The 236,427-nt window shown below is 41.6% G+C and overlaps 4 protein-coding genes across 8 annotated transcripts; 2 read left to right on the plus strand and 2 right to left on the minus strand.

Annotated features, from left to right (window-relative positions):
* The first annotated feature begins 33,625 nt into the window (after window positions 1-33,625).
* On the plus strand, window positions 33,626-65,028 carry CSRNP1 (cysteine and serine rich nuclear protein 1). 2 transcript variants are annotated; one of them, XM_070726370.1, is made up of 6 exons: window positions 33,626-33,769; window positions 36,875-36,922; window positions 54,214-54,416; window positions 57,859-58,118; window positions 59,875-60,168; window positions 63,363-65,028. In XM_070726370.1, the coding sequence occupies exons 3-6, from the start codon at window positions 54,239-54,241 to the stop codon at window positions 64,365-64,367; spliced, it is 1,737 nt and encodes a 578-aa protein (XP_070582471.1). In that variant the 5' UTR covers window positions 33,626-33,769; window positions 36,875-36,922; window positions 54,214-54,238; the 3' UTR covers window positions 64,368-65,028. The 2 variants fall into 2 exon arrangements, with proteins under 2 accessions (XP_070582471.1, XP_070582472.1); XM_070726371.1 differs by lacking the exons at window positions 33,626-33,769; window positions 36,875-36,922 and adding an exon at window positions 40,531-40,688 and having other exon boundaries at window positions 63,363-64,837.
* A 12,441-nt stretch (window positions 65,029-77,469) lies between these two features.
* On the minus strand, window positions 77,470-139,341 carry TTC21A (tetratricopeptide repeat domain 21A). Of its 3 annotated transcripts, XM_070726456.1 has the most exons (29): window positions 139,090-139,341; window positions 136,602-136,731; window positions 136,314-136,427; window positions 132,901-133,067; window positions 128,747-128,869; window positions 126,401-126,558; window positions 121,657-121,741; window positions 120,691-120,789; window positions 120,236-120,431; window positions 118,636-118,733; window positions 114,775-114,975; window positions 112,725-112,854; window positions 110,618-110,775; window positions 108,092-108,304; window positions 106,759-106,997; window positions 104,471-104,543; window positions 102,768-102,878; window positions 101,409-101,547; window positions 100,110-100,216; window positions 96,743-96,931; window positions 94,676-94,786; window positions 91,715-91,796; window positions 90,682-90,832; window positions 88,751-88,915; window positions 87,520-87,715; window positions 82,838-83,062; window positions 80,427-80,547; window positions 79,897-79,964; window positions 77,470-77,621 (listed from the first exon to the last, which is right to left on the minus strand). In XM_070726456.1, exons 1-29 carry the CDS (start codon window positions 139,114-139,116, stop codon window positions 77,544-77,546), a joined length of 3,954 nt encoding a protein of 1,317 aa, XP_070582557.1. In that variant the 5' UTR covers window positions 139,117-139,341; the 3' UTR covers window positions 77,470-77,543. The 3 variants fall into 3 exon arrangements, with proteins under 3 accessions (XP_070582557.1, XP_070582559.1, XP_070582558.1); XM_070726458.1 differs by lacking the exon at window positions 114,775-114,975; XM_070726457.1 differs by lacking the exon at window positions 120,691-120,789 and having other exon boundaries at window positions 139,090-139,204.
* A 162-nt stretch (window positions 139,342-139,503) lies between these two features.
* On the plus strand, window positions 139,504-172,073 carry GORASP1 (golgi reassembly stacking protein 1). Its single transcript, XM_070729930.1, has 10 exons — window positions 139,504-139,672; window positions 147,390-147,470; window positions 149,817-150,020; window positions 155,067-155,153; window positions 156,256-156,386; window positions 159,569-159,707; window positions 162,422-162,572; window positions 164,214-164,363; window positions 168,387-171,801; window positions 171,841-172,073. The coding sequence occupies exons 1-9, from the start codon at window positions 139,610-139,612 to the stop codon at window positions 168,650-168,652; spliced, it is 1,272 nt and encodes a 423-aa protein (XP_070586031.1). The 5' UTR covers window positions 139,504-139,609; the 3' UTR covers window positions 168,653-171,801; window positions 171,841-172,073.
* Window positions 172,074-184,723: 12,650 nt separating this feature from the next.
* WDR48 (WD repeat domain 48) lies at window positions 184,724-224,210 on the minus strand. Of its 2 annotated transcripts, none has more exons than XM_070728942.1 (19): window positions 224,112-224,210; window positions 213,250-213,390; window positions 212,570-212,648; window positions 210,248-210,330; window positions 210,023-210,152; window positions 208,806-208,894; window positions 206,257-206,358; window positions 205,507-205,731; window positions 203,854-203,928; window positions 200,347-200,449; window positions 199,010-199,107; window positions 198,054-198,161; window positions 197,235-197,331; window positions 195,397-195,492; window positions 192,597-192,702; window positions 191,839-191,926; window positions 188,791-188,867; window positions 188,509-188,701; window positions 184,724-186,770 (listed from the first exon to the last, which is right to left on the minus strand). In XM_070728942.1, exons 1-19 carry the CDS (start codon window positions 224,157-224,159, stop codon window positions 186,675-186,677), a joined length of 2,034 nt encoding a protein of 677 aa, XP_070585043.1. In that variant the 5' UTR covers window positions 224,160-224,210; the 3' UTR covers window positions 184,724-186,674. The 2 variants fall into 2 exon arrangements, with proteins under 2 accessions (XP_070585043.1, XP_070585041.1); XM_070728940.1 differs by having other exon boundaries at window positions 198,986-199,107.
* Window positions 224,211-236,427: the final 12,217 nt, after the last annotated feature.

Here is a 236,427-nt window from a genome sequence, read left to right on the forward strand (position 1 = left end):
GATTGTGTCCCCTTGTTCTTGTGTTCACTTTCCTATTAAAAACACTTCCCTCCTGAACCCTATTTAACCCTTTGACATATTTAAATGTTTCGATCATGTCCCCCCTTTCCCTTCTGTCCTCCAGACTATACAGATTGAGTTCATGAAGTCTTTCCTGATACGTTTTATGCTTAAGACCTTCCACCATTCTTGTAGCCCGTCTTTGGACCCGTTCAATTTCATCAATATCTTTTTGTAGGTGAGGTCTCCAGAACTGAAGACAGTATTCCAAATGGGGTCTCACCAATGCTCTATATAGCGGGATCACAATCTCCCTCTTCCTGCACACGCATGTATTGTGGATCTGACGTAGGGCAATGCTGCGCATGTCCTCAGATATGGCTCATATGCCACATAGGTTCGCCATCACTGCCCTAATTTATACCCTCTGTTTATACTCCTGCCCTGGGGTCTCCCGCACCTGTGCACAAAATGCACTTTGATTGGCTATCGGCCTCCCATGGGGCAATGTTCTGAGTTCCAGGCTAGATTGAATGCTGGCTGATACTACCTTCCCAGGTGTCATCTGGTGAGTCTAATCCTATCTTTGTTATGAAGTATAGACTGGCTCAGGCTATTAACAAAGTTGGCGACGAAGGAGTGAGGCTTTGATAGTCCATTGACATAGTAGGGGCTATTAAGAGTGATTCTTTTTTCTACCTAAAACAGTACAGTGGTGCCTCTACTTAAGAACTCCTCTACTTAAGAACTTTTCTAGATACGAATGGGGTGTTTGAGATTTTTTTTGGTCTCTTCTTAAGAACTATTTTCTACTTAAGAACCCGAGCCTGGAAAAATTTCCCAGGAAATTTGAGAGCGGCACAAAAGCCCAGCCAGTTTCCTGCCATTCTCCCTTTAATCCCGGCCATCTCAGGCTTTTCTGGGCTGCCAGAAGAGCCTTTTGGTGGTGCTTAAGGAGGCTTTGGCAATCCAGAGCAAACAAAGCATTTTCCTTTCTCTGGGCGATTGGAGAGGGAATAAACCTCTGTCAGCGCCCAGAGAAAAGAAACGCTCCCTGCACTCTGGGCAGCCAAGGAGTCACCAGAGCAAAGGAAAGGTGCCGGCTACAAAGCAATCAAGAGGGGAGGGGAGCCCTTCAGCATGGGAAGGAAGAGGCAGCAGGTAGCAGTGTATGGGAGGTAGCCTCGCGACGGGTGTATTGGAGGCACATGCTCCTCTCGCTGTCTCAGGGTCCCTCTTTTTTTTTTTTTTAAGCCTTAAAGTTTTTTGACTCCCCTCACCTCACCTTCTTCCTTCGGCAGCGACTGTCCTCCGCCTCTTCCTTCTCCTCCTCCTCCCACCCAAATTCCAAGCTTTTATTTCCTTCCTAATGGGTTTGCACGCATTATTTGCTTTTACATTGATTCCTATGGGAAAAATTGCTTCTTCTTAAGAACATTTCTACTTAAGAACCTGGTCACGGAACGGATTAAGTTCTTAAGTAGAGGTACCACTGTACTTCTTAAATAGTGGGGGGCATCCCCCTTGGGAGGCACAGAGCGAAACAGACCTCACCTACAAAAAGATATTGACAAAATTGAACGGGTCCAAAGACGGGCTACAAGAATGGTGGAAGGTCTTAAGCATAAAACGTATCAGGAAAGACTTAATGAACTCCATCTGTATAGTCTGGAGGACAGAAGGAAAAGGGGGGACATGATCGAAACATTTAAATATATTAAAGGGTTAAATAAGGTTCAGGAGGGAAGTGTTTTTAATAGGAAAGTGAACACAAGAACAAGGGGACACAATCTGAAGTTAGTTGGGGGAAAGATCAAAAGCAACATGAGAAAATATTATTTTACTGAAAGAGTAGTAGATCCTTGGAACAAACTTCCAGCAGACGTGGTAGATAAATCCACAGTAACTGAATTTAAACATGCCTGGGATAAACATATATCCATCCTAAGATAAAATACAGAAAATAGTATAAGGGCAGACTAGATGGACCATGAGGTCTTTTTCTGCCGTCAGACTTCTATGTTTCTATGTTTGGGGTTTTTTGCCACAGGGAGTAGGACACATACCCTACCTGACACTTGTACCAGTACCTTCCAGTATTTGGTTCCTGCCTGGACAGGGTGGAATGGGCGTTCGGGTAGGGGAAATGGCGATGCACATGCAGCTCTGGGTGACTGGTGGGCGGGCGCATGCATCAGAGCGCAGGAAGCAAAATCCTGTGAGACGACATGTGGCCGCGCAACATTTCAGTGATTTTCTGTGATTTTTTCTTGCCTCCGGGCATGTGCCGAAATCTCATGAGTGCATGTGTCCCCTCGTGAGATTTTGTTCCCCGTGCATGTGCAAAGCAAAATCTCGCTCAGGTTAGAGACACAGAGTGGCGCCCAGAGTGCACCGTTAGCGGCAAGAGCAGGCAACCCTTCATTGGTATCTCCGTCACTTACTTACTTACTTACTTACTTACTTACTTACTTACTTACTTACTTACTTACTTACTTACTTACTTACTTATTGGATTTGTATGCCGCCCCTCTCCAGAGACTCGGGGCGGCTAACAGCGACAATAAAACAGTGTACAATAGTAATTTGGTATTGATGATTAAAAATCAATTAATATAAAAACCAAACATACATACATACATACCATGCATAGAATTGTAAAGGCCTAGGGGGAAAGAGTATCTCAATTCCCCCATGCCTGGCAGCAGAGGTGGTTTTTAAGTTGTTTACGAAAGGCAAGGAGGGTGGGGGCAGTTCTAATCTCTGGGGGGAGTTGGTTCCAGAGGGCCAGGGCCGCCACAGAGAAGGCTCTTCCCCTGGGTCCCGCCAGGCGACATTGACATTCCTCGACATTGTGTCCGAGGCAGCCTGTTCTAAAAGAAAACGTCTCATTAATTCAATCAAACTTCTCGAACTCACGAGATATTTTCTTTTACAACGGGCTGCCCTGGACACAACGCCAAGGAACGCGATGGAAGTACCGGTACAAGTTTCAGGTACGGCACATATTTTGCAAATATGGGGCGCAAATTGGGGACTATTTCCAGTCACGGCGGAAAGTTGGGAGGGCACAAAATGTTTACTTCTTCCTGGCGGGGGTGGGCATAACAGAAAATAATTAAGAAAGCATTGGCCCAAAAGCATGTTTCTCCATTTCTCAGCCAAGAATATTCTATATAATATTCTGCTTTTTTAATATTTTAATATTTGATAATATCCCATTTCTCAGCCAGGGATATTCTATATAATATTCTGCCTTTTTAATATTTTAAAATTTGATAATATCCCATTTCTCAGCCAGGGATATTCTATATAATATTCTGCCTTTTTAATATTCCCTAAAATATTTTATTCCTCTAGGAGAGGTGGGCTCGGTGCTAAATTCCTACAGAAAGGAAAGGTTTTAAAAGGAAAAAGAGAGAGAAAGAAATATAAAACATTTCAGCTAAGACACCGATGTCCCTGTTGGGACCTGGAAGGATGGTATCAGATTTCTCCAAAAAAGAGGAGGGGTGTTGGATAGCCCAGCTCTGGTTACTCCCTTTTAAGACTCCCAGAATCCTTTGCCTGCACATCTGTGGCTGGAAACCTAAACTCTCTGAAGAGAAGCAGGTTGAAGGCACAGCTGTTATAATCTGACACTTTCCAGAGTTTCAAACCTTTCCCCCTTCGAGATGACCTTGATAGCCTATGAATTAGCTGCCAATTCTGGAGGCTAAGCTATTATGCCAGAGGTCAGTAGCATCTTCCCATCCTCCACTCCGGCTCAGTTCTAAAGGAATGAATAACCGGATTGTGTAATCCTGACCCGTTGGCCTGGCTAATATTTTTTTAAAGGCCCCCCCCCTTTTTTTTTTAAGGCCCAGCCTCTGCACTCTACTACCCCAGGCGTCAACAGAGGAGTTGCATTCCTCCATTCTGAAAAAGAAAAAGAAAAAAGCAAAATCTTTTCCCTTGTCATCTGGACTGATCCTGTTCTGCAGAATTGGAGTGAGTTTGCAAGAAGAAGTGGGCTATGGAGCTTTTGCAGAAAGCCGGAACAGCATATCAGTGTTGGTTATGACCTTTAAAGCCCTTCATGGCACTGGACCAGAATATCTCCGAGACCGCCTGCTGCCGCACGAATCCCAGCGACCGATTAGGTCCCACAGAGTGGGCCTTCTCCGGGTCCCGTCAACTAAACAATGTCGGTTTGCGGGCCCCAGGGAAAGAGCCTTCTCTGTGGCGGCCCCGGCCCTCTGGAACCAACTCCCCCCGGAGATTAGAACTGCCCCTACCCTCCTTGCCTTTCGTAAGCTCCTTAAGACCCACCTTTGTCGTCAGGCATGGGGGAACTGAGACATCTCCCCCGGGCATATACAATTTATGAATGGTATGTTTGTATGCATGTGTGTTTAGAAAATGGGGTCTTTTAAATATTTTTAAACAGTAATTTAGATTTGTTGTAAATTGTTTTCACTTTGTTGTGAGCCGCCCCGAGTCTGCGGAGAGGGGCGGCATAGAAATCTAAATAATAAATAAATAAATAAATAAATAAATATAAGTCAAATAAATTGAATCGAATTAAAACTATATTTTAAAACCATTTAAGGCTATGGTCCTTTAAATCAGGAGTCTCCAACCTTGGCAACTCGTGGACTCTAACTCCCAGAATTCCTCAGCCAAAGGTTGAAGTTCACCAGTCTTAAAGGTGCCAAGGTTGGAGACTCCTGATTTAAAGGACCACAGTAAACTTTTATGGCTGCACTTGCAGGAAAAACCTTTCTGCTCAAACATCTGTGTTGCACAACCACTTCGTGTGGGTCTGATTCCCATAATAAGTTGTGGTGAAGTGTACAAGTCAGGGCACCCTTTTCTTATTGGACTACATGACGGAGGAAAGCTATGTTTCTCTGTTTTCTCTGTCAATCTAGCCTGGGACTGAAAATTTTTGAGGAGAAAAAAAATAGAGAAGTGCTTTTTGGTTCGTCCACTGCATTTGCAACACGGAGACCAAACCAACTCAGCTGGTCAACTTTCCTGGTCTGATCTCCTGCTCTACACCAGCCACTATGGGACTACAGTTCCCATCCTGTTGAATGGGGCAAGAGTCAGCCCTATCCAACAGACTCAAAGCTCCCCTTTTTGGCTAAGTTTCTGCATTGTGCAAGAAGAGATGTTACACACTCATCTGTTTGCATGGATATTTTCAAAGTGTTGGTTATGAGCTACAAAGCCCTTCATGGCATCGGACCAGAATATCTCCGGGACCGCCTTCTGCCGCACGAATCCCAGCGACCGGTTAGGTTCCACAGAGTTGGCCTTCTTCAGGTCCCATCGACTAAACAATGTCGTCTGGCGGGTCCCAGGGGAAGAGCCTTCTCTGTGGAGGCCCCGACCCTCTGGAACCAGCTCCCCCTGGAGGTTAGAACTGCTCCCACCCTCCTTGCCTCCCATAAACTCCTTAAAACTCACCTCTGCCGTCAGGCATTGGGGAATTGAGGCATTCCCCCCTCCCCTGGGCCTGTACAATTTATGTATGGTATGTCTGTGTGTATGTCTGGTTTAATAATGGGTTTTTTAAAAAAAAATTAATTTATTAGATTTGTTGTGAATTGTTTTATTGTATGTTGTGAGCTGCCCCGAGTCTACGGAGAGGGGCGGCATACAAATCTAATAAATAAGTAAGTAAGTAAGTAAGTAAGTAAGTAAGTAAGTAAGTAAGTAAGTAAGTAAGTAAGTAAGTAAATAAGTAAATAAGCAAATAAACAAATAAACAAATAAACAAATAAATAAATAAATAAATAAATTTTAATACAGGCAATCTCTGAGCCTCTACTGAGCCCAAAACATGCATTCTAGTAGTCAGAAAGTGTTTACGTGTTAGAAATTTGAATGTAGTTTGGTGAAAAAAATGCTATGATATTTAAAGATTAAAAAAAAAACAATAAAAATAAGTAAACAAAAGAAAGTGTTTATGGGTTCATTTTACGGGCCGCTGACATGCAGGGAGAAGAAATTGTATAAGATGATTTGCAAAAATAGAGAGACTCCCGATGCAGTTAAAAGCTCTTCTTCCAATTATTTTTAATTTGTCTACCTGGTAAAAATCCATTCTGGTCTTCATGTATTATTTCATTTCTTAATTTCATTTAGGAAGGCTTCTATAACCAGAGGAGCAATGGTAGCTCCTATATATGTTAAATGTTGTTTGTTTTGTTTGTCTTACATTTTAAAGAAAAATCAATAAAAATTATTTTTTTAAAAATGAAAAGCTCTTCTTCCCCCAAATTCCAAAGGCACACAGACTTGTGCAAGGAATGCGCAACCCGTCCTTAACACTTTCAGTTTGAAAAAAGAAAAAAAAGTAGAAATGACAGATTGCTACATTGCTTTTATCCGGTGGTGTCTGTGCATTGGCACTTTTATTTTGAACATGGTGTTTCCCTGAGCTTTGTCATAATTCTGGCTCCAACAGAATTACGCAGGAGGAACAACAAGAAATAACAAAAATGGGGCAATGCCTCTATCCAATATTTTTGCCCACAAAGTTCTTTCCCAGCCCAGCCTACCTCCCAGGCGGGGTGGATTCCTATTACTGCCACTTCTGGTGTGCAGCATGCGCAGCTTCGCGTAGATGGCATGCGCACATGTACATCCCGGTGTGCTTTTACTTCTGCTCATGCGCAGGAAGCAAACTCTTACCAGGGGATGTGCGCGTGCGGGAGATTTCAGTGATATTTTTGCTTCTGCACATGTGCAGAAGTTTTGGTGATTTTTTTTTGTCATTTAAAAAAAATTAAACATTTCTGTCAAACTGGCTAGGTTTAGCTGGGCAAGCCATCATAGCTGGTCAACATTTCCAAAATCTCACACGCACAAAAGATTTTGCTTCCTGTGCATGCACAGAAGCAAAAACACTCTGGGGCACATGCATGAGCACACAAGATAATTGAAGCTACGCACGCAGCACAGCGATCGCTACTGGTGTGCCATCTTTTACCTTACTGGTAACAAGCCCTACATGGCATTGGACCAGATTACCTCTGAAGCCGCCTGCTACTGCATGAATTCCAGCGACCGATAAGGTCCCACAGAGTTGGCCTTCTCCGGGTCCCGTCAACTAAACAATGTCGTTTGGCGGGCCCCAGGGGAAGAGCCTTCTCTGTGGCGGCCCCAGCCCTCTAGAACCAACTCCCCCCGGGAGATTAAAACTGCCCCCACCCACCCTGTCTTTCGTAAACTACTCAAGACTCACTTATACCGCCAGGCATGGGGGAGTTGAGATATTCCTTCCCCCTAGGCCATTACAAGTTATGCCTGGTATGTTTGTATGTATGTTTGGCTTGATAATAAGGGTTTTTAGTTGTTTTATTATTGGATTGTTACATGCTGTTTTTATCATAGTTGTTAGCCGCCCCGAGTCTACGGAGAGGGGCGGCATACAAATGCAATAAATAAATAAATAAACAACTTGCTACTGCACAGGGTTGTTATGAGGACAACACAAATACACACAAAGCAGAGAAAATACAGAAATCACAAAGCAAATATCCCAGGTTAATCTATTTTCGTGGGGTGGGGGGAATTTGGAATTATAAATCCAGCAGACAACTAGGGGTAGTCCTCGATTTATGACCACAATGAAACCTGAAATGTCTGTTGCTAAGCGAGACAGTTGTGGAATGAGTTTTGCTCCGTTTAATGACCTTTCTTGCCAGGCTTGTTAAGTGACTCACTGCAGTTGTTAAGCAAATCTGGCTTCCCCATTGACTTGGCTTGTCGGAAGCTCACAAAAGCGAATCACCACCACTGTCATAACCATTTGCCAAGCCTCCAAATGTTAATCACGTGATCCTGGATATGCTGCAGCGGTTGTAAGTGTGAAAAAATGGTTGTCGCTAGCTAAACAACTGCAGCGATTTGCTTAACCACTTATTATTATTATTATTATTATTATTATTATTATTATTATTATTAATTGGATTTGTATGCCGCCCCTCTCCGCAGACTCAGGGCGGCTAACAACAGTAACAAAACAGCATATAAATCCAATACTAAAACAGCTAAAAAACCCTTATTACTAAAACCAAACATACATACATACAAACATACCATGCATAAATTGTAAAGGCCAAGGGGGAAAGAATATCTCAGTTCCCCCATGCCTGATGGCAGAGGTGGGGTTTTAGGAGCTTACGAAAGGCGAGGAGGGTGGGGGCAATTCTAATCTCCGGGGGGAGTTGGTTCCAGAGGGTCAGGTCCGCCACAGAGAAGGCCCTTCCCCTGGGCCCCGCCAAACAGCATTGTTTTGTTGACGGGACCCGGAGGAGGCCAACTCTGTTGGACCTAACCGGTCACTGGGATTCGTGCGGCAGAAGGCGGTCTCGTAGATATCCTGGTCCGGTGCCATGAAGGGCTTTATAGGTGATGACCAACACTTGGCAAGAAAGGGCATAAAGCTGAGCAACATTTACTTAACAACCGTCGTGCTTAACAGCAGAAATTTTAGGTCATAAATTGAAGACTACCTGCACTAAGGCCAGCCTCCGATTTGTTTCACGAAAGCAGAAATTCTTGTTCCTCCTGACTTATTGGAAGGAGGAGATACACTGCTCCTGACCAAGGAGGTTCAGTCGCAGGCAGAGTCATGGAAGTGGCTTTTTTTTTTTTTAACCCCTCTACCTGGCCGATACGTCTTCTGCAAAACCAGTCTAACCAGTGGGGAGGCCTTGAGCAGCCAGAGAGCCTGTGCTTGGCTTGGAAAGCATTTCTCGGCAGGCTGCGTGCCAGGTGTCAAACCTGCCCAAGGCAGAAAAGCCGGTTTCTTGGCACAAATTCAGTAGTAAGCAGCCTCGACCAGCAGGAGGGTATATGGGACCCTCATCCCAAAGACACTGCCCCCCCCCCCCCCCCGCTCCCTGTTTCATTTGCCTGAGAGGAAGATCAAAAGGGGGAAAAAAGAGAGTTTGGAAAAGATTGCACTTTTTTGCATAATGGGGCCCAAAGGCTATTTTGGATGGAGAGGTGAGGAAGTTAGTTAATTACTTAGTTAATTAATTAGTTAGTTAGTTAGTTAGTTTAGTCAAACAAGTATAGAATAATACTATTAATAATAATAGTAATAACAACAATTTTTAAATTAACTATTCTATTAATTGGCTTAGAAATGTTTTATATATTATATCTTTTTTATCAAACTGTTGTAAGTCGGCCCAAGTCCAATTAATAATAATAATAATAACAACAACAACAATAACAATAACAACAAAACAACAATAATATAGTAGTAGTAGTAGTAGTAGTAGTAATAATAATAATAATAATAATAATAATAATAATAATAATAATAAAGAGTCTGCGGAGAGGGGCGGCATACAAATCTAATAAATAAATAAATAAATGTTTGTTTATAACAGCATGTTAGCAATAGCACTTTTTAACAGAGCCAGCCTATTGCCCCCACAATCCGGGTCCTCATTTTACCCACCCTGGAAGGATGGAAGGATGAGTCAATCTTGAGCCAATGGTGAGATTTGAACCGCTGACCTGCAGATCTATAGTCAGCTTCAGTGGCCTGCAGTATTGCACTCTATCCACTGTGCCACCTCAGCTCTATAGTTTGTATTAACATAATATAAGTAGAAAGTAGTGGTAGGATAAAAAGACAATAGGACGGGGATGGTAGGTACAATAGTGCGCTTATGCACGCTCCTTACAGACCTCATAGAAAAGGGGAGAGGTCAACAGTAGACAATGTAAGGTTGAAGATTATTACATTTGCCGATCCCAGTAAAGCAGCCTTTTGCAATTGACAGATGGAGATTTTGTCAATTCCGATGGCTTTCAAATGTCCGCTGAGATCCTTTGGCACTGCGCCCAGCGTGCCAAGTACCACTGCGACCACTTTCACGGGCTTATGCCAGAGTCGTTGCAGCTTGATTTTCTGATCTTTGTATTTCACTAATTTCTCTAGCTGCTTCTCCTCAATTCTGCTGTCTCCTGGGATTGCGATGTTGATGATCCATACTTTCTTTTTCTCCACAATCAGGATGTCTGGTGTGTTATGCTTCAGAATTCGGTCAGTCTGAAGTCGGAAGTCCCACAGTAGTTTTGCTTGCTCATTTTCGACCACTTTTTCGGGCTTCTGATCCCACCAGTTCTTTGCCACTGGTAACTGGTAGTTCCGGCACAAGTTCCAGTGGATCATCTGTGCCACAGCATCATGTCTATGCTTGTAGTCAGTCTGTTGTTGCTGTTGTTATTGTTATTGTTGTTATTATTAATATTAATATTAATATTAATATTAATATTAATGTTAATGTTAATGTTAATGTTAATATTATTAATATTATTAATAATAATATTAATAATAATAATAATAATAACAATAACAACAACAACAGACTGACTACAAGCATAGACATGATGCTCTGGCACAGATGATCCACTATATTAATATTAATAATATTAATATTAATATTATTAAAATATTTTTTTAAAATTTTTTTTTAAAAAAATCCTTCTGAACATGCACAGAAGCCAAGTTTCTGGCACTGTGCATTTAGTCACCATCTTACTTTTGGCTTTTTTTGCCCCCAGATCAGTGAGTTGCTACTGGTACGATAAAGGACAGCAGACCGGTACCGATGACTGCGCTGTGCACGCAGCTTCATTAATCTTGCATGCACATGTCCCACAATGTTTTTGCTTCTGCGCATGAAGCAAAATCTCATGAGGGGAAGTGTATGTGCACAAGATTTTGCTGGGTTTTTTGGCTTCTGTGCATGCACGGAAGAAAAAAAAAGAGAGCCAAAATCGCACTTGCACACATGTCCCCTCATAAGATTTCGCTTCCTGTGCATGAGCAAAAACACACCAGGACATGAGCGCATGGAAGATAACTAAAGCTGCATGGCTGGGGGATTCTGGGAGTTGAACTCCCCACCCCATCTTAAAATTGCCCAAGCTCAGAAACTTGGCTTAAAAAAGCTTGCATCTAAATTTTGTTATTCTTCTCCTAAGAACCGTTTCACCTTTTCCCCCCCACTCCTGATATTTCTTGCATTCTGTTGTTCCCAAGGGGAAGAGGCTTTTCTGTGGCGGCCCCGGCCCTCTGGAATCAACTCACCCCAGAGATTAGAACGTGCCCCCTTTGGCAAGCTTCTAAAAACCCACCTATGTCGCCAGGCTTGGGGAAGTTGATATTCTCCGTATCTACTATTATTTATGTATGGTTTGCTTGGGTTGTGTGATTAATTTTTATGATGAGGGTTTTAATCTGTTTATTTTAATATTGGATTTGTACATTGTGTATTGTGTTGTGAGCCGCCCCGAGTCTTTGGAGAGGGGCGGCATACAAATCTAATAAATTATTATTATTATTATTATTATTATTATTATTATTATTATTATTATTATTATTTTTCTGACATGCCGTTGCATTCCTTGTTGACTAAAAAAGACAGGCAACTTGATTGCCAGTTAAATCCACCGTTAGGCACTGCCACTGTACATACCGTTCAGCTGGTGCGCTGAAAGGGAAACTTATCTAAGTCATAAAAGATAGCGCCGCCTCCATTCCTGCCTTCCCTTGAATGATTGACAGGGCTTTTGTTCTGCAAGACTGGGTTGCAAAATTGGCAGAAAACAGCTCCAGTTCCAGCCCAGCTGACTTGCTCTCGGCCTGGCCTCTGAGTCAGCATTTCCAACCCCTTGCCCAGTTCAACCAGTCTTACTTCAAAAGGCTAATGTCTTCTTATCAGCCTCCCGTTCCTCAGCCAAGGAGGAAATGCTGGTTTTCTATGTGGCTATTTCCTTGACCAGCTATGCTGGCTTGCCCAGCTAAACCTAGCCAGTTTGACAGAAAGCTGCCATTACTTACGGTACGAGACCAACTTCTGCCGCATGAATCCCAGCGTCCAGTCAGGTCCCACAGATTCAGCCCTCTCCAGGTCCCGTCAACTAGACAAGGCCTAGGAGAAGAGCCTTTTCTGTGGGGGCCCCGGCCCTCTTGAATCAGCACCTCCTGAATTTTCGTACTGTCCCCACCCTCCTCGCCTTTCATAAGAATTTGAAAACTTATTTATGCCGCCAGACTTGGGGTCACTAGATCCCAGCCTCTGGACATTGAATGCCTAGTATGTTTGGTTTGTTTATTTGTATTCATTCGTTCGTTCGTTCGTTCATTCATTCATTCATTCATTCATTCATTCATTCAATTATTTTTATGCCACCTTTCTCCTTAAGACTCAGGGCGGCTTACAACATGTTAGCAATAGCCCTTTTGAACAGAGCCAGCCTATTGCCCCCACAATCCGGGTCCTCATTTTACCAATCTCGGAAGGACGGAAGGCTGAGTCAACCTTGAGCCGGTGATGAGATTTGAACCACTGACCTGCAGATCTAGCAGTCAGCTTCAGTGGCCTGCAGTACTACACTCTACCTGCTACGCCACCCCATCTTATGATTTTTGATATTCAGCTTTTATAATGTTTTAGACTAATTATTTATATTAATTGGATCCAATTGTATTTTGTACACTGTTTTATTGTTGACCTGTTGAGAGCCGCCCCGAGTCCATGGAGAGAGGCGGCATACAAATCCAATCAATCAATCAATAAATCACGTAGCCCTCTCGAGTTTAGACCCGGCTTCTGCCTACCCAGTCCCGCTTCAACTTCTCTCCTGCTTTTTTTCTTTTCAAAGTCCTCGGATCCACCACACATGGATGTCCTCGACCTACAACCACAACTGAGCCCAAAACCTCTATTGTTAAGTAGAGACACTCATTAAGCGAGTTTCGCTCCACTTTACAACTTTTCTTGCCCCAGTGAATCACTGCAGTGGTGAGATCCAATTTTTTTTTAACTTCCTGTTCTGTGGGTGTGTCTTGGTGGGTGTGGGAGGGGGAGGATACTGTAAAATCCCCACTCCCTCCCCACTCTGGGGCCAGCCAGAGGTGGTATTTGCCGGTCCCCTGAACTACGAGTCTTCAGAGAGGGGCGGCATACAAATCTAATAAATAATAATAATAATAATAATTATTATTATTATTATTATTATTATTATTATTATTATTATTACTAAAAATTTCCGCTACTAGTTCTCTGAACTACTCAAAGTTTCTCCTACGGGTTCTCCAGAACCCGTAGTGGGTTGCTACCCAGTACAGGCCCCACAGCATCCTGGTAGCAAAAATGGAATTGTGCACACAGCTCCATGTGTCCAGCAGGTGGGCGTGTGCATCCAAGCAAGTGAAATCTCGCGGAGGATGAGCATGAAAGATTTCGATGATTTTTGATGATTTCTGCACATGTGCAGAATCGAAAAAGGTCACCAAAAACCTCACACGGCGACGCATCTTCTCATAAGATTTCGCTGCCTGCGCATGCGCAGAAGCCAAATCTCACTTGGACACACGTGCACGTACTTCGATCACCCAGAGCTGTGCACACATTGCACCGGTTGCGGCGGTTAGTAGGAACCCCCACCCAGTAAAGGGCAGCCAAATTTCTTACTGCCCCACTGTGGGCGTGGCTTATTTTGTGGGTGTGGCTTAATGGTCATGTGACTGGGTAGGAGTGGCTTGCCGGCCATGTGACCAAGTGGGAATGGCTTGAACGATCCTCATCGTTCAAGTTAACTGTTAAGTCCTCGACTTACAACCCTACCAGTGTCGCTCGCTGGGGTGACAATTTGCTTCGCATTTCCCGCACTCTCCTTCCTGGGTCGCCCCCACACACCTCAGGCTGGGTAGCTAAGTGAATGGGTGCTGCCAGAAGCATAAATGCTGCCAGTGCTGCTTCCACCCACGCCTTCTGCTTGCACCTCAGGCGGGAGGTGGCCGTGTGAGGCCAGAGGGGAGCCGGGCAGGAGAGAGGGAAGCTCGCCCAAGGCCAAGAAGGAGGAAAGAGGAAAAAAGCAAGGAGCGCAGATGCAGCAGCAGCAGCAGCAGCAGGGGAAAAAAGGAGAGCCGATGCCAGACCAGTAATCCAAGGAGTGACAGCTGCCGATCAGCTGGAGCTGCACACGCACCTTCATTTCTGCCGGTGGAACTGCATTCCACCCCGTCCTGCCTGCTGCCCACCCCTGCCCCCACCTGTCCAGAAACTGTCAGAACTTGCTGGATTTCAGCCTGGAATCACTGCAGTTGTTAAGTTAGTGGGTCAGTTGTTAAGGGAAGCTTCCCCATTAACTTTGTCAGGTCACAAAGGGGAATCACTTCTCCTGGAACATTGCGAACGTCCAGTATCTGGTTGTTATCAGTACAGATAAGGACAGCGTATTGGTACAGAAAATTGACCTGCATGCACAACTTTGCTTCTGCTGTGGGCGTGCACGCACGTCCCTGTGAGATTTTGCTTCTGCGCATGCGCAAGAATCAAAATCTCACGAAGGGATGCACACGTGCATGAGATTTTGGCAATTTTTTGCTTCTGCGCATGCCAAAAATTCACTGAAATTTCTTACGCGTACGCATCTCCTTGTGAGATTTTTGCTTCCTGTGCATGTGCAGAAGCAAAATCTCGCTGGGAGGCGCTCGTGTGCCCACAGCAGAAGCAAAATCTCATTAGGGGATGTACACGTGCATGAGATTTTGGTGATTTTTTTTTTGCTTCTGCGCATGCGCAGAAGCCAAACATTCACGGAAATCTCTCTCTCGCATTTGCATCCCCTCATGAAATTTTGGTTTTTGTGCATGCTCAGAAGCAAAATCTTGCTGGGACGCCCTCGCACGCCCACAGCAGAAGCAAAGCTTTGCGCGCAGTGCACCAGTAGCGGCGGAATCGGGAATCTGCCCTTGCAAGTGTCGTACATAGGAAACAGCTGCCAAGCGTCTGAATTTTAATCACATGAACTCAAGAACTCTGCAACGGTCATAAGTGTGAAAAATGATCATAAGTTGCTTTTTTCCAATGCCGTCGTAGCTTTCAACAGTCACTAAATAAACTGTTGTAAGTCAAGGACTGCCTGTATGCTGTCACTCTTGCCATTTCAACCACTTTGCATGTTAGGTAGACCGTTCAGCTGAAAAAAGGAAACTGTTTACTCTTCGCATTCTCTGTTTTGGAAACCTGTGCCTATATATGGGCTCTAAACACATTGTTTTCCGTCATGCCGACCGAGGCATCCACAGCTGGCTTATGAATCATTTCCGAGTCGTGCTGTCATCACCCAGCAGTGCTGTCACCCTACCAGCTTCCTCCTGCAACCCGTTGCCCTCGGAGGACGGCGTAGGCAGAAATTTCCGATGCCCTCCACAATGAGGGTTATAGGGCAAGGAGGCTATAACCACTAGGCCCTTGTGGTAACCATAGAAACATAGAAGACTGACGGCAGAAAAAGACCTCATGGCCCATCTAGTCTACCCTCATACTATTTCCTGTATTTTATCTTGGGATGGATCTATGTTTATCCCAGGCATGTTTAAATTCAGTTACTGTGGATTTATCAACCACGTCTGCTGGAAGTTTGTTCCAAACATCTACTACTCTTTCAGTAAAATAATATTTTCTCATGTTGCTTTTGATCTTTCCCCCAACTAACTTCAGATTGTGTCCCTTTGTTCTTGTGTTCACTTTCCTATTAAAAACACTTCCCTCCTGAACGTTATTTAACCCTTTAACCATCCTAATGACTAGGGCAGTAATGGCAAACCTTTTTACCCTGGGGTGCCGAAAGTGTTTATTGGAAGCTCCAGGATCTTTATACTCAAGATCTTCCATGCCAGCATTTCAGGAATCCTCAAAAATCAAATAAGAAGTGAATTTTATGACCAGCGATTAATGTAAAGGTTATTGTAACGTTTTAATATTAGATAGAGAAAAGCTATACGTCAAGAGGTTTTTGAATATATAAGATATGATATGTTTTTACAATTACTTTGTGAAAGAAAGAGATATAAGAGCCTCCGTTGAATGATTACAAAGTAAAAATTTGTATATGTTTGACAATAAGCTGGATTTTGTGTTGGGAACTATGTGTTGTTTTTTAACTTTGTGTTGGAGAAAAAATAAAAAAATTTATGACACACAAAAAATCCATGCTTATTTTTATATCCATCCATCCATCCATCCATTCATCCATCCATCCATCCATCCATCCATCCATCCATCCATCCATCCATCCATCCATCCATCCATTGTAACTGGCCGCGAAAACAGCTTCCTCTGCCCCCACGGAAGGCCCACTGGAGGCCGGAACTCAAGCGTGGTCAAAAGAGAAAGGTTTTCCATAAGTTAAACATAGGAAGTTCTCAACTTTTAGAATATATATTTTTCATTTAGAATAGTTTTTATTTTATTTTATTTTATTTATTTTTTATTGACCAGTGTGATTGGACACACAAAGAATTTATCTTTGGTGCATATGCTCTCAGTGTACATAAAAGAAAAAGATACATTTGCCAAGAATCACATGGCACAACACTTAATGATTGTCATAGGAGTCAAATAAGCAATGAAGAAACAATCGATATTAATAAAAATTAATAAAAATTTGGAACCAGAATTCCTGTTGCTAAGCAAGAAGATGGTTACATAAGATGCATCCTATTTCACGACTATTTTTTTTGCCATGGCTGTTAAGTGGAACACTGCAGTTGTTAAGTGAATCATATGGTTGTTAATCAAATCTGAGTTCCCCATTGACGTTGCTTGTCAGCACTTGGCAAAACCACTTGATTCTAGGTAGGACTTTGCAACCATTGTGAATACATGACTGGCTTCTCAAAGTTTGATCACGTGACTGTCAGAATGCTGCAATACGAGTAGTTGTAAGTGCAAAAGTCCATTGTAACGCACTTATTTCAACGCTGTTGCAATTTCACTAACAGTCCCTTTAAAAAAATGATTTCAAGGCAAGAACTATAGAGAGAGGGTTTTTTTTCCAAAAACAAAGAATCAACTCTAAGAAAAGTGAAGCTAATTAGCAGCTCAGCTTCTTAGCAAAGGAACATAGCCAAAAAAATATGTCCATTTAAGTTGCAAATTTGAAAACAGACAGGATGTTGGCTTTGCCTGTCTGACAAGTAATCTTCAAAACATAATCACAATTGAGTCTGTTGTTAAGTAAGACATTTGTTAAGTTTTCATGCCCATTTTATGACATTTCTAGGCACCATTGCTAAGTGAGCCACTGCAGTTGTTAAGTTAGTAACATGGTTGTAAAAGGAATCTGGCTTGCCCATCAACTCTGCTTGTCAGAAGGTTGCAAAGAGTGACCACAGACGTCTACAATGCTGCAATCATAACTACAAGTCACTTGAGAAGCATCTGAATTTTGATCACATGACCCTTGGGGAGGCTGCAAAAATTGTTAACTCTGAAAAATGGTCATGTTACTTTTTTAAAAAAAATTGGTGTTATAACTTTGAACGGTCACTAAATGAACTGTTGTAAGTTGAGGACTAGCTGTAATTGAAGTTCCACTTGTTTTTAATGTCTATTGCAAATAACTCCTCCATACTACATTGCTCTCTACGTGGGGCTACCCTTGAAAAGTGTTCGGAAACTTCAGATCATGCATAATGCGGCCGCGAGAGCCATCGTGGGGTTCCCTAGATTCGCTCACGTTTCTGCAACACTCCGTGGCCTGCATTGGCTGATGATCAGTTTCCGGTCACAATTCAAAGTATTGATAATGACCTTTACAGCCCTACATGGCATTGGACCAGAATACCTCCGGAACTGCCTTCTACCGCACGAATCCCAGCGGCCGATAAGGTCCCACAGAATTGGCCTTCTCCGGGTCCCGTCGACCAAACAATGTCGTTTGGCAGGCCCCAGGGGAAGAGCCTTCTCTGTGGCGGCTCTGGCCCTCTGGAATCAACTCCCCCCAGAGATTAAAACAGCCTCCACCCTCCTTGTCTTTCACAAATTACTCAAGTCCCACCTATATCGCCAGGCATGGGGGAACTAAGACACCTCCCCCAGGCTTTTATATTTTATGTTTGGTATGTATGTGTTGTTTGGTTTTAATTGCTGGGGTTTTATATATGTTTTATTTTTAACACTAGATTTGTTTCACTGTTATATTGTTTCTATTATTGTTGTGAGCCGCCCCGAGTCTTCGGGGAGGGGCGGCATACAAATCTAATAAGTAATAATAATAATAAATAATAATAATAGTAACCTACCCAGGCTTCATGCTCTGGGGAATCCAGAGCATGATGCCATAGAAACATAGAAACATAGAAGACTGACGGCAGAAAAAGACCTCACGGTCCATCTAGTCTGCCCTTATACTATTTCCTGTATTGTATCTTACAATGGATCTATGTTTATCCCAGGCATGTTTAAATTCAGTTACTGTGGATTTACCAACCACGTCTGCTGGAAGTTTGTTCCAAAGATCTACTACTCTTTCAGTGAAATAATATTTTCTCACGTTGCTTCTGATCTTTCCCCCAACTAACTTCAGATTGTGTCCCCTTGTTCTTGTGTTCACTTTCCTGTTAAAAACACTTCCCTCCTGAACCTTATTTAACCCTTTAACATATTTAAATGTTTCGATCATGTCTCCCCTTATCCTTCTGTCCTCCAGACTATACAGATTGATGTTTTTTCTAGACTGAAGGATGGCGATGCAATGCAAATAAAAATGGGTAGACCTCTGAGTTATAGGCACAGTCGCCATCCTGACTTTTTTGACTGTATTCTGCAGCCAACTTTGGGTCTCCATCCCCAGGGGAAAGCATTTGTCAGACCAATCCTAGAATAGAAACTCACCTGTATGGAACCTGCATTGCATATCAGACATCAATACAATCGAGAGTGTCTAGAAATATTTCACAAGAAAAGTCCTACACCCCCCTCACCTTACTCCGCCAGACTTGAAATGCTGCGATTAGACAATTTACAACTAAGTCGCCTCCAATCTAACTGTAGTTCATAAAATCGTATATCAAAACATCCTTCCTGTTAGTGACTACTGCACCTTCCACCACAACAACACACGAGCACTTAATAGATTCAAACTCAATGTAAATCGCTCTAAACTCGACTGCAGAAAATACGACTTCAGCAACAGAGTGATCAACGCCTGGAATGCACTACCTGACTCTGTGGTTTCTTCCCCAAACCCCAAAATCTTCAACCTTAGATTGTCTACAGTTGACCTCTCTTATGTAAGGAGTGTGCATAAGTGCGCCATTGTGCCTACCGTCCTTGTTCTACTGTCTTCCTCTTTTATCTGTTATCTAATACATGCTTGATTAACTAACTAACTAAATAAATAAATAAATAAATAAATACATATAAAAATAAATATAAAAATAAAAATAACTAAATAATTAAATAATAACTAACTAACTTATTTGTCATCCAACATTCTTGAGAAATGACAACTGAAAGCGAAATTGAGGCTCCATTTCCCACAACGCCTGCAAAATATTTATAACAAGACAAACGATCTTTTATAGAATCAAGTACAAAGCCACCGAGGACTCTAAAGATTAATGCTAACACTTTTTAAAGTTTTGTTCAGAACATTAGTACAAATTGTCCATTTGCAGGCTTTCTGGGTTCTCAGTTCTGCATTTCTCAACTTTAGCACCTTTAAAACAGGTGGACTTCAATTCCTAGAATTGAAGTCCACCTGTCTTAAAGGTGCTAGGGTTGAGAAACACCATTGTAGTGCCTTGTATCAGTTCTCAGCCAAGCTATAGGATCTGCATCAATTTCTGAAGACTTTCAGTTTTGAAGGCAGCCTCCTGTATAACATGTTGCAGTAATCAAGCCAGGATGCAGCCCCTTTTACTAGGACTGGTGCTTAGTTTTTCCTCTCTCCCACAACTTTGAGATACTGAGTGTGATTATTGTCAAAGTGACAGGTGAGGAAACCCCAGCGGGAGGGAGGGAGGGAGGAAGGAAGGTTAGAGGGAGGGAGGGAGGGAAGGAAGGAAGGAAGGAAGGCAGGAAAGGTGGGTGGATGGATGGATGGATGGATGGATGGATGGATAGAAGGAAGGAAGGAAGGAAGGAAGGAAAGGTGGATGGATGGATGGATAGAAGGAAGGAAGGAAAGGTGGATGGATGGATGGATAGAAGGAAGGGAGGAAGGAAAGATGGATGGATGGATGGATAGAAGGAAGGAAGGAAAGATAGTTAGAAGGAAGGAAGGAAGGAAGGAAAGATGGTTAGAAGGGAGGGAGGGAGGACATTTCTATTAATCCATCCAAATGGGACAAGGAATTCTATTCTTCATTCTTCTTCCCTCAGAAACTTTGGAAGTTCCGTTTATGACTTATTGCTGCCAAACCTTTAAAGTAGCAGAAGATTATCTGCTGATTTAATTAAAGCACAGTGCATTTAATTAAGGCCAATGGTGAGTCACTGGAGGATTAGGTAGCATCTTGTTACCTAGGCAGATAAACTTCCCAATGCAAAGTTTACACTGTTAATCGGCTTTCATTTACACCCACTTTACAAAGAGGGCAGATACTTTCATTTCCAAAGCTAATTGTCTGCAGCAAGGAAGGTTTGACTTTCTTCGGCCAAGGATTAAATTGCATATAACAGAATAACGGAGTTGGTAGGGATCTTGGAGGTCCTATAGTCTAACCCCCTGCTCAAAATTGGAAGCCCTATACCAGTGATGGCAAACCGTTTTTGGTTCAGATATTGTATTACTCACTGTCAAAATGAGGAGAAGGACCAGGGGAGACATGATAGCAGTGTTCCAATATCTCAGGGTTTGCCACAAAGAAGAAGGAGTCAAGCTATTCTCCAAAGCACCTGAGGGTAAAACAAGAAGCAATGGGTGGAAACTAATCAAGGAGAGAAGCAACTCAGAACTAAGGAGAAATTTCCTGAAAGTGAGATAAATTAATCAGTGGAACAGCTTGCCACCAGAAGTCGTGAATGCCCCAACATCTGTCTGAAGTAGTGTAGGTTTCCTGCCTAAGCAGGGGGTTGGACTAGAAGACCTCCAAGGTCCCTTCCAACTCTGTTGTTGTTGTTGTTGTTGTTGTTGTTATACAGTGGCAGCAATTTGATCCTTTAATTGAGTAGGCCCCATATTTAGATATTTATTCGTTTAAGCAGGAGATTTAGATAGCCTCTATCTTATATGCATATCCCTGAACAGCTAACAATAGTCCTCCCAATATAATTGTCTTCGGAGAGGGGCGGCATACAAATCTAAGTAATAAATAAATAAATAAATAATAAAATGAATAAAAAAGCAAGACAGAATAAAATAAATGAACCAATAACTGAAGAATTATGATCTTACACCGGAGCTGTCAGAATTGCTAAAAAAAATGAAAAATTGCAAGAGTGTTATTGCATTTTTACTGCAATAGTAAACTGTTTACTGTTAAATTGACTAGGGTAAGTGTTATAATTAAATGCAGATTCTAAAAGACATCTAATTTCAATCATATTCATCATTTTACCTTCCAAAACGTTCCTTGGTGGATCACAAAAACCGAATGAAGTGAGTTGAGCTCTGATGGACAAAAACTTTTCTTTTTTTTTTTTCAATTTTTTTATTATTTTTCATAAAAAGACAAACAGATACAAACAAACAATAAACATAAAGTGGGGGTGTATTTCCCCCGCTTCTTATGAAAGTATAAATTCAAATATAGAAAAAGAATACATATGTATTAACTATTATAAAAAAAAAAGAAAAAATTAATAAATTTGAATTGAAGTTTACAAATCTTAATGTGGGTATTAAGGTTAGTATAACATAGTTACCAAAAAGGAAAGATACCTTTAATATAATCCTAATTACTATAATAAAATAGTATTAAACCTTCAATCTAGACAGTAAGACTAAATTCAACTATTATACTTCAAAAATCTTAATATATTGCTTATACTTATACATACATAGCTATATCATAATCATCAAAAAATCCTTTTAAACTAATATTGCTATTATTATCATCTAGATAAAAACTAATACAAAATAAAGAAAAAGAAAAAAAACAACCACTAACAATATATCTTATTTTTTCTTATCTATCCATTTGTAAACGTTGTTCCATGTTTCGTAAAATTTAGTATCCTCTTGATCGTTTAATCTTCTTGTCATCATATCCATTTCAGCGCAATCTAATATCTTAGCTATAACCTCTTCTTCCTTGGGGATTTCCTCCCCTTTCCAGTTTTGCGCATATATTATTCTAGCCGCAGTTAATATATGTATGATTAAATAGAAAATTTATTTCTTATAAATCTGGGTTGTGACACCTAATAAATAAAATTCCGGGGTATTATCTATATCTTGTTTTATTATTTCTTTTAATATTTTTTCAATCATCTTCCAATATATTTTTGCTTTGCTGCATGTCCACCATTGATGATAGTAAGTTCCTATATCCTTCTTACATTTCCAACATATTGGGGATGTTTTGGGAAACATTTTTGCTATCCTATTTGGTGGGAGATGCCATCTATAGAACATTTTGATTTGGTTTTCTTTTAAAGAAACTGATTTAGTCATTTTCCAATTATTGATCCACACTTTCTCCCATGTGTCTATATCTATTTCCTTGCCAATATTTCTACACCATCTTATCATAGTATCTTTTAAAGACAATTCTATATTTTTATGAGCAATAAGTAGTTTATATATTTTCCCTATCATTTTTGTAGGGTTAGTGGTTATTAAGGTAGTTAAAGAATTCTTACTTTTATTAAAAATGTAAAGAGTTTTATCCTTCTGATATCTAGATCGGATCTGGGCATAGTGCCACCAATCTATTATTATCCCTTCTTCTTGTAGTTCAATTCTAGATTTAAGCTTCATCTGATCATTTAATAGTTCTTTATATCTATGAGTCATTTTCTTGTCCTTTATAGACTTTGGATGCGTTATTGCTTCTAAGGGAGCTAACCAATCTGGGATGCTTAAGAAATGATTCTTCTTTATATCTTTCCATACTTCTAGTAAGTATTTCCTTAATGTATGCCTTTTAAAATATGAATGGTTTTTGTCCTTATCATACCATAAAAATGCGTGCCATCCAAGCATTAAATCATGTCCTTCTAGTTCAAGTGTTCTTTTATTGTCTAAAATTATCCAATCTCTAAGCCATGTTAGTGCAGCGGCCTGATAGTATAATTTCCAATTTGGAAGGCCAAATCCTCCTCTTTCTTTGATATCTTCTAAACAATTCATTTTTATCCTTGCTTTTTTACCTTGCCATATAAATTTTTTAACTAAGTTTGTTAAAGTTCTTAAAAAGATACCCCCTGGGTTTATTGGTATTGTCTGAAAAAGAAATAAGACCTTGGGTAAAATGTTCATCTTAATTGTTGCAATTCTTCCTAAGAAAGATATTTTCAAATTGTTCCAGGTTGCTAAGTCTTTTTTAATTTCTGCTAACAATTTCATATAATTATCATTTTTTAATGTTATTGTTTTCGCTGTTAAATTTATTCCTAAATATTTTACCTTTTTTACAGTCTTTATTCCAGAAATAGTTTCTAATTTAGTTTCTAGTGTTTTGTTCATGTTTTTAGTCAAGTAATGTGTTTTGTTTTTGTTTATCTTTAAACCTGCTACATTTCCATATTGTTCAATGGTTTGTAATAAAGTAGGAACTGTTGTGGTCGGTTCTTCAATTATAAACATTAGATCATCTGCAAAGGCCTGGAGTTTATAGATTTCATCTCCTACGGTTAAACCTTTTATTCTGGGGTCCGCTCTTATTTTAATTAATAAGGTTTCAAGGGTCATAATAAATAACAATGGTGATATAGGACATCCTTGGCGAACTCCCTTATTTATATCAAGCATTGGTAATTGACTGTTATTCAATATTATGTTCGTTGTTTGTTTTGAATATATAGTATCTATTAGATTAACAAATTTTGGGCCAAATCTCATTTTATTTAATTGCATTTTTATAAATATCCAATTAACGTTGTCGAAGGCTTTTTGAGCATCCAAAAACATTAAAGATGCCATCTTATCTGAATGTTGTTCATAGTACTCTAGTATATTTATTACAGTTCTAATATTATTTTTAATTTGTCTCCCTGGAAGAAACCCATTTTGGTCTTGGTGTATTATTCCATTTATAACTCCTTTAAGTCTTTCTGCATAAATGGCAATAAAGATCTTATAGTCTACATTTAATAGTGATATAGGCCTATAATTTTTGATTTTTTCTGGTTCTGTACCCTGTTTATGTATTAAAGTTGTCAGTGATTCTGACCAAGATTTAGGAATTTTTCCGTCAAGTCTACAGGAATTAAAAGTTTCTAACATATGGTTTCTTATTGTTTCATTATCTATCTTATACCATTCTGCAGGTATGGCATCTGGGCCTGTGGCCTTGTTGCTTTTCTGTTTTTTAATTGTTATTAGGAGTTCCTCCATTGTTATTGGTCCGTCCATGGTAGCCTGTTGATCTTCTGTTATTTGTGGTAGATTTGAAGCCTCTAAATAGTTAAAAACTTCATCTTCAATGACATGATCTTTAGCATATAATTCCTTATAGAAATTAAACACAATGTCTGCCTTACCTTCTGTATCGTATTTTATTTTACCATCTTTATCTTCTAATTTTTGGATTAATTTTGATTGACTTTGTTTTCTAAGTTTATACGCTAGCCATCTGCCAGGTTTATTTGCATATTCAAAGTATTGTTGCTTTGCTCTTTTAATCTTTTCAGTTAATTGGTTTTGTTCTATAACTCTAATTTTATGTTTAATTACGTTTATTTCTGTCTTTAGATCTCTATTCTTAGTATGTTGCTGCGATAAGGATTCTAATTGTTTTAGTTCGTTTGTTAATTGTAAATACTCTAATTTCTTTTCCTTATTGTATTTTGCTGTATAAGATATTGTTAAACCTCTTATGTACGCTTTAACTGTATCCCATAAGTTCTGTGGAGTAGTGTCTGATGTTTTATTAATTTCAAAAAATATTTTTAATTCCTTTTCAATCCAATCCTTATATTTCTTGTCGTTTAATATATGCCTGTTCATCCGCCAATTGTTCTGTTTATTATTCATCGTCATATAGACCACTATTGGATTGTGATCGGCCCATGTATTAACGTCTATCTCAACTTCTCTTATTTGTTCTGCCACCGTTTTTGGTGCCCATAACATGTCAATTCTCGTCCAAATTTTGTGCGGATTGGAATAAAAGGTAAATTGCCTTTTAAGAGGATGTCTTTCCCTCCAAATATCGCTTAATAATAGTTCCGCTTTCATTTTTTGAAAAGTACTGGGTAGCAAGTTTCTTCTTGTTTTTTTACCTTTTCCCCTTTTTTTATTACCTCCCCCTCCTGAGTGGTCTAATTGTCTATTCGCGATAGCATTAAAATCACCTATTATCAATAGATTATCAATAGCTAAATCTGTTATTATTTGGTGTAAATTTTTATAGAATGTCATTTGGTCTTCATTGGGGGCATAAATAGAAACAACCACTAGAGGTCTGGGTTCAATATCTACTTGTACAATCAATATCCTACCCTCTTTATCCTTATATATTTGTTTGGAATTTATAGAATTCTTGACATACATCACTACACCTCTTTTTTTTTGGTCTGCTAATGCAGCATACATTTTTCCAATTTTGGGATTCAACAGTAATTTTTGGTTATCTTTTTTAATATGAACTTCTTGTAGTATTGCAATCTGAACATTTTGATTTCTGATTTTGGAAAAAATTTGCTTCCTTTTTCTTGGTTCGTTAAGTCCATTAACATTTACGGAAAAGATTTTCAAGTCTTTATTCGTTGTCATTTAATAGGTTTTTTGGTTTCTCGCTGAGGTTGAACTCTTCTAGAACCTTGGTCCTGCTCTATTACTTGGGCAGTTGCCCCCAGGTTTTCTTCTTGCTGAGTTAGTGATTTTTCCCCTGGTTGCTGTTGAGCTGGCTGTAGTTGGACCACTAGTTGCTTACTTGCATGGTCGGAGTGGCCCAAACCACTCTGTTCAAGAAAGAACATAGCTTGATCTACGTTTTCCAGTTTGTACCTTGTAGAGCGCCATGTCAGAGAAAGTCCTTGTGGAATAAGCCAACGGTAAGTGATATTTTCTTTAATCAAGATTTTGGTTAAAAAGTGGTAATCTCTTCTGTTTTCTCTGACACTTCTTGGAACTTGTTTTAATATCTTTATTTCTACTCCATGTCGTTGAGGCGGGGAGTTTCTTGAATAATGAAGGATCTCATCTCGCAACGCCTTTCTTGTAAATTTAATATGTATCTCTCTTGGGAGGTTGTGTCGACGGATATAGCTATTCGAGATTCGGTATACTTCATCGATTTCTTTCTGTAAAGCCATGGGGTCCTCTTGAAGTATACCTCCAATGATTTCCGCCATAGTCGTTTTTAAGTCTTCATCTTTTTCCTCTTTTATATTCTGAAATCGAAGTCCGTACGAAGCTCGTTGCATCTCCAGCTGGATGATAGATTCATCATATCTTTTGTATCTTTCATCAGCTCTCCCTTCAAGATACTCCATTCTTTTCTCATTTTTGTCAGCTTGCTCTTCAACTTTTTTAACTCGGTCATCACTTTCTTGAAGAGTTTGTTGGATCTGCTTTATCTGATCTTTCATCTCGCCCATATCAGCTTTCATTTGAGCCATCTCCACTTTAAATTCTGCCAAGTCAGCTTTTATGGCTTCTCTTTGTTGTGTTGCCTCCTCCTTTATGGCTTCTCTTTGTTGTGTTGCCTCCTCCTTTATGGCCTCTCTTTGTTGAGTGGCATCTTCTTGTGATTTGACCATAAAGTCCTTCAAAGCATTCAAAGTCTCATGTATAGTTGCAAGATTGGACTGCATTGTTTTGTCTTTGTCTTTGTCTTTGGTAGACATGGTTAACACTTGATGCGAAGGAGAAGAATGCGGTGACACTTGTGGAGATAGGGTAGTTGGTGTTGTTTGTTTCTTTGTTGTTTTAACAAGAGTTGAGGTGTGGGACATTATCAAATTAGAATCCACTATTTCAAATTTTAAGGTTAGTTTCAATTTTATATATAGTGAAAAGGAAAAGAAATTACTATAAATTCCAAATCTATTCAATATATTTTGTTTCCCTTATAATATGACTATACCAATTCAATAGCAATTCAATTAATAACAGAGTTCAAAAAAAGAAGAGAAAAAAAAATATTATTGTTTAGTGCCACAGGGAAAAAAAAAAAAAACAAGTATTAGCCTTTTCAAGTAAAAGGAGGACAGAAAATAAAAGAAGAGAAGGAATATCAACTATATATAGAAGACAAGAGAAAGAAAAGAAAAAAAAATTTTTTTGGAGGAAAAGACTTTGGGAGGAGGGGAGAAAAAAGAAAAGGGGAAAAAGTAAAGTAAAAAAATTGTTCAAAAAGAAAAAGAAGGAGGGTGGTATTTTAGTTCAACTATTTAGAATAGAGCAGGAACCCAAGGATTATTAACAATGCATGTAGTTCAAACCAAACTTCTTCTAGTAATAGAAATGTAAGGAAGAAAGTCAAAGAAAAATCAGGGAGAAAAAAAAAACCAGATAGTTATTCAAAGACACAATGACAGTATTGTATACTTAAGTTCTTCTTATAAATCCTGTAATTTTGCTAGGAAGTAGAAATGAAAATCCAAATCTCAAAGGGTAAAGTTATATTTGATTTCAATTCAAAATTCAAGGAGTAAAGCAATTCCAAAGCTTGCTTGTGTTCAAGATGGAGTCAGTTTATTTTCCAAATTCAAGACAGGAACAAAGAACAAAGAAAGAGATCCCAAGATGGAGTCAAGTTAATTTTCGTGCAGCAGGCAGATGTTAAACCAAGGAGTTCTCAGCAAATAATCCAAAGGGTGTCAGCAAATAGTCCAAAAGGCTCAGCAAGTATTCCAAATAGGTTAATCCAACAATAAGTAATCCAAAAAAGAAGTGATTTCAATCTCTTCTAGATTCCATTTAATTCATGATTATTAAGTTATTCATGTTGTGAAAATAGGCAGCAAGAAAAAAAAAAGGCAGCAAGACTGTGTTCCTCCGCTTCAAAAATTAAGTCCAGAAGATTATGATTTTAAAAGTCTATCAAGAACAAATTCTGATCATCACTAGAAATTTCCTTTAGCAGTTAAAATTTCCTAAATAGTCATGTCAAATTTAAACTATTTTGTTAAAGCATAAAGTCAGAAAATTATTTTGTAGATTCCCAAGTTCACGTTCAAAATGGAAAAGTAAAAGTGAAGAGAAAAAAAAAATTAGGTCCGGCTGTTATTTGCGGATGGGTTTAAACAAGAAAAAACTTTCACTTTCGCCCTGGGAAAAAAAAAACTTTCACTTAAAAGTTTTACGATCTTCTGAGTTAAAGACGAAACACAATAGAGATTTTTACCTTAAGTCCTTTCTCTGCTATATTCTTTTTCTATGTAGATGTAGATATTTTTACTTTCACTTCTTTGCTTTTATTCTTCCCGCTGAGTGAGGGGAGAAAGCGCTGGCCGGTCCTCTTAAGGAAAGAGGAGCGGTTCTCCCGTCTCCGAAGCTGCGGGGCGAACCGCTGCCTCTGGAGTCCTGGCGATGGGTCCTCGGGCAGAGGAGAGCCCCCTGTTCATGGATCGGGCCATCCGGGCCCGATCCGATCGCAAATGCGACCTTCGGAGGGGGTAGAAGAGATTCGCCTGGCAGAGCCCTGCCAGACACGTCTCGCCGCGATCTCCACCAAACCGGAAGCCGGGACAAAAACTTTTCAATGAAGAACATGGTACATGTCAGTGGTGAAATCTAAAATTTTTCCCTAAGACCTCTTTAGACATGGTTTGGTGGGCGTGGCTTGTGATCATGGTCATGTGACCAAATGAACTCAAAAACTAACTTTCACATGTCAAACACAAACAACCCAAAAGCCATACGACTGACTCACACACAATGTAAAAGCACACAAAATGGCCCCTGCAACAACAAAGCAGGAACCTCACAGAGCCACAGAGAGCTCAAGAAGCAATTATCACACTTTACACAAAAATAACACAATACCACTCTACTACACCCTGGTACGACCACACCTGGAGTACTGTATTCAGTTCTGGTCACCACACTTCAAAATAGACATTGAAATTCTGGAGAGGGTGCAAAAAAGAGCAACTAAGATGATTAAGGGATTGGAAACCAAGACTTATGAAGAGAGACTGAGGGAACTGGGCATGGACAGCCAAGAGAAAAGGAGGGCCAGAGCGGTCATGATAGCAGTCTACAAGTATACAAGGGGATGTCACAGAGAGGAGGGGATCACTTTATTCTCCAGGGCACCAGAGAGCCGGACCAGGAACAACGGCTGGAAGCTGACCAAGGAGAGATTCAACATGGACATAAGGAGGAACTTCCTGACGGTCAGAGCGATCAGCCAATGGAACAACCTACCAGCGGACGTCGTGAACTCCAACACTCTGGACATTTTTAAGAGAAGATTGAACTGCCACTTGACTGGTGTGCTATAGGGTTCCTGCTTGGGCAGGGGGTTGAACTTTATGGCCTTCATGGTCCCTTTCAACTCTAACAATAAATAAATAAATAAAATAAATAAAAAAGGATATAACAAGAGATACATAAACACAGGATTTCAAATAGAGTCAATAGAGTTACAGTGTTCTAAAATATACAGGTAGTCTTGGATTTACAACAGTTCACTTAGTGACCAATCGAAATTATAACAGTGCTGAGAAAAATAACTTATGACTTTTTTTCCACTCTGAGAGCATATGCACCACATTCCTTGTGTGTCCAATCATATTTGGCCAATAAAAATGGGGTCATTCTTTGTCAAGTGGACCAGGTGTCCACCTGACTGATTTTTGCAGCCTTATTTGAAAAGAAACCATCACAAAAACAACTTATATATGATAGAAAAAAATATGCTCTTTCTAATGAAATAAAAAAATGATTGAAGGTGAGAAAACAGAGAGCTCCATTTTGTTGCCGTCAATCATCTTCATTAGAAGGAGCACATTCTTTTCTATCACTCTGTTTTCTCACCTTCAATCATCTTCATTTTTATTTCAATTGAAAGAGCATGTTTTTTTCTATCATATACGTTGTTTTTGTGATGGTTTCCTTTCAAATAAGGCTTCAATTTCACCTGGTCCACTTGTCGAAGAATGACCCTCTTCTGTTCTGTTCTATTCGATTCCCATTGCATCAACCCCATAGTCGCAATGCAAATTCAGACTTTGGTATGCGTTTATGAGGGTTGCAGGTGTAAAGCCTGGAAACCATTTTTGCGTTCTTGGATCTTCTGACCTGCCACATTTGGTGCTGTGGGAAACTGAGTCAGGATTGGGAATTGTATGGAGCTGGGGAGACAGGTAGTGAAAATAACATTCCTTTCTTGGAGAGTCAAGGCCACAATGCCAGGTTGCACCCTATGGCAGTGTTTCCCAACCTGGGCAACTTGAAGATATTTGGACTTCAACTCCCAGAATTCCCCAGCCAGCGAATGCTGGCTGGGGAATTCTGGGAGTTGAAGTTCAGATATCTTCAAGTTGCCCAGGTTGGGAAACACTGCCCTATGGTACCACAACCTACTTTGGTGACTTTCTAACAAACAAAGTCAACTGGGAATCCAGATTCATTTAACAACCTTGTTAGTAATCACAATTGCAGTAATTCACTATAAATAGAATAGAATAGAATAGAATTTTTATTGGCCAAGTGTGATTGGACACACAAGGAATTTGTCTTGGTGCATATGCTCTCAACGTACATAAAATAAAATTAATAAAAATCTTAGGATATACGCAACAAGTTACAGTCATACAGTCAACATGGAAGGAAATGGGTGATAGGAATGATGAGAAAAACTAGTAGAATAGAAGTGCAGATTTAGTAGAAAGTCTGACAGTTTTGAGGGAATTATTTGTTTAGTAGAGTGATGGCGTTCGGGAAAAAACTGTTCTTGTGTCTAGTTGTCTTGGTGTGCAGTACTCTGTAGCGACGTTTTGAGGGTAGGAGTTGAAACAATTTGTGTCCAGGATGCGAGGGGTCAGTAAATATTTTACCCGCCCTCTTTTTGACTCGTGCAGTATACAGGTCCTCAATGGAAGGCAGATTGGCAGCAATTGTTTTTTCTGCAATTCTGATTATCCTCTGAAGTCTGTGTCGGTCCTGTTGGGTTGCAGCACCAAACCAGACAGTTATAGAGGTGTAAAATGGGATTAAACCCTCTCTAACAACTGTCTCGCTTAGTCCAGTGGTACCTCTACCTAAGAACGCCTCTACTTAAGAACTTTTCTAGATAAGAAACGGGTGTTCAAGATATTTTTGCCTCTTCTTAAGAACCATTTTCTACTTAAGAACCCAAGCCCGGAAAAATTTCCCAGGAAATTTGAGAGCAGCTCTGAGGCCCGGACAGTTTCCTGCCATTCCCCCTGGGATTCTCTCTCTGGCGCAGTGTATGGGAGGCAGCCTCGTGCTGGGTGTATGGGAAGCGCATGCTCCTACTCTTTTTGTTTTATTTTTATTTATCTATCTACCTATCTATCTATCTATCTATCTATCTATCTATCTATCTATCTATCTATCTATCTATTTATTAAATTTGTATGCCGCCCCTCTCCGTAGACTCGGGGCGGCTCACAGCAGTGATAGAAACAATGTACAATACAAATCTAATAATACAAAATTAAAAACCCATAATTTAAAAAACATGCACACAAGACACCATAAATTATATAGGCCTGGGGAAGATATTTCAATTCCCCCATGCCTGAGGGCAGAGGTAGCTTTTCAGAAGTTTACGAAAGGCAAGGAGGGTGGGGGCAATTCTGATCTCTGGGGGGAGTTGTTTCCAGAGTGCCGGGGCCGCCACAGAGAAGGTTCTTCCCCTGGGTCCCGCCAAATGACATTGTTTAGTCGACGGGACCCGGAGAAGCCCAACTCTGTGGGACCTTATCGGCCGCTGGGATTCGTGCAGCAGAATGCGGTCCCGGAGATATTCTGGTCCGATGCCATGAAGGGCTTTATAGCCTTAAAGTTTTGGATTTTTTTAAATTCCCTTCACCTCACCTTCTTCCTTCAGCAATGACTGTTCTCCTCCTCCTCTTCCTCCTCCTTCCACCCAAATTCCGAGCTTTACTTTCCTAAAGGGTCTGCATGCATTATTTGCTTTTACATTGATTCCTATGGGAAAAATTGCTTCTACTTACAAACTTTTCTACTTAAGAACCTGTTTAAAGGAGTGGGGGAGGATCCTGAGAAAATGAGATTTGTCTTGAATTTCTGGTTTTGCGGCTGAGCCTTAACTGAGCTCGTTGAATCCAGTATCCAGCCCTGCTGTCAGCAAGCTGGCTAAATTTTCCCCCAATGTGGTCAATTAAAACCCAGAGCCCATTTTAACAACATTGCCAAAAAGGCAGTAAGAGTTGTTAATCTAATCATGCGTAGTTTCTTCTCTGGCAAATATTACACTGCTAACCAGAGCATAGAAGACATTTGCTAGACCAATTCTCAAATACAACTCACCTGTCTGGAACACACACTGCATATCGGGCATTAATACAATTGAGAGAGTCCAGAAATATTTCACAGGAAGAGTCCTGCATACCTCTGCTCGCAACAAAATACCCTATTCCATCAGACTTTAAATACTGGGATTAAATAGTTTAGAGCTACAGTACATCGCCTTCGATCTGATCTAAATGTAGTTCATAAAATCATCTACCACAATGTCCTACCTGTCAGCTTCAACCACAACAATACATGAGCACACAAATGATTCAAACTCAATGTAAATTGCTCCAAACTTGACAGCAAGAAAATTTGACTTCAGCAACAGAAGGATCAATGCCTGGAATGCACTACCTGACTCTGTGGTTCCTTCCCCAAACCCCAAAAACATTAACTTCGGGGTGTCTAAAGTCGAACTCACCCCATTCCTAAGAGGTCTGTAAGGGGTGGGCATAAGTGCACCATTGTGCCTACCGTCCCTATCCTATTGCCCTATAGTACAAATATGCATGTACCTACTTTGCTTTTGTTTATGTTTATACCAATACCTACTATCTTGTACATGCTTTGACAAATAAATAAATAAATAAACAAACAAGTAAATAAGTAAATAAGTAAATAAATAAATAAATAAATAAATAAATAAATAAATAAATAAATAAATAAATAAATAAAATAAGTAAAACAGCTTGCCTAGGTTGTGGTTGAACAACAATCTTGTGCAAGCGCACCCTTTCTCCTTTTGCAAGAATGGTTGGAGGAAGGGGATCCAATGGGGATCCCTGTAGAGTCTAGACCAAGCTTCAACAGCTTCCCTTTCCCCGGCTGTGAACCGGGATGCGCTCCCACGCGCCTTTGTCTCCGCAGCGATAAGCGGATCACGAAGGTTACTAAACCACCACTTCCCCACATATACACATACACACAAGCCGCCTTGGACTATAATTGCCAGCAGCCTCAGCCTCGGGGAGCCACAGTGTGGGTCAAAACCCGACTCGGTGCCATCCCCGGCTAAATTGCGCTCGGACCAATCTATCCTTCGAATCTTCCCGCGCAAAGGCAAATGGCATGCGGGTTTGCCGCGCTCTCTCGAGAAGCGATTCCCAGAGAATCCAAGGTTTAGTGGGGGAAGGGGCCAGGAATCCCACATGCAGGAATGTTGGCCAGCCGACCTGCGCATGACCCGCTCAGCCGGCGCCCCGTCTCGGGAGGCAGGTCAAAGCCGGCATAGGAAGAGCGCATGGGCGGAGCCGCGCAGCTAACAGGTCTAGGACCCGTTCGCCCCGCCCGGTGGCTTTAAAACCCCTGGACACCCCTGGGATGTTTGGGTTTCTGTTTGACCCAGTGCGCTGTGGGAGAGACGTGGTCTGACTGCATTCGTACGGTACGCTCGCTCGAACTGGGATTCGCTGTAGCTGTGGTTTGGTGGACTTTTGGGAAGGCTTGGGTTAAACCGGGCATCCAGAGAAGCCGTAAAATTAGGTGGGTGGTTTTGGACTAGCCAAGTAGCCGACTAACTCGGTTTTTCTATGGCTCGGCGTGTTTGGAAAACCCAGCCAAGGCAAAGAAGGTTTTGAGTTTGCGAGTCCCATGCCAGTGAATTTAATTCAGGGTTTCAATTAGTCCGAAAGCCAGAGAGATGGCGCGCTAAATGAAACAAACTTGGAGAGGAGTTTTTCAGGCTTGCCCGAACTTTAAGGCACAAACTAGCCATATATTTAGTCTAGTGAGCAGTCTGGAAGCAAAGGAAGGGGTGGGGGGAGCGGGAGACACCATTTTCTTCTGTTTTTAAAATGTTATAAAAATTTTAAATAAAAAACAAAGAAAAAACGGGAAGGGCATTTTCAAAGGGAGAGGGTTAAAAGGGAAAAACAGGGATGTGTAAGGAAGGGAAAGTGGAAATTTGAAGTGTAGCCATTCCAGGAAGGCTTAAATTTTTGGTATCTACCTTATATTAAAGGTTAAAGATTTGAGTTGTGGATGATAGTTTAACACAGCTGGGGGTTGTGGGGGTTTCTTGCATACACACCTTGGGAGTTGTGCTGTTGCCCTTTCTGCAGATGTAGAAAGTTGCCTTTAATGGGAGGGGGGTCAAATTTAGCCTGCAGGTGTGAGGTATTTGGCTGTAGCATGGCCACTTTAGCTTGGGACACAAACCATGATTAAACCAAACCATAGCTTAGCATGTGTGAACTCAGCTGTTGTGTTTAAGCCACACAGGGAAGTCTTGGGCTTTGCAAACCCAGCCAGTTCGGGCCACTGGAGAACTAACCAAATTATTTTAGCACATTATGCTGATTCTGTAAACTGATTATAACGGAGATTTCTAACCTGGATAACTTTAAGACTTGTGGACTTCAACTCCCAGAATTCCTTAGCTTTGTCTGAGGAATTCTGGGAATTGAAGTCCACAAGTCTTAAAGTTGCCCAGGTTGGAGACCTCTGACTTAGAGTGCTGTAAAAACACCATGAAGTAGAATATCAGTCTCAGTGCTATTGCAATAACCAACTTGGGATTTATTCTAAAAATTTGAGAAGTAAAATGAAAAATGAATAAACTTGGTTATTCCTAAGAGACCATCCTGTGTTTGTTCCTTGACTACCAGAGATGATGTGAGCAGCTGGTTTTTGCTGCTGTTGAATCTTCACTGTTGAATCTTCTACATCTGTTGAAATTCTGCCTGCCAATCAAACGCCCTGCCAGAATTTCTCTTTGCAGACAATATTGTAGCCTTTGCAAACAATATTATATCTTGAACCATAAGTTCTTGATCCAAAGTCCCCACCCCCATGGAAGTAGGGTGGTTTAATAGCAGCCTGTGTGTAATTATACCAATTCACTCTTAATTGATCTAACTGTGCTTCATTAAGGAACTCAGCTGCCTGCCTTCACACAATAGGTTAGCAGGTAAGCTAAGCATGCGGGCTACATAGAAACATAGAAGATTGAGGGCAGAAAAAGACCTCCTGGTCCATCTAGTCTGCTCTTATACTATTCCTTGTATTTTATCTTAGGGTGGATCTATGTTTATCCCAGGCATGTTTAAATTCAGTGACTGGATTGACCAACCACGTCTGCTGGAAGTTTGTTCCAAGCATCTACTACTCTTTCAGTCAAATAATATTTTCTCACATTGCTTCTGATCTTTTCCCCCAACTAACCTCAGACTGTGCCCCCTTGTTCTTGCGTTCACTTTCCTATTAAAAACACTTCCCTCCTGAACCTTATTTAACCCTTTAACATATTTAAATGTTTCGATCATGTCCCCCCTTTCCCTTCTGTCCTCCAGACTATACAGATGGAGTTCATGAAGTCTTTCCTGATACGTTTTATGCTTAAGACCTTCCACCATTTTTGTAGCCTGTATTTGGACCCGTTCAATTTGATCCATATCTTTTTGTAGGCGAGGTCTCCAAACTGGACACAGTATTCCAAATGTGGTCTCGCCAGTGCTCTATACAGCGGGATCACAATCTCCTTCTTCCTGCTTGTTATACCTCTAGCTATGCAGCCAAGCATTCTATTTTCTGGTTGGTTCTGTAAACAGCCTGCCTACCTTTTAATAAAATGCATTTATCAGACTCCTGATTTTTAGCACGGGTAATGTTCAACTTACAATTGACCACTTAGCAGTCATTCAGGATTCCAGTGGAGCCCCCTCCCACTTAAGACCTGGTTCCAAAATCCCCCCTCCCCTTCCCAGTGGAATTAACTAGTGGAACAGCTTGCCTGCAAGGTTGTGATAGCTCCAACACTTGAGACTTTCAAGAGGAGATTGGACTGCCATTTTTCTAAAATGGTTTAGGGACCCCTGCTTGAGTGGGAAGGGGTTGGACTAGATGACCTTCAGGGTCCCTTCTAACTAGTAATCTAAGTCCTGCAGCAATTTATGCCTTGGGGGGGGGGGGAAGGCATTTTCTGTTTCCAGCAAAATGTGCCCGTAGTGAATATTGGGTTTGTTTAACAACCACGGTGGTGGCTTGAATTTGCTTAATGACCTCTGCAAAATAAGGGTGGGGTAATTGGCTCATTCCATGACATCTGTGGTTTGACCACCACAACGTACTCAGTTGCAATCATAGGTTGAGGACCATAGCACCTGTGTTATTAACAATCAAGCAAGCTAGCTGACTTTGCAGAATTAATGCATTTAAACTGAAGAGTTTGCAGGACCTCAGCTGATGTTTTACAGGGGAAAATGTCATCCACCTGCAAAAAAGCTATTAACAAATTAGAAACACCTGGAGTTCTGCAAGAACTTGATGGGTTTCCTAATGTTGAAAGGGGGAGTCAGTTTCCTGTTGTTAGAACTTTGCCTCTTGATCAGAGCTTCTGGGAAACTCTCTTAACCAGCAGGTTCTTCAGGCTGGAAAAGTTTGAAAACCCCAGTCCTAGAAAAGCATAAATCCCCCCTACTCTTTTTCCCCCCCTAGAAACCATAATGATTAACAATGTATACTAAAAAAAATATATTTTCATATTTTTTAGTGATCAGGCTAGTTCTACCTCTGCAGTATCTCTTGAACAGGAATTCAGGTAAGTACAGTTAAAATTTATTTATTGGTTTGCATTGCACCTTCATTTTTACAAATAACACAAAGTGGTGGACATACCTAACATCCTTTTCTCCTCCTATCTTCTCCACAACAGCCCTGTGAGGTGGGGCAGGTTGAGAGAGTGGGATTGGTCAAAAGTCACCAATATCTTGGTTCCTAGCCTAGTACCTTAAACACTTTTATCCAACAATTAAAGATACCAAAATCCAGTTTTTCAGCTGGTCATCCAAATTCCATCTTGCTTTTGAAAAATAGAAATGGCTTTCATATGTTGGCTAGTGGCTTCTGATCAGCCTGTCCATCTGTTTATTTGAAGGTCTCTCTTGTCCACATTTAACAGAATCAATCTCTGGAAGCAGGGAGATTTGCACGGACAAACTAAATCCAGAATTGCAGTTTTCCTTTTAACCAGATTCAGTCTTATTCTGGCCACAAATGATAGTTTAACTATGTGTAAAACCAACTTACCATTCATCTTTGAAACCTTCCACATGTGCTAAAAATACCTCAGCTCAACGAGTCGGAATAGACCTGTAGAGCTAAACCCTAATTTGTTTCACAAGCCATGATTGACTTTTTACATTAAACCCTAAATGCTGGCTTAAGAATAGAGGAAGCTTACATTTCATAGATACTTTAACCAAAGGGTGAGGAAGAAATAAATTACACAATTTTTACCTTTGTACTGAATCAGAAACTAAACATGGGTTTGACTCTCATGGTTTTAATGTTAGTTTAATAGTTCTCAAAATTGGCCATTTTAAGATCGCACGTCTTAAAATGGCCAATTTTTGAGAACTATTAAAGTCCTCACCACTTCAGTTTCCAAAATTCTCCTGCAGCTTGAAATTGACACAAAGTTTGAGCAATTCCACCAGTGGGGGAGGGGGGTGCTACAAGCCAGAATGCTAAATTGCGCTCGCCGTCGCGGCTCATAAGTTCTTATGGGACCAGCACAATTTTGCTGCTGTACCTGTGGAGGTAGCAAAATTGCGCATGGAGCCGCAGGTACGCCCGTGTTTTGGTGAGTTTGCTTCCACGCATGCCAAAACACAGGCACACCTGTGGCTCCGTGTGCGATTTTGCTACCTCCACAGGTGCAGAAGCAAAATTGTGCTGGTCACGCAAGCACTCACGTGCCGCGGCGGCGAGCTCAATTTTGCATTCCAGCTTGTAACCCACTGCTGCCTATCCTGTAGGCCAGTGTTTTTCAACCAGTGTGCCATGGCACACTAGTGTGCCGTGAGACATGGTCAGGTGTGCCGCGAAACTCAGAGAGAAAGAAAGAAAGAAAGAAAGCAAGAGAGAGAAAGCAAGAGAGAAAAAAAGCAAGAGAGAGAAAGAGCGAGAGAGAGAGAAAGAGAACAAGAGAGAAAGAAAGCAAGAGAGAGGGAAAGAGAACAAGACAAAGCAAGAGAGAGAGAGAGCAAGAGAGAAAAAGAAAGCAAGAGAGAGAGAGGGAGGGAAGGAGAGAGAGAAAGACATAGAAGGACATAGGGAGGGAGAGAGAAAGAGAGCAAAAAAGAGAGGGAGGAAGGAAGAGAAAGAAAGAGGGATGGAGAGAGAGAAAGAAAGAGGAAGGGAGGAAGAGAAAGAGGGAGGGAGAAAGAAATAGAGCGAAGGGAAGGAAGAGAGAGAGAATTTTTTTGTCCAAACTTTTTTTAGCGCCCCCCCCCCCCCCCCCCCGCTTAATGTGCCCCAGGGTTTCGTAAATGCAAAAAATGTGCCATGGCTCAAAAAAGGTTGAAAATCACTGCTGTAGGCAATAATTGGCTGAGGGAACTTGAATGTGTGAACTGGTTTCTTAATCAAGTGTTGAGTAAGTACATGGCTTTATAAAGGGGTTTATAAAATTTGCATTTTGGGTTAGTAGGGTATTTGCCCTTCTGGAATATCCTGGAGTTGTGGCCTGATGACAGGGAAGAGATCTCTACTACAGATAGTCCTCAACTTACAACCATTATTTTAGTGATCATTCAATTTGAACAGCACTGTATTCAACTTATGACCATTGTAGTATCTCCACGATCAAAATTTGGAGACTTGGCAACGGGAGTAGAGTCAACGGAGAAGCCAGGTCCATTTAGCCCAGAGGTCTTCGAACTTGGACACTTTAAGACATGTGGGCTTCAACTCACAGAATTCTCCAGCCAGCTGTAGCTGGCTGGAGAATTCTGGGAGTTGAAGTCCACAAGTCTTAAAGTTGCCAAGTTTGGGGACCCCTGAAATTTAGCCACCATATAACTAACTTTAACAACTGCAAAGTGATTTACTTAATTATGGCAAGCAAGGTCATAAAAATTTGCTTTGCAACTGTCTGGCTTAGTCGTGGTTACAATTGTATTTGTAAATTGAGGACCAACTGTATTAATAAACAGGGGTGGGGAAAGAGCTTTGATGACCACCATAGTTGTTAAAAGAAAAAAAATGTATTTAAAGAAAACCTTTTAAAATGGTTAATTACAAAGACTCCAAAGGCTTCTTCAGGGTTTACCACTCTGGATAAATGTAAGTTGGTAACTAAACAAGCACACCTGAAGTGTGAAAATGGGTCTGGGGTCCCTTATGGTTGTCTGAATCAAACATGGGCAGTTGGTGGGGTGGGGGTTAATTCCACTAAACATAACTCAACCAGCTACCTGATATCTTCCAACTGGGGCTTTCCTCTGAGGTTCTCAAATCCCAGGCTGGCAAAAGCCCCCTGGGGTCATTTGCCAATCCCCCCCACCCCCACTCCAGCCTCCCTGCCCCCCCCCCCCAGGGATTGCCACCAGGCAGCCCCCTCTGGCTGCAACCAGGAAGGCTTGCCCTAAAGCAGTGGTTCTCAACCTGGGGGGGGGGGGTGGATCGACCATTTCACAGGGGTTGTGTAAGACCAGGGGAAAGACCCCTGGTGTTAGGAACTAAAGCTTCTATTCTGGCGCCTTGCAATACTGTATATTTTTACCATCTGACCAATCAGGCTTTTACAGTGGGGGTGTCCCTCCGACTTTCCTTCCAATCAGCTTAAAGCTCCGCTGGGAGAATTGGCGCTAGACTTATGGCTGGGGGTCACCCCAATTAAGGGGCCGCAGCATTAGAAAGATTGAGAACCACTGCCCTACAGCCAATTCCAAAATGGAGAAAGAAGACGGCAGGGAGGTCTCGAACGGTGCCCCGCCACTGGAGCCCGATCCACGGACACCGGCGAGACGCGGGCAAAAAAAAACCCCACCAGAAATTGCTGCCCGCGCGCGCACACACCGAACGTGTGAATAATCCCCTTTGCCGCCGCCGCGGATCCAGCCAATCCCTGCGCCCTCCTTTCTCTCTCTCACTCCGGGAAGGGAGGAGGGAGGCTACTATAGGTTTCAGCCCGTCCCTCCTCCTCCTTCTCTGGCAGCCGCCGAGCGTGTGGCTCCGCCAAGGGAGGAGGGCTAGGAGAGAGAGAGAGAGGGAGAGGGAGGCCGGGCAGGAAGCGAGCCGGCCCGTCTCTGGCTGGGCTCCCTGGTCACCACCTGCGTCAGCGCACAGGAGTTTTCCACTGACGAAAAAGGGCAGCGCAAAGCAGCTGGAAGGAGGCGGAGCGGCGGCGGCGGCTGCAATAGCAGATCTCAGTCGCGCCAAGCACGGGCAGGCAGCTCAGCGCCGCTTCTCTCCGCCGCTGCGATGCGCGCCTGGGCTGCCGCTCCACCTCCCGCAGGATTTCCCTGAAGGCGACTCTGCGCTCCTCCGGCGGATGTGTCCTGGAGCCTCGAGCGGCGCCTGTAAGTGTCTCCGTCGGGGCCGCTGGAGCCGGAGGGTTAAGAGACGCCGCCGCCACCACCGCTGTGACTCGCCCGAAGGAGTGGGCGCTCCTGGGGCGGTGGGGGCAGCGGGGAAGGGTCCTGGCTGACCGTGGGGGGCAGAGGGTGTCCTATAGGATGGGGGGCGGGGCGGGTTTGGCCGGAGGGAACTCGCGCCTCGAAAGAAAGGCACGTCGGGGTAGGCACGGACGAGAGCTAGCTACACTGGAGATGGCGGGGGATGCCCGACCCAGAGGGGGCGCTGTGGAGGCTGGGCAACCGAGAGTTCCCACCGTCGGAAAGGAATTCCAGCTCTTGGGCAGAGTGTTGAAGTCGTCGGGTGGGTGGGTGGATGGGTGGGTAGACACGTGTGGGAAAGTGGGTGTGCGGGTTGGGGGAGGGTCTCGCTCCCCAAGTGGTGGGACCCCGGCCGGACCCCCTGGCTGGCAAGAGGCCGGTCTTGACTCAAGCGCAACGAGGGGTTTGTTTGACCTAGACAAGGCTGCCCCCTTCTGGTGGGCCGGGGAAACAAAGTTTTCCGGGTCGGGTCGCGGAATCCCTGACTCCCCCTTCGGGCGCTGATCCGAAGCGACTTCGCTTTTTAGCATTCCCCTCCCGGGTCGACGCCAGAGGTGAGCGTCCGATTGCCGAGGAGGTAAAGCAAAGCGCTCACGGGTCGGGGGAAACTACCTGCCTACTTACTTCTGATCCTCACGGTCACTTTTACCTGCGGGACATTTGGGGAGTGAGGGGCGGGAAGGGTTGCTGGGGGGGGACGTGCCAGCCCGGGTGGTGGTGGTTTGAATAGAACTCGCCCCACTTGTTTTGGAACTCGGCGTTTGGGTCTTTCGCTGGCTTCGCTTCCAGTTCTGACCCACTTTGAGATATCTTTAATATCGGGGGCTGCTTCTGGTGGGCCGCACAACGGACTCCCCCCCCCCAAACAATGTTGACAGGCTGGTGTGAATTTTCTGGGGGACCCCCCCTGCCAGAGGGGGCTAAGAGTGCGGCTAAGAATGAATGAAGGCGAGGCGGGTTTTCTCTCTCTTTCTCCTAAGCGCTCTCTTCCTGTTGGTCTCCTCTCCTGTTTGTCACAGCTGACTCCGGGGAAATACTGTGTCTTCGATTCCTGGGAAGTGACTCACAGCAGCAGAAGTCAGCGCCTCTTCTTCTAAACACGAGGGTTTGCCAGTTAGCGAGGCTTGCGTAATTTAGCAGTGACGGAATGGCGAGGGCTGCTGGAACTCAGCTGCCGTGATGTCACAAACTGACCGGAACCCGGGCATCAAACCCCGATGTCCGGTTAAAACCTAGCTTAAGGGGGTTGCTAACTCTTTTCCATTGACAGTCCAAGAAGGAGATCAGAATCTGGCAGCATCTCTGCCAATTTATTGGGTTAGTTATTGTAAAAGTACTGCTTGCTGTTCCTGCTTAGTTTGGCGTAACTCTGTACAGGGGGGGGGGGTTTAGTTTCTGGTCCAATTTGGTGGTGATGATAGTTGTAGATCCCGTGTGAGCCCCATGAAGGAGGGCTGTGAGTTTTAACTTGCTCAGAATAAACCTGCAGCAGAGGGTCTGAAAATAAGCCGGTAATTCTCTTGTCCCATGGAGTATTGTTATGGTTTTAGCCTATGAACTGTGTGTATGTTGCTTTCCTTGATAGTAAGAACTCTGTGAGATCTGTAGACCTGCATCTTTGGACACAAATTGAACTAACCATGGGACAATTAATTCCTCCCTCCCTTCTTTCTTTCTTTCTTTCTTTCTTTCTTTCTATCTTTCTTTCTTTCTTTCTTTTTTCTCTCCCTTTTCTTCTTTCCTCTTCCTTTCTTCCCTTCTTCCTCTTTATCTCTCCCTTCCTTTCCTCCCTCCCTCCTTCCTTCTTTCTTCCTCTTTCTTTCTCTCTCTCTTCCTTTCTTCCTCTTCTTTTATCTCTCACTCTCTCTCTTTTCCTTCCCTCCCTTTCTCTCTCTCTCTCCTTCTCTCTTTCCCCCCCTTTTCTGATTCATTTTTAAAACTCCAATAACAGTTTATGTTCCAGTTGCTCTTTTGTAAGACTAATTCAGTCGCTCTCCTCTGTACTAGAGCAACACCTACTGGTACTAAAGAAGATTAACCATAATCCCATTGTTTGCTAAACTGTTTTGTATGTTGTCCTTTTGAGCTGAAGGGATATCTGGTCTCCCTAAAGTTTTAACACAAGCATTCCTAGTCAGGTGTTCCCTCTGTGTGTTTATCACGGTGAAAAATCCTTTTGAAGCTGTGTAGAGACTTATAAAATATTATCTGCAGTCAGGATACAGTAAATGGTTTCATCTTTTCAAACGCTTTGGTTACCTTTATTTACCTTATTAAGGATACAGCATAATGAAGTTGAATCAGAGATTGCTTAAGCATTCAGTAGTTAGCATATAGTTGGATTGCGCAAGGAGTGTGGCTATTAACTACACAAAAGATTTAAAAATCCACACACTTTTGCCTAAAATAAATTTCTTACATGCTGTTGCTCAAGTCATTCTTTTGAAATCAAAACTAAGTGGTATTAAAATTCAGCCGCGTGAAATCTTCCATAATAGCCATTTTAGTTTTTATTTACTTTTTTTTTAAAAAAAAAATCATTTGGGAAACCAAAGTAGGGTTTGCCAGTTAGGATAAAGCAAATGTCAACTTCCAAAGAGGTTTTGACCATACAGTAAACCATGTTGAAGGCCCATCAACATATATTTTTTTAAAAAATATTATATTCAGAAAAAAATTCAGATTTTTTTTTCTTTGTGTACCTTCACTTTTATGGCCAGAAGGAATGCAACCATTAAAATGATAAATGGGTGGTTTTGTAATATAGGTGGGAGGGAAGGGGGGGGGGGCTGAATTGCATATGTAATATATTAACTTAATTAATTAATTAATTAATTAATTATGTAATATATTCCTTGGGCACCTTTAGGTTGAAAGCATTATTAGGCACCAAATATGGTAATCTTGTAACAATCGCTAGATGTCACCAAAGAAGTCTTTTTAAAAACCCTCTTCCTTCCTTCCTTCCTTCCTTCCTTCCTTCCTTCCTTCCTTCCTTCCTTCCTTCCTATTTGCCACGATCAATTTAGAAGTATATCTGACCTGAAGTCAGGTTTCTCAATCTCTGATATGTGGATTTCAAATACCCTGAGTTGGGTAATGGAGCATCTGGAAGCAAACTCAGAGAGAACCAACTACTTTGCAGATAGGTGTGTGTATGCCCTAAACCAGTGCTTCCCAACCTTGGCAACTTGAAGATATTTGGACTTCAACTCCCAGAATTCCCCAGCCAGCGAATGCTGGCTGGGGAATTCTGAGAGTTGAAGTCCAAATATCTTCAAGTTGCCAAGGTTGGGAAACACTGCCCTAAACCACTTTAAGACTTATGGACTTCAACCCCCAGAATTGCTGGCTGGGGAATTCTGGGAGTTGAAGTCCACAAGTTTTAAAGTTGCCAAGGTTGGCAAGACCTATCCAAAGGTACCGCTTGGCCTTCTAATCTGAAACTTTGCACAGTTCTAACAGGTGTGTCTGTTTGATTTCAGAACATCGCTGTACAGTAACAGACTAATAGAATAACATAGTTGGAAGGGCCATAGAGGTCTTGTAGTCCATCCCCTTGCTCAGGAAATCCTATATTATTTCAGACAAATGGTGGTACATCCCCTTACAAGCCTTCTGGAGGCAAGTTGTTCCACTGATCAATTCTTTTTACTGTCAGGGAAAATAAAAGGAAGTACAGTGTTCCCTCAATTTTCGAACTTTGCGAAAAGCCTATACCACGTTTTTTCAAAATATTAATTAAAAAATACTTTGCGTTTTCCCCCCCTGTACCACGGTTTTTCCCACCCGTTGACGTCATATGTCATCGCCAAACTTTCGTCTGCCTTTAATAAATATTTTTAATAAACTTTAATAAATAAACATGGTGAGTAATAATCTGAATGGTTGCTAAGGGGGTGGGAAATTGCAGTTTAGGGGTTTAAAGTGTTAAGGGAAGGCTTGTGATACTGTTCACAGCCAAAAATAGTGTATTTACTTCTGCATCTCTACTTCGCGGAAATTTGACTTTCGCGGGCGGTCTCGGAACGCATCCCCCGCGAAAAGCGAGGGAACACTGTATCTCCTTAATTCCAAATTACTTCTCAATTAGTTTGCATCCATTGCTTCTTGTCCTGCCTTCAGGTGCTTTGGAGAATAGCTGGACTCTCATACTTTGTGGCAGCCCCTCAAATATTGGAAGACTACTATCATGTCTCCCCTAGTCCTTCTTTTCACTAAATTAGAGAGACCCAATTCCTGCAACTCCTTCTTTCTATGTGTTAGCCTCCATCCCCCTAATTGCCTTTGCTACTTTCCTCTGCACTCTTTCTGGAATTTCGATATCTTTATTTACATTGTGGTGACCACAACTGGATTGAGAAGTGTGGCCTTACCAAGGCATTATAAAGCGACATTAACTCTTCCCACCTATTTTCAGTCTGTTTGTAGGACATTCTGTAAGCTGGAGGTAGTGATTGGCTTTAAGCATTTTAGTGTGCAGGTGTTTTCTTACCACGTTCCCACTGGTTTTGTTAGTGAAATTATTGCATATTTAAAACAACAACACTTCATTCTAGTGCACCATCAGTGTTCTGCTGTCAGAGGTTCTCCATCTGGTTGTGTGTTACTAAGAAAGAGATTTGTCTGCAGCTACATGTAAAGTTAAAAGGTACAATATTCAGAGCGTACTCACTGGGAGGCAAACACGGGAATTATTCATTGGCAATCAAATATAGAGCATTTGACTAAGCACGGAGCGACGTCCATATTTTTGCCACCACATTCCCATCCTGATTTTAAAAGCAGATGGAATATTCATAGATGTAAAAGAGACAAATTTTCTCATCATGGATTGCATGGATGATGGGTCTGTCATCTTTTTCAATAAACTTGCATTTTGGTTCACAACCAACTGACACTGTTTCATAAGTACAGAACCCTCAGCTGATACCGTTAGGCCTCAACTAATAACCATTTTACAGGTAGTTTTTGAACTAACATCTGCTCACTTAGTGACTGTTGAAGGTTTCAGTGGCACTGACCGTTTCTCACCCTTGCAGCATTCTTGTGGCCACACTGTCAAAATTTGAACGCTTGGTAAATGGCTCATATTTATGATGGTTCTGGGGTCACGTGGACCCCTTTTGCGACTTTCTGGCAAGCAAGGTCAGTGGGGAAGCCAGATTCACTTAGCAACCGTGTTCCTAGCGGAACAACTGCAGTGATTTTACCAACAGCTGTAGCAAGAAAGGCCGTAGAGTGGGGCAAAATTCACTTAGCAACTATCTTGCTATCTTGTCGGGCTCGATTGTGGTCATAAGCCAAGCACTATGTGCATCTCATGCTTTATGGAGTTATTTATCAAACTTTACACCCTACCACAATTCAACTATTGCTCTTCGTTGAATTGAGCCCTTCTAGAGGAACAAATGCTGGGGCACAGTTGCAGTAAATAATTGGCTTTTTGCTCTGGGATCAAGACCTTATCTGACATGCAGGAAAAGACTGTCTGTCTGTCTATCTATCTATCATTGTCTGTCTGTCTGCATGCCTGCCTATCATCTCTCTATCTTGTATCTATCTATCTATCTATCTATCTATCTATCTATCTATCTATCTATCTATCTATCTATCATCTGCCTGCCTGCCTGCCTACCTACCTACCATCTCTCTATCTGTCTGTCTATCTATCATCGTCTGTCTGCCTGCCTACCTACCTATCATCTCTCTATCTTGTATCTATCTATCTATCTATCTATCTATCTATCTATCTATCTATCTATCTATCATCTGCCTGCCTGCCTGCCTGCCCGCCCGCCCGCCCCGCCCGCCCGCCCGCCCACCCACCTACCTACCTACCTACCTATCATCTCTATCTGTCTGTCTGTCTATCATCGTCTGTCTGTCTGCCTGCCTGCCTACCTACCTACCTATCATCTCTCTATCTTGTATCTATCTATCTATCTATCTATCTATCTATCTATCTATCTATCTATCTATCTATCTAACTATCCATCATCCATCTATCTATCTATCCATCCATCCATCTTGTATCTATCTCTGTCTATCTGCCCAACTCCAACTTTCTACACTTTGAATTGTTTCTTTTTCATTTTGAGATGGGAATTTGTGTGTGTGTGCGAGAGAGAGAGAGGGAGGGGTGTAAGTCCTGTGTGTTCTTTTGTATCTTTGTCCCACAGCAAGCCTCTTCGTCTATTTTTAGCAGTAGTGAGTTAATGAAACCCTAGATCACTTTCCCCCCCCCCCACCTTAGCAACTTTTAAGATGGACAAACATCAACTTGCAGTATTCCCCAGCAAGCATGCCTGGACTTCCAGAATTTTGGGAGTTCAGGGTGTTGAAATCCACATACCAAAGATTGAGAGACCTGACCTCACACCAGGAAGGCTTCTAAATTGATCATGGCAAATAGGGAGGGAGGGAGGGAGGGAGGGAGGGAGGGAGGAAGGAAGGAAGGAAGGATGGATTATATCCATCCCTTCGTGAATGGTGTTAGTGGTGCACAGCAGGAAAAAGTTATTTAATAATTGTAGGTCTCTTCCCCGGTGCAAATATTTGAAATTAGCTAAATTAACTTAAAATATTTTCAAGGCATACTGCAAAGTTATAGTCTGTATGACTGTGCAGGAAAAAAAATTAGGTTGCCCTAGAGCATATCGAAAGACATTCAAATTTCTGGGCAATACCCTCACATTCCTAAGTTATTCTCACCGCCAGGCACACTTTTTCCCCTTCTTCTTTTTCCTCCTTTTTGATGTGACCATACACCATTGGTCTATAAATGTGATGGGATTCCCTAGAGAGAGAGAGAGAGGCTTATAAATAGCTTTTCCCTGCTCGCCAAGATGAGTCAAAAGAGCTGCCAGCAACCAGAATGTTTTTCCCCCCCTGAAGAGATTGGAAGAGAGTCAGTAACATGTTGTAGACTTATTTGCTCTGTTGGCAAAGGTTGTGTTGAGGTGTAGCTAGTTTTGGGTGCTTTGCAAAACAAAATTAAACCTCTCTTCAACCCCTAAAAAAGGTGAATCTTCTTAATAGGGCTGATGAATATGGCACAATTTAGCTTGGGAACCTATACAAGATTTATGGCCACAATTTGAGCCCGAAACCTATGTGAGTTTTGCCCAATGTTATGACCTTTCTTGCCACAGTTATGAAACGAATCACTTCTGCTGCTGTTAAGTTAGTATCTTGATTGTTAAATGAATGTAGCATCCCTATTGATTGTCAGAAGGGCGAAGAAAAAAAATCACATGATCCCAGGAGCCTGCAAACGTCATAAATATGAACTATTTGTCAAGCATTTGTGCTGCCTGTGGAAGCTGCAATAGTCATAAGTGTGAAGAATGGTCATAATGCATTTTTCAGTGTTGTAACTTTGAATAGTCACTAAACAAACTTTTTGTAAGTTCAGGACTACCTGTAGCTTGCAAACCACTGCATTTTCAGGGTTTAGATGGGTGAATGTCTAGAACATAATTTTATTTATTTATTTATTTATTTTTATTCATTTGTTTTGTCAAGTACATATTGGTGGTATACAAAGATATAATAATATTCATATACATGATATTAATAAGAGAGAAACATTAGGAGAGGGGACAGAAGGCACACTGGTGCACTTATGCACGCCCCTTACTGACCTCTTAGGAATTGGGAGAGGTCAAGAGTGGATAGTCTAAGGGTAAGATTTTGGGGGTTAGGTGATGATACTACAGAGTCTTGTAGTGAGTTCCATGCCTCAATTACTCAGTTTCTAAACTCATATTTTCTGCAGTCTGGTTTAGAGCGGTTTACTTTAAGTTTGTATCTGTTGCGTGCTCATTTGTTGTTGTGGTTGAAGCCGAAGTAGTCATTGACAAGAAGGACGTTGTAGCAGATGCTTTTATTGGCTATGCTTAGGTTGTGTTTAAGGCAACGTTGTTCTAAGCTTTCTAAACCTAGGATTGTGAGTCTAGTTCTGTAGGGTAGGGGTAGGCAAAGTTAGCTCTTCTATGACTTGTGGACTTCAACTCCCAGAATTCCTGAGCCAGTCATGCTAGCTCAGGAATTCTAGGAGTTGAAGTCCACATGTCATAGAAGAGCCAACTTTGCCTACCTCTGGTATAGAGTATTCTGTTGCGAGTGGAGGACTCTTCTTGTAAAGTATCTCTGGACATTTTCTAGTTTATCTCCGAAATGCGGTGTGGGCTCCCGACAGATAAGCTGCATTCAAGGATTGGTCTGGCGAAAGTTTTGTATGCTCTGGTTAGCAGTTTACTATTGGTCTGGTTAGTAGTTTCAGTATTGGTCTGGCTGATGCTCAACCTTTGAGTTCCAATCTACATCCACAATCACTTTTCTCTGTTAAGATTCAGGTTTCTTCAACTGCCAATGAAGTATCTTAATCCTTTTTGTTTTGTTTTGTTGTTTAAGGACGTTTCTTCAGGAAACACAGTGCTGTTATTTATGGCACAGAGGTCTGAAAATAGATTCCCACTAGATGCCTGTTAAGAGAAACCAAGGACTGGAGAAGTGTGGGTGGCGTCTTCGTTGCCATCAGCCTCTAGGTTGCTTTCTCAAAGTAGCGCCTTGGTGGTTAAATCAGTCTCGGGAGTAAATCATTGCTCCCAAGCCCAGCACCCACACAGCTGGCATTGCTCCTGTAGCTGAAACCAGATTTGGAAAGCACCGCGGTCTATGCAGCAGCGCCAAAGAGGCTGGCTGGGCTTCCTGAGGCTGCGCCCAAGTTGGCACTGGGAGACCAAAGAGTCTCCGAAGCCAAATGTCCTTAACTTCCCTTATGTACACAGCATGGTTTCATACATCCAGGCAGCTGGACGTTGGCTGGCTTTTTTAGGAAAAAGGAGTGGGATCCTAATCTTTATTTTTTATTTATTTATTTATTTAGTCCAATACATAATGCACATTGAAGAGAATAGATATGTAGTGATATAGCTAAAGAAAAGAATAGAAGAAAAGATATAAAAGTATAGGTGAACAAATTTGAAAGGAAGAAAAGATATATGAGATAAGGAGAGACAATTGGACAGGGGACGGAAGGCACACTGGTGCACTTATGCACGCCCCTTACTGACCTCTAAGGAACCTGGAGAGGTCAATCGTGGATAGTCTAAGAGAAAAATGTTGGGGGTTAGGGGTTGACACTACTGAGTCAGGTAATGAGTTCCATGCTTCGACAACTCGGTTGCTAACAGTCAAGTTTGGAGGGGTTAATATTAAGTTTCAGTCTGTTGCGTGCTCTTGTGTTGTTGTGATTCAAGCTGAAGTAGTCATTGACAAGTAGAACGTTGCAGCATATGATCTTGTGGGCAATACTTAGATCGTGTTTTAGGCGTCATAGTTCTAAGCTTTCTAGACCTAGGATTGATAGTCTGCTTTCATAGGGTATTCTGTTTCGAGTGGAGGAATGAAGGGCTCTTCTGGTGAAGTATCTTTGGACATTTTCAAGGGTGTTGATGTCCGAGAGGTGGTATGGGTTCCAGACAGATGAACTGTATTCAAGGATGGGTCTGGCAAAAGTTTTGTAGGCTCTGGTGAGTAGTGTGAGATTGCCAGAGCAGAAGCTGCGTAGGATCAGGTTAACAACTCTAGAAGCCTTTTTGGCGATATTGTTGCAGTGGGCTTTGGCACTTAGGTCATTTGATATTAGTATTCCAAGGTCTTTTACTGAGTGGGGGTTGGCTGTGAGAATTTGTTTATTCAGTTTATATATGAGGTTCGGATTCTTTTTGCCGATGTGGAGGGTAGAACATTTGCTGGTTGATATTTGAAGTTGCCGGGTATTAGACCAACCTGAGAGGTACCTTTGAAAACAAAGCATTTCTGTTGTGGAAGGAAAAGCATTCTGCACATGCCTAGGGGCCCTGTGTTTTCATATGCCTCTGCTGGGATCTAAACCAGCTGTGAAGCAATTTTGGAATGCACAATTCCAAATTTGCTTCACAACTGGATGTTTTAATGAGAAGGCTCAGGTAATCAATGGCCAACTTTATTTTTAGAAGTCCAGGTGTTTAGATGATGCCAACATAGCAGGGGAGATGACTTTAAATCTGTTCCCAGGATTGCAAGGAAGGTTGTCTGTTATTCGAAGGAGCGCCAATTTAATAATAATAATAATAATAATAATAATAATAATAATAATAATAATAATAATAATTTATTAGATTTGTATGCCGCCCTTCTCCGAAGACTTATTTATATTCCGGCTTCTTTATTTTTATAACTAACTCAAGGTGGAAACATGCCTTATGTCCTTTTCTCCTCCTATTTTTCCCACAACAATTATTTGATTCGGGCTGAGAAAGAGAGAGAGGGATTGACCCCAAATCACACAGATGGCTTTGATGTCCAAGTCAGGACTAGAACTCACCATCTCCTGTGATTGGCTCAAAGTCACCCAGCTGGTTTTTATGCTTAAGGAGTGGCTAGAATGTACTGTCTTCTGCATTCCAACCAGGGGCCTTAACTGATTGACCAGGGATAGCCAAAGTTGGCTCGTCTATGGCTTGTGGACTTCAACTCCCAGAATTCCTGAGCTAGCATGATTGCCTCAGGAATTCTGGGAGTTGAAGTCCACAAGTCATAGAAGAGCCATCTTTGCCTACCTCTGCCTTAATCAATAGACCAGGAGTAGGCAAAGTTGGCTCTTCTATGGCTTATGGACATTCAACTCCCAGAATTCCTGAGCTAGCATGATTGCCTCAGGAATTCTGGAAGTTGAAGTCCACAAGTCATAGAAGAGCCAATTTTGCCTACCTCTGCCTTAATCGATAGACCAGGCAAAGTTGGCTCTTCTATGGCTTGTGGACTTCAACTCCCAGAATTCCTGAGCCCAATTATGCTAGCTCAGGAATTCTGGGAGTTGAAGTCCACATGTCATAGAAGAGCTAACTTTGCCTACCCCTGCGATAGACCAAATACTAGTGGGAATTCACCAGCTTGGAATCAAGACCAGGAGCGTTAAACACTAGCATTGTGAAAAAAAGGTGTGCTTTCAGTTAAATTTGCATGGTTTGGGCCCTGTCCCTGTTCCTCAACTTTGCCAGGGATATTGTGAGAAAAACTGGATGAGCAAGTGTTAAGGGCGCCATCTTGAAATATTGGTTCCAACTCTGACAAGGCCAATCAAGGAATATTAGTTGTACAATACAGGTTTTGGCTGGCTGGGAAGGCCTGGATTGCTTGGCCCCAAAGGAAGGCTTGAAATTTTTAGGATTACAAGGAGGAGCTTCAGTCTAGCAGAGCCAATCCAGAGTCTCTGTAGGATCGCCAAACTGTAGCGCACATAGGAAAGATCGCTTTCCAACTTTTTTCACTAGTTCTCTTGCGCCCTACGCAGTCCTGCTAACAAACAACAGAAGGGGCAGTGTTCTTTTCTTTTTAAAAATGCTCAGTTTCTCCTTCGTTGGGTCAGGCATTGAGGGCATTGGCATTGTGCATTTACACAAATGCAAGTTTCTCTGCAGAATGTAATTCCTTGCCAGTTTATTTTTGCCGGGGTTGTGGGTGGGAGGGTGGAATTATGTACTTCTTTTGGGGCAACCTCAAACCACTTGAAAGGGGCTTTTCCCACTGAAACCTTTGTAGCAGGTTAGGAAGAAACTTTGGGACTTTTTAAAGCCCTCTTATTTCTGCAAACTCGCAGAGTTGTTTGCCTTGTCCTACCACCTGCACCTTCTTCCTTTTGGAAAATGAGATGTTCGAAACGAGAGAAAAATGTGCATCTGGCCCGAATACTTTTTTTCGGAAAGTGTTCCCAGCATAGGAAGTTGCTAGCTGTGCCAGAGAGGAATTCCTGCGGGTTTGATCTGCTCCGTCGTGTTTCTGGTTAGGGGTGAAGAACTGCAAGATCGGAACAAAATGTCTTTGTTGGCAAACCTTAGCAAGATGAGATTTGTATGTGTTTATGTCAGGGAGGTTGCAATTCCATGCTGACGCCCCTCAGTTTGGGCCAGGGTTGCAAAAGCTGGATTTTTTGCACGAGCCTGGATTAAAACACAAGGCAGGTTGATTTTTTTGGGGGGGAGGGGGCATTTCAGTTCTGAAATATGGGCATATGAGGCCCACCTGCTCCTAAAAAGAAGCCACTCTCACTGCCTGTTTGTCATTAGTTGTAGGTTGTAACGGGTGGGATTCAACCGGTTCGCACCAGTTCGAGCGAACCGGTGGTTACAATTTTTGCACAGTTTGGAGATCCTGTAAATTGCACCACCGGCTGGCGATTTACAGGATTGTTTTTAAATTTAGACTTTTTTTTTTAACTTGAAGATGTGTGGATTCTCCTCTCTGCAGTACTTTGGTACGACCCCACTTGGAATACTGTGTTCAGTTCTGGGGGCCCCAATTTAAAAAGGACATTGATACAGTAGACTAGCTTGTATGATTGGCTCAGGAATTCTGGGAGTTTATTAATCATTTATTTATTTTATTAATCAGATTTGTATGCCGCCCCTCTCCGCAGACTCGGGGCGGCTCACAGCAATGATAGTACAATGTAAACAAATCTAATATTTAAGTTTAAGTTAATTTAAAACCCCAATTAAAAAACCAATCATACATACTAGCATACCATGCATAAATTTTATAAGCCTAGCGGGAGGGAAGCTATCAATTCCCCCATGCCTGATGACAGAGGTGGGTTTTAAGGAGCTTACGAAAGTCTAGGAAGGTGGGGGCAACTCTGATATCCGGGGGGAGTTGGTTCCAAAGGGTCAGGGCCGCCACAGAGAAGGCTCTTCCCCTGGGTCCCACCAAACGACATTGTTTAGTTGACGGGACCCAGAGAAGGCCAACTCTGTGGGACCTAACTGGTCGCTGGGATTTGTGCGGCAGAAGGCGGTCCCGGAGATATTCTGGTCCGGTGCCATGAAGGGCTTTATAGGTCATAACCAACACTTTGAATTGTGACCAGAAACTGATCGGCAACCAATGCAAACTGCGGAGTGTTGGTGTGACATGGGCGTATTTAGGAAAGCCCATGATAGCTCTCGCAGCTGAGTTGAAGTCCACATGTCACAGAAGAGCCGACTTTGCCTACCCCTGCGCTAGAGCAAGTTACAAGGATGGTGAGTGGTCTGGAAACCACGTCCTATGAGGAACGGTTAAAGGATCAAGGGATGTTTAGTCTGCAAAGGAGAAGAATGAGAGGAGACTTGATAGCTTTCTACAAATATCTGAAGGGCTCACCTTCACTGGAGGCCTTCCAACAGAGACTGGGCAATCACCTTTCTGGGATGGTTTAGTGAATCCTGCATTGAGCAGGGGGTTGGACCCGATGACCCTGGAGGTCCCTTCCAACTCTTAGCTTAGCTTGTTGGTGGGAGAACCTCTTGAAAACATGTGGCGATGTTTCATTGGAACGACAACTTTGAAAAACGCTTTGGACTCATTGCTCATAGATTTCTCTTCTTTTCCCCCCATTCAGATAGAAGAAAAATCTCATCTTAATCATGACAGAAAAAATGCTAAAACGGAAACATGATGAATTGGAAGATAATGTTTCGGACATCTCTTCTTCATCTTGGTCGTCTTTCTCATCTTCCTTAGCTTTGTCAGGTTGGGAATCTGACGAAGAAACCTCTCAAGGAGGCATCAGGCCTTCAGTGGCCTTAAACATGGATTACACCCGTAAGTACCAAAGTGTTTCTTAATGTGCTTGTGAAAACGAACCAGGCTAGCGAGTCTGCGGAGAGGGGCGGCATACAAATCTGATTAATAAATAATAAATAAATAAATTGTATTAACTAACCGAAGTCTTCAGTTTTGAAGCCTGACAATAATAATAATAATAAGAAGAAGAAGAAGAAGAAGAAGAATAGAATAGAATAGAATAGAATTTTATTGGCCAAGTGTGATTGGACACACAAGGAATAATAATAATAATAATAATAATAATAATAATAATAATAATTTATTAGATTTGTATGCCGCCCCTCTCCGTAGGCTCGGGGCGGCTAACAACAATGATAAAAACAGCATGTGACAATCCAATAATAAAACAACTAAAAACCCTTATTATAAAACCAAACATACACACAGACATACCATGCATAACAATCTTTCCTTCACATTATTTTAAATGCTAATTTTGCAAAACATTCACACAGCTTTGGGCCGGTAATCCTCAGCTCGTTCATTTACTGTTTAAAGTTACAACAGCACTGGAAAAGTGGCAACTGGGACAATTTTTCACACTCACAACCATTGCAGCATCCCCGTGGCCATGTGATCAAAATTCCGGTGCTTGACAAGTGGTTCACATTAATGACAATCCTGTGATCACCTTTTGCAAGTCAAAGGGGAAGCAAGATTCGCTTAACAATTGTGTTGCTGACTTAATGACTTGCAGTGATTTGCTTAATAGCTGTGGCAAAAAAAAGGTTGTAAAATGGGGCAGAGTTCACTTAACATTTGTCTAGCTCAACAACAAAAGTTTTGGATTCCATGGTGGACATAAGTTGAGCACTTGCCTGTGTTGGGCTTAAGAGTTGAAAACAGCTGTCAGAAATAGTGACAGGAGCCAGAACAGCTGTATTAGATTAGATTAGATTAGATTAGATTTATTGGGTTTATATGCCGCCCCTCTCCGCAGACTCGGGGCGGCTCACAACAATGGCAAAAACTGTACATAGTGACAAATCTAATATTTACCAATCTAATTACAGTTTTAGGTTAAAAAGTTCATAAAAGCAACCCCAATATATATAAAAAACAAGCACACAATCAATCATACACCAAAACAACATGGGCAAGGGGGAGATGTTTCAATTCTCCCATGCCTGATGGCAGAGGTGGGTTTTAAGGAGTTTACAAAAGGCAAGGAGGGTGGGGGCAATCCTAATCTCTGGGGGGAGCTGGTTCCAGAGGGTCGGAGCCATCACAGAGAAGGCTCTTCCCCTGGGTTCTGCCAGACGACATTAAGATGGTCCATGTGCAAAAAATCAGCAAAAATCACAGAAATCTTGCTTGTGGGAGTGTCTTCACACAAAATTTTGCTTGCTGTGCATGCACAGAAGACAAATTTCAGCTGAGTGCACATCCTGAAAATCATTACTGGAGCATAGCCCCTGACCTTTCCGGTAGCAGGCTTTCTCTGCCTCAGGTGGTTTGGTATAGGTGGACCCCATTCTCCTTTATGGCAGCCCCTGAGTTAGTTAGTTAGTCATTCATTCATTCATTCATTCATTCGTTCAATTTTTTTATGCCGCCCTTCTCCTTAGACTCAGGGTGGCTTGCAACATGTTAGCAATAGCACTTTTTAACAGTGCCAGCCTATTGCCCCCACAATCTGGGTCCTCATTTGACCCACCTCGGAAGGATGGAAGGCTGAGTCAACCTTGAGCCGGTGATGAGATTTGAACCGCTGACCTACAGATCTACAGTCAGCTTCAGAGGCCTGCAATACAGCACTCTACTTGCTGTGCCACCCCGGCTCTTGATATTGACAAATTATACAGTGATACCAATTCATTCTTTATACCTTGGTGTAGACCAGTGATTTTCAACCTTTTTTGAGCTGCGGCACATTTTTTACATTTACGAAACCCTGGGGCACATTGAGTGGCAGGGGGACGGGGGACTAAAACAAGTTTGGACAAAAAAATTCTCTCTCTCTCTCCTCCTCCCTTTCACTCTCTTTCTTTCTCCCTCCCTCTTTCTCTCCCTCCCTCTTTCTTTCTCTCCCCTTCCTCTTTCTTTCTCTCTCTCTCCATCCCTCTTTCTTTCTCTTCCTTCCTTCCTCTCTTTTTTGCTCTCTTTCTCTCTCCCTCCCTACCTCCCTCTATGTCTCTCTCCTTCCCTCCCTCTCTTTCTCTCTCTCTTTCTCTCTCTCTTGTTCTCTCTCTCTTTCTCTCTTGTTATCTTTCTCTTGCTTTCTCTCTCTCTCTCTCTTGCTTGCTTTCTCTCTCTCTCTTTCTCTCTCTCTTGCTTTCTTTCTCTTTCTTTCTCTCTCTCTTGCTTTCTTTCTCTCTGAGCTTCGCGGCACACCTGACCATGTCTCGCGGCACACTGGTTGAAAAACCCTGATGTAGACTTCTACTAACTACATAGCCTCTAACCCTGTCCCATCCAGTTCACTTTATTTTCATTAACCCGGTTCATCTTTCTATCCATAATTTCAAACTGAATGTGTTCCACCATGTTCCGGTACCAATCAATTTTGTATTGTCCTATTTGCTGCCTCCTTCCAACAAACTATTATCGCCTGGGCACTTTCTTTCTTTTTTAAATTAAATATCTTTATTAATTATTAACATTTTAAAAAAAGACAAAACAAATACAGAACAACGAAAGAGATTTAAACTAAAGACAAAAACAAAACAGATAAACAAAAAATTGGCCAACCTACTTGTTGGCATTGCAACTACAGCTTTCTAACTGTTATTTTCTATATTCATTTATAAAAATCTTGGCCGTATTAGTTTCATACTTATGTCCAATATTTAAAAAAGAATAACGAGGAGTAACAAGGTTGCTAAAAAATAATATATTTGACTGTGATATGAATACTGTACAGTAGTACCTCTAGATACGAGCTGCTCTACATGCGAGTATTTCAATATACGAGCCACGAGGGGAGAGACATTTCTGTTCTAGTCCCGAGCTCAAATTCGGGATATGAGCCGAGCATCCACTAGATGGCGCAAGAATCCTTGCTTTTGGTTATCTCGGAGGGGAAAAAAGTTATTTGTTCCAGATACGAGTTGCCTCGAGATACAAGCTCCCTTATAGAACAAATTATGTTCGTATCTAGGGCTGCTACTGTATTTATAATTTTAAGTAAAACCCAATTGTACCCTCTATTCCTGGGCACTTTTTATGGCTGCTTCTTTCATTTCTCTGAATTCTCCCATATCAAGAGATTCACACATCTTAAAGCTGCTGAAGTAGAGAAACGTTAATTTAGAGCAGGTTCTGGGAGTTGGAAGTCCGCAAGTCTTAACAGATGCCGAGTTTGAAGAGCTCTGATTTAGAGGGAAGTTATGGCGGTGGGGGGCGGTGGTGGTTGTCTATTTCTATTGGCCAAAAGAATAACGGCCGTCCACCCTTCCTTCCCTCATTCTTCCCGCAGCGGTGTCCATCTTGAAGAAAAGCAAGGGGCTGAAGAAAAACAGTGTCGAATTTGACCGGGTCACCGTTTACTACTTCCAGCGTTGCCAAGGATTTACTGCCGTACCTAGTTCTGGGGGCTGCACTTTGGGGATGGCTAGCAGGCATTCTTACTCCCGTGAGTTCACCATATCCGAGTTTTGGGAGCAGCAGCAGATTGACCGGTATGAGAAGTTGAAGGAGATGGTGCTGGAAGAAAAACTGAGCGCCCTTAAACAAAAAGTAAGAATTTTCTCCTTTGTAAGCGTCCTGGGTTCAATTCTTCATGTCACCAGTCAGACATCTTTTTTTAGGGAACTCAGGTTGCCTGGGGCTTAGTCTCCTCCTCCTCCTCTTGGCTCCCAAAGGGAGATAAAAGTCACTTAGCTCTACAACCAGGAGCAATGTGGAAAGATGTACAATTCTCCTTGAAGAGAGTTGGAAAAATGTGTGCCACAGAGTTTTGGATTCCTGGGGAAATTTTTTTGCTGTGTCTTTACTTTAAAAAAAACTTTAAGCAACTTTTTAATGTTGTTTATAAAGTTTTCATTTATTTCTTAAATGGAAGAATAGCAACCAGACCCCTTAATTGAGGTAGCCATAATATTTTGATTGATTGATTGATTGATTGATTGATTTCCCCTTCTCCAGGGGATTCAGGGTGGCTGAAACTTATTTGGCCCTGAAATCTACTTTGTCACTTCTCCATGCTTTCTTTCCATGGAGAACAACAATGTTCTCAGGATGTTTGAGAATTTATTTTTTTTAATTTCTGTTGGTGGTTGGGTTATTATTTTTTATTTTTTTTACTTTTGCTGAAGCTGAATTTTGGAATGGGCAGAAGAGACATGGTTCTCTATTGCCTTCCTTCTGGTTAAACCTCTGGGAGGAACATAGAACAGGAGAAGTCAGCTCGCTGGTTATATACAGGCATCCTCAAATTATAGCCATTCATTTAGTGACAGCTCAAAGTTACAATGGCAGTGGAAAAATATGATTTATGACTGGTCCTTGTTCTGTCGGGCTCTCTGGTAGAATCCTCCCAGAAATTCACAGGTACAAATTTCAGACACACACACACACACACGTTTGAAAATTCAGAACAATGTTCTTTATAATGAAAATTCACTTAACCTAAGCCCTCCTTTGGTATAGCAAAGAGCACTTGTCTCCAAACAAACTGGCAATTTGTACAAGTCCCTTATCAGTTCTGTGATACTTAGCTTGCAGCTGTGAGGCAATTCACAGTCCTTCTTCTTTCACAAAGTGAAACACACTTTGCCCTGGTTTAGTTTCCAAGCGGGGAAAAATCAGCACACAAAAGGTCAAAGTCAGCAAAGCAGTCACGAAACACAACGATCAGATAATCCTCCACAATGGCCAAACCCACAGGCTGCTCTTTATAGCAGCCTCACTAATTACCACAGCCCCACCCAACCACAGGTGGCCTCATTTTCTTTGATAATAATCTCTCAGTTGTTGTTGCCTATGCATCGCTCTCCGCATGCGTGGCTGTATCATTAACTCTTGTTCTGAATCCAAGGAGGAGCTAGATAATTGATCTCCTTCTGAGCTGTCTGCCCCACTCTCCTCCTCCCTGTCACTCATGTCTTCTTGGTCAGAGGAGCCTTCATCATCAGATTCCACCGGGGGTAAAACAAACCTGCAGCATGTGGATGTCTCCCCCACATCCACAGACCTTGGGGCAGGAGCTGGGCCAGAACTAACCACAACAGTCCTTATACCTATGACTGCCACTTTTCCTGCAGTCACATAGCTGCAATTAGAAGCCTTGGCAACTATGGTTGCGGCATCCAAGGTTTTCAGGGAGGGGCGGCATATAAATTTAATAAATAATAATAATTATTATTGTCAGTTTGCAACCTTCCCAGCTAGCTGCCAACAAGTAAAGTAGGGGATGGGTATCTGCTTAGAAAGTCTTGAACTCCCAAAGTAGCGCCTTGCAGGACTAAGGGTCTTCTTTGTCTCCCCAATCCAGCTGACCAAGAATGGTACAGTATATTCGGAGGAAGCGATGAACCTGACCATAGATGATATCTTGGTGGACGACGTCGACCTCATCAACCTGGATGCGAGCAGCTCCTTCCTCATGCCTTACTCCGCCAAGAAGAGACGGGTCTTGCTGAAAGAAATGGGAGTCAAGACGATTGACCGGGAGGAGAAGTATCAGCTGCAGAAGATACGTCATTCTCGGAAGAACTGTGGCTGTCAATGCCAGGAGTTCTGTGACTCCGAAAGCTGCAGCTGCAGCTTGGCAGGAATTAAATGCCAGGTGGGTGACCTCCCCTTAAAAAACCCCAACACGGCCAAAAGAATTTTAGCAGCTTTGTTACTCCTGGTTGTTTTTCCCGGCCAGGTTTGTGTAGGAACAGATTAGTTACATTAAGACGGAGCTTAGAAACATAGAAGAGTGACGGCAAAAAGACCTCATGGTCCATCTAGTCTGCCCTTATACTATTTCCTGTATTTTATCTTACAATGGATCTATGTTTATCCCAGGCATGTTTAAATTCAGTTACTGTGGATTTACCAACCACGTCTGCTGGAAGTTTGTTCCAAGGATCTACTACTCTTTCAGTGAAATAATATTTTCTCACGTTGCTTTTGATCTTTCCCCCAACTAGTTGCTTCCCAATTATTTTCTGCTATTGACCCCTCCCCCATCCCAAGGAAGAAGTAAACATTTCGCGTGCCCCCAACTCTCTGATCTGGCCCCCAATTGAATTTCAGTGTTAATATTTATCATTTTACTTATTATAAGCCGCAAGCAAATGATTAGTAATAGCAATACAGCGATCCCTCATTTTTCGCGCAGGATGCGTTCCAAGACCATCCGTGAAAAACGAATTTCCATGCAGTAGGGGAAATATATTTTTTATGTATTTAATGAGTATTTGGACATTTAAAACCCACCCTTTGCATTCAACAGTCATTCTATAATGTTTCTCAGCTGGAACTACGTGTGATATCCTACCAGTTTCTTTAATAGAGTACAGTAGTACTGTAGAAGAATTTTATGAATTTTTAATGGATTTAAAGTTTCTAGTGGATTTAATGGATTTAAGCCCCCTTTAAAAACCAGTGAAGTAGCGAATCCGCGAAAGATGAACCGTGAAGTGGCGAGGGATTACTGCAGTGTTTAGATTTATATACCGCTTCACGGTGCTTTTACAGCCCTCTCTAAGTGGTTTACAGAGTCAGCCTATTGCCCCCATCAATCTGTTTCCTCATTTGACCCACCTTGGAAGGATGGAAGGCTGAGTCAACCTTGAGCTGATGATGAGATTTGAACTGCTGAACTACAGCTAGCAGTTAGCTGAAGTAGCCTGCAGTGCTGCACTCTAACCCCTGCACCACCCCACCTCTTTATTGGATGGGGAAGGCTTTACTCTAATCCTGCCTTAGCCATGAAGCTACTCACTTAAGGCTATTTTCTCTCAACCCACCTCACAGGGTTGCTATGAGGAAAATAGAAGGAGGAAGGGGTGTTAGATATCTTTGTCTCCTTAAGTTACTTACAAACAATAATAGTGAGATAATCAAAAAATAAATAAAATCTCAAAAGGCTAAGTAGGGGGCAAGGGAAGCCTAACCAAAGACCCAATCCTTGAAACTATATGTTTGCTAGGAAATGCCTTGTAATGACCAGTGCCTCGATTTGCTGTTGGATCCCTTTTGTTTTGAAAAGGACCTGCTCTTTAATTGCACATGTGAATGCCCAACAGTGTACATATTCATGTGAATGGCTAGAACCCAGCACATTTTGCAGGATTGAGAAAGTATTTTGGGGCCAGGATTCTTGAAATATTCAGCAACAAGGGTGTGACCTCAGATCAAACAATGTAGTGTGGTTATGTCAGGGAATTGTGCAAACCCGTATCCAAATGGAGTCAGAGAAGCTGATAAGATTAAGATAACCTTCGTTGTCTCTTTTTTTTAAAGCTGTGAGAACACTGGCACACATTAAAAATGAAATTCGGTTGCCTGCCCTCAAATAACTTTTATATAGTTTTATAGAGATAAATAAATACACAATTTACAGTAAATAAGAGAGATGTGGCATTGTGAGGTAACTTGACACAGCAGGAACATTGTGAGGTAAATTACAGAGACCATATAGATAGAGCACATGGGAAAAAAAAGGCAGGGAACAAGGAACCTCCCCCCTTTACTCTCAGCAATCAATCACAGCTCAGAGTAACCAATCACAGGTCAGATTCCCTCATGCAGTGGCCTTTAACCAATTAGCTATAACTGTGTGTTCATGCAGTGTATGACACTGTCCTCAGGGGGGCGCTTAAGAAGCTCAGAGCAAATAATGCAGCCAATAACATCCAGATGTTTTATGGGAAACATTGTGGAATGGAATGGAACAGAACAGAATAGGACAGTGATGGCAAACCTTTTTTTCCTCAGGTGACGAAAGTGCAAGCTCACATGCTATCGCACCTGCGCAAGCGTCCACACCCATAATTCAATGCCTGGGGAGGGCAAAAACAACCCCCCACCCCTCCGCGAGGGCCTTAGGAGGTTGGAAATGGCCCGTTTTCCAACTTGGGCCTGGTAGGCCCATTTTTCACTCTCCCCAGGTTCCAGAGGCTTCCCTGGAGACTGGGGAGGGCAAAAAAACCCCTCCACCATTCCCCCAGAAGCCCTCTGGAAGCTGGAAATGTCCTCCCAGAGCCTCTGTGCAAGCCGAAAATCAGTTGCCCGCTACACACATGCGCACTAGATCAAAGACTCACTTGCCAGCAGATATGGCTCTGCGTGCCACAGGTCCACCATCACTGGAATAGAATATAGAGTACAGTGATACCTCATCTTACAAATGCCTCGTCATACAAACTTTTCGAGATACAAACCCGGGGTTTAAGATTTTTTTGCCTCTTCTTACAAACTATTTTCACCTTACAAACACGCCGCTGCTGCTGGGATGCCCTGCCTCTGTACTTCCGTTGCCAGCGAAGCACCCGTTTTTGCACTGCTGGGATTCTCTTGAGGCTCCCCTCCATGGGAAACCCCACCTCCGGACTTCGGTGTTTTTGTGATGCTGCAGGGGAATCCCAGCAGGGGAATCTAGCAGTGCAAAAACGGGCGCTTCGCTGGCAATGGAAGTCCGGAGGTGGGGTTTCCCATGGAGGGGAGACTCAGGGGAATCACAGCAGCGCAAAAACCAATGCTTCAGCTGGCAAAAGGGGTGAATTTTGGGTTTGCACGCATTAATCGCTTTTCCGTTGATTCCTATGGGAAACATGGTTTCGTCTTACAAACTTTTCACCTTAAGAACCTCGTCCCGGAACCAATTAAGTTTGTAAGACAAGGTATCACTGTACAGACTATAGAATATAGAGTATAGAGAGAGTGGAGAGTATAATTCTTTATTAGCCAAGTGTGATTGGGCGCACATGGATTTTGTCTTTGATGCATAGGTTTCTCTTCTAAATGTTTGATCTCTCTTTCCAACAGGGGAATTTAACTGCCTTTCCTTGTCAGTGCACCAAAGACTGCTGTGGAAACATAGAGGGGAGAATTGAGTTCAACCCAAGTCGGGTGCAGACACATTTCATGCACACCCTCATGAGGCTAGAAATGGAAGAGAAGCAGCAAAGCGACGATGGGGACGTTGAGTCTGAGGAATCCTTCCAGGATCATCATCATCAGCCACCTGACCAGCCGGTCAACGAGGCGGACTACGAAGAAAGTGACGTCTCGGAGATGCCCGGCTTAGAATTCAGCGCTGTTTTGGAGACGGCCAGTGAGAACAGCTGCAGTAGCAGCATGACCGACTCGTCGGCATCGTCCAGTGAGAGTGTGGATTCGGAAGGGTTGTTTGAAACGAGCGTAGAGTCACCGTCGGGCAGTGAAGAAAACGGCCTGGCGCAGATCCGCCACTACTACAATTCGGATGAGGAAGAAGAGTCCAGTAGCTTTGACCAATGCCAGGATAATTTGAGTTATTTCCAACCTTTAGATTTCTTCAGCATGGAGGTGGAAAACCAATATGCTTTCAGCCCCGTTGTAGAGACGGGCTATAGTTTAGGTTATTTAACCAAAATCGGTGAATTGGATGAGAACGCCAATCAGGGGCCAAGCGGCATCTACGAGCAGTTCTACGCTGGACGAAATGAAGAAAGTGACAACTACTCCCCATTTTCCTTCGGAGAACTGGATTCCAGGAACCACATGGATCTCAGTATTTCCTCCAATTCTTTGGATTTGTCCCAGTCCTCTTCCGATTACAACCTGGGTCCTCTGTATAACTCTTTGAAAGAGTATGTAGACAACTTCACAGTTTTGCAACTGCAGGCATCAAATCAGCCCTCTTTGGGGGCACCAGCAGATCAGAACAGCTTTCTGGAGTCCTTGATTGGGTCGTCTGAACCCGTCCCAGAAATCTCAGCACCGTCTTCAGACAACCAGTTTTCTGAAGATGCCATTAAATCATCTCTAGAACAGAGCACGGAGGATTAATTTTTTATACTTTTTTTGTTGCTTTTTTTTTATGAAAGGAAAGGCTGGACAATTTATTTCCTATGGTGAATAAACATTCCTTTTCTGTTAGATGCTGGGAAGAAGTTCTTTCGAAGCAGATAAATCAATATTGTTTTTATTTTGGACACTTTGTAGAGAGAGAGAAAAAGTTTTTATTTGTTTTTTTTAAAAAACTCTTTGTGGTAAAGAGTTTAAAGAGGGGGGGAGGGTGCAAGGGTGATTTTGTAGATTCAAACACAATTTTCTTGCATTTTGTATTGGGGGGGGGGGAGATGAGATTTTGTAAGGGATATCTCTTATATATCTTTTAAGTTTGTGGATTACCAAACCAGCACCTTCTGCAAACATGCGGAAAATGTTTGTGGACAATTTTTCTGCAATTGTTTTGTGAGAGTTACAGAAGTGTATTTATTGTGCAAATTATTTTGCTGTTGATGAACTGGCAAAAATGTTTACAACCGGGGAAATAATTATGTTATTTGCATTATTATTATTATTATTTTTTGCTCCCCTATTTATGGGAAAGGATCACCAATTTAAACAAGCTTCAACAAAGCATGGGATTTTATTTAAATTAGTTATAGTTTATATTATATATTATATGTGCAATCATTTTCTTTCTGCATAATATATGTATATATATATATATATAATTTATTTGTCACGGGCTTTCTTGGTTAGGCTGTGGTCAGTTAAGGTGCTGAAAGGGAAAGAGAAAACTGGCCCTTGAGGATTTATTTGAATTAGGTACCCCCTTACTTCATCTCCTCTTCACCTCCTTTGGATTAAACAAGATGATGACCTTGTAAACTGCATCTTCTCCTTCCACCCCTCTCCCTCCCTAATTCCGTCTTTCCTTCCTTCATCCCTCCATAACTCCTTCCTTCCTTCCCTCCTTCCTCCCTGCCCTCCCTCCTTCCTTCCTTCCTTCCTTCCCTTCCTCCTCCTTACAAAAATTAAGGAGGGAGGAAAGGCGGAAAGGAAGGAAGCTCCCCTCCCTCCCTAATTCCTTCTTTCCTTCCTCCCTGCCCCCCATAATTCTATCCATAACTCCTTCCTTCCTTCCTTCCCTCCCTCCCTTCTTGCAGAAATTAAAGTGAGAGGGAAGACAGAAAGGAAGGAAGATTACAACCCTTCCTAATTCCTTCCTTCTCCCCTCTTTCCCTTCCTCAGATGTCTACACTACGAATTTGAAATCCTATTCCACAAATCTTGAATTCTTCAAGGAAGAATTTAGCGACTGGCATGGAAGAGTTGAGGGGAAAGGTCTCAGAAGTTTTAACGGGTCGCCCCAAAACTTTTTGTCTCTTTCCCTTCCTTCAACCTTTCTTCTGGCCATTCCTAACCTTGTTTTCCGGAGTGATATTGAATTGACTCCAAAGATGTTTTTGCTTCGTAACGCAGATGCCATTTAGAAGTTTTGAATCGAAATTTGGAAACATATTATTTGCTGCCTACTTCATATATTTGGACAAAACAGGGCTCTACTTTTACTGGGGATTAGCAGAACCTTTGAATATTTGTGATGGATACAACTGGCTGTGCAATTGTTTTGGAATCAAAGCCATTGCTTAGCAAAGAATTTGAGTCTTGGAAGGTGTGAATTGGGAGCCTTCTCAATCTGTGTGTTTCCCAACACTTCAATTTTCAGAATTTCCCAGCCAGCATAAGTGGCTGCAGAATTCTGGGAATTGAAATTGCACAGTGTAAAGTTGTTGGAATTTGAGAAGCACTATTCTAAACGTTGCAATACAGCTGAAAGTGTCTGTGGTCAACAGCTTTTCATCTGCAGAGTTCACGCATTGAATTAGGAATAGCAGCGTCTTGCTACTAATTAAGGAGAGAGGGAAACCCCCTGATTTCTGCAGTTTTATACTTGAATAAGACTGGCAGTTAAATATAACAAATTATCAAATAGATAGAGAGGAACAAAACCTACGAACTATTTAACTATTTAAGAGAGAGAGTTTACATTGTGTTATAAATTATTATTTTTATTTATTTAATTATCTAAGTATTTGGCCATGGAACCTGGATAGAAAATACCTTATTTGTCAGTATGGATGCCTGCCCAGATTGGATAAGTATCTGAGAACATTTTACAGTCTTGGGAAGAGAATGAAGAAGAGAAACATGTTATGATTTTTGAAATTTTGGATATATCTTGTGGGAGAGAAGGACAAAGTAGAAATCTAGTTCCCAAGAAGCTGTACTTCTCATTTCTTGAGTTGGGCTGACAGATTGTGATAGCCACAGGACCAGTATTTTGACCGCTGAGAAGATCCCTTGCAACTTGATGATAGATGATAAGTTTAATCTTCAAAAAGAACATGGAAACAGTTCTAGTCAGTAATTCCTGCCACTGTAGTTCAAAGTTTGAAAAAGTTCAGAAAAGATTGGAAGTGGAGAAAACACTGATTTCTTTATCTCTGTTTGTTTTTCTTTTGCATTGGCCAAGCCAGGAGAACAAGATATATATTTTAAAATAAGCCAACTTGCATGATTTTGAATGAGAGGAAAGTATTTCATGGCTTGTTGCTGAAATTTGAAGGATAACCATCAAGATCAGTATTTCGTAAAATTTTAGGAGATGTGGATGTGATCTCGGAAGTTTTAAGATGGCATCCATAAAACCCAGAGAGCGCTTCCACTGCACTGTTGGGGTACCGTCATGAAATTTTGGGCCCACGCGAGAACCAAGTGAAGCATCCATCACCTGTCGTGGCCGCCATCTTGATTTTGGGGGATCGTATCCTACAGATTTTCTGCAATAACTTCTTTCCAGGTTTAGCGAGGACACACATTAGGACTAAACGTTTTGCACATTTGTGCATTGCTATATCTTCCCTAGGCTACACCATCCTGTAAAATGAGTAGGTTGCTATTCAGGAAAAGAGAACGGGACATAATTTGAAATAACTTCTTAGCTTCTGGTTAGAGTACTTTCATGAGTGACTTGATTTGGGATAGGTGTTGTCTAGGAGGGGGTATTTATAGCCTGGGAAATTGGTGCAAGGGAAGTTTAAAAAAACATTTTGGTCTTTTCATTGTCTCAGCTGATCGACCTTGTCCTTTGACCTTCAATAATTTACAAAGGGCCTCAAACTTCTTCCCGAGTTGGAAGCTTTTGTGAAGACAGCTGGACCCCATCTGGTGTATGCAGAGAAATAGTTAACAAACGGTGGCAGAATAAAATGTCTGCAGAAATAATGTGGCATAACCCTACTGTGGGCAGCTTTTATTTTTAAAAGTATTTTCTGGATATTATAGTTTTCCATATTTGTATTTAATTGATGGGATATTTTTTTAAAAAAACAACAAAAACCCAATTTATATTAATTATTACTTTGTAAGTATTTTCCCCTTTGGGTACTGTTTATATATACTTTTTTGGCACTAATGCAATCACTTTTAGAACATTCCTATTTTCTCGGCATATTTTTCTAGAAAAACAACTTCATTTTCTAATGAATGTCAGGGGGGGTAATGGACACAGCTGTCTTGTCCTGCCTTTTTGTTTTTTCCACCCACCTGCTTTAATTTATTTGTTTTGTTTTGGCACCAATCCTGACTCAGTATGCACTGATTTGTAAATAAATGCATATTTCTGTTTTTCTGCATATTTTGTAAAAGGGTTTTTTGGCTGTTCTTTAAAAAAAAAAACTAAGTTCCCATTGTTCTTTTAAAAAACCCTAAGCTAAATCTGGGTATTTATTGACATAATATGTAATTTAGCCAATGTATTGATGGAAGTCATTTGGTTTAAACCGCTCCGCCTTTGTTTCGGGGGATTTTATTTTTCTGTGTATATATTGGATTCATGTTACTTAAAGGTACAGATTTTATTTTTCCTTCTCATTTGCTGTATAAAACCCCAAACCAAACAAAGGAGGGGAAAAAACCCACATTATCCCAGCAATTTGCTGTCTCTCATTTTGTTGAAGCAATATGAAGAATTTTTTTTATCCTTTCAATTAAAAAAAAATAATGATGAAAGTAGACTTTGTGTGTGTGCTTTGATTCTTCTTCATGGTAGATTGAACAGGGGAATATCAAATGTATGCTGACCACTAGTAATTGTGCCTCTTCTTCCCTCCCTACTTTGAATGTAGTGGTTGCTATTTATTTCTTTTCTAATTTGCCATAGGGGAGGAGTCCCCCCCTCTAGCAAAAGAAAGAAAGAGAGAAAGAAACAAAGAAAAAGAGTGGGGGAGGGAGAAAGAAAGAAGGAAAGAAAGAAGGAAAACGAAGAGAATGAAAAAACTAACAAATGGACAGGGGGAATTTGAAATCCTATGACATGAAGCAAACTCTTTTAATGGTTACATTCACATCATAGAGCAGAATAACAGGATTGGAAGGGACCTTGGGGGTCTTATAGTCCAATCCTTTGCTTTCCAGTTTCTCTTTAAAAACCTCCAGTAATAGAAAACCTGTTAAATTAGCTTTGTACGCCAGTTGAGCTGGTGATTCAGTGTGCTATGAACACAATCACAAAATTGTTTTGACTGAGAGAGGCAACTCTCACTAAATGTACATTGCTCCAAAAAATAAAGGGAACACTTAAAAAAACAGAATATAACTTCAAGTAAATTAAACTTCTGTGAAATCAAACTGTTCACTTGGGAAGCAACACTGATTGACAGACAATTCCACATGCTGTTGTGCAAATGGAATAGAATAGAATAGAATTTTTATTGGCCAAGTGTGATTGGACACACAAGGAATTTGTCTTGGTGCATATGCTCTCAACGTACATAAAATAAAATATACATTTGTCAAGAATCATGTGATACAACACTTAATGATTGTCATAGGGGTCAAATAAGCAATGAAGAAGCAATATTAATAAAAATCTTAGGATATAGTTGTGCAAATGAAATATTCAATGAGAATACGTATTTCATTCAGATCTAGGGTGGGTTGAGTGTTCCCTTTATTTTTTTTGAGCAGTATTATTTGCATTTCCCTGAAAAATCCCCAGGTCACCTTAAGGCTCATCCGAACACTTGGCTAAGTTTCCCTGACCCATTTCGTAAGCTGAGCTTTAGTTTAGCCAAAACACCTCACAATTCCTAAAGAAAAGTAAACCAGGACTAGCAAAATTCTCTTTTTGCCAAGAAACATTGGTGTAACACTCGGGTTTCTGTGTAGCTTGAAGAATAAAGATCCCATTTGCAAAAGGAGAAAGCAGGCAGAAGGGGCGTGGCAAGGATGCAAAACCTAGCCAATTTGCACACCTCCTCTTGCTGTGGTTTGGGCTCTTATTTCTGTATTACACAATTCCAGAAGATTAGATTAGATTATTATTAGAGTTGGAAGGGACCTTGTAGGTCATCAAGTCCAACCCCCAGCTCAAGCCGGAGTCCCTGCACCATTTCAGACAAATGGCCATCCAATCTCACTTTGAAAGTGTCAAGTGTTGGAGCTTCCACAATCTCTGCAGATAAGCTGTTCCCCTGGTTGATCACTCTCACCATCAGAAAGTTTCTTCTTATTTCCGCGTTGAATCTCTCGTTGGTCAATTTCCATCCATTATTCCTCGTCTACCCTTCTGGTGCCTTGGAAAATAGCCTGACCCCCTCCTCTCTGTGGCAGCCCCCCAAATACTGGAAGATTGCTATAATGTAACCCCTGGTTCTTCTCTTCGCCAGACTGGCCATGCCCAGTTCCTGCAATCATTCTTAATATTGTTTTGTTAGATTTGTTTATTTTATTTTATTTATTTATTACTTGGATTTGTATGCCGCCCCTCTCCGAAGACTCGGGGCGGCTCACAACATGTAGAAACAAATCATAAGTAATCAAACAATTTAAAATTTTAAAGATTTAAAAAACCCCATATACTAACAGACACACACACAAGCATACCATATATAAATTAAACGTGCCCAGGGGGAGATGTTTCAATTCCCCCATGCCTGACGGCAAAGGTGGGTTTTAAGAAGTTTACGGAAGGCAGGAAGAGTAGGGGCAGTTCTAATCTCCGGGGGGAGTTGGTTCCAGAGGGCCGGTGCCGCCACAGAGAAGGCTCTTCCCCTGGGGCCCGCCAACCGACATTGCTTAGTTGACGGGACCCGGAGAAGGCCCACTCTGTTTATTTTATTTATTTTGTTTATTTTATTTATTTATTTTTGTCAAGTCCCTTTTGGTAGTATACAAGAAACGACCCTGTTTTTATTTATTTATTTATTTATTCATTCATTCATTCATTCATTCATTCATTCATTCATTTATTGGATTTGTATGCCACCCCTCTCCGTAGACTCGAGGCGGCTAACAACAGTAACAAAAAAACAGCATGTAAATCCAATACTAAAACAACTAAAAAACCCTTATTGTAAAACCAAACATACATCCATACAAACATACCATACATGAATTGTAAAGGCCTAGGGGGAAAGAATATCTCAGTTCCCCCATGCCTGATGGCAGAGGTGGGTTTTAAGGAGCTAACGAAAGGCAAGGAGGGTGGGGCAATTCTAATCTCCGAGGGAGTTGGTTCCAGAGGGCCGGGGCCGCCACAGAGAAGGCTTTTTCCCTGGGCCCCGCCAAACGACATTGCTTTGTTGACGGGACCCGGAGGAGGCCCACTCTGTGGGACCTAACCAGTCGCTGGGATTCATGCGGCAGAAGGCAGTCTTGTAGATACCCTGGTCCGGTGCCATGAAGGGCTTTATAGGTGATGACCAACACTTATATACATGATATTGGGACTAATAAGAGAGAAACATAGGGCAGGGGACGGTAAGCACACTGGTACATTTATGCACACTTCTTACTGACCTCTTAGGAATGAGGTGAGGTCAACAGTGGATAGTCTAAGGGTAAAGTTTTGGGAGTTAGGTGATGATATTATAGAGCAGTGTTTTTCAACCAGTGTGCCGAGGCACACTAGTGTGCCGCGAGACATGGTCAGGCGTGCCACGAAGAAGGAAGCTCAGGTTCCAAAGAAAGTAAGAGAGAAAGAAAGCAAGAGAGAGAGAGAGAAAATGAGAGGAAGGGAGAAAGAGCGAGAGAAATGAGCAAAAAAGGGAGGGAAAAAAATGAGAAAATGATTGAGGCAGAGAATGAGAGGAAAGAGAGAGAAACAAAAGAGAGAGAGAAGTGACTCTTGATTTAAATCATATGATAAAAAAGCACCCAAAGAATAAGAGAGAAAACCCCCCCAGCCCTGACTTAATTTTGGAAATGGTTCAAGAGTGTGTATACACACACACACACACACACACAAGGGGGGGAGGAGACAGGGATGGAAAAAGAGAGGAGAGTGTCTTAGAGTGTCATTTTGTGTCATTTTGGTTGGTGGTGTGCCCCAGGATTTTGTAAATGTAAAAAATGTGCCGTGGCTCAAAAAAGGTTGAAAATCACTGTTATAGAGTATGGTAGTGAGTTCCATGCATCAACTTATTCGGTTACTAAAGTCATATTTTCTATAGTCAGGAGCAGTGTACTTTGAGTTTGTATCTGTTATGTGTTTGTATATTGTTGTGGTTGAAGCTGAAGTAGTCATTGACAGAAAGGACTTGTAGCAGATGATTTTATGGGCTATGCTTAGGTCGTGTTTAAGGCGACGAAGCGCCAAGCTTTCTAAGCCTAGGATTTTAAGTCTGTTTGCGTAAGATATTATCTTGCGAGTAGAGGAGTGGAGGACTCTTCTAGTAAAGTATCTCTGGACACTTTCTAATGTATTTATGTCCGAAATGCGGTGTAGCTTCCAGACAGATGAGCTGTATTCGAGAATTGGTCTGGTGAATGTTTTGTATGCCTTGGTTAGTAGAGTGATATTATCAGAGGAGAAGCTATGTAGGATTAGGTTGACGATGCTGTTGCAATGGGCTTTGGTACTTAGGTCCTTCGATACAAGTATTCCAACATTACCTCCAGAACCGCCTGCTACCGCACGAATCCCAGCGACCGATATGGTCCCACAGAGTTGGCCTTCTCCGGGTCCCTTCGACTAAACAATGTCGTTTGGCGGGCCCCAGAGGAAGAGCCTTCTTTGTGGCGGCCCCGGCCCTCTGGAACCAACTCCCTCCGGAGATTAGAATTGCCCCCACCCTCCCTGTCTTTCGTAAACTACTCAAGACTCATTTATACTGCCAGGCATGGGGAAGTTGAGATATTCCTTCCCCCCAGGCAATTACAAGTTATGCATGGTATATTTGCCTGTGTGTTTGGTTTTATTATAAGGGTTTTTAGTTGTTTTATTATTGGATTGTCACATGCTGTTTTTATTATTGTTGTTAGCCGCCCTGAGTCTACGGAGAGGAGCGGCATACAAATCCAATAAATTATTATTAAATTATTATTATTATTATTATTATTATTATTATTATTATTATTATTATTATTATTATCTTTTATGGAGCAAGGGTTGTCTGTAAGGTCTTGTTTATCCAGCTTGTCTTTGATGCTTATATTCTTTTTGCCAATGTGATTGCTAGACAGCAGCAAAAATATAGAGAAAAATTGAGTTTTTTTGTAGTGCAGATGTGATCTGGCCACATTTGTGCCCAAAGGCGTATCTGTTTGGAATCTAATGAGGTACAAGGCCACTTCTTTAGACCCCCACCAACAATTACTAGCCATCCCCTCTAAATAAATGCAAGCCTTAGGAGAAGCATTGGGCATGAAAGCAGATGCTAACATTCTCTGGGAAGTGAACAATCACTTTGGGCAACGTCGTTGTTGCAGCCTGGAAGATCATTTTTCAGCTCTCAAAGGACCCAGCTGTGTTATTGGATGGTTTTAGTATGGATTCGCTTTGGGCAAAGAGGGAAGTGTTCAGAATTACACACCATTCCTGCTTCCTCGGTGTTCTGACAAGAAGGATACGATGCTTCTGGAAAGCAAATCCAGCAGCTGAAAATATTCTGGGTGGGCCAACAGCCTGGGAACAACCTGCATCCTTGCCAACAAAGCTTTCTTTTTCTTCTTCTTAAAAGTCTAAAACTTCCTGGCGCCTTCAGACAATTCACAGCCATTCAGGTCTTGTGAGATTGATGGCATATAGAAACTCGTAGGTGGCCTGCCAAATACAGAGCTCCTCAAGTTTATTCCCAGGCTGAAGGTGGGAAAAGGGGGGGGGAGACCCCCCTTCTCCTGAAATTAAATTCCAGCCTGATTTTCCCAAAGGCGGTGGGTGTAGGGAGGCGTCGTCCCACATGTCATTTTAAATACAAAGCAGAAACAGATTTGGCAGCCTGCAAAAGGCCAAGAAGCAAGGGCCTTGCCTGATTTTGTGCCCTGGAAGCACAGTGGTCAGTTGGGCACTGTGGCCAAAGTCATTCCAGGAAACGAGACAGTTATGTGTGTTTGTGTTTATGTTTATTAGATTTGTATGCCGCCCCTCTCCGTAGACTCGGGGCGGCTCACAACACAATAAAAAACAGTTTATAACAAATCTAATAAATTTACAATTTAAAATATTTTTAAAAACCCATTATTAAACAGACATACACACAAGCATACCATATATAAATTGTATAGTCCCAGGGGAGATATCTCAGTTCCCCCATGCCTGACGACAAAGGTGGGTTTTAAGGAGTTTACGAAAGGCAAGGAGGGTGGGGGCAGTTCTAATCTCTGGGGGGAGCTGGTTCCAGAGAGTCAGGGCCGCCACAGAGAAGGCTCTTCCCCTGGGGCCCACCAACTGACATTGTTTAGTCGACGGGACCCGGAGAAGGCCCACTCTGTGGGACCTAATTGGTCGCTGGGATTCGTGCGGCAGCAGGCGGTCTCGGAGATATTCTGGTCCAATGCCATGAAGGGCTTTAAAGGTCATAACCAACACTTTGAATTGTGACCGGAAATTGATCGGCAACCAATGCAGAAGACGGAGTGTTGGAGTAACATGGGCGTACCTAGGGAAGCCCATGACTGCTCTCGCAGCTGCATTCTGCACGATCTGAAGTTTCCGAACACTTTTCAAAGGTAGCCCCATGTAGAGAGCATTACAGTAGTCGAACCTCGAGGTGATGAGGGCATGAGTGACTGTGAGCAGTGAGTCCTGGTCCAAATAGTGTCGCAACTGGTGCACCAGGCGAACCTGAGCAAATGCCCCCCTCGCCACAGCTGAAAGATGGTTCTCTAATGTGAGCTGTGGATCGAGGAGGACGCTCAAGTTGCGGACCCTCTCCGAGGGGGTCAATAATCCCCCCCCAGGGTGATGGACGGACAGGTGGGATTGTCCTTGGGAGGCATAACCCACAGCCACTCCGTCTTATCAGGGTTGAGTTTGAGTCTGTTGGCACCCATCCAGGCCCCAACAGCCTCCAGACACCGGCACATCACTTCCACTGCTTCGTTGATGTTTGCTGGCTCAGCCTGGTTGGATCTGAAACGAACCGTCTCCTGCTTTTATTTATTAAATGTATATGCTGCCCATCTCACTATCCAAAGCAATTATGGGTGAGGGTTGGGTCAGTTATTTTGAAAGTTTATTTTATTATACTTTTTAGTTTATATTTTATTTTGTTTCACTTTACTTAGTTGTTGTTGTTTTTAACTTCAGTCTGCCCTCTCTTTGTTTTATTTCCAAGGAATTAGAGAAGGTTGCAAATGCGGGATGCTGCAGTTGTTGTAAATAGACGCCTGTTGCCAGGCATCCAAATTTTGATCAAACGATTGTGGGGATGCTGCAAAAGTTGCAAATGTGAGGACTGGTCAAAATCACTTTTCTGTAAATGAATGGTTGTAAAACAAGGACCACCCTGTACTACACCCACATTCAACTGCAAAATAGTTAATGAATTTCGTTGCAAAATAAGACAGCCTTGTTTGGCTGGCCCGGAGATATGGCACTACTAGGGGAAAAACTGCTGATCATTTAGAACTTCTTTGCGTCAAGCAGGTAGTAAAGTAATACAGGAGCCGTATTAGGCACACCTCAAAGCCTTAACTCCTTCTTTCCTCCAATACGTCTTTCTTTGCTTTAGGTTTCCATAGGAACAGGTCCTATTTGCTTGAACGTTGCCCTGGAAATATGTTGGCCGACTCCCAGCTGAATGCTAGCCACGCCCAACCGTCTGCAAGCAGACTTTGTTGGAAAACCCTGCCCAAAGAAATCCCTTTGCACACTCCACTTCTTTGAGGGTCTGTCACAAGGGAAAAGGTGTGTGTGTGTGTGTGTGTATCTATTCTCCAAAGCACCAGAAGGCAAGGCAAGCAATGGATGGAAACTAACCAAGAAGACAAACCAACTTAGAAGGGAGAAGTTTCCTGAAAATGTGAACAATTAAAGAGTTAAATAAGGTCCAGGAGGGAAGTGTTTTTAATAGGAAAGTGATCACAAGAACAAGGGGGCAACATCTGAGGTTAGTTGGGGGAAAGATCAGAAGCAACGAGTACAAGTGCACTAGAGTGCCTTCCGTCCCCTGTCCAATTGCTCTCCTATATCTCCTATACCTTTCCTCTATTCCTATATCTCTTCTTCTATTCTTTCATTGATATGTTCTATTCCTATATCTTCTTTTCTATTATTTCTTAGATATATTTTACTATGAGTATCTCCTCTATAACCTTCATCATGTATTTTACTATGTGTATATTGATATATACCCACTAAAACCCTCATTGTGTATTGGACAAAATCAATCAATCAATAAATAAAAATAATATTTCACCGAAAGAGGAGTAGATGCTTGGAGCAAACGTCCAGCAGACGTGGTTGGTAAATCCACAGGGACTGAATTTAAACATGCCTGGGATAAACATAGACCCATCCTAAGATAAAATGCAGGAATTAGTATAAGGGCAGACTGACCGCTTTCTGAGGGTGCTAAGAGACTGTTCAAGCATAATGCTAAACCACCCGTTCAAAACAATATTAGTTCAATGTAATACGTGAACTAATCCACTAAACTATGATGGTGGCATAGAGAACTATTTAAAATGAGCTAGAAATCAGCTGGCCACTCAATGAACTGTTGCTGTAAGTTGGGGACTATCTGTACAATGGAAGAAAGCTGGAGGGTTTCATCCCATCTTTAGCCTTTCATCCAGTGAATGGATTCTCTCTCTCATGTCGCTAATAAATGCGGTAGTGGATGGCAAAGATTCTCAGTCTGGAGAAAATGCAGCAGCATGTGTTGGTCATGACCTTTAAAGCCCTACATGGCATTGGACCAGACTACCTCCGGAACCGCCTGCTACCGCACGAATCCCAGCGACCGATAAGGTCCCACAGAGTTGGCCTTCTCCAGGTCCTGTCGACTAAACAATGTCGTCTGGTGGGCCCCAGGGGAAGAGCCTTCTCTGTGGCGGCCCCGGCCCTCTGGAACCAATTCCCCCTGGAGATTAGAATTACCCCCACCCTCCCTGTCTTTCGTAAACTACTCAAGACTCATTTATACCGCCAGGCATGGGGGAGTTGAGATAGCCCTTCCCCCTAGGCCATTACAAGTTATGCATGGTATGTTTGTGTGTATGTTTGGTTTTATAATAGGGGTTTTTAGTTGTTTTTATTATTGTTGTTAGCCGCGGCATACAAATCCAATAAATTATTATTATTATTATTATTATTATTATTATTATTATTATTATTTCACTGAGCCTCAATCTGTACTGCTTCTATTTTTTTTTTAAAAGATCCAGTTTGAAATTTCCCAAAGATATCCTTGGGAAGTAAATATTTTGAATAGCAATAATGCGTTTAACTATGAAGAGTTGACACATCATTTCAAGCATGGAATGGGGAATGAAATTTGGAAGTGATGCTATGATGAATCATTATTAACCCAGTTCCAAGTTTTCTCAAGTACATCGCAAACGAAGAAAATACATTGCTGCAGCATGTAATTATGTGAAGCACTGTTTAAAGTGAAGTGTTGTATTAATATTTGTTTTGATCTAATTTTAACACACCACATTTTTTGTGCAGTGAGGGAACACCACCATCTTGTGGATACAGAAGGAAATGGCAGCTTGGTCCAGATATTAAATTTATATTCAGAATCTGGAGTGAGGTCTATGTGGAGTGAGAGAAAGAAACACACACAACCAAAAACCAGAAACTGAACTACACCAGATGTGCAATTTTGCTGAATTGCCTATCAAGAAGCTACTTTGACAATTAAGGTAATTTAAGCAATGCAAATAATGCAACTTTATTGTTGAGTGTCCATACTGATGAAGTATGCAAAACTGCACATTTTAAGGATTAAATGCCATTTGAGCTTTTTCCAAAATTTCCTCTTTAATTTTTGGATAATCTGGATATCCCTTCAAAACCTTTAAGAAAGGAAAACAGTAATTAATTTTAAGTAGTAGAAAGCAATGATAAACATTTACAATCAATATGATACCAAATTATATACTATAGATATTTATAGATATTTCCAAATAATCATTTAGTACAATCAACAGAAAGACGATTTCTGGCGGTTTTGGCTCCTCCCCATCTGAAAGAGTTTTTCTATGATATGAACAAAAACAACAACTACAATAGTAAAGGAAAACACTGGCAAGCCACTGGATTATCTGTAAAATTCTGTGAATGGGGCAAATTTGTTGTCTTCTAAATATCTTTTATTGCCCTCTTAGCTGCCAGCTCCTGCAATATCGCCAGTCTCCATACTTGATAAGCAGCTGATTAAAGGCGGTCAAGGAGTTGCATGGAAATACAGATAGATGACTCTCCCCTGAGGAAGGGGGTGCTGCACACAAAGGTAGAGTACTTATGGAAGATGGCAAAACGAGGGAGTGGGGGCTCCCTAGAACAGGCTACAGAAGAATTGTTGGGGGCTCTTTACAAGTCCATGTTTCATTATTTCAAAAATGGTAGTAAACTTCTTCCAAGGCTAGCCTGAAGAACTACTAATCATTGGGCTGGGCGATAGGTAAAGCAGCCTATCTTGGAGTCTTGGACAACCAACTAAACATGAGCCAGCAGTGTGCAGCTGCAGCCAAAAAAGCCAATACAATCGTAAGCCCCACTGTTATGTCCTGAGAAGCTGGGAAGTTTTCAGTCCAGTCCGACCAGTAACTCAAGCAGGTAAAATCTGATTGGCTTCTGATTTAAAGGGCTCCCTATTTAAGTCCCTGCCTATACCAGGACCTTGCGGATATTTGCTCGCTATGACCAATAAAGAGCTGAAATCACTAAAATGTCTCCTGCCTCTTTAGTAGAGGGACTTAACAGATACAATCTAGGTCTAGGAAAGCACTAATACACTCTGTAAAGCCCTAGTTAGACCATACCTGGAGCACTGCATCCAGTTTTGGTCACCATACTGCAAAAAAAAAGACTCTAGAGAAAGTGAAGAGAGCAACCAGGATGATTAGGGGACTGGAGACTGAAACATATGAAGAATGGTTACAGGAACTGGGCATGGCCAGTCTAGCCAAGAGAAAGACCAGGGGAGACATGATAACCGTGTTCCAATATTTGAGGGCCTATGACAGAGAGGAGGGGAGTCAGGCTATTATCTAAGGCACAAAAAAGTCAGAGAAGGAATAATGGATGGAAACTGAGCAAGGAAAGCAGATTAGCTATTCAGTGGGTTTGGGGTCACCAGTTTTTGACAGATCAAAGACTAATTGCATAACATTTGAAGCCATTGATAAAAACAATTCATTTCCTGCCAGTTGGTGATTCCCCCAAGAGGGGGGGCAGCAAAGCCAGAGGCTCTAGCCAGTGCTATTGATTTGCATGGCCTGTACACATTAATGTTAATCCTTCCCCCTAGGCCACTACAAGTTATGCATGGTATGTTTGTGTGTATGTTTGGTTTTATAATAAGGGTTTTTAGTTGTTTTATTAATTGGATTGTTACATGTTGTTTTTATATCATTGTTGTTAGCCGCCCCGAGTCTACGGAAAGGGGCGGCATACAAATCCAATAAATAAATAAATGTAACCCAGCAGAAAGGCCTTCCAGATGCTGTAGAGACAAGACAGAGATTGACAGCGGGAACAGCATGTTTTATACCGGTCTTTTTTGGCTGACTCAGAGGCAAGTAGAGGGCACTTTATCTGAACCATGGTAAAGCAGCAGGTAGAGCTGCTCCTCATATGTTGAGTGCTACACAGTCTGGTCAGAATCTCAAAAATGCTAAAAAAACAAAACAAAACAGGACCCCCTGATCCAAAGGTCTTGGAGCCTGGCAACTTTAAGACTTGTGGACTTCAACTCCCAGAATTCTCCAGCCAGAATTCTGGGAGTTGAAGTCCACAGATCTTAGAGTTGCCAAGTTTGGGGACTCTTGCCCTAATCTATTTTGAAAGGGACATCAATTCAGGTAGCTGCAAAGTCTGAATCCCTGTATTATGGTCGCCCTCAGGATGCATCAATTCAAATGCATAATATTTAGTCTTTTTCTTCATATATTTAGCTAAAAACAACATCAGAAAAGTATGATAGCATTAAAAACAGAACTTTTTTTAAAAAAATCACATTTACAATTCCATGAATTGCATAAAGTTTGGAAGTATCCACTTTAAGTGGGACGATGCAAAGCTGACAAGGTCACCTTAGCAACTAAATCATGCTTTTGGGAAACTTACATCATGGCATACATCTATGGTTTCTACATATTTCTTATCCTTTAGGTAGTTGAATGCCAGTTTAAACCCTATAGGAAGAGGAAAGTAATAGGTTGGCACTCTGCAAAAATATTATCTCTTACAATGAATGTAATGAGCACAATAATCATACTGTTGTACTTTTTTTGCATCTGTGAATGTTATTTTACTTTAAATTGAATATACATAAAATGATATATAGCATATATTTATGATAAAATATATTTCTACAGTTACAGAATTTGATAGTAGCTTTTTAATATTTGCCCATGCAGACCCATTTATTCAACAAAATTTACTGTTTAACTAAACATTTTTAATTCTTGCCTAACAATTTTTAATACTATCTTGTAATACTATTTGTTTTCTGATGGCAAGTCCTTGATATGTTTGATATGTATGGACTACCACCATACAGCAAAGCTAGATTCTATGCCAGAGAAAATATTGTAGATGTCCTAACTGTTACATCACTGAATTCAAGCAAAATGAATTGAAAAGTTAATACTTACCAACTGCAGGATTTGCTTGGTTACTATACTTCCAAGCTAATTCATAGTTCATTGCAGCATCTTTATATGCATTCTCCTTTTCAGCAATAAATCCCAAGCATTCATAAGCTTTTGCACATGACTAGAATAAAATTGAATGTGTAAAATAGATGTTTTTGGAAATTCTGATTCCAGGATTTCCACAATATTAAGGAACAGCAAAAACCCCCTCTATGCTCTATATTTAAGGCTGTTATTTTCTCCCCGGAGAGATAGCTTATCATGCCTTCCACCTCTCATATTTACAATTTGCCTCAGGGGCAGTAATGTTCTAAAATTTGCAAATGATACTGGGATGATTGGATTTCACAGGTGAGTACTATGCAACAGTTCAAATACTGATAGAATTGGAAAAAGAAACAAAGAAGTTAAGTGTAGGGAATTCTATAATATTAACAAAGAAGTTAAGTGTAGGGAATTCTATAATATTAATGATCTTATTATAAATCTGATTGGCAATCTATGATATGAAGTGTTAATGATGTTTCATATGATTAGCTATTTTTCAGAGTATAAGACATAGAGTGGTACCTCGGTTCTCAACCACAATTCGTTCCAGAAGTGTGGTCGAGAACTGATTTGGTCGAGTACCGAATTAATTTATCCCATAGGAAATAATGGAAATGGGTTTAATTGGTTTCCAGCCCCTATTTCCTTTATTTCCTATGGGATAAAGATCTGAGGTCTAAGCACTCCAAGCTGTAGTAAGGGTGGGGGCAGCTGCAATACCGGCAGTTTCGGAGAGGAGGGCTCCTTTATTTATTTTTTATTTATTTATTTATTACTTAGATTTGTATGCCGCCCCTCTCCGAAGACTCGGGGCGGCTCACAACACGTGGAAACAAATCATAAATAATCTGACAATTTAAAATATTAAAGATTTAAAAAAGACCCCATATACTAACAGACATACACACAAGCATACCATATATAAATTAAACATGCCCAAGGGAAGATGTTTCAGTTCCCCCATGCCTGACGACAAAAGAAATAATGGAAATGGGTTTAATTGGTTTCCAGCCCCTATTTCCTTTATTTCCTATGGGATAAAGATCTGAGGTCTAAGCACTCCAAGCTGTAGGAAGGGTGGGGGCAGCTGCAATACCAGCAGCTTCGGGGGCCTCCTTTCCTCAGTGGTTCGTCTTCTTCCCTTTAAGCAGCTACACCAACTTTCTCCTTCCCGGCGATGGCGGCTTTCCTTCGAGCAGTAGCAACGCCGGGAATGTCACATGAGAAAGGGAAGCCGCTGACGTTCCCAGCGCTGCTGCTGCTCGAAGGAAAGCCGCCGCCGCCACCATCGGGAAGGAGAAAGTTGGTGTAGCTGCTTAAAGGGAACAAGACGAACCACTGAGGAAAGGAGCCCCCCCGAAACTGATGGAAAATTCCATCTGTCCGTCCATTACCCTGGGGGGGGGGGAATCACTGACCCCCTCAGAGAGGGTCTGCAACTTGGGTGTCCTCCTCGATCCACAGCTCACATTAGAGAAACATCTTTCGGCTGTGGCGAGGGGGGCGTTTGCCCAGGTCCGCCTGGTGTACCAGTTGCGGCCCTATTTGGACCGGGGGTCACTGCTCACAGTCACTCATGCCCTCATCACCTCAAGGCTCGACTACTGTAACACTCTCTACATGGGGCTACCTCTGAAAAGTGTTTGGAAACTTCAGATCGTGCAGAATGCAGCTGCGAGAGCAATCATGGGCTTTCCCCAAAATGCCCATATAACACCAACACTCCGCAGTCTGCATTGGCTGTCGATCAGTTTCCGGTCACAATTCAAAGTGTTGGTTATGACCTATAAAGCCCTCCATGGCACCGGACCAGATTATCTCAGGGACCACCTTCTGCTGCACGAATCCCAGCGACCAGTTAGGTCCCACAGAGTGGGTCTTCTCCGGGTCCCGTCAACTAAACAATATCATTTGGCAGGACCCAGGGGAAGAGCCTTCTCTGAGGCGGCCCCGGCCCTCTGGAACCAACTCCCCTCGGAGATTAGAATTGCCCCCACCCTCCCCGCCTTTCGTAAGCTCCTTAAAACCCACCTCTGCCGTCAGGCATGGGGGAACTGAGATACTCTTTCCCCCTAGGCCTTTACAATTTATGCATGGCATGTTTGCTTGTAGGTATGATTGGTTTTAAAATAAGGGTTTTTTAGTTGTTGTTGTAGTATTGGATTTACATGCTGTTTTTATTATTGTTGTTAGCCGCCCCGAGTCTACGGAAAGGGGCAGCATACAAATCCAATCAATCAATCAATCAATCAATCAATCAATCAATCAATCAATCAGTCAAGTTAGGCCTAGGAGACTTTCTATTTGGAACCCAGCCCTGTGAAAATTTATTCTGCCACTGCAATGGGTTCACATCTTCTTACCTTATTGTATCGTAAGCAGCGCTTCACTTGCTCAGTGGCAAGATCATACTTCCCAGATGTGCAGTAAATATCAGACAAGAGCAGCCAAGCTTTTTCTAACTCATCAGCATCGGGCAGAGACCAAGTCACTTTGATTAGGCGCTTTAGCTGCGTCCGGGCTTTAGCTGTATGCTTCAGCAGCATGTAGGCTTGAGCCATGGCCAGAATGGCAGGGACATTGTCTCTCTGTTTTTTAAAAAATGTGGAGAAATTTAGATTTTAACAGTGACTTCAATATTCTATTATTTATTTATTTGTCAAACATTTATAGTATTATAGTACATATTAACATAACATAACATAAGTAGAACGTAGTAATAGAAAAGATAATAAGACAGTAGGACAGGGACATTAGGCACATAAGTGCACTTATGCACACCCCTTACAGACCTCTTAGAAACGGGGAGAGGTCAATTGTAGATAATGTAAGGTTGAAGATTTTGGGGTTGGGGGAAGCAACAACAGAGTCAGGTAATGAGTTCCACTCTATTGCTGAAATCGTATTTTCTGCAGTCAAGTTTGGAGCAATTTACATTCAGTTTGTATCTATTACGTGCTCTTGTGTTGTTGTTGTTAAAGGTGAAGTAGTCACTGACAGGGGGTACATTATGATGTATGATTTTATGAACAACAGTTAAATCAGTTCGGAGACGACGTAGGTGTAAATTTTCTAGATTTAGTATTTGAAGTCTGGAGGAGTAGGGTAATTTGTTACGTGAGGAGTGAAGGACTCTTCTTGTGAAGTATTTCTGGACTCCTTCAATTGTATTAATATCTGATAAGCAGTATGGATTCCACACAGGTGAACTATATTCTAGAATAGGTCTGACAAATGTTTTGTATGCTCTGGTTAATAAATCAGTGTTTGTAGAGAAGAAGCTACGTAAGATTAGGTTTATAATTCTTAAAGCCTTTTTGGCAATGCTGTTACAGAGGGCACTAGCACCTAGGTCATTGGAAATGAGAACTCCAAGGTCTTTGACTGAGTGAGGGTCCGCTGTTAGTTCAGTTTTACCAAGTATGTATTTAGTATTCTGATTCTTTTTACCAATGTATAGGACGGAGCATTTGTTGGTAGAGATTTGAAGTTGCCAGTTGGTAGACCATTCAGCTATATGGTCAAGGTCCTTTTGAAGGGTAGAAGTATTGTCAGTAGTATTAAATAGTTTAACATCATCAGCAAAGAGAACACAATTGCTTGTCATGTTGTCACACAGATCGTTTATGTAGAGCAGTGTTTCCCAACCTTTTTTGAGCCGCGGCACATTATTCATGTTTTCAAAATTCTGGGGAACACTGAAGGGGGGGGGGGCGGGGGGGCTAAAGAAAAGTTTGGACAAAAAAAATATCTCTTCCTCCATTTCACTCTATTTCTCCCTCCCTCTTTCTCTCTCTTCCTTCCCTTCTTTCTCTCCATCCCTCTTTCTTTCTTTCTTTCTTTCTTCCTCTCTTTTTTGCTCTTTCTCTCTCCCTCCTTCCCTCCCTCTATGTCTTTCCCTCTCCCTCCTTCCCCCCTTTCTTTCTCTCTCTCTCTTGCTTTCTTTCCCTCTCTTTCTCTTGCTTTCTTTCTCTCATTCTCTCTCCCCTCCTTTTTCTCTTTCTCTCTTTCTCTCTCGTTCACCACGCCAGCAACAGAGAGAAAAAGAAAGAGCGAGAGAGAGCCGGAGAGAGAGTGGAGTGCGCAGCAGCCATCAGCCTCCTCGCCCTCCCAGACGTCCCCAGCGCCCGGCCTCGCGCCGCCTCCCGTTAGCCCGGCCGAAAGCCACACAGTCCCGGACTCTCGGATTCCTCGCCCCAAGGCAGGAGGCGGTGGCGGAGAAGAGTGGGCGGATCGGGCGGGCAATGGGGCAGGACGGAGAAGCCAGGGGCGCGTTTGGCCGGAGGCACCGTGGGGAGCAGGGGCAGGGTGGTGCGGCAGTAGGAGTAAAGGGAGCCGTGGCTGCCCCTGCCTCCCCACGGTGCCTCTGGCCAAACGCGCCCCTGGCTTCTCCGCCCTGCCCCATTGCCCGCCCGATCCGCCCACTCTCCTCCGCCGCCTCTCGCCGCGGCACACCTGACGGTGTCTCGCGGCACACCAGTGTGCCGCGGCACACCGGTTGGGAAATGCTGATGTAGAGTATAAAGAGAGTAGGTCCTAAAACACTGCCTTGTGGAACACCACAAGGTTGGTTTCTTTACCTTTTATGTGATGCCTAATAGACAGTAGCAGTGGCTAGCTTTTTTTTGTATGTCTCTCAATTTGAATTATGTGTAAAAATAATGCCCCCTCCCACCTGGCCTTTGATGGCAGGATGCCAGCCATGCGTCAAGCTGAAGATGGCAGACCTGACATATGTATGCACATATGTATTTATATCTTGGCTTTAAGATAATAAACAAACAAACAAACAAACAAACACACACAAATGTCAAGTCTGCCCTTTTTTGGCTTGATGCCTCACTGGCATCCTGCCCTCAAAGGCCAGGAGGGAGGGGGCAATGGGGGGGAGGACAAATGGGATCAGATCAGGGAAAGATAAAGCAAAATGTCGGTTGGCGGGCCCCAGGGGAAGAGCCTTCTCTGTGGCGGCACCGGCCCTCTGGAACCAACTCCCCCCGGAGATTAGGACTGCCCCTGCTCTTCCTGCCTTCCGTAAACTCCTTAAAACCCACCTTTGCCGTCAGGCATGGGGGAACTGAAACATCTCCCACTGGGCACGTTTAATTTATGCATGGTATGTCTGTGTGTGTGTCTGTTAGCATATGGGGTTTTTAATATTTAAACATTTTAAACTTGTCTGATTACCCATGATTTGTTTCTACATGTTGTGAGCCGCCCCGAGTCTTCGGAGAGGGGCGGCATACAAATCTAAGTAATAAATAAAAATAAATAAATAAAATAAGCTTTTCCTCAACTATTCACTGTTACTTTACAACAGGCTCCACTGATAAGCCCACATTAATACATAGGGTCATACAATCTTTGCTTCATCCTATGTATTAGAAGCTAGTTTATAGATACTGTAGTCTTCCTTCCAACTTATTTATTTATTTTATTTATTTGTCAAAATGTGTACAAGATAATAGGTATGGTATAAGCATAAACAAAAGCAAAGTGGGTACAGGTAAATTTGGACAATAGGAGAGTAGGACAAGGGCAGGAGGCACAATGGTGCGCTTATGCACTCCCCTTACACCAATCTTATACCAGTCTTTTTTCATTAACTTCTTCCCATCTCTGGCTGTGCCAATTTTTAAAGAAGCATATGGGAAAAGAAATAAGGAAAACCATTCTGGGCTTATCCAAAGGGGACTTCCCGTCATTGGATGTCTCTTACGGAAAAGATTTTTACATTTCAGTATAGAGTGAGATAGTACAGATCATTTTACAAACTGAACTATATTTCTACTTCTATTGATACTACTCTGGAAAAAAAATCTAAATCTTTTTAGGAGAGTTAGCTTCTAGGGCAGTGATGGCGAACCTATGGCATGGGTGCCACAGGGGACACGCAGAGCCATATCTGCTGGCATGTGTGCCATTGCCCTAGCTCAGCTCCAATGTGCATGTGTGTTCTGTCTGGGTCCCCCCAGACGCCAACACCAACCAAAAAGAGTATCCAGACACACTGGTAAAAAGCAAAGGCAGTTTATATACTGGAAAGCAAACACAGGTAACAAAAACTGTTCTTACAGACAGGAACACGATGAAGCTTCACAGAGGTTTCACGAAGGCCAGGCAATAAAACAGGATTCTTGCTGGCAAAAACAACGCTGGAGATAATAAAACCCACGCCTCCCCCAAGTCTTCCAGACTTCTAGGCCACAAGCCAAGATCAGAGACGCCGAGAATCGAAGCAAGGTCACAGGACTCCCAGTTGATAACTCTCCACAAGACTGTAAGGGCGGGCCTGCCTTTTCAACCCTGCTGAGGAGAACCACACCCAAACCCAGCTGTTGCCAATTCAGGGATGGAAATACCTGTCTAATTGGCCCCTTCTTTGAGCTGCACGTCTCTGCCTCATGTCTATTATAGCCTGTGCATCTTCATCCAATGAATCCAGGCTACTAGCTGGGGAGAGCCCCCCCCCGGGGGTCTCAGGCTGCTCTCCCTCCTCCTCTTCCTGACGTTCCTCTCCCCCGTCTGCCTGGTCCTCCAACTCCTGGTCACTGTCCTCCTCCTCTGGGCATGGATCCGGCAGAGCTCCAGCCGGTCCCTGAGGAGCCTCAGGCTGAATCACAACAATATGTGTGCCAGCCACTGAATTTTGGCTTGCACAGATGCTCTGGGAGGGTGTTTTTTGGCTTCCAGGGAGACTCTGGTGGGATGGGGGAGGACATTTTTACTCTCCCCTGGCTTCAGAGAAGCCTTTGGAGCCTGGGGAGGGCAAAACACAGGCCTACTGGGCCCACCAGATGTTGGGAAACAGGCCATTTCTGGCCTTCAGATGGCTTCTGAGGAGCGGGGGAAGCTGTTTTCGCCCTCCTCAGGCATTGAACTATGGTTGTGAGCACTCGCGCATGCATGATAGCACACACCCACACTCTTTCGGCACCTGAAGAAAAAAAGGTTCACCATTTCTGTTCTAGGGGCATTCCAATGCCTTTACAAAGTTTCTGCTGCTATGTATCATCTTGAATTTCAAATATTTTTTCTTATTTACCTCATTTTGTCCCATTTCTATAAACACCTTCAGAGCCTTCTCCACATTATGTTTTTCCTTTGTGGCCATTAAGCAGTAGCTCTGCAAAATTTCCACTTGAGTCTGGCCTTCCTGCGAGTGCGGATAAAACTCCTTAAGCAGCTTCTCAGCTGTACGTATCCCATGCTGTTCAGATTCTTTTTTTTCCTTTAAGTTACTGTTGAAAAGGAAGTATTTCAAAACTATTCAAGTACTGGACAACACGAAAGAAAAGGTTACCAATTTATTGCCTTTTAAACTCAGTAATATAACCACCAAGATTGGATTTAATCGACTAAGGTGGTGTCTATTACATTGGAATGTCTGTTAAAAGGTGAACGGAATTTTTCCCATAGATAAAACAAATGAGATTTTACACAGAGAGAGTTATACGTGCATAAAATCTCAAATGGATTTTGTCTACTTCAGCAGTGGCTTGATAAATTTGTAGATTACTGTAGAGAAGAACAGAATACAGTAATCAGATCTGGTCAAAGCAATGATCCAGAATTAATGTGCCTATTATTGCCTCCGTAAAGCCTCCTGAACATAAATGTGTATCTTCCTAAACCTGTGTGGTGACTATGCAAGTGTAGGCACAGTTCATCCAATGAGTTGCTGATGGATACAGCAAGACCTGAAGATCTGAAGCAACTTGGCATGCTATCGAATTCTATACTACACTAATTATATTTGATATAAGGCAAGTTCTGCTTGCTTACTTACTGGTTCATTTGCTGGTTAATTAATTTTGCACCCACTGTAATCAAATTACCGTACACACAATAGAACTACAATTATTTTATTATTAAAATACTGGAAAAATGACAACTGGATAGGATAAATCCTAATTAATAATAATAATAACAACAATTATAACAATAACAACATTAATAATATTAATAATACTAATAATAATAATAATAATAATAATAATAATAATAATAATAATATGGTAATTATGTAACCCAGTAAATTTCATGGATTAAATAGTACGTGGGGATCAGAGGGAATTATGGGATAATAAAACACTGTAATGTGAACAAAAATATTTTTTTCTTTGGCTATGAATGGCATCATTCTGTTTGTCAGGCCCAGTTGAAGGATAAGTGGGAAACACCCCCCCCCCCCCAAAAAAAAACCCCTCATCAATTTTTAAAAGATATATTTAAGAGCACGAGCGTCTTATTTTATTAAGGACCTTTTCCTTTACCTGGCATCTGTAGTGTTTTGATTCTCAAAAGTCTCTCCACCTACTATCTCATTGTCTGGGTTTAGACATATCAGGATCATGTAGCTAAGGGCTTTCTGGCCCCAATCGCTATCCTTACGAGCCTTGTTGAAGTACTTCAAAGCCTGATTAGGTTGCCACATATGCCTGTTTAAGGAGAGAACGTTTTTAAAAAGTACAGCAGCTTTAAAATGGTCGATCCTGCTAATAAAATACTGTATATTCAGACATTTGGTTTCATCAGGAATGAAGTTCAAAATCTTTTCCTAACGGTTCTGTAGGTGTGGCTTGGTGGGCGTGTCAGGGCGTGTCAGAGTCTGCAGAGAGGGGCGGCATATAAATCCAATAAATCTAATCTAATCTATATTGCAAAATCTCCATTCCCACCCCATTCTGGGGCCAGACAGAGGTGGCATTCACCCGTTCTTCGAAATATTCAGAATCTCTGCTGCCGCTTCTCCAGAACCTGCTGAATTTCACCCCTGGGTTTCATATTATGGTATCATAGACTTGATTCAAAACAGAATCCAGTGAATTGAAACCCAGAAACCCAGAGACTAATTAGACTTACATTAACTTTAACCTGTTGGACTGATCATCCTACAAGAATCTGAGATTTCTACAAATGTAGAAGAGAAATAAAGATAATGTTATCTAGACAAAAAGAAACTGGACATTTAAAACCCATTTAAAAATTGAAAACATCAAATTCTGAAAATATTCTTACTGTGGAGGATAAGGCAGCAAAGAACCTCATTCACTTTAAAACTGAGGAGACAATATAGTTCTTCCCCACTTCACCTTAATCTGACATAAATGGCCCCCTGTAAGCACATTTTTCCCCCCGCCGTGTTCTCACGATGCCCCCCTCTGCATCTGTGGTCAATCAGTTAAGCTGATTTTTTTGAACCTGGGTAGAATGCTCTTCGGAAAGAATGATAACTTGCCTTCAGGACTAACTCTGTGTGACAGGCACACAGAAGGCCTTATGAGCAGGAGCGTCAGAAATCACCCCTTCCCCTTTGGTGGCTGGTAATGGCAATCCTAACACGCACAGTTTACGCCAGCATTGTTGAGGTGGCGCAGTGGTTAGAGTGCAGCACTGCAGGCTTCTTCAGCTCACTGCTAGCTGCAGTTTAGCAGTTCAAATCCTACCACCGACTCAAGATTGACTCAGCCTTCCATCCTTCCGAGTTGGGTAAAATGAGGAGCCAGATTGTTGGGAGCAAGAGGCTGACTCCTTAAACTGCTTAGAGAAGGCTGTAAAAGCACCATGAAAGGGTATATAAGTCTAAATGCTATTGCTATTGCACTTTTTTCTTCTGTGTGCGCCCTGTGATTTATCTCATGATGTTCCTGCCATGTATTTATTTACTAGATAACGCTTCTATTTGCCTCACTGTTTGTTGTAAATATAGATATCAAATATATGTGTTTATAGAAAACCACTTTTGTGTCAGTGTCTCTGACTCCATTTGGACACCCGCTGTGCCATTCCCTGACAGCTTCCTTCACTGTTCGACCCATAGTTATAGCACAAGGTCTAACAGCCATACTTGATAGGGAACAGGAATTCATTTTAAGATTTTTAATGTTTTAAAGAAATTGCTTGATGAACATATCAACTGGGATCATAGTTACGTTGTTTTCATTATGAAATTGGATGGAGGCGGGAGGGTTTACAGGTATCAATATGACATGTGTATGTTATCATATTTTTATACAAACAGGATTTGACAAAAGCTGGAGGGACACTAATTCCTTTTCTTCTGTAGCATTAAAATGAAAAACAACTCCATCTTCAATTATTTCTTCCTAATAGACAAAGAGTGTTATGATTTTGAGTCATGAACATCACATTTAGGTGTACTTTAAATGTTTTATTTTCATAAATATCATTCTCTATGACTTACCAATAGTAGAGCCCCATGCAATAATTATAGCCGGGTTCCAAAGGTGTTCGAATTGATTTTTTCTTGGCTAGTTCGAAAAAGGGTGTTGCTTCATCGATTTTACCGCTTCTTCTCAGCAGATCAATCAAGCTTTCCATAACTGAAAAGATATCTAAATCACAAGTTTGTACTTTTAGCAAAATATATTTTTCAAAACTTTTCACAGTAAAATTCTTGTTAACATGGGTACATTACTAAAGCAGTATTCAGTTTGATAATCTTTTAATTTGTTTTGTAGCCTACTGTTCTGTCTGGGTCCCCCCAGACGCCAACACCAACCAAAAAGAGTAGCCAGACACACTGGTAAAAAGCAAAGGCAGTTTATATACTGGAAAGCAAAACACAGGTAACAAAAACTGTTCTTACAGACAGGAACACTATGAAGCTTCACAAAGGTTTCACGAAGGCCAGGCAATAAAACAGGATTCTTGCTGGCAAAAACAACACTGGAGATAATAAAACCCACACCTCCCCCAAGTCTTCCGGACTTCTAGGCCACAAGCCAAGATCAGAGACGCCAAGAATCGAAGCAAGGTCACAGGACTCCCAGTTGATAACTCTCCACAAGACTGTAAGGGTGGGCCTGCCTTTTCAACCCTGCTGAGGAGAACCACACCCAAACCCAGCTGTTGCCAATTCAGAGATGGAAATACCTTTCTAATTGGCCCCTTCTTTGAGCTGCACGTCTCTGCCTCATGTCTATTATAGCCTGTGCGTCTTCATCCAATGAATCCAGGCTACTAGCTGGGGAGAGCCCCCCCCCCCCCCCGGGGGTCTCAGGCTGCTCTCCCTCCTCCTCTTCCTGACGTTCCTCTCCCCCGTCTGCCTGGTCCTCCCCCTCCTGTTCACTGTCCTCCTCCTCTGGGCATGGATCCGGCAGAGCTCCAGCCGGTCCCTGAGGAGCCTCAGGCTGAATCACAACACCTACTTGAGTAATCTCATTTAAGATCTAAAAGGAACATATAAATGCTTTTGTTAAATTATAAATACATACCAGGGTTTTTCTCCAAAACATTCCGGTAAAGATTGATGGCTTGCTCATATTTCTCTTTTCTAAACATAAGGTTTGCCAACATCTAACAAAAGAAAAAAATATTTAAATATTTCAACAGAAAGCAAAACCATAGCATTTCGAAAGTTCGTTCTTTTATAAAAGCTCATAAAAATCAAAATAAACAAAAATAAATCTACCAGTTAGAAGCTGAAGGATAAGGACTTTTTATCTTAAACTCTTGGTCAAGTCAAGTAGAATCATAGAACCTTAACAACTGGAAAAGATCGTTTCTAGAGAGTCACTTAGTTGTGACTCCTTATTTCCTTTTGTGATTGTGTATCTGTGAATAGAGTTAGATGTGCCTGCACAAATACATGGACAGATAGTTCTTGACTTAAAAGTTACAACAGTTCATTTAAATAACAGAATAACAGAGTTGGAAGGGACTTTGGAGGTCTGCAAGCAAGTTATATTGCATCCCAGACAGACCGAACAAATGAAAATGGGGTTTTGATTGCAGAACAGAGAAATCCATAAAAATGGTTTAAAGTAGATAATATTTTTAGCATCTGAACTTCCAAATAGATAGATAGATAGGCAGATGCAAAGAACTTCCATAAGGGAAAGTTTGTAGGCTATTTCACGGTGCATATCTTATTTCTTTCTTATTTGTTTCAATTAATTATATACTCCTGGTTCTATCCTACCCCAGTTTCTGATCTGTAAGCAGATTCTGGGAACTTTGTCTACTGCTGCAGTTTCTGGCAGCTTGGCAACCCATTCATAAGACTCTTCTGGCTCTCCAGGTAATGTTCATATTAAGTAGTAAATGTCAATACAAAATCAAATATCTTTGAGATTCTCATAAACTAATAAATTTAAAAAAACTTTTCCCCAAAATAAATGAAATGACCCTATTGATCTTAAACATGCCTGGGATAAACATATATCCATCCTAGGATAAAATACAGAAAATAGTATAAGGGCAGACTAGATGGATCATGAGGTCTTTTTCTGCCATCAGCCTTCTATGTTTCTAGTCTGAGATAGTAAATACTAGATTTGTGTGTACTGTATTTTGTGTCATCACGCCATTAAGACTGTTCTGCCGGCTCCTGGCACAAACCTTCAATTAAATGTAAAAGTAGCAAAAACAGACACACACACACACCGGAAAAGGCAACAATAGTTTATCCAAAGAAAAATAGAAGAAAAACCCTATTTTGAATTCAAAGGGCTCACTTGTAAAAACAAACAAACTTGAATGCAGTGAAATAACCAATACAACAAACTCAAGTCCATTCACCAGTAGCTGTGAATTCGTCACAGCTACTCCTCTTCAGACGTTGTAAACTCACTATGATTTATGGTCAGAGTCCTGAAATCCAAACACAAGGTCCTGGGAAAATCCGGAGCGGCAATGCAAACTCCACAAAACTCCACAAGCACGAACAGATAATCTTCCACACTGCAAGGCCAGCATGCTGCCCATTTAACAGCAGCCCTAATTACTTGAACCCCACCCAACCACAGGTGGACTCTATTATCTCCTGTAATACCTGCGAAGCTGTTCTCTTCTATGCATAGCTCTACGCATGCATGGGTCTATCACAGCTTCCTCATCAGAGTCTATCGAAGATAAGGAAGATGATGACTGGCTTCTTCCTGGGCTGCCTGCCAGGCCCCCCTCTGAACGTCCCATCTCACAGTCACTCCCTTCTTCAGAGGAAAATTCGCTGCCCGAAGCTGTCGGCAGCAAAACAGGCCTGTGACATGTTTCACCCACATCCACCCCCACAGTCCTTGGGGCAGGAGCTGGGCCACAGCTAACCACAACATAAGACAAGGGTGTTCTGGGCTGAAGCAAATGTTTCCTGTGGAGATTATCAGTCATCCTGGTAACAGTTGCTTTTTTTCCTTCAAAAGGCAACGAGACTGTTTTTTCTTAAAGAGGAAGAAGAAACATAGAAACATAGAAGTCTGACGGCAGAAAAAGACCTCATGGTCCATCTAGTCTGCCCTTATACTATTTCCTGTATTTTATCTTAGGATGGATAGATGTTTATCCCAGGCATGTTTAAATTCAGTTACTGTGGATTTACCAACCACGTCTGCTGGAAGTTTGTTCCAAGGATCTACTGCTCTTTCAGTAAAATAAAATTTTCTCATGTTGCTTTTGATCTTTCCCCCAACTAACTTCAGATTGTGTCCCCTTGTTCTTGTGTTCACTTTCCTATTAAAAACACTTCCCTCCTGGACCTTATTTAACCCTTTAATATATTTAAATGTTTCGATCATGTCCCCCCTTTTCCTTCTGTCCTCCAGACTCTACAGATTGAGTTCATGAAGTCTTTCCTGATACGTTTTATGCTTAAGACCTTCCACCATTCTTGTAGCCCGTCTTTGGACCCGTTCAATTTTGTCAATATCTTTTTGTAGGTGAGGTCTCCAGAACTGAACACAATATTCCAAATGGGGTCTCACCAGCGCTCTATACAGCGGGATCACAATCTCCCTCTTCCTGCTTGTTATACCTCTAGCTATGCAGCCAAGCATTATGCTTCTCATCCAAGAGGCTTCATCAGTTCTGATGGCAGTGGGATGGAAGTTTTCTTTTCCCACCATCAGAACTGATGAAGCTTCTTGGATGAGAAGCGAAATGGTTTCTTCTTCCTCAAAGAAAAAAACAGTCTCATTGAAGGGGAAAGCACCTTTGAGGCTCCCTTTATCACATCTCTTGGTGTAAGCAGGAGAAATGCTTTCAAACAACTGCATTTTTTTTCAAAGCAAAGTCATTTACTATTTGAGAAAGATTCAGATTCCACTGAATTTTCATTTCATAAAGCTTTTCAAACCTTTCCCCCCCAGAAGAGTCACCCAAGTGAACAGCTGTGAAACCACAACAAAGTGTCATACTTTTTTTTAAAGCTGAGTATATGAGAAAGCAAAACAACTGAATACCATTGTTCCAATTTCACTGCACTCATCGTCTTGAAGTAGGAGAGAACAGTAATGCTCACACTGGTCTGTGTCTCCTAGTATCAAATATAGCTTAGCTAATTCGAATATTATCTGCAAATAAAATGGAAATAACATTTATTCAGCAATAAATTGATACAGAATAAAGGAATCACAGGTAGTCCTCAAGTTATTCCGTTCATTTAGTGACTGTTCAAAGTTACAACTGCACTGCAAAAAGTGACTTATGACCGTTTTTCACATTTTCCCCACAGTATCTTCATGATCATTTAATCAAAATTCAGATGCTTGGCAACTGACTCATATTTATGACCACCGCAATATCCTGGGTCACGTGAACACATTTTTTGATCTGAATTTGCCAAGCAATCAATGGGAAAGCCAGATTCATTTAACAACTGTGTTAGCAACTTAACAACTGCAGTCATTCACTTAATAACTGTGACAAGAAAAGTCTTAAAATGAGGCAAAAGTGAGTTCAATTGAGTCCCCAAAATTTTGGAGTCAATTGTGGTCATAAATATAGGACTACCTCTACCTCCGAGTCTTCGGAGAGGGGCGGCATACAAATCTAATAAATTATTATTATTATTATTATTATTATTATTATTATTATTATTATTAATTATTATATCCCTCTCTATCTATGGTTGGACTAAAGAGACTATAGTTAGTTGTGCTTAGGTTGAGTCATTTTTCAATTACATCCTGGACTCCACATTTTGTCCTGGTAAACAAACAAACAAACCTACCTACCTACCTACTTACAAACATACATATATAAATACAGTACATATATTCAACTCTAAAAGCAAAAGTTCATTCTAGGCTTTGTCTGAGGTAGGCCAGCAATTTGACCTACATCACTGTAATGGTGCTTTGGCTCCTCGTAATTCATACTTGGAACCGTTTTTTATTACCATCCAGTTAAATCTGTCTTGGCATTGTTAAGACAAACTATACTCACTTACATAGTTTGCCTCTTTTCTAACAGTACCTTGGTCATGCCATTTTCCACTTATTTCAAGTGGGTATTTTTTTATCATGATAAAGAAAAATGTTAGAGGTACAGTGGTATCTCTACTTATGAACCTAATTCGTTCCATGACCAGGTTCTTAAGTAGAAAAGTTTGTAAGAAAAATAATTTTTTCCCACAGGAAACAATGTAAAAGTAAATAATGTGTGCGACTGGGGAAACCACAGGGAGGGTGGAGGCCCTGTTTCCTCCCAGGATATTCCTAGAGAGGCCCCCTGGAGGCTTCTCCCCACCTTTTCTGGCCCTGTTTCCTCCCAGGAGATTCCTAGAGAGGCCCCACAGAGGCTTCTCCCCGCCTTTTCCAGCCCTGTTTCCTTCCAGGAGATTCCTAGAGAGGCCCCACAGAGGCTTCTCCCCGCCTTTTCCAGCCCTGTTTCCTTCCAGGAGATTCCTAGAGAGGCCCCCTGGAGGCTTCTCCCCACCTTTTCTGGCCCTGTTTCCTCCCAGGAGATTCCTAGAGAGGCCCCACGGAGGCTTCTCCCCTCCTTTTCTGGCCCTGTTTCCTCCCAGGAGACTCCTAGAGAGGCCCCACAGAGGTTTCTCCCCGCCTTTTCCAGCCCTGTTTTCTTCCAGGAGATTCCTAGAGAGGCCTCATGGAGGCTTCTCCCTGCCTTTTCCAGTTACAGTTTCAGAGGCTTGGGTTTGTAAGTGGAAAATGGTTCTTGAAAAGAGACAAAAAAGTCTTGAACACCCGGTTCTTATCTAGAAAAGTTCATAAGTAGAGGCGTTCTTATATATTTAAATTATATATTGCTGCTTAAGAATGTAAAAATGACGTGGTTGGTAAATCTACAATAATTGAATTTAAACATACCTGAGATAAACATATATCCATCCTAATATAAAATACAGGAAATAGCATAAGGGCAGACTAGATGGACCAGGAGGTCTTTTTCTGCTGTCAATCTTCTATGTTTCTATGTTTCTAAAATGCTTTACTGAATCAGACCCACCATTTCTTGCAAGAAATCCAAGTTTAGGTGGTTTGCATTTGAAGTGGAGAGGCAGTTACCTTATTATCAGTTGGCACGGAGGCCAGGGCCTCTGAGTAGTACTTCACAGCTTTTTCGTATTCCTTTTCTGATCGATGGAACTTGGCAAACTGCACACAGATGGTTAGCAGCATTTGCTTTTGAGGAGGGATCAACTCAGGCTGCTCCACACGGACTCTCTTTAATATTCTTTGTTGGATGTCATAAACCTTCAAGGGGACAAATGTATAAAATTAGGGCAATTGGAGGTATATTTAAGTTAGCACCCGATGAACACCTAATTCTGAAACAATTAATTATTAGTGGTGCTTTTTAAATTTATCTTCCTATTTTCCATTGAGGATCTTAAAGCGGCATACTGGTGTCTCCCCTTGGTCTCACTTGGGCCCACAGCTGTGGTTGAAATGCCCCACCTCTCCCAAACACATCCTACTCCGTCCCACTGGTAGTTGTTGATGATAAGGGGCAAACTAATAATGATAATAATGTTCTTCATGTAATGTGCACGAATGCTCGAAGCTTGAGCAACAAGCTCTGTGAGTTAATGGCCATAATATCTAGAGATAATTTGGATCTGGTTGCCATAACTGAGACCTGGTTTAAGGATTCTAATGAATGGGAATTATCCATACCAGGATATACACTGTATAGGAAGGATAGAATAGAGAGAAGGGGAGGTGGAGTAGCCATTTATGTTAAGGAAAGTCTAAAAACAACACTAATTCAAAATACATGTAAAGATCTGGAGACTCTCTGGGTTTGCATGCAAAATAAAGAAGGTTCTGTCATTAGAATTGGGGTGATCTATAGGCCTCCAGGGCAATCCGAGGAATATGACAACAAGATGGTGGATGAAATTACCCAAATGGCAGTAAAGGGAGATATTGTGGTTATGGGTGATTTCAACATGCCTGATGTTGACTGGAATATCCCCAGTGCCCTTACATGCAAAAGTAAGAATATAGTAGAGACCTTTACATGAGCAGCTCTGGCACAGCTGGTTAAGACACCGACTAGAGGGGAGGATATTCTAGATTTCGTTTTTACGAATGGGAATTGGGTTTCAGAGGTTCAGGTAGAAGAAAATTTAGGTTGCAGTGACCATCTATGTTTGTGGTTTGATGTAAAAACTGATGGTGAGCAATCCTCTACTGCAACTAAAGTATTGGATTTCAGAAAAACAAATTTTAATGCAATAGGGGAATATTTAAATAATGAATTAAAGGGGAGGGAGCGAGCACCCAGTGGACTGTATTAAAAAAGGCCATCTTAAAAGCTGACTGTATGTAAGGCAAATAACTAAAGGTAACCACTATGGTTTAGCAATGATGTGAGGGTTATAGTCAATGAAAAAAGGCTGCCTATAGGAGGTATAAAGAGTCTGGAAGTATAGCTGATAGGTGTATAAAATGAGAGAGAAGGAGGCGAAACAGATAATGTTTCCTCAAAAGAGGAAAAAAATTGCCAAATCTGTAAAGAAGGGGGATAAAACCTTCTTCAGATATATCAGTGATAGGAAGAAGAAAAACTGCAGCATCACGAAGCTTAGTACCGGCAATAATACATACATTGATGGGAATAAGGAGCTCGCTGACCATTTCAATAGCTACTTCTGTTCAGTTTTCTCAAAAGACATCTTACAATATAATACTACCGATGGATATAGCATTGCTTCCAGCTGTACGGATTCAGCTCCAGTGATCTTAGAAGCCGATGTCTTAGAAGAACTTGAACGATTATAGATAAATAAGGCAATGGGTCCAGATGGCATCCACCCCAGAGTTCTTAAAGAACTCAGATTTGTCATTGCTACCTCCCCCCCTGACTGATTTGTTTAACCAATCCCTGTTAACAGGAGATGTTCCTGAGGGTTGGAGAATGGCCAGTGTCATGCCTATTCACAAGAAGGGCAGTAGAGAAGAAGCTGGTAACTACAGGCCAGTTAGCTTGACATCAGTTGTAGTTAAAATGATGGAGACTCTACTCAAAAAGAGGATAAATCAGCACCTAAAAAACAATAACTTATTGGACCCAAATCAGCATGGCTTTACTGAAGGCAAATCATGTAAGACTAATCTCATTGATTTATTTGACTATGTCACAAAGATGTTGGATGAAGGTGGTGCTGTGGATATTGCCTATCTAGACTTCAGCAAAGCCTTTGATACAATTCCACATAAAGAGCTGATGGATAAATGAGTGAAGATTGGACTTAATCCCTGGATAGTTCAGTGGATTTGCAGCTGGCTGAAGCATAGACATCAGAGTTATTGTTAATGGTGAGTATTCTGAGCAGAGACAGGTTACAAGCGGTGTGCCACAAGGGTCTGTTCTGGGTCCTATTCTTTTTAATATGTTTGTGAGTGACATAGGGGAAGGTTTGGTAGGGAAGGTTTGCCTTTTTGCCGATGACTCTAAAGTGTGCAATAGGGTTGATATTCCTGGAGGCGTCTGTAATATGGTAAATGATTTAGCTTTACTAGATAAATGGTCAAAGCAATGGAAACTTCAGTTTGATGTTTCCAAATGTAAAATAATGCACTTGGGGAAAAGGAATCCTCAATCTGAGTATTCTATTGGCAGTTCTGTGTTAGCAAAAACTTCAGAAGAGAAGAATTTAGGGGTAGTGATTTCTGACAGTCTCAAAATGGATGAGCAGTGTGGTCGGGCGGTAGGAAAAGCAAGTAGGATACTTGGCTGCATAGCTAGAGGTATAACAAGCAGAAAGAAGGAGATTGTGATCCCGCTATATAGAGCGCTGGTGAGACCACATTTGGAATACTGTGTTCAGTCCTAGAGACCTCACCTACAAAAAGATATTGACAAAATTGAACGGGTCCAAAGACGGGCTACAAGAATGGTGGAAGGTCTTAAGCATAAAACGTATCAGGAAAGACTTAATGAACTCAATCTGTATAGTCTGGAGGACAGAAGGAAAAGGGGGGACATGATCGAAACATTTAAATATGTTAAAGGGTTAAATAAGGTTCAGGAGGGAAGTGTTTTTAATAGGAAAGTGAACAGAACAAGGGGACACAATCTGAGGTTAGTTGATGGAAAGATCAAAAGCAACATGAGAAAATATTATTTTACTGAAAGAGCAGTAGATGCTTGGAACAAACTTCCAGCAGATGTGGTTGGTAAATCCACAGGAACTGAATTTAAACATGCCTGGGATAAACATATCCATCCTAAGATAAAATACAGGAAATAGTATAATGGCAGACTAGATGGTCCATGAGGTCTTTTTCTGCCGTCAATCTTCTATGTTTCTACTTGATTTCAAATTGGGGCTTATTTAAAAAACACAAATATGTATTTTGTATACTGGAATTTACTTTGAAATAATTCTTCTGATTTGTGATTTATGTAATGTTGATATTTTACCTTTGTCAGGGTTTCCAGAATAACTTCTCCTCTTTTAGTTGTCTCAAAAATCTTTGCTAGTAATATTAGATTTTTCACATCCTTCATCATTGAAGGCAGATCATCAACTGTAAGTTAAACAGAAATAATTGCTGATTTGTGTATAGTTTTTTGAACAATTAGATATACAATTCTGTCATGCAGTTTTCCTCAGAAATTTCCTCAGAATAGCAGAAGGGATTTTGGACATCTTCTAATCCAGTCCTTTGTCCTGACAGGAAACCCTGTACCATTTCAGACAAATGTTTGTCTAATTTCTATTTTAAAACCTCCTAATGTTAGAACATTCATAACTTCTCAAAGCAAGTTGTTCTATCAGGTAATTGTTTTCAGTATCAGGAAATTTCTCCTTAGTTCTAGATTGCTTCTCTCCTTTATTAGTTCCAATTCATTCCTTCTTGTTCTGCTTTCAGGTGCTTTGGAGAATAGGTTGATCCCCTTTTCTTTGTGGCAGCCCTTCAAATATTGGAAGACTGTTATCATGTCATATCCTCCTTTTCACTAGATTAGAAATACCCAATTACAGCCAGTGTTCCCTCTAATTTTTTTGGGGGGTGGGCGGAAAAGTATAGTGTCTGAGCGACAATCCCTTCGGAACTGGGCGGCACAGAAATAATAAATAAATAAACAAACAAACAAACAAACAAATAAATAAAAAACCCACCCTGTTTTGCCTCAGAGAATTTCAAAATCAAATACTGTACTGTGTGTCTATAAGAGTGAGCTCATAATAGGGCAACTCTATCAATATCAAAATGCCACTTAAATAGTTGAGCTAGTTTCAAACTAGATTTTGATTTTCTTTCTCTCTTCCTTACTCCCATTCTTTTTCTTTCTCTTTTGCTTCCTCTCTTTTTTCTATCTGTTTCTCTCTCTTCCTCTCTCTCTCCTTCCCTCTCACTCTTTCCCTCTCGGCTTCTGGGCAGGTTTGGAAAACTCTGAGTTGATGATGATTTTTAAGTGAGCGATTGCTCACTGCTCAGCTTAGAGGGAACTATGATTACAGCATGTTTTAGCCTCCAGCCCCCAAATCATCTTTGTTGTTCTTCTCTACACTGTTTCTAGTCTCAATTATATATAACTTTTAACTATAGATAAGGCAGGGATGGCGGGATAAGACTAAATAGTCATTAAAGATTCCTAAATGGAGAAATGAAGTATTATATACAAATATTGTGGAGTGAAGGTGACAAGAGCATGTTTTCTGCCTTATATCAAGGTAAAAATTCCAACTCAAGATTCAAAGAAAAGAAAGGTTACCTGGTTCATGTTCTAGTACTTGGCTCAGAACTTTTTCAGCTTTGCCATATTTTTTGAGTTTTAATAGGAGATCAGCAAGATCATGACACAAAAAGTCCTGTTCACTCATCTTGAGAGCAACTTCATAGTAATTTATAGCCTGAAACAATTTGATATACAGTATAAATGATAAGGGAGCCTCAGCTATTGGCTATGAATAAAAAACATGCTTCTATGAGACTGACAAGTGTTAGAGACTTAAGCTGGATAAGCAATCATGTCATTATCAAATCTGCTGCTCTCAATAGACTGTACGACTTCACAGCTGAATTAAATCCACTCCCATATAGAATAGTAACAAAATTTGGTTCACATATATAGTAGTTGTGTTTTTACGCCATGCATTTAATTAATTAATTAATTAATTTTAATATGCTTATATAGTTGCAATCAATAACTTATTCTGCTTGGTTTACAATCCTACCAAATGTATTTAAAAATGTAACCAAGAGGAAACAATCCACAATCCAATACAGAAACTGCTCTCTCCCAAAGAATATATACATAATCAAATATTCCGGTGCCAGAGATAATAAAATATTCATATTTCCTTCTAAGATCAGCTGAAATAATCAGGTTTTATTAGTCTTACTAAACCTCATTTAATATTGAGTAAGCCGTGTCTCTAAATTTATTTTAATTACTAGGACAATCCAAATAATGAGCTGTACGTCTACCGATTTAATGAGCTAGAAAAGGAAGGAAACCAAACAAGGCTGATTTTTGAATGGTCTTAAAAGGCCCTTGACTTGGAAACAAAGCTTTTTTTAAAAAAAATGTGAAAGAATAGTAGGAAATACGGAGAAATAATAAAGCAAAGGGTGGATACTTAATTTTTGTTTTGAGGGCCCTTTCTACCTGTTGCTAGCATTTTAAATAACAATGCATCTTTGCAATACCATTTGCACTTCCAATGAGTGAAAAGATTGTAGCTTGTTAAAATAAAAACAAAAGATTGTTTTTTAAAAAAGATTGTTTTAGCTAAATAATAAAAATGTGCCTACACATTTTTCTTGCATACAGGGCTATTATGAAAACCTCTGTACTTCGAAATTTGACATCACATCAGCGAATCCTGTAAAGCTGAAAAGGATGGGTTTTTTTTAAAAAAAAGTCCTGGATTACATAGCCTTTTTTTTATCTAATTCTACTTTTAACAAGTAGTTTATGAACTAAGCAGACTAATCCCATATCCTGATTCTGACTATTCATTCAAGTACAAATTCAGTTTATTGGGCAGATTACAGCAACCCGTAGGTTTCCTTGGCTCGGTTCTGAATAATGTTGTTGAATAGAAAATACATAAAAATATTTCTGAACCTTGTTATATTGGTGAGTGTACACATAAGCCTGCCCAATTTTCCGTGCTACTGTTGCGTCAAGGGGATTCTTCTTCTGAGCTGTTTCAAAGACTTCTAAAGCTTTTTCAGGCTAAAACAATGAAAGTAATATTTCAGTTATTTTAATGTGCAACAATAATCATGACAGATTTGGAATCCCCTTACCTCAGCTTCATTCTGTCCTTGTTTTTCTGGACTTTACACAGTAGTGGAATTCAATACAGTGATACCTTGTCTTACAAACGCCTCATCATACAAACTTTTCGAGATACAAACCTGGTGTTTAAGATTTTTTTGCCTCTTCTTACAAACTATTTTCACCTTACAAACCCACCGCCGCCTCTAGGATGCCCCGCCTCTGGACTTCCGTTGACAGCAAAGCAACCATTTTTGCACTGCTGGGATTCCCCTGAGGCTCCCCTCCATGGGAAACCCCACCTCTGGACATCCATGTTTTTGTGATGCTGCAGGGGAATCCCAGCAGGGGAATCCCAGCAGTGCAAAAACGGGCGCTTCGCTGGCAACGGAAGTCCGGAGGTGGGGTTTCCCATGGAGGGGAGCCCCAGGGCAATCCCAGCAGCGCAAAAACGGACGTTTTGGCTGGCAAAAGGGGTGAATTTGGGGCTTGCACGCATTAATCGCTTTTCCATTGATTCCTATGGGAAACATTGTTTTGTCTTACAAACTTTTCACCTTAAGAACCTTGTCCCGGAACCAATTAAGTTTGTAAGACAAGGTATCACTGTACATTTTTATGGCCAGTTCTGTGGCTGTGGTTTGGTGAGCGTGGCTTGTGGGCATGGCAGGAGAAAATCTCCATTCCCTCCCAACTCCAGGGGAAGGATACTGTAAAATCGCCATTTCCTCCTGATCAGCTGGGACTCGGGACGCAGAGAATAGATGAGGGTGGGGCCAATCAAGGCTGATATTTACCGGTTCTCCAAGCTAATCATAATTTCCACTACCAGTTCTTCAGAACTGGTCAGAATCTGCTGAATCCCACCTCTGCTTTACATCCACACTCACTTTAAAGATAATTTTTTATTTTTCCACTTGTTCATTGTCCAAACTCTACTGATACAGGGTTTAATGCCTTCTGTTAATATAGGGGTCCCCAAACTTTTTACACAGGGGGCCAGTTCACTGTCCCTCAGACTGATGGAGGGCCGGACTATAAAAAACCCTACGAACAAATCCCTATGCACACTGCACATACTTTATTTAAAGTAAAAAACAAAATGGGAACAAATTTAAACATAGAAACATAAAAGACTGACGGCAGAAAAAGACCTCATGGGCCATCTAGTCTGCCCTTATACTATTTCCTGTATTTTACCTTACAGTGGGTATATGTTTATCCCAGGCATGTTTAAATTCAGTTACTGTGGATTTACCAAAAAAATCCACTGTGAAATTTGATAATTCTCATATGCCGCACATATGGCTTTGATATCTTAAATGACAGGAGAAAAGATTATGCCTGTGCAAACCCTCTTGGATCACTTCATCAATTTTTAGGCAGCCAATGTATAAGGGTAATCTGCCTTCAAAATCTTGATCTGTCAAATTGCTCAGAATAGAGATTAATATTTATATATTTATTTTTATGCATACACATGATGGAGGGAGAGAAGGGGGGGGGGTAGAGAGTGAATCAATAATAAATAATATTTTTCAACTAACCTCTTGAATATTCATGTAGGCATCCCCCAAGAGAAGACTAGTTTGAGGACTTGGCAAATTTTCACACAATTCACTAGATAAAAGCATGATATTTAAATTACAAAAAAATAAAAATAAAAATATAGGGCATAATTTTAAGTTTTCACAAGGAAAAAATTAAAGAATGCTTTTAGATTGGTACAACTCATGGAAACACAGAAACATAGAAGACTGACAGTAGAAAAAGACCTCATGATCCATCTAGTCTGCCCTTATACTATTTTCTGTATTTTATCTTAGGATGGATATATGTTTATCCCAGGCATGTTTAAATTCAGTTACTGTGGATTTATCAACTATGTCTGCTGGAAGTTTGTTCCAAGGATCTACTACTATTTCAGTAAAATAATATTTTCTCATGTTGCTTTTGATCTTTCCCCCAACTAACTTCAGATTGTGTTCCCTTGTTCTTGTGTTCACTTTCCTATTAAAACACTTCCCTCCTGGACCTTATTTAACCCTTTAACATATTTAAATGTTTCGATCATGTCCCCCCTTTTCCTTCTGTCCTCCAGACTATACAGATTGAGTTCATTAAGTCTTTCCTGATACGTTTTATGCTTAAGACCTTCCACCATTTTGTAGCCAGTCTTTGGACCCGTTCAATTTTGTCAATATCTTTTTGTAGGTGAGGTTTCCAGAACTGAACACAGTACAGTAATACCCCGGTTATTGCATCCCCGACCATTGCGAACAGGGTAATTTGCGATTTTTCAACCCGGAAGTCAAAACACCATCTGCGCATGTGTGCCCTTTTTTTCTATGGGCACGCATGCGTAGATGGCGCCCGGCAGATCAGCTGCTGGGCGGCTTCCCTGGGTCTTCCCCCTCTTGCTGGCGGGAGGGCGAGCAGCGGGCATCAGCAAGGAGTTTCCCCACCGCCCACGCAAACTCCTCGCTGCCGCCCGCCCTTCGCCTGCCCACGCCGTTCATTCTTGCGGCTTTCGAGCTGAGTCCTGAAGCAAATTCGCTCCAGGACTCAGCTGGAAAGCGCCGAGAGCCAGCGCGGAGAAGCCGTTCGCTGGCGCTGGCTCTCGGCGTTTTTGAGCTGAGTCCTGAAGCGAATTCGCTCCAGGACTCAGCTGGAAAGCGGCGAGAGCCAGCGCGGAGAAGCCGTTTGCTGGCGCTGGCTCTCGGCGCTTTTGAGCTGAGTCCTGAAGCGAATTCGCTCCAGGACTCAGCTCGAAAGCGGCGAGAGCCAGCGCGGAGACGCCGTTCGCTGGCGCTGGCTGTCGGCGCTTTTGAGCTGAGTCCTGAAGCGAATTCGCTCCAGGACTCAGCTGGAAAGCGGCGAGAGCCAGCGCGGAGAAGCCGTTCGCTGGCGCTGGCTCTCGGCGCTTTTGAGCTGAGTCCTGAAGCGAATTCGCTCCAGGACTCAGCTGGAAAGCGGCGAGAGCCAGCGCGGAGAAGCCGTTCGCTGGCGCTGGCTCTCGGCGCTTTTGAGCTGAGTCCTGAAGCGAATTCGCTCCAGGACTCAGCTGGAAAGCGGCGAGAGCCAGCGCGGAGACGCCGTTCGCTGGCGCTGGCTGTCGGCGCTTTTGAGCTGAGTCCTGAAGCGAATTCGCTCCAGGACTCAGCTCGAAAGCGGCGAGAGCCAGCGGAGAAGCCGTTCGCTGGCGCTGGCTGTCGGCGCTTTTGAGCTGACTCCTGAAGCGAATTCGCTCCAGGACTCAGCTCGAAAGCGGCGAGAGCCAGCGCCAGCGAACGGCTTGTCCGCCGCCTGCCTGCCCGCTAGCGAGGAGCCGAAGATTGGGGGCGGCGCGGCTGTTTTAAAATGTTGCCGCCGGCATGGGGGGCTTGCCAGCACCCCCCGGACCCCCAACCCGGGTTTGGGGGGCTGCTAGGAAGCCCCCCATGCCGGCGGCGACGTTTTAAAACAGCCGCGCCGCCCCCAATCTTCGGCTCCTCGCTAGCGCTGCGGGAGTAAAAACACCATCTGCACATGCACAGATGGTGTTTTTACTTCCGCAGCGCTACTTCGCGAAAACCCGCTCGTTGCGGGGGGTCCTGGAACGGAACCCTCGCAACGAGCGGGGGGATCACTGTATTCCAAATGTGGTCTCACCAGCGCTCTATATAGCGGGATCACAATGTCCTTCTTTCTGCTTGTTATACCTCTAGCTATGCAGCCAAGCATCCTACTTGCTTTTCCTACCGCCCGACCACACTGCTCACCCATTTTGAGTCTGAAAGTAAATGACTGAAGAAAATAAAAGACAACATTAATATGAGGTTAAAAGAAAATTTACCAATAGCATCCAATATATAATCTCTTATCTTTTCGGATCGAAAGGTATATCTGAGCCATCTTTTCCTTAACTTCAGTATAATATGGCTGATTGGGAGTGATATTCCTCAGCATTGTTAAAGCTAAATCCACTTCTCCTTTACTGAGAGCCAAATCCACATTAGCGACAGTGACACGGATTTCTTCGGAGGTCCCACTAAATTCATTGATGGCATCTTGCATTACTTTGGTAGCTTCATGCTGGAATGTAAAAATGCATGTGAAAAAACCTCCTGCAAACCTCAATGATTATGTAATTACTACCGGTAAAATTATTAACATTTATTTAGCATTTTAATAAAGTTAACAATGTTATTTTTATATAACATCTATAAAGAATACCACTACATTTTCCATAACACAGATAGAGGAGGAGCTGCTAATACAGTTCTACAGAGGAATCATTGAGTCTGTCATCTGCACCTCTATCACTGTCTGGTTTGGTGCTGCAACCCAACAGGACCGACACAGACTTCAGAGGATAATCAGAACTGCAGAAAAAACAATGGCTGCCAACCTGCCTTCCATTGAGGACCTGTATACTGCACAAGTCAAAAAGAGGGCGGGGAAAATATTTACTGACCCCTCGCATCCTGGACACAAACTGTTTCAACTCCTACCCTCAAAACGTCGCTACAGAGCACTGCACACCAAGACAACTGGACACAAGAACAGTTTTTCCCCGAACGTCATCACTCTACTAAACAAATAATTCCCTCAACATTGTCAGACTTTCTACTAAATCTGCACTTCTATTTCTACTAGTTTTTCTCATCATTCCTATCATCTTTTTCCTCCCACTTAGGACTGTATGACTGTAACTTGTTGCTTGTACCCTAAGATTTTTATTAATATTGATTGTTTCTTCATTGCTTATTTGACCCCTATGACAATCATGAAGTGTTGTACTACATGATTCTTAGCGAATGTATCTTTTTCTTTTATGTATGCTGAGAGCATCTGCACCAAGACAAATTCCTTGTGTGTCCAATCACACTTGGCCAATAAACTATTCTATTCTAATCTGTTCTGTTCTATTCTATTCTAGAGCCTAAGGCTAAAAAATGGTTAATGCCGAAAATCAAATTGAAGAGTTGAATTGAAAGTATTTTATTATTACCTTTTTTTTTTACAGTTATCCTTTCTTTATCACAATACAAAGCAGAAAACAAATTGTCACCCTTATCTGGCCAGATCAGGATAGAAACTTTATAGAAAAGCTATAACTATTTTTATTGAGATTGCTATATTGGCCAGATATCTTCAATATCTGGCAAATAATATTGATTTCTTACCAACTCCCCATTGAGTCGAAGAGCTTCAGCAAGTTCCAGGTATATGGAGACCTGCTCACTCACTGTGATGAAGGGTCCCTGGCCTTTCTTAGCATCCCCTTTCATTTGAGGTATATTGATAAGCATTTTTAAGACTTTGATCGCTTCAGAATACTCCCCAGCTTTATTCAGTGCTCTAGCCTTGATGAAGTGGTACAGTGGAGAATCACGAAGCTAGAAAAGAAAAACCAATAAAATATTAAATTTAAAATGCTTTAGTATAGGGATGAGGAACTGTTGCCCTTTATGACTTATTGATTTCAACTCCCAGAACTCCATGGTGATACTGTGTAAACACTAGTTTTATTAGGTTCTTTAAAATGGTATTGTTTTATTTTGCAATTTGATATGAAAAAATAAACCAATTAATTATATCATCCGTAGGGCAGAGGACAATCTATAATCAATACTGTTCCAATAAAACCACTGGAGGAAAAATTCTCAACATGGAAGCCCTGCCTGTAAACTTAAGTGATGTTTCAACCACATTGGAGAGAGAAGGTTTGAAATAGTTTTTTAAATTACTATGAATCAAACATTTTTTTAAAAAGGAGTGGGAAACTGAAACTGGGATTTAATGACAATGTCAAATTTCATTGATAAATGGGTTGCTTTTGGTCTAATGTTTTTTATTATGTATGTGATTTCTTACATTTTGTAAGCTGCTCAGTCATTTATGTGTGAGTTGAGTAGCTAAATAAATGGCTTATTTTGTGGGTGTGGCTTCATGGTCATGTGACCATGTGGGAGTGGCTTGCCGGCCATGAGACCAGCTGGAGGTGACTTGCTGGTCATATATTAGTTATTATATTTGTTATTTCAGAGAGATGTTACTACTATTTTTTGCTATTTTGTATCTTACGTGAAAAGTTTTGCATACAAATTGTGTGTTACACCATGCCAGCACAGCAACCTTTATATGCAAAAAATGTTATTGTTAAAAGACAAGCAAGTCTCATAAAGCATTTTTGATTTCATTCATGGATTCCTTAGATGAAAATATTGAACACTGTTAAAAGAACAGTATCTTTTAGCAGTCCTCAATATTTTAATCTCAGGAATAACAGCATAAAACTGTATAAAATTAACAGTATAAAAGGTTAAGCTTTTGGAAAACACCCACTTTGGAAAGCTTTAGTCAAAAGCGAAGGAAAAGTGTCAAATGCGAACTTCTTATTATTTTCAAGTGAAAGGATGGGGAAAAGGCTTAATTGTTAGGTTTTTAATTTTTCCAGGCAAGCAGGCAGTTGACTAAGCAGTTCCCAACAGAATGTGGGAAGAGAAAAGAGCTGCAAAGAAACTTTTAGGACTTGCTTAGCGTGACATACAAAACAGACTTCCACCAGGTGCAGTGGTAAAGGCCAAGACATTTGGGAAGGATCCTCATCTGAATCCCACACCAGGAAGAAACCACCTCTGATATGTATGTATGTAAGGATTCTCCATAAACATTTAAATGGTTAAAATGGCAATTTTAGGCTACACTGGGGAAGCAAACTTTGTCTTACTAATTTCCTGTCCTTTTCTATGAATGTGTGCAAGTCTCAAAATAAAATTATTTTGAATTTTTTAAAATTTTTAAATAGTCAATAGGTAGTACAGTGTTCCCTCGATTTTCGCGGGGGATGCGTTCCAAGACCGCCCGCGAAACTCGAATTTCCGCGAAGTAGAGATGCGGAAGTAAATACACTATTTTTGGCTATGAACAGTATCACAAGCCTTCCCTTAACACTTTAAACCCCTAAACTGCAATTTCTCATTCCCTTAGCAACCATTTAGATTATTACTCACCATGTTTATTTATTAAAGTTTATTAAAAAAAAATATTTATTAAAGGCGGACAAAAGTTTGGCGATGACGTATGATGTCATTGGGCGGGAAAAACCGTGGTATAGGGAAAAAACCAGCGAAGTATTTTTTAATTAATATTTTTGAAAAACCGTGGTATAGACTTTTCGCGAGGTTCGAACCTGCGAAAATCGAGGGACCACTGTACAGCAAAAAAGAGAGTCAGTTTTCACACATACAATGATAACTAGTCTTACGAACCCCTCATCATACAAACTTTTTGAGATACGAACCCGGGGTTTAAGATTTTTTTGCATCTTCTTCTGAACTATTTCACCTTATGAACTTGCCGCCACCGCTGGGAAACCCCACCTCCAGACCTTCCGTTGCCAGCGAAGCGCCTGTTTTTGCGCTGCTGGGATTCCCCTGAGGCTCCCCTCCATGGGAAATCCCACCTCAGGACTTCTGTGTTTTTTGATGCTGCAGGGGAATCCCACCAGCGCAAAAACGGGGCGCTTTGGCTGGCAAAAGGGGTTGATTTTGGGCTTGCACGCATTAATCGCTTTTCCATTGATTCCTATGGTTAACATTGTTTCGTCTTACGAACTTTTCACCTTACGAACCTCCTCCCAGAACCAATTAAGTTCGTAAGACAAGGTATCACTATATTTAAATTGTTTTCTTGTGGTTCAGTCTCACCTGAAAATTGTAGCTAACCCCTATTTCAAGTGAATGGGCACATTCTTTGATGTTTCCTTGGGAAAGGTGAATCTGGGCCATAAGAAGATTGGCTTCTGTTAATGTTGGGTCCAGCTCTAGACAACGTTGCAGTGTACCCTGGGAAGTTTCAAGTTCTCCTGCAAAACAGCTCTGTATTAACATTATTCTACATTATCTGCTTCTTATTCTTAAAGTTCTGACTGTTTTGAACTCACAAAGTGGTTTGCTAAATCAAACATATGCATCTAATTGGTTAAATTATAAGGAAGTAATAATACTGGGCTTTTTAAAGCATTGAAATAATTCACAGTATTAATATAAACCATGCACTGTATTTTTACCATGAAAAACCGATAATTTTGAATATTTCAATTTCCAATTTGAAGTGGAAGAAGTCAGTTTCAGGATAGTATAATCAATTTATTACAACCAGCATGGCATTCTCAGAATATACCCTTGTTTTGAGGATGAAGGTTCATTCTGAGCTGTGGAACGACCCTCCACCCTCATCCTCCATCCAAGCTACAGATATTTGCCCCCTGCTCATAAGATTGTTATTCTCAATTTGGAAGGCAACATTAATTAAGCTATTGCCTTAAAAGGCTTGATTGAAAATGTAGCTGTTTTTTTCTAAAATATATTTGAACTATAGAAATTATCTCAGTAGCAGATATTTCTACACAAATACTAGGTATGCTAGTATTATCCATTGCTACCTTTTAGGTAATTCCATAATCTAAGGCATGTCTGGAAATAGTTAAATTGTGGGACACCAGTACATATAAGGTAAGATGCAAAGTTCATTATAGGTGTAGAAGGATACCATGGTTGATGGTATTGAAAGCCACTGAGAGGTCAAGAAGCACCAGGACAGAGGACCAGCCCCTGTCCCGGGCCCGCCAGAGATTATCCATCAGCATGACCAAAGCAATTTTTGTGCTGTAGCAGGACCACTGGAGTTGGAGCGCCACCACCTTCTCAACAACCTTCCCCATAAAGGGGAGGTTGGAGACTGCACGGCTGGGTCCAGGGGAGGCTTCTTGAGGAGGGAGCGCACAAGTGCCTCCTTGTAGGGAGCCGGGAAGGACCCCCCTCCCCAAAGAAGCGTTGACAATCTCCTGGACCCAGCTCCGTGTCACCACTCGGCTGGCCGAAACCAACCAAGAGGGACACGGATCCAGTAAGCAGGTGGAAGAATTCACAGCTCCAATGGCCTTTTCCACTTCATCAGGTGTCACCAAGTCAAACTCCTCCCAGACAGGTGGACAAGGATGGGCCCTAGTCACCTCGACTGACTCATCAGCCAACACTGCTATCCAATTGGAGTCGAGGTCTGCCCGGATCAGAGTGACTTTATCAGCGAAAAATGAGTTAAACTCCTCGGCACTGCTCTGCAAGAGCTCCCCAACTCCCTCTGGTTCAGAAGGGAGCGTGTCACCCTAAACAAAGTGGCTGGGCGGGATTCCAATGATGCAATCAAGGCGGCATGGTATGCACATCTTGCCGCCTTGAGTGCCACTTTGTAAGTCTTAATGTGAGCTCTTACAAGTGTTCGGTCGGATTCGGATTTACTCTTCCTCCATCGCTTTTCTAGACCTCTCTTCTGGCGCTTCAACTTCCGGAGCTCCTTGGTAAACCAAGGAGCCCTCCGGGATCTAGTGCCACAGAGGTCGCAATTCGATCAACAGCCTCTGTCGCAGCCCTATTCCAGGCCACAGCAAGAGACTCTGCCAAGCTGTGGATGAGTGAATCTGGTAAAAATCCAAGCGCAGATCTGAAAGCTTTGGGGGCATAGGTGTACATATTGGGAATAAAATGTGTTTTAAAGCATGAAGACAGAAAAAAATTCAGAATCAACTAATCATAAAAAGTGTTGGGAAAGAAAACAATACAAAACAGGCTCCTGCAAACTTTTTAGTGACTAAACTATGTTGAATTTATCAAGATAACCAACTTAAAAAATCTTCGGAGAAGGGCGGCTTACAAATCTAAATAATAATATAACAACAACAACAACAACAACAACAATAATCTAAAATCTGTAAATATTATTTTTATTTAGGCAAACAATTAGATCAAAACTTACCTGATAAATATTTAACCTGAGCCATGAGGAAAAGAGGTTCTATCAGCCCAGGAGTTGATTTTACCAGTGGGTTCAAAATTATTGTCACTTGCTTTAGAAGGGGAGATAACACTTGACCAGGTAGCCGAGGCTGGAAGGGAAAAAAGTGAAAATATACATTTTCTAGAACTGTAACATACAAGGTGAAATAATTTGTTTGTTGGCTATTTCCAAAAGTATACGGATGGGATTTATAAACGATAACAGTACAGTACTATTTACAGGAATTAAGACACAGATGATGTCTTCTAGAGTGAAAGCATTACTGTATTATGCTAAGTGACAAACTAGCTCTACAATTTTAAAGAATTTAATGTATTTTATTCATTTTGCCAAACATCTTATACTTGGCAGGGCCAAAAAATAGTGTGCTAGACAGAAAAACATTCACATACAGGTACTTTTGAGTTATGATGGCAATCGAGACTGGAATTTTCATTTCTAATCGATACAGTTGTAAAGAAATCCTGTAGTTCCTATTACCATTGTAACCTCAGGACTTGTTGAGCAGGTAGAGCATGGAGTCCCAGGGACTGGCAGTGCCACAGTGAGGGGAATGCTACAGGCATTTCTCCCTTAGACTCTCCACGATTGACCTCTCCAGGTTCCTAAGAGGCCAGTAAGGGGCGTACATAAGTGCACTGGTGTGCCTTTCGTCCCGTCCAATTGTCTTTCCTTTCTTTCACCTATCATATATATTCTATTCCTTTCATATATCCTCTCCTCTAAGTTCACTTTTACCCTTATTTATTTATTTATTTATTTATTTATTTATTTATTTATTTATTCATTCAATTTTTATGCCGCCCTTCTCCTTAGACTCAGGGCGGCTTACAACATGTTAGCAATAGCACTTTTTAACAGAGCCAGCCTATTGCCCCCACAATCCGGGTCCTCATTTTACCCACCTCGGAAGGATGGAAGGCTGAGTCAACCTTGAGCCGGTGATGACATTTGAACCGCTGACCTTCAGATCTACAAGTCAGCTTCAGTGGCCTGCAGTACAGCACTCTACCTGCTGCGCCACCCCAGCTCATTACCACATGTCTATTTTTCTTCCTATGTATTTGTGTATTGGACAAATGAATGAATGAATGAGTGAGTGAGTGAGTGAGTGAGTGAGTGAGTGAGTGAGTGAGTGAGTGAGTAAGTAAGTAAGTAAGTAACAAAGCAGGGGGAATGGCTTCCAAATTCTTGCCAGCTTCCTCAATGGCTTTGCTTGTGGGAAGTTGTCAAGCAATAGCAGAAACCATAGTCACATGACTGCAGAGAGGCTGCAATGGCCACAGCTTTGGAGACCAGACTTAAATCTTGCTTATTCAGTGCCACTGTAAATTTGAACAACTCGTGAACAAGTGGTCATAACTTAAGGGCTATCTTCGGAGAGGGGCGGCATACAAATCTAATAAATTATTATTATTATTTATTCTAAACCTTTATTCTCCATTCATTTTTGAGAAACTATTTGACTTATGGGACCCAGACCTTTCTCATTAGACCTTAGTGCCAATACAGGTAGCTTTTGATGTACAACCACAATTGAGCTGAACGTTTATGTTGCTAGGTGAAACATTTCTTAAATGGGTTTTGCCCCATTTTGAGACCTTCCTTGCTACCGTTGTTAAACAAATCATTGTTAAATTATTAACATGGTTAAGTGAATCTGGCTACCTTGACATTGCTTGCTAGGTTACAAAAGGGAATCATGTGACCCCGGGACCCTGCAATTGTCATAAATATGAGTCAATTGCCAAGCATCCAAATTTTGATCAGGTGACCATGAGGATGCTGCAATGGTCCTAAACGTAAAAAATAGTCATAAGTCACTTTTTTCAATGATGCTGTAACTTTTGAGCAGTCACTAAATGAACTGTTGTAAGTTGGGGACTACCTGTTATTAAGATAAGATAGCTTAAATTTTTGGCAGGCTGCTCATATCAAAAGGCTATTCATTCCTTCCCAAATGCTGTACTGCTTAGGAAAATGAAAGTCAAGGAAGTCATTTTTCTACCTGTTTGGGACAAAAGGTCAAATATTCTTTCACAATTTGAATCAAATACATGGGGGCGAGTTTTTCATAATACTCAATACTCAAAGGAAGACCATGGAAAGCAGAAAAATGAAGTTCTGCAGCTTCATTGAGCAAGGTACTAGCAATCTGTTCGGTCTTGTTTTTCCTTGAAGCAATAACAGCCTGCAGATAAGCTAGAAACTGAAAGAGAGAGAAAGTGTTTTAAAAATGAAGTTAATATCCATGAAATTTATCCATGAAATTCAGTGCAAATAAACTAGAATGTAGATAGAGAGGAGCGCAGGATTATTTGTTTCCTTCTCTTTCATGTGTAAATTTTACTTATCTTTCTCTAGCTCAGGGGTCCCCAAACTTTTTACACAGGGGGCCAGTTCACTGTCCCTCAGACTGTTGGAGGGCCGGACTATTAAAAAAACCTATGAACAAATCCCTATGCACACTGCACAAATCTTATTTAAAGTAAAAAACAAAATGGGAACAAATACAATATTTAAAATAAAGAAGTAATTAAATAATTAAGTAATAAAGTAATTTATACTTCTTTATTAACAAGTAAATTTAAACTTAAATCAACAAACTCCCTCCATTTCTCCTTCCTTCCCTCCCTCCCTCCTTCCTCTCCATTTCTCTCTTCCCTCTCTCTTTTCTTCCTTCCCTCTCATTTGTTTCATTTTCCTCTCCCTCGTTTTCTCTCCATCATTTTCTCATTTTTCTCTTTTCTCTCTCTCTCTCTCACTCTTTCCATCTATCTCCCTTTCTCTCTTCCTCTCTATCTCTCTCTCTTTCTCTCACTCTTTCTCTCTCTCCCTCTCTCTCTATCTCCCTCCTATCCTCCCCGCCCCTTGCCTCTGTACTGCCTCCTCGCTCAGCAGCAGACCGCGGTGAGTTGACAGGAGATTCGGGAGCTTATTATATCTATTGATAAAATCTCGTGGGCTGCCGCGGGCCGGATAAATTGCCTCAGCGGGCCGCATCCGGCCCCCGGGCCGTAGTTTGGGGGCCACTGCTCTAGCTGGTTGGACTTTAAATGCTGTGTGTGAATAAAGGTAGTCCCTGCTTTATAACCACAAATGAGCCCAAAGTTTATGTTGTTAAGTGAGAATTTTTAAATTGAGTTCTGCCCCATTTTATGACCTTTCCTCCGACAATTGTTAAGTTAGTAACTGGTTGTTAGGTGAATCTGGTTTCCCCATTGACTTTGCTAGAAGGTCACAAAAGGGGATCACATGACCTGGGGACACTGCAACCATCATAAATTAGTCAGTTGCCAAGCATCTGAATTTTGATCATGTGATCATGACGATCATAGTCTTAAGTATAAAAAAGTCGCAAGTCACTTTTTTCAATGCCTTTGTAACTTTGAACAATAACTACATGAACTGTTATACAACAAAGAAACAATGAAAAATAAGTAAATAAACAAACTGTTAAAAGCTGAGAACTACTTACTAACCAAATCCGTGCGGTTTTGATATAGAGTTTAATGAATAAATACATTCATTAGAGCAAACCAATGAATAAATTCCACGGAGAGGGGTGGCATATAAGTCCAATTAATAAATAAGTCCAATTAATAAATAATCACTTTTAATCATAATTATTATTATTATTTATTAGATTTGTATGCCGCCCCTCTCCGAAGACTCCTTAAACTAAATACCAATAAGGCCCAATTGATTCTTGAGACACACCGAAGTGGCCCTGGTTTCTTTGAAGAGGTTAAAAGGCACAGAATCAGGGAGAAAATACACAAAATTCTCCTGACTCAGCTGATCGCTCTGAACAAAATAAGGATGGGAAGAACAAGAAAATCTACAGCTTTTTCCAGATAGAAATCCGTATTTTACACCCACACAATTATGGTGCATTTATTCTGTGGTATTTTCCAATAAAATAACATTAGTGCATCAATTAACGATATAAATTCTGCAAAATTACATTTGTAAGCTTTATTTATTTATTTATTTATTGATTGATTGATTGATTGATTGATTGTTAGAGTTGAAAGGGACCATGCAGGTCATCAAGTCCAACCCCTTGCCTGAGCAGGAACCCTGGTCTTGGAGTGTATTCCCCTGTTGATGCAGTTTAGGATTGTATTGGCTTTTTGGGCCGCTGCTGCACATTGTTGGCTCATGTTTAGTTGGTTATCCACTAAGACAGTGATTTTCAACCTTTTTTGAGCCATGGCACATTTTTTACATTTACAAAACCCTGGGGCACATTGAGTGGGGGGGGGGGGGGGAGCGGCTAAAAAAAGTTTGGACAAAACTTTTTTCTCTCTCTTCCTCCCTTTCGCTCTATTTCTCTCTCCCTTCTTTTTTCTCTCTCCATCCCTCTTTCTTTCTCTCTTCCTTCCTCTCTTTTTTGCTCTCTTTCTCCCTCCCCCCTCCCTCTATGTCTTTCTCTCTCCCACCTTCCCTCCCTCTCTTTCTCTCTCTCTCTCTTTCTTTCTCTCTCTCCCCCTTGCTCTCTCTCTCTTGTTCTCTTTCTCTCTCTCTTGCTTTCACTCTTGGTTTTTTTTCCTCTCTCTTGCTTTCTTTCTCTCTCTCTCTCTCTTGCTTTCTTTCTCTTGTTTTCTTTCTCTCCTGCTTTCTTTCTCTCTTGCTTTCTTTCTCTTTCTTTCTTTCTCTCTTGCTTTCTTTCTTTCTCTCTCTCTTGTTTTCTTTCTCTTTCTGAGCTTCGCGGCACACCTGACCATGTCTCACGGCACACTAGTGTGCCACGGCACACTGGTTGAAAAACACTGCACTAAGACTCCGAGAATAGTAATAAGTAATCAGACCATTCTGGGCATTGCCATTTAAGGCATTCCAGTACTCCATTTCATCATAACCCATTTCAGCAACCTAATCTGTCAAGGTAAGCAGATATTTTACCAATAACGTGGAGTTACATGGAATTATTCTGTAACTATACATACGATATTTTCCATGCAAGACTTTAGAAACATGAAAAGAAGCTGAAAGAGGAGCTGCTACTTGCCACATGGAGAGATGGTCTGGATTAGGCGCAGTAGTGGGATTCAATTTTTTTATTACCGATTCTATGGCTGTGGTAGGGAAAGGCAATCTAAAGAGGAGGTGGGGTAGGGAAAGAAATTGTCTGCTTCAATAGCAGACCTTGAAGTTAGTGACTTGTCGTTCTTACTGGGTGGTGAGAAGTAGAAAATGAGAGTAGTAAAGTATTTAAGAGTTGAGATTAAGGTTGGGTTAGTAGGATTGAACTTAGACATCTTTTGGGTTACTTCATGTTCTAGAATTCATTGTTGGTCACGTTAATATACGTCACCTTTCATTAATGAACAGGGAAAGGTTACTGCAAATCCCCATTTCCTCCCAATCAGCTGGGACTGGAGAGGCAAAGAAGAGATGGAGGTGGGGCCACTCAGAGATAGCAATTTCCCGGCTCTTAAAACTACTCAAAAATTTTGCTACCGGTTCTCCAGAACTGGTCAGAACCTGCTGAATCCCACCTCTGATTAGGAGGGAATTGATAAATAATTCCAGTACAAGACTCATCCCACAGCCATGTTTTTGACATTTACAAACTCAATTTAGGCAACTTAAGCCCAGTGTGAATGTTCTAACCCGGGACTTGGATCATTTATGTACATGATGGGACACTAATTGCTGTTTCATAGACTGTACAAGAGATTTCTTAGTAATGATGAAAGTATCCTGTAACATCACCCAGCCATCACTAATCGGCATCCAATTGTTCTCATAAGCATTATTTCAGCATGGTGTCAAATGGAAGTGATTTTAGGAGTGGCTAATGTGGGTCCTACCAACAAAACATATAAAATAACTAGTCAAAGAAAATAAAGAGCATTTTAACTGAAGATTTTCCACTTGACTGTTGAACTTCTTTCAGGAACTCTAATTGTTGTTCAGCTTCTTCTAGCTGTCCTCCAAGCACTTGGCACCATACAAGTCCTGTAATGAACATACATGATAACATTTAATAACTGTCTCGGTCTGGTTATTGTAAAAAAACAGATAAGCTGTTGATCATAGTTAATGCAAAGATCTTTGGATCTTTTCTCTATTAGAGATTCAAATATATTCAGGCTGGCAAAAAAACCCACATATACAGTATATCAAATGGAGTAACCATTTTTATTAACAAAATGTTTACAAATGAAATTATATATGTTATTATTTTATAGTGAATTTATTAAACAAGTTTTGTGGCTGTTTGTTCCACTGCCCCTCTCTCCATACATTTTTTTGGCTCAGCCATCTTTAGACAGAGACGTGACAGTTGTTCTTTCATGTGTTGATATTGCCTCTGCTCTGCTCTACTTCCCTCCCTTCTCTTTTCCTCTCCTCAACCAAACAATGCCAAGCAGCTTCATTTCTCTCTGGAAGTCTTCTAATTTTGCTTTTCCAATGAATCTGTCTTCCACTATCCTGGCATATCCAGCATTTCTGTGTAAGAACAACATTTTCACACTCTCTAATGTCTCAGCTTCCACTGTTTCAAACAACAGCTAAAGAAAGGTGAGTCATACCTAAATGTCCAGTACAACTTCTTAAAATATGACCCCAGTGGAGGCATTATATATATATATTTGTTTTCGTAGATTTTCACGGGTATATGTATGTAGATTGTTCTGAGTTCGGGTTTTGCCCCGTGTAATATTTTGACATAGACACTCAAAATATTACACGGGGCAAAACCCGAACTCAGAACAATCTACATATATATATATATATATGCCACATGTTTTTGCTGAATTTTTGAAAATTAAGGGAGACTAGGATAGATCTATTTCGGCCTTATTTTGGCCTCATCAGCTAGCCATACCCACTGGGACTTAAACCTGCAACCTTTGCCTTGTAAGGCAGAGAATTAACCTCCAGGCTACAGTATCCAATCCTTTCAGCTCTGTACCAGGGAAGGGTTACATTTTGTGTCGAATCACCCTGGTATATTGAAGGAACATCACAGCTCCTTTTTTGCCTCTCGGCCCAACCCAGGGCCATTTCCAAGGCAGTTAATTTTATTGATAGCCGACAATTCTATCTGTATGTGCCACATGTTTTTGCTGAATTTTTGAAAATTAAGGAAGACTAGGATAGATCTATTTCAGCCTTATTTTGGCCTCATCAGCTAGCCATACCCACTGGGATTTGAACCTGCAACCTTTGCCTTGTAAGGCAGAGAATTAACCTCCAGGCTACAGTATCCAATCCTTTCAGCTCTGTACTAGGGAAGGGTTACATTTTGTGTCGAATCACCCTGGTATATTGAAGGAACATCACAGCTCCTTTTTTGCCTCTCGGCCCAACCCAGGGCCATTTGCAAGGCAGTTAATTTTATTGATAGCCGACAATTCTATCTGTATGTGCCTCGGAGAGGGGTCTTCGGAGAGGGGCGGCATACAAATCTAATAAATTATTATTATATCTAAACCTATACAGTAGTAGCCCACCTGACAATGAATCTGAGGTATTTTCACTGAAATCTGCGCCTTTTCTATACCACGCCATAGCATCCTTGAACTTTCCCTGAAGGATTAGCAGATATGCTAGTTCATTTGCAAAACGTGCATCGGTAGAAATAAACTTGCTACATGTGGTTTTAATGAAGTCATATATTTCCTGAACGATATCTTGATTCTTCCCACACTAAATATAAGACAGTTCCAAGAAAGTTAATGTGCACGTGCACACACAACACGCACGCATGCACGCACCCACCCACCCACCCACAGATACAAACAAGGATTATAAGCTATCTTTTTTAGAATATCTAATGCACAAAGTAGCTGTAACTCAGATTTTCTTTGTATCACTAATGTTTTGATTAGAAACAAGGTGAGAAACAGAAACAAATTAAATTTAGGAAGATAGGCAAAACTAAATATTAAGATTAATAGGGTTTTACCAGTCTAATGAGCACCATCATTTTTTGAAAGTGAAATTCTGGTCTTTGAGGCTCTTTCAGTTCCAAAGCAACAATATATTCTCTAAGCAGATGTAATGCCTACATTCAAAATATTAATATTATTTTATGATCAGACACACATGATTTGTTACACTGAATCACATAAGAAAACTCTCATGACCAAGATCACTAACCACTTATATGACTGTAACCTTTATTGAATTATACTGTATATACTGTATATCTCCTCCAAAAACTCAAGATAATATACCCTCCTTCACTTTAATCACATGCATAGATATGAGAGACAGATTTATCATGAGTGATAATGGTTAGTTTCAAATCATTTTGTGAGTTTCCAGGGCTGTGTAGATTTAGACATCAGATCTCCTAATCATATTTCCTAACATTAAGCCCTAAATACTATACTGTACTACATTTACATTCACATGTTCCTTTCTATGGATCAGAAATTTGTTTTTTATTAAATTCAGATATCAAAGGATACATTCTGAGGGGAGTCAATGACAATTCACCATGGTCAACTTGCTACAGGCAATTCATCATCGGTCAACTTGCTGCAGGACAAGAGTTACACTAATGTCAAATAATATAGAATAGAATAGAATCATATTTTATTTGAAATAATTAAACTGAATTGTTAAATTGTTGGCTGTGCTGAGTTAGCTGCAGTGAATTGGCCATGGCAAGTTGTCCCATTCCGACATTCTGAATTATATTGCAAACTTCTTATGACAGGTTTCTATCTAGATAGTAAAGTATATTCCCAAGTCCGAAAGAAGTTGGGCAGTTTTAAAATTCAATAAATTAAATTAAGTTAAATTAAAGTTGTTAACAGTGAAAAACTTGACATACCCCACTGTGGATAAAGACTATAATGCTGATTTAACTAAAGGAACTATGAAATCAGAGGCCCCAGTCCTACATTACCAATATAATACTCACCGTGCTTTTATCACCAGTGATAACAAGATGATAAATCACCATGTATTGGAGTCCATCTATATCATTTGGCTCTTTGCTTAAGATTCTAAAACAAGAATTGTTTCCAGGGAATGAGAAAACAATACTAGATATTTAATTTTAAAAGAGATTAATTCTAGTCAAAAGTGACAGGTTGATACATGGGAATGCTCTAGTGAAGGATGACTAAGAAAATAAGTTAGGAAGGGATTGCATCATTTTAAAAATGTATGGAGGATGGGGAAACTATAGTAATTTCTATTTTAAAAAAAACAGAGAAAAAGCAGCTATTGAATCTATAAACCTGGCTAGGAGCTTTTTGAATACTCTAGAAACAAATTCATGTTTAAGACATTGCCTCCTGCTTTCTTCTTGAGTGGTACCTTGTTCCTTTCTCCTTAAGTATTACATTGGCAACAATACTAATTTATATTAAATGTAAATGTAGATTTTAAGAGAAACCCTCCTATACTACTGTCTCTTACAATACTAGACAATACAGTACCAATGGGTGAAATGCTACCAGTTCAGCCTGGTTTTCCCAAACCAGTAGTAACAAATACAGTGATACCTCGTCTTACGAACTTAATTTGTTCCAGATGAGTTTCGTAAGAAGAAAAGTTCGTAAGATGAAACAATGTTTCCCATAGAAATCAATGTAAAAGGAGGGAGCCTCATGGGTGGATTCACACGAGTGGGAAGCTAGGGCTTCTACCCTCCTTGAAAGTTTTCGGGGGTGTCCCCCAGCCTCTGTGCTGCCGCCCGACCAGCCTCCCGACCAGCCGACAGCTCCCTGGCGTTCACATTCCTCCGCCGCCACCAGCATCCGGCTCCTCCTCCTCGCTTCCAAAGAAGATGACAGCCGGGCGGCGGCGCAGAAGCTGGGGAAGTTGGGAGGGGGTGGAAGAGGTCCGTGGGAGAACCAGGGGGAGCCGCGGCCACCGCCCTGTGGAAGGAACCTGGCTGGGAAGCTCCTGGATGTGGCCGTTGCGCTCCCTCAGAAGAGCAAGCAGCAGGCGTGGCCTGGAGTATCGAACGGCCTGGGGAGACTCCAAATCACCTACAGAGGGTCTATTAAGAGGAGGGGGAGAGCAAGCAGCAGGCATGTGCTGGGGTCCTCCCTTCCTCCCTCCCCTATGGTGGGTCTATTAAGAAGAGGGGAGAACCGGAGTTGCAATTTGAAAATCCAAGGTTCTCCCATTGCCTTTCCTCTCTTCTATCCCTTTCTTCTTCTCTTTCTGACCTCCCCATCTCCCAACCCTTGTAGTCCACCCATTCTAATCCACCCCACCCAATTCCTAATTCTCACAAAAGAATTAGGAAGAGCCCTCTCCTTTTTAAGTCATCCCCCCATCCCCCCCCCCAACTTTGGCTGAATTTTTCCAATCTGTTTAAGTGTGCTTTGGCTCTCGGCTCGGATCTCCGGCAGCCTCAACACAGCTGCTTTCATTCCCGGGTAGTAGACGTGCAGGACTGCGCCAGGCAGCTGAGCTCAAGCTTTCCGCTGGATGCTTTTTCCCGCTGGTGCATCAGCACAGGTATCGCTGCTTTAAGACGATGGGGCGGCCCAGGGAGTGTCGCTGCTTTAAGACGATGGGGTGGCCCAGGGAGAGCCAGGCAGCCTTGTCTGGGGCCGAAGCCTGGGTCCTTGCCATGGACAGGATTCCTCGGCTTGGGACTGGCGCTGTAAGCAAAAGGAGGCGGGGAATCTCAGCCGGGGCGGCAAGCAAATGGGAAATCCCGGCGGTGACAGTCACAAGGCAGGGGAATGCCTGCGGCAGTAAGAGAGCGCACACGCAGTAAGAGAGCGCACACACCCAGGCTCGGGTTCATAAGATGAAAGTGGTTCTTAAGACGAGGCAAATAAATCTTAAACCCCGGGTTCATATCACGAAAAGTTTGTATGAAGAGGCGTTCATAAGATAAGGTATCACTGTACTTCTACTTTGCGGAACCAGTAGTAAAAATGCTTTCAAAAAGCAAAAAAGATTGTCACATCTGTTGAACCTTTTTTAACAGCAATTTTACTACCTATTTGCCAGAACTCGTAGTAAAAAAAATGTTTTTAAAAATAAAAAAAGGTTCAACTATCATCTGTATGACCATCAGTTGAACGGAGAACCATTTTTAAAATTACTTTTTAAAATCATTTTATTACCTATTCGATCAGAATGGTGACTCTGTGATAATCCAGCTTGTTGCAAGGGCCATTTTATGTGAAGCCCAGCTGCCTCTGAATTGTCTGTGTCAGTTGTGTAGTTTTTGTGTTATTTTTGTGTAAACTGTGATAATTGTCAGGTCAAGGCCATTTTAGTAGGGGTCTTTAGCCTGCCACACTCTATAGTATTTTAATGTGCATTATTTACTGTTGGAATTTGGGAGGGGGAATTGCATGAAGATTGTCTGTATGTAGCCATAACAAATTCTTTCTAGAAAGTCAAGGTCGTTCTTTGTCTTTGTACTCCTGTACCTTCACGGAAGGAGATGGGTGGATTGGCCAGGCTGGCAGTTGGCCATTGGTGAACATGATAGACTTGGTGGTGTGGGGACAAGGACTTGAACTTTCAACTGGGTGATGAACCCTGAAGGATTTCAGATTCAGGATTCACCCAGATGTGCCAACATGGCTCTGTTATGGAACTTTGAGGAAGTAATTGTCTTGGATTCTGATTTAATTTTGAATACTATTTGGAACATTGACAATAGTTGGTTTTTGAGCTCTTTGTGGCTCTGTGAAGTTTCTGCTTTTGTTGCAGGTGCCATTTTGTATGCTTTTGCATTGTATGTGAGTCAGCTGTGTGGCTTTTGTGTTGTTTGTGTGTGAAGTGTAAAAGTTGGTTTTTGAACTCACCCGGTCACATAATCACCAAGCCACAACTACAGAACTAGTAGGGAACATTTTTAGATTTCAGCACTGATAGAGGTCTTCAAGTTTCTAGGCTATCATATCTCAAGACTTAAAATGGACACCTAACATTAAAAACGTCATGAGAAAAGTACAACAAAGAATTTTCTTTCTGTGCCAATTCCGAAAGCTCAAACTGCCCAAGGAGCTGCTGATACAGTTCTACAGAGGAATTATTGAGTCGTCATCTGCATTTCTATAACTGTCTGGTTTGGTTCTGCAATCAAACAAGACAGACACAGACTTCAATTGATAATTAGAATTGCAGAAAAAGCAATTCCTACCAGCAAGTCTTCCACTGAGCACCTATATACAACATGAGTCAAAAATGAGGGCTGAGAAAATATTTATAAATACCACACATCCATTGTTTCGACTTCTACCCTCAAAATGACATTATAGGACACTGCACACCAGAACAACTAGACACAAGAATTTTTTTTCTTGAATGCCATCACTCTGCCAAACAGCTAATTCCCACAACACTGTCAAAATATTTATTAAGACTGTATTACTATTATTCTTCTCATCCTTCCTATTACCCATCTCCTCCAATTTATAACTCTAACCTTGCTGCTTGTATCTCTATGATTTATATTATTTTATTTATTTCCTAATATGATTTGTAAGCTAGTATTATTTAGTAAGCTATGATTATCACTAAATATTGTCTTATAATTCTTGATAAATGTATTTTTTTCTTTTTATGTACATTGAGAGCATATGCACCAAACACAAATTCCTCATGTCTAATCACACTTGGCCAATAAAGAATTATCTATCTATTTTCCATCCATCCATCCAATGTATCTGTATGAATCTATTCTAATTCTCTCTGGTTAAAAATATGCGCGAAAGGGCTATTATTATTTTTTCAGAGCTAAATAGAGCTAACTTTTCAGATAACTGGACAAAATGGTTATATAGATTATCAAGAAGCAAAAACATAAAACCTAGCAACTTTTAGAATAGAATGGAATAGAATAGAACAGAACAGAATTCTTTATTGGCCAAGTGTGATTGGACACACAAGGAATTTTTTACGGGTCAAATAAGCAATCAGGAAACAATCAATATTAATAGAAATCTTAAAGATACAAACAACAAGTTACAGTCATACAGTCATAAGTGGGAGGAGATGGGTTATAGGAATGATGAGAAAAAAGTAGCAATAGTAGTGCAGACTTAATAAATATTTGACAGTGTTAAGGGGATTATTTGTTATTCTTTGTAATTATCAGCAGTAATTTATCAAATGGTTAACTAATGCAAAATTTATGCCCCTATGTCCTGCAAAGCACAAAAAAGTTAGCGCCATTGGATTAATTAATTAAGCTAAATGGGAACCTGACTGTGTTTTAACTTGAAAAATGTATGAAATTGTATTTCCATACCATTCTTATTGCATAGGCTACTTAGCAAGAACCTTTAGAACACCCTATGTAGCATAATTAAATATTGTACAATCATAACAGAGACAGGAGCAGCAAAAGAAGCCAAACAATTATCGTACAATCATAACAGAGACAGGAGCAGCAAAAGAAGCCAAACAATAAAATCTTATCACTGCCTATTGATTGGACTAAGGTAGCTTTTGTCTGAGGAGTTTTTCAGTATGAGAAATGTACATATTTCTGTAGGAAGCATTTTGATGATTTAAAAGCAGAATAGACTTATTGGAGCAGAGAAACAAATGTGTTACATATTCCTCATAAGTACAGGGCAGATAGAGGAAAGCAACTTCATAAAGCAGGTCAAACATTTTAAAATTGAAGAAATTTATCTTAATCTTCTTCTTTTTTTTGGGCAATAAATTCCTACCGTTTACTTTCTTCCACACTTTGCTCCCAGTCTTGCATTGCTAAATGTAATTTCATCTTAGTAACAAGGGCTGGAATGAAGAAAGGAAAAGTGACCACTAATTGGCTAATTATTTCCAGAGCCCCTGAATAATTCTGAAGCACCATGAAATACTTGACCTATAAAGACAGAAAAATCAGGTGGGATGGGAGGGGAAAAAGTGCATTATTTATAAAAGACATTTAAGTAAGTTTGTGTTGTTGTCCTAACCATCTGTATTTGATAATCTGGTAACTAAATTGTCTATATTCAACATAGATTTTGTATTTGATTGGGACCTGCCCAGTTGATACTAAGATGAGCAGCTGTATAAATGTTTTAACTTACATACCGCTCCACAGTGCTTTTACTGCCCTCTCCAAGCAGTTTACAGAGTCAGTATACTGTATTGCCATCCAACAATTTGGATCCTTACTTCACCCACCTTGGAAGAACAGAAGGCTGAGTCAACCTTGAACCCCATTGGAATCAAACTCCTGGCAATTTGAGCAGAGTTAGCCTGCAATACTGCATTTTAACCACTCGGTTAAATAAATAAATAAATAAATTCATATTTATATATTCATAAAATAATCTGTGTTATCCCAGTATGATTATTTCAACCAGTGTGACTGCGTAACCAACCATAATAAAGTGAAGAATAGATAAAAGATATGACAAGACAAAGCGTTACATACTCAGTATATTAAAAAAATTAAGAGGCATACTAAAAAGACCTGTCAATGGCTAAGAGCAGGAAAGGGGCGGCATACAAATCTAATAAATAAATAAATAAATAAATAAACAAACAAACAAACAAATAAATAAATAAATTTGAAGAAAGAGACTGAGGGACTGATTATTTATTTATTTATTTATCATTTATTTGTTTTGTCAAGTACGTATTGGTGGTATACAAAGATATACCGGTAATATTCATATACATGATACTAGGACAGGGGACAGAAGGCACTCTGGTGCACTTCCACCACCACAGACTTCAAGGATGGGATACAGTGATCCCTCGATTTGCGCGTTCTCGATTAGCGCAAAACGCTGCAACGCGGTTTTTCAAAAAATATTAATTAAAAAATAAGTCCGCGTTTTTTTTCCTACACCACGGTTTTTCCCGCCCGATGACGTCATACTGATTGCTGATTGGCCAAAATCTCGACCAATCGTTGCAAACGCAAAAAAAAGCTTTGCAACTGTTGGAACTTGTTCAGACTTGTTGGAAGATGCTGCCCCAAGAAAGCCGGTGAGAGGAAGGAAGGAGGGAAGGAGGGAGGGAGAGAAGGGAAGGAGGGAAGGAAGGAGGGAGGGAGAGAAGGGAAGGAGGGAGGGTTGCCATTGCCATTGCCGCCAGCGCTGCCCCAAGAAAGCCGGTGAGAGGAAGGAAGGAGGGAAGGAGGGAGGGAGAGAAGGGAAGGAGGGAAGGAGGGAGGGTTGCCATTGCCATTGCCGCCAGCGCTGCCCTGTGGGTAGCGGCGAGGAGCCCGGAAAAATCACCATTGCATTGCCAGCCTCCGAACTTGCGTCGCTCCACCTTCTGCGCATGTGCGGCCATGGAACAAAGGGCGCGCATGCGCAGATGGTGTTTTTACTTCCGCATCCAGTATAACGCGGAAATCGGTTAGCGCGGGAAGTCTTGGAACGTAACCCCCGCGCTAACCGAGGGATCACTGTATACCAAAGCAGCTTCCCTTGGCGGGGGGTGTCTTCAATTCTGGCTGGTATCCTCTGGCCTCCTTGCCACCTGCAACAATATCCAGTGGCCAAAAACGGCGTTGCCTAAGGCAAAAGCATCAAGCTTATAATGATGGATAAATGGAGTAGTTGCTGCCCGCCAGACACTTGTATTGATGCTCAGGCATTCAATTTTATGGGGGGCTGTTGCGCTGTGTGTTAAATGGACCGTGACCCTTTCAGGACGTTGCCCATTTTGGTTGCACAAGAACAAGCCTTAAGAACTTAAGAACCTTAAGTTCAGCAAAAGTTCGGGTTCGGCATTCGGGAGGATGCCAAGAAGCCCCCCGGCTGTTTCAAAAGGCGACAGCCGGGCGGTGGGGTTTCTCGGCAGCCTCCCGAACCCGAACTTTTGCTGAACATCCGGGTTTGGCGTTCGGGCAGGTTCGTAAGGCGGAAAAAGTTCATAAGAAGTAGCAAAAATTTTCAGAACCCCAGGTTCATATCTCGGAAAGTTCATATGATGAGGGGTTCGTATCACGAGGTACTACTGTACTTTCTAGCTTTAGGGCATGTTTTCAACTGATAGCTCTTAAGCCCAGTACATTCCTAATAATTTGAAGATACAAAACCATAACCTACCTTTCCCATCATCCCAAATATATCTGTATTGTCTTGAATTCCTTCCTCCAGATATTTAATAGATTTCTTAACAGAATGTTGCTTATCCGATGTAACATAGATCCATCCTTTCAAAACCTGCCCCTGCAGTAATTTTAAAAAGTGATAAACATCTAAGAAATTTAATGAACACTAAATATTTCATTAACTAACATTTCATGTGCAACAGAACATAAGAAGAGGAAAGGGTGTTCTATGCATTCCATGCTCATTTACTATGGGTTGTTTATAAAAATACAAATAATAAAAATATTATTACAAAAGTAAAGGATGAAAATTTTATACATATGTGCATAATGTTCTACTTATTTCAACCCCTTAATATATCACTGGTGGGGTTTGAAGAGTGGGCATACATATAACAGTTTGAAGGCATGCATCATAATGTCATTCCCACTAACATGCAGATTTTGATAATTCTGGAGATACTGTTATATTTAACCAAGAAAAAATAACATCCATCTTCCATATTCCTAGAGATGTGTTCTGATGTGTTCTCTTAATGATTCCCAACACTAAAACAAGGGGAAAAATGTAGAAACATAGAAACATAGAAGTCTGACGGCAGAAAAAGACCTCCTGGTCCATCTAGTCTGCCCTTATACTATTTTCTGTATTTTATCTTAGCATGGATATATGTTTATCCCAGGCATATTTAAATTCAGTTACTGTGGATTTATCTACAACGTCTGCTGGAAGTTTGTTCCAAGGATCTACTACTCTTTCAGTAAAATAATATTTTCTCATGTTGCTTTTGATCTTTCCCCCAACTAACTTCAGATTGTGTCCCCTTGTTCTTGTGTTCACTTTCCTTTTAAAAACACTTCCCTCCTGGACCTTGTTTAACCCTTTAATATATTTAAATGTTTCGATTATGTCCCCCCTTTTCCTTCTGTCCTCCAGACTATACAGATGGAGTTCATGAAGTCTTTCCTGATATGTTTTATGCTTAAGACCTTCCACCATTCTTGTAGCCCGTCTTTGGACCCGTTCAATTTTGTCAATATCTTTTTGTAGGTGAGGTCTCCAGAACTGAACACAGTATTCCAAATGTGGTCTCACCAGCATTCTATATAGCGGGATCATAATCTCCCTCTTCCTGCTTGTTATACCTCTAGCTATGCAGCCAAGCATCCAACTTGCTTTCCCTACCGCCTGACTGCACTGTTCACCCATTTTGAGACTGTCAGAAATCACTACCCTCTCTGTTTATAAGGCACACGAAGTCATAAACAACCCAACTACAGAAAAATTCTGCCTGTTTGGTGAATCCAGCTGTTGAAAATAGTTTTGGAACTCGGTAACGGCAATGGCTCATCCCCCAACTTCATCAATCGCACCTCAAACTCCCTCAACGACCTAACCCAAGTAGACTTCACTGAACACCGAGTTGAAAAAGCATTAATGATCTTAAACCTTCTCTATCAGTCGGGCCTGATGATCTATGCACATACTTCCTAAAAAAGCTCTCCTCTGTTATAGCTGAACCACTAAGCATAATTTTCGAAAAATCCTTCAGAACCAGCACACTTCCTAAACTATGGTCGAAAGCAATGGTCTATCTATCTATCTATCTATCTATCTATCTATCTATCTATCTATCTATCTATCTATCTATCTATCTATCTATCTAAACAATTATAGGGTGGTAATTTGTACAAATAAAACATTAGATAAGTAATGATAAAAAGTAACAAAAGAAGACAATAGGACAGGGACGGTAGGCACAGTGGTGCACTTGGTAGAGGTCAATTGTAGATAGTCTAAGGCTAAAGGTTTTTGGATTAGAAGTAGAAACCACAGAATCAGGTAGTGATTACTCTGTTGCTGAAATAGTATTTTTACTATGCTGCGTCCCGTGCAAAGTCATGGAATCAATTACTTTCCATCTAGAAACTAATAATTTGCTCTCTAACAAACAATTTGGATTCAGGAAAATACTATCCTGCAACCTGCAGCTCCTCCACTGCAAAAATATACGGACAACTCATCTAGATCAAGGGAAATCTATAGATGCAATTTATATTGACTTCGACAAAGCCTTTGATTCAGTGGTCCACGACAAACTACTCCTAAAACTCAAATCCTATGGCATCTCAGGATCCCTCCACAGCTTGATTACATCATTCCTGTCAAACAGACAACGTGGTCAAAATAGGAAGCACCATATCCACCCCTGTCCCTGTTAAAAGCGGTGTTCCCCATGGTAGTGTACCGGGACCAAATCTCTTCATTCTCTACATCAATGATCTTTGCAATTACATCAAAAGTAACTGTGTCCTCTTCACCGACGATGTAAAACTCTTCAACACCACCGATAACAAAACTACTCTCCAAAAAGACCTGGACTCTGTTTCTGAGTGATCTAACACATGGTAACTTCAAATCTCAACCAGCAAATGCTCTGTCCCTACACATTGGGAAAAAGAATCTGAACTCCAAATACGAACTGAATAATCAAATTATCACAGATAACCCCCACTTGGTTAAAGACCTCGGTATACTAATAACAAAAGACTTAAGTACCAAAGCCCACTGCAACAACATAGCCAAGGCGGCTTCAAGAGTTATAAACCTAATCCTATGTAGCTTCTGCTCTGGCAATCTCTCACTACTTACCAGAGCTTACAAAACTTTCGCCAGACCCATCCTCAAATACAGCTCATCTGTTTGGAACCCATATCACACCTCAGACATTAACACTCTTGAAAATATTCAAAGATACTTCACCAGAAGAGCCCTTCACTCCTCCACTCGAAACAGAATACCCTACGAGACTAGACTTTCAATCCTGGGCCTAGAAAGCTTAGAACTAAGACGCCTTAAACATGATCTACCGTAAGTGTTGCCCACAAGATTATATGCTGCAACGTTCTGCCTGTCAGTGGCTACTTCAGCTTCAACCACAACAATACAAGAACACACAACAGATTTAAACTTAATATTAACTGCGCTAAACTTGACTTAAAAAAATATGACTTCAATAACCGAGTTGTCGAAGCATGGAACTCATTACTGGACTCCATAGTTTCATCTCCAAACCCCCAACACTTTACCCTTAGATTATCCATGGTTGACCTATCCAGGTTCCTAAGAGATCAGTATCGGGCGTGCATAAGTGCACTAGAGTGCCTTCCGTCCCCTCTCCTATTGCTCTCCTATATCTCCTATACCTTTCTTCTATTCCTATATCTTCTATTGCTCTCCTATATCTCCTATACCTTTCTTCTATTCCTATGTCTTCTTCTATTCTTTCATTGATATATTTTATTCCTATATCTTCTCTTCTATTCTTTCTAGAGATATATTTTACTATGAGTATATCCTCTATAACCTTCATTTTGTATTTTACTATGTGTATATCCACTAAAACCCTCATTATGTAATGGACAAAATCAATCAATCAATCAATAAAATAAAATAAAATAATGTCATGCTAGCACAGCACAGAATAGAACTTTGTATCCTTGAAATTCAGGTTTTTGTTAACATCATGTTATATATATTAAAAAAGATTTTCATCAGACTGAAGTAACATAGAGCTCTAGAGCGAGGAAGCTACTAGGCCCCAAATTTGGCGAAATGTATTCCAGAATTATTTCAAGAACAAATTTGGTATTTTCTACTCAGCTAAATCGTACCCATCACTTGCACTTTCTTTTGTTCCAGGATACTAATTTATGACTCTTCAAAACTTACTGGATTTGACCAATACTTCCATGAAATGAATAGCCAAGGTTTCTGGACTAGCTAGCTCAAGGCTTTCAATTAAGGCTAAACCTCAGATATTTTCTCAGAGTTTGCCAATATTCCACAGCTCAGAAATAAATCCTGGAGAAGAATTCAAAAGCTGTATAGCTTTTGAATGCATATGCCAGGAGCAAAGATCAAATGTAAAAGAGCACTTTTTAAAAGTTTTTCAATAAAACTTAAAGGAGGACAAGTATGTCCATTCTCTTTCTTACATGTACAGAAGACTAACTGCCCAATTATTGCTTCAGAAAGACTGGAGAAACCTATGGGTTTATATTTTACAAAATATGAAAAGTAATTAAAACCCATTTTAAATATATTTCAAGGTTCAGGTGTGAAACCACCTCTATAATCCCTTGTACCTCTTTTGCTCCATTAGATATTTTCAACATTTTATCAATATACTCCTTTGCTTTATCTTGATAATTCATTAGCCACATAAATATCCCTCCATAATACATTGCATTGCTTCCAGCAGTTTTCCGTGCTTCCTTCAACTTGGTTTCTATATCCAAAAGAGCAGAGGAATCTGAAAATAAACAGAACAGATGACAATCATTCTTGTTTTCCACTTTATTTATTTATTTAGGAGATCTATATTGCTGCGAATTTGCAGTTGGTGACTCAAAGCAGCTTACAAGAATATAAAAACATTTAAAAATAAAATTAATATAAAAGAGTCATATAATAAATTATTAAAATAATATAACAACCTCCACCCCCCATGACAACACATCATATGAGCCACTTAATGGGCGCTATCCCATTCTGCATTCCCAAGACCTGCTGGCAGAACCAGATCTTCAGCACCTTCCGGAAAAATGTCAGAGTGGAGGCCATTCTAATCTCTGGGAGAATGATGTTCCAGACAGAGGGAGCCACCACAGAGAAGGCCCTTCTTCTGGGTCCCACCAGGTATATTTTCCTAGGGGATGGGATCTGCAACATTCCTTGCCTCCCTACTCTGGTAGGTCAGGTAGATATGACTGGCAAGAGATGTTCCCTCAGATAACCACTTGTTTAATTTCATATACTGTAAGTAATTCAAAAGAAAGCTCTTAGGATATTTTCTTTTAAGTAATAAATGACAGTCAAGGAACCACTGAAAATGAAGAAAAAGACCTTACATTAGTCAACTATCTCAAAATAGTAAAAAAATAATTAATCAATATTTTGCCAAAAACAAACTTTTCAAAATTAATTTATCTAAATCTTGCAAATTCATCAAAAGATCATTTGGAAATAGCAGCAATATAGGGTTTCAAATGGAAGAAAACAAACTGTCCAATCTTGGTTCAAACAAAGTAACAAGTAAAATGGAGTTACATTAAAAAGTACCAGTAAGAGAAAACAGAATAAGTCTTACAAACAATCTTAGAATACACTGCAATGTGCCTTCTTTAATGTAGCACTCTATGGTGGAAATCATATTATTTTTAAACAATGAAAAAGGCTATATAATTATGTGTTTAGTTTCATACGTTGTATGTACTTAGTCAAGTAAATCCAAATGAGTACTGTCCACATAGCAGCTTTCCATTCTATATACAGTGATCTCTCGGTTAGCCCGGGGGTTACGTTCCAAGACCTCCCGCGCTAACCAATTTCCGCGTTATACTGGATGCGGAAGTAAAAACCACCATCTGCGCATGTGCGCCATTTTTTTCATGGCCGCATATGCGCAGATGGTGGAGTTTGCGTGTGGGCGGCGGGGAAGACCAAGGGAAGATTCCTTCAGCCGCCCAACAGCTGATCTGCTCCGCAGCGCGGAAGCAGCGAGGAGCCGAAGATGGGGTAAAGGCAAAGGGGAAACCCCATCTTCGGCTCCTCGCTGCTGCCGCGCTGCGGAGCGGATCAGGTGTTGGGCGGCTGAAGGAACCTTCCCTTGGTCTTCCCGCCAGATCACTTGCCGCTTGCCGCTTGCCAGTCCACGCCCCCCTGGATGAGCGGCCCCGCATGGCCCCAGCGCCGGACTCCGAACGCCGAAACCGGAAGGGGCGAGGTGGGGGAGAACGGGAGGCTCAGCATTCCGTCAGTCGCAGCGCTGGCTGTCAACTTTTCTTTTTAGCACTGGGGAGGCAAGTCAGCTCCTGCCCAGTTTTAAAAAGAAAAGTTGACAGCCAGCGATTGTTCCGCTGCCGCCAGCATGGCCTGGCTGGCAGCGGAAGATGTAACGGAGCCCACGGGGGATTCGCCTTCCTCCCACCCGCAGCCGAGACTGATCGTGGGCTCCTTCGCAACCTCGGAGAGCTTCCAGGGCATGAAAGCTCACGAAAACCAGGAAGCTCTCCGAGGTTGCGAAGGAGCCCACGATCAGTCGGCTGCGGGCGGGAGGAAAGCGAATGCCACAGGGCTGGGCTCGGCTCCCCCCCTTACCAGCCCCGCCGCGGAAGGCTCCATTCTGTTCCCTGCCGGCCCGATTGAGCGGCCGGCGGTCTCCATTCAGGGAACAGACGTCCACCCCCTCCTCGGAGTCCCCGGCACCCAGCGTCCCCACGCCGCCTCCACCTCCCGGTAATGCGCCCGACCTCTGCCTCTCTCTTTCTCTCTCATATACCACGCCGGCAACAGGGAGAGAAAGAGAGAGAGAACTAGCGTGGACTTATTTTTTATTTTTTAATATTTTATTTTTTTAATTAATATTTTTTGAAAAACCGCGTTGCAGCGTTTCGCGCTAATCGAGAACGCGCAAATCGAGGGATCACTGTAACTCAAACTCAAACGATGATTTTGTTTGTTGATTTTGTTTGTCTATGCAGATATGCTGCATAGTGATTACTTTTTGAGAGAAAGAGACCTACGGTTATGAAATATCAAACAGTATTGGCTTCTGTTCTCAGAATATATGATATCCACAAATATTCGAGCATGTCAACTGCAATATCATCTATTTCAGTTTTTAACAACTTAAAGTTTTAACAACTTAAAGTTATACACATAGTTTTGTCAACAAACAAAATCATTGTTAATATTATTGCTTTCCTTTCCTTCAATTTTATTTAAAATATAATATATTTGAATATGAAAGGTCAGATATGACAGCAAGCCTGGCAGGCATCAAAATAAGTATATTAACACCCATAGATGCCATCTTGGGGACACTGGCAACAGAGTGTAAATTAGAATTAATAGTATTTCAGGTATTAACATGTTTTTTCAATAGAACAGGGATGTCAAACTTGTGGCCCCCTAGCCAGATGTGTCACATACTGGCCCTACACCCACCCCGTTTAGCAAATGGAAAAAAGTCCCAATACATTGTGTGATGCTGCTGTGATGTCAAGAATTTGACACCCCTGCAATAGAGTGTTTGCTTGAAGTAAATGACTCCATCCATCCTGAATTATTGTTGTTCAGTTGCTGCTTATTGTTTGTGATTGTGGGTACTGTTTCATTAGGATAGTCTTTCAATAACATCGAGTTCCTACAGCTCTTGAACATATGCTATAGTTTTTATTTTAAATAATTTGTGGGGTAATAATATAGAGCTGGGGCGGCGCAGCAGATAGCATGCTGTACTGCAGGCCACTAAAGCTGACTGTAGATTTGCAGATCAGCGGTTCAAATCTTATCACCGGCTCAAGGTTGACTCAGCCTTCCATCCTTTCATGGTGGGTAAAATGAGGACCCGGATTGTGGGGGCAATATGCTGGCTCTGTTAAAAAGTGCTATTGCTAACATAGTGTAAGCCTAACATATTGTGAGTCTAAGGAGAAGGGCGGCATAAAAAACAAACGAATGAATGAATGAATGAATGAATGAATGAATAACTCACCAACATTTTCACATTTTTTGTGAGCATAAATGAGACCTAGAAGGCAGCATAAGGAAACATCAGCATGTCGTTTCTGGGCATTTTCAAGCAGTGAGATGCCTTCTTGGATTCGGCCTGTAAATGTTCAAAGCAATGAATTTAGTTTTTAGTAGATTTCACTTGGAAACTACCATAAACATAGTTACTTTGGAGGGCAAAGCTAAACTGGGAGCTCCATCACTGGAGGCTTTTAAGAAGAAACTGGACAGCTACAACTAAGTTATTTTAAATAATCATTTTTCTAATTACCCAGAAGCATGGTTCCAAAACCCTTGAAAAATAGCAGTACTGGATCATGAGCATGTTTGGACAGTTCAATGTTCGTTGCTTGAATAACATGGTTGAAGTATTTTTCCTGAGCGTAGTATAGAATTCTAGCCTGGAGATGAAAAAAAAAAGGGGAAAGTTGAAAAGTTATTTTGGTTCTGTATTAAGAGAAATACATATGAAAGCAGAGAAATTTGGATCTGCTATCTAACTCAGCATTTAAAAGATATCCTGACTACATCTGCCAAGGAGCAACGTTATATACACTGATGTTGCTAGATATTTCTCATAAAAAGTAACTATAATTTCTTTAAAAAATATATTTTTATTATTTTTAACATGCAATACAAACACACGAAAGACATCAACAAATCGCTCAAACAACTGTTCACTTGCATTTTTGTAGCATCGGTACAACCACTTCAATGCGTTGTTATCCAACTATCTTATCACTAGTTTATAATATTTACACAAAACTACTGATTTCTAATTATTTATATACATATTTATTTATTATTATTCTTGTTTTCAAGTAACAATAATTTCTAAATACCAGTGGCAACAATGGTGGGTTGCTGACAGTTCAGACCGGTTTGCCCGAATCGGTGACGGAAATTTGGCCTCACTCGCCAAATCGGCAGTGATGGGCGGCTGGCCATAATCCCACACCGGTCACTGCTCCTTGAAAGCGGCTGGCAAAGAATCCTCTGCTCATGCGCAAAGGCTTCTGTGTATGCGCAGAGCTTCATTTCCCTAATGTGGTGTAGATGCAAAATGCGCACTTCCGATACGATACATACCAATAGGGAAGTTAAGTGGAACCCACCCGATTGGCAAGTACTGTATCATGATGATCAAAAATGCCATTGATCCACTATATACTTTTACTTGGAAATTTGAGCTGGCTATAAAACTAAGGTAGGAAAAAACATGTTTCAAGTTGAGTTTGACTCTTTCTAACTTCATGGATATCTGATAGAATATCCATGATCTGATAGAAAACTGATAGCAACCCCCCCCCCTCTTAATAGTCCAGGGCTCCCCAAACCCTGGTCTGTGGATTGGCAGCGGACCGTGGCATGCCAGAAACCAGGCCACACAAACAAGTGAACTCCATCCAGAGTTCAGTTAGAATATTATGTAACACAAGAACCGATAAAATTTTCTTCAAGCTAAACAACTCCTGGTATAGGGAACCTCGGCTTAAAACCACAATTAAGCCCCAAAATTGTGTTATGTTTTTGAGACAATTGTTAAGTGAGTTTTGCCATTTTACAATCTTTTTTGCCAGTAACAATTAAGCTGTTAACTTAGTAACATGGTTTTTAAATCAATCTGGCTTCCCTCTCGGCTTTGCTTGTCAGAAGGTAGCAAACGGCAATCATCATAAATGCCACCTAGTTGTGTCAAACGTCCCAGTTTTGATCACATGCCCAGAGGGAAACTGCAAAGGTGATACCGTAGGTATGAAAAATGGTCAAATCACTTTTTTCACTGCCTTTGTAACTTCAAATGGTCACTAAATACCTGTAGTCTGCGGAGAGGGGCGGCATACAAATCTAATAAATAAATAAAATAAAGTAAATAAAGTAAATAAATAAATAAATAAAATTCATGGACTATCTATATACCCAAAGCATACCTCGGGTTGAAAACACAAACGTATTTCTATGCCTCAGGTAATTTAAGATTTATTTATTTATTCGACTTCTATGCTGCCCAATTCCGAAGGACTCAAGGCAGCTTATGACAATATAAAAAAAATACAGTTAACAATAAAAAGTCAAGTATAAATTAAAACAATAACCCCTGTTAAAACCCACAACTCAGCAATCCAATCAAAACATACATATCATTCAATACAATTTGGCCATGCAAGATGTACAATTTATGGCTCCCAGGCCTGCTGGCAAAGCCAGGTCTTCGTAGCCTTTTGGAAGGCCAGCAGGTGGGAGCAGTACAGACATCAGGGGCGAATTGGTTCCTTAGAGCTGGGGTGGCCACAGAGAAGGCCCTTCCCTGTGGCCCCGCCAGCCTGCATTGCATAGTCAACCGGACCCAGATGTCAACCCTGTGCCATCTTATTGGTCTCTGGGCAGGAAACAGTCCTGTTAATAATCTGGCCCTAAGCCATGTAACTATATGGACTTCAACTCCCAGAATTCCTCATCCACCATCATTTCTTTCCACACTTCTTGAAATTGCTGAGGTCGAAAAAGCATTGCCCTTAAGGCAGGGGTAGGCAAAGTTAGCTCTTCTACGACTTGTGGACTTCAACTACCAGAATTCTTGAGCCAATTATGATAGTTCAGGAATTCTGGGAGTTGAAGTCCACATGTCACAGAACTTTGCCTTAACCTTGCCTTAAGACATATATGAACCCATACCTCGGTCTTAATACACCCAGTATCCCCAGCTGTATTTTTATATCAGAAACATGTGTATTTTGGGAGTGTGTGGAGAAGGCTACCATGGACTGGGGGTCCGCCACAGCCATCACGCCCCCTGTTAAGGAGAAGCCAAACCGCAACGACCGAACGAACCGACAAAGCGCGCGCCACAAACAGGTCTGGGGCCCCGCTCCGAGATGAACGTCTTCAGCAACCAATCGCAGAAGATCTGCGCCTCTCCTCGCCGCTACGCCCCTCCCTTCTTTCAATCCTGGAGAACGGAGGATTTCTCCTCTCTCCCTCCTTCCTCTCCGGCATTCTCCCCCCACCCCACCCCCTGCATCCACGCTTTCTCCGCCCCCATCGTTGCTTAGGCGACTAACAGGGGCGGCAGCCAATGAGGCGCGCCCGCGTATCTCGGCTTGCTTCGTTGGCTGCTTTTTTCCCCCCCCTTTCCCGGCGGCCTCCGCTCGCGCGCATGCGCGCCAGTGTTTGCAGCGTTGGAAGCTGAATCAGTGGCGGCGATGGAGACTGCGGGGGAACCGTTGAAGCCGGCGGGGTCTCCTCCCAGCGTTTGAGTCGGTGCCTCACCGGCCAGCTATGGGGCTGAGTTCCAGCTCCGAGGTTCCCAATGGGGGCTCCGAGGGCTATCATGTGCACGGGGTGAGCAGCGTTTTCCCCGGAGGGACCCTAGGAAGGGTGAAGACGGAGCCAGATCGAAGCTGGACTCCAGCGCCCATCATCCCCAGCCAGTGGGTGGGAAGGACGGGCATTCGTCCAATCCCTCTGGAGGGGAAGGCATCGGCTTCCACAGAAGGTTAGACAGACGTGATGGACTCCAGTACCCATCGCTCTCACCCAGTGGATGGGGATGATGGACAGTCATCTTATATATCTCGATGACAAGTGACCAGGTGGGAAAGGGATAAATGGGAAGCGTCCCGTCTGTGAGGCCAAGTGTCATTTTATTTATTGTCTCTGCTATTTTTATATTTAACTTCCTCCTCTTAGTCTAAACGCTATACTGTAAGTCTAAATGCTACTACGTATCCTCTTACTCCCCCCTCCCCCAATAACCGCCCTGTGAGGTAAATTGGGCTGAGAGAGATGACTTGCCCAAGGTCGCCCATCTGGCTTTCAGGACTAAGGCAGGACTTGAACTCAGACACTCTTGCTTTCCAGTTTCGTGACTTTAACCACTGGACCAAACTGCTGGCTAGATATCCTTATTTTCATCCTGTTCTCTGTGTGAGTATGTGTGTGTGAATATTTGTGCATGTGTGTGTGGGTGCACTTGCCTGGGTCGGTGTTCTTGTAAGCATTGGGGGTTCAACTACCTTTATTTTTGAAATTATAAATTGCTTTAGTCAACTTTCACTCCCAGAAAATGTTCACTATTGGACTTTCTCCTGTTAGTTCTCTTAACCCTGGTGTTCTATTCGAAAACACACCCTAATGTTATGTTCCCAGGTCTATTTGACCCGGACCACAAATTGTTCATTTTATGTACTTATATTTAGTCTTTTTAAAAGCTTTTTTCACTTGGAAACAGGTTTGAGCATTTCTGCACACATTGAAATGAAAATTGAAATGAAAAAATTGATGCATATTTGTTTATTTTGCACATAAAAGTCTCCCTCCCCACTGTTTTAATTTTTTCAGCATCAATTCTTTCAGTTCAATTTTGATATCATTACGTTCATAAATGTTCAAACTAGTTTCCCAGTGAGAAAAGTTTTCAAAAAGACCAAATTCAAGTACCTAAAAGAATTTTTTTTGGGGGGTCAAATAGACCCAGACAGTAGGTAATTTTTTTCCAAAAAACCCCCGGGTCTATTTGACCCAGACCGCAAATTGTTCATTTTAGGTACTTATATTTGGTCTTTTTGAAAGCTTTTTTCACTTGGAAACAAGTTTGAACGTTTCTGCACACATTGAAATGAAAATTGAAATGAAAACATTAATGCTTATTGGTTTATTTTGCTGATAAAAGGTGCCCCCCCATTTTTGTGAAATGTTTTTCAATTTATGGATAGTTTTGCTTGCAAAATGCGTTCTAGTTTACTAAACTTGGTGTGGGATTGATAGCTGGAACATTTCTGAATATAATGATATGAAAATTGAACTGGAAAAATTGATGCATTTTTGTTTATTTTGCACATAAAAGTCTCCCCTCCGTGTTCAATTATTTCAATGTATATAAAAATTATGCTGTTAATTTCAAACTTACATACTTGTTTTTAGTAAAATGGATTTCTTTCATAAACTAGTTGTCTGGCTGTCATGTGCTTGCTTTTCAAAAGGATAGCCAAATATATATATATAAAGTGAAAATAATAGCACACAGCAAGGTGGCGGTGGTGGTGGCCCTTTAGTGGCCAAAATAAACAAATAAGGATCATTTTTTTCAGTTCATTTCTATTTTTCTTATGATAAGGAATGTTCAGTTTAGTATATCAAAACTTTTGGGGGAAAATTCCTTAGAGATTTGTAGCCTAAAAAAAATATAAATTGACAAGAAATTCAGAAATAATGGGGGGGGGGGGCTTTTTGATCAAAATAAAAATATAAGCCTCAATTATTTCAGTTCAGTTCATATCATTATGTTCAGAAATGTTCAAACATGTTTCCCAGTGAAAAACGTTTTCAAAAAGACCAAATTCAAGTACCTAAATAAATTCTGTTTGGTCCGGGTCGTATATGACCAGAAACAGACTCGACGTGATTTTTTTTTTGCCCAGAAAAAAATTAGCCCCCACCCCAAAAATATTTTATGATGATTAGCAATGTTAAATTGAGTAAATGAATGCCTAAGATATTAAAAATATTTCGGATTTGGAGCCTAAACAATTTTTAAAGTGAAAATGGTTGCAAGCAGCCCAGGGGGTGGGGGGGGGGGGCTTATTTCTGATTTTAAAAAACCAATAAGCATCATTTCTTTCAGTTCATTTATATTTTTCTTATGTTCAGAAATGTTCAAACTACCAATCCCACACCAACATTAGTAAAAGTGAACCCATTTTGCAAGCTAAACTATCTATAAATTGAAAAAAAGTTCACAAAGAAAGGGGGGCAGCTGTTTATGATCAAAATAAACCAATACGCATTATTTTTTTCAGTTCAATTTTCATATCATTGTGTGCAGAAATGTTCAGACTACTTTCCAAGTGAAAAAAGTTTTCAAATTGACCACACAGAAGCTCTTCAATTGAAGAATTTTCGGTCCGGGCCAGGGTGACCCGGGAACAGACCTTTAGGGACTATTTTTTTTTCAGCAAGAAAGAAAACCCCCACCCCCCAAAAAAAATTATCATAGAGAGAACCCCTGAAATGATGCAAAGTCATGAAATTTCAAGTTTCAGATATGCAGGGAAATTTTTTTACAGGGTCTCAAACTTTTATTTCGGGTCTCACAGGCCCGAACAGAACAACAGGGTTTTAAGAGATAGAGACCTTCTGTATCTTTGGATTACATCTAATTAAAAGTTTACTTTTAGCAGTTCACGATCAGAGACCAGAAAACTGTACAAGAAGCAGATTACAGAGAACAACAACAATAACCTTTATTTAACAAAATAAATTGAATAGAAGTAGATTTACAGCCATTTGTGTAATGACTGGACAAAACTGCTGGTTGATGTCCTTATTTTCGTCGTGTTCTGCATCTGAAAAATATCCCAGAAGTGCAGTAATCGCACAGCTTCAATGGGAGATTCCAGCGCTCTAGAGACCTGGAGAAACGAGAAAGAAGATAAATCCTCAAATGGCTTTTCCTAAGGCCAATTGGGCAATTTCTTTGACAGCTGTGTGGAAGAGTTTGAGAATTGCCTCCCTCTAAGACAGGAGTGGGCAATTAATTTTGCAATGGGGCCGCATGAGAAATTGGGATGGTTTTAGAGGGCTGGACTTTAATTATTTTTTCTATTTAGATATATGAATTTAGGAATTGCTGATCTGATTTAATAAAGTTAGAAGTATTGATTATAATATGATATGTAGTAGGTGATACTGATTTGGATTAATGGCATCCTAAATGGAATTGAATTTAGAATTGTTGGGGAGATTAATGATGTTAATGATTTTTAATTGATTGAAAATAGAGAATATTTAGAATTTTTTCCTTTTTTTTCTTTTCTCAAAATGACTGAAATTTAAGATTAACAATTAAGTAAGAAATGTAGATAACTATTAATTGGCTAAATGCTAGAAGGGTTGAAATAAATTTTAAATTTGGAATTAGGTAAATGTGCTGTTTAGAGAGGCGGAAGAAGTCTGAATTTCGTATATGTTTATGTTTTGTTTTTAATTTTCTTTTGTTAACATCGATTGGCCATACAAGGTTTTATTGGTTTATAGAAAGACGTATAAAGAAAGAAGGAAACACTTTGACATAATGGTTAATAAGTTAGAAATATAATTGGTGTTGTACTTTTTGAAGGAACATTAAGGAGGGAATTTAATTAAAAGAAAATGTAACTGGATGACAAAATTGGGGAAAAAAACTTTTGCAACTCTTTTGATGATTGATATTAGTTACTAACAAAATACCGCATTTTATTCATGGAAGATTAGATGAAACGCTGTATTGTTTGACAGAAAAATTAAAAAAATTACCTCCCCACAAAAGTCCTTCTTTCCTCTGTCCCTCCATTCATTTCATTCTTCCTCCTTCCTTCTTTCCTTCCTTCTTTCCTCCTTCCTTCCTTGTTCCCTCCATTTCTCCTCCCTCCCTCCTTCCTTACTCTCCACTTCTCTTTCCCTCCCTCTCTTTCCCTTTTCTTTCTTTCTCTTTCTCTTTCCCTTCTCTCATTCTTTCCCTCCAGGTCTCTCTCATTTCTGTGTATTTCTCCCTCCCCCCCTTCTCTCTCTCATTTGTTTCGCCTCCCTTTTTGCTCTCATTTCTTTCACCTTAATTTTGGATAGGGGGTGCGGCTGAGGTGGCAGGCAAAGAGCCGTTTTCTTTGGGGAGGGGCCATGTGCCTTTGGGGGGGGAGGCTGAGCGCAAGCTTTAAAAAGAAAGGCTGGGGGGAGCCCAAGGCAAGAGCTCCGGTTTAGGCAGCGCCGTCACCGAGCAACGGAAGCAACCGCCCCTTTTCCCCCACAGGATACACGCACATACTCCTGCGGCGCTGCCCAAGCCAGAACTCGCCCTCTCTCCGCCTTTCTCTAAAGCTCGTGGCGGACTGCTTAGCTTCCTCCTCCCTCCCGCACATGGCAGGGCGCAGAAGACGGGCTGGTCACAGACAGCAGGCAGGCCGCATGCGGCCCGCGGGCCACCCCTTGCCCAGGTCTGCTCTAAGGTATTTTCCTGACTCTGCAGCGTGGCCCCTAGCTAAAATTCCCGTGCTGGTTTTCTATGCCAAGCCCTAATCAGGGCCTTTAGCTTCGCTCATAATTACAGAAAACCTGCCCTGCCACCTGAAAGCTCAATTTGTTGCTCTTCCAATTTGTAACTATTTATTGCTTTGTAGGGAGGACTATTACCGATTTCTAGAACATAGTTGACCTTAAGGAAGTTTGCAAAAGGTGACAGCAGTAAAAAGGAATCCAGCAAAATTCTATATAAAAAAGTTAACTGTACCCTAAAACAGCTGTTGCCATATGCCTGTTTATCTTCTGTGGGTAGAATCTAATCTTTTTGTTTGTTTTTTGCTTGCTTCCTTGCTATTTTGCCATTTTTGTTAAAAGGTACATCCCAGTTTGAAGGTCTAATTTTGCATTGATGCAAAAAGAACATGACTAAGCTTATTAATATCTTGGAAGGCTCAGACCATATCCTGTTTGGTGCAGTGGTTAAACTGACTAGAAGTCAGGAGACGGAGTTAGAATCCCAGAAATCCAGTTGGTTGACCTTGGGCCAATCCCTCTCTCTCTCAGGGCGGTTGTGAAGAAAAGAGGAAGAAGTGTATTTTTTGCCACCTCGAGTTACTTATAAAGGTGAAATCAAATCAAATCAAATGGAGTAGAATAAAATTCTTTATTGGCCAAGCGTGATTGGACACACAAGGAATTTGTTTCTCGTGCATAAGCTCTCAGGGTAATACAAGCAAAGTGATAAGTTGTAGATCATGAATCATAAAATACAATCATAAATCATAAGAAGCAAATAATTGATAATACAGTAGTAATATACCAATAAGTGAATCTAATAACAAGTTCTATCAAAGGTGACAAAATGACAAGGATGATAATAATAATAATAATAATAATAATAATAATAATAATAGAGACAACTGCACAGGTAATGTATCTTTAGTCGTGGATATTTAAGGTAAATATTCATCCTTGATGTAGATAGAATAGAATTCTTTATTGGCCAAGGGTGACTGGACACACAAAGATTTTGTCTTTGGTGCATATGCTCACAGTGTACATAAAAAGACAAGATACATTAGTCAAGAATCATCAAGTACAACACATGATTGTCAGTGTTGTGTGTACTCCCTTGCACATGAGGAGTTTTTAGATTTGGAGGATGATGAATGGGATTTAGAGATAATAAATCTCCCTGCTGCACTCACAGTTAGCAATGTTAGAGTAGACCACGGAGCTAATGACACACAGATGAGTTCAAGTGACTCAAATGGGGGAGACCACAGATGGAGGGACACTCGTTTTCGAAGGTGGCGAAAACGCAGGGAAGAAAGAGAGTGGAGATAGTAGAGAGTAATTAATGAATTATGTCACATCCGGTGGTGAAACAGAAGAGATGGTGAATCTGTTCAATCTTGCAAAAAAGAATGGCTGCGTTCCGAACTTACTCTGAAGCATAAGCATAATGTGTGATTTATTATTTGTTTCTTTATGATTCCTGGCTAGCCCTAATTAGCCATAAATTTTAGAATGACTTGTGGAATGTCTTTCATGTTCCTTCCAAAGCTTATCTACTTATTGCTGAGATAAAAATGATGAGGAAAGAAAACTGCGTGCAGTGTTGAAATGCAGAGGAGAAAATAAAGATGATATGTTTTGCATTGAGAATTCCTTTATTCCAAGTATTATACGAATCAGCCTGAAATCAGAACAGTCAGCAGTCAGGAATCAATATTAATATAAATCGTAAGGATACAAGCACCAAGTTACAGTCATAAGTGGGAGGTGATGGGTGATAGGAATAATGAGAAGACTAATAGTAGCAGTATTACTATGGGTATGGTATGGGTGCTATCTCTCCGATGGCCTCTTCCTCAATGAATATATTACATTTCTCATTCTGTAACCTCGATCCCAGCAGCCAAATTGGTCGGGGATGATTGGAATCCTGTAGCTTGGGTGGGTCAGAATGATTAAGCCTTGTCCTTGCAAGATTGGCGTTGTGCTTTTTTAATATTGTATTCAGAGGTTATGAGTCATGACTGTACAAGTAATTTATTGGGTTTTTTTTATAGGAAGGGTGTTGGGCGAGGTCTTGGTATGAGATGTTTAACTTGTTGTAGGGGATACATTGTCCTTCCTAGGTGGCTTTCAGAAGCCAAGTTTCTTGAAATAAAGCCCTTCCCTATTGTTGGGTGTGCCCACACAGACATCAGAAGTCAAGCTTGACTTAAAGGAAATATTCAGAATTGCATTCTCTGGGCGTATGTTGAGACTAAGCTGCATTTCTAAGTGCACTGCAAGACATTTTCTGGATAATGTTTAACCCAAGGCTCTTAGAAAAAAAATTAAAATCTCAAAATTGTAAACTCCCCAAGAAGCTTGCTCTGAAAGAAGGTGATGCCTTGCCTTGTGTCCTTTTTAATTTTATTTATTTATTTATTGGACTTATATGCCTTGGATCTTGCCTCTGGGACAGAGGTAGGCAAAGTTGGCTCTTCTATGACATGTGGACTTCAACTCCAAGAATTCCTGAGCTAGCATGATTGGTACAGGAATTCTGGGAGTTGAAGTCCACAAATCATAGAAGAGCCAACTTTGCCTACCCCTGCTTTGGGATAAAGAAATACCACTTTAGCACTTAGAGGTATATGCCACTTCCTAGTGCTTCACAGCCTTGTGTAAAAGGCTTACAATGTCAGAATATTGTCCCCCAACAATCTGGTTCTTATATTTCCGACCTCGGAAAGATGGAAGGCCGAGTTAACCTTGAACTGGTCAGAATCAAACTCCTGGCACTGAACAGTGAGTTAGACCTGCAGTACTGCATTCTAACCATTGTGTTACCATGGCTGTTCTCCCAATTGCTGGGCTGAGCAGCTTCAGTCTTGGGGCTCCAGATTATAACAAGCTCCTCCAGGTATTAATAACAGATGTTTATGGTTAATCTGTACATATGTTTATTTCAGGCACATTAAGCATCTCACTTTCTTTAGGAAGTGCATCATTATGCTGATGTTCAGTGTTATGCATTATGTCTATATTGTCAATTTTGCCATTTTTGCAGATTCAGGAAAATTCTCCTGCTCAGGAGGCTGGATTGGAGCCATTCTTTGATTTCATACTTACCATAGGACACACCAGACTGGTAAATAGCTAAGAGAATCCAGTATATTTTGTGTGTGAGTATGTGTGTGTGCACACGCATATGTTTGTGCATGTATGTGTATGTATGCGTGCACTTGCCTGGGTTGGTGTTTTTGTAAGTATTGGTGGTTTAACCACCTTGGTGGATTACATGTGAGAATCCTTTAGTTTTAACAGTTCACGATCAGAGACCAGAAAACTGTACAAGAAGAAGCAGATTACAGAGAACAATTTATAATAATAATAATAATAATAATAATAATAATAATAATAATAATAATCTTTATGTAAAGAAATAAATTGAATACAGGTAGATTTACAGCCATTCATATAATGACTGTTAAAAGTGACAGTGGAACTGAAAAAAAGTGACTTATGACCATTTTTCATACTTACTTACAAACATTGAGTATCCCTAGTCACATGTCAAAATTGGCAACTGACTCAAAATCTGCAGAAACGGCCTGTTTTCCTAACTTCTGGTGAGCCCAGTAGGCTCGTGTTTCTCCCTCCCCAGGGTCCAAAGGCTTCCCTGGAACTAGGGGAGGGTAAAAATGCCCTCCTCCATCCCACCCCCCAGAGGCTCTCTGGAAACCAAAAATGCCCTCCTAGAGCCTTTATGTGAGCCAAAAACCAGCTGTTTGGAAAAATCAAGTTGCCCCTTTTTTTTTCACAGGGAAGACATGGGAGGGTGTTGACTTATTTGGTGAGTCACCAAAACCAATTCTCAGTGTTTGACCAACTATAATCCTCATTGTTAATAATTAACAGATTAAAACCTGCTCGACAAAGGCATGCAGAGATGAGGAGGAAGGCTAGATGTTAGCTTCCAGATGTTTATTTCATTTAGTCAATGTGGCGGATCTGTCGCCTTGAGTACAGGTAGTCCTCGACTTACGACCACAACTGAGCCCAATATTTCTGTTGTTGAGGTATTTGTTAAATGAGCTTTGCACCATTTTACGATTTTTCTTGCAGTTGATAAATTAGTAGCACTATTATTACGTGAATCAGCTTCCCCATTGACTTTGCTTGTCAGAAGGTCGCAAGAGGGGATCACGTAACCCTGGAACCGTCATAAATATGAGTCAGTTGGCAACTGGCTGATTTTTGATCACATAATCATAGGGATGCTACAAAGTAAAAACGTCACTTTTTCCAGTGCTGTTGTAACATTAAACGGTCACTAAATGAACCATTATAAGTTGAGGACCACCTGTATTATCTTTTTTATCCGTATCTATTTGCTTAGAAGTTGTGTTTTCGTATTTGGGCTAAAAAGTTGCTTTCTTCACATTTCGCCCCTGATTGCAGTTTTGTTGATAAAAATGACCTAGTTTTTGAAAATCAAAAATATCCGCATCAAGCCAGAAATGGACTTTTCTTATGCAGGTCCTGTTCTAAGGCAGCAACTTCCGCTTGCACGAATAAACATCTGAATTTGCCATCAGAAATTTCCAAGAATTTTAATTTTTTTGAAACCACAGACAACTGTTAACAAACTCAACCCCCCAAACCAAAATAAATACTGATGTCGCCATACTCCATTCTAGCTTTAACTAACTCCAAATAAAATTGGTCAGTAAATTTACACCAATTTACAGTATGGCTAATCCTCAACTCATAATCACAGTGGAGCCCAGAATTTCTGTTGCTAAGCAAGAGAGTTGTTTAGTGAGTTGTGCCCAACTTCTTTGTCACAGTTGTTAAGCAAATCACTGCAATTGTTAAGTAAATGTCACATGGTCATTAAATGAATCTGGCTTCCCCCATTGACTATTTCTTTTGAAGCTTGGCTCGTGGCTCATAAATTAATTAGGGCATCTTTCGAAAACTTCACATTTCTCTTCTTAGAAATCTGTTAGAAAGGTTACAAATGGTGTTCCCACGATCCCCAGCTTAGTGCAGCGTCATAGATATGATCCAGTTGCCAAGCACCTGAATTTTTGGGGTGCTGCAGTGGACATAAGTGTGAAAAACAATCATATGTCACTTTTTTCAATGACACTGTAACTTTGAACACTTACCAAGTGAGTGATAAATCTGTACTTAATCTGGAAGTAGGTTGAGGGTAACTTGCTTTCCATCAATAACTGTAAAATTAAAGTTTAAATTTCTTTCCAGGTTTGAGGAGAACCAAGCTGGAAAGATGGCTGGCCGTCTAGAATGAGTGAGTGAGTAAGTGAGTGAAAGAAAGAAAGAGAGAGAGAGAGAGAGAGAGAGAAAGAAAGAAAGTTTCCTGCCTTTATTGGTCAGAGATGCTTCCATTCCAGGTTTTTTTTTCTGTGTTTGCTAGCATGTTCAGATACAAGATCTTAATTTTCCTCCTCCCCTCCCCTGCTTATAGAATAAAGAAAGCGACACCCTGAAAGATCTACTAAAAGCCAACGTCGAGAAAGCTGTGAAACTGGAAGTCTACAACATAAAAACGATGAAAGTGCGGGAAGTGGAGATCATCCCCAGCAATATGTGGGGAGGGCAGGGGCTGTTAGGGGCTAGTGTGCGATTCTGCAGTTTCCAAGGCGCCAACGAACACGTCTGGCATGTGCTGGTAAGCAGGAAAATTGGATTCCATGTTGCATTTGGCTTTTTGTGATTGCTAGTCTTGATTGGTTGTTACCTCGAATCACAGCTGGAAGATGAGATTTTAACTGCTGGAAGAAGGCACTCTTTGCATGTACATTGGGAGGTTCTCAGAAGGACCCATCTTTTTTCAGTTACAGTGGTCCTTTGACTTTCGTGGGGGATACGTTCCAAGACCGCCTTCAAAAGTCAAATTTCTGTGAAGTAGAGATCCTCCCTTCCTTCCTCCCTCCCTCCCTCCTTCCTTCCCTCCTCCCCCTCCCTCCCCCATTCCTAGTTTTACTTAACCCGAGTCTTCGGAGAGGGGCGGCATACAAATCTAAGTAATAAATACATAATAAATAAATAAATAAATAAATAAATAAATGGAGCGGCAAGCTGGCGGCTTTGCTGCGCGGCGGCGGGTGGCAGTAAGGCTCAGCTTCAAGTGGAGCGTACCAATGCTCCGAGAATTAAAGGGGAGGGATCGGGAGGCTGGGGCGGAAGTGGAGCTTTTATTTAAAGAAGCAGGATGGCTGGGGTGGGGGTGGGGAGGAGGAGAGTAAAAACGCACAGTATTGTACATCGGGCAGCCGCGGGAAAAGTATTTTTTAATTAATATTTTTTGAAAACCCGTGGTATAGCCTTTCCGCAACACTCGGACCCGCAAAAGTCAAAGGACTACTGTATATCTATCTGACCCACTAGAGTGGGATCCAGGGAATGTTGCTGGTCCCATCTCCTAATTTGACAGCACCCAGAAGAAGGTCCTTCTCTGTGGTGGCTCCCTCCCTGTTGAACATTACCCCATAAGAGACTGGCCCCATTTTATCCCTCTTTTGCAATGTCCTGAAGATGTGGTCTTTGTCAACAGATCTGGGGAACTCAGAGTGATAGAGCTCATCAAATGGCTGGCTTAATTGCCTGCTGTTGCCATGGAGTGTGTGTCATGTGCTATTGTTTTTATTTTTATGTTTTTTATTGTTTGTAGGCTGCCCACTGAGTCTAATGGGAAGCCATATAAATCAGATGGATGGATGGATGGATAGGTAGATTAGATAGATGGATAGATGGATGGATGGATGCCAGCGGCCGGTTAGGTCCCACAGAGTTGGCCTTCACTGGGTCCCATCGACTAAGCAATGTTGTCTGGTGGGACCCCCAGGGTAAGAGCCTTCTCTGTGGTGGCCCCAACCCTCTGGAACCACTTCCCCCCAGAGATTAGGATTGCCCCCACTCTCCTTGCCTTTCGCAAACTCCCCCATCAGGCATGGGGGAACTGAGATATCTCCCCTTGCCTATGCTGTTTTATGTATGGTATGTTGTATGTATGATTTTTAAACAATGGGTTTTTTTAGACTTTTAATGTTAGATTTATTATTATAGACTTTTAATATTAGATTTGTCATTGTATACTGTTTTTATCACTGTTGTGAGCCGCCCCGAGTCTGCGGAGAGGGGCAGCATACAAATCTAATAAATAATAATAATAATAATAATTGATGATGATGATGATGGGAAGGATGATCCTGTAAATAACCTGGCCTTATGTCATGGAGAGTTATTTACAGGAGGGGTCTTCATCCTTGACAACTTTTCAGACTCCCAGAATTCCTCATCCAGCAAAGTCCAAAGGTCTTACGGTTGTCAAGGTTGGAGGCCCCTAACTTACAGTGCAACTACCAGCACTTTGAATTGAACCCAGAAAGGATCTGGCAACCAGTGCAGTTCAAGAGCATAGGTATAAACGAGCATAGCTGCATTTTTGTGTCAGCTACAACTTCTGGATCAATGTTTCCCATCCGAAGCAATATTAACCTGTGTGGGCTTCAACTCCCAGAATGCCTAGAAATAAGTTGCCCTAGGCTGGTCTGGAATACTAAGCAAGTTCAGTACAGAAAATCAGTGGCTTAAGCTGGATAAGAAGGAAAATCATTGTGTTGCTCTTAAAAAAAAAACCCCATGAATTTCGCAGTTACCATGTGTCTAGTTTGACAGCTTTACTTAGATGTTTACAGGTCGTCCTTGATTTATGACCCGCTCATTTTAATAACACAAGGTAGATTAGTGCTGAAAAAAATGATTTAAGACCAGCTCTCACATTGGCCTCACATTCACATGATCAAAATAATTCAGGTGCTAGGCAACTAGCATTGATTTATTACAATTGGCCAAGTCCTGCCCATTTGTGCCTCTATCTTGGATAGAATTAGAAATTATTTGTTAATAGGTGTTTTTTTAAAAAAAATTCTGCAGTAATACCTGCAATTATTTCCATGTATAAATCTGCATTTAAAAAGTCTGTGGGGGAGAAAAAATGTATATTACAGAATGCAATCAAGCTTATTTAGAATAGAAATATTTGCATCCTTAACACAGAGTGGAACTTTTTAATGAAAAACAGAAACACAGGGAACAATATTCAAAATGAGGAGCAAATGGTGGTGTGTCCCCCCCCTCGCAAAAAAACCCATTGATCCATCTACTTATCCCATAGCTCATGATATTTCCTTAGAATACTTTGGTATATGTTTTAAGAGGCATTAGGCTAACTGGCAGATGCGAGTTCTCATCTGCCAATAGCTGTGAGAGCTGCTGGGTGATCTTGGGTAAGTCACTCATCTTAGCCCAGGGCCCCCCAAACATGGCAACTTTAAGACTTGTGGACTTCAACTCTCAGAATTCTCCAGCCAGCTATGCTGGCTGGGGAATTCTGGGAGTTGAAGTCCAACTCATTTACAAGGTTTTGGGGGAAATGGAGGAAACAGGATTATGTACGTTGGCCACCTTGAGTTATTTACAAAAATAACAAAGGTGGGACATACATAAAATCAGATTAGAAACCAGGAAATGGTGAATTCTCACCCTGCCTGAGATATGGTTAGCTTTGTGAACCTTGGCCAGTTCCTCACTTTCAGTCCTAAGCAGGACATAGCAAAATTGCTGTACAGTGATCCCCCGCTCGTTGCGAGGGTTCCGTTCCAGGACCCCCCACAACGAGCGGGTTTTCGCGAAGTAGCGCTGCGGAAGTAAAAACACCATTGCGCATGTGCAGATGGTGTTTTTAACTTCCGCAGCGCTAGCGAGGAGCCGACGATTGGGGGCGGCGCGGCTGTTTTAAAACATCGCCGCCGGCATGGGGGGCTTCCTAGCAGCCCCCCAAACCCGGGTTGGGGGTCCGGGGGGTGCTGGCAAGCCCCCCATGCCGGCGGCGACGTTTTAAAACAGCCGCGCCGCCCCCAATCTTTGGCTCCTCGCTAGCGGGCTTTCGAGATGAGTCCTGAAGCGAATTCGCTTCAGGACTCAGCTCGAAAGCGGCGAGAGCTAGCGCCCAGCCCCGTGACATTCGCTTTCCTGCCGCCCGCAGCCGAGTGATCCTGGGCTCCTTCGCAACCTCGGAGAGCTTCCTGGGCATGAAAGCTCACGAAAACCAGGAAGCTCTCTGAGGTTGCGAAGGAGCCCACGATCACTCGGCTGCAGGCGGGAGGAAGGCGAATGCCACGGGGCTGGGCTCGGTTATCCCCTCGGCTCCCCTCCTACCAGCCCCGCCACGGAAGGCTCCATTCTGTTCCCTGAATCACTTTGAATCCAGCAGCTTCTGCTGGATACGGGCGGTGGGTGGGACGAGCGGTGAGGAAGCCAGGGGCTGTGGCAGCTCGCCCCCCCATCGCCCGTATCCAACAGAAGCGGCGGGATTCAAAGTGCTGGGGTGGGGGGGGTGTCCCGACAGCCCCCCACCCCAGCACTTTGAATCCAGCAGCTTCTGCTGGATACGGGCGGTGGGTGGGACGAGCGGTGCGGAAGCCAGGGGTGTGGCAGCTCGCCCCCCCATCGCCCGTATCCAGCAGAAGCGGCGGGATTCAAAGGGATTCAAGGCTAACTTCTGCGCTTGGCTTGAGGACTCAGCTGGGAAGCGGCATGGGTGTTTTAAAAGGTCTCCGCCGGCATGGGGGGCTTCCTACCCCCCCCGAACCCCCAACCCGGGTTTGGGGGGGTGCTAAGAAGCCCCCCATGCCGGCGGAGACCTTTTAAAACACCCGTGCCGCTTCCCAACTGAGTCCCGAAGCCAAACGAACCCGGGTGGCCGGGCGAGCAGCGAGCAAATGGCGGGTGGCCGGGCGAAGGGCGGGCGAACGGAGGGCGAGCGGGTGCTGGGGGGGTGCTTCTCGCCCTCCCGCCAGCAAGAGGGGAAAGACCCAGGGAAGCCGCCCAGCAGCTGATCTGCCCGGCGGGGAACACCATCTACGTATGTGTGGCCATAGGAAAAAAGGGCGCACATGCGCAGATGGTGTTTTTACTTCCGGGTTGAAAAATCGCGATGTAGCCCATTCGCAATGGTCGGGGACGCAATAACCGGGGGATCACTGTATAGGTAATTGTCAGATGTCAAGACTCCCACCCACTAATGGGCTGCTGCCCCCACGGGAGTGTGGGGGTGGGATGCAGTAGGGGCAATGGGTTTATGGACTATTTATTGAATACTTAATAGTTTTTTTATTGTCCTTCCTTCTCTAGTATCTTAGTATGATCCTTAATTATGTTTAAAATAGGAAATAATTAAATACTATGTTTTTACCCATAAATGCTTTCATCATTTTAATCATTATCTAGAACTGAACCTTTATAGCAATTAAAGAAAATTGGACTACTTGCCTAATTTGTTATCATACTGAACCTTATGGGTTCAGTGCAAAACCTTAAAATGTTACTGTGCTCCTCAGCTAATAATGCAGTCTATCATTTGTCCTTTTTGTGGTTGTGACTTCAGCAACTGAAAAAGAGTCCAAGCACCTATTTGAAAAATTATCTTGGTCGGCAAGCCACTCCTACCTGGCCACATGACCACCAAGCCGCACCCACAGAATAAGCCACGCCCACGAGTGGCAGAGTAAAATTTATGGCAGCCCATCACTGTTCCCACCTTTAAAAAAGTTATATCAAGCCCTGAATTAAAATGCTTTTCCCAGTGACTTTGTTGAATATGTTTGAATAACAAGGTCCATAGCCATAACCATGGTCTTTCCCTCTTGTCTAGGATGTGGAGCCAGCTTCTCCGGCAGCCTTAGCTGGTCTGAAGCCCCATTCTGACTATGTCATTGGATCGGATCAGATACTCCACGAGGTAAAGATTCAGAAGAGTTATAGCTGACTCCAAAGTGAAGTCTGCAGAGATTGGTCTTTGGTGTTGATGGCTGTGAATGTTTCTTAGGCTTCTGCAGTGTCCTGTACTTGCTTCCTTTCACCTTCTCTTGTGCTTGACTTCTTATGGTGGAAAGCATGTCTGTGCATAAAACTCTCCTTCGGTTTCAGGGCCCATCCCTTTGCTGCCAAGAGCTTAAGACAGTTTCATGCAAAAAGCAAAATTAAACGAAACCCAGTGGGGAAGAGAGGGCATTGCACGGGGGCTGCATTTTGATTATAAATTAATTGCCCACCCCTTCCTTCCTTGTCCCTCCATTTCTCCTTCCTTGTTCCCTCCATTTCTCCTTCCTTCTCTCCTTTTTTCCTTCCTTCTCCAGATGGAGAGAAGCTTCTGCCTCTCTGATTTTCTCTGCCTTATATTTCTGCTTTTGGGCAGTTCTTTACTTCTCTTTCAAAATATTCCTTTCAGCTGCCTCTCTCCAACTGACCTACATTGTCAGTTGCGAAAACATAGTGGAGGCTTTGCCTGAATGTAGCTTTGGATTCCTCTTCTTCCTCCTCCTCCTCCTCCCTTTTTTCCCCTTGAGAGGTGGGGTGGGGGGGTTTGCTTTAAATTTCTTGGAAAGGCCATTGAAACCAATGAACAATTAAAAAAAATAGCATTTATTGGACTTTTGCAAAAGGACATGGAAAGAGAATTTCTCCTTCCTTCCTTCCTTCCTTCCTTCCTTCCTTCCTTCCTTCCTTCCTTCCTTCCTCCCTCCCTCCCTCCCTCCCTCCCTCCCTCCCTCCCTCCCTCCCTCCCTCCCTCCCTCCCTTTTTCCTTCCTCCCTCCCTCCAGTTCTCCTTCCTTCCTCCCTCCCTCCCTCCCTCCCTCCATTTCTTCTTCCTTCAAACCTCTGCGAGCCAGTCATAGAAAGCGGGCGGCCCGCATTCAGCCCCCGGGCCGCCCTTTGCCCAGGTCTGCGGTAAATTCTTTCCCCTAATAGTTTCTTTCAGGAATTGAATGTTTGGTAGTGGTGTAAAGGGGAAGGGGGGCCTATTGCTGCAGACTCTGAATGATGGATCTCTCTTTTGTCCAGTCTGAGGATTTCTTCTCCTTGATCGATTCCCATGAGGGGAAGCCTCTGAAGCTAGTGGTCTATAATACAGAAACGGATTCCTGCCGAGAGGTTTTTGTAACCCCCAACGGAGCCTGGGGTGGAGAAGGAAGGTATGGCTTTAGAAACCGGGTGAGTTATGCGATGTGGGCAAGATCAGGCAGAGGCTTCTGGTGCAGGGATCTCCAACTTTGGCAACCTTAAGCCTGGGGGACTTCAACTCCCAGAATTCCTCAGCCAGCAGAGCCAAGTTAAGCAAAGCTGGCTGAGGAATTCTGGGAGTTAAAGTCGGCCAGGCCAATGTTGGGGACCCCTGGTCTAGTGCATCCTTGCTTTTTATCCTTAAAGTATCCTGGGTCCAATGGTAGTCCTTGACGTGCAGCGGCAATTGAGCCCAAATTTCTGTTGCTAGGCCAGGCAGTTGTTAAGAGAGTTGTGTTGTGCTTTACTACCTTTCTTGCTGCAATTCTCTTTAATTGAATGACTGCAATTGTTAAGTTAGTAACAGGGCTGTTAAATGAATCAGGCTTCCCCAACTGGATTTGCTTGTCAGAAGGTTGCAAAAGGTAGAACAACACAACCAGAGGTGGGCTCTTGCCCATACCGGGGGGGGGGGGGGGAACGCAGTGGGGTAGTAAAAATAGAGCTCCACCCCAGAGGACCCAGTTTGCACTGAAAGATGTTGAAAGAAAATACAGGGCGACCTGCATAAGCCACGCCCACAGTGTGATAGTAAAAAATTGGGTAGCCCTTCACTGACCGCAACCATCCTAATAACAATGGGTCAGTTGTCAAGGGTCTGGATTTTGATGATCATGGGACACTGGAAGGTTGTAATACATTTTGGGAATAATGTGTGATGTTTTCTTTCGCCCACGTTTCTTCAACACTCTGTGGCCTGCATTGGCTGCCGATCAGTTTCCGGTCACAATTCAAAGTGTTGGTCATGACCTTTAAAGCCCTACATGGCATTGGACCAGATTACCTCCGAAACCGCCTGCTACCGCATGAATCCCAGCGACCGATAAGGTCCCACAGAGTTGGCCTTCTCCGGGTCCCGTCGACTAAACAATGTCGTTTGGCGGGCCCCAGGGGAAGAGCCTTCTCTGTGGCGGCCCCGGTCCTCTGGAACCAACTCCCCCCAGAGATTAGAACTGCCCCCACCCTCCCTGTCTTTCGTAAACTACTCAAGACTCATTTATACCGCCAGGCATGGGGGAGTTGAGATAGCCCTTCCCTCTAGGCCATTACAAGTTATGCCTGGTATGTTTGTGTGTATGTTTGGTTTTATAATAGGGGTTTTAGTTGTTTTTTATTATTGGATTGTACATGTTGTTTTTATTATTGTTGTTAGCCGCCACGAGTCTACGGAGAGGGGCGGCATACAAATCCAATAAATTATTATTATTAATTATTATTCTTTAGTTGGGAAGTTGAATTGGGATTTTCCCCTTACAGCCTGCAATAGAAAAGCCGCCATGACTCCCTTCTATTTCTGTTTTTCTTTCTGTCCTGATGAACTGGTTGGGAAGGCAGCACTTCTTCAGTCCTCCCTCCTTTTTTTCCTGCAAGGGTTTAGGCAGAGGCTTTACTTTTTTCCTTTTGGTCTGTAGAGTCTGTGGGGCGAAGACTTCTGGTCGCACTTTGCAATCTCTCAAAAGTTGAGTTTCCCTATATGCTATTTCACGCGGTGGTGGTGGTGGGGAGTAGAGATGGTTAAAACTGATTGTTTTATTCAAAGGAAAAACATACCTTATTTTGTTTTTCATTTAGAATTTCAATTCAATTCAATTCAATTTATTGGATTTATATGCCGCCCCTCTCCGAAAACTCGGGGCGGCGAACAACAGTCATAAACAATATACATGAACAATATACAGTAAAAAATCCAATACTAAAAACTAACTTAAAACCCCTAAATGTATAAAACCAACATACGTACAAATATACCGTACATACAGTTGTATCAGCCTAGGGGGGGGGGGGAGAGAAGTCTTAATTCCCCCATGCCTGGCGGCAGAGGTGGGTTTTGAGTAGCTTACGAAAGGCAAGGAGGGTAGGGGCAGTTCTAATCTCTGGGGGGAGTTGGTTCCAGAGGGCTGGGGCCGCCACAGAGAAGGCTCTTCTCCTGGGCCCCGCCAAGTGGCATTGTTTCGTTGACGGGACCCGGAGAAGACCCACTCTGTGGGACCTAACTGGCCGCTGGGATTCGTGCGGCAGAAGGCGGTCCCGGAGAAACTGCTTCAGGATTTTGTTCTAGTGATTGCAAAAAAAGAAAAGTGAAACCTTGATTTTGGTTTTGCTGATTAGATGAATTTGTTGTTGTTATTGTTGTAGAAGCGGCTAGTACAGGTCGTCCTTGGCCTACGACCAGACCTCAGCCCCACATTTCTGTTGCAGAATGAAACATTTGTTAAGTGAGCTTGCCCCATTTTATGACCTTTCTTGCCATAGTTATTAAATGAATCCCTGCAGGTGTTAAGTTAGTAGCCCGAAGTGGAAGTAAAGCTGGCTTCCAAATTTTGCTTGTCGGAAAGCCACAAAAGGGGATCACACAACCCCAGGACACTTGCAACCGTCGTAAATATGAACCAGTTGCCAGACCTCTGAATTTTGATCCTTGGGGATGCTGCAGCGGTCATTAAGTATGAAAAACAGTCATAAGTAATTTTTTTTCAGTGCCATTGTAGCTCTGAATGATCACTAAAAAACCTGTTGTATGTCGAGGACTACCCGCACGTATTATTGTGTAAAAGCAAAAAGTTGAGGCTGTAGTATTATTTTCCATTGTGCAAAAAGCCTTTCCCTCCCCCCTTTTCTCTTCCATCCCACACTTTTCCTCCCCCTTGTTTCCCATTACAGTAGTACCTCTAGATACGAGCTGCTCCACATGCGAGTATTTCAAGATACAAGCCACGAGGGGAGAGAAATTTCTGTTCCAGACCCGAGCTCAAATTCGGGATACGAGCCGAGCGTCCACTAGGTGGCGCAAGAATCCTTGCTTCTGGTTATCTCGGAGGGGAAAAACAAAGTCTAAAGCCATTTGTTCCAGATACGAGTTGCTCGACATACGAGCTCCCTTCTGGAACGAATTATACTCGTATCTAGGGGTACTACTGTATTTTCATTTTCCTTTGTATTTTATAGTGGAATAAACTAATAAGGATTTGAAGACACAGAAAGTAGAATTCCCCTTAATTGTGGGGTTTCTGTTTGCAGCTCTCCCCCACCCCCATTATGTTTTACACACCAGAGTGTGCACCCTATTTCTGACAACACTGGCTTTCTTGTGCAGCTTAGGATGTGGCATTGGATACGGCTACCTGCATCGAATACCCACACAGGCTGCTACCCCAAAGAGAACAGCAGAGACCTCTTCGTCCTCACCCTCTGGAGACACCCCCCCGGAATCCCCAGCTAATGGCTACATGGAGGTAAGGAGGTTTCCTTCTGGACATGGCTTAATTAACTCCTGTACACCTTGTGAGCAAATGTATGAATTTATTATTTATTTTGTAATTTAGTTTATGTGCCACCCAACACCCTAAGGACTCGGGGGGTGGGGGGGTGAGCTTGCAACAAAAAGAATATAATTTATAGCTGGAGAGGGTATCACAACCCCCCCCCCCTCCAGTTTCTTAAGCCCTCCAGTTTCTTTGTGAAGTGTGGAGGTTGGTGGCCAAAGAACTCTGGTAAAATAGGGATGAGTTAAATTTCTGATAGCTTATTTTGTTTACCACCTTCCCTGCTTTGCCTGAGTAATTTTTAAGAGGTCTAAATATTCTGGTGAATGTTTGTTTGTTTATTAGATTTCTATGCTGCCTTTTTCCTCACATTCAGGGTGGCTTACAACAAAATGAATACAAAAACATGTAGAAATCTAAAGTTACCCCAGTTACTTACAACCAATCATACACATTCATTCTGTCATACATGTAAATTCATTCATTGGCCAGGGCTAGATGTTAAACTTCCTGCCCCCAAGCCTGCTGGCAAATATGAGTTTTTAAGGCCTTGTGGAAACCGGGGAGGGTGAGGGCAGTATGAATCTCTGGAGGGAATTGATTCCAAAGGGCCGGGGCCGCCACAGAGAAGGCTCATCCCATAGGTCCCCACCAGATGGCATTGTGTGGCTGACAGGACCTGGAGAAGGCCAACTCTGTGGGACCTGACCAGCTGCTGGGATTCATGAGGCAGAAGATGGTCCTGTAAGTTTATGCTGTACAAAAGAAGATACTAAGACTTGGACGCATGCAGGAAAGAGCTAAATAGATTAGGGGTCTGGAAGCTAACTCATACGATGGACGGTTGCAGGAACCGGGCCTATTTAATGAAAAGAAGGACGAAGGGAGACATGATAGCAGTGTTCCAGTATCTCAGGGGTTGCCACAAAGAAGAAGGAGTCAACCTATTCTCCAAAGCACCTGAGAGTAGAACAGGAAGCAATGGGTGGAAACTAAATAAGGAGAGAAGCAACTTAGAACTAAGGAGGAATTTCCTGACAGCTTCTGAAAGAGAAGAGAGTTAATGCAACTCCATCTCTTTTTCTTTTTTGGCAAATAATACCTTCCACCCTGCCACAGAACAAGTGGTCTTCACTTAATAAGTAGAGAAGATTTGCATCTTAGGACCTCCTAATTGGGAATTCCCTGTCCCAATTACAAATAGTCTCCAACTTACAGCAGTTCATTTAGTGAACGTTTGAGGGTACAGCAGCATTGGAAAAAAGTTACGGGCATCTTTTATACTTTCATATTGTTGTAGCATCTCCATGGTGACGTGATCAAAATTTGGATGCTTTGTAACCGGCTCCTATTTGTGACTATTGCTGTGTCCCAAGGCCACGTGATCCCCTTTTGCGACCTTCTGGGGAAGCCAGATTCACTTAACAACGTGTTACTAACTTGACAACTGCAGGGATTTCCCTTGACAACTCTTCCAGGAAAGGTCGTAAAATGGGGCCAAGCTCATTTAACAAATGTCCCACAGCAACAGAAATTTTGACAGGGCTCAGTTGTGGTCATAAATAGAGAACTAACTGTATTGTCCTTTCAAGACAGTAATTTCTTAAATATAAGTTACTCCAGTATTTATTTATTTATTCATTTGATTTTTATCCCACCTCGGAAGGATGGAAGGCTGAAGTATGAGGGTTAAGATGCTTGGAGACTTACATTCAGTTCTCCAGACAACAGTGAAATTCCCTGAGAACTCTGGACCAGTTGCTCTCTTGTTCAGCCCAGTCACAGGGTTGTTGTGGAGGAAAAAACAGGAGTGCTCCATCCAACATCGTGAGGCGCTCCTGTGGGAAAGGCAGGGTGTAAAATCTAATCAGCGGTGCATTTTGATTGGCCAAACTTAACCTGAAGAAGCCACGTTATAGTTTAGAGCAGGGGTCTTCAAACTTAGCAACTTTAAGACTTGTGGACTTCAACTCCATGACCTTTAAAGCCCTTCATGGCATCGGATCAGAATATCTCCGAGACCGCCTTCTGCCGCACGAATCCCAGCGACCGATTAGGTCCCACAGAGTTGGCCTTCTCCGGGTCCCGTCAACTAAACAATGTCGGTTGGCGGGCCCCAGGGGAAGAGCCTTCTCTGTGGCGGCCCCGGCCCTCTGGAACCAACTCCCCCCGGAGATTAGAACTGCCCCTACTCTCCCTGCCTTCTGTAAAGCTCTCAAAACTCACCTTTGTCGTCAGGCATGGGGGAACTGAAACACCTCCCCCGGCCACGTACAATTTATGTATGGTATGTTTGTGTATGTGCTTGTTAATATAGTAGGGTTCTTTTTAAAACTATTTTAAATACTTAAATTTATTGAATTTATTTGGATTTGTACGATTGTTTATATTTTTTGTTGTGAGCCGCCCTGAGTTCGCGGAGAGGGGCGGCATACAAATCTAAATAATAAATAATAAATAAATAAACCCCCAGAATTCTCCAGCCAGCTGTGCTGGCTGGAGAATTCTGGGAGTTGAAGTCCACAAGTCTTAAAGTTGCTAAGTTTGAAGGCCTCTGGTTTAGAGCAATCTGTGGGCTCACCCATCCACCAGTGTTGCTCTGCAGAAAAAGCTTCTTCCTGGGGGGCATCCAGCTGTCAGTGAGGCAAGGTCAGGGGCAGTCAAAACGGATTCTTTTATTCTAGGCTTCCTTGATGGCACCTTCCCCCAAAACCGAAGAAACCGAGAGTTTGGGTTACATCTCCAGCCAAAGTGTAACTGCCTATTCATTAGAAAATTCCCTGCCACTTCCTGCTCCTCCTCCTCCTCCTCCTGTCCAGAGAGTCATGGATCCAGGTAATTCAGTACCTCTCCCCCTTTTTTAATTTTCCTATTTGTACTGACATTTATGGGAGTTGTAGCCCAGCACCCCGAAGGAGTATCTGGGCAAAGCATTTGGGAAGATGCTTCACATCAGGACAGGATCTGCAGATATTATTATTATTATTATTATTATTATTATTATTATTATTATTGCTATTATTATTTTTATTGTTGTTGTTGTTATTAGAAACATAGAAGACTGACGGCAGAAAAAGACCTCATGGTCCATCTAGTCTGCCCTTATACTATTTGCTGTATTTTATCTTAGGATGGATCTATGTTTATCCCAGGCATGTTTAAATTCAGTTCCTGTGGATTTACCAACCACATCTGCTGGAAGTTTGTTCCAAGGATCTACTACTCTTTCAGTGAAATAATATTTCCTCACATTGCTTTTGATCTTTCCCCCAACTAACTTTAGATTGTGTCCCCTTGTTCTTGTGTCCACTTTCCTATTAAAAACACTTCCCTCCTGGACCTTATTTAACCCTTTAACATATTTAAATGTTTCGATCATGTCCCCCCTTTTCCTTCTGTCCTCCAGACTATACAGATTGAGTTAATTAAGTCTTTCCTGATACGTTTTATGCTTAAGACCTTCCACCATTCCTGTAGCCCGTCTTTGGACCCGTTCTATTACTATTATTATTACTACTATTACTACTACTATTATTATTATTATTATTATTATTATTATTATTATTATTATTATTATTATTATTTGGATTTCTATGCCACCCCTCTCTGAGGACTCGGGGTGGCTCACAATATATAAAATATATAGTACACAACATTTTAAATCCAATTAGCTAATTAAAAAAACTAACCCCCCCCCAACCCCCCCAAACCCATAAAAAACAATCATTCCATTCACTCCACATTCTCTCAACACATTCATTGGTCTGGGGGCAAGATCTAAACACCCCAGGCCTTGCGGCATAAGTGAGTCTTCAGGCTCTTACTAGTTGGATTTGCTAGCCTCTGACTAGATCATGTGTGTTACACTCAAGGCCCATGGGCCAGATCCGGCCCACGGAGTGCTTAAATCCAGCCTGCAGGGCCAGCCTGAAAACATCAAAGGACCGGCCCACGGTGCCTCTTTTGGCTAAAACAGGCCTTCATCCCCTCGTTTTTGCCCTTCAGGGATTCCCATCTTCCAATCAGGGCTGAGATGTGTGAAATAAGCCCTCCTCACTCTTTATTTTGGTTCAGCAAGGATTGCATGGTTCCCAAAGACTCTTTAAATCAGGGGTCTTCAGCCTTGTCAATTTTAAGATTTGTGGACTTCAACTCCCAGAGTTCCTCAGCAAGCTCTGCTGGCTGAGGAACTCTGGGAGTTGAAGTTCACAAATCTCATAAGTTGCCAAGGCTGGAGACCCCTGCTTTAAGTCACTGATACTTACACACTTACTGAGTATGGCAAACCAGGATGGCCCACACTCATTTGTACAAGCAGCGTATCTCCCTGGTATTATCAGTGCAGTTGTATCAAAGAGGAAGTCGGAATGTTGTCTGTGCTGTTAAAATGGTTTTTTGTTTCTGTTTAACTTATCTGATAGTTTTGTCAGGTGTATTCTTTTCTTTCCTCCTTTTGTTATTTTCTTCTCCCTGCAGATTTTATAGATATGTCTGGAGCTTCTTTTCCTGAATTGATTGATTTAGTAAAAACAGCCCATGTGCCTTCCTCTCCTCCTTTCACCTTATCAGATGTTCTGGAAGCTTCTGCAAGCTTATCCACATATAGTGAAGCTCCTTCACATTTTGGTAAGCAGAGTTGGAAGCCGTTTGGCTTGAAAAGATAAAAAGAACGATGGCACACGTGAGCATTCCTCATGTTGTGAAAATTATGTGGGAGTTGTATGATTAGAGTGGTATAAAAACAAAATAACGACCACTCACCAAGAAATAATCACATATAGGTAGTTCTCGTAAGAATTTCTATTGTTTTTAAGGAAAGCAGTTGTTAAATGAGTTGCCTCCAATTTTTTACACTACAGTTATTATTATTATTATTATTATTATTATTATTATTATTATTATTAATTAGATTTGTATGCCGCCCCTCTCCAAAGACTCGGGGCGGCTCACAACAATAAAAACAATATTATAACAAAACAAATCTAATATTAAAAGAAGCATATAAAACCCTATCATATATTTAAAAACCAAACAGCACATTTATACCAAACGTGAAACAAAATATAAAGAAGCCTGGGGGGAAAGGTGTCTCAACTCCCCCATGCCTGGCGGTATAAGTGAGTCTTGAGTAATTTACGAAAGACAAGGAGGGTGGGGGCAGTTCTAATCTCCGGGGGAAGTTGATTCCAGAGGGCCGGGGCCGCCACAGAGAAGGCTCTTCCCGTGGGGCCTGCCAAACGACATTGTTTAGTTGACGGGACCCGGAGAAGGCCAACTCTGGGACCTTATCGGCTGCTGGTATTCGTGCGGTAGTAGGCGGTTCCGGAGATACAGCTGTTTATTATTTATTTATTTTATTTATTTATTAGATTTGCTGCCCCTGTCCGAGGACCTGGAGCGGTTAAGTGAATCACATGATTGTTAAGGGAATCTAGATTCCATACTGACTTTGCTTGTTGAAAGCCGGCTGGGAAAGTCACACATGGTGACCCCAGGACGCTGGGATGCTGCAGCCACCATAATTCCATGCTGGTTGCCAAGTGTCCAAATGTTAACCCCAGCCACGGTTGAGGGTACCAGGTTGTAAATAATTTTTTTCAGTTCAATTGTCACTTTGAACAGTCGCTAAACAGGTGATTGTAAGAGTTGACTATCTAAAGAGCTGAGGTGGCGCAGCAGGTAGAATGCGGTACTGCAGGGCCACTGAAGCTGACTGTAGATCTGCAGGTCAGCAGTTCAGATCTCACCAGCGGCTCAAGGTTGACTCAGCAGCCTCCCATCCTTCTGAGGTGGGTAAAATGAGGACCCAGATTGTAAGGGCAATTTGCTGGCTCTGTTAAAAAAGTGCTATTGCTAACATGTTGTAAGCAGCCCTGAGTCTAAGGAGAAGGGCGGCATAAAAATTGAGCGAACGAGTGAATGAATCAATGAATGAATGATAAAATAAATAAATAATAAAATAACATAATCGCCCCTATCTCCTTCAAGCTCAACTCTTAGGACTCTGACGGCGAACCCAGGCCATGTGGGCCAGAGGTGGCATGCACAGACCTCTCTGTGGGTGCTTTTGCCAGCTATTCTTCTGGTATTTGGCACGCTGGCCAGCTGGTCTTCAGGTTTCTGGCCCTCCAGCGCGGGCAAAGATAACTGGCCGGTGCACATGTGTGAGCCAGAGAGCCGAAGAGCAGCTGGTCAGTGTGCGTTTGGTTTCCAACACTCCAGTGCGTGCATGCACGCATACAAACACATCTGTTCCAGTTTGGGCACTCAGTGCCAAAAAGCTTCGCCATCACTGTCCTAGGATGTTTATGCATTTCTTAGCAATATGGAAGTGTTTCTCCATTACTTTTTCTTAGTATTTTCTTTCAAATCCCCTGTCTACCTTACCTTACTACTCTAGGATTTATTGGTGCTCTCCTATCTAAACAGTAACTATGCAAGTCACTGCTAGTTTTTTTTAAACCAGCCAAAGTCCTCTGCTATCCCTGCCAAAGTCTGTAATTCTAATATTTCAAGTTAATTTAAATAAAATGCTTCTTTTTGTAGCATCTTAAAAGACTTGAATTCTTTCCACCATAATGAACAAAAGGCAATATCGGATAGTTTTTAACTTAGTTTGCTTGTTTCCCCACTTGTAGAGCAGACATTATCTAAACAAGCACTCTGTATGAATGTGTCTGAACAGCTTTATAAAGTTTATTATGGTGGCTAAACTTCAATGGCCACTCATAAGTGTCTCTATCCAGGGGTGAGATGAGTTCTCAGTCAACATACATGTAGTTCTCAAATTAGAAACACTTTGTTTAATTGTTCAAAGTTAAATGACTTATGACTATTATTCATAATTATGACCGTTGCAGCATCTCAATATTTGAAGATGCTTGGTAATTGACTCATATTTATGATGATTGTAGTGTCCCACGGCCATGTGAAAGCTTTTGCAACCTTCTGACAAGCAAAGTCCACAAGGAAGCCAGTTTCACTTAACAATCTTATCACTAATAACTGCAGTGACTCACTTTACAACTGTGGCAGGAATGGTCATAAAATGGGACAAAATTCAGTGACCAAATATCTTACTTAGCAACAGACATTCTGGGCTGAGCTGTAGTGAAAAGGAAGGGACCAACACTTCCTAACCTTGGGCATTTTAAAATGTGTGGATTTCGGCTCCCAGAATACCTCAATCTGTATTGGGGAATTCTGGAAGTTGAAATATATATTTATAAACAGCTAAGGTTCGGAAACACTAATAAATTATCTGCATATTGGAGAGACTGGCCGGGCTAAGGGAGGAGTCAAATGGGGAATTAGTCTGGAATCCCTATGTGCACATAGAAAGAGAAAGTGAGAACTCTATTGAAAGTGTTATGTCAGAGTGGAAAATTATTTGGGATACCCTTGCTAACCAGGAGCAGTATTCAATCTAAGATCCTTTTTGTTTCAGGAAAATTCATGCCACATTTTTACCCCAAAATATTAGCAGTCATTACCTTGGGATCCATGCCCACTGCCCCTCATAAATACAGTTAGTCCTTGACGTACAATTGAGTCTGTTCTGTCGGGCTCTCTGGTAGACTCCTCCCAAAAATTCACAGGTACAAATTTCAGACACACACACGTTTGAAAATTCAAAACAATGTTCTTTATAATGAAAATTCACATAAACCAAGCCCTCTTTTGGTATAGCAAAGAGCACTCGTCTCCAAACAAACTGGTAATTTGTACAAGTCCCTTATCAGTTCTGTGATACTTAGCTTGCAGCTGTGAGGTAATTCACAGTCCTTCTTTCACAAAGTGACACACTTTGCCCTGGTTTAGTTTCAAAGCGGGGAAAATCAGCACACAAAAGGTCAAAGTCAGTAAAGCAGTCACGAAACACAACAAACAGATAATCCTCCACAATGGCCAAACCCACAGGCTGCTATGTATAGCAGCCTCACTGATTACCACAGCCCCACCCAACCACAGGTGGCCTCATTTTCTTTGATAATAATCTCTCAGTTGTTGTTGCCTTTGCATCGCTCTCCGCATGCGTGGCTGTATCATTAACTCTTGTTCCGAATCCAAGGAGGAGCTAGATAATTGATCTCCTTCTGAGCTGCCTGCCACACTCTCCTCCTCCCTGTCACTCATGTCTTCTTGGTCAGAGGAGCCTTCATCAGCAGATTCCACTGGGGGCAAAACAGGCCTGCAGCATGTGGATGTCTCCCCCACATCCACAGTCCTTGGGGCAGGAGCTGGGCTACCACAACAGAGTCCAACATTTATGTGGCTGGGAGACAATTATTAACTGATTTTTGCCCTATTTCATACCACCATTGCTAAGTGAATCACTGCAGTTCCCAAGGAATAACACAGTTGCTAAGTAAATCTGGCTTCCCCATTGAAAAGCAAAGCAAAGATGATCACAGGACTCCAGGGAAACTGTAACCGTCATAAATGTGGGTCAGTTGCCAAACGTCTGAATTTCGATCACCTGACTATGGGGATGCTAAAACAATTGTGATTCTGTGAAAAAAAAAAGTCGTAACTCTTGTTTTTTCAGTACCATTGTACTGAATGGTCACTAAGTGAATTGCCTGTTGTACGTTGAGGACTACCTGTACTACAAACATTTGTTTGTGTGTGTGTGTGTGTGTGTTTTAGACCAGGCCTCTCATCCGTTCTCAGAAGACTCGGTATATCTTCAAGCAGACGAGAGCTGCCATCCCGAAACCCTCGAGGAAAAGTCTTCCGTGTCTCCTTCACCAGCCCTCCCTATGGACGTGACTCCAGATGCCTCATCTGGACAGGATGCTGAGGCTCAGGAAACTGCCCGACCCCTAAGTGGGGTTGAGACCCCCACACCACCCAAAACAGACAGTGGTGACAAAAGTGCCCAGGAATTGATGGATGAAACCAAAGAGGCCTAGGTTTGGAAAGGACCTATTTTTTCACCTTTGGGGTTTGAAGCTACTGGCGCCGGAAAGTCCTAGGGTTTGTTTTTTTTTTAAATGTTCTACGGGAACATTTGATTGCTTTCTGAATCGCTATAGACTTCAGCTTCCTTCAATCATACTATCGAATCTGGGGCCTGTGTACCTGTTAGTTCTGCTTAGTGGTAACACTAATCATTGGAGTTCAGAGGCAGAATAATTCTTTAAAAAAACGAAACAGGAGAGCTTCTTGTCTCATGCATTTAGCTGCTCATACATTTTTAAAAAAGGAAGGGCTCTGTGAGCAATATCATAGAATTACTAGAGGGGGCAGGTAGGAATCTATGGAGGCTGTTTTTTGAGTTTTTAAACCTTAAAAGAGGTGCCTTAAGCCTCTCTGTACCCGTTTTGCTCTATATTTGCTTCCCAAATTCCCCCCACCCTCAAGGAAAAAGTGTATACTTCAACTCCAAGAATTCCTGGGCCAGCTGGCTCATCAATTTTGGGAGCTTGAAGTCCATATGTTGCAAAGTTGCCATAGTTGCCCACTCCTGCCTTACAGTAGGGCTTTTAGCCAACTGCAGCTGATAAGAAATGCGGGAAAACTCCTTTGTAGTAGGTGTGGACTTTAACTCCCAGAATTCCTGATTCAGCTGGATCAGGAATTCTGGGAGTTGCACAGGTTTTATGATTGCCATAGCTGCTCACCCCTGCCTTAAGGTAAGGCTTTTAAGCTTGGGGGAGGGGGAGGTTTACAATTTTAATTGTTTCTGTTACCTCTGTGTCCTATCCCATTGACTTGAGATTATTTTATCTGGAAAGTTTTAACTTAGAATTTTAATAGGAAGAATACTCTAATACTCTTTTACTCTGAAAATCCCACCTCACCCACCACAAAATCCAACCTGTTTAATCTTCTTTGATCCATTTGAGCACCCAAGGCTTCTTGAAATGTATGAGCAGAATTAAGACCCCAATGCAAGTATGGTTCTTTCTCTGACCCCAGCAGATTCCATGAATGGGGTGGTTTGGGTTTCAGTAGGAGGTGCCCATGTCTAAAAGAATGCAATCTCATTATGTGGGTACATTGGACTGGGAATTTCCCCTAAGCTCTATTTTGCAGTTCACCCCAGAGAGCTGTACTCCTTATTCGCTGCTGGAGAAAGTCCGTATGCAATCCCACAAAAATTCTCTTGGAATAGTAGTAGCTGAAGAATCAAAGGACACTAGCAGTGTAGCAGGTTTTAAATTTGTTTTAAATTAGGGGTTGTTGCTTCATGCTGTGCCAGAGGCCTGGTTGATTACGGTCAAGCTATGTCTGGTAAGAGGCGTTAGTACAATGGCACTAAATAATATTTGAGGTGCATGCTAACAAGCTATCTTGTAAGGCAGTGGTACCTCTTAAAGTGGAGACATTATTTTCTGCTAATGAGAAAAATGAGCAAGATTGCTTCTAATATGAATAATGGATCAATCAAGTGTTTCTCAACCTCAGCCACTTTAAGAAGTATGTACTTAAAATTCCTAGAATTCCCTAGAAGCCAACATAGACCGGCTGGAGAATTCTGGGAGTTGAAGTCCCTGCATCTTTTTTTTCTCATTGTGTTTAACGTCAAAGTACATTCACAAAACTACCCATAAATTGGAACAATTACCTCTGACAGCATACAGTACAGTGTTCCCTTGATTTTCGCGGGGGATGCGTTCCGAGACAGCCCGCGAAAGTCGAATTTCCGCGAAGTAGAGATGAGGAGATAAATACACCATTTTTGGCTATGGACCGTATCACAAGCCATCCCTTAACACTTTAAACCCCTAAATTATCATTTCCCAATCCCTTAACAACCATTTACTCACCATTATTACTGGTACTCACCATTGAATAAGACATTTAGTGATCCTGATATTTATAAACATAATTATTTATTAACAATTATTATTATTTTTGTTATTTATTTGCAAAAATTAGTTTGGCGATGACGTATGACATCATCGGGTGGGGAAAATTGTGGTATAGGGAAAAACAGTGAAATTTTTTTTAATTAATATTTTTTGGAAAACCGTGGGATAGGCTATTCGCAAAGGTCGAACCTGCGAAAATCAAGGGAACACTGTATATTTAATTCAGTGTTCATTTAGAACATATTCTCCACTGCACTGGAAGGAGAGTCCAACATGGGTAGTTCTTTAGTCTTCTTGGTAGGGGCTGAGTTTAAATTAGCATATTAATGTGGTACCGCCCCCTAGCTGCCCCAGGAGCTTAGTTTTAAAAAACTCAGTGGGCTAGACCAAGGTTAATTGTAACTGGGAGAAATAACATTTTGATTCAGGAGAGAGAAAACAATGCTCTGTAAGCCAGTTTAAAACAGTTGTTATTTTTTTTAAAAAAAATATTTTTATTATTTTCAAGGTAATAAGACACAACAAGACAGACCGACATAAAATAGACAAAACATAACACATAACATGAAAAGGAGCTACAATTGCTCCGCTCAGTAATACAGAAAAGTTTATTATTATTTAGATCAAATCAGAAAAGTAAACATCTCTATAATATTTCTTTATATAATCTATTCTATATCTAATGCATTTAACTATTAAACTCTGGAATCTTCTTAATTTCTTGTGTTATTTCTCTTAAACATTTTTCCACCTTGTTCCAATAAATCTTTGCTTTCGGACACGTTCACCATAAATGAAGGTATGTACCAATTTCTTTTTTACATTTCCAACAATTAGGGGATGTATTTGGAAACATTTTTGAGATTCTATTTGGTGGCAAATGCCATCTATAGAACATCTTTATTTGATTTTCTTTAAAAGAAACTGATTTAGTTATCTTCCAGTTATATGTCCAGACCTTTTCCCATGTCTATTTCTTTTCCTATATTTTTACACCAACTTATCATATTATCTTTTAAAATTAAACTATCATCCTATAGTTAATCAAGTATTTATATACCTTCCCAATTAATTTTCCTTGATTTTTGGTTAATATTTTCCCTAGTATATTATTGTCTTTCTGAAATATGTATGTTCTTACATCTTTTTGGAATCTTGATTTAATCTGCATACTGCCACCAGTTGGTTACTATCCCTGCCTGTTGTAGCTCTTGTCTCAGTTTTAGTTTCGGTTACATCATTTAGTTTCGGTTACATCATTTAGTTTTGGTTACATCATTTAGTTACATCCCTATACTTCCAAATTTTACCTTCTTGTAGTAAATTTGGGGGGCATGTAGCTTCTATTGGAGAAATCCATTCTGGCATTACTAAGAAATGATTTTTCCTTATTGTATTCCATTCATTTAATAAAGCCTTTCTTATTGTATGTCTTTTAAAGTAAGAATGTTGTTTATACTTATCATACCAAAATAAAAGTGTGCCATCCTAACATTAAATCGTGTCCTTCAAGGTTTAATAGTCTTCTATTTTCCAAAGTTAACCATTCTTTTATCCAAGATAAAGCTGCTGCTTGGTAATACAACTTCCAGTTTGGAAGGGCGAGTCTGCCCCTCATCTTCGAATCTTCTAGGGCACTTTGTTTTATTCTTGGTTTTTTCCCTTGCCATATAAATTTTTTTGTGATCTTAGTCAATTATTTGAAAAAATTTTCTTCCGGATTAATTGGAACTACCTGAAATAGAAACAGTATTTTGGGAAGAATATTCATTTTTATTGTAGAAATTCTTCCAAGTAGTGTTAATTGTAAATTATTCCACATTTCTAGATCTTTTTAAATTTGACCTAAGAGTTTCTCATGGTTATCATTCTTTAATGATATAGCTTTGGCTGTAATCCTAATACCTAAATATTTTACTTTCTTTATTATTTTCATGCTTGTCAACTTTTCTAATTGATTTTTCTGTGAATCTGTCATATTTTTAATTAGTAATTGCATTTTTTCCTTATTAATTTTCAGACCCACTTTTCCATAATCTATTAATTTTAATATTGATGTCAAAGGGTCTTCTATTATGAAAACTACATCATCAGAGAATGCCTGAGCTTTATAAGATTCTTTTTTAATCTCTAGTCCTTTAATATCTCTGTTGGCTCTTATTAACAATGTTTCTAATGTTAAAATAAATAACAATGGTGAGATAGGGCAACCCTATCTAACTCCTCTAAATAATTCTAACCTTTCTGTTTGTTCATTATTTAAAATAATTTTGGCCGATTGATTTGAGTATATAGCATCAATGATATTAAAAAAAATTGTACCAACATTCATCTTATTTAATTGCATTTTCATAAAAGTCCAGTTAACGTTGTCAAATGCTCTTTTAGCATCTAAAAATACTAACGCCATTTGTTTTTCAGGGTGTTGTTCATAATATTCCAATGTATTTATAATTGTCCTTAAATTATTTTTTATTTGTCTACCTGGAAAGAATCCATTGTTAAACAGTTGTTAAACAGATTCCAGGAACAAAAGCAATTATATCCATACAGGCCGAATGTAACATTTATTTCTACTGCACAGTGTACGTGCTAAAATTCAGATCAGTGAAATGGACCGTTGTACTCACCTGAACGGTCTTCTCGATGTACTGCGAGGAGAATCCAACATGGGGATGATACTTCAGCCTGATTGGTTAGGGACTGAGTTAGATTAGAATAATAATTACCTCCGTCCCCTAGCTATACCCCCAATAGCTCAGTCAATAAAAACGAAGCAGTAGTGCAACAAACACAACTTTATTAATTCAACAGTAAAATAATTGAGCCCCTGGGCCAAATGGCCGGGTCAGGTTTGGACTTTCCTCGCAGTGCATCTAGAAGACCGTTCAGGTGAGTACCCAAGCTTATGATGACAGGGCGGGAGAAGGCTGGACCAGGGGCCTATGTGTTTCACACATACGCTGCAGCACTCTTCGGCCAAAGGCCGCCTTCGCAGACCCAAATGAGTCCAGTCTATAGTGCTTGATAAAGGTATTTGGAGTGGTCCAAGTGGCCGCTTGACAAATGTCCTCTAAGGGAGCTTGAGCATTCCACGCCGTCGATGTTGCAGCACTCCTTATAGAGTGGGTGGTAATATTCTCAGGAATCGGCAGTGCCCGTGATTCGTAAACCGTCACAATACAGGACCTTACCCAACAGCTAATTGTTGTCGGGAACACCTTGGCCCCAAAGGAAGAAGATGTAAATGATACAAACAGGCCTCTGTTGTACGGTGCGGAGCCGTTCGTCGAATGTAAATCTTTAAGGCACGACGCACATCTAGTTTGTGCCAGCGCAGTTCTAATGGGTGTACACCATGAGAGCAAAAATCTGGTAGGATGAGCTCGTTAGTCTTATGGAAAAGTGTGTTTACCTTTGGCAAAAATGTCGGGTCCAGACGTAACACTACCCTATTCAGGTGGAATACTCATAGATCAGGTCTGACAGAGAGAGCTGCAAGTTCCGATACCCTCCTTGCGATGTGATGGCCACCAAGAAGGCCGTCTTAAATGACAGGAGTCGCAAAGAGATTTGGCGTAGAGGTTCAAATGGTGGTGTACACAACGCTTCTAAGACAGCCGGAAGATCCCACATGTGCACTACCTGTGCACTACCGGTGGGCTCAAATTGGCAGCGCATCTCAGGAAATCCTTGACCCAAGGGTGATGAGTCATACACCTCCAATTATCCAGCTTCATAATAGTGGAGATGGCGGCGACTTGTCTCCGCAGCGTATTGGGTGCCAATCCTTTGTTGAGTCCAGATTGTAAAAAGGCTAGCAAAGTGTTCACAGAAGAGAACTGAGGTTCTACTTGTATTTCCGCACAGAATTGAGCAAAGGCCGCCCAAGTGGCCTGATATATTCTGGTAGTCGAAGGTCTTCGAGCCACTTGTATAGTGGAGATGACTCTTTCCGGTAAGGATGCCTGTCTCATTCGGTTCCCCTCAAGTGCCACACAGCAAGTTGCCACCATTGGGGGTCTGGATGGAGCACAGAACCCTGGCTGAGGGAGACTCGATGAGTTGGAAGGCGGCATGGTGGAGAGATTGTTAGCTCCATGAGGTCCGCAAACCATGGACGGCGAGGCCAATACGGTGCAACGAAGATGACCTCGGCTTGTTCTTGGATCATTTTGGCAATTGCCCTGGGAATAAGGCACACTGGTTGAAAGGCATAGAGAAGCCCTGGTGGCCACGGGGCTCTCAGGGCGTTGACTCCCTCTGCTCCCGGTGCCGGGAAGCGAGAGAAAAAGCGAGACAGCTGTATATTTTCCGGTGTGGCGAACAAATCTACAAGTGGCCTCCCGTATCTGGTGGTGATGTCCTGAAACAAGTTTGTGCCAAGGCGCCACTCCGTCGGATGAAGGGTAGACCTGCTTAGCCAGTCTGCTTGCACATTGTCCACCCCTGAAATGTGTTCGGCTCGAATAGAGAGCAAATTTCTCTCTGCCCAAGACGTCAGGAGTCTGGCTTCTTCCATCAGCCTTCCCGACCTCGTCCCACCCTGATGATATATGTGGGACTGAGTGGCCACATTGTCCGTTAGTATTAATACACAATTGCCTTGGCATTGTATTTGGAAGGCTTGGAAGGCCAAAAATACTGCCTTCAATTCTAGGAAATTGATGTTTATTTCTGTCAAATCCTCTTGTGTCCATAATCCCTGGGCTACCTGCGAGCCTCTTTGACTTGGGGGAACTGTCTCTATGGCTCCGATGTCGAGTAGATGATTCACCTCCTGAATTAGGATGGCTCTCTTTTGAGGACAATGGGTCCATGGGCATGGTAAGAATCGTTGAGGAGGGCTTGAAAGGAAGTTGATCCGCAGACCCTGGGATATCGTGGAAAGAGCCCAAGCATCTGTTGAGGTCGATTCCCAAGCCCTCGGTAAAGGACTGGAGCCAATCTCCTATAGGGATGTCTCTCTCCGAGTCACTTCTGACCCCGGAAGCCCTTCTGGTTGCTAGGCTTGAAAGGCTTCCTGGGCTGCTGATATTGCCTGGCTCGATTTCCATAACCTCCTCTGTCAGTCCTAAAGGTACCCTGGTTGTATCCCCCTTGTGCATACGACCTTGGGTTCTGGGGGTTCGCCAAGGCAGAGTCCTGACGAAATGGCTGTTGGCAAGCAAAGGGCGCCTGGCGCCTGTCAGTGTCTGGCGGATTTTGGCATCACCTTTCGCTTGTCCTTATCCTCCACGAAGACCTTGTCGAGCGAACCTCCAAATAGTTGGCTTCCCTGGAAGGGTGCGGACGCTGAACGCCACTTGGACTTGGCGTCCCCTTGCCAAGTCCTCAACCACAGCAGGCGTCTAGAAGAGAGGGTTGTCGGTAACTTGCTTTGCCTTTCTGAGAAGGACATCAAAACAGCCGGTCTAAAAAGAGATATGGATACTGGCTGCTCTGAGGGGGGATTCGCGATCACTATCGATCTCTCCCTCATCTATCAGGGAGTCCTGCAGCGATGGTGGCGGAACAGGTACTGACCAGAGGCCCCTCTTTGGGGGTCTGGCAGAAACGGTCTTCTGTTGCCTGCTAACGGACAAGCAGTATTTTACTTATCATGTCCTGCAACATTGGTGGCATGGTCTGCCAAACATCATTAGAACGGAGACCTGCTGCCGAAGGTGTAAACGTGGCAGATGGCAGGTGAGCCCCAGAACAGGTTTCCGATGGTTAGAACCATGGTTGAGGTAGGTGGGCCTGCTAAATCTGGTCTAGAGGGCATCTCAGTAGGCTGATAAGGTGCTGCCTGTCTGTCTGGTGACAGCTCTGCACTATGTACCGATGCCACTGAAAAGAAGACAATTATTAACAGTCATTAATTTTTTATTTAACACATTTGAAATCTGAATAACATTGGAGAAGAAAACTCTAGTCCAGTGATGGGCAACCTTTTGAGCTTGGTGTGTCCAAATTCGCCAAAAAACCGAGCATAACTCGGGTTGTGTGTCACCTTGAGAAACCTCCCCCCATAATTTTGTGATATTTATAGTTTAAATAACAAATATGAATAATTATTTAACTTACCTGCTTAGTGACTTCTTTGTTCATCTGTCAGTTGGTTTCTTTTGTTGGTCTTGCTGTTATTTAACTTGTGTGGGGTGCCGTGAACTAAGATAAGTGAGGGGGAGAGGGAATTCTTCCAGGAATGGCGAACCTGTGGCAGTCCAGTTGCCACAGGTTCGCCATCACTGATTTAGTGACTTTTTTGTTGCTGAATTTCATTGGCTAAATCTTCAATTGAAGGTTGGTATTTTGTACACTTCAAGCCCAAGCAAGCGCTACTACGTTCATCTGTCAATCTGTTTCTTTTGTTGGTTTTGATATTATTTAATGCTGAGAATAAGGTCTCACAAAAGTACGTAGAGGGAAAAATAGTAAGTAAAGCCATTGCTGTATTTTTCAGGGTGCTAAAAGTGTCTGGTAACCAATTCCAGGCACTCCAAATTTCCTCTTCATAGTGGCACTCCTCTTGATTCTCAAGCTTTGACCTCAAGTCAACAAACTGTCGGAAAGAGGATCTTACCGGCAGAGTGCTCAGCCTGTTAAAACTGAAGTAAGGCTTTCCGGAGGTCGATGGATATTAAAGCACAAGCATTCATTTTAAAATGAATTAAACTTTTATTAGAAAAAGTAGAAAAAGATAAGTTTAGCCGGAGAGGCTTAACTATGCGTCTTACATCTTTAATAGAGAAAGAACAGAATGGCTGCTAATAGCTTCTCTTCCTGCAAGCGGGGGGAAGTGAGCAAAGCAGGGTTACATCATAGAGAGGGAGGAGCTACATTAACAAACAGAGTTAACCATTTAACTATAGGATGTTTCTTAATGTCTTTGGAGGCTGTCAATCCACAGCGTGACACAAACACCTGACCCCAGATGCTGTCCTGAAATTCCGCAAGTTGCATCTCCAAATCATCAATTTGTATCCATTGGAAACCTTTTAATTTCAAACTACTGTAGACTACTACATCAGGATACTTAATTATTTTCATGGTCTGTTCTAGGCTTCTAAATTGATTAAATCTATCACTGAACTGGTCAAGTAAGGAGTCTAAAACATGCTGGTACTTTATATGCAAGGGTTCCATTTCATTTTGTACAGCTGCACTGGCCTTCTCAAAATACTTTGTTACTCGAGGAAAATACTTATAAGTTTTAGTTTCTACATCTCGCTTGAAAATTTTAAGTTTACAGTACTTTCAAAAGCTTTTATGTATCCAAACATAATGTCAATACTTTTGCCAAAACCTTGTAGCTTTAAGTTCAGTCCATTAATATGAACAGAGAGATCTGTAAAAAACATCCGGGTGTTGACCCACTTATAATCATAGAGCTGAGGAAAGTTTCCCAGATCCTTATCCTCAAGAAATACCTTAATTTCTTCAAAGCACTCCACAAAGCGGTCAAGAACTTTGTCTCGGCTCAGCCATCTTACATTATTGTACATCAGCAGTCCACTGTAGGTGGAATCAACCTCCAGTAAAAGTGCAGAAAATTCTCGCTTGTGAAGGGGGCAAGCGTCGCCAATCGTCGCCAATGTAATAGATGCAAATACACGGTTCCAATTAGGTAAAACATGGGCCAATACTCCGCCCACGCCGTACGGTGAAGCATCGCAGGTGAGCCTGAGTGGAAGGGTTGAGCTATACTGAATGACAACACTGTTTGAAGACAGGAGATTTTTGACAGCTTGGAACGCTTCTTGTTCCCTGTGTCCCCATGTCCACACTGCCCCCTTGTGGAGGAGGCGATGAAGCGGCTCAGCTGCAGAAGCCTTTTGACGCAAGAAAACTGAATAGAAATTTAAAAGTCCCAAAAAGGCTTGTAGCTCAGCTTTGCAAGTGGGGGCAGGGGCATCTTTGATGGCCTTCACTTTATCGTCCGTGGGGTGAATACCCTGCGAATCTATGCGGAACCCCAAAAATTCAATAGAGGAAGTTTCCCATACACATTTCTCAGGCTTTAAGCGCAATCCCTTATCACGTAACCGGGACAGGACTTGTCTAATGCGATTATGAAGTTGGTCAGGGGTGTCCCCACAAATCAATATGTCGTCGAAATAAGGGACCACCCCCTTGAGACCCATGAGAAGTCTTTCCATTAATCGTTGAAAGATACCTGGAGCCACACTGACCCCAAACTGTAAACGAGTACATTTGAATGCCCCTCGGTGAGTGACAATTGTCTGAGCCATTGCTGTGGCATCATCTACGGTTAACTGCTGATATGCCTGGGCCAGGGCCAGGCGTGCAAAGAGGGACCCCGAGCCCAGGGTGTGCAGCAGCTGTTGGACAACGGGTATGGGGTAGGAATTATGTTGCAAAGCTTTGTTCAATGTAGATTTATAGTCTGCACACACTCTGAGTGTGCCATCTGGCTTCAATGGTGTCACTATAGGAGTCTCCCAGAGTGCGTGTTCAACTGGCACTAGGATGCCTTGATGTTGCAGCTTTTGCAGTTGTGCATCCAACTTCTCAAGTAATGGAAGTGGCACCCTTCGCGGCTTTAGCCGAAGGGGGGGGACATTAGGATCCAAAGAAAAAGAAATAGGGGGTCCTTTGTAGGTGCCCAAACCCTCCTGAAACACCTCAGGAAACTCGCAGACAAAATTAGGCACCCCATGTGTTCTTTGTGCAGTAATCTTGTGGAGGCCAGTGACAGCTAAGCCTAATGGAGCCATCCACTCTAATCCCAACAATGAGTGATTTGCCCCTTCAACAACTAACAATGGAAGAATGACATGTACATTTTTAAAAGTGACTGGCACATTGGTTCTGCCTAATACCCGAATAGGGTGTCCCTGAAAGTCATTTATAGAAATGTCCAGAGGCTGCAAGGAGTCCCGAGATAGGGCTGGCACATAAAGGTGCAACTTGTGCCAAGGCATTAATGTATATTTGGAGCCAGTGTCAAGCTCCATGGGACATGGCTTGTGATTAAGTAGGATGGGGACAATAATTTTATTAATGGGGGAGAAACAAGAGCCAGAGTTTGGGCAGTAAATGTTACCTCGAGGGTTCCATGGACGCCGGTTCCCTCTGCCTTGCAGTCTCGGGGGCCGAGAAAAGCGCTGGGAAGAAAATGTAGGCAGGAGATCTTGAGAGCCCGAGAAGTCATCAAACGGGTCTTTTTTGTAACAACTGACATTAAGTCGTTTATATCAGTGAATCCTGCTTTGGCACATAAAGCCTCCTGATGGATAATACGATGAAAAGGCACAATCGGGTGTCCAATAGCTTCTGTAAACAATTTAACAAATCCGACTTTCCCCCCCACCATGTTTGGTGCCCCATCTGTCGTCACTGACACAACTTTAGAGATATCAATGCTTAGGTTTCAGAGATCTCAGCAGTTTGAGCCGTCTTGATCACTGTTTGTAGGAATGGCTCATCTTCTGTGAGGAGTTTGTTTCGTACGGCTGCATTTTTCATGCTGAATATCAAGGCATCGATGAGCCGGGCTTCAGGGTTGTCAAACTTGCATTTTGACAAGGCGGTGCGAAGACGGGTCACGTATTGGTTGATAGATTCGGTGTCGAGCTGGCTCATTCGGGAGAATTGGTGCCGGAATACGATGGCCGGTTTGGTGGGCTTGAAATGGGCGGCGAGCTTGGACTTCAAGGCGTCCCAAGTCACGGAGTTTGCCGGCAATGGGTCTGTCAGTGTCTGGGCAAGATCGTAGATTTCGGAGCCGCAGTAATTGAGGAAGATGGCTCTCTTTCTGTCGCTGTCAGTGTCTTTCATTCCCGCAGCTTCCAGGGAGATGTCGAATTTTGCTATGTAGTTGTCCCAGGTGGACTTTTCTGGGTCGAAGAAGTCAGGAGCTCTTCCGACAGGCAGGTTGTCCATGGTGGGAGATCGTAGGTTCGACCGTCCGACGTCGCCAGTGAAAAGTCTGAAGCAGTTGGTTCCAAAGAATTTTCTTTATTCGTTCAGCTCTTAGTGGAAAGTGACTTCAGCTAGGAATGCGACTGGTTTTACACAGAGCCAGACGCTCCTTTTATACTCTTTAACTTCCCGCCGAAACCCAACTGTCAAAGTCTCAACCAATCAGAGACGCTCAACACAGATTCAACTATTTACATTGCTTCAATGCATATTTAACACACAGATTGTTTGCATAACAACCTTACATATTTCGCTTCCTGATGTACTTGTTGGCACTGATACTAACTTTATCAACTCTTCTCTCATTGTGAGACCATCAGAATATCGACCAATAATGGCCAACTGAGCATGTGATGTGACATCAGTAGTTTCATCAAGAGAGATCGAAAAATATTTACAATTACTTATGTCTCTCTTTAATTGATGTTGTACGTTTGTGTTCAGTCTCATTATTCGGTCTTTTATGATATTTCTACTGAGTGGTAACTCAGATATTCTCTTACTAATTGCATCTTTATTCTGCATATCGTGAAATAGAACTGGTGCACATCTTAAGAGAGTTTCTTTAATAAATTCTCCCTCACTGAGTGCTTTTCCATGCTGAGCTATGGAGTGAGCAATGCTCAGACTTGCAGATGTTAAATTTGTAGAGCTTTTTACAAATTTAAGGATGGCATTAGATTGGCTCTTATGAAGGTGTAGCTGCTTGGAAATATATTCCTTCCTTTCATCCTCACTTTTTTTCAAGAGCTGGGAATGATTAGTTTCAAAATGTCTATTTATATTCCACGTTCTGCTTACTACCGTTTCACTACATAGAACACAAAATGATCTGCCATTTTTTTCTATAATGCCATACATCTCAGTCCATGTCTCTTGAAAGGGTCGGCTACTGCTACTACCACTTCCTTTACTTAACCTTGGTTTTTTATTTTTTGGCTTCTCCATCAGAGGGGCAGTGACAGAAGATTTATAGATAGCCCTGCAGGCAACTAGGGGTTAACTGTCTTTTAGGAAAGGGCAGAGTTAATAAGCAGAAATAGGGGTTAATAAGGGTGCGCAACAGTAATAGTGGTGAAATGGAGTCTGTACTATGCTGCAAGATGGCGTTCCTTATGTAAATTAATGGCAGGAAACGGCACCCATAGCACAGGCCTCTTCCAGCCTCCCCTCACTTATCTCAGTAATGACCTCCAGACAGCGATCACAGGGCCTCCAGACAGCGATCACAGGGCCTCCAGACAGCGATAACAGGGCCTCAGATATGCGTTCCCCGCGGCGTTCCGCTGCTCCCTGCTGCGCCAGCCGGAGGTTCGGCCTACCGGAAGTCCCAGGCCTAGACGCTGTGCCGGAGCTCTGCTGTTCTGGCCTACAGACCTCTGGCACAGAGTCACTCTCTCTACAGTCTACACTACAGCAATTTTTTTACCCTCGGCTACTGCACCTGGTCGTGTAGGAGCTGAGGATGAAACGTAACTCTCCGAAAGCGGCTGCATCAGCATGCCGGTGGCCGCGTGTCACTGAAAATGGCTACGCATGTCAGTGCTGACACGCGTGTCATAGATTCGCCATCACTGCTCTAGTCCCTACACTACGACTGAGTTTTTAAGACTGAGCTATTGGGGGTAGCTAGGGGGCGGAGCTAATTATTATTCTAATCTAACTCAGTCCCTAACCAATCAGGCTGAAGTATCACCCCCATGTTGTACTCTCCGCAGCAGTGCATTGGAGAAGGTGTGTGTTTAAGATGGTAATTGGACTCTATGGGTAAAAAGCCAGGTTCTTAATTGAATGTAATGGTTCTTTTAATGTACTAATTGGATTCATATTCTGTTTTTTGTACTTGCTGTGAGCTGCCCCAAATCCTTGGAGAGGATCATTTAAATCCAATTAAATAAATAAATAAATACAGCGTTCCCTCGATTTTCGCGGGTTCGAACTTCGCGGAGTGTCTATATCACGGTTTTTCAAAAATATTAATTAAAAAATACTTCGCAGCTTTCCCCCCCTATACTAGTTTTTCCCGTCCGATGACGTCAATATGTCCTTACCAAACTTTCGTCTGCCTTTAAAAAACATTTTTTTAAAATAAACTTTAATAAATAAACATGATGAGTAATAATCTAAATGGTTGCTAAGGGAATGGGAAATTGTAATTTAGGGGTTGAAAGTGTTAAGGGAAGGCTTGTGATACTGTTCATAGCCAAAAATAGTGTATTTACTTCCACATCTCTACTTCGCGGAAATTCGACTTTCGCGGGCGGTCTCGGAACGCATCCCCCGCGAAAATCGAGGGAACACTGTAGATTGAAGTTAGTTTCATCTCAAAGTAGATGGACTTCTTCGTTAAACTGACCAAAGGTGCTTATTTGTTCAATAGCTTGGACTTGACTCTCAATAGTAAACATGAAGTTCTTGAGCTCATCCAAAATATTATTGAAGGTATCCTGGTTGGTCATCAACAGACACACTGTAGCAACTGCTTGGCTGCTTCTCAGGGGTATCTTTCACTGGTGATGCCCTTGAGGAGAGTGAAGGCGGCAGATGCAGTTGGCTTTGTTGAGCCGTCTCATTTGGTACTTCTTGGTTGTCACTGCCCAATTCTACTCGCAAATCTTCCTTTGGAGGCATTGCACTTTCCATTGGCCCCGGCCCCATCACCTGCAGCAACGCCGCTCGCCACCCTTCCACCACCGAGAGATCCGACCTACCGAAGTACCCGCATCTTAAAAAGTGGCTGGGGTTGAGAATCACTGACCTACATGCAGGGATGGACTTTCAAAGATCATTTTCTGTTGGTTGTTTCTGAAATGAGTTACTTATTTTTAAAGATTGCGAAAGTTGCCCATCTTTGTTTTAAGAGAGATTTATTCTAACCTGAAGCCATTTTGTTTTTAGAATTTAACTTGGTAACATTGTCACAGCTATTAAAGTCTTGCAATGATTTACAGTGGAATGTGTATTGTCTTAAATATCTTGTGAAACTAGTCCTAAACCAGAGGTTTGACAACAGCAGGCCCGCATAAAGGCACACTGAACAAAATAAAGTACCATTTGCTTCAACCAGTGCTTCTCAAACAGTGGGGCGCCCCTCCTGGGGGGGTAGGGGGCAGAGTGAGTGGGTGGGGGGAGAGCATTTGACCCCAGGGTATGTGCGTGGTTCCTCTCAATTGATTCCCCTAACCCAGGAGTAGGCAAAGTTGGCTCTTCTGTGACATGTGGACTTCAACTCCAAGAATTCCAGAGCTAGCATGATTTGGCTCAGGAATTCTTAGAGTTGAAGTCCACAAGTCATAGAAGAGCCAACTTTGCCTACCCCTGCCCTAACCTAACCGAAAACAGGTTCCACTGAGTTCTGTAGGACTTACTCCCAGGTAAGTGCGTAGTGCACCCTGCCCCAGCCTTGCAGCTTATAATAATAATAAATATTCATACTAAAATTCCTTTGGGGGTCCAGATCGGAGAGTTGGGGGGGGGGCGCATGAATTTGTTTATTTCTTTCTAGTGGAGGCGTAATAGAAAATATTTAATTAGCACTGGCTTAAACCAAGTGGCCCAGCAGGCACTCTGACATACTAAAAATCATATCTCAAAATCCCATCAACCGATTAATAGCACCTTACTGACAGCTTGGAAAGAAGGTATCTCAGACCAGCTTTTCTCAATGTCAGTAGACTTCAACCTCTAGCACATTGGGTGGGGATTTTGGGAAGTTTGAAAAAAAAAGTCAGCTTAATCTATGCATAGACTTATGGGAGCTGGTTCTTCAATTCTCCTGGCCTCCTGCCATTTATAGCTTTTTAAATAAAGGAGCAGTTATGCCCAGAAACCAACTGGCAGCCATAAGGTGAAGCCCATGCCAGCAAACCCCTCTGGACAAGAGCTGCTTTTGTCACTCATAAGGCTATTTTACAAGCACCCTGCTCTCGAGAGTTCTCCAAGTGTTTTTACAGGGTTCTGCCAGGCACAGTAAGATGAGATGTCAAGAATTAGCAGCCATTGACCTACGCTCATATTGTGCTTTGCACTTACACATAATTGAAGAAAGTGGCAGAGCCCAATTTTGTTAGGAAAGACTTAGGAAAATGTGGAGTGTTCTTAAAAACACATTGGGTTATAAACACCTCTTATGCCCAATTAATATTTTCAAAACATTTTCATACCATAGATCTTACACATTCTCCTTTTTGGAACAATGAAATGGACACTTTTAAAAGAAACACCCCAGACAGCTTAAATTTTTAACTAAAGATTTATTATTATTACTTCTATACAATTGTGAAGTACATATTTGTTCTTTTGGCATTGGTAGGCCATCTGCTAATCTTTCTAAAATGGTTCCTTCCGGGTGTAGGAAATAAAATAGAAACCTTCGCTGAGTTTAAAAACAAAACAGGACCTTCGCCGAGTTTAAAAATAAAACAGGATAAAAGAGTTAAAATTACTTTTGGTGGAGGTACGGAGGGTATAAAATTTGAATTGCAGACTTTCAAGGATTATTAACCCGGACAAGTTACAGTTAGTTTTAGTCAATGAATTAACCTACTTTACTCAACTGCAATGTTGCACAGATATGGCAAACTACACCTGTACATAAAAGATGAAATTTACACAAAGAGGCTCAAAGTATGAAAGACCTGTGCAGGCTTCCCTTCGAATCAGATCTTCATTCAACAATAAGCGCACATGGCCAACCCAAACATATCTAACTCCAGCACCACAGTCACACTGACAACCTTGCAATGTCTGTAAATAAATACAGTATGTGGTTACAAACCACACAATATGAATGGGGGGGGGGGGGGGGAACCTGAAAGCAGCTGTGATTTCTCTTGCAACACTCAGTAGAAAAATGGTTCTCTTCTGAAAGAAAAATGCTCAGAAAAAGACAGCTGAATAGCTCAAAAGATATCCTACCATTAGTCAATAAAACAACATCCTATATCATTTTTACTGATTCGTATAATTCCTGCCCAGTCCCAGTAGGAGCGTTAGGTCAAATGTCCACCTTGTTCCTCTCTGTAAGGGGAGTGTACTAGCATCTTACTGCAAAATCAAAGCCAGAACAAAGTTTTCTTCCTAATGTACCTACACTTCAAATACATCTTCAGTAATGGATGTAGTCTAAATCAACCAACACTCATCAGGAAGGAAAAAGAATATTAATTTCAGGAGGAAAGGGAAAGAAAGGATCCAGATTTATCAGACTTTTTAAAAGGCATTTGTGCTTAAAACTTACTATTAAAAGAACACTCGTTTCAATTAAAATAAACTCGGTTTTTCTTTAGCCACTGAGGTGCTAAAGACTGGAGTACAAATAAAATATGATGGTTATTTTTTAAAAAAAGACTACAGAATAAAAAGCCAAGACAGGCAGAGTTTGTGATACATCTTACAACATCAACAAAATACATAGAAAACAAGGGGGAATTTTTTTTTTGCTATCGCATAGGACAGGTTTCTGCCAAATGTTAAATAAGATCCTGTGGAAGTGAACCAGGATGCCAACTTCTAGCACAATGGAAATTATGTATTTTGAATCTAAAGATGCTGAATGAATTCATTGTGACGTCCACATAATGAACTCGCCCTGTAATAGCTGATTCTTGAGTCAGTATCAAAACATTTTCCTAAAAATTAAAATCACAGATGAGAGATAATCATCAGCAAGGACATTAGCCTCTCCAGTTTAGACTACAGAAACTGTTCAAGATGAGTGATCTGTTGCATGGTTAAGTAGACTTATCTGGCATAACGGTCAAAATTCACTACCTGGGATGTATTAGCAAAATACAGTACATGCAAGGTTTTTTTCCTTAAAAAAAAATCTGAAAATGAGTTAGCATCAAGACTGAAAACATTTTCATAGCAAGCTTGAGTGAATAAAGAATGAACATCTTGGAAATAAAAGGGAGAGATAACCTACACTAGTTCAATTTGTCTCTGTAGGTACCTTAACAGGAAACAGTCGAGGGCCTCTTTCACTGGCTACAGACAACTTTTGAGTTTACATCATTACAAATTTCCTCTATGTTACAGATTTATTATCACTTCAAGTAGATTCTGTCTGCGCTGAGTCATTAAAAGTGTCAGATCTTAGCATTTAAGTGGGTTTCTAGAGTACTAAGCTGGATCCAGCACGGGAAGCTCGAGTTGGTTAGTAACCAGTTGGATTCCACTGGGTTCTTCACGTCGACTTCTGTCGGTAGTGAAGGGTCAAGTCACCCCCACTTTTCCATATGAAATGCTTAACGGTTCGAAGGTCCATATTTGGATCCAAAACCTGCCATATAAAATAATAATTCGTAGGGTTAGTAAAATTAGGCACCTCCATTCACCAATGGTGGACTTGCCCCAAAGCTAAGCATTTCTGGAAAACAATACAAAGATGGATAAGGGAAATACAGTGGTACCTCTACTTATGAACTTAATGGGTTCCGTGACCAGGTTTGTAAGTAGAAGCGTTCGTAAATAGAAGCAATTTTCCCCATAGAAATCAGTGTAAAAGCGAATAATGCGTGCAATCCCAAAATCCACCCCTTTTGCCTTATTGCTGAGGTTGAGAAACACTTGATTGATCCTCCTCCCGGTTGGGAACGATGGGTGTCAGTATCCTAAAAGTCAGCTCCTAAAAGTCCCCCAAAACTTTTCTTTTAAACGTAAACTTTTGGCAGCATCCCGGCCGATTCCTCGCTGCGGGGAGCCAAGGTAGCCCCTTCTGTTAAGGGTGGGCAAAAGACGGCCGGGGCCTCTTTGGCTCTCGCTCGCCTGCATTTCGGGAAGCCACGTTGCTCGTCCGTGGGTCCCTCCGAGCGGGCAGGGAGAGCCTGGCTTGTCCGCCCGCTTTCGGCCAAGGAGAGTTGGAAAGCCGGTCATATGCCAGCTGGCGGAAGACGCCGAAGCGGGGACGGAGAGCTCCACTGGCCCCACTGCCCCCGAGCGGCTGGGTTTCCAGAAGATACCAGGCATTCAAAGCCATACCCACCCACTTAGTGGCTGAAGTAACCTACTGAGGAACAGGATCGAGGAGGGGCCTTGCCATTAAATGCAGAGTTTCTCAACCTTGGCCAGTTAAAGTTGTGTGAATCTCAGCATTGATTTAATGGAGTATTTTTTTATTCTCTGGGTCCGGGGTGAACCCAGAGGTGGCTTCTTGCTGGTTCGGGCTGGCTCTATAGAACCGGTAGTGCAGTGGTTCTCAACCTGGGGGTCGGGACCCCTTTGGGGGCTGAACGATCGTTTTACAAGGGTCGCCTAAGACTATGGGAAAAGCAAATTTCCCATGGTTGTTAGGAACTAAAGCTTCTATTCTGGAGCCTTGTTATGCAAAAATAATGTTCTGTGCATGCGCAAAGCTTCCTGCGCATGCACAGACTAGTTTAACCCAGGAATAATGGGGGGGGGGGGGGCATGTGTGTGAGGGAAGCAAGCGCATACAAAATGCATACTTACGACTTGACCCCAAACCAGTAGGGAAAGTCAGTAGAGCTCACCCCGGGTGAACTCTTTGGAAGCAGCTGTTGAATTAGCACTCAAAATTCCTGAATATAATTATACTTTTGTAGGTAAGATAAGATGCACTGGTATATAAGATGTACCAAGATTTTAAAGAGGGAGGTAAGGGTTCCAGAAGTACTCTGCAAACCTCCCAAACTCTCGGCATGGCCCATTTTTTTTTGCAAAAATGGGTGTTTTTGCCTTCCCAAGCCCCCAGGAGCAATCTGCAGACTCCCCAGACCCTCTGCGAAAAAAGGCCCTGTTTTTTTGTGAAAATGGGATGTGGAGGGCGGGGCTTGGGAGGCCACAAATGGCTGTATTTGGTGTATAAGGTGCACGGTATGTAATTGATAAAATGACAGTTGTACAGGACAATTTTTGACCATTTACACCAATGTTTCCCGATTTTGGGAGTTGGGGGCCATACATCTTCAACAGTTCAAGGCTGGGAAACACCGATTTAGACTTTTCCTACTTGCATCCCATCCCTTCTCCTTCTATGAGGAGAGCTCAGGGTTGCCTACCTGGTCTTGACACAGGAGTTCAATCTTCTCTTCAGCTAAGACGGCAGAGTCCTCCTCTTTTTCTTGTTCCCCTGTTTTGTCATTATTGGAAGAGCTTGTCGTCTGGGATTCGTTGTCGAGGTTTATTATTTTTTCATAAACGTGCTCCATCACCTTCCTAACTTGCAACATGTCACTGGCTGAGAGCCGATCCCTAGGGAGAAAGTGGAAATTGGTATTGAGTTAGACGAATTGGTTTTCTGTATTCTAGGAAACCTTTTTTATTCTCTGCTGAATACTTACTTCTTTAATGTTTTTGCCCCGGAAGAAGAATGAGGTTGGAGGTAGAAAGGAATTTTATTAAATTTTGGCATGTTTTTCTGCAAAATTAAAATAAAATTAGGAATCAGGTCCATGTTCTTTCATTCTTATAAGTATTTGTGTAGTTCATATACAGGTAGTCATCGACTTACAACAGTTCGCTCAGTGATTCACTTAACAAAACTGTGGCAAGAAAGAATCTAAAAATGGGGGCAAAACTCCCTTAACAAATGTCTCCCTTAACAACAGAAATTTTGGGCTCAATTGTGGTCGTAAGTCGAGGATTACCTGTGTAATGGGATTCAGAACATAGCCGATACGTACAGAACATGCTCACAGTCCTTAACTTGCAACTGGACACTTAGTGACCATTCAAAGAGATGATGGGCCTTTGGACTACTTATAGTCTGGATTCAAAGTTCCAATGTTTGTGAGTATGGTCGCACAATCAAACTTTACACTACAAACAGTTTCAAGTCCTGTGCAGCATCCCATATCCACGTGACTGCATTGTACAAGGGTTTTACTGAAAATCAGTACCTCTGGCCCATAGCAAAACCTTTAGTTCATTTAACCACAGACTTGCTTAAGTCAGACTGATCACATGACCAAGATGGGTTTTTTAATTGTCATGGCTTATGACCAATGAGCAGGCTCCATTACAGTTGTAAATCAAGGACTATCTACATCTGATACAGATTTAGCTAGCTACTAAATTTCAGTTTAGACTCAAGAACTGAGGCCGATGTTATTGGAGTAATATAAGATGTTAAAATGAATAATTAATATGACTATAAGACCTTCCTATAAACTAACAATTAAAATGTTCACTTTTTATTGGGCATTTAGAAATGATAGGTATGGGGGGGGGGTGATGTGCAAAGATATTAAGTGTTCTGTCTGGGTCACTCCAGAAGCCAATACCAACCCAAAAAGAGAAGCCAGACACACTGGTAAAAGGCAAAGGCAGTTTTATAAAATTCAAGAAAAACACAGGTAACAGAAAATGTCCTTACAAACAGGAAAATGCTGTATCTTCAGATATATTCACGAAGGCCAAAAGTCCATGCAGCAATACAGAATTCTTGCTGCCAAGCCAAGGCTGAAAATAGCAGACCTATACCTCCCACGGATCTTCCAAAGCTGCTGGGCCACAAGCCAGGAACAGAGACGCCGAGAAACAAGACAGGATAATGCCACGCCAAGCTGATAACACTCCACATGGCTTAAAAGGCTTGCCTGCCTTTTAAACCCTGCTGATGAGTACCACACCCAAACCCAGCTGTTTCTACTTCAATGGTGGAAATATCTCTTTAACTGCTCCTTTCGTTGCTCTGAACGTCGCTGTCTCATGTCAATGACAGCTTGTGCGTCATCACCTAATGACTCCAAGCTACTGGCTGGGGAGAGCCCCCCCCCCCCCCCCCCGGGGCTCTCATGCTGTTCTCCTTCATCCCATTCCTGATTTTCCTCTCCCCCATCCGACTGTTCAGCCCCCTCCTCTGCGCTGTCATCCTCCTCCGGGCATGGAGCCAGCAGAGACACAGCTGGTCCCTGAGCAGCCTCAGGCTGAATCACAACATTAAGGATGGGGAGAAAGCAATATGGCTCAAAATTAAAAGATATGAGAGATAATAACTGTCTTGGAAAGTTAAGTCATAGCAGTTATTTTGGTATAAAAATTGAAATTGATGGTAGACCCAGGAGACAAAACTAGGTTAAGAGGCAGCATTAGATTGGTGACATATACCTAGATTAAAGAGTTATATACAGTACATAGAAATGATATAAAAACAATGATTTTAGAAGAGGCACCACTAGTATAAAAGTTTGGAATATACTATCAATCTGTTAAATATGAGATGTGCTAGAATAAGAATAACTCAGGCAAAGGGAGAGTAAAAGGAAGTAGAAAGGAGAACGGAGAAGCGAAGGAGTGGAGAGAAATAGAAGGGGAAGGGAAGGTTTTCTATTCTGGTCATAGCACCTCTCTCAAATTCCAGGAATATTAAATATTCTTCCAGGGTTTTCAAGCATTTCTCTTGGATGGGCATGAGAAGAAGTTAAAATAATGTTTATTATTAATTTCTAATAATTATAATTTTTAACTTGGATGTGATTATCTCAGTATCCATTTATAGAACAGGGTGAAACAGTTTTAGACCTTTAACCACAGACCTGAGGTCATAGTCTACGGAGAGGGGCGGCATACAAATCTAATTAATCAATCAATCAATCAATCAATCAATCAATAGTGACCACAACAGTTTTCCAAAATGTTTGGAACATATTTTTACAAATGGACTGTTCCCTAGATTTTATAAAATTTATTAATTTGATCAATAAAGGAAAATTGTAACTATACAAAGTAAATTTAACAACAGTTCCTATTATTTTCATAGATTAACTAAATTGTATGAGCAGTCATTATGATGAAATTGGATGTCTATGGTTAAGGGTTAATACTCCTCAGTCATTTTAATCTCAGGGCGAATGCCTAATGGTAAGGATTTGTTGACTGAGATTTCAAAATTGACTACCTTGATTGAAGAAAAGAACATACGCGCACACACACACACACACACACACACACACACACACACACGTGGAGACTGCTTCTAAACCTGGTGCTTGAGGTGGAAAAGAATGAAACTCTGACTTTGGGCTTTACCAATTAGACTGAAATGGTTTGTTCATATTATTATGAAAAAAACAAAAAGTTGTGATTTGATGTTAATGCCTTATTGTAAGAGAGTCTGAGATTCCTCTTTTTCTTTTTTCTTATCTTTCTTCACATATCTTTTCTCTTTTCCTCCCCACTGCTTTTCTATTTACCTTGTTAATAATTATGCTAATGGCAAGGATTTGTAAAAAATATAGCTGCAAAGAGGCTACTGAAGATTATAATATTTATTCCAGCTTGGTTCTAATGGCTCCTGACACACACGGTAATTAACGGCCTCAGCAAGCAAGGTTTTCAGAAAGAAAATGAAGTTATTCCAGACCCTCCTAGTTTCTTGGCACACTTACGTCCACGGTGATATCAATGACCCATTGTGGCACAGTTTCATTAAGGAGCATGGATTCAGTTTCACCACCAGAATCTCGGCACAGCAACCTGTACGGAAAGAGTTTGGGAAAACGGTGTGAGATGCCACTGAAGGTTGAAAGGGAAAAAATTGTTAAATAACTGAATATGTAGGAAAACAGATTAGTGGGTCCTTCCCTGATATCCCAACCAACCTACACAATCACCGTGGGAGAAAAAGTGGTATAAAAGTCCCACTTGTGTGTATTGTGGAGAGAGAGGGAGAGAGAGGTGGGGAGGGAGGGAGAGGGAAGGGAAGAGAGGGAGGGAAGGAGGAGGAGGGTTGTAGGGAGAGTTCTTGACTTGCAGCCACTTTTGAGCCCAGAATTTATATTGCCAAGCGAGACATCTATTGAGCTTTGCCCTATTTAGTGACCTTGTTGCCACTGTTGTTAAGTGAATCTCTGCAGTGGTTAAATTAGTAACCCAGTTGTGAAGTCAACCTGTCTTCCCCACTGACACTGCTTGTCAGAAAGTTGCAAATACTGGGGGGAAAGCAACCAATTGCCAAGCATCTGAGCATTGATTCCATGTCACTGCGAATGGTGACTCAATGAATTTCGCTTAAGCCAAGAACTACCTGTAGGTTGTCTACTGAAGACAGGCCCTCTTCAAAGGCTTTAACTCTAGTGCACTGATGAAAAAGTATAGCCCAACATGACCGCCAACCCTCCCAACTTCCTTGCCACAATTTCAGTACCTAAACAAAGTCCGTCCTCCAGCCTCCCCAAAAATAACAGGTGTGTGTGGCGGCACTTGGAAGTACCCGTTTCCTTTTTGCAGCCTGTTCTCCTGTTCACCATTCACTGTGACCAGATGGGCAAATGAGAAGAAGACATGTTTTCATTAAGGACACACAATAACTGAGTTCAAGGCAAAAGCACGACCTGTTATTGGAATGAAATCTAGGTTTTATGTACAATCAAAATATTAAATCTAAGACAACTAGGAGACTGAAGGCTCAAACATATGAAGAATAACCGCAGGAACTGGAGAGGTCTACAGGGTATCTGGGGGGAAAGCATTTTGAAATTCCCTGATATTTCCCTGACATTTCCCTGTAACTTGCGATCTATTTGAGGCATGGTCATAGATGGCATCATACTAAATGGCTAAGCCGTGGAGAAATATCGGTAGCTGAGGAAGCAAATTGTTTCCACAGCTATGCTCATTTTTGCTTGACTCTGCCAGACAGCACGGTCCTTTCTGTTTTACATGACTTTTAAACATTTTAATATAGTTTGTGTTTTTTCCCTGATTTATTCTGTTTTTTTTTCACAAATTCCCTGATATTTCCCAAACTGCTGATTTCACTGATAATTCCTTGATTTCTCTGTTTTCTGGGTCTACTTTAATTAGCGATGATGGCAGAGTGTTAACCATCCCACTGCATCAAACTCCTTGGACATTTTTTTTAAAAAACCCAAGAGCATAACTTTACTGAAGATTCCATGTGGGTACAGAAGTAGAAAAGCCGGCTTTAACAATTTTGTGTGAAAACAGCATAGGCAAATTTATCCTTTCTCCCCCTGGACCTCTCCTTGTCCACTGTCCACCAATCATTTACACTCGTTGTTTTGGGAACAGTCTGTCTGCCTCAGATTCCCCAGCTGGTGATTTTAAGCCAAGGGTGTCAAACTGGCGGCCTGTGGGATGGATGCGTCATGCGCCGGCCACACCCATCCCAGCTCCACAAATGGAAAAAAGTCACAAAATGTCACGTGGCGGCAATGTGAAATCGTAAGTTTGACACCCATGCATTAAGGCGTTGGGTCTGTCTCAGGCTTCTTATTTTATGGAAATAAATGTAGCATGTATCATTCCAAGCCCCAATGTCTCTTTGGTCTTTGGGAAGGAGCTCCTCCTTTCTAGGACTCCACACTATTATCCATTTCATTTAAATAAGTAAATACTGTGGCTGTGATGGTGAACCTGTGGTACGCATCCGCGCTGTCACCAGCTGCTCTTCTGGCTGGTCTATGTGCATGCTGGAGCGCTGGAAACCCAAAGGCCTGCTGGCTGGCACCCATGCGCATCCAGCCAGTTGGTCTTTAGGATGTCAACGCTGCGCACACACATTCCAATTTGGGCATTTGAGATATCCCATCCTACTAAAAATTACGAGGATAATTATAGATAAATATAACCTGTGCTTATTCATATCTAATTTCTCCATTCAGTCATATCTACCAAAAGTCGGACATGACTGAATGGTAACATCACTATTAATAGAGAATAGAATAGAATAGCAATAGCATTTGGACTTTTACAGCCCTCTCTAAGCGGTTTACAGAATCTGCCTATTGCCCCCAACATTCTGGGTCCTCCTTTGACCCACCTCGGAAGGATGGGAGTCAACCTTGAGCCGGTGGTGAGATCTGAATTGGTGAACTACAGCTAGGAGCTAGGTGAAATAGCCTGAAGTGCTGCACTCTAACCACTGTGCCATCCTGGCTCATAGACTAGACTAGACTAGGCCAGAACAGGAATTTTTATTGGCCATGTGATTGGACACACAATGATTGGTATATATACTCACATCATGATCCCCTGTACCAGTGATGGCGAACCTTATGGCACGGGTGCCACAGGTGGCACACAGAGCCATATCTGAGGGCACTTGAGGCGTTGCCTGGTGTTAATTCCAGCTTGCATGTTCTTGCTGTTCAGCTGATTTTCGGCCTTCTTTTCAGCCATTTTCGTTCTCCCCAGGCTTCAGGAAGACTTCCTGAACCCTGGAGATGGCGAAAACAGCCCAACAGGCCTCCCAAAAATCTGGAGACTTCAATGAAGGCCGTGTGATTGTGTAAGAGATGCAGCATGGGGGTTGTTGTGCCTGCACGGGGAAAGGGCATTGCATTATGGGTGTGGGCACCCACAGGCACAGTATCGTGTGCGCACACACTCCTTTGGTACTCAAACCAATAAAGGTTTGCCATCACTGCCCTATATAAACAAAAGCTCTTTGGGGACCCTCCATAGTTAAAAGCAAGAATGAGTCCAGAGACCAAGAAGTTTAAGAACATTGCCTTAGATCAGGGGCCTCTGATTAGCCTGTTATGAACTGGTTCACCAAATGAGCAATGCTTTATCTGTACATGCGCGGATCTAGGTAGCATGCAAACCCATTCCCTCTTTCACCAGTCCGTCAGGGTCCCCAATCAGGGTGCTGCCTTAGATGATGATGATGATTATTATTATTTATTGGATTTGTATGCCGCCCCTCTCCGCAGATGCTGTCCCTTAGTGGTGCAAATTTTGAAAAAAGCCATCCAAGATACACATTTTACCTTCTATCTCAGGAATATGTATGTATGAAATTTATATACCACCCATCTTGCCCTCACTTTAGGAAGTACAGGCACTGATCCACAAGGGTTGTTCTATAAAATAATACACCAGTGCTTTCTGTAAACACAGGAAGGAGTTAACGAATGCCAACTTGAAATACAGGCCAGAAATGTGTCAGTCCTTCAAGGGGGAAAGGAAGAGGTTCTCACCATGATTCATCTCATTTTCTTCTTCATCCATGGGATTGATGTGGGTCCTAGGCCAGTATTCTAACAGAGCCTGCAGCAGAAGTCCCCCGAGATTCACTGTGAATTGCGATGCGAAGGAAATTAAAATGTGTAACTAATTATAAACAATTCATAGAAACATAGAAGAGTGACGGCAGAAAAAGACCTCATGGTCCATCTAGTCTGCCCTTATACTATTTCCTATATTTTATCTTAGGATGGATCTATGTTTATCCCAGGCATATTTAAATTCAGTTACTGTGGATTTACCAGCCACGTTTGCTGGAAGTTTGTTCCAAGGATCTACTACTCTTTCAGTGAAATAATATTTTCTCACGTTGTTTTTGATCTTTTCCCCAACTAACTTCAGATTGTGTCCTCTTCTTCTTGTGTTCACTTTTCTATTAAAAACACTTCCCTCCTGAACCTTATTTAACCCTTTAACATATTTAAATGTTTCAATCATGTCCCCCCTTTTCCTTCTGTGATTCGTGGTGATAGTACTGCTATTAGTCACAGATGCAGTGTTTGTTGAAGGGCGCAATCCACCCCAGCAATAGCAGCGTCTGGGATTTTTCAAAAGCAGACCTATTGTCCCCACAGAGTACAGGTAGTCCTTGATTTAAAATCACAATTAAGGGCAACATTTCTGTTGTTGAGACATTGATTAAGTGAGCTTTGCCCAGTATTATGAACCTTCTTGCTAGTGTTAAGTGAACCACTGCACTTGTTCAGCTAGTCAGAAGGTTGTTGACCCTCTTCCTGGTCCTGCCTTTTGCCAACAATGGGCAGGTGGGCTGCTTTCCTTCCGACCCCCACCACCACCAATTCTGATCCTGATTGCGGGAGAAGTTGTCCAAACCCACATGGGTGCTTGAAAGACCATCGTCTGTTACACCATCGTGTTGGAGGTGTTAATACCTCGTTAAAAAACCCTTTGTCCAACTGGCCTGGCTGGTAGCATCTCGTAAGGGCCCCTTTCCAGGGTTACAGGAGAAGACAGTTAACGGTTTTGAAGGCAGAAGAGGGCTCTACACCCCAATGGCAGATAAATCAGCAAAACCATCTTCTAGGAAACTCTGGCTGCAAACCTCCACTTGTGGCTATATCCATCATTGGAAAAGGATTCATTGGAAAAGGCTTGAGGCAAAATTTGGAGCTGGAGTCCCAGAAATAGTTTGTGAGTGCGTGCAGCCATGTTCTGATAATTCCTGCGATGTAGCAGGAACCAACTGTATTGGCCTTTGCCATTCCATTGGATTATTTCAGTGATGTGGAGAGAGGGGATCTGCTGCTTGGGTAACGGTCTATCCTCCATAGTACTAACCTACGCAGGCCTCATGCTCTGGAGAGGTTACTCCAGTGTTGCATATGGCATTTTAGGAACTCTTTCCAGAGCATTATACCATAGTCTTTTGAAACTGAATGATGCCAACGAATGAATGTATGTTAAATGACAGGGTCGTTAAACGAATCCAGCTACTGAAATATTCAGTTCCTTGACATTTCCAAGCCATCACAGGCATCTAAAGTAGTTTTGCCTTCTAAACATTAATTCTATCCTTATTTACAAATGTAAAAAGTTTAGAGGAGGCTTACAACAATGGCTAAAACCCTAAGTCTAGAAACTGAATTGTTTAAATGTTTGGAATATTGTTTCAGAACTATTTTTTAAAATCCATCAGATTTGTTCCAGTTCAGAGATTGAGTCCTTGAAAATTGAATGACTTGTGCATGCCAATTGATCAATTACAGTCTAATCAGCCAATTTGAACAAGTAGCCTAGATTCAGAAAAATGATATTAAGACAACACACTCACATTTTGGATCAGATCCCTCTTGACTGCTAAACCCAGCATCTTTGGCTGATACCCAAGCGGCAAAGCAGTCACTCTCATCTAAGGTGATAGTTAACATCTGCCAAAAAAATAAAAATAAAAAGGCCATTGGGTGGAACTGCTTTATCGGCATTCAAACACAGAAAAAACTCTGATAAGCACATGTGATTTGACAGCAATTATAAGCAAATAACAATGTAATTTCTTCATTACATTATACATCTGTTTTAACCTTAACCGAATACAGAATAAAAAAATGTGTTTATTGCTAGATTTCTCTATTAATTTTCACTAAAGTTCAAACAAATGTGCACCTCCATATAAATTAATATATACCAAAGAGAGAAAAATATTTCTTGAATTAAAATTGGCATTCAGGGTATGATATCGAATTGTATATAAGTGATTTTTCTTCTCCTGGTAATACGTGATATTGTAAAAAGACCCCTGGACTTTTTTAGATCTAGGAAATAAGGCAAATGAAAGGTGTTTTTTTTTTAAAAAAATCTATTTTACTTCATGCTCCACATACGCTCTGCTATATTGAGTTTTAAAAATTGCATATGCAGATATCAGGGGTCTAAGACAAAGTCATTACCTATACTGATTCCTATTCAGTCCACTCGTTGAGTTACTGAGCATTATTTTAAATGCTTTTGGCACACTGCTTGAATATAATATTGGAAGGGGAGCCATGACTATTGCCCCGAGTTCTATAGAAACTGGATAATATAATCGAACAGAAAGTCAGCATACCCCATGTTATCTGAAATGTTTACTATTATTAAAAATGTGCCTTACCCCAGTTTTTAAGTCTACTGTAAACCAGTTTGGAACATACACCGTTTTGAATCTTTCCTTAATTTCTTCTTCAAAGTCCATTTTTCCAAGGTCTTCTACTTTACATGCCTAAATATGAGAAAGCCAAACAAATCTTACAGATTACCATATAGGTAGTATCTAGCATAGTATAAATACATAGAAAAACATATGCTATAGTAATTTATATACTAATATAAAATATAAATTTGCTCCCATTGGAACAATTGACTCAAAGCTGGCTAATTTTCTATTTAATCCACCAAAATGTTTCACAAAACTGAAAGGAGCTCTTAGGACAGCTCACTGTAAATCAGAAGTGTTCAATTTCAGAAACTTTTAGATGGGTAGACTTCACCCATCTTAAAGGGTAAACATCCAAAATTCTCCAGCCAGCATTCTGTAAATAAAGAAAATGTCTTCCTAGGTATCTTTCTCAACACCCCCCCCCCCCCCCACACACACATACACACACAAAACACTGATATAGACAATGGCTGAATAAGTTGTTACACGTAGTGAAAAGTATTGGCCGCAAAAGCAACTGCGTGGTTACATTTTTTAAAAAAATAAGCATATAACAATGTCTTTCAGGCAAAGGAATCCTGTTTAGATCTGGAAATGGCTCTTAAAAAACAGAGTCAGAAATGACAAGTGGCAAGTTTGGTAATTTAAAACGAGTGCTATCCATTACACAGATATTGCCAACTAATTTATGTTCTAAAGAAGAGGTGGGGAATTGTGGCCTCTTTATGACCTGTAGACTTCAACACCCAGAATTCCTGAAGCAGGGTGCTCAGGAGTTGGAAATCCACAAGTCATAAAGGGCCTGTAGTTCCCCACCCCGTTTCTAAAGGATTAAAAGAGCAAGGAAAAAGGGAAGGAAGAGGTCGACAAATGCCCAAATCACTTACATTTAAACTACTAGTTCCACTGACCTTCAATACATCCCAAAATGCCACATTGTTGTTTGTATCTTTGGTTAGTATATGTCGTTTGTCGTTGAGAATGTGGCATTGAATGATACTCGCACCCCCTAGGAGAGAAGCCACAAAGCTGAATAAAGTAATGCGTGATCAACCCAGCTGATTAGTCCAACATCTGTTGGCGCTTCATGGGCCAGGTGTTCCCTGCCGAACTTGTGCCGCCACCTGATCAATATCAGCGGCCGGATGTACGCAGCCGCAACGCCACTGGGTGGTGGTTACCAGTGGGCGGGACAGCTGGATGAACATGGGGTGGGGTCCGGGGGTTTAAAAAGGTCCTGGGAGGCAGACGCGAGGCCCAGCCCCAACATCCCCGAGACCATGCCAATTTGACATTCAGAAAACATAGATAAAATATGGCGTTTTCCAGTAAGAAAAACTCGGAGTGTATATATTACATATTTTTTATCTTATATTCCCCTGTAATATTCTGATACCAGAGAAAGAAGGAATGGTGGGGTAGCTTCGAAAGGTTTGGTGTTTCCATCATTTGGTATGTTACATAGAGTCAAGATTCCTGACTTTTTCCATGTAAAAAGGAAAACAGAGTGTCCGTTTAGAAAATGTATCCACCCAACCCACTCGCATTGACTCTGGGAAACTTACAGCAATAAAACCATAATACAACACCCAATCAATCCCCAGCCCCTGGTGACAACTATCAGAACAATGGGCTCCACATCACTCGGGGATCCCCAGCCTGCTAGCAAAACCATGTCTTCAGACTAATCTTATCTCTAATAATGTTCCAAGGGAAGGAGTCACCATGGTGAAGGCCCTTCTTGGTTTCACTGGATGGATGGAGAGAGGGTGTATAGCATTATCTTCTTTGAGATAATGGAATGGAGTATTTTTATTTAATCCTAATATTAACACTTTAAAACAGGTCAGCTAAGGAAACGTATTCCACACAGACTTTTAATTCTTGTTGAATATAATAAAAGTTCTTCAATGCCTCTTATTTTCTTTCTCTCTCCCCCATTCTCCTCTATACCAGGGGCTTCCAAACCTGGGAAAATTCCCCAGCCAACATGCTGGATGAGGAATTCTGGGAGTTGAATTCATAAGACTTAAAGTTGCCAAGTTTGGAGACCCTTGCTTCTTGCTTTTTTTTTTGGTTGTTCACGCGAGCTAAGCTGTTTACTTAACAACTGCTGAACATCAGGACATCACAGTGCCCAAAATAATACAGAAATTAATTTTGTAATTTTATATACTATTTATTTATATCCCTGCCAGTGTTAAATTAATAGTTCGGGAAAACAATGTCCCAGATATAATCATCTCACCTTTGATAACTTGATCCGGCTGTGTACACAGGGGGGTGATTGGGTTAGAACAGTCATTGTCATAATCACCTGATGCTCTAAAGTTGTGAATTCCTTTCAAATTCTGAAAAAGAAAGTGGAGGGAGAGGATAAGCCTAGAGAGTATCCTTTAAGTAAATTATCCAGTAGATTAGATTTAGATTAGATTAGATTTATTGGATTTATATGCCGCCCCTCTCTGCAGACTCGGGGCGGCTCACAACAATGGTGAAGAACAGTACATAGTAACAAATCTAATATTTAAAAATCTAGATTACAGTTTTAGATTAAAAAGTCCAAAAAAGAAACCCCAATATATAAAAAACAACACGCAATCGAATCATACACAAAATCTACATGGGCAAGGGGGAGATGTTTCAATTCCCCCATGCTTGACGGCAGAGGTGGGTTTAAGAAGTTTACGAAAGGCAAGGAGGGTGGGGGCAATCTTGATCTCTGGGGGGAGCTGGTTCCAGAAGGTCGGAGCCACCACAGAGAAGGCTCTTCCCCTGGGTCCCGCCAGATGACATTGTTTAGTCGACGGGACCCAGAGAAGGCCAACTCTGTGAGACCTAACCGGTCGCTGGGATTCGTGCGGCAGAAGGCGGTCTCGCAAATAACCTGGTCCGATGGAGCATGTATTTCTACATTTTTTCCATTCCTACAAGAATTGACAAGTGTGCTCAATTTACAATACTTCATTTACTGTAGTCCTTTTCAAAAAGTGTGGTGGGGCCCCCTGGGAGAGTTGCGGAGCAATGCATGGCCCCAGGGGACGTGGGGATTTTTGCCGCAGGGAGTTGGTTTTTTTTTTTGCACCAAACAATAGCACACAGCACAGAACAGGCGATATGAATTACAGATAACAAACCCTTAAGAGACACTGTGGAAAAATATTTAACAGAGTTGAAAAGAAAGGAGGAGAGCCATGGAGATAATGAGACAAATGTAAGCTAAGATGAGGAAATATGATAAAGTATATGTAGCGCCTGGCTTCACTGTGACTACGGTGGGAGACGAGGAAAGGCCAGTATGTTTACTGTGTCTAAAAATGTTGGCAGCAGACAGCGTGAATCTAAATAAATTAAGGCATGACTTAAACCAGTGTTTTTCAACCACTGTTCTGTGGCACACTAGTGTGCCATGAGACATGGTCAGGTGTGCCGTGGGGAAATTAAACATGGGTCCCCAAACTACCATTCCTTGCCAGGATATCCCTTTTGTATTCATCGAAACAGGCCCAGGTTTCACACTAAGTGAGTATAAATACATTCAGAAACTATATTATTAACTATATGTATAATCTGTTAGAGTGTCATTTTGGCTGGTGGTGTGCCCCAGGATTTTGTAAATGTAAAAAATGTGCCGCGGCTCAAAAAAGGTTGAAAATCACTGACTTAAACACATTGCACTTGTGTTTGTGAAAAAACTTGAATTTCTTCAACGAAACATGCCAAATATTGCAAACAAACATCCCTGCAGAGTGTTGGAGAGGGAGGGGTGCAAAATGTTTACTTTTTTCTGGGGGGAGGGGGGGGGCGTAATAGAAGATAATTGAGAAGCACTGATTTAGTGAGTCTGAAGAACACTGGCTGTGACATTGTACATGTGAAGTGACATGTGACTATTTTCACACTTACAATCCTTGCAGCATCTCCATGGTCACATGATCAAAATTCAAATGCTTGGCAACCGATCTGCTTTTGTGACACTTAAGAGAAGGAAAGTCAAAGGAGAAGCCAAATCCCCTTAGCAACCATTTCCTGCAACTTTATAAATGTGATTCACTGAACTGTGGCAAGAAAGGTCATAAAATGAGGTAAAACCGACTAAATAACTGCCTTCCTTGGCAATGGAAATTTGTTATAAGTCGAGGCCTACCGTATTTCCCCAAATGTCTTTATACAGTGGTACCTCTACTTAAGAACAGGTTCGTAAGTAGAAAAGTTTGTAAAAAGAAGCAATCTTTCCCACAGGAATCAATGTGAAAACAATGTGTGCAAACCCATTAGGGAAAATCCAAAACATTAAGGCTCTCCCTGCGGTGTCCTTGTAGCGGGCAGGAGAGCAAGTGGGCGAGAGAAACAAGCCTTCTCCGGCCGCATGAAGGAAGAGGAGTTGGTCTCGAATCCTCGTGCGCGCTGCAGCAGGGAAGTTCTGCCCAGCCAGGCTACTGATGTTTCTTCCACGCCAGCGCTTGGATCAACTGTGGGGAAAAGGTACAGAGTAGAGCCGAGAGGAGGGTAGGGGAAGTGCTGGCCCCCTTTCGTTACATTTCCAGGAAACCCAACTCGCATTCCTTACTCTCCCCCCCCTTCCTTACGTTTCCAGGCATCCCGCTGTCATTTCTTCCTGCACACGCACCATTCATTCATTCATTCATTCATTCATTCATTCATTCATTCATTCATTGGATTTGTATGCCGCCCCTCTTCGTAGACTCGGGGCGGCTAACAACAGTAATAAAAAACATCATATAAATCCAATACTAAAACAACTAAAAAAAACATTGTAAAACCAAACATCCATACATACAAACATACCATGCATAAATTGTAAAGGCCTAGGGGGAAAGAATATCTCAGTTGCCCCATGCCTGACGGCAGAGGTGGGTTTTAAGGAGCTTACGAAAGGCAAGGAGGGTGGGGGCAATTCTAATCTCCGGGGGGGGGAGTTGGTTCCAGAGGGCTGGGGCCGCCACAGAGAAGGCTTTTCCCCTGGGCCCCACCAAACGACATTGTTTTGTTGACGGGACCCGGAGAAGGCCCACTCTGTGGGACCTAACCGGTCGCTGGGATTCATGCGGCCTCCCCAAGTATTTGCTAGCCTTGCTTTATCCACCCGCCACCCTGGGGCGGCTGCGGAAAGCTCCTTGGACGCACTGTTTTCTAGCAGATGGGATGGGGGGAGGGGGGGGGGGACCCCGCACGGGAAAGCCTGGCTCCAGTTCCCTTTCGATCATCAGAGCCTGCAAACTTAAAAGTGCTTGTTTTGGCCACTGCTCGCAGCAGCAGCAACCGGGAGAGAATTGAGGGTTTGTAAGACGAAAACGGTTCACGAGAAGAGGCAAAAAAAATCCTGAACCCCCGGTTCGTATCTCGAAAAGTTCGTATGTAGAGGCGTTCATAAGTAGAGGACCACTGTATTTTTTTGAACCCTGTAATAAGCGCTTTGCCTTATTGCCATGCATTCAAAAGCCTGACTGTGCTTATTATCAGGGGATGTCTTATTTTGGGAGAAACAGGGTACCTATAATCTATGAGAGATTCACAAACCAATCTTCCCCTTTAATGAACTATATGAAAGCCTTTAATTCAATTCAAAATGAATAATGTATCAGAGGGAACCCAATTATTCTCAATCCCGGCTAATATATTTTCCTTAGAGCAAATAAATATTCAAACAACATTTCACCACAGGAGTGGGTGACAAATGGAGATGTGAATTTTAAAAATGTAGATTAAGACATGATTGCAACACACTTCATACCCATTTATTCACAGAAGACTTTGTCGTTGCAGCCCACAGTGATGGCGGAGGATCAGCAGATCGATCAAGTTCCATCTAAATGAGAAAGGAAAATCCATATCTTTAAATGGAACACTTCTCAAGAGCTTTTTCTTAGAAAATGGTGCACACAAAAACCCAATGCAGATTTAAGAATGCTTCAGAAGCTAAGAGAAGCCTGTGATTTAGCTTTATGTTCTTCTCATAGGAAGTTAGGTACCACACAGAAACAACGCACCAAGAGGGAAAGGTTATTCAAGATGAACCTGACATGATGCCAACTTGACTATACCAACTCATGTAGCATTCTTGACAAGATATACGTCATACTTTTGTCACTGTCTTCCTGTAGGTCTGAACTGCTGAACGACTTGGGTCAGGTCCATTGTTGTCATGGAAGCCATGAATCCTGAGTCACATCCGAGGATTCGCCAAGTGATGGCAAGTTAAAGTCCCCCCAGTACCGTAAGCCTAGGGAACCCTACTGTCAGTCCGGCTACCGCCTCTAGCAGCACAGGCAGGGCCATTGTAACGCAGCTGGCAATAGCCAAATGGAACCTCTGAGTCTCTCCAAGAGAAGAAACTCACAGCCAACAATGTCCAGGGCAGGGATCCTGCACGAAAGAAGACTCCTGCGAGAAATAATTGCCACTCCTCCACCCCTTCCTTGGGGTTGCGGCTGATGTAGTACTTGAAACTTGCCTGGGCACATCTCTGAGAGGGGGGGCACATCTCAAACCCAGTCAGGTCTCAGTTATACATTCATTCATTCATTCATTCATTCATTCATTTATTAATTAATCAGATTTGTATGCCGCCCCTCTCCACAGACTCGGGGCGGCTCACAGCAATAATAATACAATGTAAACAAATCTAATATTTAAGTTAATTTAAAACCCCAATTTAGAAACCAATCATACATACTAACGTACCATGCATAAATTTTATAAGCCTAGGGGGAGGGAAAGTCTCAATTCCCCCATGCCTGACGACAGAGGTGGGTTTTAAGGAGCTTACAAAAGGCAAGGAGGGTGGGGGCAACTCTGATATCTGGGGGGAGTTGGTTCCGAAGGCTTGGGGCCGCCACAGAAAAGGCTCTTCCCCTGGGTCCCGCCAAACGACATGCCATATCAGCTCCCTCCTCCAAGATGAAGTCTCGAATGAGGAGAGCCTTGTTAACAACAGACCTGGCATTAAGCAGCAGCAGCTTGAGCCCAGGGCCCTGACATCCCAAGTCACCAGGAATATGAGGTGAGCCCAATGAACCAGAACCAGAGAGGCCAGGAAAAGTAATTGCTTTGAAACAGCGAGTCTTAGTTCCCTGGGAGCAGCCCACTCCACAATGATGTTAGTCTTGCAATTCTCTGCAACGTAGTAACAGGCTTTGGAGGGCCGGGTGGTGTACAAGCCAGTGTCAACCCCCGCCCCCCCAGCAAAGATGGTGCCGATATTGGCCAGCAACCACCCAATACATATAAGACCACATATAAGTCAATACAGATTTACGATACAACAATAAGAAGGGTAAAATTATATTAGGTATTTCTCCAACCATCATCGGGACAGTCAAACGCATGCCGAAGAATGAAAAGATGGTCAATTCTCCAATCTTGAAGATCTTTAGAAAAATATTACCTTAAGAACTGGTGCCTTTTCTTCACAAATAAGCACGCGGATATCAGGATTCCGTAAATCTGTGCAGTATATTTTCCTGTCCCTTCCACCCGAATAAACATGAGTGAAAGCTTCATTGACTTGAAGTGCCCATACACCTTCCTCATGCACTCTGTATGTAGCTATGCATCTCTGCTGACCAAGTGACCAGAGGCGGATAGCTCCATCGGAACTTCCAGAAAGACACTGCAAGAATGAGAGTTTAGCCAATTAGCCAATTCTAAGCAGTAAGCCCACAGACAAAAACAATCTTTGGACCAACGGAATGCAATAGGGATGGCTGAGGATATTTCAACTGTTTCTCAACTTTGGTGAGTTTAAGAAGTGTGAACTTTAACACCCGCAGAATTCCTCAGTTAGCATGGCTAGCAAGTTGAAATCCACACGTCTTAAAACTGCCAAGGTTGTGAAACACTAAACTAAATGGTTAAGAGCTACATTTAGTCATTAAAATGAAATACTTATCCATAGCTTGACCCATTCATGTTTGGCACCTGACTTAAGTCTTGTTTATTGGCTATGTAAAAAAATACTCATAACACATAAGTGTTAAATATGAAATTTAGATACTCAGGAAGATTTAAAATATAATAATTAAATTAAATGGATTTTTTGCTTAAGAAATTGGAACTATGTTACCGAAGTAGGTCTAATTGGAGAGATAAAATATGACAACATGGAAGCCAAGGAACTGATACATTAAAAACATACCTGTGTACCATCTCTGTTCAGTAGCAAAGCTTTAACATTGTCTGTGTGTCCTTTGAGTTTCATAAGTTTTGCACAAGTTCTTGGGTCCCATACCCTTAAAACCTGTTAGAAAAATATAATTGATACCATTTCTGTAACGGTATTAAATTCATATACAGTATTCTTACATTGCTTGAAATTAGGTTTTCAAAAGCCACTCACATTAATATTGGTACTATAAGATGCTACTTACCGTATTTTTCAGACTAAAGAGGCAAGTAAGGAAAAAAAGTATGTTTCCTCTGTGGCCCCCAGGACCACTCTGCAGGATTCCCAGACCCTCTGTGCACCCCGTTTTTCACAAAAACGGGCCTGTTTTTTCACCCGTTTTTGTGAAAAATGGGGTGCACAGAGGGTTTAGGAGGCTTGCAGCATGCTTTTGGGGGCCGGGAAGAAGGCAAAAATGCCCTCATTTTTGCAAAAAACAGCCAGTTTGAAAACTCTGTAAAGCTTGGAGACCTCTGATTTAAGGAATAGAGATGCCATGGCTCCAAAACTATAACTTGGAATCCTTGTATTAAAATTATCTGATCCTTTATAGGTTTTTTTCCTGATATAAACTTCATCATACATGTCTGAAGAGAGTTCCCTATAATTTGCCTCATTAACTCAATGCATTAGCTGCTGGTCAAAATGGGAAGAGAATGTATACAAGGAAGTCCAAATGAAACAGCAACTCAAAACTATAGGTAGTCCTCAACTTACAATCGCAATTTGGAACCCAATATTTCTGTTGCTAAGTGAAAGATTTGTTGAGTGAATCTTGCCGTTTTAACTTTCTTGCTACCTTTGTTAAGTGAATCACTATAGTTGTTAAGTTAGTGACCTGGTTGCTAAGCGAGCCTGGCTTCCCCACTGATTTTGCTTGTCAAAAGTGTTAGTACAGGAGTACATGTGTGTTAGGGATTGCCATTGTAAACTGCATATTGTAAACTGTACCAAACTTGTACTTAAAGGGTTAATGTGCACTTAAAGAGTTAACTTGCACTTGAAGAGTTAATATTCAAGGCTGTTTCGTCACTTCCTCATTGAAGCTATAAAAGCTCATTATTTTGCTGGGTCATTTCTTTTTCACTTTGCCTGAGAGAGGGGGAGTTCTGTATAAGCTTCTTGCTTGTATAAGCTTTGTGCTTTTATCTATATTGTATTTTAGCTTTGTGCTTTTATCTATATTTTAATTTTATCTATATTGTATTTTAGCTTTGTGCTTTTATCTATATTGTAATTTTATCTATATTGTATTTTAGCTTAGTGCTTGTTATGTATATTGTATTTTGCTTTGTGCTAATCTTGTAATTGCTCAGTGCGTAATATTCTGTATTTGCTTCATGCTTATTCTGGATTGTTTATATTTTGTTTATATGTAAATAATACTTATTTAACTAAGACTGTGTCTTGGCTTTATCACACATCCACGCTCTGTTAAAATTCTCTGCTCAGTATTGTCGAAGGTTTCATAGCTTAGCTAACCGAGACAAGCCAACAAGAAGTCCACAAAAGATGATCACATGACTTCAGGACACTGCAATCACTATAAACATGAATCAGTTGCCAAGGCTCAGAATTTTGAGGGAGCCATAACAGCACAGGGATTAAATGCAGTACTGCAGTTTAACTGACTCCTCACTCCAGCAGTCCAATCCTAACCAGCTCAAGGTTGACTCAGCCTGCCATCCTGAGGCCAGTAAAATGAAGACCCAGATTGTTGGGGGCAGTAGGCTGACTCAGCTTGGAGAGGGCTGTGAAAGCACTGAAAAAGCTGTAATACAAATCTAAGTGCTATTGCTATTCATGGGGGAATTGAAACATCTCCCCCTTGCCCATGTTGTTTTGGTGTTTCATTGATTGTGTGCTTGTTTTTTATATATATTGGGGTTGCTTTTATGATTTTTTTAACCTAAAACTGTAATTAGATTGGTAAATATTAGATTTGTCACTATGTACTGTTTTTGCCATTGTTGTGAGCCGCCCCGAGTCTGCGGAGAGGGGCGGCATATAAATCCAATAAATCTAATCTAATCTAATCAGGTTACCATGGGGATGCTCCAATGGTAACAAGTGCCAAAACTGGTCATAATTCATTTTTTTCAGTGTCTTTGTAAGTTCAAACAGTCACTAAATAGCAATAGCACTTAGACTTATATACCGCTTTACAGCCCTCTCTAAGCGGTTTACACAGTCAGCCTATTGCACACAACAATCTGGGTCCTCATTCTACTAAACTTGGAAGGATAGAAGGATGAGTCAACCTTGAGCCTGGTGAGATTTGAACTGACAAATTTCAGGCAATCGGCAGTCAGCAGAAGTAGCCTGCAATGCTGCACTCTAACCACTGCGCCACTGAGGCTTACTACTGTTAAGCTGAGGCTTACTGTATTAGATCCACCTTTCTTTTCTTGTGCAAAATAAGCTCCTGAATTTGTTTCATTGCTCTATACAAACTTTTTATTAGTAACCATTTACGCAACTCATTTCATCCTGTGGGGATAAACCACCTAAATTGTGATTACCTTTTCAGTGGACCCGGATACAATTACTGTTCCCATCTGATTCATAGCAAGACTGTAGATTGAATCTTTGTTCCCGCTAAGGGAAGAAGCTATTGGATAGAAAACACAATATTATTTCAGAGAAAGCACTCCAGGAAGTTGGAAAGGAAAAATTAAACTTGAAATAACGATTCTAATGGCAAAACAATTAATATAGCAGTTGGCAACTACACTGCTCACAAAAAATAAAGAGGACACTTAAACAACACAGTATAACTCCAAATAAATCAAACTTCTGTGAAATCAAACTGTCCACTTAGGAAGCAACACTGATTGACCATCAATTTCACATGCTGTTGTGCACATTCAGCTTTGCACAGAACCAAGTATTCAATGAGAATATCTCATTCATTCAGATCTAGGATTTGTTATTTGAATGTTCCCTTTATTTTTTTGAGCAGTATATGTACAAATTTTCAAACATTCAGGATTTTACAAACTACCCACGGCAGGAACTCTTTAATAAAACTGTTAATTAAATTTCAATTAGGAGAGATGCTTTAAGAAACAAAAAATTAATTGTATATCAGAATGTGATAGTGTTGCACTTATATAATTACTTGAATCCGCAAAATTCTAGTCTTATTTTATCTTCAAAAAAAAGAAAAGAAAAGAAAAAGAGACACAGGAAACTACAGATTAGTCAGCCTAGCACCAATATCTAGGAAAATATCAAAAAACAGATCTGTAAATGTCTAGAAACATTCTAAATGTCTACAAGTTATAACTAGTAAGCTAGCATAAGTGAGTTAAAAACAGATTGTGCCAAACCAATTTTGTTTCATTCTTTGACAAAGTGACTAAATTAGTAGACCAGCAAAAATGCTGTGGATATAGTTTATTAAGACTATGGCATTTGACAAAATTGGCCACAACCTACTTCTTGGTCCTCTAGAAAAATGTGGGATAGACAGCATCACCATCAAATGGATTTGTAAGTGGCTGACAAACTGTACTCAATGAGTAGGCCTTAATGGTACTATATCTACAGGGGGTGGACAGTAAGCAGAGGCGAATCATAACGCTATACCCAAAAATATTTGTTTGTTTGATGGATTGATTTACAGCATATATATCCAATAGAGATAGATAGGTAGGTAGGTAGATAGGTTAAAGAAAGTTGCCAAGTTTGGAATTCCCTTACACAAACCAGGATGGGTTTATTTCTGGATACTTACTCGTGACAGTATTATTTGAGGCAGTCAGTGCAGTTAGTGTATTTACATCCCAGAGGAATATTTGTCTGTCCAACCCAGCAGATGCTACCAATTCTTTGTCTTTTGCATAAGCCAAAGCTTTAACATAATCCTAAAACAAACAGAGGCATATGGCAAATAGAACTAAGTAACCAGGATACTGATATGGCATCACAAGTATTGTTTATTGCATGTTTTGTACTTTACCTTATGGGTTCTTAGGGTTGACATGCAAAACCCCTTATGTGCGTTCCATACTTTAACAGTAGTATCTGACGAAGCCGAAATCACTATAAAAATAAAATGAACTGTTTGTCTTGATGATGTAACAAGGGGCGGCATACAAATCCAATTAATAAACAAATAAATCTGTTTACCATTAAAACACAGAATCATTAGGACTGATAACTGCTCAGAAACATATGCAGGAGTAAATTAACAGAAGGATGCTTTTGGAACTCTTATCTGTAGAGAAATTCTGCAGCTGTTTGTTTTTGCTCAATGCTGCCAATATCAGGGAAACATTTCTATTGTTTCAGAAATTCCTAATTCAACGACTATTTTATTTTCTGATGCTTTATGCCACTTGGAATCATTATTTCAAATTGTTTGCAGCATTGTTTTTCAGGTATATTAGCATCACTTGATAATGGCTTCCACTATTTATTAAAGATCGCTATACAGTGTTCCCTCGCTTTTCGCGGGGGATGCGTTCCAAGACCGCCCGCGAAAGTTGAATTTCCGCGAAGTAGAGATGCGGAAGTAAATACACTATTTTTGGCTATGAATAGTATCACAAGCCTTCCCTTAACACTTTAAACCCCTAAATTGCAATTTCCCATTCCCTTAGCAACCATTCAGATTATTACTCACCATGTTTATTTATTAAAGTTTATTTAAAAAAAATATTTATTAAAGGCAGACTAAAGTTTGGCGATGACATATGATGTCATCAAGTGGGAAAAACCATGGTAAAGGGAAAAAACCTGCAAAGTATTTTTTAATTAATATTTTTGAAAAACCGTGGTATAGACTTTCCGCAAAGTTCGAACCCGCGAAAATCGAGGGAACACTGTATACTGTAAACCAGAGGTCCCCAACCTTTTTTGCACCAGGGACCGGCTTTAAGCTAGACCAGTTTTCCATGGCCCGGTTGGGGGGGGAGGCGGCCTTTGGTCATATGGGGGTGGGGTTCATTTCCTTCATTTCCTCTTTCTCTCATTCCCTCTTTCTATCCTTTCTATCTCTCTCTCTTTCCTTCTCTCCCTCCCTTTCTCTCTCTTTCCTTTCTCTCATTCCCTCTTTCTATCCTTTCTATCTCTCACTCTTTCCTTCTCTCCCTCCCTTTCTCTCTCTTTCCTTTCTCTCATTCCCTCTTTCTCTCTATCCTTTCTATCTCTCACTCCTTCTTTCTCTCCCTCCCTCCCTTTCTCTCTCTTTCCTTTCTCTCATTCACTCTTTGTCTCCTGGGGCTGCCTGCGCCTGCCCTGCACCTCCCACTGCGGAGGGAAAGCATTTGGTATCGGCACCGCCAACCCCCCCTCCACGAGCAGCAAAAGCCTAAGCGGCGGGGTGCGCCCTTTGCATTTCGGCATTGGCGCTCTCCCCTCCACGAGCAGCAAAAGCCTCAGCGATGGAGCCGAAAGGCAAACGACGCGATCCGTCGCTGAGGCTTTTGCTGCTCCTGGAGGGGAGAACGCCAATGCCGAAATGCAAAGGGCGCACCCCGCCGCTTAGGCTTTTGCTGCTCCTGGAGGGGGGGAGGATTTAATCCTCCCCGCCCCCCCGGCAGCCAAACCTCGCTGAGGCTTTCGGCATCGGCGCCCACCCCTCCAGAAGCAACAAAAGCCTAAGCGGCGGGGCGCACCATTTGCCTTTTGGCATCGGCGCCCCCCCTCCACGGGCAGCAAGAGGCTAGGCCGCTTGCCTTTTGGAAGCCCGTGGTCGCCCCCCCCCACGGACGCTTAGAGGCCTAGCGCCGGCTGCGCCACTAGGCCTGTTAACTTTCCACGGCTAACCGGTCGTGGCCCCCAACCCCAGTGCCCCACCCCATGGACGGTTAGAGGAGAGGCCCGGCAGCGAGCTGCACTGCCAGGCCCAGCCCCCCCTCCCGGACGATTTTCTTACCTTACTCGCCGGCTGCTAAACAACGTTTGGCTGCCGGGGGGCGGGGAGGAGAAAATCTGGGATTTAAGGGGCAGGGAAGAAAGCGGGCCTGCAATTGGCCCCTTTGTTTCCTGCCTTTCCTTAAGGAACTGTTGCTGCCCTATGTTTGTAGAGCAGCAACACTTCTCATTTCAAATTCCTGCGCCATATGGCGCAGGGCCGCGGAGCTAGCTGTCAGCGGCGCCGCGGACCGGCTGAAAAACCCCAACGGCCCGGTCCTGGTCCGCGGACCGGCGGTTGGGGACCTCTGCTGTAAACGACTGATACAAAATTGAAATAGGGCCTAGGAACAGAGAATGAAAAATTATGCAAATACCAAACACTGAGATAATATCATCATAAGATATTCAAAAAGCTACTTACAGGTTTTGCCATTGCAGCAAAGTACAATATCATTCACCCAGTCTGTGTGATGTTCCATTGATGCTATATAGGGGTCTTGCTGGAATTAAAAACAATATTTTGAGCTCTAATCCTGTGTCATAAGAATTCTATTGAGGCTGTGTCAAGAGGCAGCTTCATCTATGGCATAATTATGTTAGCAATCAGTGCATCAATTGCCAACAATTTTAGGATCCATTTATTTCAGCTACATATTAATCCTGGGTTTAGGTACAGAATTGTGATTATTTGAAGAACACCTCCTGGCAAGTGGCATACTTTCTGTAAGTCAGTCCTATGATCCACGGACACATTTTAGCCCCACTCTCAGGGAATGGGCTGGCTAAGTACAAAATAAGGATCTTAGGATTTTCTTTCAACGCAAGTTAGGTTGGCATTACGTGATATGGTTAAATCATGGTTATTTCAAATCCCAGATTAAAATTTGCCATTCTTTTTATAGATCAGATATCTGAAAAATCTGAAAAGGTCTCAAATTAAAAAAAACTACTAAAAGTAAACAAAAATAAGAAAAGCGTGATACTTGCAAATACAACTCCAAACCTATTTTTTAATTATGTAAACTATTTTGCTAGATAATTTGATTATGTGCCTAAAAGTGAAAACATATCTATATAAAGTACGTTCTGTGCTTAGTTTACCTTGTGTTGGTTTACACTCCATATCCTGATGATTGAATCTCGACCTGCTGTAAAAAGTCTGTTCAATGCTGGATCCAGCTGTAGTGCATTTACCCCATTGCGATTATACTTCTCCACCTCATCTCTAATTACAAAAGAGACCTAAAACATTTGATATAAATCCAACAGAAGCATTAAGAAATCATAAAGCAGAAACATTGTTCTGTTCAAGCATGCTCAAAAAATCTTTTCATTTAAAAAAATAAGTATTCCTAAACAACTGGTGTCTCTTATTAGGAATGAAAAAACTCACAAATTCAGGAATGGAGCATTCCAGATAATTTGGGAATCAATCATTCCTTTTTGATTATGCTGAATTATCTCAGCAGGATCTAGCAGGGAAACAAAGTGACAACACTGAAATTTGACCACCTCAAGCTGTATTGTTTCAAGTGTTCCCTATTGTCCCAATCACTGAAACTGCAGTTTTGTAATTTGGGCTTGTTTATTTATTTTTCAAAAATCTAGATTAGCCAGCAGAAATAACTACGATGCACCTTCCAGGTTATGCATTATGGACATGATGAGTTTATTCTAAACAAAAATGCCCATAGCGTTTTATCAAACACACATGATCTGTAAATGCTTTAATTCAGAGGTCTTCAAACTTGGCAACTTTTAAGACTTGTGGACTTAAAATCCCAGAATTCTCCAGCCTTCCGGAAGTTGAAATCCACAAGTCTTAAAAGTTGTCAAGTTTGGGGATCCCTGCTTTAATCATCATTCAACATTCATCTGTTTCTAACAAGATGGATTTTGTGCTTTCCTTGCTCAGATGTATTTTTCCTCTCTAAATTTCTTATATCATTACAGTCCTATGATCTTGGAAGGAAATAGAACCCACAATATAGAGGATCTGTTCCTAGATATAACCCCCCCCCCCCAATAATGTCCATACACCTGGTGACAACAATCAAACAAGTTGTGCGTTGTGCTCAATATCATAATGGACACTCTCCAGATCTATTGGCTAAACCAGCGGTTCTCAACCTGGGGGTCCAGAGCCCTTTGGGGGTCGAATAACCATTTCACAGGGGACGCCTAAGATTATGGGGAAAAGACCAATTTCCCATGGTATTAGGAACTAAAGCCTATTTTGCAAACCCACCAATCAGGTGTTTACAGTGGAGGTGTCCCTCTGACCCTCCTGCCAATCAGCTTAAACCTCTTTTGAGAGAATTGGTAATACTTATGATTGGGGTCACCACAACATGGGGAACTGCATAGAAAGGTTGAGAACCACTGCAAACCATGTCTTCAAAGCCTTATGTAGTATCTAAGTAGGGACCGAACCTATTTCTGCAAATTCATCTCTTTTAATACAGGTTTTCATGTAATTCCTCATGCCCAATCTACAGACAGAGACCCCTTATGTAAGACAATATGGTCTTATTACAGAATGACAACAGAGTTCATTAATATCTGTAATAACCAAAAGAAATATAAGATATTTCGCAATTTCACCTGATTTCCTAAATCTAAGACATCATACAGATGTAGCTGTTTTGTTCTGTAGATATAATTATGAATATAACAGTATATATTACCATATATACTTGAGTATAAGCCGACCTGAGTATAAGCCGAGGCACCAGTTTTTGCCACAAAACTGGGAAAACGTATTGACCAGAGTATAAGCAGAGGTTAGAAAATGCAGTGGTTGCTGGTAACTTATAAAAATGGAAACCAATAAAATTACATTAATTGAGACATCAGTAGATTAAATGTTTTAGAATATTTATTTTAAAGAAAACCAGTAAACTATCTCTGTAAATTTAAAAGAGGGTAAACAAAAGCAATCTGGTATTAACAATAAATTAAAAAGTAAAAAAAGGAGCTCAATCAGCAACCAAGCTAAAATCTAAGTTAAATCCTTCAAAAAAGGATTCCTCCTCATCAACTGTATGTCCATCATCAACTCCCAGAATTCCTGCACCCGCCATGCTACCTCAGGAGTGGGAGTTGAAGTTCACAAGCCTTAATCTTGCCAGGTTTGAAGACCCTAGCTTAAATCAAACTTCCATATGATAAATATTCAGATTTTCCATTTAAAACATACTTCATAAGTTAAAATCATTACTATCTGAATAGATCAGTAAATAACAATTGGGGGTTACTCAATCATTAATTGTAAAATCTTTCTTCTACATGGTATTTATCTTGCATAAGGAGAAACCATACTCTAAAAAAAGGTAGATCTATTCATATTAATTAGGTATAACAAATGATTAACGCCAAAACTCATATTATTATATCATCCTAACCTTTGTATTTTTTTAAACAAGTCAGCATTAACAATCCTCTTGGGTATGATAAGTATAGTTGGAAGAAAAAGTTTAATTATACAGTTATCCCCATTTAAAGCAACATTTTATTACAAAATTACCTCTTCTGTTACTAGAAATTAATCAAATTTAAATGGGTAACTTACATTTTACTTTCTGATCTGTTCCTTCATTCTGAAAGTCTCTTCAACCCTCCTGCCCTTTCCCCCAGTGTTTCCTGTAGAGGAGGAGCTGTGATTGGTTCAGCCTGCTGCCAATCAAGCAGCTCTCTCAGTGCCTCCTTTCTGTGTAGAGGAGGAACTGTGATTGGTTCAGCCTGCTGCCAATCAGGCAGCTGAGGGGTGTTTCCTGCAAGAGCAGAAGCAGCCATGCAAAGAAAAAAGCCTCATGTTGCCAGAGTCATCAGGTTTATTTCCTCCCTGCCTTTCACCTCCGAACTGCGCAGCTTTGGGAAATGCTGCACAGGAGTTTTCAGGTCAGCGAAGGTCTGTGACTCAAATATAAGCCGAGGTTAGATTTTTCAGCACATTTTTTGTGCTGAAAATCTCAGCTTATACTCCATGAATATGGTATATAGCAAGAAGCCATTACAGTGATCCCCCGAGTTTCGCGATCTCGATCTTTGCGAAACGCTATATCACGATTTTTCCACCCGATGACGTCACTCCCTTCCTTTCTCATCTTTCTTTCTCTCTCTCTTTCTCTATCTTGCTTCTTCCTCTCTCATACTCTCTTCCTCCCTCTCTCATCTCTTTCTTTCCTTCTCTCTCTTTCTCTATCTCTCCCCCTCTTGCTCTCGAGCGGCGGGCGGCACCCAGGGAAGGTTCCTTCGGCCGCCCAGCAGCTGATCTGCTCGGCAGCGCAGTAGCAGCGAGGAGCCGAAGATGGGTTTTCCCCTTTGCGTGGGCAACGGGGAAACCCCATCTTCGGCTCCTCGCTGCTACTGCACTGCCGAGCAGATCAGCTGGTGGGCGGCCGAAGGAACCTTCCCTGGGTCTTCAACTCCCAGAGCGGCGGACAAGCGGAAAAGCGGCGGACAAGCGGGCAGGCAGGCGGCTCCTCAGCTGCTGGGTCTTCCCAGGTGCGGAAGTAAAAACACCATCTGCGCATGCGCGGCCATGGAAAAAGGGGCGCGCATGCGCAGATGGTGTTTTTACTTCCGCACCGCTACATCGCGAGAAATCGATTATCGCGAGGGGTCTTGGAACGGAACCCTCGCGATAATCGGGGGATCACTGTAATCCTATTTCTTCCAGTATTCAATATGCCCAAATACATTGGAAAATTGTGTTCCTTTCTGATGGGGATGAGAAAATCTGGGCCTAACTAGAATGTTAGTTTAGATTACTTTCATTTAAAATTCACTAACCATGTATTGTACAGATCTGAGTATTTTGTTATTATTACGTAAATATGTACTGTATTATTAACTAACTACAGCAGGTACAAAGAACTCTGGAAGAAAATATTCCTGTAATTCCTTGTTTTAATGTTCATGGAGATTCCCAGTTAGCCAGGTCAAAAGTATATTTTTTAAAAAAACAACTGAACATCCCCCCCCCCCCCCAACAGTCCAGTTGTCTTTGTTTAATCATTCAAAGGCAGCTTCCAAGAATAGATAGACACTTCTCTCAAGACACCTAGAAGTCTGGAGAAGTTTATCCTCTACTGCAAAACCTAAGGTATAGGAAAATTAATTTCTACCTTAAATGTATTCTCATATGAGGTACAATTTGGAAATGAAAAGAAATTCTTCTTGCCTCTTCTCCCCCATCCTGCCCCCACTGCAAAATCTAGCCATTGGGAATCTTCCTTGAAACTCCTAGAAAATAGGACTGTGAAATGCTTATACAGTGGTACCTCATGATACGAACCCCTCGCCATACGAACAATTAGAGATACGAACCCGGGGTTCAGAATTTTTTTGCCTCTTCTTCCGAACTTTTTCCATCTTACGAACCCGCCGCCCGAACGCGGAACCCGGAAGTTCGGCAAAAGTTCAGGTTCAGGTGGCCACCGAGAAGCCCCACCGCCCGGCTGTCACCTTTTGAAACAGCCGAGGGGCTTCTCGGCGTCCACCCGAACGCCAAACCTGAACTTTTGCCAAACTTCCGGGTTCAGTGTTCGGGAGGCCGCCGAGAAGCCCCGCCGCCCGGCTGTCGCCTTTTGAAACAGCCAGGGGGCTTCTCGTCGTTCTCCCGAACGCCGAACCTGGAAGTTCGGCAAAAGTTCGGGTTTGGCGTTCGGGTTCGGGAGGACGCCGAGAAGCTTCCCGGCTGTTTCAAAAGGTGACAGCCGGGCGGCGGGGCTTCTCGGCGGCCACCCGAACCCGAACTTTTGCCGAACTTCCGGGTTCGGCATTGGGAGAATGCTGAGAAGCGTCCGGCTGTTTCAAAAGGTGACAGCCGGGCGGCGGCGGTTTTTTTCTTGCACGCATTAATTCGTTTTACATTGTTTCCTATGGGAAACAATGTTTCGTCTTACGAAATTTTCGCCTTACGAACCACCTTCCGGCACCAATTAAGTTCGTAAGACGAGGTATTACTGTATATTCTTATTTATCTTGCATTGTCCTATCAAAGTAAGTAAAGTGTTTGTCAGTCAGGTCCCTAAATTTAAATGGACATATGCTTCTACAGCAATATCAAAGAATTCTTACCTTCTTCCATTTCACTTTTTAGGCTAAAGTTCCTCCCAAATGCCTACTTCTACCCAAATACTAACCAGGGCATCCTCTGCCTAGCTTTGCCACTTCAACAATCTGGCGCTGAAATTTGTCACACTTCAGAAACGCAGGCCTTTGAATAACTTAAAACAGTGGTCTCCAACCTTGGCTACTTTCAAGACTGGAGGACTTCAAGTTGGAGATCCCTGACTTAAAAGAACTAGCATGTCAAAAAGAGTCCTCATGGTGACAGGAAGCTAATGGATATGTAAAAAAACTGGACTAACACAACTGGACTAACACGCTCTGTCCAAGGCACTAGTTTTAAGTAGTGAACGAAAGAAATTAGAAACTCTGGTAGCACTCCCAAATAGGGCAAAACACAACAGCCCAGTTATTATTCCTGCAATATATTTTCATCACAAAATAGAAGCACTTCCAATCATTTTGTCTTCTACTCAGACCAAGTTTTTATTCAGAAGACTTCTTCTCTAGCATGTTTGGGGAGAGAACTACATTTTTAAAAAAGTCTGCAAACCTAGCCATTTCCTCAAACATGTTGATACCTCTCTGATTCTTCATTAGGAACTACTAAATTTCCACAATGATCATAAAGTTATTATTATTATTATTTATTAGATTTGTATGCCGCCCCTCTCCGGAGACTCGGAGCGGCTCAAAACAGCAAAACACAGTACAAATCTAATGATTAAAAAACAGTTAAAACCCTTAATATAAAACAGTCATACATCCCAGATAAACCATACATAAAACGGAACGGTCTGGGGGAATCAATTTCCCCATGCCTCACGGCAGAGTTGGGTTTTAAGGAATTTGTGAAAGGCAAGGAGGGTGGGGGCAATCCTGATCTCCGGAGGGGGGGAATTGATTCCAGAGGTTCAGGGCCGCCACAGAGAAGAGTCTTCCCCTGGGTCCCATCAGACGACATTGTTTCGTCAACGGGACCTGGAGAAGGCCGACTCTGTGGGACCTAATCGGTCACTGGGATTAGTGCAGCAGAAGGTGGTCCTGAGTGCCTAATCTGCCCTAACCAGTGAAGTAATTCCACTGATTAATAAACTTATTTTTGGCAATATTTCTATTAGCATTCATTTATCTGATCCTCTAGGCCAATGGTTCTCAACCTGGGGGTTGGGACCTCTTTGGGGGTTGAACAAACATTTCACAGGGGTTGCCTAAGACCATGGGAAAAGACAAATTTCACATGGTGTAAGGAACTAAAGCTTCTTTTCTGGCGCCTTGGAACATATTTTTTACAATCCGACCAATCAGGCATTTATAGTGGGGGGGTGTCCCTCTGACCTTCCTGCCAAGCAGCTTAAAGCTCTGTTAGGAGAATTGACACTAGACTTATGGTTGGGGGTCACCATAACATGAGCAACTGTGTTAAGGGGTCCCGGCATCAGAAAGGTTGAGAACCACTGCTCTAGGCTCATAAATATTATCAAAAATTTAAAATTTCAAAAATATAAGAATTACAATTATATGCACACCTGTGGGAACCCGAATCCAGTGAGGCTGCTATTATATACCTCCAATCTGCTGATTTTTAATATGCATCTGTTAGAAGATCCAGATCAACAATACTTTTTGAAATTTACCATTTTTCAAGAAACAGTTATACGTATAGTCCTCGACTTACAACAGTTCATTTATTGATCTTCAATTGCATGGAAAACAGTCTTGAGTCATGATTGTATTCCACACTTATGACCACTGCAGCATCTTCATGGTCATGTGAAATCAAAATCCAGATGCTTGGCAAATAACTCATATTTATGACAGTTGCAGGGTCAAGTGATTACCTTTTGAGATCTTCTGACAAAGTCAGTGGAGAAACCAAATTCATTTAACAACCATGTTGTTAATAATTGCATTGATTACACTTTAACAACTGTGGCAACAAGGTCATAAAATGGGTCAAGACTCACTTAAGAAATGTTTCACTTAGAAACAGAAATTTTGGAGTGGTGATCATAAGTTGAGGACTATGTGTAGGCAAAACTGGCATGAAAAGCACACTGGTACCGCAAAAGCCATGCTATATGTTTTTTACCCTGCGCGGGGCGGGCAGAGGTGGGGAAGCAATTGGAAATGATTTCGAAAGAATAGGAAAAGGATGGAGAACTGGAATAGCCGACAACTGTGCATAATCACTTAAGTGCATAATCACTTAAAAGGATGGGGAATTGCTTAGGATAGTGCTTCCAGTAGTGAAAAACTAAGGTTGATGTAGTTGGCCACTAATGGATGTAATGAAGCGAGATCCAAGATAAGACAGAAGCCTATTCCAGGTTAAATATATTCAGCTTTATTTATTTATTTTATTTATTATTAGAGTTGAAAGGGACCTTGCAGGCCATCAAGTCCAACCCTCTGCTCAAGCAGGAAACCCTACACCATCCCAAGCAGAGCAGTCCAATTTTCTTTTGAATGTGTCAAGTGATGGGGTGTTCACAACCTCTGCTGGCAGGCTGTTCCACTGGTTGATTGCTCTCACCGTCAGAAAGTTCTTCCTTATTTCCAGGTTGAATCTCTCCTTGGTCAGTTTCCATCCGTTGCTCCCGGTCTAGACTTCTGGTGCCCTGTGACCCCCTCCTCTACGTGGTAACCCCTCAAATATCTGTATACTGCTATCAGGTCCCCTCTGGCACTCCTTTTTGCTAAATTATCGACGCCCAGTTCCAGCAACTTCTCTTCGTAAGTCTTGGTTTCCAGTCCCTTTATCATTTTAGTTGTTCTTTTCTGTACTTTCTCTAGAGTTCCAATGACCTTTTTGTAGTGGCGTGACCAAAATTGAATGCAATACTCTAGGTGTGGCCTGACTAGGGCATTATAGAGTGGTATTAATACCTCTTTAGTCTTGGAGTGTATCCCCCTGTTGATGCAGCTTAAGATTGTATTGGCTTTTTTAGCCGTCGCTGCACATTGCTGGCTCATATTTAGTTGGTTATCCACCAAAACTCAAAGATCTCTCTCACAGCTGCTGCTGCTAAGTGTGGTTTCTCCGAATTTAGATTTCAATAGGATTATCATTTGGATATTTTTTAGTGGATTCGTTAAAACATAAAGTAATATATTGAATCTGCAAGAGTCCAGATTGCAAATGAGGGGACTCATCAATATTCCACTTTTTGCTTTTTGTAAGGTAGGTTCAGTCCAAAACCGGAACACCAGGTCCTTCACCGAGCTTCAAGGTGAAATGGGGAGCCTCCCCAGTCCTTAAGTGAATACATTTTCTTCCTCACCTACCTCAAATCTCGTATTATATTAGATTTGTGAAATTATTATTTGAAAAGGAGGGAGTCAATCTATTTTCCAAAGTACCTGAAGGGCAGACAAGGAGCAATGGATGGAAAATGATCAAGGAGAGAACTAATCTAAAACGAAGGAAGAATTCTCTGACAGCGAGAGCAATCAACCAATGCAACAGAAGTTGCCTTCAGAAATTGTGGAAGCTTCATCACTGGAAGGTTTCAAGAAAAAACTGGAGTGCCACCTGTCAAAAATGGTGTAGGGTCCCATGCTACGGCAGCGGGGGTTGGATTAGATGCCCTACAAGGTCCCTTCCAACTCTGTTAATTTGTTCTGTTCTGAATTTTTTAGCTGCCAACTCCAAAGTAAGAAAATATTTACTGACTCCTCGCATTCGGGACATAAATTGTTTCAACTTCTACCCTTAGAATGACACTATAGAGCACTGCACACTGACAACTGTATACAAGAACAATTTTTTCCCAAAAGTCATCACTCTGCTAAACAAATAATTCCCTCAACACTGTCAAACTAGTTACTAAACCTGCACTATTACTGTTAGGCTCGACTACTGTAATGCTCTCTACATGGAGCTACCTTTGAAAAGTGTTTGGAAACTTCAGATCGTGCAGAATGCAGCTGCGAGAGCAATCATGGGCTTTCCCAAAAATGCCCATATAACACCAACACTCTGCAGTATGCATTGGTTGCCGATCAGTTTCCGGTCACAATTCAAAGTGTTGGTTATGACCTATAAAGCCCTTCATGGCACCGGACCAAATTATCTCAGGGACCACCTTCTGCTGCACGAATCCCAGCGACCAGTTAGGTCCCACAGAGTTGGCCTTCTCCGGGTCCCGTCAACTAAACAATGTCGTTTGGCGGGGCCCAGGGGAAGACCCTTCTCTGTGGCGGCCCTGGCCCTCTGGAACCAACTCCCCCTGGAGATTAGAGTTGCCCCCACCCTCCTCGCCTTTCGTAAGCTCCTTAAAACCCACCTCTGCCGTCAGGCATGGCTGAACTGAGATACTCTTTTCCCCCTAGGCCTTTACAATTTATGCATGGTATATTTGCTTGTAGGTATGATTGGTTTTAAAATAAGGTTTTTTTAGCTGTTGTAGTATTGGATTTACATGCTGTTTTTATTATTGTTGTTAGCCGCCCGAGTCTACGGAGAGGGGCAGCATACAAATCCAATAAATAAATAAATAAATAAATTAGTCTTCTCATTGTTCCTATCACCCAACTCCTCCCACTTATAACTGTATGACTGTAACTTGCTGTTTGTATTCTTCTGATTTATATTAATATAGATTGTTTCCTGATTGCTTATTTGACTCCTATGACAATCATTAAATGTTGTATCTCATGATTCTTGACAAATGTATTTTTTTTATATATACACTGAGAGCATATGCAACAAAGACAAATTCCTTGTGTGTGCAATCACACTTGGCCAATAAAGAATTCAATTCAATTCGAATATTCTATTCTGTCCTACCGTTTTTATTCTTGATGAATGTATTTTATTCTCCTTATGTACATTGAGAGCAAATGTACCAAAGACAAATTCCTTGTGTGCCCAATCACACTTGGCCAGTAAAGAATTTGATTCAATTCGATTGTTCTATCCAATCCAATATTTTTATTCTTGATTAATGTATACTGCTCAAAAAAATAAAGGGAACACTCAAATAACGAATCCTAGATCTGAATGAATGAAATATTCTCATTGAATACTTTGTTCTGTACAAAGTTGAATGTGCTGACAACAAAATGAAATTGATTGTTAATCACTGTTGCTTCTTAAGTGGACAGTTCGATTTCACAGAAGTTTGATTTACTTGGAGTTATATTCTGTTGTTTAAGTGTTCCCTTTATTTTTTTTAGCAGTATATTTTATTTTTATGTACAGCGAGCATATGTACCAATGACAGTCCAGTCACTCTTGTGTGTCCAGTCACACCTGGCCAATTAATAATTCAATTCTTCTATCCTATCCAATATTTTTATTCTTGATGAATGTATTTTATTCTCCTTATGTACATTGGGAGCATATGCACCAAAGACAAATTCCTTGTGTGTCCTCCCTTAGATCTGGCAGGTGTTACGTTGGGGGAAGTGGTGGGAGAGGGTTGCACTTGGCCAATGAAGGATTCTATTCTATTCTAAAGATCTCTGGGCAGTCAATTCAGAGGTAGTTGGGGTTTGTAGTTATTGTTGCTATTTTTCACAGCTTGGGTCGAGAGACAGATATGTGTCGGGAGGGAGGGGGGAAAGGCCCCACACGCCACCTTCTTACACCTACGTTACGCCTCCGAGCAACCCTCCCCCAACTTCCCCCAACGTGACACCGGCCAGATGTAAGGGAGGACCAACCCCATCATCCCCGCCCGCAGGGCCGAGAGGTAATACAAGGTGAACTCCCACCCAGGAGGGAGAAAGCTGGCTGTCCACCCCGCCCTTCAACCCTTGCTCTGCCCGCCCAGCCACCACGCCGCTCGGTCATTCGAGCGGCTTAACTCGGCCACGACGGGCCTCCTTCGCCTTCCCCTCAGCTTCCCTTCCCGGCCGGGCGTCCCTTCCGCCTCCTTCACCTGCACTTTCCGCCGCCCCGCTGTATTCTGTCGGTGATGAGTCGCCATCTTACATGTTGACACTCTTTCGTAATATCCGAGGGAAGATTTAAAAAAAAAAACACCGCTCGGAAGTCCCACCTCTAAAGGCGGGAACTGCTGTTTCATCTTTTTAACTCAGGCACTTGAGGCGGGACAGAGTAAGAAAATGGGGCGTTGTGTATTGAGCGGTTGCTATAGCGGCGGTTATTGTGAGATTGTGTTACATCTCGAGAGATCTGAAGGCGGCTTTGCAAGCGGGAGGGGGGCGCGTTGCTTCAGGCCCTCAGAACCCCGGTAAACTCCGCCTTTGTGGGTGGGGCCTTCGGCTCGGTGACGTCTCGGGGCGATTTCCCCGCCCTTTGGAAGCCTTTTCGTGATTTTGATTGAGGTTTTTTTAAAAAGAAATCCAATAAATTTTGTTACCCTTTCCAGTCTATTTATTTATTTATTTTGTCCAATACACAATACACATTGAAGAGAATAGACATGTAGTAATATGTATAAAGAAAAGGATAGAAGAAAAGATATAAAAATAGAGAAGATATATGAAAGGAAGAAAAGATAAAAGAGATAAAGGAGAGACAATTGGACAGGGGACGGAATTTCAGTCAAAATATTATTTTTATTCTTTATTATTTTTATTATATTATTTAATTAATGAATTAATTAAATTTATATGCTGTCCAACTCCCAAGGGACTCTGGGCGGCTTACAACAGAAATCAACCTAAAAAAAAAGTTTAAAAGACAATTATTAAAATGTTTAAAAGTCGGGAAAATCGTGTAAAAAACTACAATGGATCGCGCTGCCTGGCAGAGTCAAGCAAAAATGAGCATTTATTTATTTATTTTGTCCAATACACAATGAGGGTTTTAGTGGGTATATATCTATATACACATAGTAAAATACATGATGAAGGTTATAGAGGAGATACTCATAGTAAAATATATCTAAGAAATAATAGAAAAGAAGATATAGTAATAGAACATATCAATGAAAGAATAGAAGAAGAGATATAGGAATAGAAGAAAGGTATAGGAGATATAGGAGAGCAATAGGACAGGGGACGGAAGGCACTCTAGTGCACTTGTACTCGCCCCTTACTGACCTCTTAGGAATCTGGATAGGTCAACCGTGGATAATCTAAGGGTAAAGTGTTGGGGGTTTGGGGATGACACTATGGAGTCCGGTAATGAGTTCCACGCTTCGACAACTCGGTTACTGAAGTCATATTTTTTACAGTCAAGTTTGGAGCGGTTAATATTAAGTTTAAATCTGTTGTGTGCTCTTGTGTTGTTGTGGTTGAAGCTGAAGTAGTCGCCGACAGGCAGGACGTTGCAGCATATGATCTTGTGGGCAATACTTAGATCTTGTTTAAGGCGTCTTAGTTCTAAACTTTCTAGGCCCATGATTGAAAGTCTAGTCTCATAGGGTAACTTGCTTCATCAGCTACCAATATTTCTCCACAGCTTAGCCGTTTGGTATGGCATCATCTGCGACCGTGCCTAAACTAGATCGCAAGTTACAGGGAAATATCGGAATTTCAAAATGCTTTCCCCCTGGACACCCTGACAGCCAGATGGCATCTTAGATTTTATTAGTTTTAATTAGCTTTAATTTAATTTATTTGATTTATAATCTGCTCATCTCACAGACATGCAACAGCTTTATCTACTTAGGGGACTTTCTCAGTGGGACCACATGATGACTACCTGCAGACTTGATAAATTTGGTTGGATTTGCTTGTCTTCCCTCAAACTCTCCCAACTTTCATCTACTTTGAAAGTCCTCTGGAACAACATGGGACCTATGGACAGGGAGGCTTGGCAGACACAACCTAATACAAGGCAGTTGTTCCCTTCTCAGTTCAGGTTGAGATTCAGAACTTGGTCAAAGTGTGAGCCAGTTTGTTTTGACAGTTACAGTACCAATGGAAAGCAGGAGTTCAAGTTCTGCCTTGGGCATAAAGTCATTTATAGAAACATTGAAGTCTGACGGCAGAAAAAGACCTCATGGTCCATCTAGTCTGCCCTTATACTATTTTCTGTACTTTATCTTAGGATGGATCTATGTTTATCCCAGGCATGTTTAAATTCAGTTACTGTGGATTTATCTACCACGTCTGCTGGAAGTTTGTTCCAAGGATCTACTACTCTTTCAGTAAAATAATATTTTCTCATGTTGCTTTTGATCTTTCCCCCAACTAACTTCAGATTGTGTCGCCTTGTTCTTGTGTTCACTTTCCTATTAAAAACACTTCCCTCCTGGACCTTATTTAACCCTTTAATATATTTAAATGTTTCGATCATGTCCCCCCTTTCCCTTCTGTCCTCCAGACTATACAGATTGAGTTCATTAAGTCTTTCCTGATACGTTTTATGCTTAAGACCTTCCACCATTCTTGTAGCCCGTCTTTGGACCCGTTCAATTTTGTCAATATCTTTTTGTAGGTAAGGTCTCCAGAACTGAACACAGTATTATTCCAAATGTGGTCTCACCAGCATTCTATATAGCGGGATCATAATCTCCCTCTTCCTGCTTGTTATACCTCTAGCTATGCAGCCAAGCATCCTACTTGCTTTCCCTACCGCCTGACTGCACTGTTCACCCATTTTGAGACTGTCAGAAATCACTACCCCTAAATCCTTTTCTTTTGAAGTATTTGCTAACACAGAACTGCCAATACAATACTCAGATTGAGAATTCCTTTTCCCCAAGTGCATTATTTGAGTGAATCTGGGCCAATCACCAGGAGTGAGTGAGTTCTAGGTGTGCCTTAGGCATTGTAGAAAGTTAGCACCTACCCCTCTCCTAGAAGAAATATTTTGAGAACGATTAAAAAGGCAGAATATTATATTTCCCTGGACAAGAAATGGAGAAACATGTTGCTTTTAGAAGCAGGAAGCAGACTCGCTCTTAATCACCACCTTTCGAAATAGCCTCAGTGGATGTCAGCACTTAAGAGAGAAAGAGATAGTCAGCGCTATTCATAAGCTCTATTCACTTCTAATGCAGAAAGTGAAAAGGAACTAAAAGAGTCTTGATGTGGGTGAAGAAGAAGAGTGCAAAAGTTGGCTTGAAAAACTAAACTTTAAGAAAACAAAGATCATGGCATCCAGCCCTCTCAATTCCTGCCAAATAGATGGGGAAGAAATGGAGGTAGTGGCAGATTTTATTTTCCTGGGCTCCAAGATCAATGCAGATATGGACTACAGCTAAGAAATTAAAAGACACTTGCTCCTTGGGAGGAGAGCTATGGCAAATCTAGACAGCATACTAAAAAGCAGAAACACCGCCTTGTCCACAAAAGTGCATATAGTCAAGGCTACGGTTCCCCCAGTTGCAATGTATGGTTGTGAAAGTTGGATGATAAGGAAGGCTGAACATCAAAGAATTGAGGCGTTTGAACTCTAGTGCTTGAGAAGATTCCTTTGAGTCCCTTGGACTGCAAGGCGATCCAACCGGTCAGTCCTAGAGGAGATCAACCCTGACTGCTCTTTAGAAGGCCAGATCCTGAAAATGAATCTCAAATACTTTGGCCACCTAATGAGAAGGAAGGACTCACTGGAGAAGAGCCCGATGCTGGGAAAAATTGAAGGCAAAGGAAGAAAGGGGGAACAGAGAATGAGGTGGATGGATGGAGTCACTAAAGCAGTTGTCGTGAGCTTAAATGGACTCCAGAGTATGGTAGAGGATAGGAAGGCCTGGAGGAACATTGTCCATTGTCCTTCGTGATGACTTGGACATGACTTCACAACTAACAACAACATTCATAAGGAAATTCCCTGCAGCAAGGATTAGCCCTCAGGATTTGCCCAACAAGCCCCTAAATTTGCATGAGCCAAATTTCAACCAAACATACGCACACACACCTCACTCATCCTCCTGTGCATGGATACAGGAGTCATTGAAGCCTCCAAGTCTGTAGCTGGCAAAAAACGGATTCCAGCTGATTTTCAGCCTTCCAGAGGGAGGAGGGGGCTGTTTGTTTTCGCCTTCCCCAGGCTTCAGGAAAATCTCTAGAGCCTGTGGATGGTGAAAAACAGCCAACAGCCCAAACAAGATCTAAGTATTGCCCACAAGATCATATGCTACAACGTCCTGCCTGTCGGGGACTACTTCAGCTTCAACCACAACAACACAAGAGCACACAACAGATTTAAACTTAATATTAACCGCTCCAAACTTGACTGTAAAAAATATGACTTCAGTAGCCGAGTTGTCAAAGCGTGGAACTCATTGCCGGACTCCATAGTGTCATCCCCAAACCCCCAACACTTTACCCTTAGATTTATCCACGGTTGACCTCTCCAGACTCCTAAGAGGTCAGTAAGGGGCGAGTACAAGTGCACTAGAGTGCCTTCCGTCCCCTGTCCTATTGCTCTCCTATATCTCCTATGCCTTTCTTCTATTCCTATATCTCTTCTTCTATTCTTTCATTGATATGTTCTATTCCTATATCTTCTTTTCTATTCTTTCATAGATATATTTTACTATGAGTATCTCCTCTATAACCTTCATCGTGTATTTTACTATGTGTATATAGATATATACCCACTAAAACCCTCATTGTGTATTGGACAAAATAAATAAATAAATGAATGAATGAATGAATGAATGAATGAATGAATGAATGAATAAAACAGCCCAATTAGAAGTTTCTGAATTTCCGCTGGTCCATTTGGTCCATATTTTGCTATCCACAGGCTCCAGAGGCTTTTCTGAAGCCTGGGGAAGGCGAAAATGACCTCTCCTCCCCTTCAGAAGGCCAAAAATCAGCTGGCCAGCGCCACATGAACGCTGGAGCTGACCTAGGGCAATACCTTGCATGCTCTCAGATATAGTTCCATGTGCCACCTGTGGCACACATGCCATAGGTTTGCCATCATGGGATAGGGTCTCCTGCTTCAACAGGTGGTTGGACTAGACCACCTCCAAAGTTCCTTCCCTTATTCTGTTACCTATTTACTCTGAGGTTATCGCTTGCCTTTTTCTCTGTGCCCAGACCAGTCTCCCAGATCAGAGGGTCAAACTCAGGTCACCACTACCTAAACAGTTGGTTGATTTGACTCTCTGGATTACTTCAGAGTAATTCAGCAATGTGTTGTCCCAGTCAGCCAACTACCTCTATACATAACCAGTAGTGGGTTCCTACCAGAATGATAAAGGATGCGGCACTGGTGCGTTTTTGCTTCTGCGCATGTGCAGGAAGCAAAACCTCATGGGATGCGCGTGTAAGAGAGATTTTGGTGATTTTTTGCTTTTGTGCATACAAAAAATTTGCCAAAATCTCACATGCCTAGAATACCCTACGAGACTAGACTTACAATCCTGGGCCCAGAAAGCTTAGAACAAAGACGCCTTAAACAAGATCTAAGTATTGCCCACAAGATCATATGCTGCAACGTCCTGCCTGTCCGCGACTACTTCTGCTTCAACCACAACAACACAAGAGCACACAACAGATTTAAACTTAATATTAACCGCTCCAAACTTGACTGTAAAAAATACGACTTCAGTAACCGAGTTGTCAAAGCGTGAAACTCATTACCGGACTCCATAGTGTCATCCCCAAATCCCCAACACTTTACCCTTAGATTATCCACGGTTGACCTATCTAGATTCCTAAGAGGTCAGTAAGGAGCGAGTACAAGTGCACTAGAGTGCCTTCCGTCCCCAGTCCTATTGCTCTCCTATATCTCCTATACCTTTCTTCTATTCCTATATCTCATCTATTCTTACATTGATATGTTCTATTACTACACCTTCTTTTCTATTCTTTCTTAGATATATTTTACTATGAGTATCTCCTCTATAACCTTCATCATGTATTTTGCTATGTGTATATAGATATATACTCACTAAAACCCTCATTGTGTATTGGACAAAATAAACCAATAAATAAATAAAATAATAAATGCATGCATGTATCCTCATGAGATTTTGCTTCCTGCACATGTGCAGAAGCAAAAACACACCAGGACACATGCGTGTGTACTCAAGACACTTTAAACTCAAGACACTTGAAAATGCGTACACAGCGCACCAGTAGTAGCAGTAGGAGTAATCTGTACCTGTACATAACCATGCATTATTATCTCAGTGGACACCAGTGGTGGGTTGCTCCCAGTTCTGTGAACTAGTGGCCGGAGGCTCTGCCCACCTACCAGGACAAGGCGCATGTGCTCACATGAACGAACCAATCGTTAGCAATGGGATTTAGAACCCACTACTGGTTTACACCCACTCTTACTAAGATGACTGGAAGTGTTAAGAGGTAATAGGCTGCCCTATAAAAAGAATATAAAAATCCCATCAACTCTATTAGTCTAGAATGTTATCACTAAGTTAATTGGAAACATTTGAATTAAATATTCAGAAGAACATCTACTGCTTTGTTCTCAAAGGGTATAAAATAGTGTTAGAATAGATGCATTTCTAACTTATAAACATTGTGAAAGGGGTCCATTTATTCACTGCTTTTTAAACCACTCAAAAGACCAAGAAATTCTCTGAGCAGCAAAGGCTTTCATGTGTAATTACCGTAAATGAATAATTGTTCATATCCTGTTAGGCATTTTATGGTACAGCTTCCACATTGTTCTATAATAACATTATTGTTCTATTATATACAGTATATTTATTTATTTATTGGATTTATATGCCGCCCCTCTCCGCAGACTCGGGGCGGCTAACAACAGTAATAAAACAGCATATAATAATAATCCAATACTAAAAACAGTTAAAAACCCATTATTATAAAAACCAAACATACATACACATATGCCATGCATTATATATATATATATATATATAATATAACAAACAAAAGGGAAAGTAAACCTCTTTAATTTAGGGTGTAAATCAAAATTAAGCATGGTCTGAAGAATTTACTGCTTGTTTTCACGGCTCGGGTTTATAATTATGAATGCAAAGGGGGGAAAAACTCCAAGATTCCTGATGAAGTATGAGCTCGTAGCTGCAATCTTCATGATTGCTAAGGAGGAATGCACATTCTCAGCATCTAAATTGTCTAAGATCCATAAAAGCTTATGCAATTATAACTGTCTTTAAAATGCCTCCATCATCTTGTTGATTTTTGTTCAGTTAGCTAACCTGGCTCACTTTTGAGCTGATTGAGTGTTTATACGCCATCAAATCAGCGTCAATGCTTATTGATTAGATTTGGTACATAGACTTGTGCAAACATATACCCTTTTCAAACTTACAGCAGTCCTTAAATAATTGATTTATGCTCATAAGTGAATCACGAGCATTGCTCACAGTCACTCATGCCCTCATCACCTCGAGGTTCGACTACTGTAATGCTCTCTACTTGGGGCTATCTTTGAAAAGTGTTCAGAAACTTCAGATCGTGCAGAATGCAGCTGCGAGAGCAATCATGGGCTTCCCAAGGTATGCCCATGTTATACCAACACTCCAGTCCTGACATCGCCCCAGCAGACTTCCTTTTGGTCCCTCGGATTAAGGCAGCCCTGAAAGGAACCCATTTTTCATCCATAGAAGAGATCCAATCAGCCGTGACGAAGACCTTGTGAGAGGTCCCCAAAGACGCCTCCCAGGGCATGTACCGGTCATGGCAGAGTTGCTGGAAAAAATGTGTAGAGGCCCAAGGACAGTACTTTGAAGAATTTTAAGTGTTCGTGCAAATCTGTTCAATAAATTACTTTTTAAAAAATTGCATTACTTTTGGAATGCACCCTGTATTTGTAATATACATAGATATAACATTGTTTATATACATAAGATGGATACTTATAGAAGGGAACAATTGGACAGGGGACAGAACGCACACTGATGCGCTTATGCCTGCCGAGCGGTGGGCTACGACCTGGAACACAAAATTGCACTCGCTGCCACGGCTTGCGGAGCCAGCATGATTTTGCTTCTGCACTTATGGAGGTACAAAATTGTGCAAGGAGCCGCAGGTTTGCCCATGTTTTGGTGAGGTTTTTTTTGCTTCCGCGCATGCCGAAACACCGGCGTGCCTGCGGCCCCGTGTGCAATTTTGCTACCTCCACAAGTGCAGAAGCAAAATCGCGCTGGACCCACAAGCACTTACGAGCCACGGCAGGTGAGGTCAACAATGGATAGCGTAGGGATAAAGTTTTGGGGGGTTGAGAACGAAACCACAGAGTCAGGTGGTGAGTTCCAGACATTAATCCTTCTGTTGCTAAAGTCGTATTTTCTACAGTCAAGTTCGGAAAGGAAATTTCAGTGGGCAGAACCACATACAAAACTGTGTTTAATTACTATCAAAGGAGTCACCATGAAAATAAAGCACATGAAATCGACTTGCTGGCTCGCTCAGTGCTTCAATTTAAGAGACTGGAAAGAAGTAATATTGTCTAATTGCCCTTTTCCCTTAATTTTGATGAGCAAAACCTTTTTGTGTTATTAGCTTCACAATGCTTCTACAGTGGTGAAATAACTCGTTTCTACTTAAAAGTTGATAATCACCATCTCCATTTATTTCCTCACATTAATTTATTTCCTGGGATATCTCTTGAAATCTCATTTGTTTCTTTCAGCCTTAAAATACACGGGTTTTTTTCCCTCTTCATATCCCCATTCTACCAGAAGCCCACAGAACCAAGCCTTTCCAGAGCAAGAAACAGCGAGAAAAGAATATCACTGTTATTTGATCTGATAAAGCAGAGTATTCGCTTCCTTGAAAAGATTAACTGGATGAAAAAAGAATCTTCAATAAGATTAAGTGAGTCTGGATATTATTAAAGAGAAATATGTACTTATCATGAATTGGGAAATTATGTCAAACAATGAGCGAAGTAGTTTCGTATTTTAAGCAAGAAAAAAGAGTTGAATATGAACATTTTTCTATAACATTTTAAGAATCTTTTAAAAGCTTATACGGGGTATTTGATGTGGAGTCTAACATGTAAAGTTATTGTTCACAGAGCACTCTAAGCATTTTGCATAGAGTTTTTACAGTTGATGGAATTCTACTGGTTGTTTATAGTCTCAGTTACTGGTATATGTATTGGAATTTACAGTATTATGAAATCTATAAAGCCCTAAAAGCATAGCTTTTGTTCGTCAAGAATAGTTTTATATTAATATTGTAATGTATCTGCTTGCTCTGGTTTTGTCTATATTTTGCATAATATTCTGGTTTATTTACAGTTCTTGGAAAAATCCAGTTTTCCTTCTCTTTGCTTCAGTATCATAATCTTTCAGATATGTTGGGTCTTGTTCCTTGATGCTACAGACAGAAGGAGAATAGATTTTCTTCAGCATTATCTTGCTGTTGTGAGAGACAGATCACTGATCTCATCTGAGTTTTATGATTGTTTGAATTCTGAAGAATTGAAATTAGTTATATAAAGGTCACTAGATATCTGTCCCATCTTTTCCATTTTTTTTAAAAAAAAATTACCTTTATTGTTATATTTGTAAAGAACCCATTAACTTTGTTATAAAAATATATTTTCCAAAACTTTATGATTTCTATCTTTTATTGTTGAAATTAGTACTCATTCAATAGACACTTATAAGAAGACCGGTAGCAATAAAAATTATATGTAAAATGATAATCAAAAATGGCTATTAAGATTTGAATTTCAAACAAAAATATGTGTTTATATTTTTATTAAATACTTTTTCTGTTTTAAAATTTTAAACCAGTGCTTTTATTTTTTTATTTTTTTATTGGATTTGTATGCCGCCCCTCTCCGGAGACTCGGGGTGGCTAACAGCAATAATAAGACAGCGTACAATAATAATCCAATAATAAAAACGATTAAAAACCCATTAATATAAAAACCAAACATACATACAGACATACCATGCATGAAACTCGGGGTGGCCAACAGCAATAATAAGACAGCGTACAATAATAATCCAATAATAAAAACGATTAAAAACCCATTAATATAAAAACCAAACATACATACAGACATACCATGCATAAAATTGTAAAGGCCTAGGGGGAAAGAGTATCTCAATTCCCCCATGAATTTAACATGAATTTCTGAGGAAAATGAAATTTTCCCAACCTTGTTTTCCCATCTCCTTTTGCTTCTTGCTCACGATATTTATCTTGGTTTAATAAATATATTTTTCTCCTCCATTTCGTTACATGAACCAAACTAGGAAGGCAATACGTTTTACCGAAGTAAAAATTTGGCTGTCTGTATCACCCTATATCATCTATCTATCTATCTATCTATCTATCTATCTATCTATCTATCTATCTATCTATCTATCTATCTATCTATCTATCTATCAATCTATCTATCTATCTATCTATCTATCTATCTATCTATCTATCTATCTATCTATCTATCTATCATCTATTTAAAAAAATATTAGAAGATTTCTGTCCCATTGCAGAAAAACCACATGGAAGTGTTCCTGAAGTTTCTCAAAGTAAAACTTGCCTCAGACATTTAGAAATTGTCCATCTCCCTTAAAGAGAGAACCTGGGCATTGTAAAAATAAAATGTCAAAACCAAAAAAATTGAATCTAAAAATTTTAAAATAAGACAATAGTGGTTAAAAATGAGGCATTAAAATTAGTTAACAGGTGGGATGGAGGCCCTTCCTGGCACTTACCAGCTCCATGGCTATTGTATTATTCTGTGAAACCCAACCAAGGCGACAGATGATTTGAGAAATATTGTCTTTAAATGTAGATATTTTCAGATTTTTATTCCACATAGAGGTGATGAACATGTCTAACATTCCTTCCTATTTTCCCCAGGGTAACAACCCTGCGAGGTGGGTTGAGAGAGCGATTGGCCGAGAGTTATCAGTCCTGACTAGAATTCAGTCATCTGATGATTGACGCAATGTCACCCAACTGGCTTTCATGCCTAATGGGGAATTAGAACTCACAATCTCCTAGTCTCTAGGACAGCATCTCTACACAAAACTGGTTGCCTGTGATATATGTTTATTTATTTATTTATTTATTTATTTATTTTATTTATTTATTAATAGAGTTGAAAGGGACCGTTAGGTCATCGAGTCCAACCCCCTGCCTGAGCAGGAAACCCTACAGCACCCCAGCCAAATGGAAGTCCAATCTCCTCTTGAAGGTGTCCAGAGTTGGGGAGTTCACCACCTCCCCTGGCAGGCAGTTCCATTGGTTGATCGCTCTGACCGTCAGGAAGTTCTTCCTTATTTCCAGGTTGAATCTCTCCTTGGTCAGCTTCCAACCATTGTTCCTCGTCTGGCCCTCTGGTGCCCTGGGGAATAAAGAGACCCCCTCCTCACCGTGGCAACCCCTCAAGTATCTGTAAACTGCTATCATGTCCCCTCTAGACCTTCTTTTTTCTAGGCTGTCCATGCCCAGTTCTCTCAATCTCTCTTCGTAAGTCTTGGTTTCGAGTCCCCTAATCATTTTGGTTGCTCTTTTTTGCACCTTCTCCAGAGTTTCGATGTCTTTTTTGTAGTGAGGTGACCAAATATGTGAAATGGGGCAACAAACGCCTGTCTAAATGAAAAGCTAGTGTTTAGTTTGGCCCTCATAGTGAACTGACCATATTTGAGTCTCATGGTCCATTTAAACCAATTTTTGACTTAACTCGTGAATGAGCAGAATTTCTGGTTTTCTCTGAACAATGGCTTCAGCTAAAACCTGGCTATTTTAATCATGTCTTTTACTGTGTTCTTGGGAAAATCTTATTTTTCTTTCACATTAGATTTAAGATAACTAATTTAAGTTAACCAAATTGATCAAGTATTTATTTATTTATTAGATTTGAATGCCGCCCCTCTCCGTAGACTCGGGGCGGCTCACAGCATACAATAAAACAATTCACAACAAATCTAATAAATTTAAAAAACATTTAAAAACCCCATTATTAAACCAGTCATACACACAGTCACACCATACATAAATTATGTAGGCCCGGGGGAGGGAGGGGGAATGCCTCAATTCCCCCATGCCTGACGGCAGAGGTGAGTTTTAAGGAGTTTACGGAAGGCAAGGACGGTGGGGGCAGTTCTAATCTCCTGGGGGAGCTGGTTCCAGACGGTCGGGGCCGCCACAGAGAAGGCTCTTCCCCTGGGACCCGCCAGATGACATTGTTTAGTCCAGTGATTTTCAACCTTTCTTGAGCCGCGGCACATTTTTTACATTTACGAAACCCTGGGGCACATTGAGCGGGGGGGGGCTGCTAAAAAAAGTTTGGACAAAAAAATTCTCTCTCTCTCTTCCTCCCTTTCGCTCTATTTCTCTCTCCCTCTTTCTCCCTCTTTCTTTCTCTCTCTCTCCATCCCTCTTTCTTTCTCTTCCTTCCTCTCTTTT

The sequence above is a fragment of the Erythrolamprus reginae genome, chromosome Z (genome assembly GCF_031021105.1).
Source record: "Erythrolamprus reginae isolate rEryReg1 chromosome Z, rEryReg1.hap1, whole genome shotgun sequence".
In the NCBI taxonomy this organism is placed as follows: domain Eukaryota; kingdom Metazoa; phylum Chordata; class Lepidosauria; order Squamata; family Dipsadidae; genus Erythrolamprus; species Erythrolamprus reginae.

What these genes read in the sequence shown, in the direction of transcription:
- WDR48 (XM_070728940.1), bottom strand. Translation starts at nt 224,159, where the DNA reads ATGGCGACTCATCACCGACAGAATACAGCGGGGCGGCGGAAAGTGCAG. An exon ending in TATCCGGGTCCACTGAAAAG is followed by an intron (nt 206,359 to 208,805) that starts GTAATCACAATT and finishes TTTTTCTAACAG; the next exon opens with GTTTTAAGGGTATGGGACCC. An exon ending in GCCGGATCAAGTTATCAAAG is followed by an intron (nt 199,108 to 200,346) that starts GTGAGATGATTA and finishes CTTCTCTCCTAG; the next exon opens with GGGGTGCGAGTATCATTCAA.
- TTC21A (XM_070726456.1), bottom strand. Translation starts at nt 139,116, where the DNA reads ATGGCTGTGGCGGACCCCCAGTCCATG. An exon ending in AGTGTGGAAGAAAGTAAACG is followed by an intron (nt 121,742 to 126,400) that starts GTAGGAATTTAT and finishes TTCTTGTTTTAG; the next exon opens with AATCTTAAGCAAAGAGCCAA. An exon ending in CCAAGCAAATCCTGCAGTTG is followed by an intron (nt 79,965 to 80,426) that starts GTAAGTATTAAC and finishes CTCTTCCTATAG; the next exon opens with GGTTTAAACTGGCATTCAAC.
- GORASP1 (XM_070729930.1), top strand. Translation starts at nt 139,610, where the DNA reads ATGGGGCTGAGTTCCAGCTCCGAGGTTCCCAATGGGGGCTCCGAGGGC. An exon ending in AGGGCTATCATGTGCACGGG is followed by an intron (nt 139,673 to 147,389) that starts GTGAGCAGCGTT and finishes CCATTTTTGCAG; the next exon opens with ATTCAGGAAAATTCTCCTGC. An exon ending in CAGCTAATGGCTACATGGAG is followed by an intron (nt 159,708 to 162,421) that starts GTAAGGAGGTTT and finishes CTTTTATTCTAG; the next exon opens with GCTTCCTTGATGGCACCTTC.
- CSRNP1 (XM_070726370.1), top strand. Translation starts at nt 54,239, where the DNA reads ATGACAGAAAAAATGCTAAAACGGAAACATGATGAATTGGAAGATAAT. An exon ending in TGAGCGCCCTTAAACAAAAA is followed by an intron (nt 58,119 to 59,874) that starts GTAAGAATTTTC and finishes TCCCCAATCCAG; the next exon opens with CTGACCAAGAATGGTACAGT. An exon ending in TGGCAGGAATTAAATGCCAG is followed by an intron (nt 60,169 to 63,362) that starts GTGGGTGACCTC and finishes TCTTTCCAACAG; the next exon opens with GGGAATTTAACTGCCTTTCC.